This window comes from Schistocerca piceifrons, chromosome 9 (genome assembly GCF_021461385.2).
Source record: "Schistocerca piceifrons isolate TAMUIC-IGC-003096 chromosome 9, iqSchPice1.1, whole genome shotgun sequence".
Taxonomy (NCBI): Eukaryota; Metazoa; Arthropoda; class Insecta; order Orthoptera; family Acrididae; genus Schistocerca; species Schistocerca piceifrons.
Genome location: NC_060146.1, coordinates 66,282,390 through 66,570,747, shown reverse-complemented (window position 1 = coordinate 66,570,747; position 288,358 = coordinate 66,282,390). Strand labels below are relative to the sequence as shown.

The 288,358-nt window shown below is 41.6% G+C and overlaps 1 protein-coding gene across 2 annotated transcripts; it reads right to left on the bottom strand.

Moving 5' to 3' along the window:
- Positions 1–97,166: 97,166 nt before the first annotated feature.
- Positions 97,167–243,720, bottom strand: LOC124717146. Of its 2 annotated transcripts, none has more exons than XM_047243899.1 (11): positions 242,966–243,720; positions 209,331–209,663; positions 196,079–196,329; positions 171,896–172,024; positions 171,507–171,795; positions 149,454–149,709; positions 143,801–143,989; positions 133,991–134,259; positions 128,382–128,615; positions 113,825–114,271; positions 97,167–100,551 (listed from the first exon to the last, which is right to left on the bottom strand). In XM_047243899.1, exons 1-11 carry the CDS (start codon positions 243,548–243,550, stop codon positions 99,745–99,747), a joined length of 3,789 nt encoding a protein of 1,262 aa, XP_047099855.1. In that variant the 5' UTR covers positions 243,551–243,720; the 3' UTR covers positions 97,167–99,744. The 2 variants fall into 2 exon arrangements, with proteins under 2 accessions (XP_047099855.1, XP_047099856.1); XM_047243900.1 differs by having other exon boundaries at positions 133,991–134,247.
- Positions 243,721–288,358: the final 44,638 nt, after the last annotated feature.

The following is a 288,358-nucleotide window of genomic DNA, read 5'->3' as shown; positions in this document are numbered from 1 at the left end:
AGGAAAATTTATGAATGATTGTGCTGATAAACCTCTTACATTATTTGATTTTCAAACAACTGAGCAAAACTGAACGTACCCAGACATTTCTCTCTTTACTTATTCCGATCAACACTAAACTGACAAACAATATTTTTAGCGCAACGCAATCTGACTTTCAAAAATCCCTACAAAAGAATGGCCCTGACTAACAATGACCTATACCTTTCACAAATCACATACCTCACAAAAATCTTCGTTACTCGAACTACTACAGTACAGCGACCGCCACTACTGCCAACTAAATTAAAAGATTCTAACTACTGAAGGCACTAACTACTGATAGGCATACTTGGCAAATGAAAGATTTTGATAGAGAGCAAACAATGTATTTACCTTAATAGTGTTCAAAAGTCATAATATATACATATCAGTTCATGACATCCAGTCTTACAAATTTACTGTGTCTGATGGACACACGTCCAGATCGTCCGCTCTCAAAACTCCGCCATCTCTCTCCCCACATCCACCACTGCTGGCGGCTCACCTCCAACTGCGCAACGCTACGCGCTGTTAACAGCCAACTGCCCAACACTATAATAGCAAATTCCAACAATGCAAACCAGCCACAGACTGCACACAGCACAGTCAGTGTTTTTCATACAGAGCGCTACATGGCGTTACCAACATAAAAACCCAAACAGCCTACTTACAAGCATGACCATCACAGCTGATCATATCGTAATAATCACGGACTCGCACAGTCGTCAACTGGTAAAGATTACAGCAATAATGGAAAACATGCTTAAAAAGTGCTCTTTTAAAGTTATCATTGGTGAAACCACTATACCATAGTGAATCGTCTTCCACAGGGCTCCGCTCTGGCCCCGCTTTCATCTAACTTTTACACCAGCGACATAGTCACCACTGATTCCGCGAAGTTCAGCTACGCTGACGACCTAGCAATTGGACACTGCCCTAACCCTGTAAGTAGGCTGTTTAGGTTTTTATGTTGGTAACGCCACGTAGCGCTCTATATGAAAATCACTGACTATGCTGTGTGAAGGTTGTGGTTGGTTTGCATTGTTGGAGTAATATTCGCCATTGTAGTGTTGGGCAATTGGCTGTTAACAGCGCGTAGCGTTGCGCAGTTGGAGGTGAGCCGCCAGCAGTGGTGGATGTGGGGAGAGAAATGGCGCAGTTTTGAGAGTGGATAATCTGGACGTGTGTCCATCAGAGACAGTAAATTTGTAAGACTGGATGTCAGGAACTGATATATACATTATGACTTTTGAACACTATTAAGGTAAATACATTGTTTGTTCTTTATCAAAATCTTCCATTTGCTAACTATGCCTATCAGTAGTTTGAATCTTTTATTTAGCTGGCAGTAGTGGCGCTTTCTGTATTGCAGTAGTGCGAGTAATGAAGATTTTTGTGAGGTAAATGATTTGTGAAAGGTATAGGTTAATGTTAGTCAGGGCCATTCTTTTGTAGGGATTTTTGAAAGGCAGATTGCGTTGCGCTAAAAATATTGTGTGTCAGTTTAATGATGATAAGAATAAGTAAAGAGAGAAATGTCTGAGTACGTTCAGTTCTGCTCACCTGTTTGAAAATCAAATAATGTAAGGGGTTTATCAGCACAATCATTCATAAATTTTTCAAAGGGGACGTTTCAACCCTAATAAAACACAACTCAGCTCATTCTGCCTAACTATGAGAATGGCAAATAGGGAATTAAATGTAATCTACCGCAACAAAAAATTACGACATTATCGACACACATCGAAAACGCTGTTGCATCACCTCGGTTCCAAGCTCTGACAACTGACGTTGAATATGTGTATTACATCAATAATACAGTCCTTAGATTGTTCATAGATGTCACTCAACCGGCACACACGCATGCGCATTACGTATGTGACGGAGTTGGTAAGACAGCTCACCAGTTCCAGTTATAACACCAGGACGGAAGTACACTACTTGTTTTGTCTGTAGTTTCGGCGTGCCCAGAAGGTCAATTCTGGAGATTGATCGCATCCGCATTGTTACGTAGCGCCAAGAAGGTCTCCCATCAAGGGAAGTTTTCAGACGTTTCAGAGTGAACCAAAGCGATGTTGTTCGGACATGGAGGAGGCACAGAGATACTGTCAATGACTTGTCTCGGTCAGGCCCCTCAAATGCTACTGCCCGCATCTCGTGGTCGTGCGGTAGCGTTCTCGCTTCCCACGCCCGGGATCCCGGGTTCGATTCCCGGCGGGGTCAGGGATTTTCTCTACCTCGTGATGGCTGGGTGTTGTGTGCTGTCCTTAGGTTCGTTAGGTTTAAGTAGTTCTAAGTTCTAGGGGACTGATGACCATAGATGTTAAGTCCCATAGTGCTCAGAGCCATTTTTCAAATGCTACTACTGGAGCTGATGACCGCTACTTACGGATTACAGCTCGGACGGTTACACTACTGGCCATTAAAATTGCTACACCTGGAAGAAATGTAGGTGATAAATATTGGACAAATATATTATACTAGAACTGACGTGTGATTACATTTTCACGCAATTTGGGTGCGTAGATCCTGAGAAATCAATACCCAGAACAACCACCTCTGGCCGTAATAACGGCCTTCATACGCCTGGGCATAGAGTCAAACAGAGATTGGATTGTGTGTACAGGAACAACTGCCCATGCAGCTTCAACACGATACCACAGTTCATCAAGAGTAGTGACTGGCGTATTGTGACGAGGCAGTTGCTCGGCCACCATTGACCAGACGTTATCAGTTGGTGAGAGATATGGAGAATGTGCTGGCCAGGGCAGCAGTCGAACATTTTCTGTATGCAGAAAGGCCCGTACAGGACCTGCAACATGCGGTCATGCATTATCCTCCTGAAATGTAGGGTTTCGCAGAGATCAAATGAAGGGTAGAGCCACGGGTCGTAACACATCTGAAATGTAACGTCCACTGTTCAAAGTGCCGTCAATGCGAACAAGAGGTGACTGAGACGTGTAACCAATGGCACCCCATACCATCACGCCGGGTGATACGCCAGTATGGCGATGACGAATAAACGCTTCCAATGTGCGTTCACCGCGATGTCGCCAAACACGGATGCGACCATCATGATGCTGTAAACAGAACCTGGATTCATCCGAAAAAATGACGTTTTGGCATTCGTACACCCAGGTCCGTCGTTGAGTACACCATCGCAGGCGCTCCTGCCTGTGATGCAGCGTCAAGGGCAAACGTAGCCACGGTCTCCGAGCTGATAGTCCATGCTGCTGCAAACGTCGTCGAACTGTTCGTGCAGACGGTGGTTGTCTTGCAAACGTTCCCATCTGTTGACTCAGGGATCGAGACGTGGCTGCACGATCCGTTACAGCCATGTGGATAAGATGCTTGTCATCTCGACTGCTAGTGATACGAGGCCGTTGGGATCCAGCACGGCGTTCCGTATTACCCTTCTGAACCCAATGATTCCATATTCTGCTAACAGTCATTGGATCTCGACCAACGCGAGCAGCAATGTCGCGATACGATAAACCGCAGTCGCGATAGGCTACAATCCGACCTTTATCAAAGTCGGAAACGTGATGGTACGCATTTCTTCTCCTCACACGAAGCACCACAACAACGTTTCACCAGGCAACGCCGGTCAACTGCTGTTAGTGTATGAGAAATCGTCATGTGAGCACGTTGTAGGTGTCGCCACCGGCGCCAACCATGTGTAAATGCTCTGAAAAGCTAATCATTTGCATATCACAGCATCTTCTTCCTGTCGGTTAAATTTCGCGTCTGTAGCACCTCATCTTCGTAGCCGACATAGTGTAGCTGAGGCGGAATAAGGGGAACCAGCCCGCATTCGCCGAGACAGATGGAAAACCGCCTAAAAACCATCCACAGACTGGCCAGCTAACCGGACCTCGACAGAATTCCGCCCGGCGGATTCGTGCCGGGGACCTTCCCAATCCGGAAAGCCGTACGTTAGACCACACTGCTAACTGGGCGGGCGAGCACACCATAGCACCACCGCCTCTGAATTATGTCCTTGGTACAAATTTTCGTTGATCGTTTCAGACTTGAAAACGTCTCTGGAACCGTAGTTTCATTTCATACCGACGACCCCCCCATGAATCATGGACCTTGCCGTTGGTGGGGAGGCTTGCATGCCTCAGCGATACAGATGGCCGTACCGTAGGTGCAACCACAACGGAGGGGTATCTATTGAGAGGCCAGACAAACGTGTGGTTCCTGAAGAGGGGCAGCAGCCTTTTCAATAGTTACAGGGGCAACAGTCTGGATGATTGACTGATCTGGCCTTGTAACACTAACCAAAACGGCCTTGCTGTGCTAGTACTGCGAACGGCTGAAAGCAAGGGGAAACTACAGCCGTAATTTTTCCCGAGGGCATGCAGCTTTACTGTATGGTTAAATGATGATGGCGTCCTCTTGGGTAAAATATTCCGGAGGTAAAATAGTCCCCCATTCGGATCTCCGGGCGGGGACTACTCAAGAGGACGTCGTTATCAGGAGAAAGAATACTGGCGTTCTACGGATCGGAGCGTGGAATGTCAGATCCCTTAATCGGGCAGGTAGGTTAGAAAATTTAAAAAGGGAAATGGATAGGTTAAAGTTAGATATAGCGGGAATTAGTGAAGTTCTGTGGCAGGGGCAACAAGACTGTTGGTCAGATGAATACAGGGTTATAAATACAAAATGGAATAGAGGTAATGCAGGGGTTGGTTCGATAATGAATAAAAATATAGGAGTGCGGGTAAGCTGCTACAAACAGCATAGTGAACGCATTATTGTGGCCAAGATAGACACGAAGCCCACGCCTGCTACAGTAGTACAAGTTTATATACCAACTAGCTCTGCAGATGATGAAGAAATTGAAGAAATGTATGATGAAATAAAATAAATTATTCAGGTTGTGAAGGGGGGCGAAGATTTAATAGTCATGGGTGACTGGAATTCGAGAGTAGGAAAAGGGAGAGAAGGAAACATAGTAGGTGAATATGGACTGGGGTTAAGAAATGAAAGAGGAAGCCGCCTTGTAGAATTTTGCACAGAGCATAATCATAGCTAACACTTGGTTCAAGAATCATGAAAGAAGGTTGTGTACATGGAAGAACCCTGGAGATACTAAAAGGTATCAGATTGATTATATAATGGTAAGACAGAGATTTAGGAACCAGGTTTTAAATTGTAAGACATTTCCAGGGGCAGATGTGGACTCTGACCACAATCTATTGGTTATGAAATGTAGATTAAAACTGAAGGAACTGTAAAAAGGTGGGAATTTAAGGAGATGGGACCTGGATAAACTGACTAAACCAGAGGTTGTACAGAGTTTCAGGGAGAGCATAAGGGAACAATTGACAAGAATGGGGGAAAGAAATACAGTAGAAGAAAAATGGGTAGCTCTGAGGGATGAAGGCAGCAGAGGATCAAGTAGGTAAAAAGACGAGGGCTAGTAGAAATCCTTGGGTAACAAAAGAAATATTGAATTTAATTGATGAAAGGAGAAAATATAAAAATGCAGTAAATTAAAGAGGCAAAAAGGAATACAAATGTCTCAAAAACGAGATCGACAGGAAGTGCAAAATGGTTAAGGAGGGATGGCTAGAGCACAAATGTAAAGATGTAGAGGCTTATCTTACTAGGAGCGAGATAGATACTGCCTACAGGAAAATTAAAGAGACCTTTGGAGAAAAGAGAACCACTTGTATGAATATCAAGAGCTCAGATGGAAACCCAGTTCTAAGCAAAGAAGGGAACGCAGAAAGGTGGAAGGAGTATATAGAGGGTCTACACAAGGGTGATGTACTTGAGGACAACATTATGGAAATGGAAGAGGATACAGATGAAGATGAAAGGGCAGATATGATACTGCGTGAAGAGTTTGACAGAGCACTGAAAGACGTAAGTCGAAACAAGGCCCCGGGAGTAGACAACATTCCATCAGAACTACTGACAGCCTTGGGAGAGCCAGTCCTGACAAAACTCTACCATCTGGAGAGCAAGATGTATGAGACAGGCGAAATACCCTCAGACTTCAAGAAGAATATAATAATTCAAATTCCAAAGAAAGCAGGTGATGACAGATGTGAAAATTACCGAACTATCAGTTTAATAAGTCACAGCTGCAATATACTAACGCGAATTCTTTACAGACGAATGGAAAAACTGGTAGAAGCCGACCTTGGGGAAGATCAGTTTCGATTCCGTAGAAATGTTGGAACACATGAGACCATACTGACCTTACGACTTATCTTAGAAGAAAGATTAAGGAAAGGCAAACGTACGTTTCTAGCATTTGTAGACTTAGAGAAAGCTTTTGACAATGTTGACTGAAATACTCTCTTTCAAATTCTGAAGGTGGCAGGGGTAAAATACAGGGAGCGAAAGGCTATTTACAATTTGTACAGAAACCAGATGGCAGTTATAAGAGTCGAGGGACATGAAAGGGAAGCAGTGGTTGGGAATGGAGTGAGACAGGGTTGTAGCCTCTCCCCGAAGTCATTCAATCTGTATATTGAGTAAGCAGTAAAGGAAATAAAAGAAAAATTCGGAGTAGGTATTAAAATCCATGGAGAAGAAATAAAAACTTTGAGGTTCGCCGATGACATTGTAATTCTGTCAGAGACAGCAAAGGACTTGGAAGAGCAGCTGAACGGAATGGACAGTGTCCTGAAAGGTGGATATAAGATGAAGATCAACAGAAGAAAATCGAGGATAATGGAATGATGGAATGTAGTCGAATTAAGTCGGGTGATGCTGAGGGAATTAGATTAGGAAATGAGACACTTAAAGTAGTAAAGTAATTTTGCTATTTGGGGAGCAAAATAACTGATGATGGTAGAAGTAGATAGGACATAAAATGTAGACTGGCAATGGCAAGGAAAATGCTTCTGAAGAAGCGAAATTTGTTAACATCGAGTATAGATTTAAGTGTCAGGAAGTCTTTTCTGAAAGTATTCGTATGGAGTGTAGCCATGTATGGAAGTGAAACACGGACGATAAATAGTTTGGACAAGAAGAGAATAGAAGCTTTCGAAATGTGGTGCTACAGAAGAATGCTGAAGATTAGGTGGGTAGATCACATAACTAATGAGGAGGTATTGAATAGATTTGGGGAGAAGAGGAGTTTGTGGCACAACTTGACTAGAAGAAGGGATCAGTTGGTAGGACATGTATTGAGGCATCAAGGGACCACCATTTTATTATTGGAGGGCAGCGTGGAAGGTAAAAATCGTAGAGGGAGACGAAGAGCATTATCCTGCTGAAATGAATACACTAAGCAGATTGAGAGGGATGTAGGTTGCAGTAGGTACTGGGGAATGAAGAAGCTTGCACAGGATAGAGTAGCTTGGAGAGCTGCATCAAACCAGTCTCAGGACTGAAGACCGCAACAACAACAACAACTGTGTTCCAGAGGTGGACCAACACGTTACTGCGCAACAGGTCGTAATGTTTTGGCTCGTGTGGAGGGTGAGATCGGTGGTTGCTGCTGGCAGTGACCGCTCGCCTGTGAAACGCCTGTTTCCGCTGGACGCGCGTGTTTTCCGGGAGCGGCAGAGCCGACGCGGCGCTGGTTCTGGAGACCCGACAGGCAGCCGGCCCACGCCGTGGCTGCCCTTCGCCGGCGCGGCGCAGTGAAAGGCCTGCGGGCGGCCAGCCTTGACCGCCGGACTCACTCGCCCGCTGCCGACCACTTTCTCCGGCCACTCCCTCCACCGCCTTCTTTTTTATCCCGCCTTCCTTTCATCGGCCGAGACGCTTCTTGCGCGCCGATGAGCGCCGCGGCCGAACCGACAGCGAACGCTTCCGACAGGAAGTGCGTCCCAAATCCTTTCTCCACTTCCCAGCTGCCTGCCCACCCACTGACAAGTCTAACAACCCTACCACAACAAAGGTCAAAAATTAATTATGATTGTATTGTTGCTCACTGTGGTGTGCGTACTGTAAGACTTTCGGTACACACACCATCAGATTATTTGACTTGTCGCTCTAACGAAGTAGGCGAGTGTCAGCAATATGTCTCGTGGTCTTATTGTGGCGTGTTTATCTTCTGCCATTATGTCAGACGATAGAAATGCCACTTGCACGCTTAGAGTAGCAGATTGACGGCGACCAACTTTAAACAGAACTTGATTCATTTTCACACACATTTATTAAAATAATAACAATCATAAACCTTACTTAACTTGATTCCAGATGCTATTTACAATTGACAATCTGAAGTTCCTTTGGTCTTGGTACGTTAATCTTATTCTCACATTTCTCTGATACTTGACAAAGTGTCTATACATTTCTCTTCATGGCTATGTACAGGAATATGGTAACCTTATTAGCCGCAGACTCAAATTTCGCTATAGACTAATGCAGACTAATGCAGGCCGACTAATCGGAGGTCTGTACACTCGTTATAATACCTCGCGCGTTCAGGTATCACTGCGCGAGTGTGATCCGTAAAGATTCTACATTAGCAGCAATCTCATTGGCTGCGTTACATGTTAATATGCAGATCGGCGGAAGCAGAATTTGGTCCGTCTCTAAGGCAGCGCCATCTCGTAGAGCGGAGACAGACCAGGGCTGCGCCTGCTCTGTTGTGCTTAGCGGTGCACGCTCTAGTGGGAAAGTTGTGTACGCCCTGACTACGCGGAACTATGTGCACAACACTCATGCTGCTAAATATTGCATTTTCGGGCAACAACAAAGTTACCTTATGTGGCAGGTGTCATTAGAGCACAGTTAATAAAGTCAATTCTCGAAATAATGGATAAACTAGGCACTCATCTTTTCGTGTTTCCCACGCTGGTCTCGTTGTGAACTCATGGCTCAATCGTCGAAAATCTAGGTAGTGACGATTGGTCTGATAGTCCATATTCTCTTACTTTGTTCATTAAATGACTGTGGGGAACTGTATCGAACGCCTTGCGGAAATCAAGAAACACGGCATCTACCTGGGAATCCATGTCTATGGCCCTCCGAGTGTTGTGGACGAATAGCGCGAGCTGGGTTTCACACGACCGTCTTTTTCGAAACCCATGCTGATTCCTACAGAGTAATTTCCAGTCTCCAGTAAAGTCATTATACTCGAACATAATACGTGTTCCAAAATTCTACAACTGATAGACGTTAGAGATATAGGTCTATAGTTCTGCACATCTGTTCGACGTCCCTTCTTGAAAACGGGGATGACCTGTGCCCTTTTCCATTCCTTTGGAAAGGAAGTACGTTACGGTACGCTTGTTCGCCCACTGCTTGAATACTGCTCACCAGTGTGGGATCCGTAACAGATAGGGTTGATAGAAGAGATAGAGAAGATCCAACGGAGAGCAGCGCTCTTCGTTAAAGGATCATTTAGTAATCGCGAAAGCGTTACGGAGATGACAGACAAACTCCAGTGGAAGACACTGCAGGAGAGACGCTCAGTAGCTCGGTACGGGCTTTTGTTGAAGTTTCGAGAACATACCTTCACCGAGGAGGCAAGCAGTATATTACTCCCTCCTACGTATATCTCGCGAAGAGACCATGAGGATAAAATCAGAGAGATTAGAGCCGACACAGAGGCATACCGACAATCCTTCTTTCCACGAACAATACGAGACTGGAATAGAAGGGAGAAACGATAGAGGTACTCAAGGTACCCTCCGCCACACACCGTCAGGTGGCTTGCAGAGTATGGATGTAGATGTAGAAAGAGGCCTAGGTGTTATTCTGCGATATTCAAAAGTTTTATAGATGTGTTTCATAAACCATTCTTGAAGATTAAACTTTTGCAAGTTAAGACAATGCTGATGTAAAAAAGTATTCAGCACTCCGAATTTAAGTTATACTTTATTTTTATTACTTTTGTTGCAATATCACGTAACTCGTTCCAAAACATCACTTCACAATATAAAACATACTTGAAAATATCTTCCTCACTGTTAAAGTTCACATTTCATAAACTGACTACAATTTGCGTCTTTTTAACATGACGACCAAAGCTTGACACTCTAATAACCGCTTACGCGCCCAAAAATCAGAGTTACAAGTACGTCAAAGATCATAGTGTCAGAAGAAAGAATACACATACGAATAATATCATTGCAATATATACATATCGATGTTTCGAATTACCTCTACATTAATGAAATCAAATCTGAATGTTGTCACAGAAATATGTTAACTATTTTAAAGAAACTCAGTAGAATATTGCTGCTATCGAGAGGTTGAGGTGAGGTGCCGTAATGGTTACGTAATTCAAGTTCAATTACACAAGGGAATGGTCCAGCCCAGCATGAACGAAACCCACCCTGAAATATTTTATGTTGGAATGATACAAAGACACGCACTGTCAAAATTTTAGGTACTAAGACACACTGTAAGTATTTTTTTGAAAATTCTTGACTTTACTCGCTCTTTAATAGGAGTCCGTTAAAATTCGGTTGCACGATAAATCTGTCAAATCTGTCAAATCTCAAGGCCTTGAATTCAACTAAATACATAGGAACTACACTACTAGCCATTAAAATTCCTACACCAACAGCAAATGCAGATAATAAACGGGTATTCATGAGACAAATATATTATACTATAACTGACATGTGATTACATTTTCACGCAGTTTGGGTTCATAGATCCTAAGGAATCAGTACCCAGAACAACCACCTCTGGCCGTAATAACGGCCTTCATACGCCTGGGCATTGAGTCAAACAGAGCTTGTATGGAGTGTACAGGTACAGCAGCCCATGCAGCTTCAACACTATACCACAGTTCATCAAGACTAGTGACTGACGTATTTTGACGAGCCAGTTGCTCGGCCACCATTGTCCAGACGTTTTCAATTGTTGAGAGATGTGGAGAATGTGCTGGCCAGGGCAGCAGTCCAACATTTTCTGTATCCAGAAAAGCCCGTACAGGACCTGCAACATACGGTCGTGCATTATCGTGCTGAAATGTAGGGTTTCGTAGGGATCGAATGAAGGGTAGAGCCACGGGTCGTAACACATCTGAAATGTAACGTCCACTGTTCAAAGTGCTGTCAGTGCGAACAAGAGGTGACCGAGACGTGTAACCAATGGCACCCCATACCGTCACCTCGGTGATACACGCTTCCAATGTGCGTTCACCGCGATGTCGCCAAACACGGATACGACCATCGTTATGCTGTAAACAGAATCTGGATTCATCCGAAAAAATGACATTTTGCCATTCGCGCACCCAGGTTCGTCGTTGAGCACACCATCGCAGGCGCTCCTGTCTGTGATGCAGCGTCAAGAGTAACCGCAGCCATGGTCTCTGAGCTGATAGTCCATGCTGCTGCAAACGTCGCCGAACTGTTCGTGCAGATGGTTGTCTTGCAAACGTCCCTATCTGTTGACTCAGGTATCGAGACGTGGCTGCACGATCCGTTACAGCCATGCGGATAAGATGCCTGTCATCTCGACTGCTAGTGATACGAGGCCGTTGGGATCCAGCACGGCGTTCCGTATTACCCTCCTGAACCCACCGACTCCATTTTCTGCTAACAGTCATTGGATCTCGACGGACGCGAACAGCATTGTCGCGATACGATAAACCGCAATCGCGATGGGCTACAATCCGACCTTTATCAAAGTCGGAAACGTAATGGTACGCATTTGTCCTCCTTACACGAGGCATCACAGCAACGTTTCACCAGGCAATGCCGGTCAACTGCTGTTTGTGTATGAGAAATCGGTTGTAAACTTTCCTCATGCCAGCACGTTGTAGGTGTCGCCACCAGCGCCAACCTTGTGTGAATGCTCTGAAAAACTAATCATTTGCATATCACAGCATCTTCTCCCTGTTGGTTAAATTTCGCGTCTGTAGCACGTCATCTTCGTGGTGTAGCAATTTTAATGGCCAATAGTGTACAATTACGAACAACTTACATTGGAAAGAACACATAGAAAATGTTGTGGAGAAGGCAAACCAGATACTGTGATTTATTGGCAATACACTTATAACATGTAACAGATCTACTAAAGAGACTGCCTACACTATGCTTGTCCGTACTCTTTTAGAGCACTGCTGTGCGGTGTGGGATCCTTAGCAGATGAGATTTATGGAGTACATCGATGAAGTTCAAAGAAGGACTGCACGTATTGTACTATCATGAAGTAGGAGAGAGAGTGTGTGTGTGTAACGGGACATCCTCCTCTAGTATTACTTTTCCTCAACAGTAGTTGTCGATACAAGTATTATTTTTCGAATTTTGGACAGATCAGTATTATCTCAGCTGCGTATTTGAAAACTTTCATATAATTTCACATACAATGTGTGACATTTCAAGCTAAAATTTTTGAAAAGGAATTACTTTATAGAATATTTTGGTTTCAATGTTATAATCGATGAGAACTAGTCTGAATGTACAGTTAAAATTATTTTTGTAGAAACATTTGAAATTACTAATTATTTGCACACCTAACATTTCTATTATTAATTACACCATCTACTACTATTCACTATGTTCATTTCTCGATTCATTTATGAAATAATAATCGATATTAATAAAAATTCATTTGTCAAGAAAACTGTAAACCCTTTGGAATATAATTATTACCGCAGTGTGAGGTAGATAAGATAAGATAAGCGTGCCTCTGATGTGGTCTGACGCATTTTTGTATTTTGAGCGAACAATGTAATTTCGGCTTTGTTAATACGAAAATTCAAAAGACTCTATAATATACTGAAACATGACAAGATATACTGACGTAACAACAAAAATTGTGCAACAGCAGTCTTCAAATTTATTTAGGTCAGTTCGACCATGAGGACCTAAAATGCGAGAATTTCAGCTTAAAGAATCAGACCGCTAGACCAGAAGAACTGGAGTTAAGTCTACACGAAAAGCTACTGTAAGTAAACTAGAAAGTTTATTGTAATTTCCCCTCTCTCGAATTTCTCGTAAAAGACTTTGCTTTTTGTGGGCAATAGCTGTAATTAGGAAGGAAGGAGGAGCTTAAAAGTATCAGCCGGCCGGAGTGGCCGTGCGGTTCTGGGCGCTACAGTCTGGAGCCGAGCGACCGCTACGGTCGCAGGTTCGAATCCTGCCTCGGGCATGGATGTGTGTGATGTCCTTAGATTAGTTAGGTTTAATTCTAAGTTCTAGGCGACTGATGACCTCAGAAGTTAAGTCGCATAGTGCTCAGAGCCATTTGAACTTAAAAGTGTCACTGAAATGATACCGGATTTGGGGCGGACATCATTAAAGCAAAGGCGTTTTTCGTTGCGGCGGAATCTTCTCACAAAATTTCAATCGCCAACTGTCTCCTCCGAATGCGAAAATATTTTGTTGACGCCGACCTACGCAAGGAGAAACGATCATCATAACCAAATAAGGGAAATCAGAGCTCGCACGGAAAGATAAAGGTATTTGTTTTTTCGGGATCGTAATAATAGAGAATTATTGTAAAGGTGGTTCGGTGAACCCCCTGCCAGGCACTTAAGTGTGATTTGCAGAGTATCCGTGTAGATGTAGAAGTAGATGTTGCACGAAGAACGGCTAATGACAGCGGTTTGTACATCTCTTCGTGGCCAGCGTTCGATCTGCGTGACAAAAGAGTGTAGCGCCACTTACAACTTTTATCCGGAGTGACACAAGTGAATCTGAAACACCTAAGCAATAAAAAAATTAAAAATATTTTGAAACATAGTTTTCGGAAATGTCAGTGGTCACAAGAAGCTATGAAAAATTATATAAGAACGGTCTAGATGGCATAAAATATTTCGTTTTAAAAAACGGTAACTTGTTTCGATCTCTGATCATCTTCAGACTGTAAGATACTCTGTAAATAGTGTAACATGGACGTTATTAGAGGAAACATGAAGATAAACACAACAGCAAAAAGCTATATAACTACAATACAAGTGAAAGAAGAGATACCCTTTGCTGACAATAAATGTTTCGAATAAGAGGCAATTCGTATACGCAGCTAAGCTGTTGCAATTATATATAGTTCTTACAAAGGTGGCTAGCAAATGAAAATAAATCACGGCAGCGTTTGATGTTCCATTACACACGACTTCCATCAAATCGTGACTTTATTTTATTGAGATGCAACATTTCTTACACATACATCATTTTGTAGCAATTCCTGCAGCACTGTTCTTACGATAATTTTTTAATAATGTGTAGCTTAGCAACAATGAAACTTCCTATTTACACCCCATAACCGTCACAGTGAAGTGCAGTGTCATTTGAATGACGAAAACAAGGATTTTCCTTACACCACACACACCTGGCGAAAGAAATATTAATGCTTTCGGGCACGTAACAGTAATTGCTAGTTTTTTTTAGACAGAATTGCTGTGGCGACAGCTTATTGTTCTGCATACCGAGCATAGTTAAAGCAGCGCGTAAATTGAGCTGCTGCAAACCGATAAAGTACGAGCGGCTGAAAATTGGGAATATTGTTCTCCTGATTAATCTCTAATCATACGGAGCTGTCGGAAATTATATTATGCGACAATTTCCCTAAAAATACTTTCCACAGTCGGAACACTTCTTTATGGAGAGTCACTTTGGTTGTTCCTGGTTGAAACCGAATTATACCAACAGTTTTCTTGTCATCCTCCGGAAAGAGAGAGGTACGTCAATTAATTTCTGCAACTGGTTAGAAACCTCATCGAATGAAATGTTAATTATTCTTTCCCGTTTTTCCAGGTTTTGTTATGTCGATTATACGATTTTTTCCACTAAAAATTCCTCGTTTTATTTTTGGTCCTAACGCGCCTTGAGGCCCTGAGGACAGATATAAAGCCGCAGAAATAGTGGTCCACCCGTACTTATCACTGGCATTGTTGGATATGAACGTGTTATAGCATTAAATGATTGCACAAAACTGTCTTCTTTCGCCGTGAAATGATAAAGTGCAGTTTGTTCGCAGTTCTTTCACGAAACCTGACTGATCAGCGCTAGACACTGCAGATGTGAGGGTAACACGAAGCGTGTCTTCACGTTAGCTACGAATTAATGGCATCTCTTCGACAGTTTTACTTGAGGTAAACTTGCTTCAAAATCAGATGTTCAGATGTGTATGAGCGTCCCTAGACTTACACACTACTTAAACTAACTTATGCCAAGAACAAAACACACACACACACACACACACACACACACACACACACACAGACACACCCATGACCGAGGGAGGACTCGAACCTCCAGCGGGAGGGGCCGCGCAATCCCATGACATGGCGCCTCAAACCGCACGGCTAAACTTCGTTCTTTTGCGACTTCCTGTACCATACGATCTCTTGAATCTGCTTAACCAGGTCGAAGAAGACTTGAAATCAGCAGTACTCATTTCAGCTGTGGTTTATAAGGCTCAATCTTGTAGAGCACCATAGCTAACGGTGCATTGCCCCTCACAAGCAGCTCTACACAGTTCATATCTCAAGAAAACTCCTCTAACGCACTGTTGTTCATGTTATTTGGTACAGCTTAGGTGTTGGTTATTAATTTGGGGAGGGGAGGGGGAAGTTCCAGGAGTTTGTGGCCGCCCTGTACAGTACCGGGTGATCAAAAAGTCAGTATAAATTTGAAAACTGAATAAATCTCGAAATAATGTAGATAGAGAGGTACAAATGCTTGGAATGACATGGGGTTTTATTAGAACCAAAAAAATACAAAAGTTCAAAAAATGTCCGATAGATGGCGCTTCATCTGGTCAGAATAGCAATAATCAGCATACCAAAGTAAGACAAAGCAAAGGTGATGTTCTTTACAGGATATGCTCAATATGTCCACCATTACTCCTCAACAATAGCTGTAGTCGAGGAATAATGTTGTGAACAGCACTGTAAAGCATGGCCGGAGCTATGGTGAGGCATTGGCGTCGTATGTTGTCTTTCAGCGTCCCTAGAGATGTGGGTCGATCACGATACACTTGCGTCTTCAGGTAACCCCAAAACCAATAATCGCACGGACTGAGGTCTGGGGACCTGGGAGGCCAAGCATGACGAAAGTGGCGGCTGAGCACACGATCATCACCAAACGACGCGCTCAAGAGATCTTTCACGCGTCTAGCAATTTTTTTCATTCTAATAAAACCCCATGTCATTCCAAGCATGTGTGTCAATTTTTACCTCTCTATCTACATTATTCCGAGGTTTATTAAGTTTTCAAATTTATACTGACTTTTTGATCACCCGATATATCTTTCGGATAGCTTTCCTTTCACATTTTCGTTTCAATTTGGCGTTTATTTATCATTAGAGGCGTTCAATAGCTGGCGCAACTGTTCATTAAGTAACGGAACTCATTTTTTTCTGAAAGCTTGTTGGTTTAAATCAGGATTCCAATACATCATAATATTCCGCACTCTTTTGGCTAGCAAAACCATATTTGTCAATGTAATCTCTGCTCAATGCGACGGCCCTGCTTCGCCGTACTGGGAGGACCTTTATGTCAGTATGGTACCATTCCACTGGCCGATGTGGAAGCTAACGTCTTGCTGTATCAATAACCAACCCATCTTCCACGTACTGCTTCCCGGGGAGTGCATCATTCATTGGGTCAGACAGAGGCAAGTCGGAAGGTGTGCGGACATTTGCCACGCCGGACATTTGCCACGATTTGACCTGTTCCTAAGGCTTGCGTTCCTTGTCTCCTCCCCCCCCCCCCCCCCCCCCTCCTTTCCTCCTCCTCCTCCGCCCGACCCCTGGATGTGCTTACGCCGAAAAGCGGATCACTGCAAGGGAAAGCTGCTTTCGAAGAACGCAGAAGCGTTGAACGTATTAGAACATCTCTGTGGACCACCTGACGATGCGGATCTGGGTGAGAAGGCAAGTGGAAAGGGCGAAGAGAAGGTCTCGAGAAGAAACTACACCGTTATCGGAGATATACGCGGATGAAATGGGAAATCTACATAATAAAGGTTATGACTTTCTCACGGTGATGCCAAATTCAGAATCTATTAAGAGAACCATGCGTCGTCGACGGACTCAAGCGCTGGGGAAACAACAAGAGCCTAAGAACTCTTATGAAATTGATCTTCACGAAGATCTATTAAAAATGGGAGATGGCAGTAGTTTTCTTCTAGAAGACGATATATTAGAGGAGAGAATAAAGAGTTTTAGTAGAAACAAAGGATAAGAAAGTTTAAAAACTTGTTCCCATTTTTTTAATGGAAGGAACATTTAAGAGCTGCAGCAAGCAGTTTGCACAAAGCTACACCATACACGTAGAATTAGGAGGCCCGATTAAAGAAACAAACATTCTTCCTACCGTATTTGCACTGCTCCCTAATAAGAAGAAAGACACGTATGTTCGTCTATTTCGTCTGATAAAACGGGCAGTCCCTGAGTGGTTTCCTAAAGAAGTGAATGTCGATTTTGAGGCAGCTGCGATATCGGCCATTCGTCAAGTTTTTCCCACAATTGAAATAAATGGATACTATTTCCATATGAAGAAAAGTTTATTGAGAAGAATTCAAGTTCTCGGTCTAATTGAGGATTTAAGACTTCACGTCAGCATGTGTGTAGCGCTGGCATTTGTAAAACAGAAGGACGTAAGCAATGGAGGGATTGAGATTCATGCAGAAACGCCTATTAACGGAAGGCTCTCTCAATTTTTTGACTACTTTGTGGACAACTGGCTAGAGAATGAGGATATCCCAATAGAAATGTGGAACTGCTACGGATAAAGGCACCGAACGACGAATACTGTTGAAGGGTGGCACAACAAAATAAATGCTATTATTGGAAACCCTCACCCCAGAATCACCTATTTGGTGGAGTGCTTGACGAAGGAAGCAGCGCTCACAAACTGCAGTGAAATTTGGCTTAACAAAGCCAACATTAAACATCATTCAAGTGATGCTCCTGTAACCAGAATTTACAGTTACATCTAACATTTTTAAATAGCAATTTCCTATTTAAGTAACAGCTCCTATTGTCGTCACGTTAAGATAACTTGTTTATAGCTTCTAATATTATGGCCATACTATTAAATAATTGTCAGTACTAAAATTATTTTCTCAAGTTTCGGAGTCGCAACTATCACCTAAAATATCATGGTTTGTTAAACTGATAGTATAAGCTTTTGAAAAAGAAAATGGGAACTGAACCTTTGAATTGCACCTACAATTGACATCCCAAAACTGATCTGATTCTAAGGTTGATAATTTTTGCACATCAAATATTTGCTTTTTAAGTTTAGCTGCAAACATTTATAGTAAATGTAAATCTACTTAAGTACATTTAGATACAGTTCTTTAAAAATTATAATTCCTTACTAAATTGTTGATTATCTTTAAACAGGCCAGGTCACCAGCATTGTGAAGCCTAATGCAGGATTGGCTCAGGTGACTTTTAACATAGGGGGGTTATGCAGGGATTTTACTAAAGAGGATCAGGTAGTGATTGTGGGTGGGGCTGGTAATAGTATTGATAGGGATGGGGAGTATGACATAGATCGTGACCTGGAAAAGATAGCCACTCAGACTGGCAACACGAATGTGCATTTCGTGGAACTGTTTCAGCGTCACGATCGGCCTCATCTTAATACAGCCGTCAGGCGTAATAACATGAGACTTGGGGGTGCGCTGATGACAGAAGGCATGAGTCACATTTCAGTGGTGTCGGTGGAGTCTATCAGTAGGACGGGTTTCACTAGACATGGCCTGCACCTCAACAGGTATGGGAAGGGGAGGTTGGCAAAACTTATAGGTGACAGCATAGGTGGGGGTGGTGGGATCACTCATGGGAAAATTCCGGTAGTTGTGGGTGTTAGAGCTGTACCTTTTTTAGATTGAAGTCAGCTGATAGGTATTCCTGCTTAAGGGAAGTCTCTCTAACAAAGAAACCACTTTCTACAAAGCTTGGGTATCCGATTAATGAGGGAATTAGTATACTTCATCAAACTATACAAGGTATTAGAGATAAAGTTAGTGAACTGCTTATAGATGTTGACTCTGAAATTATTGGTATATCTGAACACTTCTTAAATAAGGAGATAATTCAGAGGCTTCCTTTACCAGGATACAGGTTAGCTGGCAGCTTTTCTAGGAGCTCTTTGCGGTGTGGGGGAGTAGCCATGTATGTGAAAAACGGTATCCCATTTGAGTCAATTGATGTTTCAAAGTACTGCACTGAAAAGGTGTTTGAATGTTGTGCAGGTGTGGTTAAATTTAGTGGAGCTAAACTTCTTACTGTTGTTATTTATAGATCCCCAGACTCCGATTTCACAACATTTTTGCTAAAGCTAGAGGAGGTTCTTGGTTCACTTTATAGGAAATACAAAAAGTTAGTTATATGTGGTGACTTCAATATTAATTGTATAAGTGATTGTGCAAGGAAAAGGATGCTGGTAGACCTCCTTAATTCATATAATCTTATGCAAACCGTATTCTTTCCAACGAGAGTGCAAGGGAACAGTAGAACAACCATAGACAATATTTTTGTTCATTCGTCATTATTAGAAGGGCATTCTGTTAGCAAAAAGGTGAATGGCCTTTCAGATCATGATGCACAAATTTTAAGTCTAAAAGATTTTTGTACTGCAACACATGTTAAATATAGTTACCAACTTTTTAGGAAAGCTGATCCAGTTGCTGTACAGACTTTTGTAAACCTTATCAAGGAACAAGAGTGGCAAGATGTTTATAGTGCTGATACAGTAGACGATAAATATAATGCTTTCCTCAAGACTTTTCTCGTGCTCTTTGAAAGTTGCTTTCCGTTAGAACGTTCAAAACAGGGTACTAGCACAAACAGGCAGCCTGGGTGGCTGACTAAAGGGATAAGAATATCTTGTAGAACAAAGTGGCAATTATATCAAAACGTTAGAAACAGTCAAAATCTAAATGCAGCAGCCCATTACAAACAGTATTGTAAGGTGCTTAAAAAAGTTATTAGGAAGGCAAAAAGTATGTGGTATGCAGATAGAATAGCTAAGTCTCAGGATAAAATTAAAACCATATGGTCAGTCGTAAAGGAAGTGGCTGGTCTGCAGAGACAGGTCGAGAATACAGAATCAGTGCGTAGTGGGGATTTCTGTGTTACTGATAAGTCGCATATATGTACAGTACTTAATAATCACTTTCTGAATATAGCAGGTGAACTAAATAGAAACCTAGTCCCAACAGGGAATCATATAGCGCTCTTAGAAAAAAGTGTTCCGAGACTGTTACCTGAAATGCTCCTCCATGATACTGACAAGAGGGAGATTGAGTTAATAATTAAATCACTAAAGACCAAGAACTCTCATGGATATGACGGGGTATCTAGCAGAATACTGAAGTATTGTTCCACGTATGTTAGCTCAGTACTTAGCCATATCTGTAACTTTTCCTTGAGGAGTGGTCGGTTTCCTGACCGATTAAAGTACTCGGTAGTGAAGCCACTTTATAAAAAGGGAGACAGGGATAATGTTGACAATTATAGACCTATTTCTATGCCATCGCTGTTTGCTAAAGTTATCGAGAGGGTTGTATATACAAGGTTACTGCAGCATTTAAATTCACATAATTTGCTGTCAAATGTACAGTTTGGTTTTAGAAATGGCTTAACAACTGAAAATGCTATAGTCTCTTTTCTCTGTGAGGTTTTGGACGGATTAAATAAAAGGTTGCGAACGTTAGGTGTTTTCTTTGATTTAACGAAGGCTTTTGACTGTGTTGACCACAAAACATTACTGCAGAAGTTGGAACATTATGGAGTACGGGGAGTAGCTTACAATTGGTTCGCCTCCTACTTTAAGAACAGAAAGCAGAAGGTAATCCTCCGCAATATTGAGAGTGGTAATGATGTTCAGTCCCAAAGGGGCACTGTTAAATGGGGCGTTCCCCAAGGGTCGGTGCTGGGGCCACTGCTGTTCCTTGTTTATGTAAATGATATGCCTTCTAGTATTACAGGTGATTCAAAAATATTTCTGTTTGCTGATGACACCACCTTGGTAGTGAAGGATCTTGTGTGTAATATTGAAACATTATTAAATAATGTAGTTCATGATATAAGTTCGTGGCTTGTGGAAAATAATTTGATGCTAAATCACAGTAAGACTCAGTTTTTACAGTTTCTAACCCACAATTCAACAAGAACTGACATTTTAATCAGACAGAATGGGCATGTTATAAGCGAGACGGAACAGTTCAAGTTCCTAGGCGTATGGATAGATAGTAAGCTGTTGTGGAAAGCCCATGTCCAGGATCTTGTTCAGAAACTAAATGCCGATTTATTTACCATTAGAACAGTATCTGAAATAAGTGACATTTCAACACGAAAAGTAATATACTTCGCATATTTTCATACGCTTATGTCATATGGTATTATTTTTTGGGGTAATTCTTCTGGTTCAAAAAGGGTATTTTTGGCTCAAAAACGGGCTGTTCGAGCTATGTATGGTGTAAGTTCGAAAACCTCTTGTCGACCCCTATTCAATAGTCTGGGAATTTTGACATTGCCCTCACAGTATGTATTTTCTTTAATGTCGTTTGTTGTTAGCAATATTAGCTTATTCCCAAGAGTTAGCAGCTTTCACTCAGTTAATACTAGGCAGAAATCAAATCTGCATGTGGAATGCACTTCCTTGACTCTTGTGCAGAAAGGAGTGCAGTATTCTGCTGCATCCATTTTCAATAAGCTACCACAAGAACTCAAAAATCTTAGCAGTAGCCCAAACACTTTTAAGTCTAAACTGAAGAGTTTCCTCATGGCTCACTCCTTCTATTCTGTCGAGGAGCTCCTGGAAGAGATAAAAAATTAAGCAAATTCCAGTGTTACATTCTTGATTTTCTTTATTTAAACTAACGACTTTTCGCCTGAATATGTTTCTTATACACTCCTGGAAATGGAAAAAAGAACACATTGACACCGGTGTGTCAGACCCACCATACTTGCTCCGGACACTGCGAGAGGGCTGTACAAGCAATGATCACACGCACGGCACAGCGGACACACCAGGAACCGCGGTGTTGGCCGTCGAATGGCGCTAGCTGCGCAGCATTTGTGCACCGCCGCCGTCAGTGTCAGCCAGTTTGCCGTGGCATACGGAGCTCCATCGCAGTCTTTAACACTGGGAGCATGCCGCGACAGCGTGGACGTGAACCGTATGTGCAGTTGACGGACTTTGAGCGAGGGCGTATAGTGGGCATGCGGGAGGCCGGGTGGACGTACCGCCGAATTGCTCAACACGTGGGGCGTGAGGTCTCCACAGTACATCGATGTTGTCGCCAGTGGTCGGCGGAAGGTGCACGTGCCCGTCGACCTGGGACCGGACCGCAGCGACGCACGGATGCACGCAGTGCCGTAGGGGACCGCACCGCCACTTCCCAGCAAATTAGGGACACTGTTGCTCCTGGGGTATCGGCGAGGACCATTCGCAACCGTCTCCATGAAGCTGGGCTACAGTCCCGCACACCGTTAGGCCGTCTTCCGCTCACGCCCCAACATCGAGCAGCCCGCCTCCAGTGGTGTCGCGACAGGCGTGAATGGAGGGACGAATGGAGACGTGTCGTCTTCAGCGATGAGAGTCGCTTCTGCCTTGGTGCCAATGATGGTCGTATGCGTGTTTGGCGCCGTGCAGGTGAGCGCCACAATCAGGACTGCATACGACCGAGGCACACAGGGCCTACACCCGGCATCATGGTGTGGGGAGCGATCTCCTACACTGGCCGTACACCACTGGTGATCGTCGAGGGGACACTGAATAGTGCACGGTACATCCAAACCGTTATCGAACCCATCGTTCTACCATTCCTAGACCGGCAAGGGAACTTGCTGTTCCAACAGGACAAAGCATGTCCGCATGTATCCCGTGCCACCCAACGTGCTCTAGAAGGTGTAAGTCAACTACCCTGGCCAGCAAGATCTCCGGATCTGTCCCCCATTGAGCATGTTTGGGACTGGATGAAGCGTCGTCTCACGCGGTCTGCACGTCCAGCACGAACGCTGGTCCAACTGAGGCGCCAGGTGGAAATGGTATGGCAAGCCCTTCCACAGGACTACATCCAGCATCTCTACGATCGTCTCCATGGGAGAATAGCAGCCTGCATTGCTGCGAAAGGTGGATATACACTGTACTAGTGCTGACATTGTGCATGCTCTGTTGCCTGTGTCTATGTGCCTGTGGTTCTGTCAGTGTGATCATGTGATGTATCTGACCCCAGGAATGTGTCAATAAAGTTTCCCCTTCCTGGGACAATGAATTCACGATGTTCTTATTTCAATTTCCAGGAGTGTATTTCATTTTATCTGTTTCTAATATCGTGTTATAATTTCATGTATTGACTCGTTCCATGACCATGGAGACTTCTCCTAAATGTGGTCCCACGGAACAATAAATAAATAAATAAATAAATAAATAAAGCAACTGAAACTAGGCAAGGAGCTTACTACTGAAAATTGTTACTAAAGAACATCAGAAACAAATGCATTAGACCTACTTTTGTTACACATTAGAGACTTTTTGACAAGATATTTGATCATTTCCTCTGTCACTGACATTTCAGGCACCTATACAACATCAGTTATTTGATAGTGTAATTTGAGTTGCTTTGCAGCGCCAGGGATATCTACTTCTATATTATGTTTGCAGCTGTTCGTATTTCGAATTCTGGAATATTTACTTCGTCTTCTTCGGTAAAGGAATTTCGGAAAGCTGCGTTTAGTAACTCCACTTTAGTGGCACTGTCATCAGTTACATTACCGTTGCTGTCGTGCAGTAGAGGTACTTACTGAGCCTTTCCGCTGGTTTACTTTACATGGGACCCGAATCTCTTTGGATTTCCCACCACATTTCTATAGAGAGTTTCGTTGTGGAAACTATTAAATGCATCTCGCATTGAAATCCGCACCAAATTTTGAGTCTCAGTAAAACTTCCTCAAACCTGGAGATTTTGCATTCGTCTAAATTATACGTGTCTTTTTCGGTGCTCCTGCAGTAGCTTTCTGTCGTGTTTTGTGTACCGTGGGGGATCAGTTCCGTCTCTTATTAATTTATTTGATATGAATCTCTCGAGTGCTGTTGATACTATTTCTCTGAACTTAAGCCACATATGGTCTTCACTTACATATTTTGGAAGGATTGGAGACTGTCTCTTAGAAAGACGTCAACTGAATTTTTAGCTGCTTTTATAAATAGATATATTTCGCGTTTAGTCTTGGTGAATTTCTTTGTTACAGAATTGAGCCTTGATACGACTGTGTGTTCATTAATCCCTGTATCCCTCGTGATGCTCAGGATTATTTGTGACTAAGAGGTCAAGTATCTTTTCGTAACCATTTACAATTTGAATGGCCTCGTGAACTAATTGTTCCAAATAATTAAAAAAAGCATTTAGAACAATTACGGAAGTTGTTTTCTATCTACAATAGGGTCTGAAAATGTATTTTTGTCAACATACGGAAGGTAGATTGAAGTCACTGCCAACTATAATTATATGAGTAGGGTACCTATTTGTGATGAGACTCAAGTTTTCTTTGAACTGTTCAGCAACTGTTTCATCTGAGACCGGGGTTCGGTAAAAGGAGCCAGTTGTTAATTTATTCCGGTTTTCGAATATAACCTCTGCCCATACTAAGTCACAGGAAGTATCTGCTTCAATGTCGCTTGTGAGCTGAAACACACATTACATAATTTTTCTTTAAGTTGTGCTTCTTGTTTCTGTTGTAGTGATGGTCTTTACAATTAAGGCTTTTCCCTCGAAAACCTAGGATGCTTTCTCTGTAACCCTGTAAATACCAGAGCTAAACAATGTAGAACAACAACGTACGTTACAAGCATAGCATTCTGTATTACTTCATTTCTTTATTTCTAAAATTTTAAAATTATACGTCGACTTTAGATGACATGTCAATCATAGATGTTCTTATCTCTATTTAGTGAACGTATTTTCAGTCATGTTTTGAACATTGTCCCGCTACAGTTTATTAACTAATCGTAAAATGAGGAACAAACCACCTTCAGTCACAAGTTGCGTTTATTTACTGCACTATGCATTTCGAGCCCTGGAGGCTCATCTTCAGGTGCTTTTTAGTGATTTACATCAGGTTTTTTAGTTGTTTGCCTGTTGATATTACATTTTTTGTGTTACAACATGGTATATAGTAGATATAAGTTTAACATCGTCAATAATATGAAATTAACTTACAGTTTAACATTGTATGATGTCTGCTTCTGTTGTGCAGTTGGAATACACAATCCACATCTTTAATTTTGCAGTACATACTGAGATATATACATAGTCACACACTTTTTTGCACATTGTAGTAGCAGAACGTAAACAGACCAAAGATTCTCGTTCATACAGGTGTTCTGCTTCTAAATATAATCGATTTTCTTGTTTGACAGAAGATAATATGATATAGTATTACTAGTACACAGGTATTATTAAAATAACAATGGTGCCAAATAATGCGTTTTGTATGAGGCGTCGTTCTTCTCGGTGAATGGTCTCGGTGGTGCGACCTGGTTCAAATGGTTCAAATGGCTCTGAGCACTATGGGACTTAACATCTGAGAACTACTTAAACTACTTAGAACTACTTAAACCTAACTAACCTAAGGACATCACACACATCCATGCCCGAGGCAGGATTGGAATGTGCGACCGTAGCGGTCGCGCGGTTCCAGACTGAAGCGCCTAGAACCGCTCGGCCACAACGACCGGCGGTGCGACCTGGCCCATCTCGTCGTGTTGTACGGCCTTCCGTTCAAAATGTTCAAATGTGTGTGAAATCTTATGGGACTTAACTGCTAAGGTCATCAGTCCCTAAGCTTACACACTACTTAACTTAAATTATCCTAAGGACAAACACACACACCCATGCCCGAGGGAGGACTCGTGCCTCCGCCGGGACCAGCCGCACTGTCCAGGACTGCAGCGCCTGAGACCGCTCGGCTAAAGGTCGGGACACACACGTCCGGGCCGCGTCAGGGCCGAGCATCGGACAAGTGACGGCCGTGCTCCGGTCCGTTCCTGCATGGGCCACACATGACCGGGGCACGTCCGTGTCTTTGTTGTTCCTTGTAGTGACTCGGACGCGGTGATCTGTGTTTCTGTTTGTGAAAGCTGTAAAACATGTTCACTAATTCTCGTAATAGTGAATTAGGACTTACAGCACTTGCTTTAGACGAAGAGGAAAAAGAACGAAGGCAAACAAGAAGAAAATTATGGATCCACAGTGCCTGGAAAACAAGACCAGTACAGGGAGAGTTTCGATTCATTATTTTCTCATCTCATCTTTAGATGGAAAGCACGTAACAATACAGGTTCCAAACAACTCATGAAGTCTCTATTGGAATTACAAAAAAACACATTCCATTGTGCTTCTTGCTCTGGTTAACCCATGTTATAATTTTATTGCAATAGACGTGAGAGCGTACGGAAAAAAGTCTGATGGAGGCATTCTAGTAAATTCAAACCTTGGAAAGCCATTGGAAAACAATACGCTTAGCGTCCGAAAAGAGTAAAACTTTACCCGGAACTGATGTCGAATTTCCAATGCTAATTGTAGGCGATGAAGCTTTTCCTCTCAAAAAATACATGATGCGACCATATCCTGGCAGGAACTGAACAAATGACAAGGCTATATTTAATTATTGTTTGAGTCGGGCAAGAAGAATATCCATAAATGCATTCGGTATATTGCAACAGAAATTTCGAATTCTTCAGGGAGATCCTAATAACCTTACAATGATTGTGACGGCTGCGTGTGTGTCCTGTACAACTTTATTCGAAATATCTAAGGTTATAGGGTGCCCGAACAGAGGATGGATCAAAAGGAAACTGCTGAGGAATCCGGAAGATCATCAAATCTTCGAAACCTACCTCGAATTCGTGGGGGATCAACATATGCTGCATTTGCTGTACGAGAACAACTCAAAAAATTCCTGAATTCTCCACAAGGGACTGTGGAACGGCAAGAACATGTCACCTTGGCGATATAACGATGACATAAACCAAACATTTGTTTGTAAACTAAAAAGTAATTAAAACTTGTATAGTTTTTATCTTACCTTTGGCCTGTAGATCTGTTGCAATTGTCTTCCAAACTCTGTCTTTGTACTCGATATTCCTGTAGTTTTCACTTCCCTGATCGCAAAGAACAGGAAACTTACGAACTTCTTCTATTAGTCGTTCCACATCCATGTTTTGTACACGGAACAGTCTTGCGCAGTTGCACAGCTCACAAGACATTTCTACCGTCAGGCCGTGTCCGTGACGTGAAAAATTAAACACGGCGAATCCCGCCCGGCCCGGCCCCGGCCCGTTGACGTTCCCCTTGCACGGCCCGGTCAAGTGGGGCCCGATACATTTGTTTTAATGATGCATTTCGATGTCCGGGTGACGGCCGATACTCGGACGCGTCTCGGCACGGACACGGTCCGGACATGTGCGTCCCGACCTTAATCCTGCGCGGCCTGCCTTCCGTGAACCATTCTGCACACACCCGCTGCACTGCCGAAACACTTCGTCCCACGAGAGCAGCGATTTCCCTGATGGATGCATCACGTTCTGTCATGCCAATAATGCGCCCTCTTTCAATCTCACTGATTCCACAGTACCGTTCGGGCATACGTCTGCGAGGCACCCCGCACGTGTGCTCAAGTCACACTGATCCATTATCTTCGGTTTGGAGCGACAACGAGAACCGCAGGCATATTTTACCGGTAGGTGGCGTTGCGCCGCGATTTCGATGTTAACCTTGAACACGCGCGCCTACCTCATATTGCAGAAGTATTTTGGAGCATATACTGTACTCAAACATTATGGATCACCTCGAAGAAAATGACTTATTGATACATAACCAACACTCCAAAGGTGGTAAGGGTAAAATACAGAGAGCGAAAGGCTATTTACAATTTGTACAGAAACCAGATGGCAGTTATAAGAGTCGAGGGGCACGAAAGGGAAGCAGCGGTTGGGAAGGGAGTGAGACGGGGTTGTAGCCTCTCCCCGATGTTATTCAATCTGTATATCGAGCAAGTAGTTAAGGAAACAAAAGAAAAATTCGGAGTAGGTATTAAAATCCATGGAGAAGAAATAAAAACTTTGAGGTTCGCCGATGACATTGCAATTCTGTCAGAGACAGCAAAGGACTTGGAAGAGCAGTTGAACGGAATGGACAGTGTCTTGAAAGGAGAATATAAGACGAACATCAACAAAAGCAAAACGAGGACAATGGAATGTAGTCGAATTAAGTCCTGTGATGCTGAGGGAATTAGATTAGGAAATGAGCCACTTAAAGTAGTAAAGGAGTTTTGCTATTTGGGGAGCAAAGTAACTGATGATGGTCAAAGTAGAGAGGATATAAAATGTAGACTAGCAATGGCAAGGAAAGCATTTCTGAAGAAGATAAATTTATTAACATCGAGTATAGATGTGTCAGGAAGTCGTTTCTGAAAGTATTTATATGGAGTGTAGCCATGGATGGAAGTGTAACATGGACGATAAATAGTTTGGACAAGAAGAGAATAGAAGCTTTTGAAGTGTGGTGCTACAGAAGAATGCTGAAGATTAGATGGGTAGATAACATAACTAATGAGGAGGTATTGAATAGAATTGTGGAGAAGAGGAGTTTGTGGCACAACTTGACAAGAAGAAGGGACCCGGTGGTAGGACATGTTCTGAGGCGTCAAGGAATCACAAATTTAGCATTGGAGGGCAGCGTGGAGGGTAAAAATCGTAGAGGAAGACCAAGAGATGAATACACTAAGCAGGTTCAGAAGGATGTAGGTTGCAATAAGTACTGGGAGATGAAGAAGCTTGCACAGGATAGAGTAGCATGGAGAGCTGCATCAAACCAGTCTCAGGTCTGAAGACCACAACAACAACAACAACAACCACACGGATCAGAAAATATCTTTCTTGTGCAACGCAGCTAGCTCTTTTATTCCCATGAAGTAGTGAGTGCTGTCGGGAAGGGATCTCAGATCGAGTCCATATTCCTAGATTTCCAGAAGGCTTTTGATACCGTTCCTCACAAGCGACTATTAATCAAATTGTGTGCATATGGAGTATCGTCTCAGTTGTGTGACTGGATTCGTGATTTCCTCTCAGACAGGTCACAGTTCGTAGTTGTAGACGGTGAATCATCGAGCAGAACAGAAGCGATACCTGGCATTCCGCAAGGTAGTGTCGTAGGTCCTCTGCTGTTCCTGATTTACATAAATGATCTAGGTGATAACCTGAGCAGCCCCATTAGATTGTTTGCAGATGACGCTGTAGTTTACCGTCTAGTAAAACCATCAGACGGTCAATTTCAATTGCAAAATGATCTAGAGAGAATTTCTGTATGGTTTGAAAAGTGAGAGATCATATACATGGGTACTAAAAGAAATCCGATAAATTTTGGGTATACGATAAATCACACAAATCTAAAGGCTGTCAATTCGACTTAATACCTAGGAATTACAATTGCAATCAACTTAAATTGGGAAGACCACATAGATAATATTGTGGGGAAGGCGAAACAAAGACTGCGCTTTGTTGGCACAACACTTGGAAGATGCGACAAATCGACTAAAGAGACAGCCTACATTACACTTGTCCGTCCTCTGTTGGAATATTGCTGCACAGTGTGGGATTCTTACCAGGTAGCACATCGAAAAAGTGCAAAGAAGGGCAGCCCGTTTCGTGTTATCGCGCAATATGGGTGAGAGTGTCACTGATATGATACGCGAGTTGGGGTTGCAGTCACTGAAATATAGGCGGACTTCCTTGCGGCGAGATCTATTTACGAAATTTCAGTCACCAACTTTCTCTTCTGAATACGAAAATATTTTGTTGACACCCACCTAAGTAGTGAGAAATGATCACCATAATAAAATAAGAGAAATCAGAGCTCGAACGGAAAGATTTAGGTGTTCCCTTTTCCCACGCGCCATTCGAGAGTGGAATGGTAGAGAAGTAGTACGAAAATGGTTCGATGAACCCTCTGCCAGGCACTTAAGAGTGAATTTTAGAGTAACCATTTAGATTTAGATGTTGATGTAGGTCAAATGTTAATCATTTCTTCAGTACATTACTAATGTACATGCCCTGTGAGTATGAATGTCCTATCTCTAGTCACTCAAGGTGCTCTGTTTCATCTGTACATGAGTGTATAAATAAATAGACATTATTACTAATCGATGGAGAACTTTCGGAAATGCTTACAGGTGGCTCTCTGTTTACGTAGCAGTGTGTAGCTACGCTCTGAACAGACCAAAATACCCAATTTTCACACACAGTCTGTAGAATAGTATTATCATCTGTCAGTGTTCATACCTTTTCTCGACCATTTGTTAAATGAAATGTCATTTTAAGAACCCCCTGCCACTCAGCTTCAAAGAATCGGACATCTACAAAAATTGCTGTCGCCAAATCTTATTGATAAAGATACTGATCTTGTTTTGCGAAGTGTTGAACCATACAACGATGATCTCCCTTCTTTCGTAGCATTGAAGGGAGCTCTACAAACTTGGCAACAACTTAGAACTACTTACACCTAACTAACCTAAGGACATCACACACATCCATGCCCGAGGCAGGATTCGAACCTGCGACCGTAGCAGTCGCGCGGTTCCTGACTGAAGCGCCTAGAACCGCTCGGCCACCGGGCCGGCAAAAATGGATGAAAACATGGGAAAGTTTCACAGTAGAGGCCTATAAAAGAGCAGCGGCGCTGGCACATATTAGACTCTTGTGTCAGTTGTACGCACTGCCCGCAGTAATCAGCCCAGTGAAGATATCTGTCTCAACCTTACACGATCTCAAGACATATGTTCTCAGCAGGATGACAGCCCGACAAATCGTGCAGTTTCCGAAATGCTCGTGCTAAGTCACCGGGCCATCACAATCTACCCTTGGTCAAACTCAGATGGATCATGCGCCTTCCCCGTTCTACACACGGGCAGCATGCTCAGTGATACTATACGCATCGTGCATGTGTCTGACTAGCAGTCATTCCTCGCCAGGAGACGCTGCTATCGCCTGGACGGGCTTATATCGATAGTAGGTCTGTGGTCATAATGCTCTGGCTGTTCAGTGTATAAGCATTGCATACCTTTGACATCTTCCCCCACTCATCATGGTATCTGCACAAGCTGTAGATAACCATTAGTTCTCTGTATACACAACTGGCCATTAAAATTGCCACACCACAAAGATGACGTGTTACAGACGCGAAATTTAACCGAAAGGAAGAAAATGCTGTGATACGCAAATGATTAGCTTTTCAGAGCATTCACACAAGGTTGGCGCCGGTGGCGACACCTACAACGTGCTGACATGAGGAAAGTTTCCAACCGATTTCTCATACACAAACAGCAGTTGACCGGCGTTGCCTGGTGAAACGTTGTTGTGATGCCTCGTGTAAGGAGGAGACATGCGTACCATCACGTTTCCGACTTTGATTAAGGTCGGATTGTAGCCTATCGCGATTGCGGTTTATCGTATCGCGACATTGCTGCTCGCATTGGTCGAGATCCAATGACTGTTAGAGAATATGGAATCGGTGGGTTCAGGAGGGTAATACGGAACGCCGTGCTGGATCCCAACGGCCTCGTATCACTAGCAGTCGAGATGACAGGCATCTTATCCGCATGGCTGTAACGGATAGTGCAGCCACGTCTCGATCCCTGAATCAACAGATGAGGACGTTTGCACGAACAGTTCGACGACGTTTGCAGCAGCATGGACTATCACCTCGGAGACCATGGCTGCGGTTACCCTTGACGCTGCATCACAGACAGGAGCGTCTTCGATGGTGTACTCAACGACGAAGCTGGGTGCACGAATTTTTTCGGATGAATCGAGGTCCTCTTTACAGCATAATCATGGTCGCATCCGTGTTTGGCGACATGGCGGTGGACGCACATTGGAAGCGTGTATTCGTCATCGCCACACTGGCGTATCACTCGGCGTGACGGTTTGGGGTGCCATTGGCTACTCGTCTCGGTCACCTGTTGTTCGCATTGACGGCACTTTGAACAGTGGACGTTACATTTCAGATGTGTTACGACCCGTGGCTCTACATTTGATCCCTGGGAAACCCTACATTTCAGCAGGATAATGCACGACCGCAAGTTGCAGGTCCTGTACGGGCCTTTCTGCATAGAGAAAATGTTCGACTGCTGGCCTGGCCAGCACATTCTCCACATGTCTCACCAATTGAAAACGTCTGGTTAATGGTGGCCGAGCAACTGGCTCGTCACAATACGCCAGTCACTGCTCTTGATGAACTGTGGTATCGTGCTGAAGCTGCATGGGCAGCTGTACCTGTACACGCCATCCAAGCTCTGTTTGACTCAATGCCCAGGCGTATGAAGGCCGTTATTACGGCCAGAGGTGGTTGTTCTGGGTACTGATTTCTCAGGATCTATGCACCCAAATTGCGTGAAAATGTAATCACATGTCAGTTCTAGTATAATATATTTGTCCAATGAATACCCATTTATCATCTGCATTTCTTCTTGGTGTAGCAATTTTAATGGCCAGTAGTGTATTATCTCAGCTTGAGAGGTTCCGTGCCCTCCTTTGTACGTCGCCTCTAATTTTCATCAATTTTATTAATGTTCTATGTCATTGTACGCTGGTACCAGACCAAATAAGGTTACTGTAATGAGAGTATTTGTACTAGAGCTCAAAAAATACTTTTCACTTGATTCCTATGCATGTTGGGTTACTTCCCTGCGTGGCCAGTGCGAGGCGAGCATCGGAGGACGTGGCACACTGGATTTTCAGTTGGGGGCTGCACTTCCCCGAATCCTGAGGGGTTCGTACAATGGGCTTAAGCGCCTGGCGGAACGACTGACGTCGGTCGAGTTTCGCCTATTGTATGCAGGGCGAAATGACCTGCGAGACGTCTGAGTGTCGCCGCAGTCTATGTGTTTACCGTTCCAGCCCGTCTGGAACGAAGACCCCTGGCACCGACTGACTGCATTGTCCTCTTGATTCTGAGAATACTTGTGGACCGTGCCCTGCTGGGTGAGACTGGCTGGCGCTGGATGGCCGGTGGTCTAGGCATGTTTTCGTAGCTGGTCAAATGGCTAGTTGAGTGCCCTCAGCCGAATAGCAGAGGCATGATTGGTCAACTTAAACTGAGGATAGTTGACGTCATAATGTCCTGCTCGAAATTGGAGGAAACAGTCGCTAGTGGCGCGAATGATGTTCTGAGACAGTGTGGGGGAATTTTGGAATCAGCACTGAATGGTGATTCGCAGTTTTCAAGGAGAGTAGGGAGTTGAGCAATATTGGCTTCACTCTTGCGTTGCCCGGACAGTAGGATTCGGTATCTGGTCATCGTCAGAGTCGGACGGTCGTGCGACTTAGTCGCACTTTTTTCGGCAGAGAATTCTCGGACAGCCTTCGCTGCCAGGGGTTGAAACAGAGAAGTTGGCGCCTACATCATCAGAAAGTGGCCTACCGACGACCTGCTACAAATTTCAGGATTGGTAAAGTATTTTGCGGCTCCGGCATTGTAGGACCTATCAGTTTTATGCTGAAGACCTCAGCAGCACGCGCGCTCGCTTTGCCACAAGTCCACCTTGTTTGTATCTACATGTGAGCTCTCACTACTAATCGCGATACTGCAATACAGTCGAGAGAGTAATATTTGATTGATTAGGACCTCCAGTCATAATCGTCAAGCTATTGCATTACAGAGAGTAGGAGCCCTTGGTCTCGAGCCAACTCTTATTCGCATAATAGTTCAGAATACCCCATCCATTAGCCTACTGTTTGCGTCGATAATTATGTGACTTTATGTTCTGATGTGTAATAAATCTCATTGTAATATTTAAGCTGCATATCATTGCGTAGATATATGCATAATCCCGTTTCCTGTTGTTTATTATGATAAAGTTCTTTTTTTTATCAGAGTAGATTACGATTTTTATTAAATTATTGTGAGTGCGCTCCTTATTATACCAACTAACAGGGTCCACCATCATTTCCTTTCGTTACCGTTGTGCGTATAATTAATTAGGTGGTAGATGTGGAGGGGGTCAAGTGCATGTCTCGTTCTCATGCAAAATTCGTCAGAATTAAAGAGGTCCAAACGCTTCTCCACCCCGGCACCTTCAGAATTTCAGAGAGAGTATTCCGCAAAAGCTTTCTTTAACAATACAAATCCTGTAACAGTAGGTTCGCCTTTCTCTGATCTGTCCTCTAAAGTCGTAGGCTCAGTTTTGCCTCGCGTGTTCCTACATTTCTCCGGAACCCAAACTGATCCTACCTCATTCTTCTGTGAAAAATTTGTGTGTTTTACAGCCATGACTCATTAAATAGGTAGTTCGGCAATATTCACATGTGTCGACACCTGATTTCGTAGGACTAGAATTATTACATTATTCTTGAAATCTGGATTATTTCGCCTATCTCATATACCTTGTGCAAGCACTGGAAGACTTTTATCATGGCTAACAATTCCAAAAAAAACTGTGGGAGGGTCGTCTACCCCAGGGCCCTTGGTTCGGTTTAGACTTTCAGTGTTCTATTTTATTCCTCACGCAGTATCACATATCCTCCATCTTTTCTTCATCTACCTCCTCATCCTTTTCTATAATACTGTTCTCATGTTCATTTGCCTTATATCTAGCTATTTGCATCAGTTGTCTGATGTCCATCCCCGGTAGCTGAGTGGTCAGTGCGACAGCATGTCAATCCTAAGGGCCTGGGTTCGATTCCCGACTGGGTCGGAGATTTTCTCCGCTCAGGGACTGGATTTTGCCTTAATCATCATCATTTCATACCCCTCGTCGCGCAAGTCGCCGAAGTGGGTTGCACCTGGCGAACGGTCTACCCGACTGGAGCTCTAGCCACACTGCATTTTTAGTTGACAGATGACATCTGTGACACACTGACATTCTAATTACAGAATTTTATTTCTAAAAGTTTCATTGTAATGTCACCCTGCTTCTTCAAGTTTTTCATTTGAAGCACGAATGTATGTGAGGAACTGTGCAAGTAATTTATACGGATCAAAGACGCATTGCGACTGCGAGAGAGAGAGAGAGAGAGAGAGAGAGAGAGAGAGAGAGAGAGAGAGAGAGAGAGAGAGAGAGAATCTCTGACTACTGATAGAAAAAACTCAGTGGAAATAATATAAACATTACGTGTACTATGAATTTACTTCTGGTTCAAATGGCTCTGAGCACTATGGGACTTAACATCTGAGGTCATCAGTCCCCTAGAACTTAGAACTACTTAAACCTAACTAACCTAAGAACGTCACACACATCCATGCCCAAGACAGGATTCGAACCTGCGATCGTAGCGGTCGTGCGGTTCCAAACTGAAGCGCCTAGAACTAATCGGCCACAACGGCCGGCGAATTTACTTCTGATTTAACAGTTGCGGACGCTATGATCGTAGCGGAACTGTGCATAGAGGCTTTGTTGGAAGCTGTCATTTTGAATAGAAAATGTAATTTTATTAGTTATGACCCGTGTGGAGTTGGCTGGTCTCCCATCGGGCGCCTCCCCAGGTGGCGGATAGGGGAATGCTCACCAGATATGGTGGGTACCGGGGAAATAAAATACCCGGGCTGGACCAAAACTAGCAACTGCTGCCCTGTAGTATGATATTGGCTTATCAAAGGCTAAAGGAAGAAAACCTTGAGTAAAAATTACCTGGTCCTCCGGGTTGGGGGTTGTGCAGTGGGCCAGCTCCTCACTCACATAAAAAGATAAAAATGCTAAAAAACCTAATAATATGCCTCGGAAAAATTGGAACTTTGGACGACGAACTGGCGATGAGAAACGGAAAATTATGTTTGGATGCTGGAATGTGCAAGGTATTTCCACTAAAATAAATTTACTACCTGCAGAACTTGACATGTTCAACATGGATGTTGTCGTACTGTCTGAAACAAAGAAGAAAGGTCAAGGAGAAGAAGAACTGGATAATTATGTACATATATGGAGTGGGGTATCAAAAGCAGTAAGAGGCAAAGCAGGAGTCTCCATTATGATAAAGAAATCATGGAAAGACAGAATCACAAATTGGACATTCATCAATCAACGTATTATAACTGTTGAAATGACATTATTTGCTAGGGAAGTTGTGATTATTGGCGTATATGCACCCACGAACGACATAAAAGATAAGGAGAAAGATACATTTTGGGACACCCTCAGGGAGACTATTGAAAAAATCCCAAGAAGAAATGAACTGATTATCATGGGAGATCTGAATGGAAGGGTAGGAATTAGAGAATCTTGTAGAATAGTAGGAAAACATGGAGAGGACGAATATAATGACAATGGGGAACGATTGATTGCAATTTGTGAACAATTTGATCTAAAAATTACCAACATATTTTTCAAACATAAGGACATTCATAAATATACTTGGCAACAGAACACCAAAGAACTTCGTTCTATAATACATTATATTATCATTAGGCAAACAAGTAGTTTCAAAGCAGTAGACGTCAGATCTTATAAGGAGCCCAGTGTGGATCAGACCACTATCTAGTTAAAATGAAGTCTTTCTGGCCATGGAAGAATGCAAGGAGTGATACAAGTAACATAAATAAAACAAACGAGACTGAGAAAGATGAAAATTTACCTTTTAATATTGACAGCCTACAAGACGAATGTATGAGAACACTCTTTGCGGCCAGGATGGAAAGGAAACTGGTTCAATCATTTGAAGGAAGTACAGAGGAAATATATGACTATATAAAAGCTAATGTGAAAATCATAGCAACGGAGGTGTTGGGTAAAAAAGATAGCAACCACAACCGTGCAGCAGAGTGGTGGTCAGAGGAACTAGAGGTCCCCGTTAGAGAAAAACGAAATGCGTTCCTTCAGTGGTTGAATGATAAATCAGAAGAAACAAGATCAATATACAAGGAAAAGAAGAATGAAGTGATGAAAAAAACAAGGATGGCAAAAAATGAAGCATGGGAAAGAACATGTGCCAAGGTGAATAGCAAATTAGGATTTGGGAGAGCAAAAGAAGCATGGTCAGTATTGAAAGGGCTTCGACAGGATACAAAAAGCAAAACTAATCTCCAACTGATAACACAAAAGGAATGGGAAGAGAATTTCCAAAAATTATTAAATGAGGACAGAGAAGAATATCTAGAGGAATCAACAGGGGAAGATAAAGGACATGAAGATGATGAGATCCAGATTTTAGAAAGTGAAGTACTTCAGGCGTTGAGAACAGGAAAGAATGGTAAATCACCGGGACCAGGCAATATCAATATGGAGTGTCTGAAATATGGTGGTGACAAAATTGTGAAACTGATAACACAGCTCTTCAACAAAATTATACATGGAGATTCAATACCCAACGAGATGAAGCTAGGTTACATTAATACAATATTTAAGAAAGGGGATCGCAAAATTTGTTCAAACTATCGAGGAATTTGTGTTACAAACACATTAATGAGAATTTTTGCGAAAGTAATTAAAAACAAACTGGAAAAAAATTTTAGAACCCAAGAAGAACAATGTGGATTCACGGCTGGAGATCATGTGTAGACCATATTTTCACATTACGACAGATTTTGGAGAAACATAGGGAAAAATCAAAAAATATAGGATTAATTTTCATAGATCTAGAAAAAGCATATGATACTGTTCCAAGAAAATTACTTTGGAGAGCACTACATATGGCAAACATAAACCCTCCCTTGATTAAAATAATACAACAGATGTATAAAGATAACATTTGCCAAGTGAAAGTTGGTAATACACTTTCACAGAAATTTAGAACAAGCAAAGGCCTTTTACAAGGCTGTCCCATGTAACCATCATTATTTAAAATCTATATAGATACTAGCCTTAGAATATGGTCTCGTAAATGTAATAGTATGGGATTAGAAATAAGAGATGAAGTTTACCTACATCATTTATTATTTGCTGATGATCAAGTAGTCGTAGCACAAGATGGGGAGGATGCTAACTATATGTGCAATCAACTAGCAGTAGCATACAAAACTTGGGGTTTGAAGATTAATTACCAAAAAACAGAATACTTGACTAATGATTCAGATGAGCTATACATTGAAGGAAAGAAAATCAAAAAGATAAACACTTTCTGTTTTTTAGGATCCATTTTAGAAATCGAGGGAAAATCAGAGCCAGAAATCAATAAAAGAATTAGTAGCGGACGGAGGGTCATTGGGATGCTTAACTCAGTCTTATGGAGTAGGAATGTAATGAGCAGAACTAAAAAACTAATATACAAATCCATATTAGAGAGTGTGGTTCTGTATGGAACGGAGACCTGGATAGTTAACATGAAGCACATTAAAAAATTACAAGCTCTAGAGATGGACTTTTGGAGAAGATCGGTAAGAATCTCCAGGAAAGAAAAGATAAGGAACACCGAAGTAATAAGGAGAATGGAAATAAAAGAAAGAATATATGACGTAATGGATAGGAAGAAATTACAGTGGTACGGGCATGTACGATGAATGGAGAAAACCAGAATACCAAAATTGATTCTGGAGTGGGAACCAGAGTTGAGAAGAAGAAGAAGAGGAGGCTCTATGACCACCTGGATCCAAAATGTACAACACAATGAGGAGTATGGGAGCAGAGGAAAAGGACACACAAGATCGAAACACCTGGAGAAATATTTTGAAAATATAGTTTAAGAAAGTTCATTGTTTGTATTGTAATTTCCAAGTAAATTATTATGTTGGAGATAAGCCTCTGTAATGAGGAAAAGCTCAAAATAATAATAAAAAAAAATTAGTTATGATACCATTTCATCTCATACAAGAGGATTATGTATCCTGAAATGTAGCTATGATGCTTATTTACAGAAAAATATAACTTCTTTTGATATTTTAACTTCTCCCTTGTCTGTGGTTCGAAACATTATTTCGTACGTCGTAACTCGTAGGGAACTTTGTATCCTGGGAAATCAATAAAGCCTGCACAACGGTTGTTTATGCTCTGTTTTGAGAGAGTCATTTCTAGTCTTTTATCGAAATTAATGCACAATTTGGGCATTGATTCCCATGCTACAGAGTGTGTACGCCATAGAACCCAAGACGGCTTCCCAAGGGCGTATGAGCGTTCCTCTGACTATTTTAAGAATTTTCAGAGTGGACGATCGCCGGAATTCTGCAGAGCCGTAGAAATTTTATTCCAGGTTCTGACTTCGACTTCGACTTCGAGATACAGACAGAGTATGATTACGAGCTGTAACTGCCTAATCATTTTGTTTTATAGACTTGAAAATTCAAACATGAATTGAATTTATGCCTGGGAGTGTGAGAGATTCAAATGGTTCAAATGGCACTGAGCACTATGAGACTTAACATCTGAGGTCATCAGTTTCCTAGAACTTAGAACTACTTAAACCTAACTAACCTCAGGACATCACACACATCCATGCCCGAGGCATGATTCGAACCTGCGATCGTAGCAGCAGCGCGGTTTCGGACTGAAGCGCCTAGAACCACTCGGCCACACCGGCGGGCAGTGTTGTAGATATTTGTGGTAAAACACTGGGGGAGCGACTTCTCTCGCCCAAAAGTTTCCATTCAGGTAACTGTATGTTACTCAATCATAATAATGTAACTTAAATTTAATGTGCGGAGAAGTTAAAGCACAATGTTACTCTTTGTACTGTGTAGCACCGTCAAATTTTTGGTAATTTAATGGCAGTAGTTGTCACATTTGTTGCACAGATGTTGATTATTGCCTATTGGCTACTGAGTAGCATTGCCATGGTTTGTGGAAGGGTCGAATCCACCGTTGACCTTCTCTCGAGTCTTCCGCAATTCTTCGATGCCAGGCGCCCTACTTTCGCGTAACCGAACCGTCAGGTTTCGGCTCATTCAAGACGTTTGTGGCCGTAGGTCGCGTCTTGTGAGACGCGGATAGCATCAGGAAACAGCACTGGCCCTCCGGCGTCCGGACATACCTGTTCTGACGAAACTCTGCGGTCCTTTTACAAACTGGACCGGTTGGTCAAGTGCCCCATTAGCCCGCAGAATGTTATGTCAAGCAGTTATCTGCAGTTCCCAGATTATGCAGGAGTGATGCTTACGTTTCAGGAAAAGACAGTGATGGTAGTTTGAGAAGGAGTGGTTAACCTTTTGTGCAACAGAGCATCATCATCATCAGTGTTCTGCCTAAAGGCAGGTTTTCACATGGTAGTTCTCCAGGCTGTCCGGTCTTCTGCCATCCTCTTCAGGTCTGCACAATTTCCTCTACCCTGTATGTCGTCTATCACCTTGTATCTCCTTCTTCCTCTCAGTCTTCTCCCACAAACCAATCCTTCCAAAGCATCTACTAGCAAGCACTCCGTTCTCAATGAATGTCCCAACCAGTTCTTTTTCCTTTCTCTTACAACCTTCAGCAGACATCTTCTCTCACCAACCCTTTCCAGTACCTTTTCATTACTCACTCTTTCCATCCAGCTTATTCTCTCCATTCTCCTCCACATCCACACCACATCTCAAATGCTTCTAACCTTTTTTCATTCTCTCGTCTCAGCGTCCATGTTTCTGCCCCATATAGTGCCACAAGACATTTGCCAAGCCTTTTCCTTAGTCCTTTATCTAATTTGCCACATAAGAGTTAGTCCCCTATTTCTGTTGAATGCCTCCTTCGCTATGGCAATTCGATTTTTCACCTCCTGGTGACATCTCAAGTCTTCAGTTATTGTGCTTCCGAGATATTTAAATTCACTTACTTGGCTAATGGTAGATTGTCCTATTTTAATATTGGACAGTCTGCGTCTTGTACTGATGACCATACTCTTTGTTTTTGCTGTGTTTATTTGCATCCCATATTCCACACAAGCTTCATGCAGATCTTTGAGCATGTTATTCACTGTCCGCTCACTTTCTGCCACTAATACCATGTCATCAGCAAATCTTATACATTCTATTCTCTTTCCGCCAATACATATTCCTCTTTTTCCCATCTAAGCTTTTCGCAATAATCTCTTCAAGGTATACGTTAAACTACAGTGGGGAAAGGCAACAACCTTGTCTAACACCTCGTCCAATGCTGCTTCCTTCTGACATTTCATTTCCAATCCTTATCCTTACATTCTGGTGTAAATATAGATTCTGTATCAGTAGTCTCTCTTTCCAATCTACTCCTTTCCTATTCAAAATATCCATCAGCATTGAAAGGCCAAAATCGAAACAAGACACTGAGAGTAGACAATATTCCGTTAGAACTACTGTACCCTTGGGAGAGCCAGCCATGACAAAACTCTTCCATCTGGTGACTAAGATGTATGAGACAGGCGAAATACTCTGAGGCGGCAAGAAGAATATAATAATTCCAATTCCAAAGTCAGCACGTGCTGAACTATCAGTTTCATAAGCCCTGCTGCAAAATACTCACACGAATTCAATACAGACGAATGGAAACGCTGGTAGAAGCCGACCTCGGGGGAAGATAAGTTTGTATTCTGTAGAATAGTAGGAACACGTGGGGCGATACTGACCCTACGACTTATCTTAGAAAAAAAGGTTAAGGAAAGACAAGCCTACGTTTCTAACATTTGTAGACTTAGACAAATCTGTTAACAACGTTAACTGGAATATGCTGTTGTTGTTGTGGTCTTCAGTCCTGAGACTGGTTTGATGCAGCTCTCCATGCTACTCTATCCTGTGCAAGCTTCTTCATCTCCCAGTATCTACCGCAACCCACATCCTTCTGAATCTGCGTAGTGTATTCATCTCTTGATTTCCCTCTACGTTTTTTACCCTCCACGCTGCCCTCCAATACTAAATTGGTGATCCCTTGATGCCTCAACATATTTCCTACCAACCGATCCCTTCATCTAGTCAAGTTGTGCCACAAACTTCTCTTCTCCCCAATCCTATTCAATACTTCCTCAATAGTTATGTGATCTACGCATCTAATCTTCAGCATTTTCTGTAGCACCACATTTCGAAAGCTTCTATTCTCTTCTTGTCCAAACTATTTATCGTCCACGTCTCACTTCCATACATGGCTGCACTCCATACAAATACTTTCAGAAATGACTTCCTGACACTTAAATCTATACTCGATGTTATCAAATTTCTCTTCTTCAGAAACGCTTTCCTTGCCATTGCCAGTCTACATTTTATATCCTCTCTACTTCGACCATCATCAGTTATTTTGCTCCTCAAATAGCAAAACTCCTTTACTACTTTAAGTGCCTCATTTCCTAATCTAATTCCCTCAGCATCAACCCACTTAATTCGACTACATTTCATTATCCTCGTTTTGCTTTTGTTGAATACTCTCTTTCAAACAATGGTTCAAATGGCTCTGAGCACTATGCGACTCAACTTCTGAGGTCATCAGTCGCCTAGAACTTAGAACTAATTAAACCTAACTAACCTAAGGACAGCACACATATCCATGCCTGAGGCAGGATTCGAACCTGCGACCGTAGCGGTCACGCGGTTCCAGACTGAAGCGCCTTTAACCGCACGGCCACACCGGCCGGCTATACTCTCTTTCAAATTCTGAAGGTGGGAGGGGTAAAATACAGGGAGCGAAAGGCTATTTACAATTTCTATAGAAACCAGGTGGCCGTTATAAGAGTCGAGTGGCACGAAAGTGAATCAGTGGTTGGGAAGGGAGTGAGACAGGGTGAAACGTCCCCTTTGAAAAATTATGAATGACTGTTCTGGTAAACTTCTACGTTATTTGATTTTCAAACAGCTCAGCAAAACTGAACGTACTCAGACATTTCTCTCTTTACTTATTCTAATCATCACTAAACTGACACACAATATTTTTAGCGCAACACAATCTGACTTTCAAAAATCCCTACAAAAGAATGGCCCTGACTAACAATAACCCATACCTTTCATGAATCCCTTACCTCACAAAAATCTTCGTTACTCGAACTACTGCAATACAGCGAGCGCCAATACTGCCAGCTAAATAAAAGATTCTAGCTACTGAAGGCACTAACTGCTGATAGGCATAGTTAGCAAATTAAAGATTTTGATAGAGTACAAGCAATGTATTTACCTTAATTAATGTTGTTAAACTGATAGTTCAGCACGTGCTGACTTTGGAATTGGAATTATTATATTCTTCTTGCCGTCTCAGAGTATTTCGCCTGTCTCATACATCTTACTCACCAGATGGAAGAGTTTTATCATGGCTGGCTCTCCCAAGACTATCAGTAGTTATAACGGAATATATCTATCAATTCATGACATCCATCTTTACAAATTTCCTTTTTCTGGTGGACACACGTCCAGATCGTACGTTCTCAAACCTCTGACATCTCTCTACCCACATCCGCCACTGCTGGCGACTCACCTCCAACTATGCAACGCTACGCGCTGTTCACATCCAACTGCCCAACACTACAATAGCGAATATTCCAACAATGAGTCTAACCAGCCACAGACTGCACACAGCGCAGTCAGTGATTTTCATACAGAGCGCTACGTGGCGTCACTCACATAAAATCCTGAACAGGCTACTTACAAGGGAGGTAGCCTATCCCCGATGTTATTCAATCTGTACATTGCACAAGCAGTAAAAGAAACAAAAGAAAAATTTGGAGTGGGAAATAAAATCCAGGGAGAAGAAACAAAAAACTTGAGGTTTCCTGATAACATTCTAATTCTGTCAGACAGCGAAGGACTTGGAAGTGCAGTTGACAGAATGGACAGCATCTTGAAAGGAGGATATAAGATGAACATCAACAAAAGCAAAACGAGGATAATGGAATGTAGTCGAATCAAATCAGATGATGCTGAGGAAACCGGATTAGCAAATGAGACGCTTAAAGTAGTAGAGTTTTGCTATTTGGGCAGCAAAATAACAGACGATGGTCGGAGTAGAGAGGATATAAATGGAAATGCCGTGTGGCTAGTGCCTCCCGTCGAATAGACCGTTCGAGTTGACGCCACTGCGGCGACTTGCGATTCGATGGGGATGAAATGATGATGATTAGGACAACTCAACACCCAGTCCCTGAGTGGAGAAAATCTCCGACCCAGCCGGGCATCGAACCCGGGCCGTTAGGTATGACATTCCGTCGCGCTGACCACTCAGCTACCAGGGGCGGACAGTAGAGAGGATATGAAATGTAGACTGGCGATGGCAAGGAGAGCGTTTCTGCAGAAGAGAAATTTGCTAACATTGAATGTAGATTTAAGTATCTGGAAGTCTTTTCTGAAAGTATTTGCGTGGACTGCAGCCATGTATGGAAGTGAAACATGGACGATCAACAGTTTAGACAAGAAGAGAATAGAAGCTTTCGAAGTGTGATGCCACAGAAGAATGCTGAAGATTAGATGGGTAGGTCACATAACTAATGAGGAGGTGCTGAATAGAATTGGGAAGAAGAGTAATTTGTGGCACAACTTGACTGTAAAAAGGGATCGATTGATAGGACATGTTCTGAGGCATCATCAAGGGATCACCAATTTAGTACTGGAGGGAAGCGTGGAGGGTAAAAATGGTAGAGGGAGACCAAGAGATGAGTACACTAAGCATATTCAGAGGGATGTAGGTTGTGGTAGTTACGACGAGATGAAGAAGCTTGCACAGGATAGAGTAGCTTGGAGAGCTGCATCAAACTAGTCTTCGGGCTGAAGACGACAATATAACAAACATGTACAACTACAGGGTGAGCCAGAGCCCCACTGAGAAGCTTTCGGAGCTTGTATAGGGATACTTTCTGAAGTATTTCGGCGTAAGGGACTCGTGGTCCCGAATAGTCACTTTGGAGGGAAAATATTGGGTCGGTTTATAAGTCCTACATTTTGTTACGGTGTTCAGTTCCTTAGGCGATTCTGTTTTTTACATCATCAATTGTGGCAAAAGGACGTCCTTCCATGGTTCTATTCAGACTCGGGAATAGAAGGAATTCGTTCTGCAGCCAGGTATTCATAGGGAGTCGCATAGTATCTGGGGCGACCTGGCAGTGAACAGAAGCACGGTGTGTCGCTGGGCGTGGCGTCTGACATCGTCGCAAGGTCGTGAAACATATCCGACCTCCCGTGTGCTTGGTCGGCCGCACACAGCTGTGACTCCTGGAACGTGCAGACACTCTCAATCGAGGTGATCGGCGGATCATAATCAACCACCCCGCTGATGAAATGGACTTCTCTGGTGGTAGTGCTGACACATATTCCGTCTCCCTTACTCCACCTCTCACTTTTTTTACCACTGGAGTTAATTTTATTCGGCTTGTGGTTTTATTTATTTAGATATGATTATATATGTGTAGCAGCAAGTAAGTTGGTATATGGTAACTAGTAACTTCGCTTTACGATGTTAGAGTTTGGATTTGTAATGTTCAGACTGATGTGTTGTTGTTGTTGTTGTTGTGGTCTTCAGTCCTGAGACTGGTTTGATGCAGCTCTCCATGCTACTCTATCCTGTGCAAGCTTTTTCATCAGACTGATATAAAACTGAAACTGAGAGCTGATGGCAGTACACAATAATGTTTGTAACAAGCTGCTATGGTTTTCATTTAATGTTATTACACTGTCTTTACTTAGTAATTCTTCCTTCACAAAAGCAAGTACTTTGAGTAATGCTGAATAAATATTTCACTTTGGCTGTATGAGTCACACGAGCACACATATGTTAATTTCAGACATGGAGTGGGAGAGGGAATAAACACTTTTATCATAACTGTGGCACACCGTGGATCAAGTTATTGCTTTTCCACATCTGCTCTGGATAATCATGTAGTCCGCAGCTCGTGGTCGTGCGGTAGCGTTCTCGCTTCCCACGCCCGGGTTCCCGGGTTCGATTCCCGGCGGGATCAGGGATTTTCTCTGCCTCGTGATGACTGGGTGTTGTGTGCTGTCCTTAGGTTAGTTAGGTTTAAGTAGTTCTAAGTTCTAGGGGACTGATGACCATAGCTGTTAAGCCCCATAGTGCTCAGAGCCATTTGAACCATTTGATAATCATGTAGGGAACATTCACTTGCTACTGTAACGTAATCAAGAAGGAAAGAAAACTCTATCTGAACTCACTACCTTGCATCGTATCCAGAAAAGTCAGTAATGAAATTCAAATGATCGTTACAGCACTGAATGTTGTTTACGTTATGCAGTGGATTTTTGAATACTGTTAATTAGAATAGGCGCGCGGCTAGCCCGCGTTCTCTTAATCTCAGGGGAAAAAATGTAAAATATTGCTTTAGTTTCACAGAGCAGACCTTGCCACAAAATGTGAAAATGATAAAGTCGTAACACAGTTATTCGTTATATTTTTTGCGGCCGCATAGAACATGTCGCACAGCACCTTCCAAATCAAACTGAGAAATGCACTGAATAATATGATATAGTCTGCCGGCACTGCTGGAAACTGTAAGAAAATGTTAAATATTATTATGTTACCTCGCTTTACCGGCGAGGCGACTGCGATGCCTGAAATAAATATTTTTTAAATGTGCCGCGTCTGCGGCCGTTGTCCTCGCAGATTGGTAGAGCGCTTAATTAAATGCTGAAAATGTCTAAATTATTTACGGGAAGAATGGCTAGCAACTTTACAAATTATTTTAAAAACATATTTGCTCAAACTCTGTATATTCAAACAAAAATACATTAATTTTACACACTTTTTTACATCTCGCCTAATGGCGGATCTCAAGCTTCATGAACAAAAGACTCACGGCTAGCATATACATTTGCTTAACACGGAAGTGTTACGCGTGACTAAACCCAAAGAGAACAGAGCGATTACTACAATGCTTTTTACTATTTATACATGTACTGAATTGTCCTTTTTATCTGAGGCACAGATCATAATCACTAATTCATTTAACAAGATAATAATATGTCAGGGATTCAAAGTTAAAAAATGCATAAAACGTCAAATAATTATGAATGCTCTACATACACACATAATACATTCGTGAAATGTTTACACAGTCTTGCTTTATTGTTTCACTTGGTCATGTTTATTCGTGTTTAAATTATTTCTTTTTCGCCACGTGCGTGGCACTATATCGATACATAACATGTATCGATATAGTGCCACGCACGGAAAAAATTCTATCACACGCTTTTTATGACGACTGGCAAGGAGACGCTACACACACTAGCCCATCGTTTGGGGTACTCTAAAAGTGTTTGCTTGCTGCGTACCTCGCCACCTAACAGCAGACCGTAAAGAACAACAAAGGACTATGTGCGGAGTGGATTGAGCGTTTCGAGGCTGATCATGACAATTTTTTGTCGAACATCGTCACGTGCGATGAAATGTGGGTTGTTTCTCACGTCGTCCAGTAGAGTAGGACCACGTGGGCATTAAGACCCTCCCACTAAGGTGACTTAAGACCGCCACTCTGAACGATTATTATGTTGAAGAATAGAGTTTTGTAGCGATAACAGTGGGGAATAATATGATCCTGAATAAAACTAACCGACTTCCGGAAAATACTGTGTTGCGTTACTTAATGAACACCCCTCGTACAGGGTCCCGCAATAAAAACCCCCACATTTGACGTAACCGGTGTGCGAGTTGTAGTGAGGATACTGATGTGGAGTGTGTTTTGTTTGAAAACAGTGTACATGCCATTTTCAGTGTGCGCCATGCCGTGGCTTGGTGAACATCGTGCGTTTGTTGTGGAGGAATTTATTCGTAACGGTGTTTCTGTGAGCGTTTCGGAAACGATTCGAACTTGGCCTACATGATAATGTCCTGGATAGAAAAACTATTCAGCTGTGGTGTCAAACTTTAGAAAGACAGGTTCAGCATTGAAAAGAAAACCTACTGACCGTCCTCGGACTGCAACAATGCCAGAAAATGTGGCACGTGTAAGAGTGTCTGTGCAACGATCACCTATGGGTTCAGCGTTTAAAAATGCAGCTGCCCTGGGACTATCTGATGGCAGTGTAAGAAGAATTCATCATAGAGAACTTCATATGAAACTGGCAGAGCTGCGTGTGAGGAAATTCTTTAAAACATTTCACCTGGCGCTTTATTTCTAGTGGCTAGCACACTGCACTCGCATTCGGGAGGACGACGGTACAATCCCGCGTCCTGCCATCCTGATTTACGTTTTCTGTGATTTCCCTAAATCGCTCCAGGCAAATGTCGGGATGGTTCCTTTGAAAGGGCACGGCCGACTTCCTTTCTCATCCCTCCCTAATCTGATGAGACCGATGACATCGTTGTTTGGTATCTTCCCCCCCCCCTCCCCCCTCCCCCAAATCAACCCAACCCAACCCGCTTTATTTCTTCGGGTGAGGCCCATTTCCACTAATAAGGAACTCTAAACAATCAGAATTTCCGCTGCTGGGGTGCAGAAAATCCTACAGAGCCCTCGTGTGACAGTTTGCTGTGCCATTGCTGAATGTTTTGTGTGGGGACCGTATTTTTTCGAAGAACTTGGCCACACGGTAATGGTTAATTCAAACCGTTAAGTGCGTCAAGTGTGGCGGTGGGAACGTCTGTCTCAACGTCCTTATATGCTGCCGACTTCTGCCTCTACTATAGCTCTATTGGCATTGCAGCTGCTGAACGTCAGCTGCAGGGCGCTATCCGCAAGGCGCGGTCTTGGGCTGTAGCTCATGGGTTCCAGTTTTCGGCAGCCAAGACCTGCGTTACGCATTTCTGCTGGCGACGCACTGTTCACCCTGAGCCGCGGCTTTATCTTGCCGGCGAACGTCTTGCTATGGTGGAGACACATAGGTTTTTGGGAGTGGTTTTTGATGCCCGGTTGACTTGGCTGCCTCATATTCGGCAGTTTAAACAGATGTGTTGGCGGCATCTAAATGCTCTGCGATGCTTGAGCCACACCAGCTGGGGCGCCGACCTATCTACCCTCTTACGGCTCTACCAGGCGTTAATCCAGTCCCGTCTGGATTATGGGAGCCTGGCTTGTGGTTCAGCATCCCCTTCAGCGTTGCGGGTGCTGGACCCAATCCTTCACAGTGGGATGCGCCTTGCCACTGGTGCTTTCTGGACCAGCCCTGTGAACAGCTTACTTGTGGAGGCAGGTGTCCCTCCACTGCAGTTACGGCGCCAACGTTTACTGGCCGCTTATGCTGCCCATGGTTTTAGCTTGCCCGGGCATCCAAATTATCATCTTCTGTTCCCATGGTCAGTTGTCCATCTCCCAGAACGTCGGCCCCGGTCGGGTTGTACGATCGCGGTCCGAGTCAGAGAGCTTCTATTGCGGCTTGAGGTTTTTCCCTTTTCCACCTCCTTTCCGCCCCCCCCCCCCTGCGTACACCCCCATGGTGCGTGCCCCGCCCTTGCCTTCGGCCCAGATTGGCACAGGGCCCGAAGGACAGTCCCTCTGGAGGCCTTCCGCCGCCGCTTTCTATCCATCCTTGCCACGTGTCAGGGCTCTGGCGTTGTTTATACTGACGGTTCGATGGTTGCTGGTCGTGTCGGTTATGCTCTGACTCTAGGGGACCGCTACGAACAACATTCGTTGCCGGCTGGCTGCAGCGTTTTCACTGCTGGTCGCCATCTCTCGTGTCCTAGAGTATATCTGCTCCCGCTCAGGTGAGTCCTTCGTTATCTGTAGCGACTCCCTGAGCAGTTTACGAGCTATCGACCAGTGTTTCCCTCGCTCTCGTCTGGTGTTCGCTATGTAGGAGTCCCTCCATGCTCTTGCCCGTTGCGGCCGCTCTGTGGTATTTGTGTGGACCCCAGTCCATGTTGGGATACCCGGCAATGAAAATGTTGACCGCCTGGCGAAAGAGGCCACCAGTAAACCATCTCTGGACATTGGCCTCCCAGAGACTGATTTGCGAGCTGTCTTACGCCGTAAAGTTTTCGCGCTTTGGGACGCTGAATGGCGCGATCTGACCACGCCCAATAAACTCCGTGCTATCAAGGAGACGACGACTGTGTGGCGCTCCTCTGTTGTCCTCTGCCGGCTGCGCATTGGGCACACACGGCTGACGCACGGCCACTTATTGCGCCGTGAGGACCCCCCTCTATGTCGCTGCGGCTCGGCTTTGACAGTGGTCCACATTTTGTTGACTTGTCCACTTTTAACTGTGCTCAGGCGGTGCCTGATACACTGCCTGCCCTTTTAACTGATGGCAGTGCTATGGCAGGCTTAGTTTTGCGTTTTATTCGGGCAGGGGGCTTTTATCACTCAATCTAAGTGTATTGATTCTGGCCTTTGGCCCACAATTTTAGTCAGAGTTTTTAGTGTGTTTTGTCTTTCGGTGGTTGGATTTTCCTTTTTTGTCTCTATGGTCGGCCAACCACTGTCACACTCTGTGTGATTTTAATTCGTTTTGTCTGTTCTCTGTCTGAGTCTGTCTTGTCCTGTGTCGTCTGTTGTCTACATTATCCGTTTTTACTCTGTGTGGGTGTTTTTAAGTTTTGGAACAAGGGACCGATGACCATGGCAGTCTGGTCTCTTTAATGCCACAAACCAACCAACCAACTAACCTCCAACCCAGGCTACACCAGTGTATTGCAGATCATAAAGATCAAGAAATGTGGTTCCAGCAAGACGGAGCAAGACCCCACACCTCTCGGCGTTCTACGGAAATGTTGCGCGAGTTGGTTCCTGGTCATCTTGTCTCTCTTCGAGGAGACATCGCATGGCCCTCAAGGTCACCTGATTTATCGCCTTGTGATTTTTTTTCTTTGGGGACACTTAAAGGCTCTAGTGTACAAACATCGCCTCACAACTCTGCAAGCACTTAAAGCGGCCATTATCCAAGAAGTGGCACCCATTCCAGGACACGAAGATGTATGGAGAACTTTCGGGATAGACTTCGTCAATGTGTTAACAATGAAGGACGTCATTTAGCAGATATAAAACCAAATAATCCAAAATGGCGAAGTATGTAGTTTTCATAAATAAAAGTAATTTTTCTCTATCATTGTTTTTCTGTGACAGCCTATTAAAATCAGCGACCGGTCGCGAAATGGAAACCACAGTGAAAATACGACGAAGCTTCGCATAGATGTAAGCAGTGTGTCTATTAGGTCCTTAGATAGCGTCATACCTGAGCTCGTGAAGATGCCTAGAAAACATTATCTCCCACAAGGTATGGATGCCTGCCGAGAGATTTCGCTTGATTTCATGCAGCCCCACGAAACGTATTGTTGTTGTTGTTGCTATGGTCTTAAGTCCTGAGACTGGTTTGATGCAGCTCTTCATGCTACTCTATCCTGTTTAAGATTCATCATCTCCCAGTACCTACTGCAACCTACATCCTTCTGAATCTGCTTCGTGTATTCATCTCTTGGTCTCCCTCTACGATTTTTACCCTCCACCCTGCCCTCCAGTACTAAATTGGTGATCCCTTGATGCCTCAGAACATGTCCTACCAACCGATCCCTTCTTCTAGTCAAGTTGTACCACAAACTTCTCTTCTCCCCAATCCTATTCAATACCTCCTCATTAGTTATGTCATCTACCCATCTGATCTTCAGAACTCTTCTGTAGCACCACATTTCGAAAGCTTCTATTCTCTTCTTGTCCAAACTATTTATCGTCCATGTTTCACTTCCATACATGGCTACACCCCATACAAATACTTTCCAAAACGACTTCCTGACACTTAAATCTATACTCGATGTTAACAAATTTCTCTTCTTCAGAAAGGCTTTCCTTGCCATTGCCAGTCTACATTTTGTATCCTCTCTACTTCGACCACCATCAGTTATTTTGCTCCCCAAATAGCAAAACTTCTTTACTACTTTAAGTGTCTCATTTCCTAATCTAATTCCCTCAGCATCACCGGACTTGATTCGACTACATTCCATTATCCTCGTTTTGCTTTTCTTGATGTTCATCTTATATCCTTCTTTCAAGACACTGTCCATTCCGTTCAACTGCTCTTCCAAGTCCTTTGCTGTCTGTGACAGAATTACAATGTCATCGGCGAACCTCAAAGTTTTTATTTCTTCTCCATGGATTTTAATACCTACTTCGAATTTTTCTTTTGTTTCCCTTACTGCTTGCTCAATATACAGATTAACTGTCATGAAATTCCTTCTTAGAACAGTTTTTGGCGGCACACTGCAGGGGCAATAAGCACGCCCCTGCAGCATTTTCGGTTGGAAGCATTTCGTCGCCCACCATACAGCCTGGACTTGGCTCCCTCTGTGATGCTCATCTCAGGCCAGGTAAAGAGCTGGCTATGAAGACAGCATTCTGGCACAGACAACGAGATGCAGCTCAGCGTAGAAAATTGTCGGAGGCTGTCTTCTATGGCGAAGGTAGTGGAAAGTTGGCACAACGCTACGACAGATGTTTAAGTCGCAGCGGCGACTATGCAGATAAGTAGTTGGAAGACTGTAACGTACCCTCTCTCTGTTATTTTCTTTGTTTTTTTATTGTTTTTTTGTTATTGTAGTTGTAGAGATATGAAATTATTGTAGCGGTTTGCTTAGTCAGCCGTACTTCGGAATATTTTGACATTAAATGGAGCCTGAAACTTGCGTTATAAATACTTCGCGTGAAATGCGATTTGCGGCATGAACAAAAATTAGTTGCGGAGATGCAATCCACAGAATATTAACAGAAAAGCTTTAGAACAATGCGCACGATTGACTAGACACATTCAGAGGGTACGTACATTCGCGTACAAGTGGTTGCGATCTGATGAGAAAGATCTATCTTAATTTTTTTGTGTAAAATAATTACGTCGTTACACACTCGGAGATTGCGAACGTACAATCAGGGTAGAGGCACGTACTTTCTATCATTCCCCGTGGCCTGGGTAAAAGAATTGCAATTATTTACATTTAAGAGTATTTCTTTTTCAATCAGACTCCTATTTTTATACGGAAAGGAAGATTGCAGTTTCTGGATGTCTTGGTAAAAACACATCGAAATTAATCTCAGCGGCCACCAAAGGAAAGCAGTGAGCACAATCACGTACCTCTATTGTTGAGCAGTGCCGTCGTAAAGATCGTCGCCTCCATCTAAACTTCGCCTTCTTGGATTAACAGAATAATTTTTACTCCATTGGTATGGGGTTTAGGCTTGATCTTGACAGAAATTATAAAAACACATTTTTCATCATTTAACACCTTCATTTAACACACACATAGACCTGAAACTATACAGTACGTCTTTACGCCAGCACACCAGAACAATAAAGGTAGTTAATACTAGAAGTAATAAAAGAACCTCGAAATTAGTCCTTTGTCTCACAATGATGAAAAAGTTTTTTAGAGTATTCCTCTGGTATGACAGTCAAACAAATTTTCTTCTTGTATCTTTGAGATTAAATTACAACATTTTTTAGTTCCTTTTCAAGAAATTCTTGATCTTCTTGTATATCTTCTCCTCCTGTACGGCATGGCTGTGTGCTCTGTGCGACTGCTTCGAGTCGAATGAGCGTGCAGCTGCCTGTATAGCGGAAGCACGTGCTGATAAGCACGGCCAAACTGGGGGCGGCAGGAAGTAGCGCCACGATAAACCGCAATGGCGGCCGGAAAAGACCATTTTGCAGCGGATCACCTGTAGTTAAAACTATAGCGCGATTCTCCGAGCTCTAGCGGCGGCCGAGCGAAACTCGTTCAAGGTCACCCGCCAATATGGCGGCGCACACAGCCATATTGCAAATAAAACATTTTTTATTTTCACAGGGATTTCCATTTCGCAACCGATTCTTCCTTACTTTCCGAGTAGCCCTTGTATGTGTATATGTATTTATAGACATTCTCCATCTCCTCCTAAGCTGAACTTGGTACACTTATCATTGTGTGGAAAGAATGGCTGTGAGGGTAAGAACCACATACCTACCAAAGGCGTTGGGATGGCGGCGAAAAAGCGGGGTGGCTCATGAGGCGCGAATAACCATACTCTCGTCATTCAGTATTTGAGAAAGAGAACACTTAAGAGACATCTAGCAACCTTTACACATAATGTCAAATGTTTACGAACGTTTTTCGCGCTGACGACCTCCAAAAAATAATGAACTGAAGAAAGTTTCTAGCTTATTACATTTTCGCTGTTTATGCAGTAAAACCGCCGTGTGAAGCATGACATTTTAATACTTCTTTACAACTAACTGTTTTGCAGACAGTATTATTCACACATATCACTGAATGTACTTAGAAAAACATATTATAGTAAGACACTTAGTTCAATAGTGTGGCATGACGTGGAAGCCTATCCAATGTGTGACGCAATTTACTGAACCGATATGAAGGTAATGCAAAATAAGAAAGTAAAAAAAAATGGCTCTGAGGACTATGGGACTTAACATCTGTGGTCATCAGTCCCCTAGACTTACACCTACTTAAACCTAACTAGCCTAAGGACATCACACACATCCATGCCCGAGGCAGAATTCGAACCTGCGACCGTAGCAGTCACGCAGTTCCGGACTGAAGCACCTAGAACCGCTTTTTTTTAAACCATTATTTTTTTTATTCACCAAAAACAGTAACAAAAATGGCTACAATGAAATGACGTAAATAAGGTGACAGATAATTGCAGTCATAAATTACAGCATTCAAAGAATGAGTCTTTAGCAGTAGCACAATTTAGCACCTTCACTGTCAGCTTCAACTGGTGGCAGTTCAGCATGCACATTTTCTTCTTCTGCAGCCTGAGGCTCCTCATCATCATTTACCAGACCCAAATTAATCATCCAGTAAATCCTTGATGTGTGTTCCTTCCAGGGTAAATTACGTGGACAGAGGAGCAGTCCCGAACAGCGACATCGTAAAGTCCTTCACTGCCTTGTTATTTTTGTCAGTTCCAGTCTTCTAAACGCATCTATAGGGAGTTCAAGATCTTCCTTTATATCAGACACCAGATGTTTGTCGCCATATTCTTGTATCTGTTATACTACTGATTTATTTTTCATGTGTGACTTGCAGGTGAGGTTAGGGTCGGGAACGTGACCCAACCAATTCCCTCTCTATTAGGAATCCAGTTCCTAACCTATACCCATTCGGTTGAAGACAATTCGGAGCATGTTACCATATTTCTTATTGTGATTCTGATATTTAAGTATTTTCTCGAATTCATTTTCCATATACATCTTGTATTCAATATGTTCATCGCTCCCAATATTGTTAAAAACATAACTTGTATATTTGCCCATTAACCAAATCACTGCGTTATTTTTTACCTGAGGGTAGTAACTTTCCTCTGGTCTGAAGAAAATGTTAGTCGGTACATTGTTTGCTGAAGTTCTTGTTATTTGAGCAATTTTCTCCCTGGTCCACCTCCAGTTGATAATCCGACCTCCACCGATCTCCACAAATGTAACGATGAGGCACACTATCAACGAGGTTGCATTTGCTGCAGAGGTTTGTGTCACTTAAACCGATGGCAAAGAGACGCTCATTAGTGCTGATGATGTTATTGACTACCTTGTACCACGCTGTTCTCGCGTCAGACGAAAGAATATCACTACTGATGTTTTTCCAGACCACATTCCATGCTATTCCAGCATATTTAGTTTCTATGTTATTTTTCCTTTCATGTTTCCGTCTTTCAGCTAAAATCGCCTTTGCTGTACCGTTTTTGGAGTTTAAAAGCTTTTTGCTGAGATAACTTAGTTCGAGATAATACTCCCTGATGTGTTTCAGCTTAAAACCTGTTTTTTGTATATTTATCAACGGCTCTACACTTTCTGGCCTGACAATATCGTATAGTTTTGCTGTAATGCACCCTGGATCATTACACATTATGCTCCATGTTCGTTTGACATACAATGCCATCGCTTTAGACTTGATGTCGGTTAGACCCATTTCTCCATTGCTTGGATCCAAAACTGCTGTCTTCACCGGCACTCGAAACAATTTCCCTTTCCACAAGAACTTTGCTAAGGTGGACATGATCGTCTTCGCCACCATTGATGGAATGGGGAGAACCTGTGCTATGTAGTAGGCCATGGATAAAATATACGTGTTGATAAAAAATATTCTCTGGAACTGGTCTATGCTACGTTGACAGTTTTCAATCAAAGCTCCTTTGATTTTTCTTGCCGCCTCCCGCCAATTTATTGCTATCATTTTTAAAAGGGACGTTGTCAATGACATTCCAAAAACTTTGTGTTCATTAACATGGTTCGCCCACTCAATGCCCAAGTTAGCAAGCCGTTTTATATTTAGAAATTTACTTTTATTTTCATTTACTCTCGCACCTGATGTGGAACAGTACTTTGCAAGTATCATCTCTAGTTGTGTCACATCTGTTTGGTCTCTGATGATTACGCCTGCGCCTACCTACCACGGTCTTTGTACCTTGAATGGTAATGCCTGTCAGCCTGTGCTGTAGCTGTCTCAAAAAAGGTTCCAGCGATATAACGAACATGAGCATGGATATGGGGCTTCCCTCTCGGCCACCACGACCGGCTAAGAAAGTAATATCTGTAACAGTATAAGTCGTTTTGTTGAGTCTGATAATATTTTGTGACAAATGTTGTAAATACTTTCCATTATAAAATACTGCATTCCAATACGTTTCACGAAAGCATGGAACTTCAAGGCCACGTTGCTCGGCCCTGTTTGTTCTCTATTTTTCGCCTGTTTCTTCCTTCTCGCCTGTGGGTCCAAGTATAATTCGCTTTCTGTACTTTAAGATTACAATATATACTTAATTGAAAGTTTCTTATGTTTCCTTTCAAAAGTACCTCTCCCTCCACGTGAAATTTATTTAAAGATATTAATAATATTGCTGTCGACTGTCTTCGACTGTTTCGGTGGCGCTGAGTCCGCCATAACGTGTACTAAAAAATATTTCAGTGTTTGCGAGCTTCACTCGCGAAGGAAAATAATTCTAACCGCTTTTGTGAACTTTTACAGTCAGTTTTGAGTATTAAAGTTTGTTAATATTGTTGATTACGAAACTTATTCAGAAATTTAACACGGAAGGCTTCACTTCCGATTTAAAATATTTTCAGTTAATTAAAAAAGGATTAAGAGTTAATTCATCTCTTAAAGAGATAATTGCAAAGAAATTCTTTGTAATTATCTTAATAATACGCAGCTGTTTGTACTATTCTTCCTTTCTGTGCAAAATTAGATTAATTTGCTGGGAAAAGAAATCATTTCATGCTCTGTATTATCGCTGGGTTAGTTGCAGGTTACGTTACGTTGTCATTCCTTGAAAGATAGCGTAACATTTCCGTTAATAATAAATAACTTTTTGCCTGCCTATTTAGATTAAGTCACGCTACATACATTTAAGACGCGTTTACTCGCGCTCAAAATATAAGTGGCGTTCCCAAAAACAATACGCAGAATTTGAACTGCTACGTTACATCTGCATCTACATACATACGCCGCAATCCACCATACGGTGCGTGGCGGAGGGTACCTCGTACCACAACTAACATCTTCTCTCCCTGTTCCACTCCCAAACAGAACGAGGGAAAAATGACTGCCTGTATGCCTCTGTACGAGTCCTAATCTCTCTTATCTTTGTGGTCTTTCCGCGAAATATAAGTTGGCGGCAGTAAAATTGTACTGCGGTCAGCCTCAAATGCTGATTCTCTAAATTTCCTCAGTAGCGAATCACGAAAAGAACGCCTCCTTTCCTCTAGAGACTCCCACCCGAGTTCCTGAAGCATTTCCGTAACACTCGCGTGATGATCAAACCTACCAGTAAAAAATCCAGCAGCCCGCCTCTGAATTGCTTTTATGTCCTCCCTCAATCCGACCTGACAGGGATCCCAAACGCTCGAGCAGTACTCAAGAATAGGTCGTATTAGTGTTTTATAAGCGGTCTCCTTTATAGATGAACCACATCTTCCCAAAATTCTACCAATGAACCGAAGACGACTACCCGCCTTCCCCACAACTGCCATTACATGCTTGTCCCACTTCATATCGCTCTGCAGTATTACGCCCAAATGTTTAATCGACGTTACTGTGTCAAGCGCTACACTACTAATGGAGTATTCAAATATTACGGAATTCTTTTTCCTATTCATCTGCATTAATTTACGTTTATCTATGTTTAGAGTTAGCTGCCATTCATTACACCAACCACAAATCCTGTCCAAGTCATCTTGTATCCTCCTACAGTCACTCAACGACGACACCTTCCCGTACACCACAGCATCATCAGCAAACAGCCGCACATTGCTATTCACCCTATCCAAAAGATCATTTATGTAGATAGAAAACAACAGCTGACCTACCACACTTCCCTGGGGCACTCCAGATGATATTCTCACCTGCGATGAACATTCACCATCGAGGACAACGTAGTGGGTTCTATTACTTAAGAAGTCTTCGAGCCACTCCCATACTTGGGAACCAATCCCATAACCTCATACCTTAGTTAGGACTCTCCAGTGGGGCACCGAGTCAAACGCTTTCCGGAAGTCAAGGAATATGGCATCCGTTTGATACCCTTCATCCATGGTTCGCAAGATATCATGTGAAAAAAGGGCGGGTTGCGTTTCGCAGTAGCGATGCTTTATAAAGCCGTGCTGATACATGGACAGCAACTTCTCTGTGTCAAGGAAATTCATTATATTCGAACTGAGAATATGTTCGAGAATCCTGCAACAAACCGATGTTAAGGATATTCGTCTGTAATTTTGAGGATCCGTCCTTCTACCCTTCTTATATACATTATCATCGCTGTAGTTTGCGACTGTCGCCTCGCCCGTTTTTCAAATCGCACGTAGCAATCTGCTCTGACTTATACGGAATAACTAAATTAATTCAAGACCACAAAATTACGCAGAAAGGAGGTCATGGTACAGGAGACAGGACGTCACAAACATTGAGCCTCGTCAAAACGCAAGTTCAGGGCGAAATTCGCTAGAAATATAGGTGAAATAGGTACAAATACGTATGAAATATGTTAAACAATTCTGAAATATGTTTGACATGTGCATATGCGGGTGGGCAAAGCTACCGGTACAAAAGCTCATCCTAAGACGCTGGAGCAGTTTTAACCAAATTTAGTACATGTTGTTGTTGTTGTTGTTGTGGTCTTCAGTCCTGAGACTGGTTTGATGCAGCTCTCCATGCTACTCTATCCTGTGCAAGCTTCTTCATCTCCCAGTACCTACTGCAACCTACATCCTTCTGAATCTGCTTAGTGTATTCATCTCTTGGTCTCCCCCTATGATTTTTACCCTCCACGCTGCCCTCAAATACTAAATTGGTGATCCCTTGATGCCTCAGAACATGTCCTACCAACCGATCCCTTCTTCTGGTCAAGTTGTGCCACAAACTTCTCTTCTCCCCAATTCTATTCAATACTTCCTCATTAGTTATGTGATCTACCCATCTAATCTTCAGCATTCTTCTGTAGCACCACATTTCAAAAGCTTCTATTCTCTTCTTGTCCAAACTATTTACCGTCCATGTTTCACTTCCATACATGGCTACACTCCATACAAATACTTTCAGAAATAACTTCCTGACACTTAAATCTATACTCGATGTTAACAAATTTCTCTTCTTCAGAAACGCTTTCCTTGCCATTGCCAGTCTACATTTTATATCCTCTCTACTTCGTCCATCATCAGTTATTTTGCTCCCCAAATAGCAAAACTCCTTTACTACTTTAAGTGTCTCATTTCCTAATCTAATACCCTCAGCATCACCCGACTTAACTCGACTACATTCCATTATCCTCGTTTTGCTTTTGTTGATGTTCATCTTATATCCTCTCTTCAAGACACCATCCATTCCGTTCAACTGCTCTTCCAAGTCCTTTGCTGTCTCTGACAGAATTACAATGTCATCGGCGAACCTCAAAGTTTTTATTTCTTCTCCATGGATTTTAATACCTACTCCAAATTTTTCTTTTGTTTCCTTTACTGCTTGCTCAATATAGAGATTGAATAACATCGGGGAGAGGCTACAACCCTTTAGTACATACAGGGTGAAAAGTATTTAAACCGACAAACTCTGGGAGGTTGTAGGGGACATCAAAACAAATATTTTTCCCTAATGTCATTTTTTCCTATGAGGATTATTTAAACCGGTGGAGGCCGTATTACGCTCTTCAGTTGTTAGAGGCCGTATTAACGCTCTTCAGTTGTAGGCAACTGCTGTCCACCAGTGTAGTAGTGCATTGTGTCTGTTTGCTAATGGATCGATACACCTGGAGTGAGTACACTGATACAGTTGGTGCGTACTACGTAGCGCATCACAAAGGACGAGCTGCACTGCGGGTTTATCAACAACAGTATGCTAATCGACGTACACCGCATCATACGACCTTTGCTGCTGTGTACCAACGTCTGCGTGAGACCGGGTCATTTAGAAGATTACCTGGACAGGGACGCCGTCGCACGGTAAGAGCGCTGCAATTTGAGGAAGCCGTCTTGCAGCATGTGGAACGGGATCCTTTAATCAACACTCGTGCAATTGCACGTAACATGGGGACGAATCAGACGAATGCAAGAACAGTCCTTCGAGAGAAATTGTTACGTCCATTTCACTTACAGCGTGTCCACAACCTGGAACCAGTTGATTATCCATCCAGAGCACAGTTTCGCAGTGGTACCTGGAACAGTGTGAAATGCATCCTACATTTCCACTCTCTGTGTTGTTTACCGATGAGGCAACGTTCGGGGGTGATGGAGTCTTCAACATGCACAATTCGCATGTTTGGAATGAGGATAACCCACATGCCACAGTTACTAGCGCTCATCAAGTGCGGTTCTTCGTTAATGTGTGGGTCGGTGTTGTTGGGGACTGTTTAATTGGGCCGTATCTGCTAGCTAGTTTTGTTTCTTGGTCACAAAAAATGGAAACGTGTTTGTTGGTTTAATTAATTTGCCGCCAGAGAAATCTTCCTCTACCGGTTTAAATACTCCTCATAAGAAAAAATGACATTAGGGAAAAATATTTGTTTTGATGTCCCCTACAACCTCCCAGAGTTTGTCGGTTTAAATACTTTTCACCCTATATAATAGTTTAATAGTCACAAACGGGAAAGAAATACTGAGGGGGGGGGAGAGGGGTTTTAATAGTCACAAACGGGAAAGAAATACTGGGGGGGGGGGGGGGGGGGGGAGAGGGGTGAGAATATCAACCTCCTATTGCGGCGATCGTGAGAGTATGGCGTGGGAAAGGGGAGTATGCGGGAGGGGGGAGGAGATGGACAGAGAGCGAGAGGGGAGGTACTCAGCTAGTCAAATAATTGAATAACACGTAATCATATAGAAAAAGTGTATTATGCGCAAAACATACACACATATGAGGACTGCTTGTATATGAACTAGACACTGGGGTACAGATTTTGGTCACAGCACAACACCTTCTGATTACTGTTACCAAAAAAATAACTAAAGTTTACGGCTGTTGAATCTATCTTCTCCTGAGCACCACCCCACACGTTCAAATTCGTCGTTAAATTTGGCGTCATTAGCTGGATTCTCACCATGAAGAATTTGTTTTGGTTCGTCTTGTTCTCACTTCGATTGTAGCTGTTCTTCGTGTCTTGCTGTAGAGGCCAAACACAGTCTGTAAGTGGGCCAGGGATGCCCGTCAACGAAGGTGGAGGCCGATGCAAAAATCCTGGCTCAAGGATCCAGGTTCGGATCTCGCACTGGTAGACGCCCACTGCGTTCGTCACGCCTCTGGGACAGGCCACGTTGATGAAGACCTACATGCATAAGAATATGTAAACGCAAAAGAGTAAAATATTAGCTAAAGTCCGAAAGCTGTTACCAGACGCGGATATTCATTAAATACATATACATTGTCTGACAAAAAATGACAAGAACCCACAAGAGCAGGAGGAAATGAAATGAAACTTCGTGGGTTCAGAGGATATGTGACGATGTTTTAGTGATTACGAAATCGAGTCAGATTTACTAAGCACTTGACAGCATGAGCCCGTACGTTAGTATGATGTTGCATACTCTCTGACCTAGATGCAAGCACCGATTCGGTTGGGAAGAGTGTCATTAAATTGTTGTATCATCTCCTGGGGAAAACTGGCCCACACTTGTAACTGGTCCTTGATGTCAGAGATATCGGGCATTATGATGGAGGTGACGACTGAGCTGACCTCACATGTATTCTATGGGCAATAGATCTACAGTACTGACCCTGCAGTATCTCAGCATTGTTGTTGTTGTTGTTGTTGTTGTTGTTGTTGTTGTGGTCTTCAGTCCTGAGACTGGTTTGATGCAGCTCTCCATGCTACTCTATCCTGTGCAAGCTTCTTCATCTCCCAGTACTTACTGCAACCTACATCCTTCTGAATCTGCTTAGTGTATTCATCTCTTGGTCTCCCTCTACGATTTTTACCCTCCACGCTGCCCTCAAATACTAAATTGGTGATCCCTTGATGCCTCAGAACATGTCCTACCAACCGATCCCTTCTTCTGGTCAAGTTGTGCCACAAACTCCTCTTCTCCCCAATTCCATTCAATACTTCCTCATTAGTTATGTGATCTACGCATCTAATCTTCAGCATTTTCTGTAGCACCACATTTCGAAAGCTTCTATTCTCTTCTTGTCCAAACTATTTATCGTCCACGTTTCACTTCCATACATGGCTACACTCCATACAAATACTTTCAGAAACGACTTCTGACACTTAAACCTATACTCGATGTTAACAAATTTCTCTTCTTCAGAAACGCTTTCTTTGCCATTGCCAGTCTACATTTTATATCCTATCTACTTCGACCATCCTCAGTTATTTTGCTCCCCAAACAGCAAAACTCCTTTACTACTTTAAGTGTCTCATTTCCAAATCTAATTCCCTCAGCAACACCAGACTTAATTCGACTACATTCCATTATCCTCGTTTTGCTTTTGTCGATGTTCATCTTATATCCGCCTTTCAAGACACTATCCATACCGTTCAACTGCTCTTCCAAGTTCTTTGCTGTTTCTGACAGAATTACAATGTTATCGGCGAACCTCAAAGTTTTTATTTCTTCTCCATGGATTTTAATACCTACTCCAATTTTTTTTGTTTACTTTACTGCTTGCTCAATATACAGGTTCGAATCCTGCCTCGGGCATGGATGTGTGTGATGTCCTTGGGTTAGTTAGGTTTAAGTAGTTCTAAGTTCTAGGGGACTGATGACCACAGCTGTTAAGTCCCATAGTGCTCAGAGCCATTCAATATACACATTGAATAACATCGGGGATAGGCTGCAACCCTGTCTCACTCCCTTCCCAACCACTGCTTTCCTTTCATGCCCCTCGACTCTTATAACTGCCATCTGGTTTCTGTACAAATTGTAAATAGCCTTTCGCTCTTTGTATTTTACCCCTGCCACCTTTAGAATTTGAAAGAGAGCATTCCAGTCAACATTGTCAAAAGCTTTCTCTAAGTCTACAAATGCTAGAAAGGTAGGTTTGCCTTTCCTTAATCTTTCTTCTAAGATAAGTCGTAAGGTCAGTATGGTCTCATGTGTTCCAACATTTCTACGGAATCGAAACTGATCTTCCCCGAGGTCGGCTTCTACCAGTTTTTCCATTCGTCTGTAAAGAATTCGCGTTAGTATATTGCAGCTGTGACTTATTAAACTGATAGTTCGGTAATTTTCACATCTGTCAACACCTGCTTTCTTTGGGATTGGATTATTATATTCTTCATGAAGTCTGAGGGTATTTCGCCTGTCTCATGCATCTTGCTCACCAGGTGGTAGAGTTTTGTCAGGACTGGCTCTCCCAAGGCCGTCAGTAGTTCTAACGGAATGTTTTCTACTCCTGAGGGCTTGTTTCGACTCAGGTCTTTCAGTGTTCTGTCAAACTCTTCACGCAGTATCTCAGCATTGCCCTCCCGTAAATATGAAGATGTGAAGTTTGTGTTACGAAGGGAACTGGACTAGGGTAGGCCCTTGAGCTGTGTTAGTTATAGTGCTTTGGTTTGTTTTGTTTTGTTTTGGGGCATAAAAACAACTAGCGTCACTCGCGCTCAAGTCAGAACCGAAGAATACGAAGAGGAAAATGGAGTTAAGAACGTCTACTCGTTAAGGAAGGATGGAAACAGGGACCATAAAATACGCCATAGAGAAATGGAAGTCTTGAACTAAAGATTAAATGCCCAGAACAACCACCTCTGGCCGTAATAACGGCCTTGATACGCCTGGGCATTGAGTCAAACAGACCTTGGATGGCGTGTACAGGTACAGCTGCCCATGCGGCTTCAACACGATACCACAGTTCATCAAGAGTACTGACTGGCGTATTGTGACAAGCCAGTTGCTCGGCCACCATTGACCAGACGTATTCAATTGGTGAGAGATGTGGAGAAAGTGCTGGCCAGGGCAGCAGTCGAACATTTACTGTATCCAGAAAGGCCCGTACAGGACCTGCAACATGCGGTCGTGCATTTTCCTGATGAAATGTAGGGTTTCGCAGGGATCGAATGAAGGGAAGAGCTACGGGTCGTAACACATCTGAAATGTAACGTCCACTGTTCAAAGTGCCGTCAATGCGAACAAGAGGTGATCGAGACGTGTAACCAACGACCCCCGATACCATCACGCCGGGTGATACGCCAGTATGGTGATGAGGAATACACGCTTCCAATGTGCGTTCACCGCGATGTCGCCAAACACGGATGTGACCATCATCATGCTGTAAACAGAACGTGGATTCATCCGGAAAAAATGATGTTTTGCCATTCGTGCACCCAGGTTCGTCGTTGGGTACACCATCGCAGGTGCTGCTGTCTGTGATGCAGCGTCAAGGGTAGCTGCAGCCATGGTCTCCGAGCTGATAGTCCATGCTGCTGCAAACCTCGTCGAACTGTTCGTGCAGATCTTGCAAACGTCCCATCTGTTGACTCAGGGATCGAAACGTGGCTGCAGGATCCGTTACAGCCATGCGGATAAGATGCCTGTCATCTCGACTGCTAGTGATACGAGGCCATTGGGATCCAGCACGGCGTTCTGTATTACCCTCCTGAACCCACCGATTCCATATTCTGGTAACAGTCATTGGATCTCGACCAATGCGAGCAGCAATGTCGCGATACGATAAACCGGAATCGCGGTAGGCAACTTTCCGACCTTTATCAAAGGTATGCATTTCTCTTCCTTACACTCGGCATCACAACAACGTTCCACCAGGCAACGCCGGTCAACTGCTGTTTGTGTATGAGAAATCGGTTGGAAACTTTCCTCATGTCAGACGTTGTAGGTGCCGCCACTGTCGCCAACCTTGTGTGAATGCTCTGAAAAGCTAATCATTTGCATATTGCAGCATCTTCTTCCTGTCGGTTAAATGTCGCGTCTGTAGCACGTTATCTTCGTGGTGCAGCAATTTTTATGGCCAGTAGTGTAAAATGCGCAGCACGCACTTTAGTTAAAATGATCTCCTCATGGCGAGAGGGTCGAGAGGATGTCGTCCAAGCCGATGGGAGAGGCTTAATTCCTCGGAGCTTGTTTCCATGAAGGGAGGACCGGCGGTGATGCCAAAGTGACACCACCTGCTGGCGCACTACAACAAAGAGACCAGTGGAGGGTGTGGAAGAACTAGCAGCCTTGGCAGCCGCGTCAGCGGCCTCATTTCCTGTCAGACCGATGTCACCGGGAATCCACACAGAAATCACAGTGGCTCCCTCAAGAGTGAGCAAGTGATAGCTTTCCTGGACTCGTTGCACAAAGGGTTGGACAACGTACAGTACAGCTCCAAAGGGCAATGAGAAAGTCGCAGCAGATTACGCAATTGAAAAGCCTTTGCCGCCAATGTACTGTGTGGCCTGATACAGGGTGAAGAGGTCTGCTGTAAATACTGACAAGGAAACCTCCCCATCGCACCCCCCTCAGATTTAGTTATACGTTGGCACAGTGGATAGGCCTTGAAAAACTGAACACAGATCAATCGAGAAAGCAGGAAGAAGTTGTGTGGAACTATGAAAAAAATATGCAAAATATACAAACTGAGTAGTCCATGCCCAAGATACGCAACATCGAGAATAATCTGAGCCCAGGAGCGCCGTGGTCCCGTGGTTAGCGTTGGCAGCTACGCAACGAGAGGTCCTCGGTTCAAGTCTTCCCTCGAGTGAAAAGTTTACTTTCTTTATTTTTGCAAAGTTATGATCTGTTCGTTCATTGACATCTCTGTTCACTGTAGTAAGTTTAGTGTCTGTGTTTTGCAACCACACCGCAAAACCGTGCAATTAGTAGACAAAAGGACATGCCTCTCCAATGCGAACCAAAAACATTTGTTCACGAGGTCATAGGTCAACCGATTCCTCCACAGGAAAACACGTCTGATATATTCTATACGACACTGGTGACGGCATGTGCGTCACATGACAGGAATATGTTGTCGACCCACCTAACTTGTACACTTGGCGAATGGGTAAAAAGATTCTTCTACCTTGCTCGATTTAGGTTTTCTTGTGGGTGTGATAATCACTCCCAAAAAAGTGATGAAAACATAAGATTTTGTCACATAAACTGCAACAAATGAATGCAACAGTTTCACAGTCGCACAGTTTTCCCTGTGCTCTGTCAAAACATATGTTTTTAACGTTTTCAAATTTTTCCATGCGTAGACCGTCAAATTCTGCATATGTCCAAGCAAATCTGAACATGCCCTGGAATTTTGGACAGTGAAGTTGATTATGTGTGAGTGCCTCAACTTTGATAACTGTCTGAAAGTAAAAAATTAAACTTTTCACTTGTGGGAAAACTTGAACCAAGGACCTCTCTTTTCGCAGCTGCTCACGCTAACCATGGGACCACGGCGCTCCTCAGCTCGCACTATCCTTTCTGTTGCTTATCTTGCACATGGACTACTCAGTTAGTATATTTTGCTTATTTTTTGCATAGTTCCTCACAACTTCTTCCTGTTTTCTCAATTGGTTTGTGTTCAGTTTTTCAAGGCCTATCCACTATGCCAACTTATAACTAAATCTGAGGGGTGTGCGATGGGGAGGTTCCCTTGTGAGCAGTGTTCCATAAGCCGATACCGAAAAACGTCGGTGCCAATGACGAAGGCACACCGTACTATAGCGAATTTCCGTGCAAAGGTCATGAAACTTAGGGTGATAGAGGAAGGCTGTAATAGTGTCCTTAGGAAGCGAATGAAGTCCGAGGTGAACACAGGCTGCTCGACGAAGCCAAGGTGGTGAAAGGTTCACACCAACCGGGAAAGTGGCAGGGAGCGAGAAGTTAAGCTGTTGGAGCAAGAGCCGAAAGCAAACTCCAGGAGGTAACAGAAGACGGACGCGCCCTACACTGGCGATCAAGGAAGTCATCAAAGAAGGAGGCATGGGATGGGTGGCCAGGCATGGCAGACAAAGGCATGCGTATCTGCGAAGGAGAAATTCACGGTGGTATGGCAGCGGTAGCTTGGCGACTTCTTCGTATGGGCTCGCAACTGGGTTGTGTAAAACGTGCCAATGGCCACGATGGTGGATAGTATTGAGATGGGTGCATAAACGAAACACCCATAGTCTAGTTTCGAACAGACAAGGTATCCATACAAACGGAGGAAGTACTGCTTAGGATAAATGGAAGGACGAAGAAGGTTTCCTATCGAGGATAAGTCCCAGGACTTCGTAGTTTCAACTAACGGAAGAGCAACAGGCCCAAGATGTAAAGACGGTGGAAGAAACCAGTTGCACAGCCGGAAATCCATATAAAAGCGAAAGTCATTGTCGATACTCCGTTTGTAAAGACGATCGAGACATCGCTGATGACGCCGCTCAATGAGACAAGTCCACGGAGAACTGCGACAGGTGGAAAAATCGTCAACGAAGAGGGAGTACAAATTGTAATTGATTTCTTCAGCTTCCATCATTATCGTAGATTACCCTCCCAGTTCATGGAGTCACGTGCCGTAAGTGGACGACCATTGTCCTGTTCAAAAATATCACTATTATACCGCCACATGAGAGGTAACACACGAGGAAACAGAATGTCCATGATGTACTGTTGCGGTATCACAGTTCCCTCAGCCACTACTAAAGTGCGCGTCATTTATGACGGCGGCCGAGTTTAGGTTCGTTCTGCGCATCTGACGTCACAAAACACAGTCAGCCAATGAACAGAGAACGACGTTGCCAGAGCTTGACTGCAGTGCAGAGCACGGACGAGTGTCTTCCGTTTTAGAAACGTTCAGTCATAAATAAAGTAATTGAACAAAAGCAATGTCTTGACAGCAGACTTTCTTTTATAGAAAGTTTGGAAAAAGCATTCTTTATACCAATTGCCTCATATTCTATTAATTAATTAAACCAAACAAGCAATAAGCATCCTAATTCAGGTGATAGCATGGAAAGGTGTTTGTATCATTCTCACTAACCGCTTTTTCGCAATAAAGAACAGCGGTAATTGTTTATTTCCTATTGTACTTCGACGAAACGTGAGTAATTCATAATCATACCGCCAGTGTTTGTCGGTATTTTGCGTGATATTTTAAAGTGCTCCGGGAGATATATTGACTGACGAGCTGTGTCAGCATATGGGTAAAGTGTATGGCTCCTCAGCGAAAGGCTGTGAGTTCAAATCTTGATCGGTGCTTAATATTTTCTTTATTTAAAAACAATATCAAAGTGTCTTACTCCATGAATTTTATTTGTTTGAATGTAATTTTTTGAAATTTCTAGTGGCAACTAAAATCGACCATAGGGAAAGTATACGGTATGGACTTTTACCTCTGCAAACTCTTCAAAATTTCGTGCAATGGTATACTACATCTAATGCTGCACAATAACTGCGTTCAATGTCGAAACAAAATTAAGTCATTTATGAGGGGAAAGTAATCAGTCAAGAAGATACGTAAAAATCAAATTTTTGGACCAAATAGTTTTTGTGAAATCGAATGATAAAGTGTGTCAAAGCAGTCGAAACACCATGTGTCCGCATAGGCGAGCAGTGCAATGATGACAAAATCGCGCACATCGCGGAATGCGGGGAGCACGTCTCTGTTGCAGCGAAAGGGTTAATGCGGCCGTGGTGGCTTTACTTCATAAACTGCGCGCTCCCCTTAAAACGTAAGTTTGTGAATTATACTAAGGCGCTGCTTCTCTTGACGCATACAACTGGCAACGCAGCAATCTCCCCCGTCTGGGCGGGGATGCGCGAACCGCCAAGATAAAAGAATTGAACTATAGCTGTGATGTGCAGTCATACTGATGGATCCCCACACCACTGTGCTTCTCCAAAACGTTGGAAGATTGGGACCTCTGCCAGCTCTCCACCATCCTCGCCAGCGATGGTCAGCCGGGACAGTGCAGAACAATGATTCATCATTGAACGCATTGTTAGGCTATTCATGAGCAGTACATGGTTCCGGTCACGGCACCTCTCCAAATGCAGCAGTTAGTGTCTTGGTGTTAACAGCAGCCTACGCATAGGATGGTGCTAGTCTCCCGCCAATTTTGCGAGATGGTACAGAATGTTGCAGAGTGTCCATTACTTGTTCAGAGAGGGCAGGCGCAGCCGTGTAGGGGTTACAGTGTCCTTCTTGCACAATACAGCGTCCTTCTTTTGCGGTGGACAGGTGGGGTCCAATGGGACCTTGACGTCATGTTGCCGGCCTTCATGTTCCCGTGCAGTCCAACAACAGGCTACTGTCACATGCGAATGCTCCACAAATCTGGTTACTGCGCGATTCAACCAGTCAGCCAAATGGAGATCCACAATGAGGGCCTATCCAAACTCTGCGTAATGCTGATAGCGCTGCCTCATAAGAGTGCTCATCATCTCCCTGTTCTTTACAAGGATCACTCGACATCTGACGCTGTTTACCTCCCCATGCAGTCCAAAATAGAGCTACCGACACATCTGAATGTCCCCCAAATTCGGATACTGCACGTTCTGACCAACTGGCCAAATAGAGACCACTGAGCAACTACGCTGGTTGAATAGCACAAATAAGTGTCGGTGTGGAAAATTTTCAGAACACGATATCTCGTAAGCGGCTCGCACTAGAATCTTGTAACAAATATCACTGATATGAATGCGTGTCCGAAAGAACAAAGCCACGCGGAATCCGCAGCTGTGATCCATATTATGTAAATAGTAGGTAAATGGGGAGAAAGCAAAGGAAGGGGAGAAATTATTGATGTCAGTTACATTGGAATGTTATGCGTAACCAGCAGCGATTAACAGCGTGTCTGGATAGCGCAGAGGTTAACGCAACTACCTAATGAGCAAGAGTTTCCGGGTTCGAAGCCTGGTCTGACACACATTTTCACTCGTCGCCACTGCTTCTGCATGAAGTACCAATGCAGCTGACATCAATATTTCCTCCCTTTCCTTTCTCCTCGTCTTCCAACAATTTTCATAAAATACCACTGGCATTATAGTTTACTCTACTTTTAGCTTGTTAATGTCAACAGGCATTGTTCCATTTAAAAAATTGAATGTTTGCACAAAAATATTCTAAGTGTTATTACACTTTGTTGATTGGCTGACAATACGTGGCCCTGACATACCAATCCATTTTGTGAAAACCGCACAACCACAGCATTTTCTATTCCGTGTTTGTGGTGCTTGTCTTAGCATAAATATGACGTAGCAAATGTTCAAACTGACCAACGTCTTCACGCTGGCATAGTGCTGAAACTGTTAAACTGCGACCTCTAGTTAGTTCTAATACCCAATTTCCTTTGTTTGATGCTTTCTTTCTGCCCTACAGTTTTCGTCAGATTGTTTTCCCGCATCCAATATACAGAGTGTTACAAAAAGTACGGCCAAACTTTCAGGAAACATTCCTCACACACAAATAAACAAAAGATGTTATGTGGACATGTGTCCGGAAACGCTTAATTTCCATGTTAGAGCTCATTTTAGTTTCGTCCACCTACGCTCAATGGAGCACGTTATCATGATTTCATACGGGATACTCTACCTTTGCTGCTAGAACATGTGCCTTTACAAGTACGACACAACATATGGTTCATGCACGATGTAGCTCCTGCACATTTCAGTCGAAGTGTTCGTACGCTTCTCAACAACAGATTCGGTGACCGATGGATTGGTAGAGGCGGACCAATTCCATGGGCTCCACGCTCTCCTGACCTCAACCCTCTTGACTTTCATTTATGGGGGCATTTGAAAGCTCTTGTCTACGCAACCCCGATGCCAAGTGTAGAGATTCTTCGTGCTCGTATTGTGGACGGCTGTGATACAATACGCCATTCTCCAGGGCTGCATCAGCGCATCAGGGATTCCATGCGACGGAGGGTGGATGCATTTTGAACATTTCCTGTAACAAAGTGTTTCAAGTCACGCTGGTACGTTTTGTTGCTGTGTGTTTCCATTCCATGATTAATGTGATTTGAAGAGAAGTAATAAAATGAGCTCTAACATGGAAAGTAAGCGTTTCCGGACACATGTCCACATAACATATTTTCTTTCTTCGTGTGTGAGGAATGTTTCCTGAAAGTTTGGCCGTACCTTTTTGTAACACCCTGTATATGTGTGTATATATTCTGTCCAAGAAGTTCTTAGGCCGACATAATATATACATGTGTCCCAAAAAAACACCAACAACTTTAGCAACACGTTCCTTATTTAGAAATAAGTTAAAACGTCTACTAACCATGAGCTCTAAAATCCATGCCTAAAGTAGTATGAGCAGTTGTTCATCTTCGAAACTATGAAACAAATTTCTTCTAAAGCAAGGTCTTTACTTTCCATATTTTGGGAAGAGGAAGTATTGACCAAAACAAGAAAAAAATGGTTGACTGGTGAAGGATGCAATCAGCCACAATTTGTGGCTGGTTGCGTCTTTCACCATCATTTACGGCCGCGGAGTTCACAAGACGCAACATAGATAAAATAACAAAGGAGAAAACGTCTAGTAAACATGGGGTCTAAAATGCGTACTTTAAGAGCTGTGAGTACTTGTCCATATTCGCTGGCGTGAAACACATCTCTTCTACAGAACAAGTGCTCACATCTCTTAAGGGGGTAGGACGTCAAACTAGCCGACTTGGAGCAGGAGAGGCACCACAGGACATTTTAATTTCCACTGTCTATACTTTTACAAATAAATTCATAAAAGTTTGAAAGCATGATAAGGAAGGATTCAGGATTCATACCCATAGCAGTGGAAGCTCAAAAACGTAACAAAATACATTCTTTTACATGTGAAATTTCATCATTTTTTCACTTACTACTAGCTGCATTTGTTGCTATAGGTACACTTTTCTTCCTAAGTAAGAGAGATTACTCGATGAATTTTGCACAGCAGACAAACTATAGTTACATGTGTATGAAACTCTAGAGTTTATTTAATTTATGAAAAAATGAATGAACAGTTACATTTTAAACTTCATGTTTAGAAAAAAGTCAAATTTTATAGTTACTTATCTCAATTTTTACCACAGATTTGGAAAATTCTATTCTAGAGTTTCATACACCTGTAAGTACTGCTTGTATGCTGTGCAAAATTCATCGAAGAATCTCTCTTACTTCGGAAGAAAAGTGTACCTTCAGAAACAAATGCAGTCAGTAGTAAGAGAAAAAAATGATGAAACTTCACATGTAAAAAAAGGTATTTTGCTACGTTTTTGAATTTCCACTGCTATGAGTGTAAGTCCTCAATCCTTCCTGATCATGCTGACAAAGTTTTGTGAATTTATTTGTAAAAGTATAGACAGTAGAAATTAAAATGTCCTGTGGTGCCTCTCCTGCTCCAAGTCGGCCCGTTTGACGTCCTACCCCCCTTAAGGTATGCGCTTTAGAACCCTTGTTTAACAGACATTTTTTTCTTGTTTTGGTTTAAGGAACCTGTTCCTAACGTTTGTCGGTGTTTTTTGGGACACCCTGAACATATAAACCCTTCTTTATCGGTGCCAACTTTCCTCCCATTCTGATTCAGAAGCTTAGTCAGAGACATACAAGGAGTTTCCGTAAGAGTGTGCAAAAATGTAACAGCACACAGAGAATGCTGCACTGAACAATTTGAGGTAGGGAATCGGGGGTGGGAGAAGCCAGTCCAAGGAGATATGGAAGTAAACTTGTCTACCGCTTTGTCTAGCATTACTGTTTTCCAGCTTATTTACAACTAACGTGCGTACAAGTTTACACGTGCTGTGCTGTTTATTTACATGCATTTACGAGGGATGACTCAAAAGTAATGCCTCCACCTTCGTAATTCTTCAAAAGTTGGCAGCAATGGTATGTGGAAGGTACTGGTTTGTTCCGTAGCCTCTTCTCTACAGCTCCAGTTGGCGGGAAGCCTTATCACTGAACGGTTGTGTTGTTGCAGTGTAAAGTATGGAACCCTGCGCAGACGGTCGGTCAATGCGATTTAAGCGACGTGCAGTCATTGAATTCTTGACAGCAGCAGGTGTCACCCCACGCTTCGTCTCCAGTCAAAATTGAACGGAGAAAGGTGTCACCTTCATTCTCGTAATGCCAGAGAAGTTCCTGGCAAATTTCAAGTCTGTGCATCCGGGGTACCCATCGTGCACAGATCTTCCGATAGCCAAGCAAAGCAATAATGTGACCCACACGTTCTTGTGAAATCCCGATTGTGCTTGCAATTTCTCTCTAAGTGATACGACAATCGTCCTGAACCAGCCTGTCAATATTTTGCTTGTGAAACTCGGTGGTTGCTGTCACAGGACGTTCAACTCTTTGTTTGTGACACGGGTCATATGTTCCCACCTCAACATCTTTAAACTTACTAGCCCGATGACGCACAGTACTCACATCAACACAATCACCATAAACTGCTTTCATTCTGTGATGAATCACCTTTCGGGTGACACCTTCTGCTGTCAAGAATTCAATGACTGCACGTTGCTTAAATCTCACTGACCGACCGTCTACACAGGGTTCTATATTTTACACTGTAACAACACAACCGTTCAGTGTTAAGGCCTCCCGCCAACTGGAGCTGTAGGGAAGAGGCTACGGAACAAACCAGTACCTTCCACATACCAATTCTGCCAACTGTTGAAGAGTTACGAAAGTGGAGACATTTTCAGTCAACCTTCGTATTTCCTACAAGGAAACAAGGAGGACAAGCCTGATTACTAGGAAGTCATGATGCAGATTTTGTTCACTTTACTTGCCAACACGATGGCTCTATTGTATCATATTAACACTGTCCCATGACAGCACGTGCTATGAATCAACGACAGAACCATTCATTACTCAGTGCTATTCAGAGACGTGCAGCACAATACGATGGAGCAGTACCGGTACAGTTTTGCAGAACTCAATGGCATCCACCTTGAGTATGGGGAAGTACGTTGCAATGTTCTCGCTGCTGAAAGGCTGTTCAGGGACAGGCATCGTCCATCAGGACGAGTGTTTACTTCTCTCGATCGACGAATGCGGGAGGCTGGCTCATTGGAAAGAAGATACGAGGGACCTGGCAACATGAGGACCACTCGCATACCCGATTTTGAAGAGGAGGTGCCGGAAAGTATTGCAGTGGACCCCACTGCAACTACTCATAAAATTGCACGTGAAATGGGCGCTGCACACATTAGCGTGTAGCATTCTCCACGAACAACAATTACACCCATATCACCACAACAAGTCCATGCAATGTTTGTGACTGACTTTGCACCGAGGATCGCATTGAGTCGATGGTTGCTCGAAAAGTGGATTGATCGACCAGATTTCCTCCAAATCGTGCTATTTACTGACGAGGCCTCATTTGATCGTGATGGTGTTTCGAACAGCAGGAATGGCCATGTGTGAGGTGAGGAAAACCCTCATGTTGTAGCAGAATCACAACATGAAGTACGTTTTGCTGTGAATATCTGGGCCGGCATTGTACACGAAACTCTCATTCGCATTCGGGAGGACGACGGTTCAATCCCGCGTCCGGCCATCCTGATTTAGATTTTTTGTTATTTCCCTAAATCGCTCCAGGCAAATGCCAGGATGGTTCCTTTGAAAGGGCACGGCCGCCTTCCTTCCCCGTCCTTCCCTAACCTGATGAGACCGATGACATCGCTGTCAGGTCTCCTTCCCCAAACAACCCAACCCAAGCGCCGGCGCGAACATCAAGAACGATACAACAGAGGGCTGTGAGGTCACGTCAGCCAATTGAACGCTGACTAGGACTGCACCACGACAGGAGCGGCCTCTACATGAAGAGAATATAAGCGCCAATTATGTCAGCCTCGACCAGACAGTAGAAGACGCGCACTAGCAGACCCGGACTGGAAGAGAGCACTAGAAGAGCTGTAACTTGTGATCCACATGAACTTTTGTGATCAATTTGCCTGGACACTGTATATAGCGAAGGACATTGATTATTTGCATGTCACCAATTGCTTGCGACAGCTTGATGTAAATACGAAGTTAAATATTCTCAATTCAATTACTGAAATAAACTCAATTAATATGATTTGCTTGTATGTTGTCTTGTCCTCCCGGATGACGAACTTCACCGTGACATCTACCCTTCCTTCCAACTATAACCTGGCCTTGTTCCCGCCCCCTCCCCAGGGCCCCCTTTTTCCTCTCCCCTCCTTCTCTCAGAGCGGATTTTCCTCCTTCCCCCCCCCCCTGAGACCCTGCATCCCATCCTTGCCTCTTTCCTTCCCACATCCCTCCCTACCTGGCCCTCTTCAGCGCGCCCCCCGCCCATCTCCCCCCTCTCTTCCCCTCTCCCCCTTCTTCCGGTCTCCCTCATCTCCTTGCGCCTGGCAGATCCTCTGTTTTGATCATCGTCAGTGTGCCACGTCAGTGTTGTGTTTAGTGCTGTTTCTCCTGTGCGTCAAAAGGTGTGATTTTAATTGTGCACTGCTTTCAGGTTCACTGTCAGTGTTTGTTATGTGCTACGCCATCCGTCGATACTTTTATGCTCCGGTCGTACTGTGCCTTGTGTTCTTTTAATTGTTCCAGTGTTTGGTTTTTTGTGTGCACTACTTTTTTACAGTTTTTATCTCCATTTTACAGTCGCCCCTTTTTTTGTCTATTGCCTTCCATGATATTCCCCCTTTTTATATCTATGTTCACCATATTTTCTCCTTTGTATATTTTTAAATGTCTTCTATTGTTTGTTCTATGTCTTTCGGCTGAAGAGCAGCGCATATGCTGCTGCCAGCTCGCCCCGATGGGGAATTGAAATTCAATAAAGGAAAAAAAAGAAAAAAAGTTGTCTATATATCCGAGGAAACAGCCACCTAGGCACCCTAAAAGACACAAAGACACGAGTGGGCAGTATCTCACATCTTCTACCTGGCCATCTGATGTTTGTGCAGAGAGTTCTACCTGTGTTGGGGACCTTACCCATGGCTGTTCGTGAGAGGATGTGGATACAACACGACGGTGCAACACCTCACTTCAGTGTGGAGGTCCGCAATCTGAGTACTCTATTTCCTGGTCGCTGGATTGGAAGGGCAGGTCCTATTCCATGAGCTGCGAGATCACCTGACCTGAATTTCCTTGACTGTTTCCTATGGGGATATCTGAAGTCACCTGTGTGCGAAACCCCAATGGATACGCAGATGGAATTAGTTGCCAGAATTGTAGCTGTCTGTGACATAATTCAAAACACACCAGGGATATTTGTCAGGGTGCGCCAGAATCTTGTTCGCCGATGTCAAGCTTGCATTGAGACTCATGGCAATCAGTTTCAGCACATTTTGTAGGATGGTACTTTCACCCAACTGTAACTAATGTAAATACACTGCAGCGCCAAAGAAACTGTTATGCATATTCAAATACGTGTGACGTCCTACCCCCCTTGAGTGAATTTGAACGTGGTGTTACAGTCGGCGCACGAGCAATGGGACACACCATCTCCGAAGTAGCAATGAAGTGGGAATCTTCCCGTACGACCACTTCACGAGTGAACCATTTACATCAGGAATCTGGTAAAACATCGAATCTTCCATATCGCTGCGGCTGGAAAACCTGAAAGAACGGGACCAACGATGACTGAAGAGAATCGTTTAACGTGACAGAAGCGCAACCCTTCCGCAAACTGCTGCAGATTTCAGTGCTGGGCCATCAGCAAATGTTGGGGTGCAAACCATTCAACGAAACATCGTCGATATGGGCTTTCGGAGCCGGAAGGCCCACTATTGTACCCTTGACGACTGCACGACTGCACGGCAGTAAGCTTTACGCCTCGCCTGGGCCCATCAACACCGACACTGGGCTATTGATGAATGGAAACATATTGCCTGGTCAGACGAGTCTCGTTTCAAATTGTATCGAGGGGATGGATGTGTACGGGTATGGAGACAAGCTCATGAATCCATGGACCCTGCATGTCAGCAGGGGACGGTCCGAGCTGGTGGAGGTTCTGTAATGGTGTGGGGTGTGTGCAGTTGGAGTGAAATGGGACCTCTGATATGTCTAGATACGACTCTGACAGGTGACACATATGTAAGTATCCTGTCTGATCACCTTGTAAGAGGTCCATGATTAAGGAATTTGTTGCCAGTGCACTCGAGCAGATGTAATTTCGATGGATTGCTCACGCGCTGCCTGCGATATGTAAGCTGTAAGAGAATCTCAGACCAGAGAGCAGTGTTGGCTGCAGTAGTAACTGTATGGCAGTAGGAGTAAGTAGTAGCTAGGAGTCGTGTGTGTGGAGTTGGCTGTGCCGGTCGTGAGGAGCGATGGCGGTGCCTGACCGATGTACAAGTTAAAAGCAGCCTCGCGCATATGTAGTATTGTTACATCAAGTCCCATGTACATATTTTAAAAAAAAACTCTTAATAATAATCTTTCTTATAAAAATCAAGCTTTGACAATCATTCATCTCAATTTACAGAATTTACTAATTTTTTCAATCCATCGTCATCCCGATTATTGTAAAGAAAAATCAGTTGTTTCCTTTTATACATGACAAATCTATCGGCCAGCATTGCACTGGGCTGTGCCAGAAAAATTTCATATAGGAGCATATATATATATATATATATATATATATATATATATATATATATGCGTTATCCGGCGACTTCATTAAGGTAATAATTTTCAATTTATTCAGGGCCATGATGCAGCACTGCTGACGTCCAAAATTTATCAGTTCCAATTCACAGTCAATTATTGAAAGGTTATAAGTGAGCCACAATTTTATTGAGAGATTAGTCACATTTTTATTATTGGTAGGTTACGGAATTTACCTGTTGGTAGGTTACGCTGAATGTGAATGAATGTTATAATACATAATTATATTTTTTACTGTTGGAAGGTATTTTATTTTACTGTTAGGAGGTTACAACCTGCATCCATTCTTGTCCATTGTGCATTCCAGAACACTCTTCTGAGTTTCAACACTTCCGCTCTACACCAAACTCCCCAGAGATGAACATTATTGAGCATATCTGAGATGTCTTGCAACGCGTTGTTCACAAGAGATATCCACCCTACCGTAATCTTACGGATTTGTGGACAGCCCTGCCGGATTCATGGTGTCGGTTCCCTCCAGCACTGCTTCAAACATTACTCGAGTCGGTAATTTCCAAGAATGATTGCCTATCGAAATTGGAGGGCTCCAAACGATACATATCGAAGATGCGATAGTAAATCGATTATGGAAGTCTCGTGGCGCGCGTTACGAGTATGTTTCAAGTTGTCACTACAGCAACGACAGGAGAAAAGCGTTAGAGAAGCACTTGTAAATTCAAGGGAGACGACTTACCTTATTCGTCGTCGGTGTTATCGTCTTGTGACAGCCTGCGTGAGGAATAAGCTGCAGAGGCAATTCCTTTTTTCCTGTACCCAGGGTAAACTCTGCCATTATCGCGCAGGAATATCGGCAGAATGTCGCATGCATCGAATTTCCCCTCCAAACGCAAGTTGTGGAAGTATAGGTACTGGAACAAATACAGTTCATCCCTCTGTCCTGGACGCCCTTCTCTTTTTATGGTATACTTGACAGACTTCCACAGACGTTCTATATTCTGGGTATGGACACTGGCGTCAACTGAAGAGACAAACTCCACAGACTGGTTCACGAATTCATGCTGGAACCCTTCAACTTTGAGAGCCTGGTACGACTGAAACCAGTCTGTGATGGCTTTTGTTCTAGGCAGTATTAAATGTTTTATGAGACCCACTAAAGTCACCTTGTCTCGGGACAATACCCTCATAACGAAACACTTGCGTGATTCCCTTTCTACCACACAAAAAACCCAAATATGATCTACTTCACTTTTAGAAGGTCGTCCTCTCAGATTCTTTCGTCTAGCAATATGAGAGTCATCTACTTCTACTGTTTTATTGGGTCCACCAATTGGCACACTGTCGTTTGTCACTATCACGTAGCACACTTCTTGACAAAACCCGAAATAGTCACACAAGGTATTTGCCGATAACTCAGTTTCTGATGCTGTGGCTTGCAACGTGTAATCTCGAATCCAGTACGACACAAGAATTACGCTCGTATGAATCGATAATTTGGAGGACTCGAACCACGTATTTTTCCTGATGCTGGTTCGCTTTCCGCAAAGTCCGATATGAAATTGCAACGGAATCTCAGTATCCACACTCCTCTTAAGCAGTTTCACAGACTGCGCAGCACCACAGTCAGCAGTCTCTCCTTTCGTCACCCACCAGAGTTCCAAAGTCAAACATTTGTCTATACTGGATATACATGGAATTAGAGTTTTACATGTCAGGCAAACCGCAGAAGAAACTTGAGAAGCAGCACACATTAGACTCGCTACGAAGAGAAACTGTGTCTGTTTCCCATGGAATCACAAACAGTTACGGCGGGAACGTAATGTACTCGAACTGAAGAAGCAACGAAAAACTGATAAAAATGACTATCACAAATAATTGATCATAACGCGCGCCACGAGACTTCCATAATCGATTTACTATCGCATCTTCGATATGTATCGTTTGGAGCCCTCCAACTTCGATAGGCAATCATTCTTCGAAATTACCGTCGACTCCATGCCACGTCGTGTTGCAGCAATTCTGCGTGCTCGCGGGGGCTCTGCACGATATTCGGCACGTGTACCAGTTTCTTTGGCTCTACAGTGTAAAAAAGTACACAGCAATGTGATTTTATTCCTATTAACCCCTTAAGCTGGCTTCTCCGACTCCAGGTACCCTACCTCAAATTGTCCAGTGGAGCATTCTGTACGTCCTGTTAAATTTTTTCACGCTCTTACGGAAAAATCATGTAGGTAGATCGAGATGTACCGGGTGATCAAAAAGTCAGTATAAATTTGAAAACAGAATAAATCACAGAATAATGTAGATAGAGAGGTACAAATTGACACAAATGCTTGGAATGACATGGGGTTTTATAAGAACAAAAAAAAAAAAAAAATACAAACGTTCAAGAAATGTCCGACAGATGGCGCTTCATCTGATCAGAATAGCAATAATTAGCATAACAAAGTAAGACAAAGCAAAGACGATATTCTTTACAGGAAATGCTCAATTTGTCCACCATGATTCCTCAACAATAGCTGTAGTCGAGGAATAATGTTGTGAACAGCACTGTAAAGCATGTCCGGAGTTATGGTGAGTCATTGGCGTCGGATGTTGTCTTTCAGCATCCCTAGAGATATCGGTCGATCACGATACACTTGCGACTTCAGGTAACCCCAAAGCCAATAATCGCACGGACTGAGGTCTGGGGACGTGGGAGGCCAAGCATGACGAATGTGGCGGCTGAGCACACGATCATCACCAAACGACGCGCGCAACAGATCTTTCACGCGTCTAGCAATATGGGGCGGAGCGCCATCCTAATAAAACCCCACGTCATGCCAAGCATGTGTGTCCATTTTTACCTCTCTATCTACATTATTGCGTGATTTATTAAGTTTTCAAATTTTTCTGACTTTTTGATCACCCGGTATATTTGTAGAAGCATATACAGCGTGTTACAAAAAGGTACGGCCAAACTTTCAGGAAACATTCCTCACACACAAATAAAGAAAAGATGTTATGTGGACATGTGTGCGGAAACGCTTAATTTCCACGTTAGAGCTAATTTTAGTTTCGTCAGTATGTACTGTACGTCCTCGATTCACCGCCAGTTGGCCCAATTGAAGGAAGGTAATGTTGACTTCGGTGCTTGTGTTGACATGCGACTCATTGCTCTACAGTACTAGCATCAAGCACATCAGTACGTAGCATCAACAGGTTAGTGATCATCACGAACGTGGCTTTGTAGTCAGTGCAATGTTTACAAATGCGGAGTTGGCAGATGCCCATTTGAAGTATGGATTAGCACGGGGCAATAGCCGTGGCGCGGTACGTTTGTATCGAGACAGATTTTCAGAACGAAGGTGTCCCGACACGAAGACGTTCGAAGCCATTGATCGGCGTCTCAGGGAGCACGGAACATTCCAGCCTATGACTCGCGACTGGGGAAGACCTAGAACGACGAGGACACCTGCAATGGACGAGGCAATTCTTCGTGCAGTTGACGATAACCCTAATGTCAGCGTCAGAGAAGTTGCTGCTATACAAGGTAACGTTGCCCACGTCACTGTATGGAGAGTGCTACGGGAGAACCAGTTGTTTCCGTACCACGTACAGCGTGTGCAGGCACTATCAGCAGCTGATTGGCCTCCACAGGTACACTTCTGCGAATGGTTCATCCAACAGTGTGTCAATCCTCATTTCAGTGCTAATGCTCTCTTTACGGATGAGGGTTCATTCCAACGTGATCAAATTGTAAATTTTCACAATCAACATGTGTGGGCTGACGAGAATCCGCACGCAATTGTGCAATCACGTCATCGACACAGATTTTCTGTGAACGTTTGGGCAGGCATTTTTGGTGATGTCTTGATTGGGCCCCATGTCCTTCCACCTACGCTCAATGGAGCACGTTATCATGATTTCATACGGGGTACTCTACCTGTGCTGCTAGAACATGTGCCTTTACAAGTACGACACAACATGTGGTTCATGCACGATGGAGCTCCTGCACATTTCGGTCGAAGTGTTCGTACGCTTCTCAACAACAGATTCGGTGACCGATGGATTGGTAGAGGCGGACCAATTGCATGGCCTCCACGCTCTCCTGGCCTCAACCTTCTTGACTTTCATTTATGGGGGCATTTGAAAGCTCTTGTCTACGCAACCCCGGTACCAAATGTAGAGACTCTTCGTGCTCGTATTGCGGACGGCTGTGATACAATACGCCATTCTCCAGGGCTGCATCAGCGCATCAGGGATTCCATGCGACGGAGGGTGGATGCATGTATCCCCGCTAACGGAGGACATTTTGAACATTTCCTGTAACAAAGTATTTGAAGTCACGCTGGTACGTTTTGTTGCTGTGTGTTTCCATTCCATGATTAATGTGATTTGAAGAGAAGAAATAAAATGAGCTCTAACATGGAAAGTTAGCGTTTCCGGACACATGTCCACACAACATATTTTCTTTCTTTGTGAGTGAGGAATGTTTCCTGAAAGTTTGGCCGTACCTTTTTGTAACACCCCGTATAGATGGCCAGCCCAGCACGTACCTGAAGCTTTGAATCCACAGCGCAAGGCGTCCGGTTGGCCAGCCTCTCACGTCGGGCGATGGTCGTGGTGGTGACAGGGGTGATGCAGCTGGGCAGTGGTGAGGTCCGCTGGCGGCGCCGCGTCGCGGCTCCAGCCCCCTCTACGGGACGTACTTCTTGAGCGCGGCGTTGGCGGGGGAACCCGGGCGCACGAACTCCTCTTCGGGAATCACGAAGCCGTGCAGGATCTTGAAAGGGACGGCCGCAGCGCGCGCTAGGACCGGCGACGAGATTTGGCTGCGTACGGTCGCCGCTACCGCAGGCGGCGGCGGAGGCGAGGCCGGGTACGTGGGCGGGGCGCTCCAGCGTTCGCGTGGGAGTGTCCTGGGGCGGTGCCGCTCGTCCGAGCGCAGGTAGTTCTCCAGCAGGCAGCGCACGCGCGAGAACGCGATCGGCGCCATAGCGCGGGGTCTAGGGGCACTCGTCACTGTAGCAACGCCCTCCGTTGTTGACCGCCGCCGAGGAAAATGGTCGATCCGTTTACTCCATTGTCGTCCGATACGATTTCTTCTACAACGTCAACCTACTACAAAAGAATTCTCTAAAACCTAATCCCTCTAATACTCAAGTGAGTGCATAACTCGAGGCAGGCAAAGTACAGGTTCAATGTTACCTGGGATGGGACTGCAACACACAGATACTCCCACCGTCCTTGGCGTCGTGCTGGACAGAACCACAGCCTAACATACAGGGTGTCCCAGCTATCTTGTCCACCCAAAATATCTCTGGAACAAATAACAGCTATTGGAAAACGACTTTCACCGGTATCAACGTACGGCTAGGGCCCATGAATGTACATATTTGGAAACATTCTAAAACGGAAGCATATGTGTTTTTTTAACACAAACTTATGTTTTTTTTTAAATGGACCTCCTATATTTTTTCTTCAGCAATCCATAGCATGACAAAGCACATACAGAATGGCGTTGATTGCATCGCAATATTCCCATTACATCCCGAGATATTGAGACGCGAAGTTGACGCTTGAAACACCCGACATGCGCTGCTAGCGCACGTCCTGAGGCTCAGGCGTGAACCCCATGCTGCCCGTAATCACGATGTGATTGACATGTGTAATCACACCTCCATACTTATCAAGAGGTCCGAAACGAATAATACGGTCTGCTGCCATCAACTCTCATAAGCACATAATTGGTGAGCCTCAGGACGTGCGCTAGCAGCGCATGTCGGGTGTTTCAAGCGTCAAATTCGCCTCTCAATATCTCGGGATGTAATGGGAATATTGCGATGCAATCAACGCCATTCTGTATGTGCTTTGTCATGCTATGGATTACTGAAGAAAAAATATAGGAGGTCCATTTAAAAAAACGTAAGTTTGTGTGAAAAAACACATATGCTTTCGTTTTAGAATGTTTCCAAATATGTACATTCATGGGCCTCAGCCCTACATTGATACCGGTGAAAGTCGTTTTCCAATAGCTGTTATTGTTCCAGAGATATTTTGGGTGGACAAGATAGCTGGGACACCGTTATACAGTCGCGACACACACTGCTGTGAAAGTTGTTACCATTTGACAGTTCAAGTGACACTAGCGCCCCTAGCGGCCAGAAAGCTCGCCATCCTCTGACGGCAGATGCGACGTAAAAAAAATGTTTTTCTTTATTTCGTTTTGTACGTAATTTATAAAGTAGTTAGTATATTTTTGCATCACAAGTGTTAGGAGAACAGCGAGAGGCATAAATGATCGTGAAATATAAGTAAACAGAGCCCGAACTATTGAATGAAGTGACAATCTGCAACATATTCTCGAAGAAATAATTAAGAAGTAGCATACAATCGCACTTACTCCACTGAAAGTGGATGCCGTTAATCATTATAACTAATGCAGTATTGGCAGCCACAGATGTACGTATGAAACCAATAACACGATCCCTAGAGCTATCATATATCAAATTTTCCATTAGTGACTTCTCATCCAGAGACAAATTAACAATTATATCACTTTCTGGTAACTGCTGCACTTTCTGCTTTAAAATATGAAATATGTTATCATTTATCCCACAATTTAATTGTATATCTTCCACATACCTTTGTAAGGTACGTACTGATGGAAGGTTAAAACAGTGTGATAAAAAAACTGTATGCCTGAGTACTATAATACAACAAATTAAGTGCAAATAATTTAGTTTCATCTTTCCACCTCGCATCACGTTTTCCATTCAATGGTATACTGATTTGGCTTATCAATAAATCGAGAGCACCTTTTTTCAAGTACTTGGAAGCAATAATTTTTAAAATGAGCTTGTCCTTTTGTTTTTGTGTCCTGTGACGTTGTGGTTGCAGTTTATTCTTACGATGGGCACTTTCCTTGCCACGTAGTAATTTTGTACGAAGTCTAATGATTTGAAGGTTTTTACACGATGTTCCAACACGCGAATAATTTCACGTAATCTAAGCATTTCATCTTCAAAAGATGTCTGTGTTGCAGATTCCGTTGTTGGTGATTTTATATATGTCTCTCGTGTAGGTACACTTGTGGTAGCTGTTCCTTCTGTGTCAGGAGACAGCTTTATTGTTTTTGCAGTAACACTTTCACGTTTGTATGGCAATTTTCTCTTCATCGTCACTAGTTGTGGCTTATTCGGCACGTCAAATTACGTAGGAACTGCATTCCATGCAAATGTCTTCTTTTCCGCGCTCATGAACTGGTTTGACTCGAAATGTAACGTACAAAACTTCACGTTATGGTGCGAATAAAGGACATCTTTCTGTTGCAGGTCCTCTCTTCTACTATTTATTAACCATTTCTTGCTCCCAAAAAAGAAAAGCAAATTCAGTAATTCAATACAGTTTAGAAAAAAATCGTAGATAAAGAGCGCTCTTATGTGATGTTTCATACCTCTCAGGGTCCTTAGGAAACCTGAAGAATGACAAATGTGGTGTTTTCTTCCTATTATTACTGCAATTGATTGCGCTACATACGCTGCCTTTCGTAAAAATCATGTTAAAAATAAATATAAACGATACTGTTTACATTTACTGAACACCGTATTCAGCAGCGTAGCTTCTCCACCGCTTGGGGCGCTGTTGTCGCGGTGTATAAACAAAAAAATCAGCGAGAGTGTCGCGACTGTATATATTAGACTGTGACAGAACATTGACATACAAATATCATTGCGAAAAAAACACGCAAAAAAGTAGAAGCACGAAATTCCCCAATAAGAAAGCTGTCCAATAGCAAATGGGGTGCCAAACCTACCGTGGTCAGAACCTCAGCCCAAGCTTTGTGCTTCTCAACTGCCGAATTTGCCTGCCCGGTATGGTGCAGATCCGCCCACGCAAAAAGGTAGATATTAGATGAATGAAACATGCAAGATAGTGACAGGCTGCATGAAACCAACACCCATAGAAAATCTTCACAGGTCCGCAGGTTCCACAAACCCTGACTCACGTAGGAAAGGCCACGAACATACCGAGGAGCTAAAACAAACCTTTTATGCCCGTCACTCAATATTTGGCCCAGAGTGTGGTCCCAGCAGACTCAAATCCAGACGCCGTTTCCTAAGTTGCGCCTTAGATGAGCCTCCCATCTGCTATCCACTAAGAGAGGACCCACCAAGCGGCGTTTCTGGTGATTGGAAAACCTGGAGAATGCTTAACTGCATCAGAACTGGGGTGGCTCCTGTGAAATCTAATCTGATCAAATGGCGACAAATGCGACTGCGGTACTCGACAGGACATGGAACATCTCCTACAATGCCCTGCCTGCCCCCACAGATGCACCCTCGACGATCTATGGCTGGCTAAAGAAGAAGCATTGGACATTGCCCAATACTGGGCAAACAAATTGTAGTTTCCGGACACGAAAAAGTAAAGTAAGTTCTTTTTCCTTTTTTTTTAATCATGAATTTTTTGACTGGTTCGAAGTAGCCCGCCACGAATTCCTCTCCTGTGCCAACCTCTTCATCTCAGACTAGCACTTACAACTGACGTCCTCAATTATTAGCTGGATGTATTCCAATCTGTCTTCCTCTACAGTGTTTGCCTTCTGCAGCTCCATCTAGTACCCTGAAAGTGATGTCTCAACAGGTGTCCTGTCATCCTGTCGCTTCTTCTTGTCAGTGTGTTCCATACATTCAAATGGTTCAAATGGCTCTGAGCACTATGGGACTTAACATCTGAGGTCATCAGTCCCCTAGAACTTGGAACTACTTAAACCTAACTAACCTAAGGACATCACACACATCCATGCCCGAGGCAGGATTCGAACCTGCGACCGTAGTGGTCACGCGGTTCCAGACTGAAGCGCCTAGAACCGCACGGCCACACCGGCCGGCTCAAATGGCTCTGAGCACTATGAGGTCATCAGTCTCCTAGAACTACTTAAACCTAACTAACCTAAGGACATCACGCACATCCATGCCTGAGGCAGGATTCGAACCTGCGACCGTAGCGGTCACGCGTTTCCAGACTGTAGCGCCTAGAACCCCTCTGGCACTCCGGCCAGCTTTCCATACATTCCTGTCCTCTCAGATTCTGCAGAGAACCTCCTCATTCCTTACCTTATCAGTTCAGCATTCTTATGTAGCACCAAATCTCAAATGCTTCTACTCTCTTTCCTTCCGGTTTTCCCACAGTCCATGTTTCAGTGCCATTTAATTCTGTGCTCCAAACGTACGTTCTCAGAAATTTCAACCTCAAATTAAGGCCTAAGTCTAATACTAGCAGACTTCTCTTGACCACGAATGCACTTTTTGGCCAGTGCTAGTGTGCTTTTGATATGCTCCTTGCTCCATCCGTCATTGGTTATTTTACTGTATATTTACTAGAGTTCTTTAACATCATCTACTTCATGCCCATCAAACCTGATGTTAAATTTCTCGCTGTTCTCATTTCTAGTACTGTTCAGTATTTTCGGCAACGGCCTTGCCACAGTGGATACACCATTCCCGTCAGACCACCGAAGTTAAGCGCTGTCGGGCGTGGCCAGCAGTTGGATGGGTGACCATCCTGCTGCCATGCACTGTTGCTATTTTTCGGGGTGCACTCAGCCTCGCGATGCCAATTGAGGAGCTACTCGACCGAATAGTAGCGGCTCCGGTCAATGAAAACCATCGTAACGACCGGGAGAGCGGTGTGCTGACCACACGCCCCTCCTATCCGCATCCTTAGCTGGGGATGACGCGGCGGTCGGATGGTCCCGATTGGCCACTTGTGGCCTGAAGAGAGAGTGCTTTTTTTTTTTTTTTTTTTTTTTTTTTTTTACCAAGGGAGCACAGATTGAGGTTTACTAATTCTTGATCGTCCACTCTTATTATTTCCTTCTGGTTCTTGTACGTATTGTATATTGCCTGTCTCTCCCTGTAACTTACCCCCACTTTTCTCAGAATTCCGAACATCTTGCACCATTTTAGACTGCCGAACGCTTTTTCCACGTCGACAAATCCTATGAACGTGTCTTGGTTTTTCTTTCGTCTTACTTCCATTTTCAACAGCATCGTCAGAATGCCTCCCTGGTGCCTTTACCCTTCCTAAGGCCAAACTGATCGTCTCTGAATATTATTCTTGTCAGCAACTCGGATGCATGAGCTGTTAAGCTGATTGTGCGATAATTCTCGCACTTGTCGCTCTCGCAGTCTGCGAAATTCTGTGGATGAAATTTTTCCTAAAGTGAGATGGCATGACCAGATTCATACATTCTACACACCAACGTGAACTATCATTTTGTTACCACTTCCCATAATGATTTTAGATACTCTGATGGAGTGTTATATAGCCTTTCTGCCTTATTTTCTGTAAGTCCTCCAACACTCTTTTAAATTGTGATTCTAATGCTGGATCCCCTATTTCTCCTAAATCGATTCCTGTTTCTTCTTCTATCACATCAGACAATTCTTCCTCTTCCCACGTATCCGCTCACTCATCTGAAATTAACAGTGGAGTTCCTATTGCACTCTTAATGTTACCACCCTTGCTTCTAATTTCACCAAAGGCTGTTTTCACTTTACTATATGCTGAGTCAGTCCTTCCGGCAATCGTTTCTTTTTCGATTTCTTCACATTTTTCGTGCTGCCATTTCGTCTTAGCTTCCCTGCACTTCCTATTTATTTCATTCCTCAGCGAAACAAAAACTTACAAAAGATTAAACAACAAACACTATAGTTTCTTCTCACTGTCATCTTCCATAAGACATTGTTTATAAAACATTCACTCCGTCTCATACATGAAGACACTTTTGAATGGCGTTAGGCATACCCTTATCAAGTAGTCCTAAAACAGTGTCGGATACTTCCCCATTCCTTCACCCAACAGCCTCTATAATGCTCTGGTGGGAGAAGGCGGTTGCACACCACTTCTTTCAGCGTGGACCATGCATTGTCATTGCAGCTGAGATCTGGAGAATATGGACCTCTTTCCGTGAGACTGAGTGTGTGTTCCACTAGAAACGTATTTACAAGATTGTAACAATGGCGCCGTGCATTGTCGTCCACCGGCGTGAATCCCGCCTCATTGTATTTACCAAATGGAGCCACCGTGCGTGCAAGGATGTTCTCCCGATACTTCTTCGCACCAGGCATTGTCATATATTGGCACAAGGGGTGATCTGCAGCCGTACATGATTCCACCCCAAAATATGACTGCACTACTCTCATAATTGTGACGGTGTACGGTACAACTAAGGTATAAGCGTTGTACTCGTTGCGTCCACACATGAATATGAGTATTTTCAGTGTGGATACAGATACAGACCTCATCAGAAAAGAGCGTAATCTCCCACTGCTCCTAATCCATCTACCTCCACTCCGCGTTGAAAGTCTGTTACTTCCCGTCGTGCGGCCATACTCATGTCGAAAACCTTTTCACACGAATCGCCCGAGTAAGAATGACAGTTCCACCAGTGCACCGCCGTTTATACGTTGTGTACGCGACACTACCGCCATCTGCATGTGAGCATATTACCTCGGCCTAAAGTTCTTATCATCTTAAGTGTGGTAACTATTCCCAGCGTTATATAATCAAACGGAACGGAGTGATCCTCTCTCGAATTCGAAGGTCAGTGCCGGACATCAGTTTCCTAAAGCAGCGCTACTAAGTTCTCCAAAAAGGTCTAAGAAATCGCTTTTGAAAATTTCCAACTGTTGTTAACTACAAAAACATAATGCTATTAGGAATTAAAAGTGGAACAATGTTATTTTTATTAAAATTTATGATTCAATAATTAACAAAAGTTTCCATTTGTTATTAAATATGGAGTTAAAATAAAAAAAGTTGTTACCTATGAGATTGGAACCAATGACTTTATACTACACCTTCATGCTACGGGATCAGCTAACGGCAGCTATGTTCATAACTTCGAAATGTTTAACAGCAGTTGGAAATCCTGAAATTTTCAAAGGTGATTTTTTCGTTTTCTCAAGGTTACTTTTTTCCTTAAGAAGATACATAAATAAATACACTGTGTCATACTGCTTGATGAAATTAATGTTCGATACGCAGAGCCATAATTGTGGGGGAGCGGAGCAAACTGCGCAACTGAACAGGCCGGCAGGTTTTAGGGGGCGGCAGTATTTGTCGAAAACAGTATAAAGAACATGGGCATCAACCATGTTCCTGAAATTTAAATCTCCCGCTCCCCAGGGAATATTATTTGATGCACAGGCAGAAATGTATTACGTAGTGTTGTTTATCCTCGATACTATTATAAAAGGTAAGAAATAGTTTCATATACTGAGACTAATTAGTTCTTTTTATGTCACTAGTGAACCCCACACTGCTTCGCAATGGCGTAATCTGTATGAGAATGTATGTACGTCGTAATCCCTTCCCCTCTTTGTCCCTCTCCTCCTTGCTCTGCTCCATGTACGTCCCCCGCCCTTCTCTCCCTTGTCCATCTCCTCTTACCCCGTCTTGCTAAGCCCTTGAGCTTTATTTATTGTTACTGTCAACGAAACGTTGATTGGGGATCGAATTAGCTTAAAATGAATGTTTAAATCGGTTGAGTTCATTGGTAAACGGGGTATGACCGATCTATCCTGCTGTTGTACCTGTGAGTAGAGTAGCTTCAGTGACAGTATGATGCATAGTTTTAATTTGCAGACCAGTAGGATTACAAAGTTGCGGATGATTCAAGATTCTTTAGCATTATTCTAATTGTAAGCCAATACGCCATAAATATAACTTTCCTGTAAAAAAACGACTGGGAGGATGATAAAACAGCACATTGTTGTGTATACAACTTTTGCTTAAAAGTATAGATACGGTAATGAGAAAGAATATCTATGGAACAAACAATTTTTTTAATGGTTTAAATTCCCTATAATCGTAGTTAACACTACCTGCAAGAAAAAAATGGAACAGCATATTTTCACACCATAGCATTTTCTTTCTTGCAGTCAGTTTTAACTGAAAAGCTGAGGATTGTTGTTCCTTTTCATTACATTGTTGTTTACAAAGATATATAGCCCATATGCATCTAATATTTATTAGAATACTGTGTAAAAATGGTCAAAAGCTTTGAGATTTTTTGTAACAACGTTAAACGACTTGTCTTTTTATAGAAATATAGACATACATGAGAGAGCGTTATTACGTGTTTCATTTTTGATTGTTAAACGGTTTACAATGTGATTATGGCGTTAATACTCTCTTAACAAAAGATATTCAAACAGATTTCTTGCTGTTCGTAAACAAAACAATGTGTTTTTTAAACTTTGGGGCATGTTTTTATAAATAGTTTCTTTTAACTTCTGTGAGTCAAATAATGTATTAACTTATTATCTCGGGCACATCAAACGTAGAGTATATGGCAATGATGTGATCACAGTCGGCACCTACTGTATATTAGAGCCTACCAGCTGTTGTCCACTGGCAGTCATACCACTTGAAAATGGCCAAGGAGTGCGTTGTCTACAGCTAATGCAATTTTAATCATTGATGAGGCTGGAAATCCGAGAACATTTTATTCAGTGTTACTGCTGCAGGACTCTCTATTCTTACATAACATACCTCAATAGGAAGCAGATGTGGTACAGTGTTAAATGTTTGAAGAGCAGACATGTACTGGCTGCAAATGAAAGTGTTCTTATGGTCTTGCATCTGCAACTGTCAAGGGCACTTGCATCTTTGTACTGGGGTTGCGTCGACGCAGCTACAGTTTCCCACGAAAACAAACTACAGAGAGGCAGAAAGGAAATATCAGCCGCCTTTCGCATGAACACGGTGTGGGCCACAGATCCTCAGAACACACAATCATCAACTTGATCGTGAAGATACAGACAGGGATGCGGTGTTAGCACTTAAGACAGGACTTCCGCACATTCGGTGGACGAAATACGGCCTGAAACAAGCTACATTTCCACTAAAGCACAGTTACCAGTGCACAACATGATCAGGCCCATCCACAATGGCCTGCAAATGATGAACGCATTGTGGCCCTTCCTCCTGAGAGGGGCAATGCAGCCAAATTATGGAATACACGGACTATGATATGAGGATCTGCGCGTTGCTGGACAGAGATACTTGTCGAAAAGTCCCATACGACCCAACATCAATGGAGACAAGAAAGACATCTGCATTCCTCAACCACTCTTTGATGGAAGACACTGTGGTCAAGAGTCTTCTCCTGGAAGCACCTAGATCACCTGCTGCTATTGCCTTACCAAAGATTCTCAAGAATAGGACACCACTCCACCTCATCATTTCCACAATAGTTCACCAACATACAAGCTGGCAAAGTACTTGGCCAATCTCCTTGCTCTGCGAACATGATATTGAAAACTCTGCAGATTTTACCAGCCGATTTAACTGTCCGTGATGTAATGAGGGAGACATTAGGGTTAGCTTTGATGTGCGGGTGGTTTTACAAACATGCCCCTCAAAGATTCTATGGATCTAGTATTCCAATTCTTTATAAGAGACATGGTCGACCTGTCTAATGCCTGTTAGCTGCAGCTGTTGCACACCTCTTTGTAGAAAATTTTTAAGATACTGACTTACAAACGGGGCCACTGAGGTCCAGTTGCTTCTTTCGGTATGTTGACAACACATTTGCACAATGTTAGAGCCCACACAAAGGCATACCGACAATCCTCCTTTCCACGAACAATACGAGAGTGGAATAGAAGGGAGAACTGATAGAGGTATTCAAGGTAACCCCCGCCACACACCGTCAGGTGGCTTGCGGAGTATGGATGTAGATGTAGATGTCATTTGGCCACACGCATGTGAGACACTTGACAAGTTCTTGAAACACCTCAATGGCATTAACAGTAACATCTAGTTCACCACAGATTTAGGAACAGACAATGCACTGCACTTCCTCGATGTTCTCACTTCTTGTATGTGAAATGGATGCCTTGTCCACAGCCTACTCACATCAATCTGTACTTGCACATTCTCAGCCACCAACACCCAGCACAGAAGCGCACTGTGTTACAAACATTGTTGCATCATGCAAGAATATCAGACACTTATAACCTGTCCCATGAAATCACCTATGCGAGATCTTCATGAACAATGGCTAATATGTTCATCAAATAACACAAAAAGATCACTAATGAGGATTGGGAAAAGAAACTTGCTTTCCTGCCTTTCTGTGGCTCCGTGTTGGGCAAGATACACCAGGTGCTGAAACGACACACGATCAAATAGATCTTCACACTTCCGACAAGAACTAGTCAGTTACTGATACCATTAAAAATGCAGCAGATCTAAGAACACCGTGACCTACAAAGTACCTTGAGAGTGTGGCCAGTCTTATTTCAGAGAAACAGTATGTACTGTAGAACAATGGAGGAAGGGCTGAGAGAGATTTTATCAGCTGTGCTACCACGACAAATATGCTTAGCCACCGTATAAAATTTGATGAATCTTCCATCACGGCTCACACTATCAGCTACTGGGACTGTAAGTAAAGAAGTCATTGAAATCACCAATAACACCCTAAGTAAACATCAGTCTGCAGCTCAGCGCGGCATGGGATCCAGCAATCACACGGTTTAAGTGGGCACGTCAAAAGCCAGGTCAACATATTCCTACACCTGTCGATGCTGCAGGCACCAGTGACATCAGAGTCACTGTACTGTGTATATAAGGGGCATATCAGCAGCCCACTGGCAGCCATACCACTTTACAATGGTCAAGGACTGCTTGGCTGAAAGCTCATGTTATTTTAATCACTTGACGCAACTGGAAACCTGGTAACTTTTTTTTTTCAACTTATCACGTTTTTGTTAAACTTTGTTTACATCACGCATGCACTTATAACAGCAGAGTGCAAGAGATGATTTTCAAGCAGACGACGAAATAGTTTGCTTTGGTTTGTCAATTCAAATGGCAAATTATGTCTAATGTGATTCCTACACTGCCAATAATGGATGCTGCATTTTGTTATTTTGATGTTAACTGAAAGAAAGTGATTAAGTGGAGTTCAGTATCAATCCCTGGCAAAAGAAGAATAATTCAGGTCGAGAGGAAACACTCTCCCAAAGTGAAATTATAAAAGACCAGGGGGAAACACTTACCCCAAACAAACCCAAGGGTGATGAAAAAACACTTCTACAAAATGAAAGTGAAAATGGTATACTCATCGTTGTTGAGAAACATTTCACATTAGTGTTGATCCCTTTTCTTGGGGGGAAAAAATGGTAAAAACTTGGACATCACAATGAAAAGAATAAAACAAAATAAAGAACATGACTTTTCCAAATGAGAACATCAGTTTAAAGATGGTAGCACAAGAGACCGTACTAGAGCATTGTTCTGAAAAGTTGGCAAACAATGAAATTATTGATGAGAGATTATCTAGTGAATGTTATTTTGTGAACCATGTACTATATTATGGAGAATAAAATACTTGGCAGGACCTCAAAACCAGAAAAAATATGAATCTCTGTGATACTGCTCCAACTGAATCGGTCGTAGCTGAAAGACATTAAGTCCAAGAGAAGCAAAAACTGTAGAGATGTATCCAAACCTAATAAATATTTATTACGACTTATTATCTATAAAATAATTTCTTAGAATGTAATTTTTGTTAGTGAAAATATAATCTGAATGTTTAATCCGCATTTATTTTTGTTTTCCAAAAACAGATTAATGATTTTCAGCCTTTCAGTTACTAGTAAATTCACGACCTGTATTGATTAACAAATTTAATATGTTATATTAATCACGTGTGCTTACTGAATACATATTAATGGACAACATTAATGTTAATTATTAGAAGTACTGTTACTATGACTGAATATAATTTAAATTCATGTAAAAACAAACACACAACTCATTAGGGATGGAAAGATTCACTCGGAGTACCCGCTGTTGACCATTTCAGCATGTTCTCATAAAATTCCATTGCGTCCTGAGGAACATATTTCACTGACTTTCCAATGTCCTATATCTTTCTTAAGTTTATGGAAACGTTGTCCCTGTGTACCTTTTCAAGTGGCATGGTAAGAAAAGGCAGCGACCTTGACTTTCTCAGAAACAATTTGTGTGTGTAACCGGAGAGTTAATCTAAACAGACTCTTCAACCTCTCCTCCTACCTTGTTGTTGCAGTACAACTGCTTTTTATCTCTTGGGAATCCTTCAGTTTCCCTTGGTATAACAGTTTGCTTAAAGTAGGATGGCCACCATTTATCACTATCAATGATTTCATCAAACTCTGCAACATGAAGCTCCACATTTTTTCTGCTGTTTGCTATTAATTCAACTTTTTTTTTTTTTTTTCTTTTTTTTTTTTTTTTTTTTTTTTTGGTATAAACTCTATCGCAGATTTTTATTTTCTTTTTGAATACCACAAAATTTCTATCATGTGGTAGGTATGAATGACCACGTTCAGGAAACGTGGGTAATTGACTCAAACCTACCAACTGTAGTCAGCCCTATACACATTATCACCATTGTGTGATTTCAGTTTTGTCCAGTACATCCGTTTAAGAACAAACTGAGGTGCTTCATTGTGTCTGGAACGTAGTTTTTAATGTAGTGGTATAGAAAAGTGTGCACCTCATTTGCACCTTTTCTTCCCTCACCCTCATGATAAAGATATACGACACTGCTGTCATCTTTTGAAATGTGGATAGCAAATACAGTTACCCATAGCTGTCGCATGTAAAAACTTCTTGCACAGGAATTTCTGGTACGGGCAAATTCTGTGTATAGTCACAGGCAATGGCACCTATTTCTTCATTTTGAAGACACTGAGACTTGACTTGTCTCAGGGACTCATAAAATATTCAACTCCTTTGAAGATGAATCTGCAAATCTGCCTTGGCTGCAAGTTTTGAAGCTTCACAGAGATGAGGACTTTTTAACTTCACATTAAGCTCCTAACAAAGAGAACAAACATTTGACTGTGGTCTGCCAAACTAATAATCATAATTTTCGTGAAAATACTGTCTGTAGAAGTTGTATTTCAGAGCTGTGCCTAGATACGTGGTACAGTACATCTGGTACATTGTTTTCACACACAGTCACAAATCTATGTACTGAGTATCATTCCCAGCATAATGTGTGGACTTCAGAGGAGAAGACTGTATATGTCCATCTACTGTTTTCAGGATACTTTCAGGAATTTTATTTCCTTTCTCATTCGTCCCAAGTTTATCTTGTGGCAGTCTCCCATTCATTAATGTGTGAGTTATAGGGAACACCCACTTCACTTCATTCCAATGGAATGGAAACTGTGAAATGATTATTGACACACTTGCACTCTAAATGAGCCATACATTACAAAATACTCAAAACTGAAACAACGCTTATTTTCCATCACCGTTTAATTTCCAAGGTTTGCACCTCGACATCAAAAGCTTCAATAAGGCCCATTAGGTACAAATCTTGAGTATCTTTGTTTGGGAGATCATGAAATTTCGAAATGGTATCAATTTTCTCATTGTCAGTGAATCTCGTGAAACAGTCTCTCCAGCACCTACAATCAATACAATTGTTTAACAAATTGTCATTTAATCAAGTCTTCTATGATAAATGTTGGAAAAAAAAAATACAGGACACACCGGCATATCTACTTCGGCATCAAAAAAATATAAAGTGGAAATAAAGCTTATTATCGTCAATATTGATGTAAAAGTTTGTCCTGATCTGGAGTCCTTTCCTGTTTTCTTTTCTGCAATGTGTTTTCCACCATAGTTAATATAAGCCTTCGGTAATGGCTTGTTTTATTATGTTTTTCTAATGAATGGAATCATTTCTCTTTAATTTGGGCGACATAGCACAGTACTGAGTTTGGCACGATAATCAAACAAAAATTGAATGAATATGAAACCAGGCGGGAAGATCTGCGTGGGAAACAGCACTTAACAGCATTGCCAACACGCACAATGGCATGGAGGTGAAAAGTAATAAGCCCGTGACTTAATGCTTTTCTGCTCTGCACACCTAGCCTGCAGAACGAGTTCAACACAGAAGCAGAAGGCTAGCTTAATGCTTTTCAGTGCCAAATGAAGCGCCTTGTCCAAGTAGTTCACGATGTTCAACAAAACAAAATATGTAAGTTTGGACTTATTGCCTTTCAGTTCAACTGATGCAATTCAACAAGCGAAGTTCAGAATAAGAAATGCAATAAGAATAACAAAGGATTCTTTGATGAATCTGATTCAGACATAGAAAAAATACACTTCAGGTCGCTGTTTCTGATTGCTCAATACAAAGGTCATTTTCTGCTGTCAGACACATAAGTAATTAGTAAGGACATCACATAACAGGATTATCTTAGTTATCTTGGTGTCTGTCTATTAATTAGACTTGGTAGTGAAACTGAACAATGATGAAATCATAAAGTTGTTTGTAAATGACAGGGCAAGAAAAAAAAAAAAAGCTCTTGCTATTTAAATAATCAGTGTTTTTCCCTGGTACCTTAAAAGCACAATAGCAGTATTTGCATTTGTATTTATTGTCCAACACTTTATTACATTTTTTTTTTACTTGTAACTTCAAAAAAAAAGCACGGTTTTAAATTTGCAACTCAAAGTATTACGCAGACAAAAAACATGCCAACGTAAGGCAGACTAATAAATATCTGTATTTCAAGCCCATGGGACAAAGGGTGGAGGGGGGGGGGGGGAGGGGGGAGGGGAGGGGCAAGCAGAGATCTTTTTTGCCCTGGGCCATCAAGAGTCCAAAATACAGACCTGCCAGTACGTATGAAGACAATCTAAGAGCAGCGTCACTCCATAACGTTCACTTTCAATATATTAATGACAAAGAAATGATCATATGGCCATACTTACAAAATTGCAACAAAGGCTAATAAGATGAAATATTTCTTTTGACGTCCCTTTTATAAGAGATGTCTTAAATATCCACCATGTGCTCCATTACTGCATCTGTGAATATTAACAAATAAAGGCACCAGTAGTTTCAGATTTTAAAACAGACCACTCAACAAGATTTTAGAAGTTATGCAACCCTTCACAAACCTGCGAACATGTCTCTTGAATTAGGAACTAAACTTTCATTCTCACAACTACTGTGCAGTTAAGGTAATTTCACAGCCTTATTACAATTTGTTTTCCAAAATGTAATTTCACAACCTATTAAAATTTGTTTTCCAATTAATACTGTAATTTGGACTGAGGTCAACAGCCTGGAAACAATATGTATAAGGTGAAATATTACACTTTTTATTTTTATATTCTTTCTGAAAATAGGTAGCATAGTCGTCACACAACTGCAAACTTAACACTAATTATAAAAAGTGTTATCACTGTTGACATCTTATCACAAGTACTAAATCAAATATGAAATATGGTGAAACTTAGTGTGGAATTAACAGCCAATATTCCTCTTATTATAATCAGGTACAGATAAGTAGGAACTGTTTTCCTACGTAGAAAAATTATCCAGTACAGAGTACAAAGACCTCAGTCATCACTGACTTAGCAGAGCAGTTAGGGCTCTCTGGCTAAGTACAAAATTGCAGGGAACACAACGAAAGTAATGGTCTACTTGCTGTATAAATATTCAAAGGTGACGTATGGATAACCACTATCTTCTGGTACACATTTAGTAAAAAATAATCCTCAGACAAAAACACTCACACAAACTCCCTCACAGAAAAATACAATAGTGACATATATACAAAGTGTCTTTGCATGAACACGTAGGACAGAGTGTTGTCTTATCAGTTGCACATTTTAGTAAAAATACATCAAGCAGATGAAAGATGAAACTATCCATCGAGGAACCCAGAGGTTGCATAAACATGTAACTAAAACTGCAACTGATACAATTATGTCTATTGTTCATCTGGAGAGCTGCTGGCTGACAGAAAAATGAAAAAGTGATTAATCTGGAGTTATGAAAAAAATAAAACTGACTTCTTTCACAAGCACTGCTACCTATCTCTCTTATGAGAGGTAGACTGCTTCCAAATAATTATTAAAATAGCAGTGCAATGAGTATAAAGTGGCAAAAAATAACCATTATTGCACCGTATCATCTCAAATTAGCAGCTGTGCACAGATAAGACTGCAACTAATTCCGAAATATGACATAACTATATATATACATATATATATACACACATATTTAAATGCATATTTATTACTAATAAAGACTACACAAATAGTTCAGCTTTACTAGCTGGAGTTTGTATTTACACATTATAGAAATAATATCTTTGGACAGTACTGACTCACTGCAACTGTGATAGCTGCAAACCTGCATTTGCAATTTTGTTCCATGTGTAGGATACTGAAGGAGGGGAGGGAGGGGGGGAGGGAGAGAGGGAGAGGGAGAGGGAGAGAGAGGGAGGGAGGGAGGGAGGGAGAGAGAGAGAGAGAGAGAGAGAGAGAGAGAGAGAGAGAGCGAGAGCACATTTCATAACATTACTTTCACAAGGCAAGAGCAGGGGAGAAATAGATAGTTGCTAGAGGGGAGAGTAGTTATACACAGATCCTTGTAAGTACACATACAGAATACTTTTGTACCGGTGAAATACAATCATTTCAAGCCTATTCAGTTCTCAAAAAACAAGCAATTAAGTTTCCCACTGCAGATTCTCAGCAGAAATTCAGGCGAGAATGGTTTTCTGGCAACATGGTTTATCACCAAATGCCAATGCCGTTGTTAACCAGTAATAGCGAAAAAGTTTTTAATCAGTCAGGCAAATCTGTGAAAAGTTGAGAGCACAAGTGAAATAAATTTTGGCTTGTGATGGAGGCAAATGCATACCCCAGTTCATTAAATGCAACATGATCCAATCGTACATTTTTGTCCATAAGACGAACATTTTTAATTTCTAAGCGGAATGATTTGCTTTAATTAGAAAAAGCTTCTAGCAGAAAAACAGTTGTGAAAAAGCACTTCATTCATTGTGACCATGCCGATCATGAAAAGAGTAGTAACAAACTGCAGTCAAAGCATCCATCTCGTATCTTTTAATTTTGGCAATATCAAAACTGTAGCATTTCGTTGATTAGATATGTTTTAAATTAGTGCTGCTTGGAATTTATCAATAGAGGAATTGAAGTTACTCGTAACATAGCACATAAGCCAGCTAAAAATATTTTGTTGTGTTGAAGTGGATAACAGAAAGTCACTGCTAATCACAAATTTGTAGGTATCACAAATCACATTTCATTTGGTGTCTCACACGTTAGGTACACGAACATCGTCCTTCGGAAGTAGCCCTCTTTTCTGAGGCATTACTCTCAGCTTCCGACAACTTCACCTCCACTTGCAGCAGAAGCTGGATGTGCCGAGGAACTCAGTTCTTCTCCCAGTGCATCTAGATCTATGTGATCTGATAAATCCGGCAATGCTAGGAATGTGGGGGGTGGAGCCGTGGAAATGCCGCTTCCACTTCCGGCACGGTGCGGCACCTGCAAGCTTGCGAACCCGGGGAGCTCGACCCGCCCGGACGGGTGCGGTGGCGGGATCACGTCGAGGAAGTCCACTAGACCCAGTCGCTCGCGAACTATGTCATCCACCGCCTGCAGGGCAGCCCGCCGGCCGGCATCCTCTTCTGAGCCCGCCACATCGGGATGACCTTCTGCCGAACAGCAAAGGCCATCCAACAAGTCCTCGTCCAGAGGGTGTGTGGTGTTGTGGTGGAGCTGTCCTGCGGGCATCGGGGCCTCCTCCCTCTGTACAGGTGGCGGTTCTGGGGGCGTGGAAGACAACTGTGTGGGGGTATGAGGTAGATCTTCCGGCATGCGGGACACGGACAGCTCCGGTGGCGGCTGCGGCAGTGCATCGTCGTGTGGTGGGTGGGGCACTGGCACCTCCGTTACTGTGCAAGGCATCTGGGGCAGTTCCCCTGGGGTGCCAGGTGGCTCCACCTGCACATTCTGCAGTTCTGTCATCATGTGAGGTGCCTCTGCCTGTGTGTTCAGCAGTTCTGAAGATGTGACAGGAAGTTCCACCACGACATGAGGCAATTCCGTCGGCGTGTGGGGTGCCTCTGTTGAAGCTGGCGATGAGTCCTCTTTAGTGTTTGCCACACCACTGTCTGGAGTCTGTGAACAAAATACCTCTGTGCCAGAACATGAAACATCAACATCCAATAAAACTCACTCACCTCTCTCTCCCCCTCTCTCTCTATCCATCTAACTAACTAAAGCATCTTTTACAGGAGTGACTTCGTGTCTCAATCATTGGCCAGCATCCACATAACTCCAATAATCTTCAAGCAGAACTGGAATCAAAACCAATCAGCAACAAGGTTCATGACAGACTATTCTTTGCAAAATCAGTCTACTGCCTCTGGCATATTATTCCTACACCAAGTCTCACCTCTCACGAGTCACTTTTGTTTAAACATTGGTACCAAACTTTCATGTGTTGCAAATGCAGTCTGCTGTGCAGTTTGGTAGCTGAACACCGAAAATCTGGTTATGAGGGCCCATCCTTCTACAAAAAAGTAATGGAATTAAGAAACTAGCAGTAACACAGTTTATTAATGGCCAAAGCAAAATATGTGGTGCATGTTCACAACAAAGATCACATGATGAATTCTCCATATCACTAAGAACTGAAAGAATAGGGAAATTGTCGCCCAAACATTTGAAAACATTTTCACTTCAAATGAAATTACAAGTTTACTGTTAACAGACACAATTTATTTTATTTCCACTATGAGTTTCAGAGGTTCAAACCTGCATCATCAGGCGGATTTATTTGGATTATGCGACAGAGTCAGGTGGGATTATCGTACTTGTTCCTCTACCACTCCTAGCATATATGTTGTTTCTTTCTTTTTTCTGGTATTGTTTTGTTAATAATACATAAACAGCAAGTACCAGAAATCTGTAATTATTTTATTTAAGCTATGATTCTTGAATCTATATTATTCATTGAGCAACTTCCCTGTTGCTGTTGACTAGAATATAGTTAGTTTACCTGAACCATTTTATTAATAATAATATGAGTGATTTGCCACATATCTACAAACCTGTTGAAGCTGAAATTCTCAGTGAACAAATAGCTGTTTGTTTCTAAATTAGTACAGCTCATTTTTAAAATTCCTCAGCCCCCACTTTTCAACAATTTTTTTTTTTTTACTTTTTCTGAAAACTATGTTTCGAAAGTTATTAGTATTTAAAAATTTATTGTTCTGGAAAGTTCGAACCTTAAATTGTGATTATTTGTAAAAGCCAGTACCAAAACTTTATAAGCTGGTTTTTTTCTGATTTCAAAATGCTTACTTTCACTAGAATAACTGACAAGTCTGTTAATCATTCAATTCAGAAAATTTAAATTTCTCGAAACTTTTGATGGGTTTTGGGAATCACCGAGAGCATAAAAATAAACCTCATATCACTGTGCCTAAAATTTTTGTCATTTTCTATTTATACAGCTCATACATAAACTCCTCCTTTGCCAATTGTATCAGTGTACCCTTTAATTTTTCCTTACTTTCTGTGTCATTATTTCATACATAACAGCTCTGCATTTCAACATTTTGTGGGACACACAACCACAGTCAGTTTCTATTTTGCTACTAGAACATGAACACTGAGTTACAAGTCCGGTCATGTTCTGCCATCAAAATGAAAACTACTTTGTGAATGGAGAATAGCTTTCATTATGCTAACATAATCTAGTCAATCAAAATGTATATTTACTTCGAGGCAGTCTCTGCTCAGATACTGAAACACAAGTTGTGTGTTATTAGCCAGTCAGTGCCAGACTGTGAACAATGTGAACCCACTGAATTGTGACCAAGATTGTATTAGTGTACCACTAGAGAGCTTTGCCATATCCTGCCTATTAATGCAGTTTGGCTCTCTGGTTCAAATGTTTACTTCTGCCAAAGCTGAACATCAGAAAAGAAACATGCATTACAAACATACATGCAGTCTGAAAACCAATTACTGCAGTGTGTGTACACAAACCCCTTGCCAGTTGGATGACAATTATCACTAAACAACTACAAATCTACCAAAGAATGAATACCAAATGAGTAAACCTATACTTTTTGGAAGGAAGGAAGGAAGATCAGAGTTTAATGTACAGTCAACAGCAGGGTCACTGGGAGATGGATGACAGGCTCGGGTTATGAAAGAAAGGAGAAGGAAATAGGCCATCCTGTTTTCCAAGGAACCATGCTGGCCTTTGCCAGGGGCAATTTAAGGGAAACATGGAAAACCTAAATATGGATAGCTGGATGGGGATTTGAAGAGTCATCCTCCCGAATGTGAATCCAGTTTGCTAAGCACTACACTATCTGACTTGGTTCACATTGTTTTCATGACTTTGGGGAAATTTGGCACTGATTCAAATAGTCAAAAGTTCCTTTTCTGTCACGTTTACATAGCATATAACATTACTTACAGCCTGGCCAGTGACGCAATGTTAGGAGTAGTCCCCTGGGGCTGCGGCCCTGCCTTTTCAGACAGCACACGTGACAGCGACTGCAAAAGGCAGATATGGAACGCCAACCCTACCACTGTCAGGGCTGGTGACATGGCACCTTCCTGCCAGTTTTCCATAATCAATGAAGTAATACTTCAAACTGGAAACAATGCCACAGGTTGCCCCAACATCATACACACAATGCATGTATGTCATATTAAATCTCTTTTAGCCACGAATTTTCAAACACCTGAAAACTAATAATGGATACAAAAGACCTATATCGGCAACTGGTTGCTGACTAGCTGGCAACGCAGCTCCACACAATGGGGCAACTAATAATTGAGAAACTGCTGTTGCTGTATGCAAGTGAGGAGGAGAAAGGTTATTATTTGTCACGCTTGAGCGTCTTTAGGTTATACTCAGCATCTCATGCACAGATTCAAGCTTAGAGGAAGATGTGGCTTCTTGTTATTATTATTATTATTATTATTATTCACATATGGACCCAATAGGACCACTTGAGGTACATTACATCAATACCACTTCAGATGGTTGGCCTTCCTTTGAGTCAAAATTTGTTTCATCCTTTCATAATGAAGCCTCTTTCCTTCACCAGACCACAGTGTTCCAGTCTGTTTTCTAATTTCCCTCTCAGCAATTTTCCAAGCAAATATCTTTTGTCTGAATATTTTTCTATCTGTAACATCTGCCCGAGTTATACCGGCTACTTTAAGATCCTCCTTAACTGCAGAGATCCATTTAACTGGCTCAGTTTTGCCTTACTTCTGTTTTCATAGAATTCTATTGTTTGTTTTGTCAACTTAGTGAGTGCCATTATTTTAATATGCCCACAAAATTTAAGTCTTCATTTCTCATGTCATGATGTATGTCTGTGTAGTCTTCTATTTCCTTATTACTTTTCAGCATATAAGTTTCTATATCAGTAACTCTGAGGCCTAATTTTCCCAATAATCTTTCTTTCTTTCTTTCAAATTTCTTCAATATATCTCTCTCTATTTAAAATTAAAGTTTCCGCTCCATGAAGACATTCAGGTTTGATTGAAGTGCTGTAATGTCTTAAGTTTACTGAATCCAGAATATGATTTTTTATTATATTTTTTGTTAATCAGAATGTTTTCTTCTATGATTTCCCCCAAGTATTTAAATTGAGAAACTCTTTTTATTTTTCCATATTTTGTGTTCCAAAATTTTGATGCTTGTTTGTTGCATGTCATATATTCCATTTTTTCAAATGATACTTGTAGTCTTACCTTTTCCGCTACTTCTCTGAATTTCAATTTGTTTTTGAGCTGTGGCATTTTCCCTAGTTAAAACTGCCAGATCTTTAGCGAAGGTGAGGCAAACTTCTCTAATATTACTTCTATCTAATGTGATGTATTAATCTAATTTGACTTGACTTTGGCTCTCACCATTCAGTAATTACCTTTTCCAAAACACAGTTCAACAGTAATGGGGAGAGTCCATCTCCCTGTCTAACACCAGTCTTTATATCAAACGATTCAGAAATTTCTCCCATGATTTTAACTTTAGAGCTAGTGTCAGTTTCCGTTTCCTTAATCAGTATTGGAGTTTTTTTAATCTAGCCCTTGTTCCTTCAAAATTTGGAAAAGAGATTCACAATCAAATGAGTTGTAGGCCTTTTTAAAACCCACAAATATATAACATCTTGGGTTGTCGGGTGTTCTGCCGGATATCAGCGTCGTACTTGCACGATATTTTGGTCACGTAGTTCGTAACCTTCATCAGGTGCGACCTGAGACTGCTCCTCGAGTGGACCTGGTCCAGTATTTATGCCTATGGCCTTCCCCCTCAGGAGAAGCAATTCAGCAAATAACTGGAGGGGGAAGGCCATAGGCATAAATACTGGACCAGGTCCACTCGAGGAGCAGTCTCAGGTCGCACCTGATGAAGGTTACAAACTACGTGACCGAAATATTGTGCAAGTACGACGCTGATATCCGGCAGAACACCCGACAACCCAAGATGTCATTAGATCGCCGGGAAAGCCTGAAGAGTTACACAAATATATATGTTACCTGAAATCCTTTGGTGCCTAAGGAATGATTTTAAATTAACAATTTGTTACAGATGGGATCTATTTGGTCTAAAGTCTGCTTGGTATTCAGCAATTTTAGGTTCTAACCATTCTTGGCCTTGATCAATTAAACATTGAGAGGGAATTTTGTATGTGACTGGGAGAATAGAGATTCCTCGGTAACTATTAACGATGATTCTATCCCCTTTTTTATGCAATGGATGAATTAGGGCAGTTTTCCAGTCATCAGGTATTTCCTAAGTGTGCTACATATGTCCTATTAGTTGAGTGATTTCTCTTACAGAGTTAGGGCCAGCTGATTCTAGTAGTTCTGCAATTATACCATCTTCTCTAGATGCTTTGTTGTTTTTAAGTCTCTCAATTTGTTTAATTATTTAGATTTCATCAGGTTCTTGAGAGTCAGGGTTGGTGTGATTAGTTTGATGTGGTTGGAAAGTATTAGCTGGTTCTGGACAGTTTAATAGTTTTTCAAAATAAGTAGCAAGTACCCTACAATTTTTCTGGTTGTTAAGAGCCAAACTGCCATTTTCATTTTTGAAGCAAAGACTTTGACCGGTTAGCTTAGTTTCGAATGTTTTATAAAAGTTTCTTGTATTGTTGTTTTGGAAGTCTTTTTCAGTTTCTAACAGTTGGGCATTTTTGTAGTTTCTTTTAGTCTGTCAGATTAATTTAAATGTTTCGTTTCTTATAGTCAGAAAGGTGTTGGACGTATTTTCATTTTTGTTGCTATTCCTATTTTTGAATGCCTTATGCCTAGACTTAACTGCTGTTTCACAGTCTGCATTCCATGAAGGGTGTTTTCATTTTTTTTAAATAGCATAATTAAATTTTGTGCTGTTTTGACGAACTTTTCTTTCAGGCCTTGCCAATTGTTGGATTGTTTTTTGTCATGTTAGTTTGTTAGAACTGGGGTTATTTTAGCAGTGTCAAATTTTGGGACAAAAGTTTTTTTTTGAAGTTTTACTTTTATTTGTGTTAAATAATGGTGAGAATCAATAGTAGCCCCTTTCATAACTCGGACATTTAAAATTTCTTTGTAGTTAGGGTATGAAATTTTTTTTTTTAATATGTTGACATGATTTTAAGGTTAAAATTTTTTGCACGTTTCAACAAGTCTTTGGCCATTCTGGTTGGTCCATTTACATACAAAGAATCTACCCAATGTTTTCTTATATTTTTTCCTCTTTACCTAATGGAGCATTAATATCACCCATTAAAATTTTAACATGGTCCAAAGGTAATTTTTGAGATGATGCTTTCTAATGTTTCCCAAGCTCATTAACTGTTTAAGGTTTTTTACAGTTATCCTCAATGACCGGTATATGGTCATTAATTAACTTGTATGCTTTATTTGTGCATTTAAGAGAAATTGTCATTAGTCTATTATTTGTGGGTTGTACCTCTGTTATTGAATTTAAAATATTTTTGGAGACAGCAAAAGCAACTCCCAGTTTTGGTGTATTATTAAGTATTCTTTTATCAATCTTACTTTTAAAAAGATGATAATTACTGAAATCCATGGTGTTATTGTACATCATTCAGGTTTCTTGAAGTGCCAAAATTTGGATCTTCTGTTCTTTTAATGTATCTCCCAATTTATGAAGTTTACTTGACTGCAAATATGTTTGTAAGTGTTGCAAAAAATGTATTTAGACTGTTAAGACTGGAAGGATTAGTTCCAGAATACACATTTCAGCCGCACCGCAGGTGAACAGACACTACCACTCTGCCACTTGCAAAAAGACAGATACAAAGTGGATTTGGTTTTATTTTGCATCGGTCTGGGACTGCTTATTCTACATTCACAGCTGTCCACCATATATGATAGAATGTTCACTATCCACCATCTGTGACCTGGCCAATACCCTAGGCAAGGTCGGCTTCTTAGATTTTTAGTTACAAAGTCCTGAAGAATTATTATTATTATTATTATTATTATTACACACGAACAACAAAATGAAGAAAATTCTGTAACAGAAAGATAATTCATAACTTTTTATAGAATGACTAAACAATGCAACAGTGATCTGGTGAAGCTGATTTCTTTCACCATAAAACATTGTTACTTTTATTCTGAAAACCCAAATATCGAGATTTATACACCTTGAAATGTGGTGATGGTCAAACAATGGAAATTCCTGCTAGGAATATAAACAATGTAGAAAAAGGCAGATTGCTACTTACCGTGACGCAGACACGTCAAATTGCAGACAGGCACAATCAAAAAGACGCTTTTCAACTTTCCATACAAAGCTAATATTCACAACCTGCTCAATCATCTTCAAACTGAACCACCACAGAGCTCTGTTCGAGGACATGATGCAACTCGGATCACTTGGCAACATGGATGATGAGTCGCTGGTAACTGGCTGACAATGCATTGCAAGCAATTAACTGGGGAGTCACTCAGCAATCACGCCATCTGTGGAGTCCTTCTTAACTAAATACAAAGGGATTCGCTGCTGATCTGTTGCCATCTCATGCCGGCAATGAGTTGTTTGGGACATGCGGAGGGTCTTAATATCTTTTGGCCTGATGTGAGATGTTTGCTCTCTTGTGGGAGAACACTAGTAGGAAAATAGTAAGTCCTCACTCAACCTCAGCAATATGTCACGCAAACAAAGGAAATAATGAAAATAATGACATAAAAATAGCAATATAATATCAATGGACAGATAAAAAGAAATCTACTCACCAAGAGGATGACACACACACAAAAGGATTTAACTTTTACAAGCTTTCAGAGCCAGTGGCTCCTTCTGGGAGAAGAGTTGAAAAGGAAGGAAGAAAGGTAAAGGAAAAGGACTGGAGAGGTTTAGGGAACAGGGTACATTTTTCATCACTCAGAACCCTGAGTCAGAGAAGACTTACCGGACCAGATCAGAAGGTAACACAGATTGTTGGGGACTGCACTGAATGAGATTTGAAAACCTGAGAGCTTAAAGGTGGACAACAGCATAATATGCAAGACAGAGATTACTACTAACACATCGTGCACAGTTATTAAGAGTGAAAAGCTAAAACAGAGTTGGGAGGGGGGATGGTGAAAAATAGACAAGTCAGAAAATGAAAGATGTAGAAAACTAAAAAGTAGTAAAGAAAGGAGTACTTACTTTGAACAAATGCTGAGACAGAAGGAATTGATATAAATTAAGGCCAGGTGGGTGGCGAGACCCAAGGACGTGTTGTAGTGTTATTTCCCTCCTGTGGAGTTCTGAGACACTGGTGTCTGGAGGAAGAATCCAGATGGCACGTGTGGTGAAACATGCACCAAGGTCATGACTGTCATGTTATACAACACTCTGCAACAGGATATTGTGTGCTCCTGCGTACCCCTGTGCTATGCCCAGTTATCCTGACTGATAACTGGTGGTCGTCAAGCCGATGTAAAAGGCCAAACAGTATTTACATATCAGCTAATATATGACATGTGCCGTTTGACAGGTGGCTCTCCCTTTGATAGTGTATGTGGTGGTGGTGGTGGTTAGGAGGGTGCATAGGGCAAGTCTTGCAGTGGGGATGGTCACAGGGGTAAGATCAGAGGGTAGGGAGATGGACGCAGAAGGAGCATAGTGTCTGACAAGGATATTGCGGGGATTGGGAGGGCGACAAAATGCTATTCTAAGTGCAGTGGGCAAAATCTCAGACAGGATGGATCTCATTTTAGGGTACGATTTTAGGAAGTCATGGCCTTATCGAAGTAGAGACCAGGATAACACTGGGTGACAGGTGGTGTGCTGTACCCCTGATCTGTTTGTATGTCTGCCCCTCAAAGGTAAAGTAATTGTTGGTAAGTATAAAATTGATTAAGGTGAGCAAGAAGGATGTCATAGGCTTGGAATCAGATGGGTGTTGACAGAGGAAATTTTCAGCAGCAGACAAAGCATGTCCGTGGGGGATGTTGGCATAGAGGGAGATGGCATCAATGGTGACAAGCAAGGTGTGTGGTGGGAGTGGGATGGGCACAAATTTCAGACAATCTTGTGGATCTTAGGAAGAAGGTAAAAGGTGGGGGTGCATGGTTTGGTTGGGGTTAGGAGTTCTATGGATTGAGGTGTGTCCTTGTGAGGGGTGTGAGGTTTTTAGGAGGGACTGGAGGTTAGTTTGAATAATAGGTGGGATCTTGATGGCAGATGCTGTATGTAGCAGTGTCAGACAGCGAGCGTAGACCTTCACCCATATACTCCTGTCAGTCAAGTACCACAGTGGTAGATCCTTTGTCTGTTGGGAGGATAATGATGGAATCATCACCTGTTCTCTGCAGAACTCCACGCTCTACGTAGAGCCTGGAGATCTTCAAAGGACAGGTTAGAGTCATGTTGTAGGGAGGGACCTAAGGAAAGGTTGTGAAGCAATGCTGGATTTGAGGAATTCTTGGGAGCTCGTAAGGAATGTTTCTGAGATGGTGGTGGTGGATCAAGTTGGGATCATTGTCAGAACTGTACACGGCAGGCTTCAATGTCAGGTTTGGTGCTGTAATGTTTTTGGGATTGGGTTGCAAAGTGATATTTTCAGTTGACATTACATGTAAAGGAAAGTAAGTCCTTCACCAAAGCAGCACGGTTAAATGCAGGTTTAGGACTGAAAGTGAGGCCCTTGGATAATACAGATAATTCCAAGGCGAGAGTTCTTTGGATGAGATGTTAAGAACACTGTGTTGTTGTGCTGGTTCTTGTGATTATGAGTTATTACAGGACTGGGAGGCAGTGGTGAAGGCTAAGGGATGTTAAGGAGATTGGTCAAGCTCAGTTTGTAGGAGTCGAGTTGTGGTTGATGGTGTGGGTATTTGGGGAGCTGTAGAGGAACAGGAAAGGAAACACCATTGTTGTGGTAGTTTAGGAGTAGGTGGGATAGCTTTTTGAGGTGAAGTCTGGCATGTTGTAGTCTGACGTTGGCTTGGTAGATAACTGCAGGCTATTGTAGAAGAAGAGACGTCTGGTGACGTGGAAACTGGCTAATGAGGCAACAGGTCACAGATTAGTCGGGAAGTGCAACAGATTGCTGTAGTTGAATTGTAAAAGAGGCTGGTGCATAGTAGGATTACATCCAGAATAAGGAACTTTTCAACATTAGGCCTTTGGGAGTAACTCCAAGGGACAAGCAAGTTTCAAAAAACAGAAAGTGAGACCTTAATTTTGATAGTGCAAAAGCATGTTTTTGAAAAGAATGGATGTAATATATGGTGGGATTCATCATGGCAAGCGAGGACAGTTTGGCGTGTTAGAAATGGTGGTAGTGCCCAAAACGAGAGGTAGACAGTGGAAAAAGATAGGAAAACGGAAGAAAAGCAGGGAAAAAAATTGGAAAAATCACAAAAATCTGCAAGAAATCCTGAGAACAGGCAATGGTCAACAACAGGCAGTGGTCAACAACAGGCAATGAGTGTGCGAGAGCTTCTCGTCACAAGAGTGGTCTATTTGATCGGAAAAATAATGGGGGTGGGGGAATAGGCAAAGTCACAAAAGGAGACGAAATTTTAAAAATGGTCAGACAGAAATAAAAAGTCACAGGAGATAACTGAAACTATCTTCTACTTTGCTTGGCAAATAAAGTAATGCAGGAGACAGCAGTAAACAAAAATGTGAAAGAATTGCATATAAACAGTGTAAGTGTAGGGTAGGAAAGAAAATAGCTGTCAAATTTGAAAATAAATTTGTGGAAGAAGATCAAGAGAATGCCCAGCAGTAGTGAACTATAAGCAAATTTGTAAATAACAGTGGAATTCTTATATGCAAGTTCACAAATAACAATGCATGCATGAAAACCGGAACTAGAAACGATGTAGGGGCAAAGTGTTGATTAATCTGGTTGGTACAGATAATAAACAACCAGAATACTAGCACTAAAGGTAGACAGCAGACGATAGTTTGGACACAACAGATGGCAACAAAGACTGACAAGAGGGTTACAAAAGAAGGAATGATGGCCATATGGGCTCTTGTAACAACGAAAACAATTGATTATTGATAATATAATGTAAATGGATAGATTAAAAAGAAATCTACTCACCAAGTGGCGGCAGGGGGACACCCCCACAAAAGGATTTAATTTTTACAAGCTTTCGGAGCCAGTGGCTCCTACTTCTGGCTGAAGAGTTGAAGGGGAAGGAAGAGGGGTGAAGGAAAAGGACTAGAGATGTTAGGGAACAGGGTACAGTTTAGAAAAGCCACCCATAACCCCAGGTCAGGGGTAACTTACCAGATGGGATGAGAAGGAAAGACTTGACTGTTGGGGACCGCATTGGACAAGATTTGAAAACGAAATTAATACCCTGCCATGCTTGAACAGTACACTTTCAGTTAACTCACTACATGTCCACAACTGAAATGTAGAAGGCAGACTGATAAGAAATGTAAACAAGTCTCCATAACAATACTTTGCCATATAGGATACAATGTGTCAAACCTATCTATGAAGAAGTGCAACACACTGCCGTCAAGGATATAATGTGGCAAAACCTCCATCGAATGAATACATCTAAGTTGTTGGCTTGTATCTCGAACGCCACAGAATATAAACTTTCATCAAGAATTTGAAAATGATGGATTTTTGGTTGTACCGACGTCGTGTTCAGGTCCATTGCTCTTGGTAACCAGTGATATTGAAATATCTGCAGTCTTGTGCACCTCTATTGTATACTGATTCGAGAGCATTATATCTGAACTTAACACAAACAGATTTTACTATCTTTAACAGACATATTAGAAATGCTTTGCAACACTGTATTTTATGTCAAAGCTGGTTGTTGGTAGAGGCTTACACAGGCTGAATGGGCACATTTTTGGGCAGCTGCTCTAAAGAATGTTGCAACATAATTGGTTCTTATTTTAAAAAATACAGAAATAAAGTAGGATGCATAGATGAACATCTGGATATCTTTCATTAGATTTCAAAAGATTCCCAGTTGAATATAATGTAAGAGCTTGACATTTTTAGTAATTTAATACCCACAGTAGCAATTAAATGAACAAAGCAATTTCTGCAACAGAGTCTTTTGAAAGTATTTTCCGAACTGTGATTGTATTCTCCCTGTTTCTGCTACTTTGTCAGGGGTTCCTTCAGCTTCTATGCTTGCACTTGGCTAATAATAGCTCGATTTAAATTTTTTTTTTCCTACAGGCTGTTTATGTGTCTTTGCGGCCACCAGCCATAAGCTTGCTACTTGCAGATTGCAGCTGTGGGTGGGGTGTCATCTATTCTGCTTCTGGTGCTGATTTAGTTTCTCTACAATACTTAAGTAATTTTTTACTAGTCTTCACTTTGAGAAGCCTGTTTCTCACAATAAATTTTACACATGTGGATATTTTTATCTTATTTTTGCGATTTAATACTCCAAACACAAAGATACAGCTGTCCCCAATCCAGTGTTTGGCGCGTGAAGACCACGGTGCTTTATTAGGCACAGTCTGTTGGAGAGGGTATACATTGCCTTTGACCAACTTTTAACCGACTTACCCAGCCAGTTATAGTGGGACGTAAATTTAATGTGGATTCTGAACTATGAAGCAAGTTATCGCTTTTCACACGAACAAAATCATTTCCAGAAGTAAAATTGAACCACTAGCTATGCAGTCGTGCACGTACCCACTGAGCCACAAATCCCAGACAAATACTTAATAACATATGAGGGTGGTCTGAAAAGTTCTTGGACTCACCCATAGATCACAGTACGAGGCACGTGATTTTTCCCCAGACATTGGAATTACTTTCAACAGGTTCCGTGTAAAACTACGAGTAATTCTGTCGAGCTACTGGCTGCACGCAGCTGTCTGAACTAGTCACAGTGAGATAATTCTTGAAAATTTAGGAAATCGAATACTGCCCAGGTTCTTTTTTTTTTTTTTTTTTAAAAAAAAAGAATGTTTGATGCCAACCAAAATTAATTTGAGATTCATGAATGTCCACAATAACTTTTCTATTGGAATTTCCACCGTGAAGGATCAGGCTGCGTAATTTAAATGTGGCCATCAAAGTGTCCAAGTTGTTTCCTGTGGAAAGATGTCAGAAAAGTGTAATCACACCAGAAATAGTCAATACTGAATTGGAATACTGACATACGAAGGTACATGAAATTGGCATCAGTTATGGGACTTCGACAGAACCTGTTGGCCGCTCTTTGCATACAAAAGCTTTGTGGAAGATGAGTGATGTACCTGCTTACATAAAATCAGATATGAATTCACATGACAATTTGCAAACTGTGTTTGCCACTTTGGTAAAAATAAAGGTAATTTTCTACATCAGTTTGTAAGAATCGATGAAACATGAATTTATCACAATTCATGAAAAACAAAGCTACAATGAAAACAGTGGACAGAAGACAGTTCTTCAGCTTCAAATAGGACCTATCAGTGGGAAATGTCAGACATCAGTGGTTTGGAATGTGAAAGGAATTTTGCCTATTGTCTTCAAAAAAAAAAAAACTGCATCACCTTTCAAGAAAATGCACCCTCCCTCAAAACTGTCTTGCCAATAAGAAAACAGAGGAATCTGTGATGTGAAGTTCTGGAACATCCTCCTTAGTTCCCACAGTTGGCTCCCTCAGATTTCCGTACCTCATGAAAACTCCACAAGACAAAAGTCTTCTGCTGGTCAGAACCTTTTGTCCCATTAAAAAGTGATTCGCATCTGCATAGGAGAATTTTGCAATACTTCCACAGCTGTACTACAGAGAAGAATATCGCTGGAAGATTGCTGGTTGACGCATGGTAATGTCACAGGGTATTATGTTGGAAAATAGAAGTTTCTTGAAAATAAAAATCCTCATTTTCACTATTGGCCCAAGAGCTTTCCAGACCACCTCGTACACTACCTCAGTTCAGTCATCGAAACAATAGCAAAGTAATATCACTCACTCTGACAGCTTCCAGTGTGTTGGTCTGTGCTTGCAGCCCGAGTGCCTCTAGTGGACAGAGCCGCAGTTCATGCGTGTCATCATCTGCCACTTCCTTATCGCCACGCAATTCACCAGGGTCGTCAACAACCATGGTCTCTGATGGAGTGCCGGCCATACTGCAATCCATCCCAACACTGCTGCTCCCACTGTCCGGGGAGGTGCTTGCAGCCTCCAACTTCAGATCTTCTATTCTTGGCTTCTTCTCTCTGGGCTCTCCGGGTACGGCATCTTCCACTTCTGTTGCTGACTGCAGGTTTTCAGAAGCTCTGCTGGGTGCATTGGACTCTGGAGCAGGATTGGATGGAGGTGGCTCTTCGGGATGCGGCGGAGGACGCAGCTTCGAAGTATCCACACGGTATCGTCCACATTCCAGACCCATCGCGACACACAACACATCACCACAAACCTGCAGGACAAGAATGCAACATTTTATACTAATTATTAGAGACAGAGAGAGACAGAGAGAGAGAGAGAGACAGAGAGAGAGAGAGAGAGAGAGAGAGAGAGAGAGAGAGAGAGATGGTCACACAAAATCAACTATCAGTGGGGTATACTTTGAAGCAACCTCTGAAACTATGTTCTGCCCCACAGTTTTTACCCAGGAGTTTCCAGTAGTTCTGTTATGAAAAATATACGTGCATCTTCCCCGATCTTCTCAATGGCTGGATAAATAATAGCTGCATTGAACAGTGTAATACAGTGCAACTGGAAAATGACAAACATGAAACCAAATGTGTTACATTACATTTGTTCGATTCGCCACAGCAAGGTAGCACGACATGTCCTATCGGCAACAAAGATGCTAATGTAAAGGGTGCAGTTCATATGAAATCTGTAATACTGCATGGTTTACTGCTTGCTGAACATACCATTTCCTCGTCATTCATATGCCTGTGTTGTAGATGTATTTTCTGGAAATATCTACATGCCACAGTAACAATCAAAGCAACAATAATGGGATTAGCCACCCATTTCTGGGAATGTGGATAGGTTACAGACAAGAAGAGATTTGAGACACCGGCCATTTTGATTGCCGCAAATCTCGGACAGAGGTGAGAGTTGTGATACTGCATTTGTCTTCAAAAAGTTTAAGGAAACTGCGTGTCAAATATCAAAGTTCATACGATAGTGCTCAGAAAGCAATGCAGAAGTTAAAAATTTGTTCACATCATGTTTACAGATGGAGGAATGGAAGGTGCTGGATAAAGAAAAGCATACAGTACACGGTTTTGGTCATTAGTTGACATCCATGATTTTACCTTAGGCCATATCCTACATAAGCAACAGAAGCAACCGACAGTGCATGACATATGGATATGTAACACTCCAGCTAAAAGTGGCAGAATCAAGTGATATGCTTAGATATCCACCGTGCAAGTGACAAACTCCCACTACAAGATGGTTACTAGGTCAACCAGCTGTTTCCATAGAACCATGTCCAAGAACTATAAAATATTTTTGTAAAAATTAGCTTTACTTAGGAAAAGAAGGCCAAAAGGAGTGCTGTGCATGAAATTCACAAAAAGAGGGATGCTCATGGATAATTTTGTAATCTGCATCATCAGCTACAAAGATCACCAGACAGATTCTTCAAATGTACAAGGATGAAAATAGATACATTTGGCTACCTCATCAATGTTTCTTATGTGACCACAAAGTTTCAGCAGCCGATAAGTGCAGAAGAATGACTGATTAAGATAAATATGAAAAAAATGAGTGCAACGAGCAATGAGGTGCCCACAGTATAGTGGTAGCATCTTTGTTTACTAAGCTGAGTTGTCATGGTTCGTGAGTTCAGACCCAGTTACTTCTTATAATTTCATTGACTCAACTACAGTTCTATGTACTATATTTTATATATATTCTTTACACTGCATCTCAAAGTACGAGGGCTGTTCAATAAAGAGTGATCATAATTTTTTTATGGTCATATTCTTGCACTAAAATTTAATCTTATGATAGTCTGTTACCTTAATGTGCAACAAACACGCCATACTAGTTTCATTGTTGGGATTCCTGGTTCCCGCCTGTGAGAGGCAGGCAAGGTAGACATGTTCAGTATGCCTACCACTGCAATGGAGGTAACACACGAGTATCTGGCTTTGAAATTCTGCTTTTCACTCAACAACTCTTCATATGAGGCCTATACAATGTTACAGGAGGCCTATGGAGAGTTTGTTCTTCCCTACAGCACAGCTCGTATGTAGTTTAAAATGTTTAAAGAGAGGAGACAATCACTTTCAAAGGAAGGTGGACCCGGTGCTCCAGTTACTGCTTTTACAGAAGAAAACATCAACACTGCAACTGTCATTGTCAGAGAAGACTGACGAATTACCTTAAGATCACTTTCTGAAATAATGAACATTTCATTAGGTGCCATTCATACACTGGTGACAGAAAAATTACACACGACACGTGTTTGTGCACGATGGATTCCAAGACTGTTGATTCCCGAACAAAAGGACATTTGCGTGCAGGTCTGTATGCAGTTAAAGTTGATGCTAGCGGAAGATCTGGAGTTTCTTTCAAATCTAATCACTCCTGATGAAACTTGGGTACATCATTTTGATCCCGAGAGCAAACAGCAAAGCTCAGTGTGGGAATCTCCAACATCACCAACCCCAAAAAAAGCAAAAGTGGTTGCTTCTGCTGGGAAAGTTATGGTCGTCTCATTCTTTGATATTCATGGAATGGTTTATCAGCATGTTCTGCACACACATCAATAACTGGACAATACTACAGGGATGTCCTGGAAACATTGCAAGTCCGTATTACACTCCTGGAAATGGAAAAAAGAACACATTGACACCGGTGTGTCAGACCCACCATACTTGCTCCGGACACTGCGAGAGGGCTGTACAAGCAATGATCACACGCACGGCACAGCGGACACACCAGGAACCGCGGTGTTGGCCGTCGAATGGCGCTAGCTGCGCAGCATTTGTGCACCGCCGCCGTCAGTGTCAGCCAGTTTGCCGTGGCATACGGAGCTCCATCGCAGTCTTTAACACTGGTAGCATGCCGCGACAGCGTGGACGTGAACCGTATGTGCAGTTGACGGACTTTGAGCGAGGGCGTATAGAGGGCATGCGGGAGGCCGGGTGGACGTACTGCCGAATTGCTCAACACGTGGGGCGTGAGGTCTCCACAGTACATCGATGTTGTCGCCAGTGGTCGGCGGAAGGTGCATGTGCCCGTCGACCTGGGACCAGACCGCAGCGACGCACGGATGCACGCCAAGACCGTAGGATTCTACGCAGTGCCGTAGGGGACCGCACCGCCACTTCCCAGCAAATTAGGGACACTGTTGCTCCTGGGGTATCGGCGAGGACCATTCGCAACCGTCTCCATGAAGCTGGGCTACGGTCCCGCACACCGTTAGGCCGTCTTCCGCTCACGCCCCAACATCGTGCAGCCCGCCTCCAGTGGTGTCGCGACAGGCGTGAATGGAGGGACGAATGGAGACGTGTCGTCTTCAGCGATGAGAGTCGCTTCTGCCTTGGTGCCAATGATGGTCGTATGCGTGTTTGGCGCCGTGCAGGTGAGCGCCACAATCAGGACTGCATACGACCGAGGCACACAGGGCCAACACCCGGCATCATGGTGTGGGGAGCGATCTCCTACACTGGCCGTACACCACTGGTGATCGTCGAGGGGACACTGAATAGTGCACGGTACATCCAAACCGTCATCGAACCCATTGTTCTACCATTCCTAGACCGGCAAGGGAACTTGCTGTTCCAACAGGACAATGTACGTCCGCATGTATCCCGTGCCACCCAACGTGCTCTAGAAGGTGTAAGTCAACTACCCTGGCCAGCAAGATCTCCGGATCTGTCCCCCATTGAGCATGTTTGGGACTGGATGAAGCGTCGTCTCACGCGGTCTGCACGTCCAGCACGAACGCTGTTCCAACTGAGGCGCCAGGTGGAACTGGCATGGCAAGCCGTTCCACAGGACTACATCCAGCATCTCTACGATCGTCTCCATGGGAGAATAGCAGCCTGCATTGCTGCGAAAGGTGGATATACACTGTACTAGTGCCGACATTGTGCATGCTCTGTTGCCTGTGTCTATGTGCCTGTGGTTCTGTCAGTGTGATCATGTGATGTATCTGACCCCAGGAATGTGTCAATAAAGTTTCCCCTTCCTGGGACAATGAATTCACGGTGTTCTTATTTCAATTTCCAGGAGTGTAGGTCCAAAGACCACATTTCCATGAAATAGACTGGATGCTGCACCACGATAATGCACGGCCGCATATTGCCAATGTTGTTGCCGAATATCTTGCAAAACTCAATGTGCAGTGCATCCCTTATTCTCCCTACAGTCCGGATTTAGCGCCATGTGACTTTTTTTTTCTATTCCCTAACATGAAGGGGAGGCATTATCAATCATCAGAAGCAGTGGTGAAGGCAATTTTGAAGGACCTCTCAAAAAATGGTGTCCAGCATGTATCTGAAGACTGGCAGAAATGCTGGGACAAGTACATCGCATTCATGGGAGACTACTTTGAGAAGGACCATAAAAAATATGAGGATGAGTAAAGATATGTATCATCCTTTACTGAACAGCCTTTGTGAGCTTTTAAGGTCTTGTTAAAGTGTCTTAAGTGCGTACATACATATCCCAATATATCACACATCTTAAATTCCTAATAAAGCACATTAAACAACCACGAAATTTAACTGATTTTAGTTGTGAATGTAATTCATCAGCAATCAATGTTACTGCCAAGCATTTCAATTAAAAAATAAAACAAACAACATATTTTGGAAAAAATGGAAAGGGGTCAAATGTTCTATGAAAACGTGTCCAAAACAGGTAAAATAGATTAGAGAAAAATTTGATTCGAGCCTCATTCAGCAGCACATCAAATGAATCTCTAATCCATTTTATTTCTTATAGACAAATCATTTCACACAACATTTAACTGATTTCTTTACTATTTCCTTTTTTTCCAAGTTCTATTCAGAAAGCGTGATCTTTTTGACACCTCAGCAGTCTTCCTAGTGTCTGATGTCCTCTAAATGTCCTAAATTTTGCACTTGATTTTAAGGAAGCATTTTTGACAGTTAAATATCACATTAAAGCACCTTTTTATGGGCAAAATTGCTAGGCCTTGAAGAGATGAACTTTTTGACACTTCCTTTAGACAGCTAGCAGCGGCTGTGCACAAAATATTTCAATTTTCCCTCAGCTAACTAAGTTTTTCTTAATTATTCGGATTACTTTCAAGTAATTAAATATTTGTTTGCAAAACTACACTTCATGCTAATCATTTGGAAACCCCATTTGTCCATTTCCCACTCTTAGTTTGGTTAGGAAAATTCAGGCAAATCTATACTGTGTGATTTATAGGAAGTCTTGTTTTCTCTCCATTCATACATTTGACCAAAATGTTTTAAGTGTAAATCATATGACAAGATATGTCATCTTAGGTTGCTGCCATCTGCAAAAAATCTCATTTCTATATACTGAACCATTTATGAAATGTGACTATTTTTACAATCATATGATCCTTGATGCACAAGGATGGAACTGGACACACCAAACTCGTCTGCTAGATATAAAATCCAAAATCTCTGGGACTAACATATATCATTCTGATCTCAACTTTAGTTAAATTTAATATGCAACAAAGTATGACCTAAAATCAAACTATACACAAAATCCATGAAATGTGTTTTTACTTCTGCAAACACTTTAAAAATTTGATGCAGTCATTTGCTTGCTTTTGTACTGCACAGTAACTATGACAAACAATGAAAAATTTCAGCCCTACGTCAAGCGAAAATATCAAGCTGTGTCCTATGTCAAGCGAAGATATCAAACTGTAAGATGTGGAAGAATCAAATTTTTCCCGCCAAATAGTTTTCTTAAATCAGATATCGATCTCATAGCAGCCAGTGCATCTGCTTCAGCACTTTGCTGAGAATACTCAGACTGTCACTGTCACTGTCGCGTGAGCTGCAGCAACAAGACTCAAACATATTTGAATTGAAACGTCGTAAGTCGTAGGAGACAACCACCAGTGGCACAGACATCACCAACCTAGGGTACTTCTGTAGCTGTACCTGTAGTCATGTTTTGTCATCTGAAGCTGTCACATGCCGTCAGTTGCTTCTGTCACTCACCTAGGACATGGCTTTAGTGGATATGTGAGTAGTCAGCATGTAGGAATTTTGTCAAACAAAAATTCTCATGACTTTCATGCAAACACTTCACACTGTTAGAAAATTGGAGTATGGTATGCTGTATCACACTGTTTGACAGTATGCCCTGTGAAACTACGGTGGACAGTGTTGTTTAGCAAAATATTATTACACAGTTAATTTCGCTTCTTGAGGCACATGAACGTTATTGTTGTTTGTAGCAGGAGAGTGCCACTTATCATACGTCTATTGAAACATCTCATTTCTTATGCAAATTTTTGGGTGGTGACTCATCCCTGAAGGATCGCGGCACCCATGTTCTCCTGATTTACTTTCTCCAGATTACTTCCTGTGGAGCTACGTTAACAGTGCAGAGTACGAAGGAAAATTAGAGGAAAAACTCGCTTAGCCGCAAATTTTTGCACAGTTTTAAGGGGAGTGTAATGAATAACACAGTAAAAATCCTGATTGGCAGGATGTGAGCATGTGGGTGGGGGTGTTTAAAGGTAATTTTCTAAAATTTTTCTTGAATACCCTGAAAACCATACCTTCTAGCAAAAGTATTCCCCAGTACAAAGTTAAACTACATTAACTTTCCTACAAAAAAGGTCATATTCATTACTTCCAATGGATTAGTAGTTTCCACATTGCAGAGGGAAAAAAAAGCAGATTATTAAAAATAATGTTTCAAGGACATAAAATTGATGTTTATTGTTAAACAAAGTGCCTTAAAAACAAATTTAAATGTGTGTGCCACACCCACGTGCAGTAAAAAGGGATAATTTGTGTTCTGGGGGTGTAACAGGGTGAGCAAGGGGGAGAGGTGGATTTTAGGAGTATAAGGGAACGAAGGTGATCAGATTGTGGTCATATGCTTCTCTCCTTCAAAGGCCTCCAAACTGAAGAGCAGTATAAGGGAACGAAGGTGATCAGATTGTGGTCATATGCTTCTCTCCTTCAAAGGCCTCCAAACTGAAGAGCAGGCAGCCGATTCCTCACTCTCTTTACCTCACTACAATACAAAATACAACTACAGGGTATTTCACAAAGTTATACTACTCCTTCCGCAGCATGCCTTATTAATCACTGGTGACACAGTGCCTAGCCATGCTGGGGGATGACTATTTTCCACAAAGCGTATTAACACTACGTGGAATACAGACATGAATCACTAATACTAACACAAGAAAGACTTATGGAAAGAATCTATGTAAATCTCTGCACACTGTTCTACAATACTACAGGAAAATTGATTCTTAACCACCATGTAAAGAAGGTGCAGTCTTCTTCCAGGAAATGCAACTTCCCCCAGCAAGAGTGCATCTCACTTTTCAGTCTACAGACAGGGTATACCTCCGCAGAATTTCCTGACAAGATCTCTCAAGTGAGTAGCCAAAATAACTTTACTGAGATGCTATTTATACAGCGGAGTTATTTTCAGTTTACTGGGTATTTATCTGCATTTATTAAAATAGCTATTATGTAAAAAAATGCCCAGAAGCTTAAATTGGCTATCAGCAAAAACCAGTTCTTACTTGTCATGGTTAAGTGAGCTTTTATGTAAATTACATTCCTTGTCAACAGTGGCTGAGGAGTGATTAATGTCCAAATGTGGTGATGTCAGTGACCCATGGAATGTTGGTGGGTTGGTAAATGTGGCATCTTGCTGCTGTCTGTCATTGACAGCATATGGTAAGGCCATGTAACTGCATTGTAGTCACATGGTGACGAATTAATGAGTGATGAGAAAGTTACCACCCATCTCTCACGAGTAATTGTGTTACTGATAGAATGCATGAACCTCTTATATTCAGGAATTGCTGGCACTTGGAGAGTGGGTTGCACTGACCGCTTACCACACATCACCAGTGTATTTTGGAAGGTCGATCTCAATGTGTCTGCTTGATAATATTGATCCTATTTAAATCAGGAACAGTAATCTGCTGTAATGAATTGCTTGGCTTGCGTTAAAAATGTCTGATTATCCATGACACCAATGTGTGTGTATGTATAAGCAGAGAGATAAAGCAGCCAGAATCTACCCGGAAATTTTTTTCTGAGGCTGCCAAGCTGCCAGATCTGTGAATGCGCTTAGCTGTTCGAGTCAGAGTGGGGGTACACTTAACTTGACTCATGTTTTGTTTGTGGCGCATTTTTAAATTGTTTCGGAATTGTTGCAGTTCCCGCGTTCGGATACTCGTTTTTATCATCTGCTATTTTTTTTTTTCATTGTATTCTTATTCTAAACTCGGCGACAAACATGTGTTTTGTGAAAATGCCAAAGCCTACAGTAGCCGCCGACAAAAGGGTGCAGCAATTTGAAATCGATGGTTTATATGCTCTCAAGAAGTTAACAGTGTTTTATAAATTCTGCAATATCAGAGTTCCATGGAAGTGTAAAGATTGTATAGTGGAACATGTGCAGACCGAAAAACATAAGGACAACAAGTTGAAACAGACCAGTTTGCCAATAAAGCGGGACACTACAATTAGCAGCAGCTTTGAATGTGCAAAAAAGAAGAAGAACGAGTGTGAATATCTGGCTCAAAGAACTGTGGAAACATTTTTGGAGGTCAACATTCCACTCCACAAATTGGAGAACGAAGACTTTCGGCAGTGGATCAATGAGTTCAATAACGGTGAGCAGTGGTGTTACCTTTTCATTTAAATTGTGGCTGCAGTATGATAATATTAAAACAGTGTCAGTGCTAGGTATATAAACAAATATGTAGACTCCTTGAAAACAATAATAAGTGATAGTTTAATCCATGTTCAATGCTGGGCACATAAAATTAATGTAATTGCTAACATTTATTCCAAGGAACTTAGTAAGTTAAATACTGCAATCAGTTATTTAAAGAATGCTTTTTTAAACACCAGGAAGAGAAAACAACATAATCAGACAGCAATTGGCATTCACTCGTTCGGCTTTACTCTTCTCAGCTTGTATAGCCCTGTCCCCTTTTGCCTGCACGAAAGTTTATTTCTAGATGCGACGAGGATTCACCTGACAGAGACTTCACATACACTATGCACGCACTCAAAAATCAACTTATGATTTTTTCCCCCATGGGACCAAACTGCTGATGTCATTGGTCCCTAGGCTTACACACTACTTAATCTACCTTACGCTAAGGACAACACAGACACCCACGCCCGAGGGAGGATTCGAGGGGGGGGGGGGGGGGGGGGGGGGGGGGAGAGCTGCGCGAACCGTGACAAGTCACCTCAGACCGCGCGGCTTATGATTCATTCAAAAACCAATTTATAGAGTGTGTTCAAAAACCAACAGGGATGCGCATCAAAATCATATTAGTAATCGATAGAACCAACATGCGCTGAATGCTAGGCGCTTTGTGAAACAAGGTTTTCTCCCCTCAAGAATATGAATTTGGCACCCCTCCCCCACCCTCATAGATCAGGGCCCGCTGCGCACACGTGAATCTGGCAGCTTGGACACGGCAGTAAAATCTTTCCCGGTTGCTGCTTGCTGCGACTGCTTACACAGCCAACAGCCCTGTTTCTGTAACCAGAAACGGGAGTAGGTACTACTCATACGCAACTCAACTGCGCATGCGCATCAGCCCGCTCGTATCTAAAACGAATCTAATGTAAACAGCTGTGACGTCATGCTCATCGGAGGCAATTTGTTGTTCTGAAGCATTGCATAGTCTTCCTAAAACCTTTGACACATTTTGTTGTTGGCAAGCGCTTGTATGAGCACTGTGTTTTGTTGTTGTATATGGCACATTTCCCTTGCAATCTATGTTTTATTTTCACTTTTTCCTCATTAATGTTTTATTGTTGCAGTATTATTCTGCAGTAGCGGGATTCAGTAATATCCTTTGTTGGAGTATCGATTCTTACCAGTCAAAATTACAAAAAATTAACTGAAAACTAAAACAATGAAAAATTTCTGGAATTCTAAAAAAATTCCCGAGTTTTTCCCGGTTTTCTCCCAGATGAAAAAATTCTCAGGTTTTTCCCAGATCTCCCGGTTGTCCCGGGTTGTATACACCTTGTCTTGGCTCTCCACAGCCATTTATATAGCAGAATATTTCGAGGTAATGACTGAATTCTTCTGCAGTGATGGCTTGCAAGAGCTGCCCAATGCAGGCATTGAGTATATTATTTCACTGTCAGACAATGATGTAACTAGGATTCTTGCAGAGGCCATGTTTGTTAAAGAACATGCCAGAGATTTGATGAACACGACTGTCTTCTTAGAGACTTCAAAACATCCAGCCTCACATGAACTTTATTCAAAGTTGAAGCATCTTGAAGTATTGTGGGAAAAGGAATATTTGGCAAGGAAACCAGTGAGATTTTAAAAATGATAAAGAGGGAAGTACATCATGCAGAAATTAAGGAGGGATTGAAGTGAACTGGACCGCACTTCCAAATGAGAAAGTCGACTCTCATGGCCACAGATCCAAATCAGTCAGTTTTCAACACCTTGGATTCTTGTTTCGATCCAAGGACAATAATTCTCAATTGTATTAATTCCGAAATGGCCAGGATCTTGCAATCTGTACCTGGGATGACTGTTCTTAGTACTGCAGATACTTTGAAGGGGTATCAATCTCTCCAGAATTTTGTTTAAAACCAAATGTCAAAGCAGTCGGGACATGCTGAAATAGTGGATGCTGCAGGCACCTGCAGTCGACAATCTGGAATTCGCAGCTGCAGCATTGCAAGCTGTTTGGTTCCCGTGTTCCAATGAGTGAAAATGTACTTGCCTTAATGCTACTGTAGATCTATCTTCGTGAACTCATTGCTTGATTCTTCTTTTTTTAAAAAAACTATGCATGTTCTCACTTTTTCAAATGTTTACTAGTTTTTACTTCTCTAATGTAAGGATGAACTATGCTTCTTTTGTTTGAGGATGGATTTCTATTTTGTCTGTTTTTACCGAATTTGTCCAGATCATGGTAAAAAAAGCTGAAAATGCAGTACATAACTCAGCCTTACTACAAGTTATATGTATGTGTAAAAGAGAGAGAGAGAGAGAGAGAGAGAGAGAGAGAGAGAGAGAGAGAGAGAGAGAGAGAGAGATTACGTTAAAAGAAAGTAATTTTTGTATTAAAGACTGTGTTACCGATGGAAAAAAGAATTTAAAACCCAAAATTTTTACTGAAACATATTATAAACATTGTTTCTGAGCAACATGTGAGTGAACATTTAAAAAAATTAATAAAATTAAATTTTGTCGTAATTTTAGCCCAAGTTAAATACCTTTTGTAAATGTTTATAAATATTTTGTTACTTGGGAATACTTAAAAAATAGCCTACAAGCTTTCTTGGTGATATTCATAGAGAAAAATCTCTTGGGGGTGCAGCCAAGACATTTTATTTATTAACAACAGTACTGCAAAGGCAAAAATTTTTCTTTACATTAAAATATTTTCTTCTAAGTTTCATTATTGCTATTCCGTAAGAAATTTCAATCATTTAACATAAATATTTAAGTCAGTGACAAAAATGGTTGAGTGTCAAAAATAGATTGTGGACCTGAAATAAGGGGAGTTCTGTATATTTTTTAATCTGCTGGATACATCATTGATGAATAATTCTTTTTGCAGTATTTAAAATATACGTATAACTCCAAACCATTCTGGCCAAGCACAGCAACAGTATGGAAACGTTAAAAATTGAAATAATAGTTTCTGTTACAAATACTTTATTCATTATGCATTTCATGCTTCTAGTGCATCTACCGATCATTCATGAGTCGTGGAGATCGGCTTCTGTGGTCTCCACAGCTCAACAACAATATGGAAGGAGTGAGAAACATATCATCAATAAAATATCTGCAACATACTGTTACTTTCATTTTTACCTTTGATATTTGTTATTAAATAATTATTTGTCTCAAAATTTTTTGTTAAAATAATTTTTCTCTATGCTTGTCTCATGTTGGCCCACCCTACCTTAGGAATAGCATTTTCAATACAGCATTGAAAAATGGTTAAATACAACAAAAATAGATAACTGATAACAGTAAAAGATTGCCAGAAAATAACACCAAAAAGTGCAAAAAAACCACCAATTTTTTCCTGTCCCTACTTATGAGTTATGAGTACTTGTCAAGGAGAAGATGTGAAGTTTGGAGATGAACAAGTGCTCATAGCTCTTAAAGCAAGCATTTTAGAGTCCACGTTTACTAGCCTTTTTTACTTTGAACAATCATTCCTGTCATCTTTCTGGATACTGACCATTCCTCCTAGGACATCCTGTATATTCTCACATCACTTTTAACATATTTTCTTTTCTTTTCACTCTTTAGATTTGATTTCTTCCAATTCTCTATTTTCAACAATGATCTTAATGGTGCATCAGTGCAGAAATGCTACACTTAGCTGATGAAGTAGTGTTGTCCACCGTCAACAGGTGGCAAAGCATAGTTCTACCTGCAAGCAATTACACGGGTTTCCAGCTTGAGGGACAACGTAAAAAAATATTAGGCTATGTTAATTTGCCATCAGCAGCTTATATCAACGTCCAAGTAAATCAATGCAACTGACAATGAACCTTTTGACAACATTTATTGGAATACACTTTGAAATACTGGAGTTACCAGGGCAAAAATGCAGATAGTGAAGCAGACCAGACTGGAGTTCTAGGAGTCAAATAACATTAAAGAGGCAGTATCAGTAGTTGATATGGAACAGATAGGCTGCAGCCTATCCAAAACATTATTCAATCTGTATGCAGATGAAATAATAAAGGAACTAAACTGGAAATTTGGAAAACAAATTGAAGTTCAAGGAGAGGAAATAACATCAAGGTCTCCCAATGACATTGCAACAAAACATTCTGGGCAAAGTGAAGAGGGTGTAAAATGCAGGCTGGCCAAACAATGAAAGAATTGTAAAAAAGGGATGTCTGTTAACACTGAATATAAATTTAAGTAATTTTTGTCTGGAGTGTAGCCTTATTATGAAAACAAAACTTAAATTATGATAAAACAATGGACACTCCAACTTAGAATATCAACAATATAAGGAAAAGATTGATTACTATTCACCATAAATATGACGATGAGTTGTAGACAAGCATAACAAAGGTACATATAATCTTTCAGCCAAAACTTTCTTCAGAAACACACACACACACACACACACACACACACACACACACACACACACACACACACAATTCATTTACATGCGCAAGCACGTACACATGAACATCATCTCTGGCAGCTCGGACTGGAATGCCATTGCTTGCTTGTGTGAATGAAAAAGAAAAGGGGGGGGGGAGAGGGAGAGAGAGAGAGAGAGAGAGAGAGAGAGAGAGAGAGAGAGAGAGAGGGGGGGGGGGGAGGGAGGGGAGAGGGAGAGAGAGGGAGGGAGAGAGAGGGAGAGAGAGAGAGGGAGAGAGAGAGAGAGAGAGAGAGAGAGAGAGAGAGAGAGATTATTTTCTGAAGAAACCTTTGGCCAAAAGCTTACGTGTACCTATCTTTTCGATGTGCCTATCTACAATTCAACGAATCATTGTTACAGTGTGTAAATACAACAATCTATCATTTCCTTACATTTTTGAATGATAATAATACAGTCCAAAAGGAAACAGAAGATTGTGAAATATGGTGTTGCAGGATTTCTGTACATGAATGAGTGGATTGAGTAACTAATGAGAAGCCACTGAATCAAACTGAGGAGAAAAGTGAATAGTTAATTTCTTTGATAAGACGAGGGAGAGGGGGAGAGAGAAAAAAGGGGGTGGGAGGCTCATGGGTGAAACTGCAGAGGAAGTGAGGCACAAACTGGAAGCATATTCAAATTGATATGGCTTGGAGTAGAGATGATGGGTCTTGTAAGGGATAGATTAGTGACAGAGCTACATCAAACTAGGCTCCACAGTGAAGATGACAATACTAACAACAACAACAACAACAACAATTGTTCACGAGAGGCAAAACATAAGGAGCATCACTCAGCAAAATTTTAGCCGTCATATCAACATCAGGCTTCTCAAAGCAGTAAGATTTGTGAAAAACAGGTTACAATGAGAATTACAAAACAGTGGTTTAATATAAACGAACATATAAAAAATCTGCTCACCAAGCAGCAGCAGTGTTCCCCTGCCGCCACTTGCTGAGTAGATTTTTAATCTATCCATTTATATTATATATTCAAAAACAGTGGTTTAGCTTTACAGGTAAGAACTTTCGACGTCAACAGCAGATGTAGGATAAACTGTTGTACCACATACGTAGCGCATGGAGCACGCTGGAGACGGTCATGGATGGAAAGTAGCTGAAGATAAACAACAAAAATAGTGGCAAATGCTACAATGGATGAATTTTACAACCGGTCTTTTTCCCTAGCCACAGGCACACTGCAGAAGCTATCTCACCTCCACATGCTCGTCGTCTAGACTGGATCCCATTTTGTCATCACTCTCGTCCTTGGTCAGGGCAGACCCGAGAAGAGTCCGTGCCTCTCCAACCAGTGCTGCAAGCTCCTCCAGCAGTCGGTTGGCATGAACAGCTTCCAGTCGCAACCACAGCAGCTCCAGTAGAGAAAGTGATCCACAAACAGTGCGACCACACACCTCTGCAACCTCTACCGGTTCACAAGTTACCAGCATCTGTCATGGAAAATGGTAAGTAAACATTAATTGTCATGTTGCCAGGGCCCTAATTTTGAGAACATTAATTGCGAATGAAAATCCAATACCACAGAAAACTTGATTTTTAAATTCTTTGTAGTTCAGTTCAGAAGATATTGCCTGAAATATAAATAAAAACACAATATATTCAGTGGCTAAATGTAAAGTTTTCTATCCCTGACTTGTTTCATAAGCTTTGCTCTAACACCAGGTGGCAGTTCCAATGTTTAGTTCATGTACACAGCTCTGGCAGACCAACAGAGTTGAAACATCTGGAATGCAGTATGATTTTGGTGGATTAGTAAGAAGAAATATTTTGGAACTGATGTATACCTGCAGCTTTGTGCTGCTTGCTTGTGCACTTTTGATTGGTCACAATACATTAAAAGAAAAATTTCTCAAAGAATGTATCTAAAAAAAAAAAGGCTGTTTTACATTCACTGTTTAAAAACTTTATTACAGGTACTGATTGAGTCAAAGATCTGTAGATATTTTTTACATTTTTCTACACAAAAAAAACTTCATTTATTTTTCAGATATATCATTGACATACATAATTTTCTTAAATGGGGAGAAACTGCAGGCAAGCTCCCTAAGAGGATAATGAGCAGAAAAGGTCAAATGGACTTATGGTTGGAAATGAGTTCCAACTGAAGATTGAGATGAAAGATCTATGACAGTGTAGGACCACCAGGAAAGTGGGAATGATCTAGAGTTTTTGTGGAATGACATCAACAAACCGTCAGCACTGGTTCAGTCTCAATGTGTCAATGTGTGGGTGGGGATTACTGGCAACTACCTCATGGGACCACTTAATCTTCTACAGTGCCTCACAGGCGAGGTGTCTTTGCATTTCCTTCGAGCGATCCTGCCTCCTCTACTGGAAGACATGCCTTTGGCATTCCTACCTGCCTGGCGTGTTCTCAAGTGTGCTTTCAATGACTGAAAACTACACTGACCCGACCCCCCCCCCCCCCCCAACACACACAGAACTCTTAGCCTGTCAAAGGATGGACCACCTGTGAAAGCAGCCATGTGATCTACCCACTAATTTACAGCACTGTGCTACACATTTTTTTTATGGATGTGGCAACCAACAAGCTATCAGCCTCACGAATAGTCACTGCCAAACTGTGGCCAAGAAGCAGCTGGACCACCTAGATGCTGAGCACTTCACTTTAACCATTGCTCACAGACAGTGTCATATGTATTCTTCCCCCCTCCCTGCTTTCCCTGACCTCATACTTCACTAGTCCGTGTCCTCCATTGCCTCTTCCTGTTACCAATCCAGTACTATATTTGCCTTTGATCCCATCAATGCACATACATCATCCTTTCTCCTTCTCTACCCCCCTTCCCCCTCCTCACTGGACAGTCTCACGATGCTCCACCTAGCAGCTCTATCTTGTCCCCACCACATCTCTACATGCTTCTACATGCACCCCCACTACCCACCCCAGGAAAGATTGTTTTGTTTCTCACCTAACGTGCAGTCATAGCCGGGTCTTAGGGCCAGGAGACAAGAGTGGTGTGTGTGTGTGTGTGTGTGTGTGTGAGAGAGAGAGAGAGAGAGAGAGAGAGAGAGAGAGAGAGAGAGAGAGAGAGATTTTTCTATGCCCAATGAAGAACTTAGTCTGAAAGCTGAATATTTCTAGCATTCTTTTTCACTGTGCCCATCTGAGACTAAACACCTTGTCTATGTGGTGAGTAGCAATCTATCCTTTCCTGTTGTCATATACTAGTGACATTCAGAAATTACAGAATGTTCTTTTTCTACAGAAAGTTTTGATATAATTAAACGAAATTGTATTTTGCATACCATTTGATACCCAAGCTACTTTTCTAAGTAGTCACCATTCAAAGTTAGGCACTTGTACCATTTTCCCAGGTCTTCTATGCCTCTAAATACTCAGTTTCTGCCAAGTTGTTGAACCAATAATTAATGGTTTTTTTTTAAGTTTTTAATCACTTCTGCAGTGTTGTCATCCCAAAAAATCTGTCAATTTGGGGAATCACCGTACACCTCAGTTACCTGCCTTTCTGATGGGTCGGACTTCATGCCCATTTAAAGTGCAGTTAATGCTGCACACCTTACCTCACACTTAGTGGGATCATCGATTTTGTCACACATATTCAAGACACACAGCTACTCAGTATTCAACTGCATTGGATCATTCCTACTGCCAAACTGAGGTGGATGGGTTCCAAGGTTGTTGGTCAGTCAGCAGTGATGGTCTAACTATGCGGTCAAGTCTCAAAACAAAACATTCTTTACTTTCTGAATGACCCTCGCGTATACTAAACCTGATATCTGAGTTTCATTGTATAAATCAAATTGGATCATAATTTAATCTGTTTCAAAAAATAATGTATGGTATTGTGTATACAAGAAGAGCACCTACAAGGAATAAACTTAAGACCCTCTTCTTGCATATCAGGTAGCACATAAAATATCTGGGACAGGTGGCACTAAATATTTGTAACCCCTCCAGCAATGTTAAAAAACAGTGAACATGTAAGACTCAAATGAGTATGTTCCAAACTATTAATTCTTCTGGCTAATCCATCAAAAGCATCCTGCAATCAAAACTTTAAGCGCAAAATATTGAAGCTATTTTATACACTGCTGGTTTTCAAGAAGCAATACAACTGTACCAAACACTGGAACTGTCATCTCATGATAAATCAAAGCCTCCTAAATGAATCCTATACAAAAATTATTAATTTAGTGACTGGTTGCACAATGTTTTCATTTGTATTTCAAACTGTCACAAAAAATAGTCTAACAGACAGGTGTGTGTTCACTTCTTTGGCTGCTGGTCCTGACAACAGCTGGGTCCTTCTTAACCCAGAGTATGGGTGTCTTGCTCCTCATTTCCTACCTTTCCCAACCAATCTGGTCTTTCTCCCAGAAGAAGAAACATTCAAGTTCTGAAAGTTAGGATTAGTATCTTTAACTTTCAGAGTATGTAAAGAAGTACCCATAAATTTTGCCTGCTGAATGTTACGTACTAACTAGTAATACTGCTATTCAACAATTTTCTCAATGGAATTTCCTCTTTGATGCAAACATTATATCATCAGTGAATAATCACTGTAGAATAACTTATATTTTTCTTACCAGTTCCTGAAAGAACAGTGTACTTCCGATCACGCAGTATGCAGTTATGTCAAATGCTTATCTAAAAAAACTTCTGTTACATTATAACTATCACAAAATAAAGTTCCTTATACTGGAAGAAAAGCCACATTTTGCACTGGATGAATTCCTACATTCGACACACAACTGTTTGGTATATTTCATTGATTGTTTGCAATCTGTGAACGTGAATGACAATATACTATAAAAATATTTGCTGTTAAGCAGATTATGCCAGTTAACAGGTCGTATATGAGGAATCTATAGAAATCATACAGAGTAATACACAATGAAAAAAGTGACTATGTGACACTGATAAGGATGAATTCTACTAGAATGCTGTCAACAGCAAATTCATGCTATCACAAAACAACAATTTAAATTTACAATGTAACTTAGTCACTACCCAAGAAAGTTGCAAACACACCTTTACCAGATATCTGTTACATTTTACAAGCATAACTTTAAAGTGAACAACTTAAGAGGCAATGGTACTGATTAATTTTGTCTTATTTTGGACACTGAACACTTGAGACTGTGGTTAAACAGTAGATGATTTGTGTGCATACTACAACCAATTGCTTCATGATGTTTTTAAAAAATTTTACTGCCCCATTAGCCAGCATTTGAACTACTAGAGGCTCATTGTCAAGACAATGGATACTTACAACAAATTTATATTTTGCACAACATGCAGTCAGTCATTAGGATTGTAGTGTAGGTGAAACTTTTACCTCTACAGATACTATCATGTTCTGCACATAAAGGGCAGCAACATAATCCCAGAGGTTACACCCGTAACAGTATGTGGCTGATGTAATATTAAGGCAATTACAGGGAATGGGAAAATGTGGTAGACATAATATTACACCACAACAGCTAACATAATTTTCCATGGTGTCTGACCTATATTTATAACTACTGTGAATGTCTGTGGAGTTTGCAGATTTTTGCTGTGACCATTAGATATCATTAGTAGCTGGCATTGGTGTAAGAATTCGTTATTACTGAAATGTTTGTCACTGTCACTTCGTAGATATCAACTGGTGTGCAATTAACACTATATCGCACTAAAAACACTAAATTTCACTTTGATCTTGTGTCTTTCATGAACATTAAATCATGTGTTTACTTATGTATTTGAACACAATAATTATTTCCCAAATTTTTTAATTTTGCATTTGCAATAAAATAATACTGGACTGAAGTTTCTCATCTGTGCATCTAGTTTCAACACTACCAATACCAAACTGATGACTTTAAAGCAAGTGTAAAAAAGATAAAACAAAAAAAAGTTTCCAACTACATATTTTTTGTGCATAACTTTCACACTAGATACCCACTGAACATATCTTAAGATACTCCATCAATACGAGAAGTCACATAAAATGGATATAAAGGAGATCCTGCAAATTTTTGTACTTCAGAAAGGGAGAAAAAATCCTTAAAGACAAGCTAGATAGTAAATTGATAAATTTCTTCAAATGTATATGTTGTATATGATAACTATAGTAAGCCACAAATATACTCATTCCTTCGCACATTCCACCCAATATTTGTAAAAAATAAAATTTAAAAAATTTGTAAAAATTAAAGTAAATATGATAACAATAAAAACAAAACAGAATACGCAGCATAACTGATAATTTAAGTACTCCGTGGCGTTAATGGTAGAAGTAAGTAAAAATTTAATTTAAAAATAACGTAACCCTGAAAAATGAAACATGTCTGACTATATCCATACTCTTTTGGGAAACCATACTGATGTAATATCTTTGCACTATATTTTCATTTCATGTAAACACACAGTGCGAGCGATCTTTCTCATGTTTGTGAATTTCTGCGCAATGAAGGAGGCACACTACCTGTAAGTAGATACACAAAATCACTATTTTGCAACGTTTCTATGGGGTACAAGCCCACAGGATCCATATTTTCTGATTGCAGTAAAATCATGAAAAGACCACTGCAGGGCAAGAGACGCAGAACAAGACACACGCAAAATACCAATGTAAATATATGCACTCATAAATGGGAATAATTTTCTGAAATGTGCCTTACTATGCACGAAAACATTCTCATCTTCCATCCCCTTTTCATTTGCTTCCTCTTATCTTCCTGTATATTGTCCTCAAATTTCATGTAATAAATAATCTGCTATGTAACACAACTACCACGTATGTGACTGGCCACGGAATGCACAATGAGTACTGACCTCCCTCAGCTTCTCTTTCCGCCTCTGCGATCGGGCCTCCGGTGTGATGTACGCCCACGGCCCACGCCGTTTCTTCTTTCGCGGGCCTGGGGGAGCGCCAACACGTCTGACCACTGTCGGTACTGCACCGTTAGGAACTGCAGGCACAGGTGTGGCTGCGGGTGAGGGTGCGGTCGCAGTCGCAGTCGCGGGCGCAGGCGCAGGTGCAGGCGCCGATGCTGGTGTCGGCGGAGTGGCCGCAGCAGCAGTGGGTGCAGCTGCAGATACACCTAAAAATTTCAGAGGTGCAAAAGTCACTGGCTCCTAATTTGTGTACACACTTGGATCACACTGTTATGACCAACATCTTATTTCTTGTAATATAAATTGGATAAGAAAACAAAAAGTTTTTTAAGTTAACAAACTCCATCAGTGGTAATCAAGTTTTTGATCCTCTTCTTTCCAACAGAGGGTACATTATTCAGTTATATTTCATGAAATGAACAGTAATTAATTCGAGTCCATCTTCTTATGTAACTGTTTATTACACCAAGAATGTGTGGCATACAAAATAAGACGAGGTATCAGCTGGACGGTACAATACCTATGCTGTACGAAAGACTCACGAATTATGTCGAAAAAACAGCAAGGCACAGTGAAATAAAGAGTTAATAATGAAGTGTTAATTTCTATGATTGCATGACCATATAATTCATAAGACAAGGGCCAAATAGTGGCAGAGTGTAAGTGTACTGCTGCTTGATGCATTGAATGTATACACTTTTGAGCAATTTTCATCCTTAGATGACTATAACATGTCCCTGAATGTAAAACAGCCCTTTTTTTTATATGTTCTTTGAGAAATTTTTCTTTTAATGTATTGTGACCAATCAAATTTACAAACTGTTTTACTGATACATGTTAAGATCTGCCTAAAGAAGTTAACATTATCTATTCTAGACAGCTGGTGTTTTCTTAGATAGATTATACTATACTGATACGCAAGTAATTTTTTTGTCAAATGTCACGTGAAGTCTGTGAGCTGTCTATCTCCACTGCATTCATTAAGATAATTTCTCGAGTGACTGGGAACTCTGAATCATATTTCTCTCACATGTACTGAACAAACTGCTGCTCACAATTCATGAAACCTTCCCTGATTTTTCTCTCCTGAAAGATTGGCACCAAGAACTGGGAATCTTTAATTTACTCTTCATATGATGCCACCTACAAACATTCACTGCTGTGACATCAAATTTTCTTCCTTCTGCACAATTGTTTGTGGCCTCTGCTTCAAGAATAACTATTAAGTTAAAATTAGTGTTTTTCGTATTTGTGAACCAATTGTGAAATGCAAACTCATAGATCCACATGTCTCAACAGTCACAACTGTGATGAGCATCAATTATCAATAGCAAAAATTTACTGGTCTTACAGCTTCCTAGCGCTGGATTGGCAGAAATCTGAACACTTCAGGCTAACCAACATTTCATCATTTGTTGCTGACCTTGGAACTCAACAGTGCTGTTGAACAATACCTGCTTTAGCATCAGTGCTGCATGTTTCATCAACTGTGCCACATTTTGAGTGTTCTGTGCGACATCTCTATGTTAATATGTCTCCTGCAAAATCCTACAAAAAAGCATTACTACTGAAGAGGGACCAAGCAGCACTCAGTCAAAAGCTCATGGCTTTAAAACCACCTTATGTGGCTGGAAGCCCAACAATAATTTACCCAGTACAAACCAGACATTATGCATCAGAAAAAACTTTGTATTTTAACATCCTGAGAACAAAGAAATCTTACTTCCTCTACAATATACTTTACATAATGACAATGACAGGAGAAGCATATCAATTGTGATTCTTATATACAGACAGTAGGTCTCCTCTACACTGCTCACAAACATAGTATGATGGAGTGGAAATGATATTGGTGTAACATGTACCCTTGAACCCACACACTGTATAGTGACTTGCAGCATAGAGATGCTGAGATAGATATAAAAATCTGTTGTTTTATTTGCTGTGACGATGAAGCTTCAAACTGTACAACCAGGCTGAACACTGCACAATAGCTGGCAATTCAGTTGCCCCTCACTTCCATTTGATGATTTAGCAAAGTTCATTGTACTATAGCAACAATTATTCCATAGTACTTCCTGTAGCTGAAACAGACAGACACAAAGACTCAGGAAGTATGAAACGCCAGCAAACTTCAATGGCCAGGGAGTTAAGTTTTCTGCCATTGGTGCACCTCACATTGTAAAATACTTGTTGCTAAATAATACCGATGTTTTAGTGACCAATGCAGTTGGTTTCCAGTGTTTCTACTGGAGCAATGTGCTGTTGAAGGCTCACCTATGTTTTGTCATAACCACTATGCCAGGGATGGCTTTACATCACAACTTTGCTGCACTAACAACACGAGACACTATTATTAGTAGTGAGAAACTGCCTCTGACCTAGATAAGGAAAACAGGAATCTATGCCCCATTCAACAATGACTGCCAACTGCAGTTCAAAATTAATAACAGCAGATCCCCACACTTCCACCACAGGAAGGCAATCCATTAATGTTTCCCATTCCTTCTGTCATTGTAAACCAATGGGTGAAACACTGCGAGGTGGAATATCTTCCACCAACTATAATCCCACTTCTAATATAAATACTCCTTTTTTCCTTTCCCCTATTTATTCAATACATAAGACACATACTAGGCATAAATGAAGTGTCCAAATTGTTGTTAGCACTGCAATTTTCAAAACTTTATTATTTAGTTTATTAAAGTATTCCCATTGTCACCAAGAGCGTTTGTCTGCTTCCCAGTTCTTTTTCTTTATCTAATAAGGTCTGCAAAAAAAAAAAAAAAAAAAAAAAAAAAAAAAAAAAAAAAAAAAAAAAAAAAAACCCCTCATTCTTATTTAATAGTTCACAGAAATCAATTCTTAAGATGGGAAAGACATATTTAGATACAGATACTGGAGACTGAAATGAACTAAGTGAACTTACAGAATGGTTTCGGCCTGTCAATCCAAAGCAGTTTGTACAGTTTGGAACTGGAGATTGAACAGAACTAAGTGAACTTATGGACAGATTTGGTCTTCCATTTAGATGCTGTTCGCACTGGTTCACTGTTTGGAGTTCAGAACTAACGATGCTCAGGTCCTGGGAGTGGAGTGTGCTAAGTATCATGCGAGGGGAAATTCGTACATGCACATTTCAGCTTTCAATAGGTAGGGGAAGAGATGAATACAAACTCTGTAGTTCACTTAAGATACACTGCTATAAACAGTTCCTTTCCCAGATTAATTCACTTGAACTAGTTTGTTCATGAACTACACATTCCTATTATTAATGTTGTATACAGATTAAGTTTCTATCTTATCTTTGTCTTGTGTTAATATAGCTCTCACCTTGTTCCACACCCAAGAACATTCTTCTTCTTGATGGGATCTACGAAACACAAGCGAGTGAATGGACCTCGACGACATGGTACACCAGTAGACAAATGAACTCCACTGCAACCAGGGCCAAAAACTGTCTTACAACCTTATCAGGTCCACAGTAGCACCTGAGGAACTTCTCAGAGAGACCAACCTTCCGAACAGGGGTGAAGATCCAGACGAGGTCACCAGGGTGGTAGACAGCAGAGTGGTGGCTCGCGTCATACCTTCGGCCATCGTTTTCTTGAGCCTGCAGCGTGCGGAGTCAAGCTAACTGCCGAGCTACCTCAGCTCTGGTTAAGACCTGGCCGATGTAGTCATCATCCACATCATCAGGATGTAACGGAAACACAGTGTCCTTCGTCGTAGTTGCCTCACGCCCATGCACCAGGAAAAATGGCATAAATCCTGTGGTGTCTTGTTTGGCAGTGTTGTAGGCAAATGTCACGAAAGGTAGCACCTCATCCCAGTTGCTCTGCTCAACACTGATGAACATTGATAGCATGTCGGCCCAGGTCTTATTAAGGCGTTCAGTAATCCAGTTAGTTTGCGGATGGTAGGCAGTCGTCATGTTGCACCGACGGTTTATATGTCACAAGATTTGATTGAAAAACTTTCCCTCGATCTGTAATTAACGACCTTGGGGCACTGTGTTTTAATACAAGGTCTTCTACGATGAATTTGACTACCCTGGATGCTTCGGCTGTTTTCACGGCTTTTGTAATGGCATAGCGTGTCAGATAATCAGTGCAAACAATAATCCATCTATTACCACTAGCAGACATTGGAAATCGTCTGAGGAGGTCAATCCTAACATGCTGGAAAGGTGTTTCGGCTGGTGGAATTGGTATGATTCGGCCAGGGGATTTCTGAGGAACTGCCTTTCTCCTCTGGCACCCTTGACAGTGCAACATATAGTGACAGACACTCCTAAACAAACCCGGCCAGAAAAATCTCTTGCAGATTCTATCATACGTCTTAATACATCCTAGATGTCCAGCCTCAGGTGTGTCATGGAACTTCTGTAGAATGTCTAAGCGCATATGTTTAGGAATCACTGGTAGCCACCTCTTTCCAAACGGATCCAAGTTTGTCTTGCAAAGCAATCTGTTAACTACCTTAAATTGTCCTTTCACATCCTCTGGCCAATTTAAGGCAAGCATAATTTGAGAGATCTTGGCATCCTTCTTCCGCTCAGCAGAGACATCCTGGAGTGCAGCAAGACAGTCACTATCTTCATCAAAGTCTTGATGGTCTTGCATATGGTTTCTTGAGAGACAGTTGGCATCTTGGTGTTTTCTTCCATTTTTGTACACTATGGTAATGTCATACTCTTCAAGACATAGTGCCCACCTGGAGAGTCATCCTGTTGCATCCTTAAGACCTGTCAACCAACAAAGTGAATGATGGTCTGTAACAACTATGAATGGCCTTTGGACAGGGTCCAGATCACAGCAAGACATTCTCTTTCTGTAGTTGAGTAGTTTCTCTCGGCTTTTGTAAGTGTCCTAGAAGCATGGGCTATAACCTTCTCCTTTCCATCTGAAATTTACACCAGAACAGCACCGATCCCATACCCACTGGCATCTGTGTGTAGTTCTGTAGGTTCTCTCTCATCATACTGACCAAGTACAGGGTCAGTCGTCAGAGCTTTTCGCAGCACATCGGAAGAATCTTGTTGAGCACCACCCCAGATAAATTTAGCATCAGCTTTTAACAGCTCTTGGAGTGGCCTGGCTTTGATACAAAAGTCTTTGATAAAATGACAGTAATAAGAACATAATCTGAGGAAGCTTCTCATATCTCTAATATGTTTAGGAATAGGAAATTTCATTAGAACTCTCACCTTTTCTGGGTCTGTCCACACACCTTTGTTTGACACAAGGTGTTCAAGAATTTTTATTTCTTTTGCTCCAAAGAGTCCGCCTTGTTGGAGACACTTAAGAACGGCCCACAGTCTTTTTATATGTCCATCAAATGTCTCTGAGAACACTATAATGTAATCTAAATAACAAAGACATATCGTCCACTTCACTTCAGGTAACGTAGAAGATTATCCATCATCCGTTCAAAAGTTGCTGGTGCATTACACAAACCAAATGGCATTACCTTAAACTCATACAGGCCCTCAGGGGTGATGAATGCAGTTTTCCCACGATCAGCCTCATCTACTCTGATTTACCAGTATCCCGAGTACATGTCCATGGTTGAGAAAAACTTAGCCCCCTTCAGACCATCTAGTGTATCGTCAATTTGTGGAAGAGGATAAATGTCCTTTTTAGTTATCTTATTAAGCTTCCTGTAATCCGCCAACTGCCATCCTTCTTCCTGACGAGGACCACTGGTGACGACCATGGGGTCTGTGAAGACTGAATGATGTCATTTTCCATCATTTTCTCTACCTCATCGTGAATTATTCGACGTTCCACACTATTTTAGACAGCTCCAAGACATCTTGAATGTAGTTTCTCCTGGACGCTGTGCCCTGCACTTTAATTTATCTTCAGCCTTGCACTTCTGTAGTTGTGTGTCACAGAAATACTAGTGCAGTTCCGCCTGGAACACTTCCCAGCTTGTGAACTTCTCATTGTTCTCATACCATTGATTGGCAGTGCCGTCCAAGTAGAAAAATATGTTAGCCAAACACACGGTGTCATCCCATTTGTTAAATTTGGCTATACGTTCATATACCTTCAGCCACTTGTTTGGATCTTGGCAATCGTCACCAGAGAACTCGGAAGGATGTCTCGTGTGGTGGCACACAGTTACTGTCATCATAACGCCGTCACCTTCTTCTGTCTCTGGTAGATTGCGATCTGTTGAATATGGCTCGAACTTGGGTTTCTCACGACGTAAACGGCGGCTCTGTCGTGGCCTGATGGGAGCCACTGTGTCGTCGACAACGTACGCTATCACAAGTTCCAATACCCAATGTCTCCACTAGAATAATGACACGTAGAAGAAGGTGTAAGTAGCTGAATGACCAACACTAACTTCAATTAACGAAGGTTTATTCAGCACTTGCACACACAAGAGCACGGAGCGAACTGCCTCTGGCCAGACCACATACAGTATATATACAGCTACAGAACATTCCAGTATAATGATTCTTTACATTTGTGGATACTTCTAGAATGTACTCGAAGTGAATATAGAAATTAAAATTCTACAGTCCAGGTGAGTTTTGAACTCACGACCTGCTGTGCAACCGTTTAAAACGTATCATAACCACTTGACCACGGTTCTACTCAGCTTCTTCTGCGACAATACAGGAATGGGAAAGATATGACACATCTACCATTTTGGCAATTGCCTGTGCTTTCTTGTTTTTATCCTTATACTCTTTTCAACTGTGGAACCTCACGACACAGTGAGAAAAACTCTTTCTCACTGAACACTCATGGTACAAAACAAACAAAAATGACCACTATATTCTTAAACTGGCCGTCCATCGAAATCTCTCTGAAACATGGTCTGCATTTGGCAAACACATCAAACAAACTTGCGCAGTGCCAAAACATTCGACAAACTAGTAAAGTTTGACAAATTCTTTGAGCATTTACTGAGGTCATTAGTCTGTTGGTTGAGAGAAAGGGGGGAAGGGGGCTTGAGCAGTGGGGAAGGAAAAACAAGAAAAGTGAAGACTGTGAAACAGCTGCAAAGTGCTTGTACACTCATAAAAGTTTGTTATGTAACAGTAAGTATAAAAATGAATTCCCAATGACAAATTCCCAAATCAGTGTGTATACATGTACAAGGGGGGAAAAAAAAAAAATCCTGGATTTTTCCAGGATTTCCCGGTAAAAAAATACAATTTCTCCTAGGTAAAAATACGCTTTTCCGTGTTAAGTGGCAGTATACTTTCCCTCAGAATCAGAAAACTTATCATACTTTAAATGGTCAGGTTTTTATACACCGGCCTAGAACCTCGCGTCCCTTTAGGAAACAAACTCCCACGAGAGAAAAAAGCATTTTCAAAAGATATTTGATGCAACATGTACACTACATATTTTTGTATTACGAACATATATAACCAAATTCCACCAAACACAGAACATTAGTTTCCAAAGCATTGACATCAAGATCGTGATGCGCTTTTATAAGCCAATCATAGCTCATGTCACATGATCTCACCAGCCGATGGTAGCAGATATTCACCACGTTTACATGGGGCACCCAGAACTGGACTTCGTAAACCGATCCCCCAATACCGCTTCTGGTTCCAGTTTTTCAATTCCGCAATCAATTTTCACTCCCATGTAAATGCAGTTGGTATTGTAACGTGCTTGGGCTGTCAGGTTCCGTCTTGTTTTTAAAACTTTCGGTTAATATTGATGGAGCGGCTTTTTGTAGTGAAGGATAAGTAGAAATATTAGACTGAAGCTGTTTATACCTCGTTTGATTGAAGAAAAACAGCGATTGTGCTGACTAAATCATAAATTATATCTGCTGTTTTCCCAGCACCATAGTCATCTGGGCTAGCAAATCCGCTTCAGACCTTAAGACGTAAGCACAACAGTGAAAAATGGTTTCTGAAATTCGATTTTCGTCTTTCAAAAGATGTGTCGCCTGTAACGTAGTGATTCAGAGCATAGGACACATTATGTAGTGGCCTATAGCAACATCTCCATTAAGTAGTGCGAACACACAAATAGGAAAAGTTGATGGTATAAATTAAGGTAAATAGTGTAGCTACAAGGAAAGCTAATCTTTCACATATAATATTTGTCTTTTCTGCGTGTGTTACACTTGGATACATCACACAAACGTGCCAGTAAAATTTCAAGTAACAACGTAAATGTCTGGTCTTCTGGACTTTAAATTCTACTAAGCGGCTGCCCCTCAAAGTGTTAAGCTTTAAATGAGAATCAAACGCTCTATGATTCAAGAAATTTAAAGCACATTCACAAACGTAACATAACTCATATTGCATAAAACGAAATGTACTTTAAAAGTAATGCTTTTCAAACCACCCATTGCAATTTTTTGCCGTGATCTATTGAAATTTGTTTCAGCAATTGTCAGAGAGCACCACAAAATGGACTTAATGTGCCTGTGTAGCTATCACGATGTAGGTAGTCTGTATGTTTGTACGTATACAGCATTAAGAGACCTTACATTACTCCAAGAGCATCAGAATTTCGTAAACTGTAATAAAATGCATAATTCAACTTAGAGAGTACCCTCATACACCCAGATTCACAAAGATGTAGGTCCCTTGCTGATATTAAAACCTTTCAGTGTGATTTTTGAGATGCAAATTTTCTTGGAGTACCAGTACTGTATTATCTCAAGTTTAGTTCTTTATTATGGCATAATGCCACATGTCCCAAAAGATAGCAACATGTACTTGAAATTCCATAAACATTTGACAATAGTCAATAGTGTTTCCAATAAACTGACTGCCTCTGTGGAAAAGCATAATTAAAGCTATTTTTTTCATCAAATTGACAAAAATAACTTCAGTGTTCTGCAAGGCAATTAAAGCCCGACTGCCAAAAACCTAGAAATAAAATAAAATCGGAAAACTGAAACTAATACCATATTTTAATCTTCCATAATTATGTGAGCATATTTTATAATTCACTTTATAGCTCCCAGCCACAGAAATCCATTTTGTTTTAATTTGACTTGAGAGCTATAAACCAAGAGGAAACAGCAAAATCACTGAACGTAAACACGGTTAATGTGGAGACTATCCCTCATCCCACTACAATTCAGACTGCTCTGTGCACGTGCGAATCTTGCAAGTCGGGTGCGCCAGAAAAATGTTCCCGGGTAGCATCTGGCTGCTTGTAGCTACTGCTGGTACAGTTTGTACATGGTTACCTCAGACAGAGCTAATAGCCGCACTTCAAGTAGCCAGAAGCGGGAGACTGTAATGCTCATACACAACTCAACTGCGAATGTGCATAAGCCCGCTGGCTTGAAACCATTATGACGTCATGTCCATCGGAAGCAGTTTGTTGTTATGAAGTACTGCATAGTCTTCGTCCTAAAGCCTTTGACACAGGTTGCTGTTGGCAGACGCTTGTGTGTGCTCTGTGTGTGTGTTTTTCCCCCCCTTCTGCAAATGGCACATTTCCTTTGCAACTTAGGTTTTATTTATTAATTTTTTTATGTTTTATTGCTGCAGCATTATATTGCAATAGCGGACTAAAGTCAAATTCTTTGTTAGAGCATCAGTTCTTACTAGTCAAAACCACAAAAATTTAACTGTAAACTAAAACAACAAAAAATTCCCAGAATACTAAAAAAAAATTCCACGTTTTTCCCAGTTTTCTCCCAGATAAAAAAATTCCCAGATTTCCTGGTTGTCCCGGAGCATATACACCTTGCAAATAGAAAGCCTCTCTTATCAGTTACTGAAGTTTTACTACTGACCTGTCTTGTCTTGCGCTCCTCCTCTGTCATCAGTGGGTGGAGCTGGCGAAGTGGCTTCGTCCACCGGGACAGACTTTGCATGCTCAGGAAATGCCTGCAGGTGTCGTGCCATGCGACTGTGGCCCAGATATATCTTCTGGCAGGCTGGGCACCGAAAGTGCGGAGAAATCTTGCGCTTTGGAACTGTCACTGTGGAATCATTAAAACACTATCAAACTGTCAGTAGTATTTCACCGTGGCATTTGTCACCCTAGAAAAGGCAAAGCAACTTTACTGTGAACCATGAACAACACAAAGACAACAACCTTCTAATAACAAACACCAACACAACTGAATGTTTACTCTACTCATATAAATGAGGTTAATGGGAAACATTCTGAGAATGTTCATAGTAGCAACAGTGAAAAATAACTTTCTTCTTGAGGTTACTGCTTCCTCACATTACCCACCCTGATTAATGAAATTAAATATTGTACGACTGTGGACCAACTACAAGTAGAGAGCTTTATCCCAATGAGGACAGTAATGAAATTCACGCAGTGAGCATTTAGGTGGTGTGAAGGAATTAAAGGAGCACACAATACCATAGCTTAAGATGACACACACTACTCCATAGCAAATGACAATTACGAAATGGATACCCAATTCATTTAATCAACTGCTGCTGTCAAAAGCTTTACAAGTACAAACGTTTTAATAAATGTGGCAGTTAATAAAACTCTGCTCGAACAGGCCATGAAGGCCCAACGGTACCGACCGGCTGCCGTGTCATCCTCAGCCCACAGGCGTCACTGGATAGTGGTAGTTCATAAAGTATCACCCATTAGACAAGATTATTGACATAAATGGTTGTAGCTCCATCATAAGTTACATTGAGAAGTATCTTTTTTATTTCTTGATGGTGACTAGTTTCGAACACCTGTGTCTATTTTCAAACCATCCCTAGCGTACGTGTGACAAATACAGGCGACGGACTATGTACACAAACTGTCCCTGCAGTGATGATCAAAGCGGCGCTATGGCTCACTCAACAACAGTAAATTGAAATCAAGGAAGTTTACAAAAGTGCCCAGCTGCTATTACCAAAATCACATTGTGCACGCATACCAATGAATCGCCCTCTTCCTGCGCTCAAGTATCAGTCACTTTATTATTTCGATCGAAGTATAGATCGTTGGTTATGAACAACTGCAGCGTTCAAAAATTTGGGGCTGTAGTGCTGATGGGAGGTATCCCATGCCCATGGAGAGAAAGAGTTAATGACATGTTTGGACAGCTCATGCCATCTGATAACAACTGTCTAAGTCTCTAGTGAATGGTATGTGATACATCTGATCTGCCATTTATATAAGAGCTAGCCAGAAAGTAGTACTTCGTTGGATTAACACAGTGGTAACATCCTTATCAGTTTTTTGTGCACTTTTACTATTGGCTTAAGCAGTCTGTCAAGTAAAATAAATACATCACACAGAGAATCAATGCAAGCAATAAAAAAAAAAAATCACAAGAATTACGTTAAAAGCCGCAAGTGTCATCTGCATCTGTCTGTGGCATCTGGTACACGAGACGGCAGAGTGACACGACAATGGTGAGCACAATAAATGGCATAACCAAACTCATTCTCTGATTGGTTGTTGCTATGGTAGCTATTGAAAGGGTCCTGTAGTCCCCTTTCATTATCATTTTATTTACTTTCCAGTGATACAAAACTCTCTGGCAAGCATGAGTGAATGAACGTGGTGTTTTTCATGTTGCTATACGGTGGTTTAGTCTGCTGCAGAGAATCAGCGGTAGTTGTGCAGAATGGCCAACCCCTGTAGTTTTCAGGTAAGCAAAGAGGTTTGCTCTCCTTGCATGAAAGTTACAGGTGTTAGGTTGGTGGCGGAAGCAATATCTCTGGGTTTTCCTGGCCACGGAATCGCGTGGGAGACGTTGGAGTGTGTGAGACGGTCAGTCTGCTTCCAGTGCGCCGAGAGTCTGCAGCCGAGCTCTCTTCAAAGGATGGTGAGTTGGTTTAACTGCATCATGTGTTGTCTCGTAGCGAGAGGGGAGCTTTTAGCTTTTGGTCTCGCATCTCACCTTATAAAGATTGTTTAACCTTGTCGGAGTAAGGAATGCAAGGCTTCTGCAGACCTTCAGTTTAATTCCTAATGCAGACTTTGATTCTCAAGAAGAAGGTAACACAAAGGTGTTGCATATGTAATAAGTGTGCCCTCGGTTCAGTGTGAATGTTTGTCTGCCTGCAACTGCATCTGTATACGTTCTAATCTTTCCTGCACCTTAATAATTTTGCCTCTTTGTGAATTTTCTTTGTCTCATTTACCTTACGTCCATTGGAAGCCATCCACGTGGTTTAATATCAGTTTGTTGGCCCACTGCCATCACCCTTTGTCCATTTAAATGCACCTTCTGAAAAATGTTAATTGTTCGCGGCTGCGTAGTTTAATGTGCTTAAAACTTGGACACGGTGTGTAGAAATTGTGTTTCCGCAAACCACGTGGGCATACAAGTGTGTCATGAATCGTGTAACGTTCACAAGAAATTGTACTTAGTTACCAGGCAACAGCAGTTGTGTAGATGCATTACATCAATGTTTTAAGGAATAAATAATTTTGCCACCAATCTTATCCTGTGTACTGATGTTACGTCTTTATTACCTACGCTATTTACCTTGTAGTTTCCTTGTTAGCCCATCCATAGAATTTGCACGCACACAGGCCCAATAAGTAGTGTTACCTTTTTATTTAAAACAAATTCTTTAGAATACACGTTGTTTTCAGGAGTGCTGCTGCAAGCTGCTCTTATGCACAGTGTTCACGCATTATTAACTTTATTTTAATATTTGATTCACGTGAACAATGCCTGGACCAAGCTGGTAAATGCATCCCATTCTTTATGAGTGATACTACGATGAATGTTCTTCTATGAGTTTTTTCTTCTTCTTAGGATTAAATCAATTAATTTTTCGATTCAGTTGAACCCTTAATTTGTCGTGTGGCTAGAGCCGGTGACAACCCAATCTTTTACGTTTATTTCTATGTCAGATAGCATTTTCTTATGCAAAGTGAGGGTCACGCAACTTACACATAACATCATTCCCTCCCCCCCCGCAACTTACAAATAGTGACCATGACGCAAGCTAAGTTACACTGTACACTATTGTAAACAACTAGCTGTCAATGACTCTATTCTGATCCAGGTACATCTAACAAATTCAGTTGAGAGAGCACTGTTTTAGTCTGTCCACTCCTGTAATATGATTCTGTAATATGAGGAAATGCTGCGGTTTCTCATTTAACTTCTTCAGCCCTTGCATAGCACACATGTTACATCCAAATTTTAATTTTTTCTGAATCAGGCAACAAACAAATTTCACTGTGCCACCTGAAATAAAAGTAATTTCTGTTTGTTTTTAGTAATTTTGGACTGGAATGTGATTAGAGTATGTTGTAATACGCTAATATACCCTGCACTATTGAATAAGTAACTACTTATTTCATCACAACGATATTTTCTTTTCAATGGGATGACGTTCAGGAATGATCTATACTTTCACATTCCACTGATGCTCTTTTTCATAACTTTTAAGTGTTTCGTACTGCACTTTTTCAATTATTTTCTAACATAAATAGTATTCACTTTGAATACCGTATTTACTCGAATCTAAGCCGCACTCGAATCTAAGCCGCAACTGAAAACTGGGACTCGAAATCAAGGAAAAAAAATTATCGCCGATCTAAGCCGCACCTGTAATTTGAGACTCGAAATTCAAGAGGAGAGAAAAGTTTTAGGTCGCACCTCCAGATCGAAACAAAGTTGGTCCATTGTACTATGAGACACAATTTAGGTTGAATGAATGACGATACAGCTACAGTAGTTTGGTTCGTGTCGTAAGCTTAGCTTAGCAGTTAAGCTTTACCAGGTAGCCATTGGTATGCGTCAGGCGTTCCGTCCATATTTATACGGGTACCCTTCCTTTTTCACTCCTTCGTCTGGTTTGAATTGATTGCTTATTTTTCTTTGATCTGATAAGTGCCGTTCTCTTTGTTATAGGTGTTTACGTCACTCTAGGCTGAAAATGCATTACTGTACTGTGTCACGCATTGTTTGTCGCATTCTGATAATGAGTGTTTACGGCCTGTCGCCGCTCGCGGCATGGCTTGCTTTTGTGGGCGCTACCGCCGCTTACAATAAAAAAAGAGAGGAATTGTCTCAGTAACGAAACAATGGTAAGAGACTGCTATTTGTTGTTATTTACACTGCTGCTTTCTTTGATAATGCTCAACAAGAACCAAATAATAGACTGCGTATGATACAAGATGTTCTGAACGGGAGTTTTTCTCCGTTTGAAAATCTTTGCAGACGCCTCTTTAGTACATTACATTCTGCACAGAAATTAGAGTCATCGTAGATTTAAAAATATAGTCGATTGCCGTGCTCCATTTCTGACTGTATCACTATTAGGCATAAGAATAAGAACGAATATAAACATCACATGGGATGTATATTCTTCCGCTTTTGCTATTGTCTCACTCTAAATTCATAGTTTATTAGGCAGACAGGATTTAAATGAGATAGCAGCAAACACGAATGAATACATGGCAAAATGTTTATATTCGTATTATTCTTACGGTGAAGAGAATACTGTATGTGATTCACAATTCATAAAAGTTCCTATTAGCAATCATCTTTCTCACTGGTAGGAAAAAATTCAAAACATAGAGTTGGCCATATTGACAAACATCCCAAACAGTCTTGCCAGTCGGATTTTCGTAGTACATTGAAATGCTGCTACATTCGAAGATGAACAATACGGAATTTGTATTTACTTCGTTTGATAATGTATGAAAATGCAGTGGTCGAAACTCGGGGCGGAGAAATAAAGCTCGTTTTCCACCTTTTTTTTTTAAATTTATTTACTGACGCGGAGGTTTTGGGCCCATATTTATCTTTGTGCCTGCAAAGCATGCCTTTGTAGCGCTACATGTATTGACGGCAGAAGTTAGTTGTGGCGGCACCTACCAACATTTTTCAGAACTTCCGTTTACTTTGCACTCGATTCTAAGCCGCAGGCGTTTTTTTCGATTACAAAAACCGGAAAAAAGTGCGGCTTAGATTCGAGTAAATACGGTAGATTCTAAAATTTTGGCCAATAACACCAATTTTTTTAAAATTTAATGTATTAATGTTATTCTGTTGCAGAATAAAGCACTAACCACCAATTTAAATTTTTCATTGATAAAATCTAACCTCAGAACTGAGGAGGATAACCAGGCTACAGCGAGTACAAAACTGGGCTTTGATCTTCTTTCATCTACAACAAGATTTCCCATTAAGATACATTTGAAATTACTGGAGTTCCATCACTTCACCAATGATACCAACAGACTGCACTCATATTTTATAGGAGAGTGAAGCAGAGAGATAATAGACTAATCTGGATGATGGGTGGTGAGATTCATCACATGGCCTGGCCTACTATGCACGAGCTAACTGCAATGAAAGTGGATAAATTAAAATAGCCCTAAGGGGGTAAACTACGCTTATAGACATCTGGAGGAAAATCCCAAATGGTTGGTGAACTCCGATATCCCAACACATGAGAGGTCCTGTGATCCAAGGAAGTGGTGAGCACCGCTACGTTTCGACTGACCTGTAGGAGCACCTGCAGGCAGCGCTGGATCTGGTACCTCTGTGCCCCCTTTCGCCAGAGCCCCAGCACCTTCCCCCTCCTTTCCGTCCTCGTGATCACTCATCTGGTAATCCGAGTAGCCACCATCCGAATCATCAAGATCTGCATCTGCGAAGTCCAGCCTGTGCAGTCGCTTGTAGTCTTTCACCATGTGCCGCGGTGGACGAGATAGTCTTCCAGAGCGGGTGCGCGATAACAACTGCTTCTTGCGCTCGGACTGTGGGCAAAATGTATTAATCCTCGAGCAGGCGTGTCAATTTTCATAACACGAGCAGGTGCTTAGTGCACTTTTTACACATGTGGAAGATAGCTGTTTTTATGTTACCAAGGTAAACATGTACAAGTAAAATCTCAGTTTAATCTTCGTTTAATTACACAATGATAAAATAAACTTCAAACAATGGAAAATCCAAAATGCAAACAATGGAAAATCCAGAATGCAAACAATGGAAAATCCAGAATGCAAACAATGGAAAATTCAAAATGGAGTATGAGTTGCGCGCACACGCATTTGTGTGTGTGTGTGTGTGTGTGTGTGTGTGTGTGTGTGTGTGTGTGTGTGTGTGTGTGTGTGTGTGGAATTCTGATAAAGGCATTGAATAAAATGTTCTAGAGTTTCCAACCACACCAATTGTTTAAAATTACACGAGCTTTCGGCCAAGCACTCCTTGGCCATTGTCATCGGCGCACCAACAGCCCACTGGCAGTCGTAACACTTGACAATGGCCAAGGAGTGCTTGGCCGAAAGCTCGTGTAGTTCTAAACAATTGACGCGGTTGGAAACCCGAGAACATTTTATTCAATGTTAACGCCGCGAGACTCTGCATTCATACACTGATAAAGGCATGTTTGGCCAAAAGCTTTGTTTGACAGTCTTTTTGTTGTGCCTATCTGTAACTCAGCACCTCTGCTATACGGTAAGCACCAACTATCCTTTTCATAATACTGATAAAATAACCTTATATTATGTAAGTTAAATCACTGTTTAGATGAACAATAATAAAATATACTTTCATGGTATCACTCTGCTGCTGTGTTCAAGTGTTACTGAGCAATAATGACCCCACTGGAAACATTAAACACTGCAGTTACATCAGATCCCCACCAAACACTTATTGGACTACTAATTATCTTGTAGACAACTGTCTCATTAGGGAGCTGTTCTGCAAGCTCGGAATCTGGGCCATTTTCTTACATGGATCGTACATTTTTTCTCACATGGCTTATTATTACTGCTGCTCACTTGGCTATATAACAACATAGCTTATCACTGTGTTAGCTGAAGCAACAATGAAGGAATAGGAGTGGCCTCACAGTTGTAAAACAATGGAATGGTACAAAACAATATTAATTACAGTTGGTGCACTTTATACATAGGTGTGCACATTTGAGGGTCAAATAAACTCTAAAGATAAAATAAAAATATTGAAATAAATAATAAACCATGCCTTAGGCAAGGTGATGAGCTAGCTCCAACCTTTCTTAACAGTGACTGAAAAATTGATCAGAGAATGGAGGAACAAATTGTCAGAATGTAACATCCAACATACAATAAAAATTTCCTTGGAAAGGGTCATCACAAAACTGATTTTTTAGCATTTGCAGAATCATTTAATAATTCTGGCACACAAAGCAGAGGTAGCACGAGAATAGACAGAAATGCTGAAACGGCAGGGGTGCAGGGGGGAGGGGGGGGGGGGGGGGGTAGAGAGAGAGAGAGAGAGAGAGAGAGAGAGAGAGAGAGAGAGAGAGAGAGACTGCACAATCAAATTTAAGCACAAAATATAGAAATATCACAAGAACAAACAAATTTAAGTAAGAAACAATGGAAGCTCCAGGTTGGAATAACAATGGTATTAGGAACAGGACAGACTGCACCTCCCATAAAGAAACATAGAGTTGCAGACTGGCACAGCAAAAAGTCTGTTACACATGCAGCTGTCGGCCAAAGCCTTCCTCACCAAATGAAAAACACACACACAAGGAAGAACATCTCACACACAACTGCCGACCAGAATTGTCAGTGATGGCAGTCGAGAGTGCGTGAGGTGTGCTTGTGTGTGTGTGTTTTTTTTTCTGAGGAAGGATTTGGCCGGTAGCTGTGTGTGTGTGTGTGTGTGTGTGTGTGTGTGTGTGTGTGTGTGTGTGTGTGTGTGTTTGCTGAGGAAGGATTTGGCCGATAGCTACATGTAACAGGCTTTTTGTTGTGCCTGTCTGCAACTCAATGCCCATCTTTACGGTGAGTAGCAATCTACCAGTATCCTTTTCCTAATATTATTGTTAAATTTAAGCATCCAGGAGAAGCCATACACCCTAATGGGGGAGAAACAGCTCAGTTATGAGAAACTGATTTACCATTTCACTTAACAAAATACATTAATTATACAAAAACTATTCTCTATAAAGCTGGCCATTATCTTCATATGCATCAAGAAACAATAGTTTTAGTTCCAATAAAAGAAAACGAAACCAGGAAAAAGGTAAGAAAGATTGTATATTTTTTTATCACAGTTATGGATCACGATTTCAGTAGCAACCATCTTCAGACCTAACAAACACAGATACATCTTGTTTAACAAAATACAGCAAAATTACGAAACAAGACATCAGAAATCAATTCAAGTATAAACGAAACAGACACATACCTGAGTATACACAGGTTGCTAATCATTGCTCAGTAAGTGAAGGAGAATCGAGGAGATAACATTGTGTAGCCACAGTACAGTGATAAGGACCGAGTGTAATGAACAACATACTAAATGTCCTCACCTGTGGGGTGTGAGCATTGGAGGTGGGGGCAGGGGCATTTAAAGATTACTTTTTTATGTTTTTCTTGAATAAATTGGAAATCCTGGCTTCTAGCAAAAGTGTTTCTCTGTACAAAATTAAACTACATTGAGTTTCTTACAAAAAGGTCATATTCCTTTTTTCCTAGGACTAATAGATTCGCATTGCAGAGAATGAAAAAAAAAATCACAGGTTATCGAAAATAGTGTTTTTAATTGTATAAAACTGAGGGAAGGTACGTTGCTGGGCTGTGGTCATGGCATTCCCTCTTCAAAGCTCTGCAAACTATAGAGTTAGCAGGTGATTCCCTACTGTTATCTACCCCACTTTGTCACAAGGGGCCACTACAGAATGTTTCACAAATTATACTGAGTTGCTGAAGTGCGTCTTACGAACCACTGGTGACGCAGTTCATAAACATGCCCATGGGGTTGTTTATTTACCACAAAGTGTATTAACACTACACGGTGTGCAGATATGAGTTGCTAATAAAACTCACACACAAAGCACATATGGACAGAATCCACGTAAATCTCTATACACTGTTCTACACTGCAAAACTGAAAACTGATCATTAGTTCTCCTGTGCAGCAGCTGTAAGGAAACTTCCCCCACTGCTGTTTGATTTTCAGAACTTCCTGTGGTGTTCTCTTTATGTGAGCAGATAAGATAATTTTGCTGAGCTCATGGTTATAAAGGGGAGTTATTTGTGATTTACTAAAGGAGTACTTATTTGCAGTTGTTAAATGAGCTTTTATGTAAAATAAATTCTCTCAAATAAAGGCTGAGAAGTTTATAATTTTTTTTTAGTATGGTGATGTCTGTGATCTTCGTAGTGTTGGTGGGAAAGGGACTGGATTGGTAAATGTGGCATCTTGCTGCTGTCTGTTGTGACAGTGTATTATAGAGTTGTGTAATTGTGTTGCTGTCAGTTGGTGGTGATTTAATGAATGACCAGAAAGTAACTTCATTTCTCTCTCAATTAACTGTGCTACTGGTGGTCTGTATTAATCTCTTCCATCCACAAATTTCTTGCACTTGTAGAATGAGATGCACTGAACAAAACCACTTGCGACATACTGCGGGTGTGAATAAGTCTGAAACAGCAATGTGCTGTAATGCACTGCTTGACTTATGCTCAAATACCTGAAGCTCTGCAACACCTAGGCGACTTACTGTTGTTGCAGATGGAGACAATTTACGCTCTTGGGACTCTTCAGATGTGGGGAGAACTGAAGCTGAGATGGTACCTTTGACACTGCTCATTCTGTGAAAAGTATTCCAGCAAGCGATAGGAGAGACAGTGAAATCGACATTGTCAAATATATATTGACAGCTTGTTACACTTGGGACAGGTCTTCAATGTGGTAGACTCTTAGCAACTTCCAACATACTTCATGCACAATGTCAAATTTTCCCCAAACTTTTACTCACTTACGTGCTTAACATTAAACATTAGCACATGAAGTAATCTTTGAAGTATCCAAGGCATTTGAAGGATCAAGGATTTACTGGTAAATCCTTGTACACAATCGACAAATGTAAACGCGCAAAACAAGCATTGTATCATTACAGGCCTGCAACATAAGAACTTTCTCTCCATTCTGGGATGTGCGTAAGATATATGTCATATCTAGGGGGGGGGGGGGGGGGGGGGGGGGGGGGGGGGGGGGAAGAAAAAACAATGCCAATACAAAGCAAAATGCAACAGCCAATCATGAGTCAAGGTTCCATGCCAGTACATCCTATTTGACAAACAGTAAATGACAACTAGTTTACAATTGTATGATGCCTTGATTTCTTCTGCCTTGGTTTGTAATTCTGGTATACTTTGACACCCAAGAAATTAGTCCTTACAGACTGGCAAGAGAAATTTTACAGCATTTTGAAAAATTAAAATGCAAATGCAACTGGCTTAGGAAAGAGTATGAATACCTATAAAAAGAAGTCAGAACAAAAGAGGTGGGAAGGTTTCAGACAGGACCATTCCAAAAAGATACATAAGAAAATGGGCAGTAGAACAGAGAAAGGAGAAAAGTGAACAGGTGGAGTATTGCAGACAGTGTAAAGCTAATTTAGTGGAATAAATGTGATCATTAGCTGGCTGGTAATGACAGAAGAAGAAGAAGAAGAAGAAGAAGAAAAGGAAGTCAAAGGCCTTCCAAACTGGACACTTGATGATGAATGGCAGCAGGATGGGGAAAGTGGAAATGTGGGACATGAAGTACAGTGTCGCCTTCTGAACATTAGAACAACATTACAAATGGGTTAGCTTAGGGCCCATGAACATGTGGTTTTCAGATGCTTCCTCTTTGTGGAAGCCAGAAAGCACAAAGCACTTTTGGGTGAAACATAGCTATTAATTCAGAATGTCAATAATAATGTGATGGGATATTCCGTGTAAAGTAGGACACACGTTATTTGAAAGTTTAAGATTTGGTACTTTTTATATATTTTTTGAAAATGCTGGACTTTCACTGTATGGCAACAACAATTCGTGGCCCATTATTGCTTTCCCTGCAAAATTTGTAGCCAATTTTATAATGTCATATGTTTGTCACGTGATGAGAGAGTGAATTATTGGAGATTTTAGACCTTCATTTCAACTAATTGGCAGGTAAGAGTTAGTGTATAATTATTTATATTACTGTTACATACCCTAATGTATTGCATAACGAGTATAAATCTTAAGTAGGTAAATTATAGGTTGGGGTAAATGATACAATGTCACATGAGTCACTTTCATGTAATTAAGTTTTTATACCAATAGAGATAACTTTATCTTGTTCAGTAATTTACTTCTTACTGTGACTGTGTAACAAATATCACCACTAAAAATTTTCCAATTTCAACCAATATGTAAAAAAAGAAAATTAAATGTGTAACGTGAGTCACGTAATCTGAATCACAGTTGTATTACTTTAAGATTGGAAGAAGAGGATGCCCTAACAGCAGCAGAAAGACAGAATAGGAGGAGGGAAAAGTTGAGTTAAGGAAAATGTGAAGAATTTACGAAGAAGCACCTGGAAGAAGCTCGAAAAAGCCAACAGAAGCAGAAACAAAAGTTCTACAGTTGAGTCAACATAAGCAAGGACTGTTATTAGAAGAAAGGAGCTAAAAATACGGAGAGTGTTAGAAAACACAGGCAACATAAGATGCAAGATCAGCAACCTAGTAAGGCAAGTTTGTCACCGTATAAGTCACATACTGCTCTGGATAAAGCCATAGCTCGAGTGCTGCAATTGCTTACATTAGCAAGGTACAGTCAACTTTACCGGAAAATGTGAAGGTAGTTTCAATCTAGTCACATAGACCTGCCTCATGATTTAAAAACAAACATATTACTGCTGCTGTACTTCAATTTCAATCATTTCATAATGTGGAAATCTATTGGAGATTATTTGCTACATCCCATGGGAAAGAAGCCATAGATGGAATTGGTACAGTTGCAGAATGATTAATGGGGAACGCAGTAAAAAAGTGAAAATTCATAGTAGGTAATGCATCAACTTTGGCTCAGGTAGCTGTGAGTACCACAACTATGCAGGTTTTTCATGTGCCTATTGATGAAATTCAAGGAATCAATGTGAAACCTAATCTGACTCAAATATTTTCTTCAGCGTCATTAGTACCAAACATAAAAAGCATTCACTGCTTTCACTACAGGAAAGGAGTACTACAAATATACCTGCTGTCTCATACTGGAGAAACTATAGAAAGTGTGAAAATTGGAGACTGGTACAAAGTAGAATATGACAGTAAATTGAGTGCTGGAGAAGTACGTGCAGTTCTTGGAAATTCTTACTTAATCCGTGTAATGGAGTGTGAAGGGCACTATTGGAAATGGCCTGCAAAATGTGATGAAATTATAAAGAAAATTAATCCACTTGATGTTGTCAATGCAAGAGGATATTTTCAGTTCTGACTTAATTGAATTTTAACTTCATTTTCACAGACGTCATGCTCTTATAATTTTTCATAGTGTTTAAAAAGTGAAATGTTAATGTTAAGTTTATCTTATTTGGCACATAATGTCATATTTTCATTTCTTTGCTTGTAGGAAAAAAGTTTTTCCAACAAGAAGTAGCAAGTAACATGAGTCACGTAACATTGAGTCCTGTGCCTTTTTCAGTGTATTACAATGTTTCACATGGTATAAATATTTTTAGAAATCTGTAACTCTCCCATTTGAATGCCGACCTAATATCAATTTTCTGTGATAAAAACCAGATCCATACTCCTAATAGTTTGACGACTCTTTTGACCTAAAATGCACATTAGGAATAGGATGTCCCAAATTTGTAACATGAGTCAAAACATAAATTACATTCTTGTTCTTTGATTTTAATGCTCTTTCCTGCTTAAATAATGCTTCAAGACCTTTGCCTGAATACCACAATTAATAATGGTGATTTACAAAAGTAAATAAGGGTTTATAGATTAATAACAAGACAACATAATAAAACACTGATTTCGAAATGTAACGTTAGTCACCATGGAATATCCCTGTTACTGAAAAAAGTAAAAAAACCTATCTATGAACAAACTAAATAAATTTTGAAAATATATTGTAACATATTTTTATTGGAACACTTCTATACTTCTTCCTAAATATATTACATAACTGATAATAGACAGGTGGAGCTGCTCATCTGTAAACATAAAAAAGATAGGGATTAATAGCGACTAATTTAGCATTTTTTTTTTTAACCTGCCAGTTTTTATCTGTTTCATACCACACACTCACTTAGATTATTGTTGCTGTTGTTGTGGTCTTCAGTCCTGAGACTGTTTGATGCAGCTCTCCATGCTACACTATCCTGTGCAAGTTTCTTCATCTCCCAGTACCTACTGCAACCTACATCCTTCTGAATCTGCTTAGTGTATTCATCTCTTGGTCTCCCTCTACGATTTTTACCCTCCACGCTGCCCTCCAATACTAAATTGGTGATCCCTTGATGCCTCAGAATATGCCCTACCAGCCAATCCCCTCTTATAGTCAAGTTGTGTCGCAAATTTTTCTTCTCTCCAATTCTATTCAATACCTTCTCATTAGTTATGTGATCTACCCATCTAATCTTCAGCATTCTTCTGTAGCACCACATTTCGAAAGCTTCTATTCTCTTCTTGTCTAAACTATTTATTGTCCACGACTCCATACAAATACTTTCAGAAACGACTTCCTGACACTTAAATCTATACTCGATGTTAACAAAATTCTCTTCTTCAGAAACGCTTTACTTGCCACAGCCAGTCTACATTTTATATCCTCTCTACTTCGACCATCATCAGTTATTTTGCACCGCAAATAGCAAAACTCCTTTACTACTTTAAGTGTCTCATTTCCTAATCTAATTCTGGCAGCATCTCTTGATTTAATTAGATACTACATTCCATTATCCTCATTTTGCTTTTGTTGATATTAATCTTATATCCTCCTTTCAAGACACTGCCCATTCCGTTCAACTGCTCTTCCAGGTCCTTTGCTGTCTCTGACAGAATTACAATGTCGTCGGCGAACCTCAAAGTTTTTATTTCTTCTCCATGGATTTTAATACCTACTCCGAATTTTTCTTTTGTATCCTTTACTGTTTGCTCAATATACAGATTGAATAACACCGGGGATAGGCTACAACCCTGTCTCACTCCATTCCCAACCACTGCTTCCCTTTCATGTCCCTCGACTCTTATAACTGCCATCTGGTTTCTGTACAAATTGCAGATAGCCTTTTGCTCCCTGTATTTTACCCCTGCCACCCTCAGAATTTGAAAGAGAGTATTCCAATCAACATTGTCAAAAGCTTTCTCTACGTCTACAAATGCTAGACATGTAGGTTTGTCTTTCCTTAATCTATTTTCTAAGATAAGTCGTAGGGTCAGTATTGCCTCACATGTTCCAACATTTCTACGGAATGGAAACTGATCTTCCCCGAGGTCGGCTTCTACTAGTTTTTCCATTCGTCTTTAAAGAATTCGCGTTAGTATTTTGCAGCTGTGACTTATTAAACTGATAGGTCAGTAATTTTCACAAATGTCAACACCTGCTTTCTTTGGGATTGGAATTATTATATTATTCTTGAAGTCCGACGGTATTTCCCCTTTTCATACATCTTGCTCACTAGATGGTAGAGTTTTGTTAGGCCTAGCTCTCTAAGGCTATCATTAGTTCTAATGGGATGTTGTCTACTCCCGGGGCCTTGTTTCAACTTAGGTCTTTCAGTGCTCTGTCAAACTCTTCACGCAGTACCATATCTCCTATTTCATCTTCATCTACATTCTCTTCTATTTCTATAATGTTGTCCTCGAGAACATCACCCTTGTATAGACTCTCTATATACTCCTTCCACCTTTCTGCTTTCCCTTCTTTGCCTAGTACTGGGTTTCCATCTGAGCTCTTGATATTCATACAAGTCGTTCTCTTTTCTCCAAAGGTCTCTTTAATTTTCCTGTAGGCAGTTTCTATCTTACCCCTAGTGATATGCGCCTCTATATCCTTACATTTGTCCTCATGCCATCCCTGCTTAGCCATTTTGCACTTCCTGTCGATCTCATTTTTGAGACGTTTGTATTCCTTTTTGCCACTTCATTTACTGCGTTTTTGTATTTTCTCCTTACATTAGTTAAATTCAATATCTCTTCTGTTACCCAAGGTGTTGTGTCTAGACAAGACAGCCTAGACACAATGAGAGGAAGCCGAAAGGCACGCGCTTAAACTCACGCAGGCTGGCGTGAGGTCTGAAACAGGATACGTAATGAATGCTATAAAGAAAAGTACGTAGCTTCTGGAATACTTAACTTTAATCCATAATTGTATAACATCGCTCTTGATGATACACGCTTCATATAATAAATATCAATTGAATACGGCGCCTTGCTAGGTCGTAGCAATTGACTTAGCTGAAGGCTATGCTAACTATCTTCTCGGCAAATGAGAGAGTCTTCGTCAGTGTAGCATCGCTAGCAAAGTCGGTTGTACAACTGGGGCGAGTGCCAGTACGTCTCTCTAGACCTGCCGTGTGGTGGCGCTCGGTCTGCTATCACTGACAGTGGCGGCACGCGGGTCCGACGTATACTAATGGACCGCGGCCGATTTAAAGTGCTACCACTTAGCAAGTGTGGTGTCTGGCGGTGACACCACACACGGATTTCTATTAGCCCTCGTCTTTTTACCTACTTGATCCTCTGCTACCTTCACTATTTCGTCTCTCAAAGCTACCCATTTTTCTTCAACTGTATTTCTTTCCCCCATTCTTGTCAATCGTTCCCTAATGCTCTCCCTGAAGCTCTCTACAACCTCTGGTTCTCTCAGTTTATCCGGGTCTCATCTCCTCAATTTCCCACCTTTTTGCAGTTTATTCAGTTTTAATCTACAGTTCATAACCAATAGATAGTGGTCCGAGTCCACATCTGCCCCTGGAAACGTCTTACAATTTAAAACCCTGTTCCTGAATCTCTGTCTTACCATTATATAATCTATCTGATACCTTCCAGGATCTGCAGGCTTCTTCCATGTGTACAACCTTCTTTCATGATTCTTGAACCAAGTGTTAGCTGGGTCATTCCATGTCAGTTCAACCAGGGGCTCCAGCTCATAGTCTCAGATTTGACTGAAATTCAGTACACTAATTCTACCATGTGTGAAACACTCGAGTACAAAGTATTAATTTCCCCTGCCAATTACTTCCAGAAATATGACTTGTGAAAGAAGGTGGCGTGACCCGGAAATTGCAACCCACATCTGGCAATCTATCTTGAGACCCAACTTCAGGTCTTAATTACTTTTTGAACTATTCCCCACAGTCCAGTGAAATTTTTACAACCCATTAACATCCATTTAGAACACACTCCATGAATCAAAACACCAACAACGTATTTCTGAGAGGGGAAAACAAATTCCAAAATGTGATTTAAAAAATGTAATACGTTAAAAGGTGCTTATTGTAGGTGCCCTCTATGCCAAATATAATTCACTCAAAAAGGGTATAAATTTTTTTGTGGTAAAGTTAATGTGGCCTAAACACACTCAGAACTCATCATGCCCACATCAGTCACAAAAACTGAGTTACATGCACACGAAAATACAAAAATTTGAAAAATTACCTGAAAAACATGGATTTTCTAAGTGTGGTAGCACAAAAGGGACAAGTGGTACCCAAGCCATATTTCACACACTGCATAAGTAGACCATAATGATATATATATCAAAATTTCAGCATGTTATTGCAAGACATTTGTGTACAATGAAAGTTGACAGATGTATTTGGTGATGTGGCCATTGTTCCACAACACAATTTTGTAAGAACATATTGTAAACTGTTCTGCTTCTTCTTATCCTCTCCCATAACTGTTTAATCAATATGCAACAACATATAGACAGATTAACAAAACCTATCATTAATATTTACTGCACCTTAACTGCTAAAAACCAGTCGATTGTGCTTCGAACAAAAGTTCTCCCACACTTTAGCTACTATACTCTGTATATTGAGTGGCAAATTGCACTGTCTTCCTGACACTGTGGTAGGAACTGGAACTGTCATAAGAATATGTTCAAAAGGAATCCAACACCTGTCTGCCAAACATGGCCAACGAAATGATCTTGCTGGTCCTGCTGGTGCCATGAAGTTCACAAATACATCACCTTCTGCTTCACAGCACTCTGCAACACATCCTAAGTACCATTTGTCATCATAAACAGCAATAACATAGCAAACTGGCTGTATGTTGCTGCTTTTGCTTCTGAATCCTGAGTCAGATACACTGTGAATACACATGTTGTGCATGAACCTATAGTTATAACCGGACAGTCTGCTCATCTGCACACTGTCAGAGTCCGCTGGAGAGAAGTGATGATGGCTCCTTGTGCCTGCAACAGTTTTAACGTGTTCTAGTCTGCTTTTTAGCAACTCTTCGAGTGATTTCACTTCATCTTTCGAAACATAGAATGATTGTATGCCAGAGATATTTTTCTGTACCCAGGTAAATAATTGAAGAGGTGTTAGAACGTGATCTTCTGTAGGGTGCAGCAGACTAGCTCGTGATGCCAAATGCATGCATAAATTTTTGAGATTTTTACAGATTTTGTACTGACTAGCTGCCCCATCACTGAAGTATTTCGCAAAATGTATGTGAGGCAGCTTGTTTTTCACATATGCCATGACAGTGTGAACGTGGGCATGACCTGCAATGGCATCATGAATTAAACAGTCACTAAAAACACACAGGTTCATGACAGACACATCACCGGATTCACCTCTATAGTAAATCGCAAATGGCTAGAGAGTTGCCTGACTGTTGTCCCAATGATATCCTTGGATGGCATCTTGAACTACAAATGCATTATTTTTTAGAAAAGTCTGGTATTACAATAATTTCATCTTGTTTCAAATTATCCTTACAAAACTGGAAATAAGCCGATTGTGCTGTTGCTGTGAAGCTGTGTGTGGTCAGTTTGTGTGTTTTTTGACAAAACATTTCAACAAAATCTTCCACTGTACTTTGCTTTGTTTCAAGACTTGTGCGATCCATGTGTGTCCATTATTTATAAGAAACAAGTTCATCGTCATCCCTAAGGAGTTCACCATAGAGTTTGTTATTCATGTTTCTGCAATATTTGCCTTACCAGTACACTTTTCACACCTGTGTATCATGCACTGATAGGAACTGATGTCACACACTAGCAGCTTCATTGCACCTTTGTAATCCAAACCAGAATCCTTTATAGCAGCAAACATCAGCTTAGCATTTTGCTGGGTCTCACATACACAATCATTGTGTGTGCCCCTTGCACTTACAGGCACAACCCATTTTGTCCGAAGATTGAAAAAAGATGGTAAACCTACTTTGGTATTGGGATACTTTTTCTTGAATTCTGCATATAGTTCTGATATGTTGCATAGCAACAGTCTTTTTTGCATCTGTACACGTACATTTCCCATTTTCACCGTTACACAGTCTTTTTTTCCAGGCATTATTCGGCTGTAGTCATTATTTTCATAAAACTCTGACACTAGAATCTTTATTTCTGAACTCAATTTCTTACCCTGAGCCTGCTGAAGTTGCGCAAGCACTCCTTGGGTTGCTTTTATTTTCCTAGCTTGCTTTACCATATATGTAGAAACATTTAATTCTTTTACAGTGTAGTCAATACACCAGCTGGAAGGTGCAAGCCTAAGAATAGGTACTTTTTTCTGGCGTATGGATAAGACACATTTTTCTTTCAAATCATGCACAATTTTTTTCCAAATCAGAGCATTTCTGGCACGATTTCTGTTCCTTTAGAGCAAATAGTTCTTCCTCTTCCACCATTAGTGTGTCAGCTATTTTGTGTTTTAATTCCATTTGAGCTTCTTGCAGTTTTTTTCTACTATAGCTGGGCCTGTCTCTTTTCCCAACTTTGTGTGTCTTCGTGGGAGACAAATCAAGAGCAGTCACTGAAGTATTTAATTGCTCATCCGCTGTGGTTGTAGGTGGCTGATACTCTTCGTCACTGTCATGTAAATTATCAGAATATTCTTCATTTTTTAGCAGTGTAACACACCTGGAACATAACTTTTGTCCTGGTTTCATGTTAAGTCCCATGCACTGATTCACTTTCAATGCTGATTTTATATCAATTTCTCTGAGGCTACACTTCACTGTCTTCTTATGAATCCGAAATGGATCAAAACAACTTCTTTGTAGGAAAGAATACTTATCCAGAAACACTTCCATATGATTATAACAAACACTAAAGTTTCCTGGAACTGTACTTCTTGTGCCCATAGGGTGTATCCCAGATCTCCATAGCAACAAATCTTGGTCCGATTCATCCAGAACATACAGTACAAAGCGAATGCAACATTTTGTTCCATACGTTGTTTTATGACATTCAGATGCTTGTGCTCCACCAATACTGCAACTTGTTTGAACAAAAGCACCACTAATACACTCTCCTGCCTCCATACTGACTTTCCACAACAGTACTGACCAGTCTGAACTAGAATCTTAAAACATGAGTAACCTGTGATTGTTGCTTGTTTCCTTTGTTGTTCCTGCCTAACAATGACTCATTCTGTCCCTGAAAACTACCATTGTTTAACTTTCTGTTGTCTAATGGTTCCCAACAATTGCTGCAGCTTTATCTGAAACAGGCTGTCTGCATCATCACTATTACTTGCTAAATTGTTTTAAAAGAAACGTAACCAAATACATCTCTGTCAACTTTTATTGTACACAAATGTCTTGCAATAACAAGTTGAAATTTTGCCCCATATTATAGTATGGTCTACTTATGCAGTGTTTGTGCTAATTTTTCAAATTTTTGTATTTTCGTGTGCATGTAACTCTGTTTGCATGACTGATATGGGCAAGATGAGTTCTGTGTGTGTTTAGGCCACATTAAGCTTACCACAAAAAAATTTATACCCTTTTTGAGTGAATTATATTTGTCATAGAGGACACCTACAATAAGTACCTTTTAACGTATTACATTTTGGAATTTTTTATTTTCCCTCAGAAATATATCGTCGGTGTTTTGCTTCATAGAGTGTGTTCTCTAAGTGGATGTTACTGGGTTGTAAAACTTTCACTGGACTGTGCAGAATAGTTCCAAAGTTATTAAGACCTGAAGATAGATTGCCAGATGTGGGTTGCAATTTCTGGGTCACGCCATCATCTTTCACAAGCCATAATTCTGGAACTAATTGGCAGGGGAACTTAAAATTTTGTACATGAGTGTTCCACACTTGTTAGCATTGGTGTGCTAAATTTCAGCCAAATCTGAGACTATCGGCTGGAACATTTTCTCAGATTGGTTGAATTGACATGGAATGACACAGCTATGATTAAGTTATGCTCTGTGCAAAATTCTACCAGGCAGCTACCTGTTTCATTCCTTACTCCCATTCCATATTCACCTACTACGTTTCCTCCTCTTCCTTTTCCTACTGTCGAGTTCCAGTCACCCATGACTATTAAATTTTCGTCTCCCTTCACTATCTGAATAATCTCTTTTATTTCATCACACATTTCATCAATCTCTTCATCATCTGTGGAGCTAGTTGGCATATAAACTTGTACTTAGATTATTATCATATGTTATCATGAGTGAATGCCTGTGCCAAAAACTTCTTTGGACAAAAATTATGTATATAGTTAACACTTTGGGTCCTGAGCCATTGCGCGTGGGTGTCTACCATAAAGACTGGCTGATTTTTAACATATTTTAAACTACTACAACTCATGAAAAGTTTCAGTTATAGCAATAAAATTACTCTTATTGAAAAACCTAGACTTTCTTGTTTCAAACCATATATAATACCTTTCTCTTGAATTAATACATACTTTTGACAAGCTTTATTATTATAACATTGTTTTTGAAAAAAGGAAAAATTTGTCAAAGGTATATTCACTATATTTTCTAGAAGGAATTTTCTTTTATTTTACACAAAAATTGTAATTATGATGGATACAGTATGTCTTATCTACAGTAACCTCCTGTAACTATTTTAGGATGCAATTTTGCTCTTTGTGTGGTAAATTTTGAAGCACGGCATTTTGCACAATGCCACTCTGCATTCACTACACTGGTAGCTTGTCTCTTTTCGCCACACTTTTCCAGTCAGTTTTTTTTCCTCTCAGAGAACACACTACACACTGTTTCCTACCTACTTCTGTCTCAATCTTTTCCACGAAATGATTTCCAGTAGATAGTCTTGAGAGTCCAGGTGGACCAGGTCGGGGTTCAAGATCTTTGCTTTGTGCAAGATCTGCACAGATAACTGTCATGAAGTGAGATGTTGTGAGGTGTTTTCCAGTAACCTTATTGTATAATATGCAGGAATTTACACTCGCCATTAGTATAACATGGAATGCCAACTTTCTCCACCACTTCACAGTTTGATGTTAAAATGCGCCGTATGACAATCACTGATCTGATAAGTCAACACCAAACTTGTTTTTATTGTAGTCCACTACACAGGCTGGCTTTGACTTCTCTCTTCCTCTCTGATCTGTGAAAGTGACCATCTCAGCAGTGTGCCTTGTACTTATCATATGCACATTTCTTTTGTTCTTCCAACACAGTGGTAACATATTTCCTTTACGCCTGAAAATAAGCTCACCTTGCTGAAGGTTCGGACCTTTTATAGCACGAGGCAATCCCTGCCAAGATTTTCTTGTTGTTCCCACAAGAGCAGTTTTTGCAGCTTCCAGTTCTGAAGCAAGCATTGGACTTGTGTAGAATCTGTCCATAAACAAAGTGTGGCCTTTTCCTGACAGATTTGCAAGCAATGTCTTTACCAGTGTCACTGTGTCAGACCTTTCACCCGCGTAAACAGAGAAATTCCAGATGTAACCTGTGTCAGATTCGGGTAACATGTACAGTTTCATACCATATTTATTTGGTTTTTGTGGCACGTACTGTTTGAAATACACACGACCTCGAAATTTACACATGCCTTCATCTATTGTAATTTTTGAGATGGCATATACACACGCTGGAAATTAGCACACACATTATCTAGGAGGGGTCTCACCTTGTGCAGTGCGTCATAGCCAGTTTCTCCTTTCCTCTTAGCTAAGGAATTATCACTAATGTGGAAGTTTCTCAAAACAGAAAGAAATCTGTCACGGCTCAAGATGTTTGGACAGAAATTACATGACACAACAGGGTTCTTGGACCAGTGCTCTCGTATACGTGGCCTCACACTTACACACATATGGACTACAATTGCCAGAAACTTCCTTATTTCCATTTTCCATAGGTGTAACTCCTTTCCACTTTGATAATGAGTAGGTGGGTGAAAGGGAATTTGTGCTTCGTATTTTTCCTGGTGCATTGTTGAGTATACAGATCAGTTTGTTCCTTTGTATGTTTCATCATACTGTCTGTCAGGAAATATGAAAAAAATTCTAGAGGTGCACTGTTCTGGTCTAAACTGACAACATTTCATATTCCAGATTGTCCTGAGAATAGAGCGATATCTGGTGCACGATCAGTAGTCATCCAACCTTCCTCAGAATCGGTGCGGTGCGCAGGTCTCGGCTTCCCCCTCGCCGTCAGTCTTGCTCGTCCTTCAGGCACAATATTGACGGGATTACTTGCTGCTCTCTTCTTCTGAATCTATCAGAAGAGTAGTATTTGCAAATAAAATCATAATTACGCACTGAGAGTTTTTTCAGTGAAAATCTGAACAAAAATTATACATGTTTTGTTGTCAGAATTCTTTACCTGAACTGCCAGAAACTACTTCTTGAACATAGTCCACATCATCATCAGAGTCATCCACAATATCTTCCTGTGACAAATCAACGCCACTTTCTTCTAAATCATGATATAACTCGCAAGCAATTTCTTCATCCATCAAGCCACGCTTCGCCATGTCGATGCTACTGAGACCGCACGGGAAAAAATCGCCGCTCACAAAACCCGACAAATAAAAAGGGAAGCACACCCTTCCACAGCATGCCCGCACCATCTAGTGACCAATATTCGAACTACAGTCCATGCAACACCTCCCAGACAAGCGGGAGCCGTAAGAACACACAAAGGAAGGAAGGGGAAGAACGAGAACACGCACCCATAAAATTACGAAATTAAGGGCACCGGACTTTCGGGCAGGCCGTGCACGCCCGTATTTTTACGGGCGTCGGCGCCTAAGTGTTAAAACTGATCAAACCTCTCAAATGCTAAGTAAATAAGTTCTACTAAACTGATAATAATAATTACAAAAAAATCTTAGACTGCTACTGCTGTCAGGGTCAATGTAATATCTCACACACCTACCCACTCAGCAGCAGGAATCACTGAGAGTTAGGTTTGATTGTTCATTCATCTGCATAATATTCATCAGAGAAAAAGTCACTGCTTCCTAAGACAAAAATAAATTATATAAATGTGAATGAAGGACTTTTTCTGCATCTCTGAGTGAAGCAGACATATTAACAGATATTGAGCATATGATGCTGAAAAGCAAATAAAAATGGGCAGGTTCAATAAAGAAAAAAAGGCATCTCAGCTAAATTGTTCACTGTTAACACGAGTGGCTCCACCTGCCTGGTATCAATGATTTAACACATTTAGGAGGAGGTTGAAAAATGTTCAAACAGAAATAAAAGTAAAATTAAAACACAACTCATGAATTAAATATCTTAGGCCTGGCCGACTGCTGGCTACAAGGAGATAGTGGTCATGTATGTGTGAGGTGTGTGTGTGTGTGTGTGTGTGTGTGTGTGTGTGTGTGTGTGTGTGTGTGTTCCTTTCTGTTCTGAAGAAGGCTTTGGCCAAAAGCTTAGTATGTAACAGCCTTTTCATCTGTGCCTATCTGCAATTCAATGTGTCATATTTATGGTGAGTAGCAATCTATCCTTATCACAATTGTTGATATTCCAACCTGGAGTTTTCATTGTTTAGCTAGGTATGATTCTATTCATAGCTGTTCTTTCCTCAGAAACTGTGGTATATTTTTTTCAGGATAAAATTCAGATTTCAGTTGTAGAGTTAGGGAATTTTTTTCATTTTACCTATTTCAATAGCTTGATCTGTCATCTTCATTAGTCTACAAAATTTGGGATATTAAAATCATTAAAACTTGGCTACACATGTATGTAAATAATAATTAGTTTGTAACAAAAATTTACTTAATATTGGTTTAGTATATATCAACGTCTTCATCAAAGAAGTATAATCCTGTGACATGTCATAAAGTGCACGTTTTACATCACAATTGTAAACACAAATTGATAATTTACAGCTACTGAATAACATTTATGTACATAGTCAATATTTTATGTGACAACTGTAAACATAGACTGTTAATTTACAGAGAATGAATCACATTTCTGCACACAGTTAATTTCCCTTGCTGCTAGCTCAACTTAACTGTGTACATAAATGTTATCCACTCACTCTACTCTAAGTTATCAATCTCTGTTTACAATTGCCACGCACAATATGCACACTTTTCTTAGCATAATGTTTCTGTGATGAAGATACTGAAATAAACTATAACATACTATTAAGTAAGCTTTTGTTATACACTTCTTATACCTTAAATACATCCATGGCCAAGTTCTAATGATATAATATCCCAAATTTTGTAGGTTTCTGAAGATGACAGATCAATCTGTTGAAATCTATAAGGTTAAATAAATTTCTTAAATTGTGCAACTGATGAATGACTTTTATCCTGAAATAATTAGGTATAGTTGTGGTGCGCATTCAGAATAGTTAAATCCATAAATTGCCCACTTCCTCAAACAGCATCTCATGAAGTCTGAAATTTACTATTTCGGTCACTGATTGAATGTAATTTTATTGCCAGCTTGCAGGTCTTTCTACAAGAAATGAAGGACAGCAAAATGACCTGTTAGGTGAAAGAAAACGTGTTTTCTAGGGCTGCAGTACCCACACTACTTCCGCAGTCTAAAGCACTTTGTGTCCGTGTTCTGCCAACCTAGGAAGAAGCTCACTGTTGTTGTATGCCAAGGGCAGTTTCTGCTTTTGAATTGGTAGACAGTGTCAGGTGGTGGGAGAGCCACACAATGCCATATTTCAAACAGATTGGCTACATATCTGCCAATGAATAGTAGTTCATTCTCATTCAATAACATGCAGACACCAAAAACAACTGGAAAACAATGGTGTGTGAATGACATCTCCACTGTTAAGATAAGCTCAACTCGTTATTAAATTTGACCCAAAATGTACTCTGCCATCTAAGCTACGCTGTTCCAGCTACAATGACCACCAGGGGGCAAACAGCTTACGCACATGCAGTCGAGACGTATTTCCTGAAGTCTATGCGATTATACTGCCCTGGTCGAGATACTGCTAGCAAAGGTAGCAGAGTGGTTCATATATGTGTGGATGCACATAATATAGCCCGACAAGCCTGGGAACACCCTTGCCCCGTAGCATAAAGTTGGAAGAGCTCACTTTCTCAGATAATGATGGGCTCCCTTAGAGAGAGCCTCAGTGAAATAGGAATCAGGATAAGTATTTGGACTGTTTAAGCACTTCTGAGGAGACTATGAACTATTAAATGAAGTTTAATTTTGGTTTCATAATAACATGTGATATTTTCAATATCTTACACCCCACAGAAACAGCTGTAGTGCAGTTCTTAGTTGATGGTTTTACCTCAATTATCAGAGTTTTTGTTTCAAATGGAATATGGGAGTATTAGCTTAGTGCATTAATTCACAACATTTTGTTTTGCTTGTTGGTATTCTAGTTCCTTTGGGTTTGTTTATTGACTGTCATTTTTTATTCGAGTTGTCATTTTGTCATCTGAGGATAGTGAGGGGACCTGCAGATGCTAGAAAATGGAGCACCAAGTCGAGAAATCTTAATATTTCTAACGCATTCTTCTGTCCAAGTTCAACAGAAGGGTGACAGCAGCAGAAGCAGCCAGAAACATTTGTGCCATATGTGGGGATAATGCCACTGAACAGAACACAGCAAGGAAACGGTTTTCTCGTTTTAAGAAACATAGTTTGGCATTAGTGACTTTCCACACTCAGGAAGACCTTTGCGGTTTGATGAAGATTGTTTTAAGTGCATTAACCCACAATGATTCACGTCATTGTACTTGAGAACTGGCAGAACTGTGATCATTTCACCATCATGCGACATTTGTGTGCGATGGGGAAGGCTCGAAAACCAGGTGTATGAGTACTATGTGCTCCAAGCAAACATCACAAAAACCTCTCTGTTTGCTTTTCATCAATTGGCTTGTGAACAACACTGACCATACCAATCCTGTATCGTTACTGGTGGCGAGAAATGGTGCCTTTATGCAAACATATAGAAAAGAAAGGATTGATCGTGCCCAAACAAAGCAGAAGCAGCAACTCCGCGTACAAAGACCTGCACTCATCCACAAAAATAATGTTATGCAACTGCTGGAACAGCAACAGTGTGGTGTACTACAAATTGCTTCCCTGAGCTGTAACCATCACTGCTGACATTTACTATCACCGACTGAAATGTCTTGCAGACACAGTCCTAGAAGAATGACCAGGAAGATTGTCTTAAGTAATGCTACTTCATGATAATGCCTGCCTGCATTATGGTAGACTGACAAAAATCACTATACAAGAGATGGGTTGGGAAGTCTTTCTGCAGCCACCCTACTCACCTGATCTTGTGCCCTCCGATTTCACTGCTTCTGCTCTCTATTGAACAGCCTTCGAGGAACTTCCTTTCCAGATGAAAATGCACTCTGAACATCGGTTGACAAAATCTTCGTCTCAAAACAATGTGATTTTTACAGTCACAGATCCAAAAAGTCACCCGAGCACAGGTAGACTGTTTTAAATAGTGAAGGAGATTATATTATTGATGACTGATGTGTCTGTTATATGTATCTGTTGTGTTTAATAAACTTGTGGAAAAATGCTATGAACTTATACACCAATCTAGAATCTAATGTGTACAATAATAATTGCAGCAGCTGGTTCTGTAATATTCCTGCAGCCAAACCTTGCTGGATTCTCTAGGATTTGTATTTAATGAGGGTAATCCAGCTCATAATTCTTGTATGGTCTCCTGACTGTTTTGAGTAGAATACCACTTGTATTGATGTTCTCTGAGGGACACATCAATAGAAATCAGATAAATACCTTTTGAAGAGTGCATGCTGGTAATGATGTTTAAACAAATTTCAGCACATCTAGTTTCATTTCTCATAAGTGTAAAATTTTGATAATCATATTATTAACAAGGTATTTTGGGCCTATTCAAGAAACCAAGTTTGAGTATTTCTTTTCCTGAACCTGCCCCCCCCCCCCCTTTTTTTAAAAAAAAAAGAAAAGAAACGAAAAGAAAAGAAAAGAAAAGGAAGAAAGAAATAGATGTTATACAAGTGATTCTTCTTAACTTCATTTCCAGAAACACATGCCTGTAATTGTAGCTTGCTTTTTGTGTACGAGTATTCACTTTTGTGTGATGTAATTAGGGTTGGTTGTTACTGTATGAAATTCTGAATTAAGATACCACATACTGGTTATATAAGGGAGAGCAGATATCTGTTTGTAAATAGCTACCAGATATTGGCAAGGGAGGCTGAGGCAAGTTCTGTCGTAAAATTCAACTGAACAGTACTCTGGTATTCTCTTACAACATGTAACCGTGCCTGCAAATAGGAGATACAGTTTTGATACTCGTACAAGTAGAGTATGAAAAGCTTTGAGAGTAATCTTATAATGTCTTGATTTAAAAGAAAAGCACAAATATGTACTCACTCGGGCTGCCTCCTCGGCCTCATCATGAATCACCCTGATTTCTCCCAGTCCAGCTGAGTCGGCAGGACGTTTGTTGCGGCTGCCCGGAAGCCGGCCTCTGCGTCCACTGCCACGACCCCGCAGTGCTGTCACCTGCTGCAGCCTCCCATTGTCAACAATGGCCTTCGACAGAGTAATGTTTCCCTGCACTGAATGTGACACACCGATGCCTTGCAAGCGGCGCGGAGCAGTATCTCCTGAAGGTGGAGAGTTGGGTTCGCACAAGTCCAGGTCCTCCGGGTACACCACCCTATAAAAGTCAAAGAAGGCTTGAGAAAGCTTCCAGGCAATGAACCTACATCATTGAACTAACAGAATTTTTGAACAGAATATTTAAAGAATCAAACCACCTGTAGATGATACGAGTATTGGTCTCTGCATCGTAAACAACATTTTTGGTGCGAGGTGCCGAATCCAGGTGCTGCTGTTGTAAAACTGTTGCAATTTGCTTTAGCTGCTCTTGGGTCAATGCCTGCACACTGAAAAATAAAAGATATTGATATATTTCTCTATACAACAAATCATTAGAAAAACAAAGCAAAAGTTACATAAAAAAAAAACAGAAAATTTAAGAATATTGCTCAGTACAAGACATAGCTTCCACATATACCTAACTGAACAATGTCAGTGCTATGTGCGTCAAAGATTTTGGGCAGCTATGAATACATGTCCCCCCATGAACCATGGACCTTGCCGTTGGTGGGGAGGCTTGCGTGCCTCAGCGATACAGATAGCCGTACCGTAGGTGCAACCACAACGGAGGGGTATCTGTTGAGAGGCCAGACAAACGTGTGGTTCCTGAAGAGGGGCAGCAGCCTTTTCAGTAGTTGCAAGGGCAACAGTCTGGATGATTGACTGATCTGGCCTTGTAACAATAACCAAAACGGCCTTGCTGTGCTGGTACTGCGAACGGCTGAAAGCAAGGGGAAACTACAGCCGTAATTTTTCCCGAGGGCATGCAGCTTTACTGTATGATTACATGATGATGGCGTCCTCTTGGGTAAAATATTCCGGAGGTAAAATAGTCCCCCATTCGGATCTCCGGGCGGGGACTACTCAGGAGGATGTCGTTATCAGGAGAAAGAAAACTGGCATTCTACGGATCGGAGCGTGGAATGTCAGATCCCTTAATCGAGCAGGTAGGTTAGAAAATTTAAAAAGGGAAATGGATAGGTTGAAGTTAGATATAGTGGGAATTAGTGAAGTTCGGTGGCAGGAGGAACAAGACTTCTGGTCAGGTGACTACAGGGTTATAAACACAAAATCAAATAGGGGTAATGCAGGAGTAGGTTTAATAATGAATAGGAAAATAGGAATGCGGGTAAGCTACTACAAACAGCATAGTGAACGCATTATTGTGGCCAAGATAGATACGAAGCCCACACCTACTACAGTAGTACAAGTTTATATGCCAACTAGCTCTGCAGATGACGAAGAAATTAAAGAAATGTATGATGAAATAAAAGAAATTATTCAGATTGTGAAGGGAGACGAAAATTTAATAGTCATGGGTGACTGGAATTTGAGTGTAGGAAAAGGGAGAGAAGGAAACATAGTAGGTGAATATGGATTGGGGGACAGAAATGAAAGAGGAAGCCGCCTGGTAGAATTTTGCACAGAGCACAACATAATCATAACTAACACTTGGTTTAAGAATCATGAAAGAAGGTTGTATACATGGAAGAACCCTGGAGATACTAAAAGGTATCAGATAGATTATATAATGGTAAGACAGAGATTTAGGAACCAGGTTTTAAATTGTAAGACATTTCCAGGGGCAGATGTGGACTCTGACCACAATCTATTGGTTATGACCTGTAGATTAAAACTGAAGAAACTGCAAAAAGGAGGGAATTTAAGGAGATGGGACCTGGATAAACTAAAAGAACCAGAGGTTGTACAGAGATTCAGGGAGAGCATAAGGGAGCAATTGACAGGAATGGGGGAAATAAATACAGTAGAAGAAGAATGGGTAGCTTTGAGGGATGAAGTAGTGAAGGCAGCAGAGGATCAAGTAGGTATAAAGACGAGGGCTAGTAGAAATCCTTGGGTAACAGAAGAAATATTGAATTTAATTGATGAAAGGAGAAAATATAAAAATGCAGTAAGTGAAACAGGCAAAAAGGAATACAAACGTCTCAAAAATGAGATCGACAGGAAGTGCAAAATGGCTAAGCAGGGATGGCTAGAGGACAAATGTAAGGATGTAGAGGCCTATCTGACTAGGGGTAAGATAGATACCGCCTACAGGAAAATTAAAGAGACCTTTGGAGATAAGAGAACGACTTGTATGAATATCAAGAGTTCAGATGGAAACCCAGTTCTAAGCAAAGAAGGGAAAGCAGAAAGGTGGAAGGAGTATATAGAGGGTCTATACAAGGGCGATGTACTTGAGGACAATATTATGGAAATGGAAAAGGATGTAGATGAAGATGAAATTGGAGATACGATACTGCGTGAAGAGTTTGACAGAGCACTGAAAGACCTGAGTCGAAACAAGGCCCCCGGAGTAGACAATATTCCATTGGAACTACTGACGGCCGTGGGAGAGCCAGTCCTGACAAAACTCTACCATCTGGTGAGCAAGATGTATGAAACAGGCGAAATACCCTCAGACTTCAAGAAGAATATAATAATTCCAATCCCAAAGAAAGCAGGTGTTGACAGATGTGAAAATTACCGAACTATCAGCTTAATAAGTCACAGCTGCAAAATACTAACACGAATTCTTTACAGACGAATGGAAAAACTAGTAGAAGCCAACCTCGGGGAAGATCAGTTTGGATTCCGTAGAAACACTGGAACACGTGAGGCAATACTGACCTTACGACTTATCTTAGAAGAAAGATTAAGGAAAGGCAAACCTACGTTTCTAGCATTTGTAGACTTAGAGAAAGCTTTTGACAATGTTGACTGGAATACTCTCTTTCAAATTCTAAAGGTGGCAGGGGTAAAATACAGGGAGCGAAAGGCTATTTACAATTTGTACAGAAACCAGATGGCAGTTATAAGAGTCGAGGGACATGAAAGGGAAGCAGTGGTTGGGAAGGGAGTAAGACAGGGTTGTAGCCTGTCCCCGATGTTGTTCAATCTGTATATTGAGCAAGCAGTAAAGGAAACAAAAGAAAAATTCGGAGTCGGTATTAAAATTCATGGAGAAGAAATAAAAACTTTGAGGTTCGCCGATGACATTGTAATTCTGTCAGAGACAGCAAAGGACTTGGAAGAGCAGTTGAATGGAATGGACAGTGTCTTGAAAGGAGGATATAAGATGAACATCAACAAAAGCAAAACAAGGATAATGGAATGTAGTCTAATTAAGTCGGGTGGTGCTGAGGGAATTAGATTAGGAAATGAGGCACTTAAAGTAGTAAAGGAGTTTCGCTATTTGGGGAGCAAAATAACTGATGATGGTCGAAGTAGAGAGGATATAAAATGTAGGCTGGCAATGGCAAGGAAAGCGTTTCTGAAGAAGAGAAATTTGTTAACATCCAGTATTGATTTAAGTGTCAGGAAGTCATTTCTGAAAGTATTCGTATGGAGTGTAGCCATGTATGGAAGTGAAACATGGACGATAAATAGTTTGGACAAGAAGAGAATAGAAGCTTTCGAAATGTGGTGCTACAGAAGAATGCTGAAGATTAGATGGGTAGATCACATAACTAATGAGGAAGTATTGAATAGGATTGGGGAGAAGAGAAGTTTGTGGCACAACTTGACCAGAAGAAGGGATCGGTTGGGAGGACATGTTCTGAGGCATCAAGGGATCACCAATTTAGTATTGGAGGGCAGCGTGGAGGGTAAAAATCGTAGGGGGAGACCAAGAGATGAATACACTAAGCAGATTCAGAAGGATGTAGGTTGCAGTAGGTATTGGGAGATGAAAAAGCTTGCACAGGATAGAGTAGCATGGAGAGCTGCATCAAACCAGTCTCAGGACTGAAGACCACAACAACAACAACATGAATACATGGAAATGAATGAAAAAGCAAAAATAAATAAATAAATAAAATTGGTAAATTTAAAAAATAAATAGTATAAATGAATGTGAGGACCTTTTTTTATTTTTGAGTAATCAGTCTTCTGATTGGCTCGATACACCCTACCGCAACTTTCATCTACACTTACATGCATACTACACAAAGTGTATGGCAGATGGTAGCTTTCCTCCTCCACTCACAAATGGACTAAGGAAAAAAAACTGATTGTCTATATGCCTTCATTCACGAGAATTGTCCTGCAGTCAGCTGAAAATACTAATTTTTCTATATTTTCTCAGCAGATACTCATATATCATAAAATCAGATGATCAACCACTTCAGTTGTAAATACTCTGTACCTTAGCTTCATGTGCAGCTGTTACCTGATTGAGTATTCACACTGTACAGTGGCCATGTGCCCCATGGTTCTTGTACACCTCAGGGATGGGCTGGTAATTGCCCAAAATTGGTCTTGGTTTTGAACTAATAGCCGGCCGGTGTGGTCGTGCGGTTAAAGGCGCTTCAGTCTGGAACCGCGTGTCCGCCACGGTTCGAATCCTCCCTTGGGCATGGATGTGTGTGATGTCCTTAGGTTAGTTAGGTTTAAGTAGTTCTAAGTTGTAGGGGACTGATGACCACAGATGTTAAGTCCCATAGTGCTCAGAGCCATTTGAACCTTTTTTTTTTTTTTTTTTTTTTTTTTTTTTTTTTTTTTTTTTTTTTTTTTTTTTTGAACTAATAAAAATATTTACAACTGAAGCAGTTAATTATCTGATTCTACTATGCAACTCAGTTGTAGAAGTCCTTCTTAATAAAACTTTTGTATAGATTGAGCTTACCAGTAACAAATCAAGCAGGACACTTATGAAATGCCTTGATGTCTTTCCCTGCCTAGTGATTCCTAACACTCCAGCAGTATTCAAGTATGGATCACACTAGTGTTCTGTGTGTCGTATCCTTTATACACGAGCTAAACATTTGTAAAATTCTCTCAATAAATCAAAATCAATCACTCCCCTTCTTGTCTGTATGGGTTTGGTCACTTCATATTGTTTTGGAATATTACAATGGAAAATCCGTAACTCTCCTGGCCTCAGCCTTCGTTAGTCACTGTACTTACCCATCTAGTCCCTTCTCTGTTCCCATTTCAGCATGATCTCAGTCCTCTACTCCACCAACACACCCACAGTATTTTTACTTTTCTCCTTTTCTGCTAACCCCCCCCTCCCCGCCCTCTGTCTAACCTCGTGACTACATCTGGCTGCCTACCCTCTCTCCACCTCCTCCCTGTATGCTGCCACAAACAGCACTTTACCGTCCCTCACCCCTACACTGCCATCCCTACCCCTCTCTGCCCCAGCCTCCAACTTTCCCCCACCACCTGGTTGCTTCAGCCATCACGCGCCACTGCTCACAGTCTGGTTTCAGCAGCCAGAGACTGTTGTCAAGTGAGTGCGAGTTGCGCTTGAGAGTGTGTTGTCAATTTCCAACGAAGGCCTTGTCGGCCAAAAGCTCACTCTCCTTTTGTAGTGCCTATCTGCAACTCAGCATCAGCGGTATATGGTGATTCACAACATTACACTTAGATATTTAATTGAAATGACTATGTCAAACGGCACATAACTAATACTGTATTTGAACATTACGGGATTGTTTTTCAAACTCACCTCCATTACCTGATTTCCTCTCTTGTGGCAACCTCTTCACCTCGCAATAGCACTTGCAACTAAACCCTTCTATCATTTGCTGGACACATTACAATCTCTGACTTGTACTACACTTTTTACTCTCTTCAGGTCTCTCAAGCCCTATAGCTCACAATTCACTTCCATACAATGCACTGAATGTACACTATCAGAAATTTTTCTGAAATTAAAAACAATGTTTGATAAAAGTAGACTTCTTTGGCCAGAATGGTTTTCTGATTGTGGTGGTCTGCTTTTGGTATTTTCTTTGCTTCATCCATCACGTGTTATTCTGCTTCATAGGTAATACAATTCCTTCACTTCACCTACTTTGTGGTCCCCAGTTTTGATGCTACCCTCATTTCTGTTACTTCTTAATCCTGTTGTCTTTCTTTGGTTTACTCCAATCCATTGTTTGTGCCCATTAGACAGTTCATTTCATTCAGCTAGTTCTCTTCTTCACTTTCAATGAGGATGGCAATGTCATCAACGAATCTTATCTTGAATTTTAACCCTTCTTCTAAACCTTTCTTTCATGACAGTAACTGCTTCTTTAAAATATAGATCAAACTGCAGCTGGACGAAAGAGTGCAGCCCCGTCTTATGCCCTTTCTCATGCAATCACTTTCTCTCAATCTTCCACTCTTTTTCCCCCCTCTTGGTTCTTATACATTTTGCATATTACCCATTTCTCCACACAGCTTACATCTGTTTTGCTGAGAATTTGTAACGTCTTGTTTTCTTGAGAATTTTTAACACTCGCACCACTTTACAATGTCTAACACTTTTTCTGTGTCAACTAATACTACAAATGTGTCTTGGATTTTTTTTTTATACCTCACTTCCACTAACACACACAAAGTCAGAATTGCCTTTCCGGTCCTTTTACCTTTCCTCAAGCCAAACTGTTCATCATATAACTATTTTCTTTTCCATTCTCCATATCGAAGGACCTGGCTGGCTCGAATTCTGTTTTATCTCTCTTTCTCAACAAAATACGAAATTATTATATTATTAAGAAATTTTACACAATGTTCCTTTGTACACATACACTTGTCCGAAGGGACACCGCACAGAACTTCTTAATAACACAGGCACTGCTATTTCGTATTTGACAAAAACAGGCACTCAACTCTACATAAATATGTTCTTCTCAGATGGAGTAATACGTAATGTACACGTGCAGGTTGTGACACACGGACAATGACATATGGAAGTTTGGGTCTGGCTGTGACTTGTGCTCATATGGCCATAGCAGATAAGGTGACCGCTCACATAAAGCGGGAAATCCCAAATTCGAGTCACAGTCCAGCACAAATTTTCATTGTCATCATTCCAACATACAGCTTTTGGTAGTCATATTCACAACTGCAAATACATTTCCCGTATTTCTTTCTAGAACCTACAGCCTCCAATGATAGCATAAACCTGATTGCTCTAAGTAACTGCAGTGACTGATGGAGATGATGTACCTAAGAGCACTATGTGTTTTTCTGCCAGTCTATCATTTGCTGCTAATGTTTGACAGCTGCTCCCTCTGATGTGGTTACGGCTGTCTTCTTTGTATCTATAATACTTTTCCGTTAATAAAATTGATCTAAGAGTTCATGCTCCCACCTCTCATCATATGAAGGTACGTAATGAACCCGGGAACACTGTCGAACGTGATTGTCTTGGCTGTCCATGTGTTATGGCGTGGGAGGTACAATGCTGCACGGCTGTACAGAACTCAAAATCGTCTAACACAGTAAACTCACTAATCACCCTTACTGCAACACTCTAGAGTCAGTCGAAAGTCGCAGTATACCTGTTATGTCAGAAACTCTGCGGGAATGGTGAAACCTGAATATTCCAGTAAACTATGGGTGAGGTATTCCATGTTTTCCAGCATGTACCGAACATGGGCGCCATCTTCAAATAGGCCATCTCGCATCTGAGTCAAATTTTTTAAATGGAACAGGGGTTGTGTGATATATTAAATAACATCAGCATTTTCTGACAAGTTCAGTGCTGTAAATAGAGTCAAAGCAGCTATTATGGTTCAAAAGTTACAGCACTGTTTTTGCTGCAAGTAACTGAAGATGGCTTTGACCAACGAGGAGAGAATTGTGGTCATTTTCAGCTCTAGTGAATATTTTTTCCCAGTCATAGCGGCAGATTTTAACAACTGGCACCCAGAAAGACCTCCAATTTCACACAACACTGTCAGGTTGCATTTGCAACATCCATCTATTTGACCATGACAGTGCTTCATTTGTCCAGTTAAGACGGTTTTAGACAGACAACTTACTCTACCACCTTACACCATGTGTACTTCCTCGACTCCTCAGTGTGTATCATGAACTCAGTATCTGTCATCTCTTCATATCCATGACACGAGATCCTCCAGATCTAGTGTCCTAACACAAATACAGTCACAAACTAAACATCCGTTGCTGCTGTGTGCATTCGGAACAAGCTGCCCAGCACTCTTACATCCCAAAAACTTAATGTACAAGGAACAGACAAGGTATTAATTTACCTCAAAAAATAAAAGCTGCATAATTAGTTTTTTGATTCTTTGAATGCACATGTCTGAATTAAAGTAAGGGTACTTATATTTTCACACTGTTGTAAGTGTTCACATATGGCTCCCATCTTCATCTGCACACATACCCTGCAAGCCACCATGTGGTGTATGGAGGAGTATATCATACACCACTATTAATAACCATTTTCTTTCTGTTTCACCCGCATACGGAGCAAAGGTGACATGACTGTCAATATACCTGTGTAAGAGCCATAATTTCTCTTATCTTCATGGTCCTTACACAAAATGTACATTAATGGTATTAGAATTGTTCTGCGGTTTTTTAAATGCTGGTTCTCTACTTTTCTCAAAAGTGTTTCCCTCCAGGGACAAACACTTGAGACCATGACGCATCTCCGCAGCTATTGCATGTTGACTGATCCTAATGGTAACAAATTTAGCAGCATACTTCTGAATTGTTTTGATGCCTGCCTTTAATGACCTACCGGGGATCCCAAACACTCAAATAGAATTTAAGAATGGGTTGCACAAGTTTTCTATACATAGTCTCCTTTATAGCTGAGATAGACTTTGCAAAAATTCGTCCAATAAACCAAAGTCGACTATTCGCCTTCCCTACTACTGTCCTTATATGCTCGTTCCATTCTGTATCGCTTTGTAGCATTATGCCAAAATAATTAATTGATGTGACTTTCAAACAGCACACCACCAATACTGCATTCAAACACTACACAATTCTTGTCATTTAGGACAAGCTGCCACTCATCATATCAAATAGAAATTCTGTCCAAGTCATCCTATGTCCTATGGTCACTCTACGATGATACTTTCCTATACACTACAGCGCCATCAGCAACCAGTCATAGATCACTGCTCACCCTGTCCATCAGAACATTTGTAGAGGTGAAATTAATAACGAGCTACATACCAAAAAACTGATTCCGAGTTACTCAGATTTTTTTTTTACAACCTCAACAATATTTTTTATTTATTGCTTATAGTAAGAGTTACACAACTATTGCAAATTTGTTCAAGTCCTCTCCCTTTTATCAGTGAAAAATAAATATTTTATTCTGAAAAACGCAAAACATTCTAATGCCCTACAGCTATTGGCAAAAGAGAAACAAGTGCCAATGAAAGAAATCTCAAGCATTTATCAGCTTTTTTGTTATAAACATTTTACAGATGCACTATCCTGTGATTAAATTATTTTTAATCTTTCTTTTAGTTTTATAGAGCACAAAATAATTTTAACTGATTAACTGTTCAAAAAATGTTCTATTCGCTACTTTCAAATATGGCAACATCTGTTGCAGATCGTTTTTTTCTTTTCAGCTGACATGCTGTTTATATGTTGTTGTGACTGTAAAACAAAGTTCTTTATAATGTCAGTGGTATCCCCTTCCTTGACGATCTTGCAGGCGCTCCAGTCTTTTTCTTAAACATTGTTTTCGTCTCAATGACACCAGGTGTGATTTTTTTCAAAGGAATCCCATTACATTTGGAAATCTTTATTACTGTTGCATTAATATGGGTATTGACTGTGTTTTTAAAATAACACAGTCCTAAGGATGGAGTACAGTAACCATATAGTAACTACAAATGGACTGTTAGGTGTCCATAAGTTTTACAAGGTCCTTATGTACTGTGTGTTCTTCCAACCTCTTACGTTTTTCAATCTGGGCAAAACCTACATCACACGCTGCAAACAAATGCAAATCTTTGTGGCACTTTGCCCACTTTATCCTCAGCAGTGGGCTGACACAGCTGTCTTTCTGGCCTTATATGCACTACTACAAATGATAGTGCTTAGAGAATGTTTCATTATTATACATTATTATAACCCTTTTTAAATCATTGTATTAACCTTTGTGTAACCAATCGGAATGGTCTAATGTAGGTCATAAATTTAATAATGATAACCGTGTCCACTATTTATGCCACAGTAATTTCTAAAAGTTGGATTCTATATTATGCTTGCCATAATTAATGTAATGTAAAATATTTAGAATGGCAGGTTCAGTCGGTGTGGCCCTGCTGGTCCTAATCTTACCAGGATAAATAAATCAATAAATATTTCTATCTCTCAACTGTTGTTTACAACAGCATCTCGAAGGCACGCAACCGCAAGTATTTTATTATGGGAAAGCTGCAGTGTTTTGTAGTTAACTATTTATACAAGATATACGACCTGCTTTGAACACACATTCCACTATCACATGTACCACATGTACCTGTAATATCAGTAACACCTACAGTGAGTAAATGAAATACAAGTGACAGTCAAATGAAAATGTGACAGTAGAAAACACTTACACATCCTCCGTAGTCCCAGTCTCTCCTCATGTGATTTCCCTATTTTTGGTGCTCTGAAGGAAGTCATTTATGACAATTTGCTTTGTAGAGGTGCATGCAATACATGCAGTACAATTATGGTTCCGCAGGCAACCGCAAACATTTTCCCATGAAGGCATTGACTGTCTTGTCTCACACTGGGATAATGTGTTAATAGTTAAGGTGATTACACACGGTTTACTTACTTTTCCCACCTGCCTCATGTTCACTTGACTGGCCCTTACACATCCACACAGAGATAACAGGAAATAACTAGTACCCTGCCATACCACTTGACTATGAAAGTAAAACCTCACAATGCTGTAAAAACTTTGTGGTAGTGTTCTGAAATTGACCACAAATGTTATATGAATAACCAATATCGCTTCAGTGCAGCCTGAGGATGTTTGTAATCTTTCACTAACCTTATGCAGACTTTGTGCAACATATTTCCTACATTCAAATTTTCCTTTTTTATTCTAACAAGGGGAGGACACCAGTAGTGGGATTGACTTTTTGAAACTGTCTAAACGATTACGTAGGTTAGTTAATGCCCCAGTCATTTCCCCTGGTTGGTGCTCATTTGTGAATTACTGACAGAAAATAATTTTGGAATTTTGCATGATGCTCAGTAGCATTGAATAGTAGTGTCATATCGCCTGGTTGTGTGGCGTAAAGGGCAGGGTAAGACCTTGACATGAGAAGGTCATGGGTTCGAATCTTGTCGGATACTTTTTTTTGGTTTAATTTTTATCGAAATTTCTTTGATCATTATTTTTAGTAAGTTAACTGGTTTAAATGTAATTTTTTTTATTTATATTCATTTGTCACGCCATTTTAATCGTAGTATCAGCTTCTTCATTTGCTCTCATTTTTCTTCCTCTTATTCTTTTTCTACCGGAAATCTTTGTTCACATGATTTTAATAAAGTTTACGAATTAATTTCGATTTAATTTCTTCCGTTTTGTCACTCTATTTCCTTTGTCCATACCCTTCTTTCATTTAAATCTTCATCATTGTTATTTTGTCCATAGTGCATTAGAAATATAGGGTATGTTTTAAATGTTTGTATGACAAATACCATGAAAAAAGTAAATCTTGTAATGAAAAATACATTTTTGACACTGCTGCACAGTCAATGTAAACAGATTATTTTGTCTTTCGATTTTTTAACTGACAGATCGTCATTTTCAAATATTTAAGTGTTATAATAGATAAATATAATTAAAATCACATTCACAAAAATTCCAAGTGGAAAAAGAATGACAAAGAAAAAAATGAGAAAAATGAAAAAAATCATACGATGATTAAAATGTGACAAAGGAATAGAAATTTAAAAAATTACATTTTAACCAATTAACTGAATAAAAATAATGATCAAAATCATTTTGATGAAGATTTAAAATTAATAAATTTAAGGGCACTTGATGATATTCAAATCCACAGCCTTCGGCATATGAAGGCCTTACCCTAGCCATTACAACACTCAACCAGCCTACGTAACTCTTCTCTTTACACACTATTGTGTATCACATAATTTTTTTTTTTTTTTTTTTTTTTTTTTTTTTTTTTTTTTTTTTTTTTTTTTTTTTTTTTTTTGGGCTGCAGGTTATGATACCTGAGAACTTAACCTATGTGACCAAACAGATGATTTCACAAAGTCAGTCCCACTGAAAGTCCCACTGTTGGGGACCTCTCCTTGCAAGGGAGCAAACTAAACTTGCTTTGCAAGACTGTAGCATAGGCTACAGTCATGCACAGCGAGTTTAGTTTATTCCCAGAGATGGAAAAAAAAGCTGCTTATTGCAGTGTCCGCCTGTCTTGAAGAAATAAAGAAAACATCTGTTTGTTTTTAGTAATTGGGGACTATAACTTACTGAAAGAGCTGAAAACAAATAGCTTGCCATGTTCGGACGGAATTCCAATTCGGTTTTACAAACAGCATTCTATGGCATTTGCTGTTTATTTGCATTTATCGCATGTCTCTCACCCAGGTGGCTCTTGCATATAAGAAGGGTAAAAGAACTGACTCACAAAAGTACAGACCAATATCCTGTACAGACCAATATCCGTAACTTCGGTTGGCTGCAGAATTCCTGCAGGGTTATTACAAATGATTGAAGCGATTTCACAGCTCTACAATAACTTTATTATTTGAGATATTTTCACAATGCTTTGCACACACATACAAAAACTCAAAAAGTTTTTTTAGGCATTCACAAATGTTCGATATACGCCCCTTTAGTGATTCGGCAGACATCAAGCCAATAATCAAGTTCCTCCCACACTCGGCGCAGCATGTCCCCATCAATGAGTTCGAAAGCATCGTTGATGCGAGCTTGCAGTTCTGGCACGTTTCTTGGTAGAGGAGGTTTAAACACTGAATCTTTCACATAACCCCACAGAAAGAAAACGCATGGGGTTAAGTCGGGAGAGCGTGGAGACCACGACATAAATTGCTGATCATGATCTCCACTATGACCGATCCATCGGTTTTCCAATCTCCTGTTTAAGAAATGCCGAACATCACGATGGAAGTGCGGTGGAGCACCATCCTGTTGAAAGATGAAGTCGGCGCTGTCGGTCTCCAGTTGTGGCATGAGCAAATTTTCCAGCATGTCCAGATACACGTGTCCTGTAACGTTTTTTTCGCAGAAGAAAAAGGGGCCGTAAACTTTAATCCATGAGATTGCACAAAACACGTTAACTTTTGTTGAATTGCGAATTTGTTGCACGAATGCGTGAGGATTCTCTACCGCCCAGATTCACACATTGTGTCTGTTCACTTCACCATTAAGGAAAAATGTTGCTTCATCACTGAAAACAAGTTTCACACTGAACGCATCCTCTTCCATGAGCTGTTGCAACCGCGCCGAAAATTCAAAGCGTTTGACTTTGTCATCGGGTGTCAGGGCTTGTAGCAATTGTAAACGGTAAGGCTTCTGCTTTAGCCTTTTCTGTAAGATTTTCCAAATCGTCGGCTGTGGTACGTTTAGCTCCCTGCTTGCTTTATTCGTCGACTTCCGCGGGCTACGTGTGAAACTTGCGCGCACGCGTTCAACCGTTTCATCGCTCACTGCAGGCCGACCCGTTGATTTCCCCTTACAGAGGCATCCAGAAGCTTTAAACTGCGCATACCATCGCCGAATGGAGTTAGCAGTCGGTGGATCTTTGTTGAACTTCGTCCTGAGGTGTCATTGCACTGTTATGACCGACTGATGTGAGTGCATTTGAAGCACGACATACGCTTTCTCGGCTCCTGTCGACCTTTAGTCTCACTGCGCTCTCGAGCGCTCTGGCAGCAGAAACCTGACGTGCGGCTTCAGACGAACAAAACTTTATGAGTTTTTCTACGTATCTGTAGTGTGTCGTGACCATATGTCAATGAATGGAGCTACAGTGACTTTATGAAATCGCTTCAATCATTTGTAATAGCCCTGTATGGATGGTGGGCAACAGGCAGATACCATATTCCCAGATTTCCGGAAAGCATTTGACACGGTGTCCTAGTGCAGACTGTTAACAAAGGTACAAGCATACGGAATACATTCCCAGATAAGTGAGTGGCTCATAGACTTCTTAAGTAATAGGAATCAGTACACTGTCCTCGACAGTGGGTGTTCGTCAGAGGTGAGGGTATAGTCAAGAGTGCCCCGGGACTGCTATTATATTCTATATGCGTAAATGGTGTGAAGGACAGGGTGACCAGCAATACGTGGTGAGTGCAGTGCCCCGGCCAACTTTACCCCCAGGAAAGATCTCCAGTACCCATTTGATAGCAGTCTGAGTGGGCCCAGGGCCACCCCAGAAGTGATGGAATGAGGAAACATTCCTGTCTATAACCAGGATCGAATCTGCAACCTAGTGCTATGCCCGCTAGACCGTCACGGCCACAGAACGTGCTGCAATATACAAATATACCCTATGCTATCGAATAAGTGGTTGTTCACTGTATCACAACAATACAGCAATATATATTTTTCTTTGTAGCACTGAGACCACATTTGGTAACGGCCTTAATTTTCACATTCAATTGGCATTGTTCTCATAATTTTTAACTGTTTAATATTGAGGTTTATGAGTACTGCACACATTTCAGTTATTTTTTAATAAATATTACCCACTTTGAACATTTTCTAAAATCTTGGTGAATCGCGTCAATTTAAAATTTATTTAGCTGGATGGATAAAAAAAATCTACTCACCGAGCAGCTACAGATAACACACACAAAAGTCACTTGTAATTGCCAAGCTTTCGGAGTCAGTTGCTCCTTCTTCAGGCAGAAGGGAAAGGAAGAGGGATGAAGGAAAAGGACCACTAAGGTCTAGAAAAATGGGTAGATTTTGGGAAAGTCATCCAGAACCATTGGGGCAGACTTACTGTACGTGATGAGAAGGTAAGACTGATTGTCAGGGACTGCATCGAACGAGATTTGAAAACCTTTCCCTTAGACCGTTCTGCTTCAAGAAAGAGCCGATGGCTCTGAAAACTTGCCAACTACAACCGCCTTTTATGTGTGTGTTCCGCCGCCATTGAGTGGGTAAATTTTTTATCTATCCAATTAAATAATTTTGTCAATAACTGATTGTTTTCATTGCTATATTAGCCCCTGTGGCCATCATTCCTTCTTATGTAACCCTCTTGTCAGTCTTTGTTGTCATCTGTCTTGTTCAAACTGTCATCTATTTTCTACCTCATGTGCTAATCCATTCGTTTATTTATGTGTGTCACCAAGATTGATCAACACTTTCCCCTACTCCTCTCCTAGTACTGATTTCCGTGCTCGTAGATGGGTCCATTTTTATTTGCATACAATTCCATTGTTATTTAGGAATTTGCATACAACAATTTATGGTTCACTGCACTGCAGGGCCTTCTCCTGATCATGTTTCTCCAATTTATTCACAAATTTGACAGCTGTTTTCTTTCCCACCATCCACTTATATGTAATTCTTTCCCATTTCTGTGCATTTGTTTTTTACCAAACCACTCTGATTGACTTTTATTGCCATTCTTACGTCACTTTGATTGCCAAGCTAAGTAGTTTACATTTTCTCCTATGACATCTGCTTTCTGCTTACTCAGTTTCTAAAATTTTGTCTGTGTTCACGACTTTCCCAATTGATTTTTTTTCGTTTTTCTTTCCCTTTTCTTTCCATGTCATATATATCTCCCACTCATTACCTCTTATTATCGATTTTTGTACGAAATTTTCTAATTTTCCAAACTTTTTCCTTGCTTTTCTTCCATTTTTCTACCTTTTCCAACCCTCAGCTTATTTATTTATTAGCCACTCCCACGATTTCTAACTCTCCGAATGGTCCTCTCTTACCCTGATGAATCCTATTTCATATAAAATCTGTTCTTTTCAATAACATGCTTTCACACTATCAATACTAAGATCCCACATTCTGTTTCTTGAAACCCGCTTGTCCCTTGGAATTACTTCAAAAGTCTTAACACTGGAAGTCCCTCTTTCTGGATGCAATCAGACCCTATGCGAGACTCTTTTACAGTTTCAAATACAGTAATCTCTTGCCGTTACCTGGCTAATCTGTGGCCTATATGCCTCATCAGCCAATTTCCACTCTACCAGACTTCTCTCCTCCTTCAAAATCCTGCAGTTATCTGCCCCACATGTTTCCTTGAATGCTATCATCTGCCAATTCAACTTCAAACTGCAACAACATGCCAGACTTCACTTCAAAAATCCCACCTTCTCCTAAACTACCTCTACAGTGGTGTTTCCCTTCCTTTCCCTCTGCAGCTCCCCACACAGCCAAACCATCAACCATCATTCCTCTTCTACAAACCAAGCTTGGCCAACCTCCTTAACATCCCACAGCCTTCACCGCCGCCTTCCAGACCTGTAATAATTCATAATCACAAGAATCAGTCACAACAGTACAGTGTTCTCAACTTCTTGTCCAAAACACCCTACCTCCTCGAATTATCTGTATTATCCAAGGGTCTCACTTTTAGCCCTAAATCTGCATTTAACTGTGCTGTTTTGGCAGAGGACCTACTTTCCTTTACACTTAGTGTCAATTGGAAATATCACTTTGCAACCCAATCCCAAAACCTTTCCAACACCAAACCTGACATTTAACCCGGCCTTGAACAATTCTGACCACGATCCCAATTTGATCCACCACCACTACCTCAGAATCATCCCTTACAAGCCTTCCAAGAATTCCTCTGCTTCACAACCGTCCTCAGGTCCCTACGACATGACCTTAACCTGTCCTCTGCAGAATTCCAGGCTCTACATTCCCTAAAAGCTGATGACTCCATCATCATCATCCCAGCAGACAAAGGAACTATCACTATAGTACTTAACTGACAAGAGTACGATAGTGAGGGTCTATGTCAGCTGCCTGAGACCTCTACATACAGCATCTGCCATCAAGATCCAGTCCCTGTTATTCAAACTGACATGCAGTACCTCCTTAAAACCTCAGGCCCCTCACAAGGACTAAAACCTCAATCCATACAACTTCTCATCCCACCCAAACCATGCACCCCCACCTTTTACCTTCTTCCTAAGATCCACAAAACTCTAGTCATTCTCACCATCCTATAGTTGCTGTCTTCAAAGCACCCACCAAACGTATATCTGCGTACGTTGATCAACACCTGCAAACCCATAGTGTTAAAGACTCTCCTCCTACATCAAATATACCAACCATTTCCTAGATCATCTGAAATCAATGCCCGTTGCACTCCCAGCACACACCTTGCTTGTCACCATTAATGCCACTTCCCTCTATATCAACATCTCCCAAGTACCTGGTCTGCCTGCTGCTGAACATTTCCTCAGTCAGCACCTACATGATCCCAAACCTACGAGATCCTTTCTACTTACTTCAATCAACTTTATACTTAGCAACAACTACTTCATCTTTGAGGGGCAGACATACTAACAGATCAAGGGTCACTTGTGTGTGTGTGTGTGTGGGGGGGGGGGGGGGGGGGGGCTTTCCTAGGATCCATAAGTCTTCAGACCCTAATTTGGTTTAGACACAGTGATGACATCTTTACCGTATGGACTCATGGTGTGGCTCATCTGCTGAAATTCCTGGAATCTCTGAATACCTTCTCCCAATTAAATTTCACATGGTCTCATTCCAAATCTCATGCCACTTTCCTTGATGTTGATCTCATTCTCAGAGAAGTCCAGCTACACACTACCATTCACATTAAATCTACCAACAAACAATACTACTTACATTTTGACAGTTGCTATAATTTCCATGTCAAACGTTCCCTCCCATATAGTCTTGGCATCAGAGGCAAACATATTTGTTCGGATGAAGACTCTTTACAGCAACACACCACTATTCTCACCTCAGCCTTCACTGCACGTAATTACCCCACCAGCCTAGTTAAAAAGCAGTTTTCCCGGGCCATTACGTCCAATCCTGGTACTGCTGATCTCTCCAAAACACAACTTTGGGGCCAAGACTTCCTAAAATCATGATCTCAAATGAGTTCCATTCTGTCTGAAATTTTGCTCACCACACACAGAATAGCTTTCCGTCACTCTCCTAACCTCTGCAATATTCTTGTCATACCCTACGTTGCTCCTGCATCCATCTCCCTGCCCTATGGCTCCTACCCCTGTGTCCATCCCCACTGCAAGACTTGCCCTATGCAATCTCCTACTGCAACCTATAACAGCCCTGTCATTGGCAAAACGTATATTAGCAAAGAGAAAGCCACCTGAGAAACGATACATCATATACCAGCTGTTATGTAAACACTGTTTGGCCTTCTACATTGACAAGACTACCACCAAATTATCAATTAGGATGAATGGGCATAGGCAAAGAGTGTATACTGGTAACTAGCAATATCCTGTTCTACATCTACATCTACATCCATACTCCGCAAGCCACCTGACGGTGTGTGGCGGAGGGTACCTTGAGTACCTCTATCGGTTCTCCCTTCTATTCCAGTCTCGTATTGTTCGTGGAAAGAAGGATTGTCGGTATGCCTCTGTGTGGGCTCTAATCTCTCTGATTTTGTCCTCATGGTCTCTTCGCGAGATATATGTAGGAGGGAGCAATATACTGCTTGACTCTTCGGTGAAGGTATGTTCTCGAAACTTTAACAAAAGCCCGTACCGAGCTACTGAGCGTCTCTCCTGCAGAGTCTTCCACTGGAGTTTATCTATCATCTCCGTAACGCTTTCGCGATTACTAAATGATCCTGTAACGAAGCGCGCTGCTCTCTGTTGGATCTTCTCTATATCTTCTATCAACCCTATCTGCTGAGCAGTATTCAAGCAGTGGGCGAACAAGCGTACTGTAACCCACTTCCTTTGTTTTCGGATTGCATTTCCTTAGGATTCTTCCAATGAATCTCAGTCTGGCATCTCCTTTACCGACGATCAACATTATATGATCATTCCATTTTAAATCACTCCTAATGCGTACTCCCAGATAATTTATGGTATTAACTGCTTCCAGTTGCTGACCTGCTATTTTGTAGCTAAATGATAAAGGATCTATCTTTCTGTGTATTCGCAGCACATTACACTTGTCTACATTGAGATTCAATTGCCATTCCCTGCACTATGCGTCAATTCGCTGCAGATCCTCCTGCATTTCAGTACAATTTTCCATTGTTACAACCTCTCGATACACCACAGCATCATCTGCAAAAAGCCTCAGTGAACTTCCGATGTCATCCACAAGGTCATTTATGTATATTGTGAATAGCAACGGTCCTATGACACTCCCCTGTGGCACACCTGAAATCACTCTTACTTCGGAAGACTTCTCTCCATTGAGAATGACATGCTGCGTCCTGTTATCTAGGAACTCCTCAATCCAATCACACAATTGGTCTGATAGTCCATATGCCCTTACTTTGTTCATTAAACGACTGTGGGGAACTGTATCGAACGCCTTGCGGAAGTCAAGAAACACGGCATCTACCTGTGGACCTGTGTCTATGGCCCTCTGAGTCTCGTGGACGAATAGCGCGAGCTGGGTTTCACATGACTGTCTTTTTCGAAACCCAGGCTGATTCCTACAGAGTAGATTTCTAGTCTCCAGAAAAGTCATTATACTCGAACACAATACGTGTTCCAAAATTCTACAACTGATCGACGTTAGAGATATAGGTCTATAGTTCTGCACATCTGCTCGACGTCCCTTCTTGAAAACGGGGATGACCTGTGCCCTTTTCCAATCCTTTGGAACGCTACGCTCTTCTAGAGACCTACGGTACACCGCTGCAAGAAGGGGGGCAAGTTCCTTCGCGTACTCTGTGTAAAATTGAACTGGTATCCCATCAGGTCCAGAGGCCTTTCCTCTTTTGAGCGATTTTAATTGTTTCTCTATCCCTCTGTCGTCTATTTCAATATCTACCATTTTGTCATCTGTGCGACAATCTAGAGAAGGAACTACAGTGCAATTTTCCTCTGTGAAACAACTTTGGAAAAAGACATTTAGTATTTCGGCCTTTAGTCTGTCATCCTCTGTTTCAGTACCATTTTGGTCACAGAGTGTCTGGACATTTTGTTTTGATCCACCTACCGCTTTGACATAAGACCAAAATTTCTTAGGATTTTCTGCCAAGTCAATACATAGAACTTTACTTTCAAATTCATTGAACGCCTCTCGCATAGCCCTCCTCACACTACATTTCGCTTCGCGTAATTTTTGTTTGTCTGCAAGGCTTTGGCTATGTTTATGTTTGCTGTGAAGTTCCCTTTGCTTCCGCAGCAGTTTTCTAACTCGGTTGTTGTACCACGGTGGCTCTTTTCCATCTCTTACGATCTTGCTTGGCACATACTCATCTAACGCATTATGTACGACGGTTTTGAACTTTGTCCACTGATCCTCAACACTATCTGTACTTGAGACAAAACTTTTGTGTTGAGCCAACAGGTACTCTGAAATCTGCTTTTTGTCACTTTTTCTAAACAGAAAAATCTTCCTACCCTTTTTAATATTCCTATTTATGGCTGAAATCATCGATGCCGTAACTGCTTTATGATCGCTGATTCCCTGTTCTGTGTTAACTTTTTCAAATAGTTCGGGTCTGTTTGTCACCAGAAGGTCTAATATGTTATCGCCACGAGTCGGTTCTCTGTTTAACTGCTCAAGGTAGTTTTCAGATAAAGCACTTAAAAAAATTTCACTGGATTCTTTGTCCCTGCCACCCATTATGAACGTCTGAGTCTCCCAGTCTATATCCGGCAAATTAAAATCTCCACCCAGAACTATAACATGGTGGGGAAATCTACTCGAAATGTTTTCCAAATTATCCTTCAGGTGCTCAGCCACAACAGCTGCTGAGCCAGGGGGCCAATAGAGACATCCAATTACCATGTCTGAGCCTGCTTTAACCGTGACCTTCACCCAAATCATTTCACATTTCGGATCTCCGTCAATTTCCTTCGATACTATTGCACTTCTTATCGCTATGAACACGCCTCCCCCTTCACTGTCCAGCCTGTCTCTGCGGTATACATTCCAATCTGAGTTTAGGATTTCATTACTATTTACGTCTGGTTTCAGCCAACTTTCTGTCCCTAGTACTATATGAGCATTGCGACCGTTTATTAATGAGAGCAGTTCTGGGACCTTTCTGTAGACACTCCTGCAGTTTACTATTAGCACATTAATATTGTTATTCCCTGTTGCATTTTGCCTACTCCTACCTTGCTGCGTCTCAGGAGGCGTCATGTTGGGCCTAGGGAGGGGATTCTCTAACCTAAAAAACCCCCATGTGCACTCCACACGTACTCCGCTACCCTTGTAGCCGCTTCCGACGTGTAGTGCACGCCTGACCTATTCAGGGGGACCCTACATTTCTCCACCCGATAGCGGAGGTCGAGAAATTTGCACCCCAGATCTCCGCAGAATCGTCTGAGCCTCTGGTTTAAGCCTTCCACTCGGCTCCAAACCAGAGGACCGCCATCGGTTCTGGGAACAATACTACAAATAGTTAGCTCTGATTTCACTCCGCGAGCGAGGCTTTCCGCCTTCACCAATTCCGCCAACCGCCTGTACGAACTGAGGATGACCTCTGAACCCAGACGGCAGGAGTCATTGGTGCCGACATGAGCAACAATTTGCAGTCAGGTGCACCCAGTGCTCTCTATTGCCGCCAGTAGGGCCTCCTCCACATCTCGGATGAGACCCCCCGGCAAGCAGACAGAGTGAACACTGGCCTCCTTCCCCGACCTTCCCGCTATTTCCCTAAGGGGCTCCATCACCCGCCTAACGTTGGAGCTCCCAATAACTAATAAACCCCTCCCCCCGTGTGCCCGCTCGGACCTTGCTGAAGGAGCAGCCACATGTCCACTCACAGGCAGAGCGGGCGATGCCACACGGCCAGCCTCCACATTGACCCTCCGCCTCGTGCGCCGCGAACGCCGCTGAACCCGCCACTCCCCTTGGGAAGAGGGTGGCCCAACCGCGCCCGGTACCTGCGAAGATGTCTCGACAGCAGGGACAGTGGGTGAAGCATGTAACACCTGGGGTATACCTTGCGACGCACCAGACTCCCCCCTGCAGCTACACTCCAAGGCAGCAGCCTGAAGACGGCTGACCGCGGCCATCAACACGCTCAGCTGTTCGCGAACAGTGGCCAGCTCCTCCTGCGTCCGTACACAGCAGTCACACATCCTATCCATCCTAAGGAATCAATTTACTGAAGAGAGTTAGTCAACCTTTAACTAGACTGCTAATTCACTAAAGGCGGCTGTTTATTCACTAAACTGTGGTTGCTAGCCACTTCTTGTAGAAAAGAATTAAAATAGCACTACCTGTCTCTGGACTGTATTGAAAACAAACACTAGCACTACTGGCACTATGGTTGACTAAAGGGACTCTCTCTGACTGTATTCAAAACAAACACGAAATCTATGGAACTATTAATAGCACTCGACAATTAAAGCTTCCTAAAAGCAAATACACACGGAAGAAGAAGTGACAAGTAAGAAAAATACAGTTAATACTTAAATTAAGGTAGCTCGCTGCACAGCAGACGTGAAGCAGACGGCAGTTGCGACGACAGTTGCAGAGCATGTGTGACCTCAGTGCCTGTTTCACCACACGTGCCATCTGGATTCTTCCCCCAGGCACCAGTTTCTCAGAACTCTGCGGGTGGAACTAGCACTACAACGTTCTTGGTTCTCGCCACCCACCTGGCCTTAATTCATGTTACTTTCTTCCGTCTCATAATTCCTCTTTCATCACCTTACCCGTCTATTTTTCACCGCCTCCCCTCCCACCTCTGCTCCATACAATGCACTTAGCTTTTCACTCTTATTAACTCATGCATGGTATTCGTGCAGTAATTTCTGTCTGCATGTTACCCTGCCTTCCACCTTTAAACTCTCAGGTTTTCAAATCTCATCCAATGCGGTCCCCAACAAACTGTCTTTCCTTCTCATCCCATATGGTAAGTCTCCCCTGACCTGTGGTTCTGGGTGACATTCCTACACCTCTCCAGTCATTTTCCTTCACCTCCCTTCCTTCCCCTTCAACCTTTCTGCCTGAAGAAGGAGCCACTGGCTCTGAAAGCTTGCCAATTGCAACCATCTTTTATGTGTGTGTTCTGTTGCTGCTTGGTAGTAGATTTTTTATCTATCCAATTAAATAATTTTGTCTATAACTGACAATTTAAAATTTAGTATGTCAAACTTATTTTATCACAGGACAATGCAGTGACCACAACTATAAACTTTTCATTCATAAAATCTAAGCAAAGAGAGATGTCTAACAGGATGACCTCTTCCATGTCATTCTGAACACATCGACCATACAAAACTCGACTCTCACTTTTTCTCACATGACTTACTGAAAGCTTTGGATCAACACAGTCAAGTAGATGGAGTATTTCTTTACTTAGGGAAAGCGTTTGACTCAGTAACACATCTACGCTTATTGTCACATGTAAGATGACATGCGATATCAAGTGAAATTTGTGACTGAGGTTTCCTTGGTGGGGAGGATGCAGCATGTTATCATTGTGCCCCAAGGAACTGTGCTGGGTTCCTTGCCGTTCATCTCATACATCAATGCTGTTGCGGGCAATATTAATAGTAACCTCAGGCTTTTCACAGATGACATTTATCTATAGTGAAGTACTGTCTGAAAGAAGCTGCATAAATATTTCATCAGATCTTGATAAGATTTCAAAGTGGTGTAAAGACTGGTATCTTGCTTTAAATGTACAGAAATATAAAACTGTGCACTTCACAAAATGAAGAAACAGTATCCTATAACTGTAATATCTATGAGTCACAGTTGGAACAGGCTAGCTCCTACAAGTACCTGGGTGTAGCACGTAGCAGGATATGAAACGATCACGTACGCTCAGTCATGGGTAAAGCAGGTAGCAGACTTCAGTTAACTGTTTGAATACTGGAAGTGCAATTACTCTGCAAAGGAGATTACTTACAAATCACTTGTGTGACACATTCTAGAATACTGCTCAACTGTATGGGACCCACACCAAATACGACTAACACGGGATACTGAATGTATACAAAGAAGGGCAGAATGAATAGTCACATACAGAGAAAGGAACATGAATAGTCACAGTTTTGTTTGACCTGTGGGAGAAGTGTCACTGGGGAGTTTAAAGGACTGAACTGGCGGACTCCCAGAATGCTACTCGAAAAGTTTCAAGAACTGGCTTTAAATGGTGACTGTAGCAATATACTTCAACCCCTTGCATATTGCTCCTATAGGGATCGCGAGAAGAAGAGTAAAATAGTTACTGCACGCACAGAGGCATTTAAACAATAATTCTTCCTGCATTCCATATGAGAATGGATCAGGAATAAGTCCTAATAACTGGTACACTGGGACCTACTCTCTCCCATGCACTTCACAGTGGTTTGCACAGATGTAAAAATACATACAACTAAATTTAATTGTCGTATCTCGCTTCAGGGTGAATATCAATGAATCTCAAATGAATCGTGAGACAAACCGTAAAGTTTTTGAAATAAAACAGAAATAACTGGCTACTTACCTGTGGAACGTCTGCCCGTGCTGTACAAGTTGTATGGGATTTTCACTGGAGCCGAGTGGTTTGGCCGAATCAAAGTTGTTGGCAGCTATGCGAGCTACGTTCGGCGCAGTCCTGGTGACGAGCTGCTGCGCTTCAGGCTCTGTCACCACCTTGCCACCGACAACGTGTACCTTTATACGATTGGGCCCAGATCCTGGTGTACTCTGAGCTGGCACTATCTTTCTCGCAGGTACATGTGGCCTAGAGGTGACCTAAAAAAATAGGAGTAACACAAAAATTATAAAAAGGAGGACTATGAGCACAATCAAAATTTGGAAGTGGCTATTAACTGCCAAAGATGTTCAGGCAGACAACTGGTTCATTGCCACTGTCTTGTTCCTACTCACAGCTGACTTGAATTTTTTAAATTTTGTTTTGCAGCAAACTAGTCTCCTCTGAACGTCCATTTCCGTCTATCCCCATATGGCAATGACATCAGCAAAAACAAAAGTGATGACATCTTCATTTTCTTCTTCCTGGCTTTCTTTCATGATTGTGTCCATAAGTGTAATGAAGAGTAAAAGGGAGAGCGAACTGCCTTGCTGAACACCTCTCTTTGTCTTAGACCATTTTGATCTTCCACCTGCTACTTGTACACTGCTATCACAACCATCGTACAGCATCTGGACCTTTTTAATTAATGAATCAAGAACATTGTTTTCTCAAGCATTCCCATATTTTACCCCTTGGTACACTGTCATATGCTTTTTCCAAATCCACGAATACTACTATCAAGTCCTTTCCTTTTTTCCAATATTTCTCCATTAACTGACGCACGGAGAAAATTAGATCTATTGTTCCCCTATTACTTCTGAACGCATGCTGTTGTTCCTCTAATTGGTGTTCTAAAATTTTCCACAATCTTTTTTCTATGACCTTTTCCATTAACTTAAGGCAGTGAACAATGGTATTATAATTCCTTTTGTCCATTCATCCTGCACTTTGTTTTCTTTCCGTATCACCCCCAGCACCCGGGGTAACCATTGTATTCCCTTCTTTTGTTTTTGGTACGCAGTAAAACAGAATTGTTTACACGTTATCACCTTTGTATTATTACAATTACTGACAACTGTAATTATTTTCTTTTTTAATGGCATTTGAATTCTTATACACAAATATATTTACTCCTCAATGGTTTCCGTCACTGGCAGTCAAAATTAGATTCAGCTGAACTTTGATGTACACAATGATAACACACAATAAGCATTTTGCCTCCTTATTATGGTTCAGGATGGAGTTAAGCAGTGGCGGCTGCTGCTTAAGAGCACAAGATCATATGAACACCCTACTTTTCGACACCTTGCAGATTCATTGGTTATTTTTCTTTGAATGCTGTTAAGCATAACACAGATGCTGCAATCTGAAAGATGCAGCACTTAAACGTACTGCACTACTGTTCCTCTAGACTCCCTGAACCTTGCGATGAGGGTCGTGAGCACACCTTTAGTTGTGCTTTTGCACATGTGCAACTCGCGTGACATTAACTGCCTTACGGGCTAGATACATACGGATTTGATAAACAATGTGCACTGTTCATGATATGCACAGCTAGCCCTTGCCACTGAACTACAAGTTTACGTCAGTGCCAGCAGGTCATAGCACACTGTGGCAGACTTTTACCCCCGTCCGCTCGGCATAAACCCTGCTAGATAATAGCCCACTCCTCAGATATGCTAATTGACTTACTATATACTGTATATGTAAGGTGCTGACGAGGGAAACTCCTCAACATCCCCCTCCCCCCCCCCCCCCCCCCCCCTCCCTCAACCCTCAGATTTAATGTTAAGATGGTCCAGTGAATTGCCTGTCAAGAAGTGAACACAGATCAAACATGAAAACAGGAAGGAGGTGAACTGAACTGTGAAAGAAAGCAAAATAGAAGCAGCAAATGGTCCAAGCTTAAAAAGTAAAACATTGGAAAAATATATCTAAAAACAAAGATGATGTGACTTACCAAACGAAAGCACTGGCACGTCGATAGACACACAAACAAACACAAACATACACACAAAATTCAAGCTTTCGCAACAAACTGTTGCCTCATCAGGAAAGAGGGAAGGAGAGGGAAAGACGAAAGGATATGGGTCCTAAGGGAGAGGGCAAGGAGCCACTCCAATCCCGGGAGCGGAAAGACCCACCCCCGGGGTCTGTGTATGTGTGGATGGGTGTGTGTGTGTGTGTGTGTGTGTGTGTGTGTGTGTGTGTGTGTGTGTGTGTGCGCGCGAGTGTGTGCCCGTCCTTTTTTCCCCCGGGGGTGGGTCTTTCCGCTCCCGGGATTGGAGTGGCTCCTTGCCCTCTCCCATAGGACCCATATCCTTTCGTCTTTCCCTCTCCTTCCCTCTTTCCTGATGAGGCAACAGTTTGTCACGAAAGCTTGAATTTTGTGTGTATGTTTGTGTTTGTTTGTGTGTCTATCGACGTGTCAGTGTTTTCGTTTGGTAAGTCACATCATCTTTGTTTTTCGATATATTTTTCCCATGTGGAATGTTTCCCTCTATTAATTCATATCATTAAAGTAAAACATTGAGTACATTAGGACAGTCACGGTATCGTGGTTAACGTGGACACAGTGTTAGACTGCAAAGCCGGTAAGCAATGTTCGAAACTCCCTCGTGCCAATTTTTTTAATTTTATTTTTTGTCACAAAATTGTCAACTGTCCGGTCGGTGACTGAAATGTTTGTTCTCTTTCTGTAGTTTTGGCAATTGTCATACTATATGTACGTTATAGAACATGAGTCAAGTGTTAAGAATATATTATCTTGCAAATAAATGTGATGAATAGTGAGAGCAGATGATATACCACATAGACATCTCACAAAATGAAAACAACAAATAACTGGGTGAGAATAATGTTACAACAAAATAATTCAAGTGTAAGAACTTACAAAATGGAACACAACTTCAAAAATGTTAAAAAAAAAAAAGTTTTGATACAGCACAGGGAAAACTTTTGAGATTGTGAAACTGTTGCATTCATTTGTTGCATCTTATGTGACAAACTATTATGTTTTCATCACTTCCTTGGGAGTGATCACATTCATACGAACACCTAAATTGGGCAAGGAGGCATATCTCACTCACTCACCAGGCCTACAAAATAGATTCTTCGGTAAGAAATTCCTATCATATGACACACATACTGTCACTAATGCCGTGTATGACACACCAGACATGTCTTTCAGTGAAGGATTCAGTTGACGTGTTGCCTTGGCATTAAACGTTTGTGGTTGCCACTCAAAAGCCACTTCCTTTCCACTGCTAACAGAGTAGTTGTGCAGAATCAACTTTCATTATGGATATCTTTACTGTTGCAAAAGGGCATTACACCACAACACATACATAAATTTGAACCAACAGACACGTCAATAACTGGACAGGCAGTTCATAATTTTGTGAAAAATAAATAAACAATAATTGGTATGATTGAGCTTTGAACACGGGCTCGTCCGCTTTGTAGTTCAACTTCGTCACCGCTTAATCATGACGCCATGGCTATTCGTCTGTGCTCAATGTTGTACTTCTTGAACTCGGACCGTTCTCAGTTTCTACATTCCTTCTTCTTTTCACAGTTCAGTTCACCTTCTCAGTCTTTTCATGCTTGATCTGTGTTCAGTTTTTGACAGGCTGTCCACTGGGCCCTATTTCCACTAACTCTGAGGGGGTTGCGATGGCGTGTTTCCCTTAGGAGAACCATAAGGGCCTAAGGTACATCACCGTTGATTGTGAGATTCTAGCAGTTATTCATGCTTCTGAAGTCTGTTGATCTTACGGTGCGATATGTTTATCTGTGCTGTAGGCCCACATTGTATATATGATAATTCACAAAAAGCTGTCGCACTGGTTTTCTGATATTCACTTAAATGTTGGACTGATGGCGGAGTGCTTTAGACGCTTATGGATCCCAGTGCCTCATTTGTATTTTAGTAAAGTGGCCACGTTGGTAGAAATTACTACTTGATGAATTCTTCTCAGGTTATCAGCCAAGTGGTGGCGTCGTCTTTCCGCAATGTTTCAATGAGTTTCGTACCCGTCATATTTGCCAGAGAAGAATTCATCAGTGGAATACACCGAGAAAGACTGCAATCGCATTACTACTTGAGTTTAATCATTTCCACAAGTGGCACTTGTGGCTGAAGTTCGTTGTTTACTATGCGGGAATCAGCTTTCATGTGCAGTGTAAACGTAAACTATGTTAAATCTATTTTAAATGCTAACAGAAAAGTAAAGCTGTGAGGACTGATCGCGAGTCATGCTTGGCTAGGTCAGTCAGTAGACAACTTGCCCGCGAAAGGTAAAGGTCCTGAGTACAAGTCTCAGTCCACCATTCAGCTTAAATCTGCCAGAAAGTTTAATATCAGCGCACACTTTGCTGCAGAGTGAAAAATCGCATTCTGGGAACAGAAATGTAAATTAGCACGAAATGTTAGCCACAAAGGAACCAGGGCCTCTGAAAACAGATCCTTTGATTGAGAGACTGATGGAATCAAATAAACTTGACAACAAGTGAACATTTAACAAGTAAGTGTACAGTTAGCACAAGTTGTTGTGTGGGTGAAGTGTAAGAATATCTGAATTTCAGCCCAGACATAAATTCGTGAACTAAAACATCTATTAGAGATCGTGTACATTTGTCCAAAAAAATGGAAAAGCACAAAAACTACCACATACAAAGGTGCGAAATGGTGAGTTACGAAAGCTTATACATTACCTCGTTACTGCCCTAAACTGTACTTAATTATTACCAAACAACAAAATTCCACAAAACAATTCTCTCTTTTGTCAAATGAGTTACAGATGTTATTATTATTATTATTGTCATTATTACTGGCAGTGGCTATTAATTTCACTCTCTCGAATTTTTCTGATTCTAAAAATTTGTGAATACACGGAATGTATACTTGTGAGCTGCCACTGGATTATGTACTCTGATTCAGAGACATCCAACAAGCTTCCGTGTATAAGAAAGCATTAAATTAAGAATACAAGCAGCTCAAAAGAAAACTAAAAATGTACCTAGTCAGCCATTCTTTCTACATATTATCTTGGTCTTAGAGTCAAAGATTGAAATAATATTTCAAAATATAATGTAACTGTCTATACAGTTACATTGTACAGGGTGATTCAAAAAAGAATACCACAACTTTAGGAATTTAAAACTCTGCAACGACAAAAGGCAGAGCTAAGCACTATCTGTCGGTGAATTAAGGGAGCTATAAAGTTTCATTTAGTTGTACATTTGTTCGCTTGAGGCGCTGCTGACTAGGCGTCAGCGTCAGTCGATGCTAAGATAGCGACCCGCTCAACAGAAAGCTTTTTGTGTTATTGAGTAGGGCAGAAGTGAATCGACGACTGTTGTTCAGCGTGCATTTCGAACGAAGTATGTTATTAAACCTCCTGATGGGTGGTGTATTAAACGTTGGTATAAACAGTTTACAGAGAATGGGTGTTTGTGCAAAGGGAAAAGTTCTGGACGGCCGAGAACGAGTGATGAAAATGTAGCACGCATCCAGCAAGCATTTGTTCGCAGCCCAGGAAAATCGACTCTCAGAGCTAGCAGAGAGCTGCAAATTCCACAATCAATTGTATGGAGAGTCCACATTGGCACTTATCTGTCCGTAACTACCTGAACGTCAACTACTCGAGGCGATGGATCGGCCGCCAGGCAGCCCGTGACAGAGCACTTCATCACTGGCCTCCAAGAAGCCCTGATCTTACCCCCTGCGATTTTTTCTTATGGGGGTATGTTAAGGATATGGTGTTTCGGCCACCTCTCCCAGCCACCATTGATGATTTGAAACGAGAAATAACAGCAGCTATCCAAACTGTTACGCCTGATATGCTACAGCGAGTGTGGAACGAGTTGGAGTATCGGGTTGATATTGCTAGAGTGTCTGGAGGGGGCCATATTGAACATCTCAGTCTTGGAACTCGCTCTGAAGATGGCCGGACGATACGCGGCCGAAATATCAGTAGAAGAAATTTTATTTGCGCGGCTGCATGCCCGAAATTTAATGGATTATCTCTGAACTTGTTTTTGTGTGAAAAAAAAAACCTTTTTAAATACTCTTTGAAGTGATGTATAACAGAAGGTTATATTATGTTTCTTTCATTAAATACACATTTTTAAAGTTGTGGTATTCTTTTTGAATCATCCTGTACATTATACATTAATTTCACTCTCTCGAATTTTTCTGATTCTAAAAATTTGTGAATACCCGGAATGTATACTTGTGAGCTGCCACTGGATTATGTACTCTGATTCAGAGACATCCAACAAGCTTCTGTGTATAAGAAAGCATTAAATTAAGAATACAAGCAGTTCAAAAGAAAACTAAAAATGTACCTCGTCAGCCATTCTTTCTACATATTATCTTGGTCTTAGAGTCAAAGATTGAAATAATATTTCAAAATATAATGTAACTGTCTATACTGTTACATTATACATTTTTTAGGCACACACCAAATGGCAGGAGGAGAAGACATATATAAAGGTACAGAAAGTTGCAAGGGTTTAGATCCAGTGGCACCTTCTTCTGGCAGAAGGGTTGAAGGGGGAAGAAGTCACTTTCCTTCACCCATATTCCTTCCCCTTCAACCAGAAGAACGAGCCACTGGCTCCGAAAGCTTACAGATTTCTAAATTTTATATATGTGTTCTTCTGCCACCACTTGGTGAGCAGATTCTTTCTTTCTTTCTTTCTTTTTTTTTTTTTTAATTTATCCACTTTAATTATAGATTCAATGACTGGAAAATTATATTACTTCCATGGCAAGTAGCAGCGTTCATTGTAAAGCTGTGTGACAAATAGTAACATACTGTAAATAGGGTTCTATTTACATATGAAGGTCACTATTTTTTTATTATTATGCTACAGACTTGCATATTAAAAAGAGCTTCCTGTCCTCGTCTTTAACATCTTGCGTAATGGAACATGCCTGTGTAGTCTGGGGCGTTGATAGTTCAGCTTAAATTGCTTTGAATGTAACAAAGCACCAACTAACTACTTTAACGAAGCACATGAAATTACAAATGAGCAATGTCATTGGCTACCAATATTCCACATGATTCTCATCATTCATCACATACACATTCACCAACAGCAGCACGCAACAGAAAAACTGTTAGGACACCATACGTGCACTTTTACGTCAATAATTTTTGCCATCTGAAGGACACCTATCTTATTCTTAAACAAAAAACTTATTTCTCTATGCATTAAACATTATTAATGTATTTTGTTTTATTGTTGAATATGTAATTATACTGTAGTCAGATAATTTGTAACAGCCTTACTGCCTGTGTCTTCAAATAGGTGCTGTGGATTAAAGCCATAGTCAGTCTCTATTTAACCTCCATCAGGTGCAGCTCCTTGTCAGTCAGCACTATGTAGTTATTTCTTCAAAATCAGTCAGCACTAAGCAGTCATCAAGTAACATTCTTATAGCATGGTGTCATGTCGGTCAGTCAGTTAGTGAGTTAGTTATGTTTACCAAGTTTTAATTATGTAAAGTTCCATGTGAGTCTATATTAGAGTACACAATTAGCAAGCCTGCCTTAAGCATTTATCGAGTAATGTTCACCTTAGTCTGGTTCCAATACTCATTATGTTAAAAGTTTAATATCAGTCAGTCTCAATTGTGCATTCACTGTGTTATGTTCAAACGGTCAGTTGACGCAGAACTATACTCATATGTAGTCATTAACAAATTTCCAACAGAACATTTACTGAGTATGGGCAACTATTAACACTTGTTAAATTTTTTGTCAGATTCGTGGTGGTCTTTGCATTTTACTGACGTGTCATGAGTATGATGTTTAGCATTTAAAAGCTGATTGCCTTCAAGTGAAAATATATTTCAACAGTGTTGTGTAAAGTTATTTAAAGTTCATTTAAAGCTCCTAACAATCAACAACTGGACTTCGGAATAAAAGGATTTACAAGTAACGTGACTGACGGATGAGTACACTTACAGCTTACATGGCACAACACACACAAGTAAGCATCTCCTACAGATATGTCAAAGGGATGTTGGCATATCTGACCCTTAATTTGAAGTTCCTGTAATGACCATCACACAACAAGAGAAAATCTGTACTATCATTACAACATACTGAGTGCTTTCTGTTCTGATCAGTTGTAATTTCCAATGCTGTGATTAGGCACAAGCACTAGTGCTTGTCAAGACAACACCTCAATAGGGCTGGCATAGGTCACATTCTATTCAAAGTCTTCCTTAGGTGTTGAACATCCTGTTGTGCAGCTTTGGAAGAAGAGCTGCAGTCATTTCCTGAGTATACACCACTGTTAACTACATCTAACACTGCTGTATTACTGGTCCAGGTTGCGACCCTTTCAGTTGAGATTACTTGTGTTTTACTATAACAGGGTGTATAGGCAGACAAGGAAAAAAAATTCCCAGATTTTTCCCGGTTAAAAATACACTATCTCCCGGGTGAAATCATACTTTTTCCGTGTTAAGTGACAGTATATTTTCCTTCGGAGCTGCAAAACTTATCAATCCTTTGAATGGTTATGGTTTTATACATGGGCATAGAATTTCCCAGCACTTTAGAAAACAAAACTCAGGGGGGGGGGGGGGGGGGGGGGACACCTTTTGGAAATATCTTTGATGTGCAGCAACACGTACGCTGCATATTTTTGTATTACGAAAGTATACATTGGAATTCCACCAAACACCGCATGTTACTTTCCGAATCATTGAAATCGAGATTGCGATGCGCTTTTGTAAGCGTCATAGCTCATGTGATGTGGTCTCGCCAGCCAATGACAGCAGATATTCAGAGCACTGGACCAGCCAAAAGCGACATCACTGTTAAGTAGCATGAACACACAAACAGGGAAAGTTAATAGTTTAAATTAATATATGTAGTATTGCTACAAGAGAAGCTAAGCTTTTGCATATAACGTTGATCTTTTTTGCACGTGTTATACTTTAAGATATATCACACAAATATGCCAGTAAAATTTTTAACAATGACATAAATGTCTGATCTTCAGGGTTCAAAATTCTTCTAAAATGGCTTGTCATCAAAGAGCTGATTTTTAAATGAGAGTCAAACGCACTGTGATTTAAGAAATTCATGGTACATTCTCGCACGCAGTTCAACTTACGTAAAAGGATATTTACCTTGAAAGTAACGCTTTTCAAACCACCATTCGCAATATTTTCCCGCGAGCTGTTAGAAATAGGTTCATTTCAGCAGTTGCCAGAGAGCACAGATAACAGGGGACATGGCGCTTGCGCAGCTACCATGAAGTAGGGAGCCCGTACGTATGTACGTGTAAGACACTGAAAGATCATAAATTATGTCATCAAAGAAACAATACATCAGAGGATACCCCAAGAGCATGGGAATTTCGTGAACCACGCTAAAATGTGCATATTTAAAGTGTATACTTAAAGCCACATTCGTATGTCCAAATTCCCAATGAAGTAGACCGCGACCAGACATTAAGCTTTTCAGTGTGTTTTTCGGGGTGTAAATTTTCTTGGAGCACCAGTGCTGTATTATATCATGTTTGGTTCTTTATTATGGCATAATGCCATACGTGCTAGAAGATGAAAATGTGCACTTGAAATTCAGCGAACAGCTGAAGCCAGCTAGTACTGCGGAATTAAACATTTTGTTTCAAATGCATTGACTACCTCTGCTGAAAAGGTTAATAAAAGTCAAATTTCTTTAGCAAACAGATTAAAATAACTTCATTGTTCTGCAAGGCAATTAATGTTTGACTGTCAGAAAGGTGGAAATAAAATCAAATCTAAAACTAATAACATATTTTAGCGTTCCGTAATTATGTGAATGTATTTTAATTCACTTGATATCTCCCGGCCACAGATATCTGTTTCGTTTGCATTTGATGAGAGGGTAAACGAAGGGGAAACAGCAAAATCACTAAATGTAAACACAGGTCACGTGGAGACTACCCACTATAACTCAAGACTGCTCTGCGCATCGGCTGCCGATCTACGGTATTTGCTAACTGGACCAACACTTCAAAAAAAAAAACAAAAAAATAATAATAATAATAATAATAATAATAATAAAAAAAATCGAACTTTCAAAAATATGTTCATCTTGTAGCGCACATCTTTCTGAAAAGTCTGAAACATAAAACACAAGTGTTAGAGGAAATTTAAGACATGTTATTTGGTGTTAAGTGTGCCAAAGTGCAGTGCCACGCCTCTTCATACAGCATCTTTCTATTGTACATCACTGTATTTCGCTCTGTGGAATTCAAACGAGTATATTTTGTAATGGATGCCATCAAACTATATTCAGGACAGTGGAAATTGGGAAATTGAAATGTCCTGTGGTGCCTCTACTGCTCCCAGTCGGCCGGTTTGACAGCCTGTAAACCCACATGTTATCACACATTCCAGTAGTTTTGCACCATTGCACCACTGATTTGGTTCAAAACTCAACAATTTTGGAACAAATTTTGCTGTCATCACAAAAACATCCAAAAAAATTTCAGGCAATGAGCCAACCGATATCCAAATATCATCCGTGAGATCACCGACTGAGATACAGTGACTTTTCACTCTAATTTCCTTCACTGTTTCGACAATTTCATCGATTGATGATGCACTGGGGCATCTATGATACATGTCATCTTCACAGTCTTCTTCAAAGTGCTTATAACAATAGGAAACCCTTCTTTCAAACATAGAAAGCTTCCAAAAGCAATATTAAACATTTCTCAAACTCTGTTGCACTTTATCTGTATGACTTAACATTGTACAGATACTTTCGAGACATCTTTACAAACACAACAACAAATACAATGCACATATTGGACAAATACAAAATGTGAAATTATAAACATCTTCCTTTTTTTTTTGGACAGATCTCATACATCTACCATGTGAACTCCATGAATCACTGTAAAGTATGAGGTGGAGAGTACCATATACTTATGTTTCTCCCAGTTTCATCTGTAAGCAGACCCTGAGAAGGATGATAGTAAATACAACTCTTGCAAGCTGTTATTCATTTAACTTCAGCCATGCAACCCCTACACAATAGGGAGGCAGGGAGCTGAATAATATTCACAGTCTCTTCCCAAAAGACAGTTCTTAATATTTTCTAGGTAGTGTGTTGAGGGGTATGTTCTTTTCTTTTGAATGTCTGCCAGTACGTGTTTCAGCATTTCTGTCATTCTCTCACCAGTTAAACAATCCTGTGACTATTTGCACCATTCTGTTTTGTATACGCCAAATATCCTCCAATATATGACCAACGAATCCTAGGCTGCCATTTGCTTTATCTACATCTGAGCCTATTTGGTCATTCCTTTTCACATCTCTACACAAAACTAGTCTTATATATAAAAACAAAGATGAGGTGACTTACCGAATGAAAGCGCTGGCAGGTCGATAGACACACAAACAAACACAAACATACACACAAAATTCAAGCTTTCGCAACAAACTGTTGCCTCATCAGGAAAGAGGGAAGGAGAGGGGAAGACGAAAGGAAGTGGGTTTTAAGGGAGAGGGTAAGAAGTCATTCCAATCCCGGGAGCGGAAAGACTTACCTTAGGGGGAAAAAAGGACAGGTATACACTCGCACACACGCACATATCCATCCACACCTTACTCTCTCCCTTAAAACCCACTTCCTTTCGTCTTCCCCTCTCCTTCCCTCTTTCCTGATGAGGCAACAGTTTGTTGCGAAAGCTTGAATTTTGTGTGTATGTTTGTGTTTGTTTGTGTGTCTATCGACCTGCCAGCGCTTTCATTCGGTAAGTCACCTCATCTTTGTTTTTAAATATAATTTTTCCTACGTGGAATGTTTCCTTCTATTATATTGACAAAACTAGTCTTAGGTATTTGTACAAAATAACTGCCTGTAGCAGTGATTTGTTGTTTCTATGGCCACAGGGTATCATACTTTTACTTTTCTTGACATACACAACTTTTCCTTTCAAATATGTTACTAGTAAGGACATACGAGGGTGGTTTGAAAAGTTCTCGGAATCACCATGAGAGGTCAGTGCTAGGGCAACGAGTTGTTCACGTGATATTCATTGGACTGTTGCCTGTAAACATATGCCACGTCAGTGTTCTCTGAAGAGAGCTGTGGCGGTGACGTGGCTCTGTTGTTCTTCCCAAGAAGTGATTTGCGAAGACGGAAAAAATAGAGGTTCAAGGAGTGATTAAGTACTCCATAAAGAAAGGTATATAAGCAAAGGACAGTCATGCCAATTTCCAGAACACACTGGGGCACTCTGCTCTTTGATATTCAACTGCTGCTGAGAGGATAAATGAATTTAAATTTGGTCGGGAGAGCTTAAATGATGATCCGCGCAGTGGTTGGCCAAAATGTGTCACTACTCCAGAAATCATTGCAAAAGTACACAAAATGAACATGGAGGATCAACAATTGAAAGTGTGTGAAATTGTTCATGCTTGCCAGATGTCATCTGAAAGGGTGTATCACATTTTAACTGAAGAATTAGAAATGAAAAAATTATCTGCACGATGGGTGCTGTGACTCTTGACACTGGATCAAAAATGCTCCCGAGCACAAGTGCCGTCACCGTGGCAAAACTACACGAACTACGGTACAAATTGTTGCCACACCCGCCTTATTCACCTAATATGGCTCCATTAGACTTCCACCTCTTCGCAAAACTGAAAATTTTTCTTGGTGGACGAAGATTCACATCAAACGAAGAACTGATAGCCGGAGTTGACAACTATTTTGCAGGCCTGGGGGAAACTCATTTTCGAGGTGAGATCAAGGCACTGGAACATCATTGGATCAAGTGCATTAATCTACAAGGAGATTACACTGAAAAATAAAAAATAGCTTCAGTAATGTAAGTACTTTTCCTATATTCCATTCTGAGAACTTTTCAAACTACCCTCGTACATTCTCTGTTTGCAACTGTGTTATCTTCTATTGCTGCACCATCTAATATATGCTTTACCTACAGCTATTTTAGCACACAACTTGCTCAGTTATTTTTATTTTTAACTTATTCATTGAAATCAAAGTAATTCTGCATACTACACATTGAAATTTTCTAAAGGTATGAGAATTTATTTCAAATACCCACACTTCTAATTATTACTGCTAACAGGCACATAATGTAAGATTTGATTTTATTGCTGTCAATGAGATAAGGCAATTCACTACTGATTGCAGTTACGTGATTGTTGTTATGTGGTGGCCTTTACCTGAGTCTTAGCCGCGATTGGTAAGGACTTGTGTTCCCGTACACAAGAAAGTACAGGAAGTGGTGGCAGTTGTTCCTGATTAGTTTCGGGTGCCGTTGTCACTGACACGGCAAATTCTGTAGGTGAAGAGAAGGCACACGAAGTTTCCATTGTCGCCTCCTGCTGCTCAGTACTGCCGACATCTGCAGATTCATCCTCTCCGTTAGCAAACTGCACAGCATATGACACACACCCATCTATTAACTGCGGCACTAGTGTAACTGGGTGGTCCATCGACACCGTTTCTCCAGCAGTTGTTGCACCAACAAGGGCTCCCAGCGCATCAGCGGCAGACTGCAACAAACAGGTCATATGAAGAAAGTTTAAATGAATGTCTCTCTCTCTCTCTCTCTCTCTCTCTCTCTCTCTCATAAAAATAAACAACGAAAATCACTCTCTTAAACAATTTAGCTCATAATTTTGCCTCTTGATATCTGATGTTGAAATAAAAGCTACCAGAGCCAAAATAATACATGAAAAGAAACACTTATCTATGTTTAACATCACAGATGTTACTTTCATTGGTGGGGTCTCTTGCTGGATTATCAAAGTCAGGATAATATGAATGTGGAAGTATTGACAGGAAAGTTCTGTATCAACAAGACAAGAATTAATGTATCCAGTAATTACATCAATTTCTTCATACAGCTGAACTAAACAATTTATTTTAATGTTCAATTAATGTACAAATGATTTCAAGACTATACAGGTTTATCATCACAGTAAAGAGAGAGGGAGAGAGAGAGAGAGAGAGAATATAACATAATTGGATTGATAAAAAAAACCACCTCACCAAGTGGAGGCAGAAGGGATGAAGGGCAAGGAAGAGTTACAAAGGAAAAGACTGGAGAGCTTTAGGAAATGGGGGAGTTATGGAAAAGTTGCCCAGCACCCCATGTCAGGGGAGACTTACCAGATGAGGTGAAAAGGAAAATCTGATAGTTGGGAACTGCACTGGATAAGATTTGAAATTGTGAGAGCTTAAAGGTGGTGGATATAGCAGGGATTACTGCGAAAACATGTTACAAGAGTTAATAAGAACAGAAATCTAAATACATTACTGTGGTAGACAGGTGAAGTGAAGGACAGTGGGAAAAAAAAGGACAGGTCAGAAAATAAAAGATAAAGAAAACTACACCACCACATGTTTGTTGTCTCCTTGATAACACAGAGTATGTTTTGGGTACTGAGGGTGCGCCACTCAGTATCCCAAATCGCGAAAGCTTTGCGGCGGAAAACCGATCGAAGATCAGTCTCCAGCAAGCTGATCTCCCGAGTCGGTTTACCAATAGCCTATTTGGCCAGGCTGTCAGGAAAGTTCACTGCCCGGTGTCCCGACATGTCCTGGGGTCCAAATGAAGGTCACTGAGGGCATAAAGACACTCCTGGATAGTCATCACTGAAAGATGTCAAGGGAAGCACTGGTTGAGAGCTTGTAGGCTGCTTAACGAGTCACTATAAATGACAAAGGACTCACCGGCACAGCAGCGGATACGCTCAAGGACACGATAGATGGCTACCAACTCTGCAGTGAAAACACTGTAGCCATCCGGCACGGAGCGCTGTTCAGTATGGCCAATGTGAGTGTAAGCATAGCCACAAGACTGTCTACCACTGATCCACCAGTGTAAACTATTTCTGAGCCCTGGAACTCGCTGAGAAGAGAGAGAAACTGCCAGCAGAGGGCCTCAGGTGGAACAGAGCCTTTTGGGCCTTGCGATAGGTCCAGTCGAAGCCATGGCCAAGGTATGGACTACGGAGGTGTACAGAAGTGGATCCACAGAAAAGGTGGTAGGGAGAAAGCGTTGAGTTCATTAAGAAGCGAGTGGACACGGACAGCGAGGGGATTCCCAGTTCTGGGCCACCGTTGCGGGAGTCACATCATCGTGTTAAGGAAAAGGAGATGGTAATTTGGATAGCAAGGCAAACTATGAATGTGGGCAGTATAGTTTGCAAGCACTAGTTGTTGCTGGAGCTGCAATGGAGGAATGCCAGATTACACAAGGAGGCTCTTCATGGGGCTCGTTCGGAAGGTTCTACTCACGAGCCGAACTCCACAGTGGTGCATAGTGTCCAGCAGACGCAGTTCAGAGAGCGATGCTGAACCATACACCACGCTCTCATGGTCAATACAGGACTGTACGAGGGCTTTGTATAGTTGCAGCAGTGTAGGACGATAAGCACCCCAGTCGGTATGCCTTAGGCATCTAATAATATTAAAGTGCCACCAGCACTTGTCCTTAAGCTGACGAAGATAGGGAAGCAAAGTTATGTGGGCGTTGAAGACCAATCCCAGAAAGTGGTAAGTCTCCACTACATCTAGTAGTTGGTCATCGAGGTAAAGTTCTGGGTGGGGATGGACAGTACGATGACGACAGAAGTGCGTGACCGAAAACTGAAAGCTGTGCCCACAATTGTGCCTTCCATACAGCTCCCTGCAGCCTGCATTCAGCCACAAAAATAGAAGAGGAGCAGATGGAAATACAGAAATCGTCAGCATATAGGAGGGGAGATACTGAAAAATCCTACTGCTAATGCGAGACCATTGAAGGCAATTAAAAACAGTGGGACACTCAGGACAGAGCCCTGTGGGACCCCCATTCTCTTGTATATGAGGTTCACTGTGGGAAGCACTGATGCGAACTTTGAAAGTGCAGAGTGATAAAAAGTTCTGTATAAAAATCGCGAGTGGGCCCAGGGGGCCCCACACATGCAGAGTAGTGAGGATGCGGTGCCGCAAGGTGGTATTGTAGGCCTTCGTCAGGTCGAAAAAGACGTAAATAAGGTGTTGTTGCTGGGACTAGACCGATCAAATGGAAGACTCCAGGTGCCCAAGTTGTCGACGGTAGAGCGTCCTTAGCAAAAACCACCTGGGACAGAGCCAGAAGGCCCCAAGACTCAAGGAGCCAACACAACCGCCGGCTGACCATACGTTCGAGTAGTTTGCACAGAACATTAGTGTAGCTGATAGGACGATAGCTATCAACATCTACTGGGTTCTTAGCAGGCTTTAGCACTGGTACGATGATACTTTCCTGCCACTGCGATGGGAATTCACCATTGCTCCAGACGCATTTGAAGACGGCAAGGAGGTGGCTCTGAGAATCCACTGACAGATGTTTCAGCATTTGCAAATGCCTGGGCCAGGGGATGTGTCAGGATGGTCGGCACGGGCACTGAGACATCTCCACACACTGAACAGAGCATTATAGACTCAGGGTGTCGTGGAGCAAAAGAAAGGTGTCGTCGTTCTAACCTCTGTTTGAGAAAACAGAAGGTGGAGTGGCAATTCTCAGATGCAGAGATGCAAGCATAATGCTGTGAAAGATGCTCTGTGATTACGTCTGGCTCTGCAGATACAGCTCCATTTGTGGAAATTCCAGGTACACCTGCAGGGGTCCGATAGCCATAACGTCGGCGGAGGTTGGTCAAACCGGGGAGGTGGGAGTTCATGTTCCAATGGTAGAGACATAGCATTTCCAACATTCCTGCTTCCTCCGTCTGATAAGGGGGTGAAAGAGCCATTTGAAGGCAATCAGGTTCTCCATGGAGGGGTGGCACTTATGACGTTGGAGGTCCCGCCTATAGTTTCTAATGGCTGCAGTGATTTCTGGCAACACCAAGGCACTGACTTCCGCAGGGGGCAACAGGAAGAACAAGGGATAGCCGATTCAGTTGCGGCAGTAATGGTATTAGTAATGGTGAGAATCATGTCACTGATGGTGGTACGCAACAGAGATTCAATGATGGTAGCGGATGTGAAAGCTTCCAAGTCAGCCTTGGGAAGAGCCCAGCTGGGGGAGGGACAGGAGGAGTGGAAATTGGTCACTACCATACAAGTCGTCATGTGCTCTCCAATGGATAAATGGGAGAAGGTCAGGACTGCAAACCAAGAGATCAATGGCTGAATATGTGCCATGTGCCACACTGAAATGTGTGTGTGCAAGTGCATTTAGGAGGAAAAGGTCGAGTTGAGTTAGCAGGTCCTCAACATCACTGCTACGGTCAGTAAACTTAGTTCCACCCCACAAAGGGTAATGGGCATTAAAATCACCTAGAAGGAGGAAAGGTGGGAGGAGCTGTGAAATAAGCGTAACCAATACTTAGGGGTGCGCGTCACCATTTGGAGGGAGGTAAATGTTACAGACAGTAATTTCCTGCGTTGTCCTCACCCTGACAGCCACAGCTTCTAAAGGTGTTTGAAGGGGCACAGGTTCACTACAGGCAGAGGTAAGGACAAAGATGCAAACTTCACCTGACAGTCTGCCACAGCCAGGACAATTTCCGCAGTAACCCCAACAGCCACAAAGGGCGGGGGTCCACAATGCGGGAAACCAGGTTTCCTGAAGGACAATGCAAAATGCAGATGTAAAGCATAAAAGCTGATGTAATTCAGCCACGTGGGAGAAAAACACACCACAGCTCCACTGGAGAATGACACTTTCTGTTGCCTGGGAAGGTATGAAGTGACCAAGGAGGCAAATTACACCTCAGCATCACCTGCCACCATCGGTTGAGGGTTGGCATCCAGTGACATTGCATCCAAGCAGCTAGTGAGATCTGGGTCCTCAGGGGATGCCAGAATCTCTACCTGGTCCTCGGAAGCAGAGCAGTGTGGGAGTGCTCGTACAGGTGTTGCTAGAGGCTCCTGTTTCTTAGTGGACTTCTTCTTTGAAGTTTTGTCCTTTCGCTGTTCCTTAGGGCCTTGCTGGAAGGGCTTCTCTGAAGTAGCTTCAGGAACAGAGGAAGACTGTGAGGCCCTTCGACCAACAGCCAGTAGCTCTTTCAGCCACTGGCTGGTGTCTGCTTGACCATTGTGAAGGGGGTGTGGATGGGAGGGGGGGGGGGGGCAACTGTGGAAGGTAAGACTCCCAAGAGGAGCTGGAGGAGGTGGTTGTTTCTCCAGCTGGGGGGAAGCGGACCAATGTCACTGGCATTTGGGGAGAGAGAGGGGGGGGGGGGGGGGGGGGAGGGCAATGCTACCAAAGTAGAAGCTTTGGGAGCAACAGAAGAAGATGTGCCCCCAGCCAGATGGAGGGGGGAGGAAGATGGGCAGCCCTGAGGGCCCACTGGAGTAAGCTTAGATGGTGGGTGTAATTGTGTCATCGATGGCGATGCTGTTGTGACGGCAGCACAACCAGCATTTGAATTGGATTTAAGGACAGCCAGTATTCGAAGTGGGTTTCACCGTTCATATTTGAGTTTAGCCTAATGGTAAGACAGCCGGTCCAGGGTATTGTATTCCATGATTTTCCGCTCCTTTTGGAGTACAGGGCAGTCCAGTGAGCAGGGGGAGAGGTGCTCTTCACCATTCACAAATGTGGGAGAAGACGCACACGGAGTATTCTGATGCAGTGGTTGGTTGGTTGGTTGGTTTAAGGATCAAAGGGACCAAACTGCAGAGGTCATCGGTCCCTTTTTCCAAAATACTAAAAATACCCACAGAGAATAAAAAATGTTCAACGGAATAGGAGACAGACGACACAGAACAAAAGAAACATAGACAAGGACCAGACAAAACGAAATAGAATCACACTGAGTGTGACGGTGGTTGGCCGACCATAGGAACAAAAAAAATGGAAAAGCTAACCACCGAAAACACATTAAAAACTTAGTTTAAAACCGTAGGCCAAAGGCCAGAATCAACACAAAACAATAAAAGAAAACAGAAACACTCAGATTAAAGAATAAAAACTCCCTGCCCTAATAAAACGTAAAACTAAGGCAGCCATAACAGGGTCATCAGATAAAATGGCAGGGAGCGTATCAGGCAGTGCAAATGTCTGCCTGACCACAGCCAAAAGGGGGCAGGCCAACAGAATGTGGGCCACTGTCAAAGCCGCCCCGCAGCGACAGACAGGAGGGTCCTCCCGGCGCAGTAAATAACTGTGTGTTAGCCGGGAGTGGCCAATACGGAGCCGACAAAGGACAACTGAGTCCCTGTAGTTGGCTCGCATGGATGACCGCCACACAGTCGTCGTCTCCTTAATGGCACGGAGTTTATTGGGTGTGATCCGATCGCGCCATTCAGCGTCCCAAAGCGCAAAAACTTTTCGGCGGAGGACTGCCCGCAAATCAGTCTCTGGGAGGCCAACATCCAGAGATGGTTTACACGTGGCCTCTTTCGCCAGGCGGTCAACATGTTCATTGCCCGGGATACCGACATGACCGGGGGTCCACACAAAGACCACAGAGCGGCCACAACGCGCAAGAGTATGCAGGGACTCATGGATAGCCATCACCAGACGAGAACGAGGAAAACACTGGTCGAGAGCTTGTAAACCGCTCAGGGAATCGCTACAGATCACGAAGGACTCACCTGAGCAGGAGCGGATATACGCTAGGGCTCGAAAGATGGCGACCAGCTCAGCAGTGTAAACGCTGCAGCCAGCTACCAAGGACCGTTGTTCGGAATGGTCCCCTAGAGTTAGCGCATACCCGACACGACCAGCAACCATCGAACCGTCGGTGTAAACAATTCCAGAGCCCTGATACGTGGCAAGGATGGAATAAAAGCGGCGGCGGAAGGCCTCTGGAAGGACCGAGTCCTTCGAGCCCTGTGCCAAGTCGAGCCGAAGGCAAGGGCGAGGAACACACTACGGGGGTGTACGCAGAGGCGCCTGGAAAGGAGGTGGAACAGGGAAAAACCCAAGCCCGCAGAGAAGCTCCTTGACGCGTACGGCGATCGGACAACCCGACCGGGGCCGACGGTCCGGTAGATGGACGACCGACTGCGGGAACAGGACACAGTAATTTGGATGCCTGGGCAAACTAAAAACATGGGCAGCATAAGCAGCCAGTAATTGTTGGCGTCGTACCCGCAGTGGAGGGACACCTGCCTCAACAAGGATGCTGTCCACAGGGCTGGTGCGGAAGGCACCAGTGGCAAGTCGGATCCCGCTGTGTAGTATTGGGTCCAGCACCCGCAACGCAGAGGGGGATGCTGAGCCATAAGCCAGGCTCCCATAATCCAGACGGGATTGGATTAACGCCTGGTAGAGCCGCAACAGGGTAAATCGGTCGGCGCCCCAGCGGGTGTGGCTCAAGCATCTCAGAGCGTTTAGATGCCGCCAACACGCCTGTTTAAGCTGCCGGATATGAGGCAGCCAAGTCAACCGGGCATCGAAAACCACCCCCAAAAACCTGTGTGATTCCATCACTGAAAGAAGTTCGCCGGCAAGATAAAGCCGCGGCTCCGGGTGGACAGTGCGCCGCCGGCAGAAATGCATTACGCAGGTCTTGGCTGCCGAAAACTGGAACCCATGAGCTACAGCCCAAGACTGCGCCTTGCGGATAGCACCCTGTAGCTGACGTTCAACAGCTGCAATGCCAGTAGAGCTGTAATAAAGGCAGAAGTCGTCAGCATACAGGGAAGCAGAGACAGAATTTCCCACGGGCGCAGCGAGCCCGTTAATGGCTATTAAAAACAGACAGACACTTAAAACAGAACCCTGTAGCACACCGTTCTCCTGGACGTGGGTGGAACTATATGAGGCTGCGACTTGCACGCGGAAGGTACGATACGACAGAAAATTTCTGATAAAGATCGGCAGAGGGCCCCGAAGACCCCATCCATGAAGCGTAGAAAGGATGTGATCACGCCATGTCGTATCGTACGCCTTCCGCATGTCGAAAAAGACAGCGACCAGGTGCTGCCGGCGGGCAAAGGCAGTACGGATGGCCGACTCCAGGCTCACCAGATTGTCGGCGGCGGAGCGGCCTTTACGGAACCCACCCTGAGATGGAGCCAGAAGGCCCCGAGACTCCAGTACCCAAGTCAAGCGCCGGCTCACCATCCGTTCGAGAAGCTTGCAAAGAACGTTGGTGAGGCTAATGGGGCGGTAGCTGTCCACCGCCAAAGGGTTCTTGCCTGGTTTCAGAATGGGGATAACTATACTTGCCCGCCACTGCGACGGAAACTCACCCTTGACCCAAATACGGTTGTAAAGGTCGAGGAGCCGCCGCTGGCAGTCCACTGAGAGGTGTTTCAGCATCTGGCAGTGGATGCTATCTGGTCCAGGAGCGGTATCAGGACAAGCGGCAAGGGCACTGCGGAATTCCCGCTCACTGAATGGAACATTGTACGATTCTGGTTGGTTGGTGCGAAATGAAAGGCTCCGACGTTCCATCCGCTCTTTAATGGAGCGGAAGGCCTTAGGGTAATTCGCAGAAGCGGAACTCATAGCAAAATGCTCTGCTAAGTGGTTTGCAATGACGTCGGAGTCAGTACAAACTGCTCCATTCAGTGAGAGCGCAGGGACGCTGACAGGTGGCCGATAGCCGTAAACGCGTCGAATCTTCGCCCAGACCTGCGATGGAGTGACATGGAGGCCAATGGTGGACACGTACCGCTCCCAGCACTCCTGCTTGCTTTGGCGGATAAGGCGGCGGGCCCGCGCACGCAGCCGTTTGAAGGTGATCAGGTGTTCAATGCAGGGATGTCGCTTGTGACGCTGTAGCGCCCGCCGGCGATCTGTAATCGCTGCAGCGATCTCAGGCGACCACCAAGGCACGGTCCGCCGCCGAGGGGACCCAGAGGAGCGGGGAATGGCAGATTCAGCGGCAGTAACGATGCCGGTGGTGACCGATTGAACCACCGCATCAATGTCGTCATTAGAGAGAGGCTCAAGAGCGGCAGTGGAGGAGAACAAGTCCCAGTCAGCTTTATTCATAGCCCATCTGCTAGGGCGCCCAGAAGAGTGACACTGTGGTAGTGACAGAAAGATCGGAAAGTGGTCACTACCACACAGATCATCATGCACACTCCATTGGATAGACGGTAAGAGGCTAGGGCTACAGATTGAAAGGTCAATGGCGGAGTATGTGCCATGCGCCACACTGAAGTGTGTGAAGGCACCATCATTTAAAATCGAGAGATCGAGCTGCGACAATAAATGCTCAACGATGGCGCCTCGACCTGTTGCCACTGACCCACCCCACAGAGGGTTATGGGCGTTGAAGTCGCCCAATAGCAAGAAAGGTGGCGGCAATTGGGCTATCAGCGCAGCCAGGACATGCTGTGAGACATCACCATCCGGCGGAAGGTAAAGACTGCAGACGGTAATAGCCTGTGGCGTCCACACCCGAACAGCGACAGCCTCTAAAGGTGTTTGGAGAGGGACAGACTCGCTGTGCAGAGTGTGAAGGACATAGAGGCAGACGCCACCCGACACCCTTTCATATGCTGCCCGGTTCTTATAATAACCCCGATAGCCACGGAGGGCGGGGGTTCGCATTGCTGGAAACCAAGTTTCCTGAAGAGCAATGCAGAAGAAAGGGCGAAGGCTGATAAGTTGTTGGAGCTCAGCTAGATGGTGGAAAAAACCGCCGCAGTTCCACTGGAGGATGATATTGTCCATGGCTGAGAAAGGTGTGAAAGGACTGGGAAGGCAATTTACGCCGCTTGTTCACCCACTGCCACCGATTCAGTACCCGTACGAGAGGCATCCATGGCGTCTGAGGGACCAGCGAGATCAAGGTCCTCAGCGGACGCCAGAATCTCGACTTCATCCGCAGACGCAGAGCGCGAAAGGTGCGGTGGGGTTGGTGCCACCGCAAGTTCTTTGGCCTTAGAGGTCTTTCTCTTGGACTTCTCTCGCTGAACCTTGGGTTTCACCGGCTGGGAAGGCTTCACCGATTAAGTCTCCGGGACAGAGGAGGATCGTGAAGCCCTACGCCCGGCCGCTGGTGAGGACTTATGCCACTGGCGGCCGTCATCCTTCCCGCTGGTGGAACCATGGGAAGGGAGGGTCCCAAGGGAACTCTTACGGGCGAGAGTAGCCGAAGAAGTTAGACGCTTCTCCGGCTGAGAAGCGGGGACGGACGTCCCCGACGGGTGGGAGGAGGTTGCTCCTGAGGTAGGTGGTGCAGGAGCAACCGGTTGGGTAGAGCCCCCCACGGGCAAGGGGGCAGGAGGAGTCTTACTGCTGATCGAGCTGGCTGGAAGTCGCGAAACTGATGGGGCTAGCACAGTTGTTGTAGCAGCTGCATAAGAAGATGTCATTCTCACGGGATGCAGTCTGTCATATTTCCCTTTGGCCTCAGTATAGGTCAGCCAGTCCAGGGTCTTATATTCCATGATTTTGCGCTCTTTCTGGAACACACTGCAGTCTGGCGAGCAAGGTGAATGGTGCTCCCCGCAGTTGACGCAGATGGGAGGCGGGGCACATGGAGTATCGGGATGAGATGGGCGTCCGCAATCTCGACATGTGAGGCTGGAAGTGCAGCGGGAAGACATATGGCCGAACTTCCAGCACTTGAAGCACCGCATCGGGGGAGGAATATAGGGCTTGACGTCACATCGGGAGACCATCACCTTGACCTTTTCCGGTAACGTATCACCCTCGAAGGCCAAGATGAAGGCACCGGTAGCAACCTGATTGTCCCTCGGACCCCGATGGACGCGCCGGACGAAATGAACACCTCTACGTTCTAAGTTAGCGCGCAGCTCGTCATCAGACTGCAAAAGGAGGTCCCTATGGAAAATAACACCCTGGACCATATTTAAACTCTTATGTGGTGTAATAGTAACGTTAACATCCCCCAACTTGTCACAAGCAAGTAACCTGCGTGACTGGGCGGAGGATGCCGTTTGTATCAGTACTGACCCAGAGCGCATTTTAGACAAGCCCTCCACCTCCCCAAACTTGTCCTCTAAATGCTCGACGAAGAACTGAGGCTTTGTGGAGAGAAAAGACTCCCCATCAGCTCTCGTGCAAACTAAGAATCGGGGCGAATAACTGTTACCTCCATCCTGAGACTTACGCTCTTCCCACGGCGTGGCCAGGGAGGGGAATGTTTTCGGATCGTACTTCTGAGCATTAAATTGAGCCCGAGAATGCTTAGAGACTGCTGGCGGCTGGCCACCAGCGAGAGATGATGTACCATGCTTCATTGGGGGTCATCCGCCCTGATGCCACCTACTCCGACCAAGGGCCCTCCCCACGGGCGCCACCTAGCCACAGCAAAGGCCACCTGGCAGGATGGCCGTTGCCGGGAGTCCCGATACCCCAGTAGGATAGGCATCTACTCCTTGGCATACGTGGGGAGTTAACGGCGCAGGCATCAGTAGAGCGATCCCTGTGTTGTCAGGGGGCTACAACCAAGAGGGTACATGGCGGCCCCACCACAACGGACTGGCTACCGTGCTGGATCTTAGGTGCAAAAATGTCCAAGGTCGTCGGCACAGTTAAAAGAAACACTGCAGAGTGCAGTGTGGTAATCGCACCCAGGGACGTATCCTCGCCCAAGAGATCGAAAACGAGCGGGACGCCATTGCAACGACGAGAAAGCCGGCTAAAGGTCTAATCGCAAGACGGACACTGTGCACCATGTAAGGCGCCCTTCCCCAATTGGCTCGCTCTTCGGAATGATTTAGAAAGATGGAGGTCAAACCCGAGAGGGGACCATCACAGAAGGCCGAAACATTTGAGACTCCTTTTAGTCGCCTCTTACGACAGGCAGGAATACCGCGGGCCTATTCTGATCCCCGAACCTGCAGGGGGTCTGATGCAGTGAACATCCACAGAGTCTACATGTGGTGCAATTCCAGCACCACATGTAGAGACTGCTGGAATTGCACCGGGATGATACGTGCCTGAATTTCCAGCACTTAGAGCGCCACCATGGGGGGAGGCATGTAAGGTTTGATGTCATGTCGGTATACCATCACCTTGACCTTTTCAGGTAATGAATCACCCTCAAAGGCCAAGATGAAGGCCTTGTCTTTGGGTCCCGTGAAAACGTGCTGGATGACATGAACAACCTGCCATTCTAAGGTGGCGCATAGCTCGTCATTGTACTGGAACAAGAGGTCGCAATGAAAAATAATTCCCTGGATCATGTTGAGGCTTTCATGGGGAGTGACAAAAACTGGAATATCACCCAACTTGTCACAGGCAAGCAACACATGCAACTGGGTTTGGGATACCATCTGAATCAAAACTGAACCACTGCACATTTTTGGACAGTGCTGTCACTTTCCCACAGTTATCCTCCAGGTGCTCAACAAACAACAGAGGCTTCGTATCCAGAAAGGAGTTGCCATCATTTCTGCTGCACACTACGTAATGAGGAGTATATGGATCTCGTCAATCTGTAGCCCTAGTTCCTTCCTTGGTTTTGCTAGGGAGGGGAACGATTTAGGGTCATACCTATTGGCATTATTATCAAGCTTCCCTTTCTTAGAGACTGCTGGGGCTATTCGGTCGCCAACAAAAGATGACTTGGTCCACTTCATTGTGGGTCATCCGCCCTGAAGGGTGCACAACTACAGTGGTCATTAGCGCCCAGACTAAATTATGAATGCACCGCGAGGCACAATGTGAAAACAGCAACTAAAAGGACAACACTATAAAAGGCACATTAACAGGCAAGGGATTAAAAGAAAACAGCATAATCAAATGTCCTTAGACAGGTTTGTCAAGTGGATAAAACGAAGAACGTGAGCAGCTGCTCCTGGGTCATCTGCTAAACTTTCATCCAGAGTACATGGCAGGCCAAGATCAATGCACAGTGTATTAAAATTCGGACAGGACGTTAAAATGTGGCGTACCGTCAGCAATTGCCCACATGGGCAGAGCAGCGCCGGTGCAGCCATCAGCAGATGGCAGTGGCTGAACCGGCAGTGTCCAATCCGTAACCGGGTCAAAATGGCCTCCTCCCGTGGAGAAGCGTGTGAAGAGGTTGTCCAGGCCGTGGGGAGAGGTTTCAAGGCCTGAAGCTTGTTTTCAGTAAGTGTAGACCAATCAGCATGCCACAGCGATAAAATGCACTGATAAATGACCTTGCTAAAATCAGATGAAGGCTCACAACAAGCTGTCCGAGGATGGAGGACCGCAGCCTTGGCTGCGACATCTGCAGCTTCGTTCTCTGGGATACTGACATGGCCAGGAACCCACATAAAGGTAACTGGAGAACAGTCATCCGCCAGCTGCTGAAGAGAGCGTTGGAGGCAGTGCACGAAAGGGTGAACCAGATACGGATCACTGAGGCTCCGGATGGCGCTCAGGGAATCGGAGCAGACGACATAAGCAGAATGTCGGTGGTGGCGGATGTAAAGAACAGCCTGATAGAGGGCAAATAGCTCAGCTGTGAAGACTGAACAATGGCCATGGAGCCAGTATTTGAAACTGTGTGCCCCGACAATAAAAGAACAGCCGACACCGTCATTGGTCTTAGAGCCATCAGTATAAATGAAGATTGTATTAATGAACTTCGAACGAAGTTCGAAAAACCGCGAGCGGTATACCGAAGCTGGGGTAACCTGCTTTGGAAGCGAGCTGAGGTCAAGGTGAACGCGAACCTGAGCTTGGTGCCAAGGTGGCGTTTGGCTCTCGTCCACTCTAAAGGTTGTAGGGAGTGGAAAATCAAGTTGCTGAAGGAGGCGGCAAAAGCGAACTCCACGGGGTAACAGGGCAGATACATACAACCCGTATTGATGGTCGAGAGAGTCGTCAAAAAAGGGACGATAAGACGGGTGGTCGGGCATTGATAATAGCCGACAGGCATACTGACAAAGCAGTATATCGTGCCGGTAGGTTAGTGGCAATTCACTGGCTTCAGCATGAAGACTCTCGACGAGACTAGTATAGAGTGCTTGGATCGCAAGACGTAACCCCCGATGTTGTATGGAGTTGAGGAGACGTAAGATGGACAGCCGTGCAGAGGAGCATACAAAGCTCCCATAATCCAGCTTTGAGTGGACGATCGACCGATATAGGTGAAGTAGGACAGTACGATCTGCTCCCCACGACTTACCCCTGGGAACACGGAGGACATTTAGGGAACGGGTACAACGGGCAGACAAATATGACACATGTGGAGACCAGCTAAGTTTCCTGTCAAATGTAAGACCTAAAAATTTTGTCGTCTCCATGAATGGGAGAGCAACGGGACCAAGATGTAAGGACGGTGGGAGAAACTCTTTGTAGTGCCAGAAGTTAATACAGACCGTCTTCTCGGCAGAAAAACGGAAGCCATTGGCGACACGCCAGGAGTAAAGACGGTCAAGACAACGCTGAAGACAGCGCTACAGGAAACATGTACGCTGTGCGCTGCAGTAGATGGTAAAATCATCCACAAAAAGGGAGCCTGATACATCAGCTGGGAGGCAATCTATTATTGGATTGATCGCTATGGCGAAGAGAGCGACGCTCAAAACTGAGCCACATTCTCCTGGCGAAAGGTGTCGGACAGGACAGAACCCACACGTACCCTGAACTTTCAATCCATTAAACATGCACGAATAAAAAGAGGAAGGCGACCGCGAAGGCCTCATGTATGCATGGTGCGGAGAATGCCCGCCCTCCATCAGGTGTCGTAAGCCTTCTCCAAATCAAAGAACACAGCCACTGTCTGGCACTTCCGCAAGAAGTTATTCATAATGAAGGTCGACAGGGTAACCAGATGGTCAACAGCAGAGCGGTGCCTACGAAATCCACATTGTACATTGGTAAGTAGGCGTCGAGATTCGAGCAGCCAAACCAAACAAGAGTTAACCATTTGTTCCATCACCTTACAGACACAGCTGGTAAGAGAAATGGGTCGATAACTGGAAGGCAAGTGCTTGTCCTTCCCAGTCTTAGGAATCGGGACAACAATAGATTCGCGCCAGCATGTGGGAACATGTCCCTCAATCCAGATGCGATTATAAGTACAAAGAAGAAAACCTTTACCCGCAGGAGAAAGATTCTTCAGCATCTGAATACAAATAGAATCAGGCCCCAGAGCGGAGGACCGTGACCGGGCAAGTGCACTTTCGAGTTCCCGCATGGTGAATGGGGCATTATAACTTTCATGATTCGAGGAGCGGAAGTTAGGTGACCTTGCCTCCTCTGCTTGTTGTCTGGGAAGGAAGGTAGGGTGGTAGTGAGAGGAGCTCGAAACCTCTGCGAAAAATCAGCCGAAGGCATTGGAGACATCCTCAGGGGCCACAAGAATGTCATTCGCGACCGTCAAGCCAGTAACTAGTGAGTGGACCTTAGTGCCAGATAGCCGGCGCAGACTACCCCAGACAACAGAAGGAGGAGTAAAACTGTTGAAGGAGCTTGTGAAGGCAGCTCAGCTGGCTTTCTTGCTTTCTTTAATAACACGATGACACTGTGCACGTAATCATTTATAATTAATACAATTCGCCATCGTAGGGTGGCGTTCAAAGATCTGTAAAGCACGTCGACGAGCACGTATAGCTTCTCTACATGCTGCGGTCCACCAGGGGACCAGTACACGATGTGGAGAAGAAGCAGTATGTGGGATGGAATATTCAGCAGCAGTGAGAATGACTTCCGTGAAGTGTGCGACTTGACTATCGCAGCTTGCGAAGTTTTGATCCTGAAATGTTGCCCTAGAAGAGAAGAACCCCCAGTCTGCTTTGGAGATGTTCCAACTAGTTGAGCATGGAGATGGGGTATTATGCAGGAGATGGATAACACAAGGGAAGTGGTCGCTCGAATACGTATCAGAAAGAGTGTACCACTCAAACCAACGTGCAAGTTGGGTAGTACAGAGAGGTCTAAATGGTTATAGGTGTGAGTTGTGTCCGAAAGAAAAGTAGGGGCGCCAGTATTGAGGCAGACAAGATTGAGGTGGTTGAAAAGGTCTGCTAACAGGGAGCCTCTCGGGCAGGATGCTGGAGAGCCCCAAGGGGATGGTGGGCATTGAAGTCTCCAGTCAACAAAAATGGTGCAGGTAGCTGAGCAATAATTTGCATCATGTCTGCCCTAGCAACGGTAGACGACGAAGGAGTGTAAACAGTACAAATGGAAAATATGAAAGTGGGGAGAGTAATTCGGATGGCAACTGCCTACAGATCGGTTTGCAACGTGATGGGATCGTAGTAGATATCATCCCGGACCAGCAACATAACCCCTCCATGAGCCGGAATACCTGCCACAGGGGTAGGTCAAAACGCACAGAGGTATAGTGTGCCAAGTCAATACGATCGCATGGGCATAAGTCCTCTCGGTTGGAGCGAATGCCGTGAATATTCCAATGAAGAAGTGCCATCGTGAGAAGAAAAAGGAGAAGCAAGAAGGGGTCACCTTGAAGGCCGCTGAGGGCCTGGCTTCGAGCGAGCACTGCTGCCACTATCAATAGGCACAGAGTCATCATCCATTTTTTCAATAGGTTCGTCAGTCAGGATGTTAAGAGTGTCGGGAGGCGGAGCTTCCTTTGCCGGTGAACGGCCAGATGTTCGGCTACCAGTGGTGCGGCCAGGCGAAACGGATGACGGCCTGGGGCGGCAACCGCTGGGTGATGCAGGAGAAGAAACGTGCCGTGGCGGAGAAGGAGAACTTTTCTTCCTATGAGCCTTCTTGGAAGGTCGTTTAGTCGAAGTACTGGTCAATGGCTGGGAGTTCGGGGTATGCAAGAAGTCTTCACGGGACGGTTCCTTCTTTAAGGCCCGTGCATCTGACTTCTGGGTCTTAGTCTTGGCAGAAGCTGATGAAGGTGCTTGTGTCTTAGGGGTGACAGGAGGAAGAGGAGACGTTGACTGGGCAATCTTAGCACTGGCCGAACGGACGACCGTAGCGCTAAAGGTCAGTAAGCATGTCTGTGTCTGATACCTCCCTGGTAGGCCGAGGAGAGGCGACGACGGTACTTTATTTCCCCTCTGGGAGCAGCATGGGCTTCTGAATAGCAAAAAGCTTGCGAGCAGCCGAGGTGGACACTCTCTCTATGACCCGAATTTCCTGTGTACAGCGTTCATCCTTGTAGTTGGGACAGTCGTGAGAGGATGCTGCATGGTCACCCTGACAGTTCACGCAACAAGAAGACGGAGGTGGACAGTCACCCTCATGGGCGGCCCTGCCACAAGTGACGCATTTAGCCGCATTAGAACAAGACTGGTGAGTGTGTGAGTGTGGTTAAAATGCTGACACTGGTAGCAGCGCGTAGGGGTCGGGACATAGGGGCGAACAGAAATAACTTCATAGCCCGCTTTGATGCGCGACGACAGCTGAACACTATCAAAGGTCAAGAAACGTGTCCGGGTCGGAACAAGGTCATTGTCGAACTTTTTCATGAACCTATGGACAGCCATCACGCCCTGCTCAGCGAAGAAAGACTGAATCTCCTCGTCAGTTAATCCGTCAAGCGATCTAGTAGATATCATACCACGCGACGAATTCAAAGTGCGGTGAGCTTCCACCCGGACAGGGAACGTGTGCAGGAGTGTGGCCCGTAGGAGTTTTCGTGCCTGAAAGGCGCTCTCAGTTTCCAACAACAAGGTACCGTTACGCATCCTGGTACAAGACTTGACAGGTCCGGCTATGGCATCTACGCCCTTCTGAATAACGAAAGGGTTGACAGATGAAAAATCCTTTCCGTCCTCAGATCTAGAAACAACAAAGAATTTTGGGGCAGGCGGTAGTACTTTTGCCACTGGTGGCTGGTCAAGTTTCCGTTTTTGGGCAGAAGGAAATCCATTGCAGATGAATCCCCATGATTGCCAGCGTCTCCGATAGTGTGCTCCTCCCTTGTGGGGACCCTCTCAGAGGGCGGTCTTGCCTTAGGTGAATGTTTACACCTCAGGTCACACCTCCTGAGAAACGGACGGAGGGACCAATTGGCATGGTCAGAAGGTGTCAGCTCGGGCAATCACCCCTCCCCGGGCCGGGCCTTTACCAGGGGGTATGCACGGGCCCTACTTGTCTACCCATGGCGGGGAATTACGCTTTACCCTGTCACCAGCTACACGTGCGGACGCATGGGTCGGCCTTCAGGCACACACAGGGAGGAAAGAAGAATAGGAAAAAAAAGGGAGAGAGGGAGAGAAAGGACTGACTGTCTCAAAAGCCGAGGCGGGGACAATAGGGTGGACAAGAAGGCAATGAGAAGAAGGCAAGGGAAAGAGTAAGGAAGACAGTGAGAGAGGGAGAAGGACAAAGAAAGGAAACAAACAAAGGAAGGAAGAAACCAGAATAAGCGAAAAACCAAAATGACCACAAATGTAAGTCGTTGAACCGTCCGTCTCCGGACGCAGGTGCAAACTACCCCCTTGAGGGGGAGGGACTCCTTTTAGTCGCCTCTTAAGACAGGCAGGCATACCTCGGGACTATTCGTACCCCGGACCCGCAGGGGGGACACTCCCCATGGGCGCCACCCAGTCACAGCAAGGGCATCTGTGGGGAGGTTGCCACTCTAGCATCAGCAGTGCAGTCCCTGTGTTGTCAGGGGGCTACCACCAAATGGATACATGATTGGCTCACCACGATGAGCTGTCTACCGTGCTGGATGTTAGGTGCTGAGAAATCCCATATTGTCTTAGACGAAACAGGGCAGCAGACTATGGAAGTAGATGATGTACCCTGTAATGTATTCTTGCCCATATTACTGGATTGCAGGTGGGGGTGAAGATCCAGGAGAATATGAGATGCAAAAGATCTAACTGCACGCTGGATATATGGTGGACCACATAAGGCATCCATCCCCAAATAGAACGTACTTCTTTAGTAATTGGAATGTGGGAGGTCAAACCATAAAATAGGACCTGAACTTATATGGCCGAAAAGTAGGAGACTCCTTTTAGTCACCTCTTATGACAGGCAGGAATGCCTTGGGCTTATTCTCACCCCTGGACCCGCAGGAGGGAGTGAGTGAGCTGTTCACTATAACATCTCACACGCCACCGAAGTTGACATTTATCTCTGAGAATGGAAGCCAATCTACTATTCAAAAAGGTAATGGGCTATCAACAGACTAGTTTATGGGTAAATGACCTCCTTCGGAGTTAAAAGAGACTAATAAAGATACACATATACACAAAAAACAGCTATACTGTCTCAGCCAATTACACTGCCCACTCAATTAAGTGGTGGTGTTGTGTTGGGCGGAGTTGGTGAAAGGAACATGGAGGGGAGGGAAAAGGAGAAGGGAAGGGAGAGAATGGGATGCAAGGGGATGTGGATGGGGTGAAGGGGAAGTGGAGAGGACGGAGGGATCTGGTGGTAGGCGGATCCATTTGCTATACCTAGATCCTACATATGGTTATATGGCGCATTAAGCAAAATTTGTGATTGGATTGAATGTTGGACACAGAAATTTATTCCAGATAGGGAATCATCACGAGATAAATAAGAAACTTTAAGTGTACCTCAAGGGAGTGTGTTGGGACCTCTGCCTTTCACATTTCATATTAGTAACCTCCCAGACAATTATAATTATCTCACACTTTCCGCAGACAATACAATTATCAATAATGAAGTAGTGTCACAAAAAATCTGCACAAATATTCAGTGAGATCTTGCAAAGATTGGTAATATTCACAAATTTAAGATTTTTCATTTCAAAAAATGCAAAAATGTTATTATCTATGACAATGTCAGTGAGTGACAATGAAAATAACTCAACTCAAAGGGATACCTGGATGTACCTATCTGCAAGGATAGGTATACCCTTCTGTAAGGATAGAAATCAGGTGGCAAACTTTGGTTCATTGGCAGAATTCTATGGAAATGCAATAAGTCTATAAAGTCGCTAAACAAATGTGTGACCCAACCTGGAGTATTTCTTAACGGTCTGAGTACCGGTTATTTCTGCCTAAAATCAACATTTTATTATTATTAATTTCTTCTTCTTCTTGGTACCAGTGCCTTTTGTATTAAACCACAATTGCTATTTAACAGAGAGACATCTAGTGGCAGCAGCAGCCGGGTGCCATGCACTTAGCACACTGTGAATATTGCACTACAATTAAGCCATTTCCCTTTGAATGTGTGTTGGTATGCAATTAAAATGGGCACAATAACTAGAAACCAGTGCCATGTGCTGAAATGCTGGTCAGCTGTGTTACAATAAACTCTGAGTAGGGACGCAGCCATCTGTTTTCGACTGCACATGCTTTCATTTTATTTTACTCCTCACAATATTAAACAATTAATTAAAAAAAATAAATACATTTAAACAGTTCAATTTATATATGTAAAATTAATATAGCCAATTTATTTAAGATTACTACTCTTTTCAGTCAAAAGACTACTGGCCAACACATTTTAGAACATTGGTAAAATTTGCACAAGCCACCATTATCTAGTGGTACACTGAGGTACTTCTAAGAATATAGGGCACTGTAGCAGTCATTTATAGCATTCAAATGAGTAGTCAGATAAGAGATTGTCCTACGTGATTGTAGGGGATTGTGACACGGCTTCTTTTTATAGTGATCATACTGTGGAGATCATTGACAATGAAAGTAGGTATATTTAAACTTATTGTAAGGTAAATTTTAAGTTTGAGCTAATGCTGTTATGACTGGTTTCTAAATGAAACCACTCCACAGTGAGCCATATGTACTTGAGATATAACAAGGGTGTGCTGAAAAGTAATTCCTCCTATTCTTTGTGTGAAAACTCTTACAGCTTTTTAAATAAAACTAACTTTATTAACACTCTACACCATTATTCTTCATGCCTACATATTTATTTCTCAGCGTAGTCACCCTGGCGACGAAAACATTTCTCTGAGAAGAGACCAGTTTGCCAATACTGTCACTGCAGATTGTTTGACATTGTCAACTGAGCCATAAGCTCACTTCTGCTTGCACAGCTTCATCAATGTCAACATGAAGTCCTCGAAGTTGTTCTTTAAGTGTAAGAAACAGATGAAAATTACTTGGGGTCAAGTCAGGACTGGATGGAACATCAATGATGACAGTGAATCCAAGGTTCTGAGCCCTCTAGTGGCAGATGGTTGCAACTTACATAAGTGGATTGGGAAAGTCAAACGAGAAAGACGCACATGTAATACCTCTACCGAAACTGAGAAAGAATAAAAACATTCAGATGCATTAGTTTCGAACATGGCCTTGACAATTATTAAATTTTAGATTCATTTTTGCTCGTTATTTAGGGCTATAATTTGTTTTAGGCATTATGAGTTCACAGAAGTTTTGAGATGTGGGGCTGTGTCAAAGACAAACATGAAATTGCTTTCAAATCTCGGGTTTGAATTATGGGTAGTTCAATTAAGGTAATACTTTCTGTCCATGAAAAGCATTTTTAGAAATGTCTCATCAGTGTGTACTTTCTGATGGAGAAATGTTACCTCTTTTAGTGGTTTCCAACAGAGAACTGCTAATTGATTTCACTGATACAGTTGAGAATTTTGTACCAAAGTGAAGATAAAGACTTTGTGAATGAAGAGGGATTAGTGAAGGTGGATGCAGATGCTGCTGCTGATCTACATCAATCTTCACCTCACCCATCGCAGCATGCACACTTAAATGCCTCTACAAAGATTATCGGGTCAACGGAGGCGTCTGATTCCACCCGTTGGCTTTGACCAGTGATATAAGGGTGTTGTGGTGTGTGACATGACGGTGCAGGGTTTAGCTTGTGAGTGTGTTGTGTTTGTAGATGTCGTCTTGTTACAGTTGGTGGTGTATTATGTAGTGCATTGGGTTCATTTGGGTGTCAGTGCTTGAAGTGTGCATTTATCGGTCGTGACTGTTATAGAAGAACAGAAATTAGTTTCAGTGAGTTAAGAATTAAGTTTCCGTTCTGTTTATGTTCGGTGTCATTTGATGTTATTGGTTTGCTGTCTGTCGCGCGGTAAGTCGTTTAATTCTTTAATTCAATTTGTGGCTTCTTCTGCTAGGTATGGACATGACTTCTAAGTTTACTAGTGCGCATCTGCAGGCAGAAATGGGGGACGACATGTTGTCCGTCATTAAGTTTCTGCAATTTATTGGGCTTGTCGCGGAGATAGTGAAATGCAGTGTATGCAAGCAGAATATGCGAGTTGGGGGTTTGTTTTGTTTGTGTTTTTGTTTGTTTGTTTGTTTGTTTTTGTGTGTGTGTGTGTGTGTGTGTGTGTGTGTGTGTGTGTGTGTGTTTGAGGTAGATGACCTAGTGTGTAGCGCCGGAACTTTTCTGTGGTAAGTAGTCATTTTTCTGGGTCTATTGTTTGCGTGTTATGATGTTCGGTGGGGTTTTTATGTGTTGTTAGGTCGGTTTTATTTACTGCATGTGTTGGTGGTTGGTATATGTATCTTAGGGGAAGTACTCGAATTCAATTTTTTTGGTATCGTCAGTTGTATTTGAGCTGTATACGTCAAGGGAAGTGTCTGATTCCAATGTGTTGTAGCTATGTGTGTTTTGGTATTGTGAGTTGCTGTTGATCTACAGGGCTATTACAAATGATTGAAGCGATTTCATAAATTCGCTGTAGCTCCATTCATTGACATATGGTCACGACACACTACAGATACGTAGAAAAACTCATAAAGTTTTGTTCGGCTGAAGCCGCACTTCAGGTTTCTGCCGCTCGAGCGCACAGTGAGACAAAATGGCGACAGGAGCCGAGAAAGCATATGTCGTGCTTGAAATGCACTCACATCAGTCAGTCATAACAGTGCGACGACACTTCAGGATGAAGTTCAACAAAGATCCACCAACTGCTAACTCCATTCGGCGATGGTATGCGCAGTTTAAAGCTTCTGGATGCCTCTGTAAGGGGAAATCAACGGGTCGGCCTGCAGTGAGCGAAGAAACGGTTGAACGCGTGCGGGCAAGTTTCACGCATAGTGATGTGAAAGATTCAGTGTTTAAACCTCCTCTACCAAGAAACGTGCCAGAACTGCGAGCTCGCATCAACAATGCTTTCGAACTCATTGATGGGGACATGCTGCGCCGAGTGTGGAGGAACTTGATTATCGGCTTGATGTCTGCCGAATCACTAAAGGGGCACATATCGAACATTTGTGAATGCCTAAAAAAACTTTTTGAGTTTTTGTATGTGTGTGCAAAGCATTGTGAAAATATCTCAAATAATAAAGTTATTGTAGAGCTGTAAAATCGCTTCAATCATCTGTAATAACCCTGTATATACGTCAAGGGAAGTGTCAGATTCTAATTTTTGTTGTTTTAGGTGTTGGTTTTGTGGTATCAATAGTTGTGGTGTGATTATAATTTTTGGAGTTGTTGGTTTTTAATTTTTGGAGTAGTTGGTTTTTATTTTGTGGTAACAACAATTGCGGTTGAGCTATATAGGTGGAGGGAAATGACTGATTCCTGCCGATATTGTAAGTGTAGCAGAATTTGGGAATTTAGTGGTGTTTTTATATCGTCGTTTTGTGTGGTTTGGGATAGTGACGTGTGTCTGTACGTGTTTATATTTAGTTTGTTTCATGCAAAAACCCCCAATTTCCCACACTGGTCCCGTTAGTTTGATTATATTTTTGGAGGGAGATGTGTTTGTTGGTTTTATACGTATTTTTGTGTTTGTTGTTGTGTTTATGTAATGACGCCATAGGTGACATACTGGAGATGTTGAGAATCGTCATTTCTGCCATATTGGTGACGTAATGGGTCAAAGTAGATGGGTGGAATCAGATGCTTCTGTAATCCCAGATTATCACTAGGGATGGAATGTAGTGGGAGATTTCAAATCTGTCATCATCTAGGAGGAGGTCAGCTCCGTACGTTCTAAAGGAGAGAGGAGGTCCCACTACTTATGCGTCAACAAGTGGACGACTCCGTCTCCAGCGCTTTCCACCTTATGTTTGATGAAGCAATGCTATGCTCATGAAGAAACAAAATACAACCAAATGTTCAGCAGGGAGGGGGGGGGGGGGGGGTAATAAAAAATAAACACACACGATTTGACCACGTCACTGGAAAAATCGATAGCTGTCACCCATATGCTCAGGGTGTCATTTGTACAAAATGTATGTCCGAAGATGGTTTTTGGTCCAACTCTTCAGGGCTTCCTTTCGCCACAAAGGGGCAGGTTTCAGGAGCTTCTCCAATTTCTCTCCATTTTGATGATCAAGCTGAGCGGAGTGACAAGCCAGCTAACAAACTTGCTTTCATACCTGAAATTTGGGAAAGTTCATGGAAAACAGTATTTGCCCTACTGCCCTGGAGAAAATATAATCAGTGACGAGCCACAGTTACCAACCAAAACAAGATGGAGGTTCACTCCAACCATGCCCAACAAACCTGACAGATGTGGTCTCCAATTCTGGATTGCTTCCGATGTAGCAAAAAGCATATATGTAATACTTTCTCATATGACAGAAAAAAGGACACACGTAGAGACAAGTAACCACCCAAATAGTATGTGGTTCTGTGTTTCATGGACCCATTTCTAATTCAAAGAGGAAACATGATGATAGACAACTTTTTCATGTTCTATAAGTTTGCTAAAAAGCTCAAAGGGAAAAAAAAAACTTCATTATTTGACATAATGAAAAGAGTTGTTGTGAAATTTCTCATGAGGTAAAGAAGCCAGATGCTGAAAAACAATCCACTACCAGACTGCACCTTGACTGTATGCGAAGTAGTAATAAGCAGAGAAAGAAAGAAGAAACCTGAAACTATAACATTTCACAGTGCAAAAAAATATGAGGTGTACACAGCTGATCATATGCCTCATAAATATACTACAAAGTCCGTATGTAGGAGTTGACCAACTCACATACCACAAGGGAACACAGATAAAGAAGAACAGATAAAATCGAAGGACACTGAACCAAAATTATCTCAAAGTGGAACAAGTGTGAAATCAGCCTCTGCAAAGGCACATGACAACTGACAACTGTCTTACAGTGCCACAAAGGCATATGAGGAAAATGTGCATGTAAAAAAGAAATAATCAGTGCTAAATGAGTCTAGAAGATCCCAGTGAACTGAGTAACAAGTACAACACATGTTAATATAATATGAATGATATACACCAAGATTCTACAATTAGTATCATACGAAAGCTTGCAGTATAGGAAGGTTGTTAACATGAGCAACAATTGGTCAGTAAGATATTTTTATTGTTGACATAAGTAAGTAATGTTAAATAATCATTGTATCTCACAATCAATTAGGGATTAACCTACAGTAAAATAAAGTATTTGTTCAAGTCAAATATGGAAATAATTTATATGGGTCAAAATGACACCTTTCAGGCATTTTAGTAATGTCAAAAACTCTGCCATTCTAGTGTTCAGCAGTCACCCTTCCAGCCCTCCATACAAGAATGAATGGAAAGAAACTAACAGGTATAATGGGAAAGACCTTTTGCCATGCACGTCGCATTAGTTTGTGTATTATTAATGTAGAATTAGATGTAAGGAAAATATGCTGATGCCTGGGTAGCAACTATTTCTATCTTTCTTATAAGCCTGTCTACCTCTTAACTATAAGGTTAATGGTTATGTTTATTCTTTCCATTATTTGTATCCCATGTAGAACATATCAGTATCATTTTGTTAATTCTTCCTGTTTGCAATTTCAATGAATCATTTCCTTTGGATCTGAGAACAGAGAAGGGAAATACTCATAGAAAGCATGTGCAATCTTTTTTCTAGCAGAACAATATCTGGTAATTTTAGAAAACCTGTATCTGAATAAAACTTTCTCCAGATGACTGGGTGGTGGTATGTCGTCTTCATCATCATCATTCATCCTCGTTATGGTCAGAGGAAGGCAATGGCAAACCACCTCTGCTAGGACCTTGCCTAGTCGGCGGTGTGGGTCTCCTGCATCATCCCCTACACTCCTCAGAGTATGAGACGTCATCATCTTCATCATCATCATCATGTATCATAAGAGGGTTGGGTTGTTTGGGGAAGGAGACCAGACAGTGAGGTCATCAGTCTCATCGGATTAGGAAAGGACGAGGAAGGAAGTCGGCCATGCCCTTTGAAAGTAACCATCCCGGCATTTGCCTGGAGCGATTTAGGGAAATCACGGAAAACCTAAATCAGGATGGCCGGACGCGGGATTGAACCGTCGTCCTCCCCCAGGTATCATAAGAAAAGCTAACAGTCACCTGAATGCAAACAGAAATATTTGCTCTATTTGTGAATAGAATAGGAAAGAAAATTGATAATACTGGTACAATGCTCCATTCACCATGCACTTTACTCTGACTTGTGGAATGTGTATCTGGATGGACATACTTTGCCACTGCACATCACAAGGCAACGAAAGTATATAAAGAACAACAAGCACTTGTTACATTAATATATTTATAAATAAAGTGGCTATGTTATCCTTTCTGTGTAAAATATACAGGCAATAGATGTCACACCACAAGGAGCTGATCATAATGACATGATTTGATGGTGTAAGTAGCTGGGAGACTGCAGTGAGAAGACAAATGTGCTTTTCAGCGTTGCTGCATCCCTGGATTAGGTAATGCTTTAGGAAAAAGCTACCGAATTTGAAAATAGAGATACAATTTGTCGAACAATATGTGAGGAAGACTTTTGTTGTGAGGAATCCCTTATGTTGTCGTCATATGGGATGCGAAAGCAAATGCGGACAATGAGCTGGTAGAATTTTGTGACATCTGAATGTGTCATTTCATGTTCCACAATGCTTTCAAATATGAAAGGTGGAATCAGGCACAATAGATTTTTGCTCATTTGAGAGGAATGTGGTAAATGAGATGCAAGACCACATTTACATCACAAGTAGACTCTAAGAGGCACCACTTTGGACTATGTCATTTGATGGTTTTTATATTGTAGCTTATACTGTAATAATATATAGCTTCAAAGCACTGGCACATTGAAGATGTCTTGAAAACACATTATTTTTTGTATGACTTGTTATAATAAAATGACACAAAACAACATACTGATGTTAAAGGCTTTTCTGTATTTAGAGATTATATTGTAGCTTCTGTACTATGTCCGAAAGAACAGACACCATATCCATATAAGTATATAGTTCTGGCAATACCGGCCATGACCTCCTCCTCCTGTGCAGATGCACACATATTACCCCAACTCTTATGGGACTTGGTACGAATGTCTTTCACAAGTAATGAGTATCTTGGGTAGGGACACTATGAATGTAATGTGTGGACATATAAGGTGAGAATGTGGGTCTCAAAGGAGGCGTGCGTGAGATAGTTCCTACAGTCGCACTATCCTCTGTGCCCTCAGTGTCTCAGATGGATACAGCGTCTGCCATGTAAGCAGGAGATCCCGGGTTCAAGCCAGGTCAGGGCACACATTTTCACCTGTCCCCGTTGATACATATCAATGCCCATCAGCAGCTGAAGGTATTAATATATAATTCTAATTTCATACAGGACTGTGTCCCCCTCTGGCTAAGTCTATCTTTTGGTATCATACTGTTCAACATTCTCAGTAATTTGCTTTTCACATGTGTGGATACAAGGTACCTCAGTGCTAAGCATCATTTATAAAATAAAAATTCTGTAACTGCAAAAAATCTACATCTGTTGTTTCTGAATCTAGGTAAGACAGAGAGTTCTTGCTACCGTAATGTAATTGCCAAATTGAAACTCAAGTCAAGCAAGGCCGAATGACTAATCTGATGCCTAAATAAGTGTTAAATTTATTGAGGTTACCTTTGTGAGATCAACACAACTTGCCTCACACAGTAGCTTGTCACTGGCAAAATGATAAGGAGCAAGACAGCAGGTCTCACCATTTCTGAGATGTTGTATTCCTAAACAGTCCCATTATCAGTAGAAGGTTTATATGTTCATCAATGTCTACAGCATTACTCTGCACTGCTTACTTAGCTGTTTGACAAACAGTTCACAGAACCATTTTCAAAGCATTTCTCAACTGTTCCAGCCTCACAAAGCATGCGGAATAAAATGGTCACTTAAATCTCTTTGTGGGAGCTCCCATTTTTCTTATTTTAATGTAATCATAATTTCTATCCATGTAGGCGGATGTCAACAAAATATTCTGAAAATCGTGAGGAGAAAGTTGGTGATCTAAATCTTTGAAAATAACTTGGCACAATGAAAATCACTCTAGTTTTAATGAGTGCCATACCAACTTGCTAACCTACATCTAGATACATAATCCGCAAGCTCCTGCTGGTACCATGCACCACTATCAATCATTTCCCGTATAATACAAGTTGCCCTTCTTTGAAATTTTTTGATGTCCTCAACTGATGCCCTATCAGGTAAAGGTCCCATACTGTGCAACAACACTCCAGAAAAGGAGGAACAAGTACAATGTAGGCAGTCTATTTAGTAACTTCTTGCACCTTTTAAGTGTTCTGCCATTGAAATGTAGTCTTTGGTTTGTCTTCGATATAATGTCTTCTATGTGATGGTTCCAGTTTAACTTGTTCATAATTGTAATCCGTAGGTACTGAATTGGTTAGAAAGACTTCAAATTTATGTAACAACATTTAGCAGATTTTTTTAGATCTCTTGTGGATGACTTCACACTTTTCAATGTTTAGGATGCATCGTAAATTTTTGCAGTATCTTGTCTAAACCATTTTGCAATTCTTTAGTAGGCGGTAAACAACAGTATCCTCTGCTAACAGTCTCAGAGGGCTTCTCAGATCTCCTGCTAAATCATTTATATGAATCATGTCTAACTATTACAGACACAAAATGATGTCTGACCATGGGTCGACTGAAGCGTCCGATCCCACCCCTCGGCATTGACCCGTGACGTAAGGCTGTCGTGGTGTGTTATGTCACGACGGCGCGGAGTTTAGTTTGTGAGTGTAGCGTGTTTGTAGGTGTCGTGTTGCTGTTCGTGGTGCCCTCTGGTGGCGTGTTTACGGGGTTTTGTGTTGTGTGGTGTATTGGGTTCAGTTTGGTGTTACTGCTTGTTCTGGCTGGTTCTCATTTTGGCTGTGTGTGGAGAGGAATTGTTTTCGGTGAGTTAACGATTTAATGTTTTTGTGTGAAAGTTATTGTAGTGCTGTTCGCTGTAGGTCGTGTGTTAATATGAGTAAATTGACTTTTTGCTGCCTTTGTTAGGTATCGATATGACAGATAAAATTAATAGTGTATGTTTGCATGCTATGATGGGGGCGAGTCAGTCGGATTTGATAAAATTTCTGCAGCTGTTTGGGTTGTCAGCGGAGGTGGTGAAGTGCGCTGTTTGTGGGCATGATATGACATTGGCATAAGTTCCGGCGTTTCAGACCAGGGACGGTTATATGTGGCGGTGCCGTAGGGATAGTTGAGGTTCCTGGTTCAGGAAGTCTAGGTTGGGCATGCGCGAGATTGTGCTGTTGACATACTACTTTTGTTATAAATCCTCTCACAGTTTTTGCGTGCATGAGACTGGTGTGAGTGAGAGGAGTGTGCTTGACCGGTTTTCGTTTTGTCGCGAAGTATGTTCTGAGTTTATTAAGTACAGGGGTACGTTGGGTGGGCCTGGGGTTGTGGTGGAGGTGGACGAGTTACAGTTTGGGAAAAGGGAGTATCAGAGGGGTATGTCTGTGGTTGGTCTCTAGTCTCTGCTCTGGGTGTGGGGGGGCTGTTGTACCGGGGGGGGGGGGGGGGGGGGTGAGGCGTTCAGGATGTGTTTTTAGGGTTGTGGAGGAACAGTTTAAGAGGGAATTAGTGGGGTTAATTGAGGAGTTTATAGAACCGGGTTCTACTGTAGTTTCTGATGCTTTTTCTTCTTGTAGGGGGTTGGGTGAGAGGGGGTACAGTCATTTAGTGGTGAACCATAGTTTAAAAATTATGAGACGGGGGCTTGTACGAATACCATAGAAGGGATGTGGGGGGCCTTTAAGTCAGTTCTTGGGAGGGGGAAGAGGTGCTCTTCTAACCTTCAGTCTCATTTAGATGAATACTGTTGACAGAAGGACGCCCCTGAGGGCTTTTTTTTTTTTTTTAAGGGCTATCAATAAGATGTACAGGCCAAAGGTGGTTAGTTAGGGTGGTTTGCGTGGGTGGGTGGCTTTGGATCAGTGGGAGGTTAGTTGTTGTTAGTGTTGTGGGGGGAGGGGAGGGGGGAGGATCTATATTGTAGCAATTTTTGTTGAGTTGTCGTGTGTGATTGAGATTTGTGTAATTTGTGATTGTTTTTTATTTATGGATATTTTATTTTGGGGTGTGGGTGGGTTGAGTCTTTCTTTTAGTTGTGTGTTTTTTCGTTTGTGTGTGTGTGTGTGTGTGTGTGTGTGTGTGAGACCTAAGTTGCGGCGCCAGAACTTTGTTGTGGTAAGTTTTCATTTTTCTTGTTTTTAGTGTATTTGTTGTGTGTTGTTGTGGCTGGTGGGGTGGTTCTGAATTGTGTGGTTTGTTGTATTGGTGATTTGGTATCGCGTGTTGGTTTGCAGGTATGCAGATGAAGGGAAGTTTTGGATTCCAATTTGTGGTCGTATCTGTGGGTTTTTTGTTACCGGGAGTCGCTGTTGACCTATGTGGGTGAAGGTAACTGATCCCAATGGGTGGTTGTGGCTGTTCCAGTATCGGGAGTTGCCGTTGAGCTATATGAGTCAAGGGAAGTATTCGGTTCCAATTTGGAGCTGCTGTTGAGCTATATAGGTCAAGGGAAGTGTCCAATGCCAAAGGATATTGCGTTTAGTGGAATTTAGGGAGTTTTGTGTTGTAGGTTTTTTTCGTCGTTTTGTGTGGTTTGGTATGGTGGTGTGTGTCTAAATTTGTTTATATTTACTACGTCCCCACCCAAAAACCCCCTACTTCCCACACCTGTCCTGTTAATTTCGTTACATTTTTTGTGGAACTTGCGTGTGTTGGTTTTTCAATGTATTTTTGTGTTTGTTGTCATGTTTACGTAATGATGTCATAGGCGTCATATTGGAATCGTAGTGTACGGTCGTTTCCGCCATAGGTCAATGCTGATCAGTGGAATCGGACGCTTCCATATTTCCCGACTATTACAGACACAAACAAAATGGGCAAACAGAGGACAATGAAACAAGCAAATAATCCTAGTAAACATAGGTCCACAAACCAACGGTTTCCCTGATATGACGCACATACAAATTGCTCATGCCAATGTTACATCACTTTTAATGTCTAATGCTACATTTATTTTGAAAAACTGTAAGTGACGTGTGAATGACAAAGTAATATATCATCCACGTTTGATTTTATCATTTGTTTCAGTCACTCTCAATCATCTTCACACCAAAGGAATTTCATCAGCAACCCATCTTGTCTACTCAGAACAACAGATCATGGTACAGACAGTACTCTGATATGCTGTTCTGAGTAGACAAGACAGGTTTCTGATGCAATTCCTTAGATCTGAAGATGACCCAGAGTGACTGAAACCTGTTATCAAATAAAAATGTGTGCAACTGAGATGAAACAACAATAAATTACCTTAAATATCTACTTGTATACAGCTGTTGAACTCTCTCACGATAATAACGTCGAATATAGAGACAAAGGGTATCAGTTATGGCTCGACAATACCGTTGCGACCCTGACCCCCTGACTTGCACTCGTTGGACTTTTTTTATTTATTTATTTTTTTTTGTTTAATAGGAGATGTGCTGAAGACTGCATAAACAGTGACCATGAGGAACACTCGCTTTCTTTAAGAAACATGATAGGAGAGACGTCAATAACTATTGGCCACTTTCCCTACTGACATTTTCCAAAATTTTCGAAAAGGTGGTGTGTTCTGGAATAGTGTCTCACCTCAGCAACAATAATACCTTGCACGAATCTCAGTTTGGATTTCTCAAGAGTTGCTCTATTGATAATGCCATTTACATTGACTCACAACCAAGTAAAAAAATAAATAAATAATATAATTTAAAAAAATAAAAATAAAAAATGAAAAAAGGGTGCCGGTTGGTATTTTCTGTGACCTATGTAAATCATTTGACTGTGTGAATCACAATATTCTCCTACATAAACTGACGTTTTATGGGATTGATGGTACAACCAACCAATGGATTATGTCATAGTAAACCAAAAGAACACAGAAAGCTCTACTTAACAATTCAATGAATTTAGTCTGAGGACATTGTTCTGACACGAGAAATTGTGTATGGGATTCCCCAAGGCTTAACCTTAGGTCAGCTATTGCTCCTCACATATATAAATGTTTTTCTATCTGATACACAACAAGCAGAATTAGCTATTTTGTAGATGACACTAGCATTGTAATCAATCAAAGCATACGTAAAGAAACAGAAGAAATGGTACACAAACTTTGTAAAAGTATCATTGACTTGTTTTCTGCAAATGGTCTCTACCTCAATTTTAAAAAGACACAACATATTCAGTTCTGCTCATTAGGGATACTACAGCAATGGCAAGTGTAACACTTGCTGAGGAAATATGAAGGTGGAAACTTCAGAATTCTTAGGTGTCTATACTGATGAGAATTTAAACTGGAAATGACTCATTCGGGAACACTTAAAACAACTTAGTTCAGCTATATTTGCACTTAGAATGATTTCAAATCTTAGAGAGAGTCAAATCAGTAAGTTGGCATATTTTCATTTGATAATGTCATAAGGAATAACGTCCTGGGGCAACACATCTGTAAGAAAAAGTCCTGAATGCTCAAAAACATACTATAAGAAGGTGCCTACCCACTATCAACTTTTGGACATCTCTTTAAGGAGTTAAGCATTCTAACTACTGCTTCACAGTGTATTTATTTCCCCATGAAGTTTGTTGTAAATAATTCACATTGCAGAAACAATGCTGCAGGAAATTACAATACCAGAAGGAAAAACGACATTCATCCTGCACATAAAGGTTGTCTTTAGTAAAAACAGGAGATGCATAATATTGCAACTACAATTTGTACACATGCTGTGATTTGCCATTCCCTTTTGTTTCCAAATAAAGTACATATAGTGTACAACAAGTAGCCACACTCCGGAAGACATTCTTTCTGTTTATTTAAGGCTTATTACCTAAAACACAAACACACAAATTAACAATTCTGTTTCCGAAATTTTGAATCTTATCATACTACAAATATTCTAGTAGGTCAGCTTTATCTTCAAGAAAGTATGCATATATGAGAGCAGTTCTTCAACAAAATTAGAATGCATTCCTGTTTCAATTTCCTATGGGCCTACCACAAATTTCAATTGTGCAGCACATCATCAAGTACATTGCTTTTCTTAATAATATACTCATCTTGAACATTAACACATGCAGCAGAGGTTCAATGGTAACATAGCAATGCTGAACAGTATCTGTTAAAGGTATCAGCATGGCTTTCATCCAGATATTTGATGTGCATTGAACCACAGTAAATCCACTCACGCTTTAAAACCTAATAATCTTGAATCTGTGTTAAAGAAATACCAACAATAGGCACCATTGCTTTTACAGTCAAAAACCAGTGAGGGATACCAAGGTATCTTTAATTTCTCAACAACAATGGAATGAGAGCGCTACAACCATGCAGTATCACACACTGTGTGCTCAATTACACTAGTTATATATATATACTTTGAACACACTGTGTGCTCAATTACACTAGTTATAAACCGCGCGCATGTCTAACCTCAAAACAAGAATAGTATGGACAAAATTCGTGGAGCGAAGCTTATCAGTAGTTGATTGAAAAGACAAAGTGACATACCACAGATTGCTTCGGTACACATACTAAAAAAACAGCACTCAGCAGTATATAACGAGTAGGGCATAATAATGGGGAAACCAGCCTACAAATCAATATCCTTCACACCATTAAACAACAATGCGAGGGATGTGAAAACTCTTGACATACCAGACACATCTTATTTCAGAGGAAATAATACTGAATATGCATGGATCCAGACTACTGAATTTCTATTAGTAAAAGCCAAAAGTTTCAAACATAAAACATTACAATTACAGAACATCAACTGGCACATATTATGTGCAAGACAATCAGCGAAACGAGACAGCAATAAATTTTGTACCTGGAATTGGGTAGTCGTTCCATCATCTTCTTTGATTTCACAACCTTCAAACGAAGGCACTACAGTAGCAACTTCACCAGACGGGGTAGTGAACACCACCTGTTGCTGCTCATGGTCTGAGTGTTGTTCCTGATTCTCACTCACGGTCAAACTGTTTGTCTGCACATCTTGTTGAGCGTGTTGATGTTGCTCGTGTTTCACTTCACTTCCATCGACAAATATTTTAAGGCCCAAAGCTTCAGCATCTTCGGTCATGAATCGCACAGCTCCCTGGGACTCCTCATCGTTCTGGAAAATCAGCCTGAAATTACTGGCACCACCTGCTTCCAGAGTGGTAGGAAGTGCTTCCGCCACCTCCACCGCTGTTGCCTCATTCGTTGGAACAACAAAGCTAGCGTCCGCGGCTACCGCGGTGTCAGCGCCACCGTCATCGACGGACTGTGTTACACCGACACTTTGTAAAGCCTGTTGCAACAGTTCGGCGTTTAGGTCGCCGAAGGCATTGTCTCCTGCTTCGTTTTGCAATATTATTGCCTGTCCATCGAGAAACAAGACTCGCGTCGCTTGCGCCTGAAGATTTGCCATCGTATGTGGTGGTATTACACATTGCCGTCCACGGTAGTTGCCAACCAGAACCACCCACTCATTCACTTGCCAAAAATGGACTCGGTAATTGACTAGTTGACCCCTCACACAATCCGTAAAACATAAACTATCGTCTCCCAAACACACCGCTCAGACCCACAACATCCATTTTCTAATCCATAGACTCGCTGACCAAAGACCTGCGGAAATACTTCAAAGAGCTTCAGAATAAGACACTATAAAACAAATACTTATTTGCAGCCCAGGTACCACAGGCATGAATTTCTTGCTCGTGCATCCTCTCACCTCCTACTACCTACTCGTGTAAGTTAACGTACGTCTGGAAACACTCTACTTGCACACTGTCGTGCCAGCTTACGTGAAAGTTACGAAAGCTGAAAGGTGTTCTACTTTCTTGCACAATGACACCATCACCTACGAGCTAAGGAACTACCGATAGATGGATCTGCTCTCTGCTCTGATTCATTCGAGAGCACAGATCCAAAGTCGTTCGTTCAAGCGCGTGAGAAGTTAGCGTCGTACAAAATTTTACGCTTAGTCTTCAACTATTTAAATAAATGGACACACTTCGTGTGCCATGATCGCAATGTAGATATCTTTTAGTGTTTGAATATGACTGGTTACAATGAAAAAGCGTCGTCTACACTGATCGCGGTATACGAAATGATTTTCAACCATACCGATCGACCCACTGTACAGCATGTGTTCCTTACAGAGTAAGTAAATACGTTCCAAAGTGACAAGATTTTCTTAAACAGCGAGATATAAATATCACTGTAGCATTCAGAGACACCGTATAATCACATATTTGTAACAAATATCGTTTGAACTGACTAAGTGGATTAAAAAAATATTGAAACTGAGAGTGTGATGTTACTGACAGACATATTACTGCAGAACAGTCATCGCTTTTATATGAGAAAATAAAGAAAATTCTCACTGAAAGGAAAAACAATTACGATCCACTGTTAATTTCACTATCTATTAAAAAACGAAACATTTTCTTGCACAACTAGAACAAAAAATCTGTAAAGGCCAATTTATACTAAACGTCAAAGGACCGTCATGTTACATCACGTCACATCACTGTCATGCCAAGGTATATTCATGCTGGACCTCATATCAAGTCCTGTCAATTCGCTTAAGCCAAAGCCCCAACAGTAATAGTGAGGCAACGAGATACCATCCATGATACAAAAAGTCGGAGTAGAGTAGAGTATCAGAAGTGAGGAAGGTAATGACGATAAAGGTAATTTATCGCCAGAATAAACTTCATGCCATGTATTCTTGACCACTTTTGTGTTGTAGTGTGCTGAGAGGTAAAACAGCATTTCAGAACATCGACATATGTTTGCTAAGGAAAAAACTTTTAAGAGACAGTCAAATGAAAACGAGAGAGGTAGAAAAAAGTAAGTGAATTGTTTTCTTATTTCAAAAATGATCACCATAACCGTTAACACATTTATCATGCTTTCAGGCAAGATAGTCAACGCCTGCATGGAAAAATGTTTGAAATTGCCTATGGATCCATGTTTGTACTTAGGATTGCACCACCTCATCTGAAGAAAATTGACAGCCATAACTATCATTCTTCTAGCATTCAAAAACATCGAAATTGCATCGGAGGGTTCAGGTTTATGGAAAATGACTAACGGCTTCCCAATGAAACTTTCCCAGTATACTAGACACAACCTTGTTAACATGTGGCCCCACATATGAGTAGACTGCAGAAGTTGTGTTGCGAAGCCCTTACACAGTCTCAATCACTCCCCACACTTCGATGTTAGAACCCAGAAGAACTATAGTCATGGCCATCAATATGCTTCAGACGGGTGGGATGGGGGGGGGGGGGGTGCACTCCTGAATACAATCATAGACCCATAGGCAACCACACAGATTTTTCTGTGAAGCTATTTACGTTTTTGACCCACAGTGGGCTAAATGTTATAGTGATTATTCTTGAAATAATCATCAGTTTACTTACTATTTCCTATGTGTCTAGTTCTCATTTGACTGCCGTGTTAATATATAAAGAAATCCAACAATATTTATAAAGAATAATGATTTACTTTATCCACTGTTTTTGGTTTTTCCATAACTAATAAACTATTAAAGAACTGTATTTCTATCCTCCATCAGAACTGATTTTTCACTTAACATATTATTTAATTAGAACTGCTACCTCAACTTATGTTCTTCTTTATATACAATGTGGGCATTAGCTCTGTTCTCTAATTATAAACATAAATAATTTTTCGCCTTCAGATATTTGACCTCGCTTTTGGAAGAGCACGCAATGGAACAAAATATCGAAGTCATCATGGAACAGTTGCAATTTGGCACAAAGCAAAGCACATAAAGAAGACACAAAGTACACAATCCACTACTTAACATGTATGAGTGTGACAAAAATAGGTTACATTCCGATGTTAACAGACGACGAGACCGTCAAAACTTTCTTCCTGAGAAGTCTTAAGGTGACGGTCCGTTGATGGCTTGTGTGAATGGCACCATTTGAAATTCATTGTGTAATCATCTGAAGTGATGTGACATGACAGCCAATGAGAATTGGCCTTTAGAGTTAACTTATTCACTTAAAATGTTATTTCATGAAAACTGCTTCATCAACTTACGTTCTTAAGACCAGCTCATTCTTGCCATCATCTTGCGTCACGTCAAAACATTCAAAAACGCTTTTCAAATGGTGGCGTTCACACAGGCGATCAAAGGATCTTCACGTCATTTCATCTCACGTCAACCTTAAGGTTGTTCGCTAACATAAAAAATTCACTTATCTTCTCTGCATTCATTCATGTTATAGACGTGGATTTCGTGCTTTTGTTTCATCTTAGTATTATTATTTTGCTTTGTTTCGTAGCAAATTTCAAATGTTCCACGATGACTTATAGTTTCTTCCACTGAGTATTCTCCCATAAGCGAGGTCGGTAGGGTTACCAGACACTCCATTTGCAAGTTGGGGAGGGGGAGGTAGGTGGTGGGGAGAGGGGGGGGCAGGTAATTTTGAATAACTCCAACACATACTACAGATAGTCAGTATTATACTTTCGGCGCAGAAAATTGAGCCCATCTACCTCGACAGGGTTCTTCACGTCAATCTCCTTCACTCTGTGAGACTACATACTGGTTCAGTTGATGAAAATCACCATAGAAGAAACACCAACTAGTACCTAGCTCGTGGAGGCCACATTACTCAAACTTAGAAACAATGTCTGCATGTTCATAAGAAAATATCAGGCGGTTGGGATTCCATCCACTTGTGTAAAAGTTTTAAAGTTCATTTAATTCTGACATGTTGCCACTGAAAAAAATTTGACTACCAAGTCCACAATTATTGCCATAAAACGTTTATCATTGCAAGTTTACTTTTGTTCTGCTACATGTCATCACACGCAAAGCAGCCAAAATTTACACGTCCACCCCGAATAAATTCCCTAACTAAACAGTCACTGACCCACAGCTAGTAATGAGTTACTACATCAGCTCGTTGAATACCCTTCTTTAAAGGAAGTGATCGCCTAATGTTCTGTAAAGTTCACGAAACACCCCACATGGCGTCGTTCACCAACCAAAATTTTCGCCTACAAAGAACTTCCAAACTAATTCACATAAAAATATCAAAATTTAACTGCATGGTTTAAAACTGTAGCCACTTCACATTTGCGGTGAAGGGATAAAAAGAATGAATGACTTGTTTCATCTTGGACGAAATTTGAGTGGCACAATTCCACATGTTCTGTTCAATAAGGCAGCTAACGAACGACTCCTAGATTCAACTGCAGCACAAAGCCCTCACTAAGTAAGGAAAATTTATAATTCTCATTGGCTAATGATCTGAACAGCCTGTCAGAAATGCTCTTGTCCTCAAATGCCTACATGTAGTCAGGTAAATTCATCCAATACTATTATAAAAAGTAAATATGATGAGTTTCTAAATTTACTAATCCACATTTAAATCAAAAGCAAAACCAAGTCCAAATTATTCCCAGAAATAAAATATTAATTCATTTAACTCATAACTTTCATTCTGGCTGCTTTCACACTAAAGCACACACATTGGATCCCGTCACATGAGTCACAATTGTACAAGATTTACCCATGCATACTTTTACATACTTTTCAATAAAATAAAACATCCTTTCTTCACATATGTCCTCGCACACACTCTGTCACTCATTCCAAAATATCTTCACGAGAAAACATAATTTAATAACATTGGAGATACTTACTTTTATATCAGCAGATCATTGTAGCCAAAAGAAAGAAAAAGGAATTTCCCTTAAATGATATTTCAGTCCTAGTTCTAGAGGAGATCATAAGCAAATATATTAAAACATCTAACACTCTTTCATAGTAAGTGTACATTTATTATCGCTTTTAGGTAAAATTTTATATCTCGTGAAGTATGGTGCCCAGTGCCCGCCTGGCTAACCATGCGGTGTAATGCACTGCTTTCTGGATGGGAAGGCATGCTGGTCCCCGGCTGGCCAGTCTGCGGATGGTTTTTAACACGGTTTTCCATCTGCCATGCACGCTGGTTCCCGTTATTTAGCCTCAGTTACACTATATCAGCAACTGCTGCCCAAACACTTTCTCCACGTTCGCGTACACCATAATTACTCTACCATGCAAACACTGGGGTTACACTCGTCTGGTGTGAGACATTCCCAGAAGGTCCTCTGGTGGCCAAACTAAACAAGAATCCTGGGTTTGGTGTGGGCCTGTAGCCTGTTATTGGGTTGTGTACCACTGAGGGCTACAGGGGAACAAAGAATCTCCATCCTCTCTAGGTCCCCAGTTCCATACAATACAATACAATGGTGCATAGTAGTTTAAGATTTTAACAGTAGAATTTTTTAGCAACATCAGACTGTATACAAAGTATGAAGTCAATTGGAGCAAAATTAATAATATTTCCTTCAGAGTCACTGGAAGTGTGAACATTGATACGCCAGTATGGTTCAGAGCCCAGGTGCACAGCATCAGCTGCACTTACACCTGGGCAACAAAAAAAGCGAATACCCTACCTGGTTACAGGACAAAACACAGTCTACGATCATGTACTCCACTGCTAAGAATAATAACTAGAATAGTATGCTGTTTCATATGGCGTTAAAAGATTCTTTCATTTTACTGTCCAATTTTTTTTATTTGAAGCTATTGCGAATTATATTTCTTGGAATAGATATAATCTTAAAAATTATCTTATTGAAAAATGACTTTGTTGTAGTTTCTTTGGTTATATTGAAGGTCGTGAATTTTGGCAATATTTGACCTTCCAAACCAAGTCAACAATCAATGATACAAACTGACATCACTGTCACCAGCGTCACCACTCTGATTCATACATGATTTGTAGTGTGTTAGTACTCTATTACTATTAATAAGTCAATATCATTCACCAACCATGGCCAGACTGATTGTGTCACATCTTAGTTACTAGGTATTAAAACCACTGATAAAACTAAGATAACAGACAAGAACCATTACACAGCATTTTACAGCTCTTAAAGTTTTTCAATTTGTGACTTTATGTGTGGTGACGTCATGTTGACCAGTCTTCAGTTCGACTTATGAATGAAAATTCATTTATGGAATATAGTGGCTTTTGCTTGGGCACACACATTGGTCTAGCTTTTAACATCCTCAGTGGCAGGGTCTGAACATCCGATGGTGGGTATTCGAATACCTTCAGGGGGAGTAGTGTCCAGTCTCTTACTTAGACAACAGCTGGAATGTCAATGTCGTTCTCATTTGATGTGTACTAGTTTTGAATCTGATGTCGTTTGCAGAAGGGTCCTTGATTTTCTTTTTTATAGGCGAGAGGTTGAAGACATACTGCCTAAATATTGTCCCAACTGCTTGAAAATTGATTTAGAGTCGTTAAATTTCTCTTTGGAAGATATTATTCTTAAAATCCATATCACACATATGCAATCTTAGGCCTGCTGTTTTGGGTATACAGGTTTTGAGTTTTAACGTTATTTTAAGTGTATTACGTTACATATTAATAGCAACCATATATACTAGTGTCGAACATAAATTTAGTAGCTCTTGTGAGTTGTAGGTAATAGAATATTACTGCTATTGCCTGGATCAATTTTGTAAAAAGATTGTAAACAACAGTGAGCGAGAAGTGTTTGAGCTGCTGTAGGAATGTAAGTTCTGGGGTTCTATACAGCTGTTGTGACAGATGGTTACATTGTGGGGAATGTAGTGGCATGGGAGCTGCGGAAATAAAGGGGTCTCTTCCATGGTATTGGAAAGTATGTTGAAGGGACAGATAAATAGCTGAACAGCTGTGGACGATTGGAACCATTAAGGCAGAACTGAAGGAATTGATGAGGTTAAGGGGGGAGAAAGGAGAAGGCAGGTGGGAAGTGGTAGCAAGGAAGATGGACCACAGAAAGAGAACAGTATCTGACAGTTTCATCATTGGCACACAAAATACATTTGCCTTGCTACTTCAGTTAGCTAATGAAGAGGGTCAGGTAGATGAATGAGTAGTCAATACTCACCAGACAATCACCAGGAAACCAATTGTTTAAAAAAGGTGGAAACTAGGAGGAAATTTCTCTTGTTAGACAGTAGCCACGCAAGAAGTGAGGGCCACATCTTGCAGGAAAAAATTGGTGGCATGTACTAGATCACAAGTTTTTTTAAACCCAGTTCATGTTTTAACCATGTGATGGAGAAGGTAGGATCATTGTGCAAGGGTTTTACAAAGAAGGATCATGTTGTGATGTGGGTGGAGCAGGAAAAAGTATCAATAGATATCAGGGCTACAGTGTTGAGTGTGACCTGCTAAAAATAGCACCTGCAATGAACCTTACAAATGTTGGATTGGTTCTTGCTTTCATGTGGTATGATCAGCCCCAACTGAACAACTATGTCAGGATGATCAATATGAAGTTACATCAGATGCTTTGTGTGGGTACTTCGTCAGGCATAGCCTGCATCTCAGTAGGAAAGGGAGGGGTAAATTGGCTGGAATGATAGCAAAATCTTTGAGGATGGGCACTAAAACTCATAGGAGTACCTCTTTTTAGGCTAAGATAAATGTCCAACAATTCAACATTAAACAGAATTAAGTGTAATGAGAATCTCAGACAGGGAGGTACTAGAGAAGTTAAAACATCACAATATTCTCATAAAAGTACAGCGGAAAATAATATTAGTATATTGCACCAGAACATCAGGGAATTTAAAAAAAAACAAAGTAGATGAGCTTCCTGTCCATTTAGAAGATTTAGAGACTGAGGGTGGAAAAGATAAATTTAGGTAGATATAACCTTTCATCACATGTAAGTCGAGAAACTATGGAGAGAGGAGTAGTTGCCATATATGTTAAATTTTTGATATTGTGAAAAATTTAGAAACTAAAAAAAATTGTGAAGAGCATGTGCCTGTGAGCTTAAATTAAATAATGGTACTGTTATGACTGTAGCTGTGTATAGGACGCAATTGGGAAATCTTCAGCTATTTCTGAAAAATTTGGATTCTTTGTTGTGCCATCTGTCAGACAGAGCGAAGAGTATTATTGTTTGTGAAAATTTAAATGTAGATTTTCACAAACAGTCTGATAGAAAGTATGAACTCGAAGTATTACTTTGTTCTTTCAATTTGACATCAGTTATTGGTTTTCCTACTAGGGCACTACAGGAAAGCAGCATACTAATAGACATTGTTTTTACAAACCAAGAAAAATTTAATCAAATAAAAACTTTTCCTGTTAAGAATGGTGTTGTTGCACAGCTAGTTACAGTATATAACATAGTCCCATACAGTAATCTAAAACAGTCCTCCAGAGTAGTCTGTTCAATTAACGATAATAGCTTGAATTTTTGGGAAAGTTCATGTCTAGGAACCCGACATTCATTTAAAATGTGACCTATTGCATGATACCGTTAACAATATATTTGAAAACAGTTTCCCTAAGAAAACAGTGAAACATAATTGTAAGAAACCATCTAAAAAGCCATGGGTTACTAAAGGGATAAATGCATCTTGTAAACAGAAAAGGGAAATGTACCTTATAGCCAGAAGGAGTAATGACCCAAAACTGTGTAACATTATAAAAACTGTTGCACTATATTAAGAACAGTTATTAAAAAGTCCATAAGTATGTGCCTTATATCTGAGGTTATCAACTCCGATAATAAAATTTAAATACAATTTGTAATATTGTTAAAATGGAACAAAAGGGAAATTCGGCAACTGAGAGCACAGAAAGACTGTATTTCTATCAAACTCAATTAAAAGTTTGTTAACAAAAAGTCAAAAGTAGAAAATATTTTCAATAATCATTTTTATGTGTTGTAGGGAAAATAGGATTCAAGTGTTTATTAGAAAATACAAGGCTGTGTGTGGAAGAGGTAACACCTATACAATTTGATAAAACTGAAATGCAACCCACCTCTCCTACTGAAAGTAGGAAAATACAAAATTCACTCAAAAGTAAAAGCTCACATGCAATTCATGACATTTCCAACAAGTACTAAAAGCTTGTTCCCAACAGATAAGTAGGATTCTCAGTCACATATATAGTAGCTCCCTGAAACAAGGCATTTTTCCAGATGGTGTAAAATATGGTGGTGTTAAACCATTGCCTGAAAAAGGTGATAGACTCGATACTAACAACTACCACCCAATTTCACTTCTGACAGCCCCATCTAAAAATCTTGAAAAAGTAATGTATTCAAGAGTAGCTTCACACATTTGTGAAAATGAAGTATTAATAAAATGTCAATTTTGTTTCCACAAAGGCTTTTCAACAGAAAATTCTATACATGCTTTCACTGATCAAATATTAAATACTCTGAATAACTGAACATCACCCGGTGGGGTTTTTGTGATCACTCAATGGCTTTTGATGGTGCGAATCATGAAATTCTTTTAGAGAAGGTCTTAAGGTATAAGTGGGACAGTGTACAAATGGTTTAATTCATATTTAACTGGAAGAATGGTGAAGATTTAAGTAACAGTACAGACAGTTTGTAAAAATCAGCAGAGTCTTCTGATTTGGGAGGTATCTAGAATGGTGTTCCACAGGCTTCAGTCTTGGGTCCCATATTGTTCTTAATATATATTAATTATGTGCCAGTCTATATTCATGAAGGTGCAAAGCTACTTCTTTTTGATGATGATACAAATATAGTAATCACACCCAACAAACAAGAATTAGCTGAAGAAATTGTAAGTAATAACTTCCATAAAATACACTCCTGGAAATGGAAAAAAGAACACATTGACACCGGTGTGTCAGACCCACCATACTTGCTCCGGACACTGCGAGAGGGCTGTACAAGCAATGATCACACCCACGGCACAGCGGACACACCAGGAACCGCGGTGTTGTCCTTCGAATGGCGCTAGCTGCGCAGCATTTGTGCACCGCCGCCGTCAGTGTCAGCCAGTTTGCCGTGGCATACGGAGCTCCATCGCAGTCTTTAACACTGGTAGCATGCCGCGACAGCGTGGACGTGAACCGTATGTGCAGTTGACGGACTTTGAGCGAGGGCGTATAGTGGGCATGCGGGAGGCCGGGTGGATGTACCGCCGAATTGCTCAACACGTGGGGCGTGAGGTCTCCACAGTACATCGATGTTGTCGCCAGTGGTCGGCGGAAGGTGCACGTGCCCGTCGACCTGGGACCGGACCGCAGCGATGCACGGATGCACGCCAAGACCGTAGGATCCTACGCAGTGCCGTAGGGGACTGCACCGCCACTTCCCAGCAAATTAGGGACACTGTTGCTCCTGGGGTATTGGCGAGGACCATTCGCAACCGTCTCCATGAAGCTGGGCTACGGTCCCGCACACCGTTAGGCCGTCTTCCGCTCATGCCCCAACATCGTGCAGCCCGCCTCCAGTGGTGTCGCGACAGGCGTGAATGGAGGGACGAATGGAGACGTGTCGTCTTCAGCGATGAGAGTCGCTTCTGCCTTGGTGCCAATGATGGTCGTATGCGTGTTTGGCGCCGTGCAGGTGAGCGCCACAATCAGGACTGCATACGACCGAGGCACACAGGGCCAACACCCGGCATCATGGTGTGGGGAGCGATCTCCTACACTGGCCGTACACCACTGGTGATTGTCGAGGGGACACTGAATAGTGCACGGTACATCCAAACCGTCATCGACCCATCGTTCTACCATTCCTAGACCGGCAAGGGAACTTGCTGTTCCAACAGGACAATGCACGTCCGCATGTATCCCGTGCCACCCAACGTGCTCTAGAAGGTGTAAGTCAACTACCCTGGCCAGCAAGATCTCCGGATCTGTCCCCCATTGAGCATGTTTGGGATTGGATGAAGCGTCGTCTCACGCGGTCTGCACGTCCAGCACAAACGCTGGTCCAACTGAGGCGCCAGGTGTAAATGGCATGGCAAGCCGCTCCACAGGACTACATCCAGCATCTCTACGATCGTCTCCATGGGAGAATAGCAGCCTGCATTGCTGCGAAAGGTGGATATACACTGTACTAGTGCCGACATTGTGCATGCTCTGTTGCCTGTGTCTATGTGCCTGTGGTTCTGTCAGTGTGATCATGTGATGTATCTGACTCCAGGAATGTGTCAATAAAGTTTCCCCTTCCTGGGACAATGAATTCACGGTGTTCTTATTTCAATTTCCAGGAGTGTAATTTCATGGTTCTATGCTAATGGACTCTCACCAAATTTTGAAAAAACACAGTGTGTACAGCTTTGTACATTAAGTAGCATAACACCATTGATAAATATAGGCTCTGAACAGAAGTCTGTGGTTAAGGAAGAATATTCAAAATTTTTGGGTTTGTGCATTGATGAGAAATTGAATTGAAAGAAACACATTGCTGATCTGCTGAAACGCTTGGGTTCAGTTACTTATGCTAATAGGTTACTGCTAATTTTGGTGATAAACATGTCAGTAAATTAGCCTACTATGCCTATTTTCATTTACTACTTTCATACAGCATCACATTTTGAGGTAATTCATCGTTAAGAGAAAAAGAATTCATTGCCAAAAAGTGTGTAATCAGAATAATAGCTGGAGCCCACCCAAAACCACCTTGCAGACATTTACTTATGGAACTCAGGATATTCACAGTACCCTCACAATACATATATTCACTTACGAAATTTGTTATTAATAACCCATGTCAATGCAAAAATAATAGCAAAGTACATAACTGCAACACCAAAAGAAAGGATCAGCTTCACTATTCTGGGTTAAATCTGTTTGGCCCTTTACTAACTAGCATTAAAAGTCTGACAAGAAGCCTAGCAGCATTTAAAAACAAATTAAAAGAATATCTGAATGAAAAATCCTTCTACTCAATAGACGAATTTTGAGATATGAAGTAGTATTTTTAAAAAAATTTGTGTAAAGAAAACTTGTGTTTAATTGACAAATTCCATGTAATTACAAAATGTTATATTCACGACCTATGGAACAAGCATTAATGCAATGTAACAGCCTTCTTTTGTAGGAGCAATATATTGTTACTTACAATATAGGGTCCCCACAGCAGCAGTCTATATGTGATAGGACTGTAGAACAGTGCATACTATATAGTGGTTAAGTACTCATATGTTGTCATACATATAAGCTTCCTGAGAAGATAAATAACTCTTGAGAGCTTAGAACATGCAGGTGCAGTATTTTCGATCCATATCAACTTATCGTCAGTTGTGATTCCCAGGAGATGGACACTATTGACATTGCTATGGTTCCACAATCACCAAGGTTGTATAATATTTTCTAGATTTTATTTTCACTTAATCTCATTTTGTTTGTTTTGTACCACTTTTTGACTACTAGGTCTTCAAACAAATATCAGCATCTTTTAATGCCTCAGCTGAATTTCCACCATTAGTCATTAATGTTGTATCATCTGCAAAGAGCAGAGTATGATAATCATAACTTATGTCACTGACAAATATTAAAAAGGAGCAGAGGTCCAAGTACAGAACGCTGCGGTATGCGGTGTTCATGTCCCATTTTAGAATACTTCACTCTGCCACCTGTCTCTTTCGTAAGATGACATAATCTCAAAAACGACAATTTTATACCATAAAATTTTCATTTTTCCAGCAATATCTTATGAGAGATGCAATTGAACGTCTTGCTTCGTTGTAAGGACTTGTTTTTGTTGTGGTCTTCAGTCCAGAGACTGGTTTGATGCAGCTCTCCATGCTACTCTATCCTGTGCAAGGTACTTCATCACCCAGTACCTACTGCAACCTACATCGTTCTGAATCTGTTTAGTGTATTCATCTCTTGGTCTCCCTCTACGATTTTTACCCTCCACACTTCACTCCAATATTAAATTGGTGATTCCTTGAGGTCTCAGAATATGCGCTACTAACCAATCCCATCTTCTAGTCACGTTGCGCCACAAATTTCTCTTCTCTCTAATTCTATTCAATACATCCTCAGAAGTTATGTGATCTACCCACCTAATCTTCCATACATGGCTACACTATATACAAACACCATACAAATACTTTCAGAAACGACTTCCTGACACTTAAATCTATTATCGACGTTAACAAAATTTCTCTCCTTGCCATTGCCAGTCTACATTTTATATATTCTCTACTTCGACCATCATCAGTTATTTTGCTCCCCAAATTGCAAAACTCCTTTACTACTTTAAGCGTCTCAATTCCTAATCTAATTCCCACAGCATCACCCAATTTAATTCGACTACAGTCCTTTATCCTCGTTTTGCTATTGTTGATGTTCATCTTATATCCTCCTTTCAAGAGACTGTCCATTCTGTTCAGCTGCTCTTCCAAGTCCTTTGCTGTCTCTGACAGAATTACAATGTCATCAGCGAACCTCAAATTTTTTATTTCTTCTCCATGAATTTTAATTCCTACTCCGAATTTTTCTTTTCTTTCGTTTACTGCTTGCTCAATATACAGATTGAATAACATTGGGGGCAGGCGACAACCCTGTCTCACTCCCTTCCCAACCCTTTCATGCCCCTCAACTCTTATAATTGCCATCTGGTTTCTGTACAAATTGTAAATAGCTTTTCGCTCCCTGTATTTTACCCCTGCCACCTTCAGAATTTCAAAGAGTATTCCAGTCAATGTTGGCAAATGCTTTCTCTAAGTGTATAAATGCTAGAAACCTAGGTTTGCCTTTCCTTAATCTTTCTTCTAAGATAAGTTGTAATGTCAGTATTGCCTCACGTGTCCCAACATTTCTACGGAATCCAAAATGATCTTCCCTGAGGTTGGCTTCTACCAGTTTTTCCATTCGTCTGTAAAGAATTCGTGTTAGTATTTTGCAGCCATGACTTATTAAACTGACAGTTCGGTAATTTTCACATCTGTCAACACCTGCTCTCTTTGGGATTGGGATTATTATATTCTTCTTGAAGTCTGAGGGTATTTCGCCTGTCTCATACATCTTGCTCACTAGATGGTAGAGTTTTGTGAGGCCTGGCTCTCCCAAGGCTGTCAGTAGTTCTAATGGAATGTTGTCTACTCTGGGGGCCTTGTTTCGACTTAGGTCTTTCAGTGCTCTGTCAAACTCTTCACGCAGTATCATATCACCTTTTCATCTTCATGTACATTCTCTTCCATTTCTATAATATTGTCCTCAAGAACATCGCCCTTATATAGACCATCTATATACTCCTTCCACCTTTCTGCTTTCCCTTCTTTGCTTAGATCTGGGTTTCCATCTGAGCTCTTGATATTCATGCAAGTGACTCTCTTTTCTCCAAACGTCTTTTTAATTTTCCCGTAGGCAGTATCTATCTTACCCCTAGTGATATGCGCCTCTACATCCTTACATTTGTCCGCTAGCCATCCCTGCTTAGCCATTTTGCACTTCCTGTCGATCTCATTTTTGAGACATTTGTATTCCTCTTTGCCTGCTTCATTTACTGCATTTTTATATTTTCTCCTTTCATCAATTAAATTCAATATCTCTTCTGTTACCCAAGGATTTCTGTTAGCCCTCGTCTTTTTACCTACTTGATCCTCTACTACCTTCACTATTTCGTCTCTCAAAGCTACCCGTTCTTCTTCTACTGGATTTCTTTCCCCCATTCTTGTCAATCGTTCCCTAATGCTCTCCCTGAAGCTCTCTACACCTATGGTTCTTTCAGTTTATCCAGGTCCCATCTCCTCAAATTCCCACCTTTTTGCAGTTTCTTCAGTTTTAATCTACAGTTCATAACCAATAGATTGTGGTCAGAGTCCACATCTGGCCCTAGAAATGTCTTACAATTTAAAACCTGGTTCGTGAATCTCTGTCTTACCATTATATAATCTATCTGAGACGTTCCAGTATCTCCAGGCTTCTTCCATGTATACAACCTTCTTTTATGATTCTTGAACCAAGTGTCAGATATGATTAAGTTATGCTCTGTGCAAAATTCTACCAGGCAACTTCCTCTTTCATTTCTTCCCCCCAATCCATATTCACCTACAACGTTTCCTTCTCTCTCTTTTCCTACTATCGAGTTCCAGTCACCCATGACAAATGTTCGTCTTCCTTCACTATCTGAATAATTTCTTTTATCTCATCATACATTTCATCAATCTCTTCGTCATCTGCAGAGCTAGCTGACATATAAACTTGTACTACTGTGGTAGGCGTGGGCTTCGTGTCTATCTTGGCCACAATAATGCGTTCACTATGCTGTTTGTAGTAGCTAACCCGCATTCCTATTTTCCTATTCATTATTAAACCTACTCCTGCATTACCTCTATATGATTTTGTGTTTATAACCCTGTATTCACCTGACCAGAAGTCTTGTTCCTCCTGCCACTGAACTTCACTAATTCTTACTATATCTAACTTTAACCTATCCATTTACCTTTTCAAATTTTCTTATCTACCTGCCCGATTAAGGGATCTGACATTCGATGCTCCTATCTGTAGAACGCCAGTTTTCTTTCTCTTGATAACAACGTCCTCCTGAGATCTGAATGGGGAACTATTTTACTTCCGGAATATTTTACCCAAGAGGATGCCATCATCATTTAACCATACAGGAAAGCTGCGTGCCCTCAGGAAAAATTACAGCTGTAGTTTCCCCTTGCTTTCAGCCATTCTCAGTACCAGCACAGTAAGGCCATTTTGGTTAGTGTTACAAGGCCAGATCAGTCAATCATCCAGACTGTTGCCCCTGCAACTACTGAAAAGGCTGCTGCTCCTCTTCAGGAACCACACGTTTGTCTGGCCTCTCAACAGATACCCCTCCATTGTGGTTGCACCTACGGTACGGCTGTCTGTATCGCTGAGGCACGCAAGCCTCCCCACCAACGGCGAGGTCCATGGTTCATGGGGGGAAGGTGTAAGGACTTAAAGCCAAGCAATTCTTTTCTTTAAATGCTTCCACTACTTTTTTCATTATGTCAAGCATTACAGTAAAAGTAGATTTCCTTCTTCTAAATCTATGGTGGTCATCCAGGGTAAGGTTGTCTTTGAAATAACATAACAGTTGATTCTTCATTACAGTTTCAGTCACTTTTGCTAGTTCAGATCCTATGGAAACTGGTCTGTAGCTGGAGTTACTGTAAGGCTCATCTTTTTTATATACTGGTACTACCTCACCCAGTTTTAAAAAGTCTGGAGAAATATCGATCTCAATACTTTGGTTAATGACAGCAGTCAGAGATTCAGCAGTATCAGATGCAGTATCCTTCAGAACAATATATGACATACCATAAGGGGACTGATGACCACAGCAGTTAAGTCCCATAGTGCTCATAGCCATTTTGACATACCATATATATATCTGTGAGAACAGTTTCACAGTTTTCACAACATCATATGGAAGAACATTCCTCCATGTGGTCATGGTGCAACTATTTTTAATACTTATATTACTTGCAGTGTCAGTTTTTAAATCTAGTACTTCAGTTACCTCATTCCCAACTATGTCAATAGAATATTTGTCAAAATCATCAGGGCTGTGAGGATTTAATGGGGCTATCGATCTTCTTCTGTGTTCGTTAACCAGTCCCAGGCTGGTTTGCATGGGTTGTGTGCTTCATAAATGAACCTAACATTGTATGGCTTTTTGGTTGCTTCTGCTTCCTCTCTTTAGATTCTTTTAGCTTCCAGGTAATAACAATGAAACATATCTTTGGCCCTGGCATCTGTTGCTGTTTTAACTTGGCCATTTAGTAACTAAACAACACACTTTATGTTTTACAGCTTTTTCACTGACTAATTTTCTTATATTCTGAAGTTTTTCAAAGAAATTGTTTAGGGTTACTGATGGGAAAAAGTTGTCAAAATTTATCTTGAGCAGTGTTGCTCTTCCTCCAGAATAAAAAAAGACACACTTGTAACTACATTTTTAGACCACATAGAAGAATCCATCAATTTATAGGCTACATCTAGTTTAAAACTGCAAATAAATCCCATCATGCATAGTTTCTGAATTATGGTTCAAAGTTCCTGCGGTCTGGGAAACAATTCCTTGCGTAAGTTTTCTAAGAAATTGTTTCCCAATCTGTGCTAGAAAATTAGTTTCAAATTAAAAATGTTTGAGGGTTAACAAGATCCATTAAAAGACTCCTCCACGAAAATGTTTGAATCTCAAGGCAAACATAATGAAATATATCTCAAGAAATGGGAAGATATATTTTCATAGGTTAAACCAGTACCAGAAGAGAACCCATTGTTTTGTCCTTTGCGTAGGAAGCATTTTAGTATTTTGCATTGTGGATAAACCAATCTGAAACAATGTGCTCAACACAGAGCAAAAATTGGAGAAAGGTTTAGTTATAGAAGGTTAAATAAGCTACTTAGCTATTAGGTTGCTTAAACACTAAGGAGCAGTGTGATAAAAGGACTGAGTTTGAACTCGTTTTTTTTGTATCATACAGTGTATGATCTTAGAAAAACACACTTTGGGTGTGAAGTCAACACTGGGCTATATGTGGATGCAGCAATGTGATGTATTTTCTCCTGTTTGATTAATAAATTCCGTATTGTAGAGCGAAATCGTGGTCCATTATCTGACAGAATACTTTGTGGTCAAACGATTTTCTGAAAGTAGCCTTCCTTTAATTTTTTTAACGATGATCTTACTGTTAGTTTTCCTCAGAGGAAAGAAACAAACAAACTCTGAAAATAACCCCACTACTACCAAAATTTGAATGAAGTTTTCAAAAGACTTTGGGAGTGTGCCAAAAACATCCAAACCAATGATTGCCCCTCCTGTTTGAGAAATAATGTTATATGTTAATTCTTTATGTTGTGTTGTAAACCCTTTGGTACATTGACGTAGGTCACACTACTTAAGAAAACTTCGTACTTTCCAAGACATTTTATGAATGATCATTTGTTTCTGAAATAGTAGTAAACGTTTCCTAGGGTCAAAATGAGCAAAGCCGTTATGACTATACTTAGTCAGATAATCTACTATGTGCTTGGGTATGCAAAGACTCCATGCTTCTGAATTTAAGTCTGTTCTGTGCTACAGGACATCGTTATCAATGAAGTAATACTGTCGAATTATCACCCCTCTTCATTTTGATTTATCTGCCTTCTTCTCTGCTTTGATATTACGAAGAACTTTCGAATTTGCGATTGTCCCTCTATTCTATTCATGAAGTTAACTTTGATCTCCTTTACACGTGGCGTCTCAGTGCAAACATCTTTCAAATTTTGCAGAAAATGTAACAAGGCTTCAGGTACTACAGTTCTTTAGCCTGAAATGTATTGTATCTGAAGGTAAATTGTTGGAGTGTGAGTGCCCATCTGGAAAGACGGTTATGCCGCAGTAAGGGAAGAAAGATAATGTTCTGTGATCAGTCAGTACGATAGTGTGTCATCTGAGCAGAAAGTAGAGGAATCGTGAAAACCCCAAAATAACTGCAAGTGTCTCGTGCTCGATCACAGTGTACTCCTTGTCCCAAGCTAACAAAACGCGACTGTTGAACGCAATTGAACTATATTGTTCTTGGCCATTTTCATTAACTATTTGACACAAATAAGCTCCCAGCCTGAATTACTGGAGACTGTCCCTTGATAAAAGGGTTTGTTAAGATTCTGGGGGAGCAATAGTTGATTCTTGATTTCATCAAAAGCTTCTTGCTCTGTTCCCCATGTGCAGACTAAGTTCTCCTTGACTGATATCTACAGTGCAGGTGATGACAAGTAATATCCTTTAAGAAAAGGGTGATGGTATCTGCAGAATTCAAGTTGGTACAGGAAAGTTGCGAATTACATTTAGCTTTTTGGATCTGACTCAATCCTGGCTGATGATATGACATGTTCTAAGAATAGTATTTTTTTCCCAGAAAATTCCAAGTTTTTTTACAATGAGTATGACTTCTGCCGATTTGAATGTACCAAAAACTTTATTCAACATATCCATGTGCTGTTTCTACGATGCAGCCACAATCAAAACATCATAGACGCACACAATTCTGAAAAAGCTGCTCCCCAAGAATTTCATCCAACACTCTCACAAATGCCGCTGAAGAAATATTTAAACCGAACAGCCTCCTCGTGAAATGGTTGCAACATCTGTTGTATAAAAATGCAGTGAATTTTCGACTTCCCCTCTCCAATTCTAACTACGAAAAGTTGCTTATCACGTTCGAACTTCTAAGGTAAAACATACCAGTGAACATCTGAAAAATCTCTTGTATGTTCTCGGGCTGATCCCGCTAAGGCAAACGATGTAACTGGTAGCTCGAGCATTGGAAGCAAGTTAAACAGATCTGCCCTCTTAATTACTGGATGAATCATGTTGCAATATTCACTATCTTATCTCTCAATTATGTCATTTGATTTCGTTACTTGCAGCTTCTCTTCTAGATAGTGGTACTAAATACAATTTCATTTTTAACAGTCATGCGACCACACTTTAGTTTGATGTTTACATTCCTTTCTTAGTTCGGGTGTACTTGAAAAGACTGTGTGCACATGTAAGACATTCTGCAGTTCTTCTAAAGCATGGGGACAAATAACTTCCCATTTTCTTCCTGTCTACCTGTGGGCGGACTATCTTTCATGTACAAAAATGATGGCATTCAGTTTCAAAATCTATCTTCATTTGGATAATTCTATCTCTGATCGCAGTAGGCACTTCTCCTTTTTCTCTGACAAATAGTACTAAATTAATTATCAGTTCTTCATTCTTATCACAAATAATTATACACCTCTTTCTAAAAGCGGTTATACACCTTCTTTCAGTGAGGCAGTCATTACCAAAAATCCAGCCCACCATTCCAAAAGCAATTCTACACGTTCTTTCAGTAAGCCAGTCATTACCAAAAAAATCCAACGCACCGCCAAAGAATCAATAGTTAGCACCACCATATCAAAATATCTTTCCAAAACCTTGCACCTAAGAAGTGCCTGCCCAATAACAGTATGACTTCTGCATCCATTTGTAATAACTATTTGCTCACAATTGACAGGAAAAAAGGTTTCCATTTCATACAGCTGCTTATAGAACTTCTTGGAGGCAGCTGTAGCATCACTTCCTGACTCTAGAGCTGCTGTAATTTTCTGACCATTTACATTACATTAACACTTGTTCCAAAGATCATTAATATGGCATTTTGTAGTGATGTGGAATATATCAGTTTAACATAAGTTTTCTTTATACAGAATAATGCTTTTTTTCTTTTCTTTTTTACAGTTACTACTTCATATCTGTTTTTAAATGCTGGTACACGTTCTGTCAGACGTTTAATGTTATTTGGTAACTAACCAAAGTTATTTGTGGCAGCATAATTCACCATTTTCTTTGCCAAAGACAGATTTAACTCAGAATAGTGAAGATTATCGTTTCTTCTAGAGCTGTAGCTACACTATTTTTTTGAATCGAGATGGGTTATTAATAACAAATTTCGTAAGTGAATATATGTATTGCAAAGGTACAATGAATAACCCGAATTCCTTAAATAAGTGGCTGCAAAGTGATCTTGGGCGGGTTCCCCCAATTATTCTGGTTACACACTTTTGTGCAATGAATACTTTTTCTTAATGATGAATTACCCAAAAATATGATGCCATTTGAAAACAGTGAAATGCAAATAGACATAGTAGGCTAATTTACTGATATATTTATCATCAAAATTCGCAATAACCCTAATAGCATAAGTAGATGAACCGAAACATTTCTAGTTCTGAGCCCAGCTCAGCTGGACTTAAGGCATCACTTACATTTTCATGTCTTTTCTCAGTATTTCAGTTTTCATGTTTTCATTATCACATTTAATCATTTTTGTTCTCACTTCTGACCCATTAAACTATTCGTCTGTCCTGGAGCGATTCTCTTCCAAAACCAGTACTAGCTTATCAGTGATTACTCATTATGTCAGTATCTGTCATCCTTATTTCAGAAGTATGAACACTCTCGAAATATTCGATCATGTATTTCCTACTGATTCCACCTATCAATATCATTTTCCCCTCTCTCATCATGTCGAAGTGCATCATTATTATGCACATAACTATTCATCTCTTCTCGTTTCGTTGTGTTGTGATCGATTGTCACTTTGCTGATTCCTTTGGCAGGTGTTCCAAATTATCTTCTCATAATGTATCACATCACTGAGAATTATGACTATGGTGTGTCATATTTTGTTCAGATCACCAAATGTTCCTTCATTATTGATCCCTTCTAAATGACCAACAAGCTGCAACAGCTCATCAGAATCCTAAAATGTGCATGACGCTAATTGCTTTCTCACTGTCCACAGTAAATCCATTATTAGTATTATAAGCAAATCATCATAACTAATGGGGATCATCTAAATAGCTACTCAGCTTCCAGTGTTTCTGAAGAAAGTTATGCATTGATCCTTCCTTGTAGTGATTATTGCACATTGCAAATAATTTTTCTTTAATACCTCTCTGTTTATCTCGTGCCTAATACTTGCATTTCAAAATCTGCATAAGTCGTGTGCTGATCTGAAACCCATATTTCCCTATGTTATTGCACCTGCACTCATGTTTCTTACGCAAAAATCAGTCTGTTCTGATTCATTTCAAATTCATTCAGACACTACTTTAAATTGCTTACGAAGTCCAAGAGATGTAATTATTTTAGGGGATCAAATTCCTTAAACTGTCCTGTCCTACGATATCTGGATAACGACCAGTAGTACAGTTCTCTTGAATTACCGTTTCTATTTCGTCTCAAATTATATTTGTATCAGTTGGCGTCTTATCTATCTTTACATTTGTTAGAGATTCTTCCAAGTGCCCCACTTCCAATCTCAAGTCGAAGCATTGTTCTTGTACATGTGATACTGTTTTCATAACCGAATTTCTGTTTTTCTTGCATTTATCTTTAGCTCAAACAACTTTGTTAATTGTAATTGCGCAGTCTAAAAGAGCTTGTTTCACAATCACCTAATGCGGGTTTACTTGAGTCTGTATGTTCCTATCTGCTGAAAATGTGTCTTGACTTTGTGCATGAACTCAGACTGTTGTCCATTCGAAGACTTGCTACACTCCTTCATGAATTCAGTAAACTGGCCCTGCAGCTCGTTAGAAATTTCCACTACCATTTGTTCAAACATATCGTTCAATTATTGAATATGTTATCGAGTTTTTTGTTCAGATGCTCTCTCAGTCTTTGATTCTCTGGACTTAAATCCCACTTAGTATCGTCTAGCTTTTTGGTAGTTTTGCCGAGGCTTTTATTTAAGCTTTTCTCCTGATTGTCAAAATTTTTATTTCAATTTTGCTCCTGATCATCAAACCTTTCATTCAAATCTTAAATTTATTTTGTAAGAACTGCATTAATGCAGCCTCCATTTATACAGCACCAGTTCAGTTAAAAATCAAATAAAAACAGTATCAATTGTGCTTTCAGATTTTTTATTTGTTAGCAGCCAGTTTCAGTTCTTTCCTCAGACCATATTCAGGCTTTTCACCATCATTATGACTGCTGGTGGCAGCAGACAGAGATCCCTGGATGTACATTTGCCACTGTGCTTCTACGGATCTTTCTCCATCTTCAGTCATACTGTCGGTGAAAAGTCTGAGGCTGTGCAGTTCTAGGCGCTACAGTCTGGAGCCGGGCGACTGCTATGGTTGCAGGTTCGAATCCTACCTTGGGCATGGATGTGTGAGTTGTCCTTAGGTTAGTTAGGTTTAATTAGCTCTAAGTTCTAGGCGACTGATGACCTCAGAAGTTAAGTCGCATAGTACTCAGAGCCATTTGAACCATTTTTTTTTAAAAGTCTGAAGATGGTCTGAGGAAAGGCCTGAAACCTGTTGCTAACAAATAAAAGATCTGGAAACACGATCAAGGCTTTTTTATTTGATTTTCGGCATTTTACACACATCACTGTGCTCCAGTCACAAAATGCTTTCTAAAACTTTTAAGACTAGTTGAGTTGTTGTCTATCATGGCCTCACTTTATTCAACATTTACATACAAATTAGAATTTTCATTTTCCCCTACTACATTTGTACTTTGAATCCTATTAATTATTCCCAATTAATTAATGAGATATACACCAAAACACTCCTAATCAACACTGTCCTCTCTGTTAATTATGTCACTATTCTCAGATTGACTAGCCATTGCTTTTTCTATCTATACTGCCCTTTGAAAACTATCCTCAATTGTTCACTGCTAATAATCCTTTCCCTATCCAACTTTGGATGAAAAATCGAGGCATCACTGAAAACAGCAGCTGCATGCACCATATGTTGAAGCTGACCACCAGACTCTGGATACAACGACTGTTGAAGGCTTCCATGTCATTGTCACTGATGTCCATATTTAACAAGTCTGGGCCGTTATATTACGACAATTTTTTGTTCCCCTTTCTCCATGAATTTAATAATTCATTGGTTACAAGTGCTGATTGTTTAGGGAAGCAGATAATGATGGAATCGATTGAGAGCAGTGACTGGTAAGAGATTAAGAACTGTATGTTTTATTATAGATACTCAAGAATTATGAACACTTTAAATTACACACAGCTAAGCCACATTCCACATGCCACCATATGTTACTAATTGCGTTCACACTGGGACTTATACAGTATCCAGCAGTGGCACGAATAACTATTTTAAGAACTCATTAGCAAAACAGCCTAAAAAATACCAGTACACAAAATTTTTGCTTCAATATATGTAAATAGAAGTAAGTGATTTGTTGCATAGCATAACTATGTGGTTTTTTCAGTTTTGTATTAGCAGTAAGAGATTTGTACACAAACTACTCAGAAACTGATTTTGATAGTGATTATGTAGACCTTCCAAATGAAAAATAAATGTTTGCACAACAAGAGCTGTGATTATCGATTGATAGTCTGAGTAAGCTTTATTTGGTTAATATCCATTAGTTCAGTTTGTTCTGTCATGATGCAGTTTAGTCTGGGGACTGTGTAGTTTACTGTGCTTTTCACTATGTATAAATCTTTTCCAATGAGAAACATATGTAGAGGGTTGCAGTGTCTATAACAGCTTGTTGATGTTTCATCTCACATCACACAATCTTACATGTGCTAATAGTATTGTCAGTATGAAGTGTTTAGAGCTCACCTTGTAATGGACAGTCTCCTTTGCTGTGTGAGGGTAGTGAACTGAAGATTCCATCTGGAAGTATGTGTTTCTTGATGCACTCTAGGTTGCTCATCAATGTGATGTAATAGATCACTTTCCAAATGACTTATACATACATGTTTCTACAGTGCCACAGTCACAGAGCTAAACAGTGTTTCCAAATATACTGTATGGTGACTGTTAGGATAAGGTAGCAAAGCAACACTTGGCAAATTGCTGTCACAGCAGGAAAAGACGAAGCTGTGAGAATAAACAAAAGCTTTCCTTTAATTCTGTTGTCTGGAGACTTCAAGAAATCTTTCTCTTAGATTGTAGAACTTTGTGATGTGACCTGATGTTTGACAGCATTAATAAAAAAGACTCTCCCTGGCACAAAAAATTCCTATTCACTTGGAGATCTCACAGTTTTATTGCACTTTAGTGTGATAAAATGTAGGTGTTATTGATTATATTCATTTCATAAATCTCCTATCACCACCTATTACATTATCAATCCCAGAATGGTTTCCTATAGACATTTAGGGTCTATCATGCATAAACCTAAATTGAGAAATACAGTGTTGTTTCTGGAGTGGGCAGACAAATGCGAGGTGCACATCCTCAGAAGTGGCATCTATTATTTATCAAGTGAAGCACAGTGAAGCTAATGAGGTTTAGTAAAACTTGACACTTCTGCACTGTTAACCTTTTTAGTCTTGTTAGATGAAATATTTAATGTGACTTGCACTGATGGTTTTGGTACCAACATTGTCGTTTTATTATGAATTTCAACATTAGTTGGTCACTTTTTCATCACCTCCTGTACTTGATATTTCTTCTGAATTGCACTGTTGTCTGACAAAGATATGTGTGAAGCAATAATGTAAATGGCACACCCTGTAACTGGCATTTACAACACAATGATGCTGTAGCGCAGCCTTTTATCCTTTCAAGGTAATGGCTGCACCATTCTGTTTTCATGAATATTGTAGAACATAATGAAGTTACATTTAGCAGAAACTCAAAATGGTTTGATACAGGAAGGTATAGAGAATTGGAAATTATTGAATAATTAAATTTGTCAGAATCTAGGTTGCAGTAACAGCCTGATCTGTAGTTTGGTGCTTCACTTTGAAGACTTTCATTTTGCATTATGTTCCGTATACTTTTCTTGAGGCCACTATTATTTGAGAAATGACTTTTTTCCAGGATTGTTATAAAATTTGTTTACCATCACAATTTCGGCCGTTGCGCCATTATCGAAAAATAACCACTACAGAACCAACCCAGTTTTAAAACTGTGGTCTTTTAATTATTTTTTTGTAAGGTAAAATGTAGTCTTCATAGGTTTACTACTTCTTACATTATTAAGTAAAATTTAATCTTCAAAGTTTTACCACTTCTTACCTTACTATAATGTATCAGTGCTAATTCATTCCAACTGAGAAGACATCATCCTAGTCTCAAAAATATTTACACTACAATTAACATTTCAGACCAAATCATTAGTTTCATTGGTTGAAATCTAATTGAGTACCTTAGGTATCAGTTTTGATCAGTGTTAAGTTCTCCAGGAAGCCATATGTCGACCTCAAAACGTGCAGGGTGCCTGCATTCCAATAAAGAGCATCCACTGGAAGGTAATCACACAGTTATCACATACATTTACCGTTAGGAATCAAATGATAATAGTAAAGTATATTCCACCACATTTACTCACTATGGTTTGACGAAATAATATGGATTGCTGACCAAAAATTATAAGTAGAATCTTCTCTAAAATGAAAAGAAACAAGATATAATACAATAACAATAAAATTAAATGTGATGCAATGAGGAATTTTATAGGATCACGAAATATAAAATTAATTCTAAGCCACAATCACATCTTGCATACTAATGTAATAAAATACCAGTTATATTAAAACGGCTCGTCTGACTCAAAGAGTCAGAGTGAGGCGGTGCAGCGCACACTGGGCTCACATTCGGGAGGACAATGGGTTAAATTTCCATCCAGCCATGCTGATTTAGGTTCATCTTGATTTTCTAAAACGCTCCAGGCACATTATGGGATGGTTCCTTTGAAAGGAGCTGCTAATTGTCACTGCAGAGATTTAGCAGCGAGGAACTACCTTCATCACTATGTTCATTTCATAAGCGTCCCACCGACATGTTGGTCCTTCGTGATGAACAAAAATTTGTATTATTGACAATCGATTAGCATCTCCCTAGAGACGTTTTATAGTGAAATAGCCTGGTATTCACAGAGCAAACATCTCAGAGGTGCAGCTAAGAGTTATGGCCCACATTGCATACCAGCTTCATAGGCTTGACAAAACTTGTTACATATATGTGGCGCCTGTTCTTTCAGAGATGTCTGAAAGAACAGACACCATGTATATATAGTTAAGGTGAGGATGACAGATTAATCACGTCATTATAGATACACGCTACAGTCGAACTCATGCCGCAATCGACGAAATGCCACAGCTTGTGCAGATAATGGGCAAAGGGCAGTACATCAATAGTGTGTGGATAAGTTGAGAATTTGGGTGTGATGGGAGGAGTGCTATGGAAGTCCATGTAGTTGCGAGGCCCCCTCTGTCCAGCTGGTGCATCAGTCAGCTGCATCTACCTGGTAACCAGCAGACACGGGTTCGAATCCCAGTGCAGCACAAATTTTCAGCTTTCCTCATTGATTTAAATCAATGCCCATTAGTAGCTAACGTCAGTCATTTCTTTGTTTCTTAAAACTTGTTACCCTCTGTGGCATCAGTTGTAAAAATATATTTTTTTTCTTCCTCACACTTACGGGGGCAGACAGTCAAGAGGATGGCTTATGATCTGGGCCTGACTGTTCTAAATATACATCCACATCTATGGTCCTCTTGCTACACTGTGGTGTGTGTCGTAGGGCATTCTGCATGCCAGTGTCACTTCCCACCTTTTCTGCTCCAGCAGCGAAGAACGATTGCAGGTAGACTCCTTGTGAGCTCAGATCTCTCTGATTTTATCTTCAACTCTTTTCGCGGGATACAGTACGAGGAAACAATATATCTCTTGATTCTTCTAGGAACACATGGAACTTCTAATAATAAACGTCAGCGTGATGCAGAACGCTTCTCTTGCAGCAACTGCCACTGGAGTTGGTTGATCATCTCTGTGCCACTTTCGTTCTCACCAAATGAACCTGTAAGGAAATACGCTGCTGTTCTTTGGATCTTCTGTATTTCCTGTGTTGCCCTACCTGATATGAATCCCATCATGAAGAGCAACATTCGAGTACTGGTCGAACGAGTGTTCTCTAACCTACTCCCTTTTGGTGACGGACTGCCAAAGGAGCATAGACCTTAGTATGTGATATAAGTTTCAGCTTAATACGTCTGTCCATCGCTAAGAACAAGGATTTTGAACAGTCAGACAGACGGACAACAAAGTGATCCTATAAGATTCCGTTTTTACCGACTGAGATACAGAACCCAAAAAAACGAACAATTTCCTTAATGTATAGGACACTGTGCAAGGCAATGGCCTTGCCGCAGTGGGTACACTGGGTCCCGTGAGATCACCGAAGTTATGCGCTGTCGGGCGTGGTCGGCACTTGGATGGGTGACCATCCAGGCCGCCATGCACTGCTGCCATTCTTCGAGGTGCACTCAGCCTCGTGATGCCAATTGACGAGCTACACGACCGAATAGTAGCGGCTTCGGTCAAGAATACCATCATAACGACCAGGAGAGCGGTGTGCTGACCCCACACCCCTCCTGTCCGCATCCTCACCTGAGGATGACATGGCGGTCGGATGGTCCCGATGGGCCACTTGTGGCCTGTAGAGGGAGTGTTTTTTTATAGGATACTGTGCATGGAGTAATAGCACAGAAAAAAATCTCCCCTATTTTAACCACTTTTAACTTGGAACAATTAAAGAGATATGTCACCTGGCTAGAAGCTCTGTGAAAAACAACCCTTATAAGGCTTGGGATCCTGTGGTAAAGAAACCCACCTGCAGTTGTTGTTGCATAGCTCCAGACGTGGCCCCCTTCTTGATGATGATATTGGTTTTCTCACTTTAAAAGAACAGTGATGGTTAAGCCAACACGGACTGTAGCAGTACATTTATACAATTTTTCATGAGTACACTTACGTTTCAGATAACGCCTACTACACGAACAGAAAATATACTATACTTCCGACTGGAATTAAACTGTCACATCAGTAGAAACACAAAATAAAAAGACATGTTCAGAATTCTCATTAACACGAATCCATTCCCAAAACTGTCAAACGGACTGCTATGAACTTCACCAAAATTATCACATCGGACAATCGTATAAAATCTGAAGGCAGTTTATAGAATGTGTGTTGCAGTTGTTCATCGGCAATTTTATTACTGTGTGTCCACTGCTTTGGTAATGCACTGTTATATTTTGAAGTTTGTAACTAGTTTGGTTTTGTAGTTATCACAGCAGAAAAAACTGGATGAAATACGGCACTACGATTCGTGACAGTAGACGCTCTTCTTTTCTGTACTTTTCCGAGTTCTAGCTCACCTACGCAAACAAAATGGAATATGTGCATTAAAATCTTACATTTATTGTTCTGAACTCTTCACACCTGTTCCTCCTCATTCAACATCCCCACGTCTACATTTCTTGACTCTTCGCTCATGACTAAATCCTCCATGCAATCATCAGGCTTTGCATGCACGAGCTCTGTCACACACTTCATGTCTGCCTTACCTCGACTCTAGTTCCTAGCTAACATTCGCACTAAATCTCTTAATTCGCCACCGAAACTTGTCTAGCTCTTCGTACACTCTAATCCATTGTGCACAAAACACAGAAAGCAACAACAAGGTGGATCTAGCTCATGGATACAAGGATTAGCGCAAGCAATACTGAAATGTACAATAAATATTTTAAATTATCCACCAAATTGAAATATTACATTTGTCTCGATTTTAACAAATTTAGAGATGAACGTAAAATTCACCATCAATATGAGACACCAACGAGGAAAAAAAAAAATCCTCCAACCATTTCCCATAAGATTCTACAGTTCGAAATGCCTAGAAACGGCAAATTCTTGGAAGGCACAAGCCATTTATGAGAGAAGCTAGAATGTGTGTGTGTGCAAAAGAATGATGAAACTGTGCCCATTGCTGGCTGAGACTTATCACAGCAGCTTCCCTACGATGTAACTTGTGCTAATCTCTGCTGCTCCAGGCCTAGTGGTCCGCATCTTGTGGTCTAGTGGCTAGTGTTGCTGCCTCTGGACCACGGGATCATGGGTTCCATTCCCAGCCAGGTTGCGGATTTTCTCTGCCCAGGGACTGGGTGTCTCTGTTGTCCTTATCATTTCATCATCACCCTCATCATTTATGACAGTGGCTAGATTGGACTGTGTAAACAAATTGGACTGTGTCAAAATTGGGAGTTTGTACGGACGCCGATGACTGTGCAGTTGAGCGCCCCACAAACCAAAGATCATCATCATCATCATCCAGGCCTAGTGAAACAGGGCGTCCCCAAGAAATTGATGACTGCTGCGCTATTGCTCACTGTTTGCACATTGGATAACACCCCGTAACACTACTGTGGCCAAAACACATCAGCTTATAGCTGAAATAACTGGTTACTGATATTTGCGAAGGTGAAACTTCTAGATACTAAATGATATAGACTGATCTGGCAAAAATATTATTCATTAACGCTAATCCAAGACAAATGATCATTGAAAACGCATTTGACATGGACTGATCTTAAAACTGCATAACAGGAGAAATAAAGAATAAAAATTATAACAAGAATAACATTTAGGTCCCCACCAGGGAGATAACTCTGGGAAATTCAATAATTTCACTGAAGGTTACTGAAGTAACGTAAAATTCCACTTGAATTTATAAAAGTGGACAGTTAGAACTTTATGAAATAAAACGGAAAACAGAGTACAATCGGAAAAAAAACTGGAAGAAGATCAGAGATGAATCTAAACGTGTTAGATTCGACAGACTGAAAGGTTGTTGCGAAACATGGGGAAAAGGTAGAGAGTTGAATTCAGGTTACTTGACAGTGTGAATGACCACCTGAATAATTGCACAATGGAAGAGGACTGTGGGCGGATGTGTGAGAGATCCCGCTGCCTCTGCACATCTCAGTTTATCCGGCACGTGGAATTTGTCTACTTCTCCCGTCAGGTTCTCATACGTAAATAATTCATCTTTACTGCACTGGGACGAGGATGAATGAGCCCACTGCATGAGTAGTAAATAAAATCCTTGCCTCTGTGTAAAGTTTTATGTGTGGTTGACTTGCTAAGCCTGCCGCAGTGGCCGTGTGGTTCTAGGTGCTGCAGTCCAGAACCATGGACTGCTACAGTCGCAGGTTCGAATCCTGCCTTGGGCATGGATGTGTGTGATGTCCTTAGGTTAGTTAGGTTTAAGTAGTTCTAAGTTCTAAGGGACTGATGACCTAAGATGTTAAGTCCCATAGTGCTCAGAGCCATTTGAACCATTTTTGACTTGCTAATTAGTCAGTTGTGCAGTGGTGGGACATTCTTATTTGAGGCATAGTAGCGAGCAGTTGAGTTTTTCAGAGAATGAGATCTGTTTTCTGTGAATCTCAGAGACTCTGCCTGGAATACTTTATTATGGAGATGAAAACTGATTTACAATACTTTCTCGTTCTTAATATTGATGGTGAAGATTTTGTAAGATTTTTAAAGGTAATGAAGGCATGTGCAACAATGAAATGTTTATCAGAGCTGTTAACTGAAGGAAATGTTTGTTCCTCAGCTAACTAAAAACTTTCATGATTAGTGTTAATTTGATCTCTTTGTTTCTCATTATGTTACCATTTACGCAATTGGTTATGAAGTCTGTAATTTTTGTAATGGAAGAATTTATGTTGCGCAGTCTTTTTCTCTTTAATCAGAAAATGATTTCTCAAGAACGATTTTCTTTAGAGTAAAACTAACCTCCATGGTTCATAGTAAACAGTTTATGAGTCGAAGCCATTTAAATTGTTACTGACAATCAAATTTAGATTATTTATTTTTGAATGCTGCATCTGCTGAATTACATTTGTTTTCGATGACTCAAAAATAACATGCAGAGTAAGAGATAAGACACTTTTATTTCAGGGTTTATCGCTTCTTGCATTCTTGTTGCAAACAGTGTTGTCACGTGTCGTGCTAGTTAGTATATTAATTTTCAGTGAACAGTGTCGGCAATTTCAAACAGTTATTTTCTTTGAGTGGAGCAGGAATTTATTTTTGTGGGTATTCCAAGTCAAACATTACACTTCATATCACGTAACATTCATAATGTACCTTAGTACTGAGTTTTAGTTACATAGTTGTTCTTGAGCGCAATTAATTTCTTTTTGCTTTCAATCAGTTTTATTGTCTTTATTTCAAATTCTGCATTTCATGAAGTTTAAAGATTTATTTAATGACACTGTTGACATGTGCAACAAAGGGCCAGCCAACAGTCAGTTTCACTAAGGAAGTGAACATGATACTTAACCCATTACTGGCTATTGTCCTTTTTTTGGGACGAGTATATTTTACTTATTTCTACGTAAGCAGTGGAGCTTTTAGCCTTTATTGTTGCATCTCTAGGTTCAACTAACTGCTGTAATGTCTGTAAATGTAAAATAAATAACTTTTTTCTAAGTACTTCATGTCAGGAAAATTATAAACTTGCCGATTTTATTGTTCTCGCACTTGGCAGCACTGTAGGTCTGCTGGTAGTTCTTGGACGACAGTGAGCTATGATTTAGTTGTCTGGGCGTGTTTGTTATGAACATATGGATGGCCGTGTAATATTAAGTATACTTCAGATTTTTTCAAGTAAGTGCAATATCGATATATTTTGTGTGTCCCAATAATGGGACAATGGCATGTTATACTATCATTTATTGTTGATGTGCCCTATTCTTGTATACACGTATTATACAGCGAAGAATTGCATTTTACGTTCTTTATATCTGCTTTTTTTCATATTCTACTCGAATTTTACGATTCCAACAGGATAAAAACATTCCGCATGGACTTACACTTGAAGAAATTCTACCAGAACTAGAGAACCATCAAGAGAGTGACGATGAAGATGACGACGTAGAATTGGCGATTATTCCACCCGATGCAGATGTAATAACAGATGAAGAAGACATTGGCAAAAATGTACTGAACAATGAATCTGGAGCAGAAAGTGGTACGTTATCTACAAAAAAATATAAATGTAAGTGGTATAAATGTCAACCAACGTACACAAACACTAGTGAACCAGGGAAGAGCAACGTACATTATGTTGCGGAATGTCTAGCAAATAAGACAGTGCCCCAGGTGTTTGAGGATTTTTTTTCTGAGAAACTAATGGATACTATTATTGAACAAACCGAAATCTATGCTTGCCAACATAACAAAATAAATTTTCTGATAACCAAAGAAGAACTAAAATCATTTATTGTCATACTACTTCTGAGTGGTTATCATAAGCTTCCCCATGAGTATATGTACTGAAAACAGGCTCCTGATGTCGGTGTTTCTTTAGTCTTCAACTCCACGTCAAGAAACAGGCTTTGGGAAATGAAGAGATTCATTCATCTCAATGACAACTCCAAATTAGACAGAAACGACAAGATGTACAAACTGAGGTTGTACTTTGAAATGCTGAAAAAGGAAGTTGGTAAATGCGGCGTATTTCATTCAGAACTCTCAATTGATGAAATGATGGTACGTTATTATGGCAAACATTCAGCTAAAATATTTCTGAGGGGAAAGCCTATCAAATTTGGATATAAAATTTGGTGTCTTACAAGTTCCAATGGCTTTCTTCATAATTTTTCGCCATACTGTGGCAAGACTGACAACAAACAGGAGCCTTTAGGTGCAAGAGTAATAAATAAACTAACCAGCATGATTCCAGAATCAGAGTATTCGAATTATAAGCTTTTCTTTGACATCTTTTTCACCAGTGTTGACACACTGATCGCACTCAAAAAGAGTAAAATGAAAGCTACAGGAACAATAAGAGAGATCCGAACAAATGCATGTCTTTTGATTGACTCGAAAAGAATGGCAAAAGAAAAGAAACGACGGTTCTATGACTACATGTTTGACAAAGAGAACGAAGTTCTGGTTGTGAAATGGAGTGACAACAAATCAGTGTGTGTAGCGACGAATTACAGTACTATTACTCCTCTGAGTTCTACTAAAAGATACTCACGGGCAAAGAAAAAGGAAATATATGTTACAATGCCACATCTCATTGAAGAATACAATGCCCATATTGGTGGCGTAGATCTACTGGACCAGCAGATGTCAATTTACAGGACGAGGATAAGGTCAAGGAAATGGTGGTGGCCATTATTCACACAGATGATATATATCTGCGTAGTAAACACATGGCGTATGTACCAAATTGCTAACTCTAAAGAGAAGCTGTCACTTTTGGATGTACGACGGAGAATAGTGATGTTTTACCTATCAAAGAAAACAGGATCAGTACCAAAATGCAGAGGACCACAAGGAAGCAAATTGATGGGAGGACGGGTGAGCACAGTTGTACGACTAGTCCAGGAAATCATTTCAATGTGCCAAGTAAATATGTGTATATGTTTCGTGTCTTCGTAATATTGCTGGTCTCTTCGTTTAAAGCTCCCATGTCACAGAAGAGATGTGCTTACTGCAAGGAAAAAACAACAAAAATTTGTGATAGGTGCAATGTTGGAGTACACGACAAGTGTTTTACTTCATTTCATACTGAATAGACATTCAATAATATTAAAACATTCTTTACTTATTGTTTGTGTTGTTTCTTACAATATTATGCATAGAGAATAAGGTTGTGAATTTAGATAGCGCATTTGGCCAATGTCCCAAAAATGGGACGGTCTGTAGTTTTTGTTCTAATAAACTTTTTATTCAATTAATCACTCAATGTAACGTGTTTATGTATAAAAGTTTGCAAAAAATGATCCGATAGAGTTTTGGCCAGTAATGGGTTAAACTATACGTTGCATGAGGAGAAAGTTTTTGAAAGAGATGTACATTCAGTTTTCTCAGATGAAGACAATTTTTTACAGACAGCTTACCGTTCTAGTCGAGCTGTCAGGAAGTTCTCCCGCATTGCTACGATTGCTTGCAGCTTTGCCAGATACTCGCGTCATGTTCGTTGCAGGAGGCCTGATGTACAGCATGCATCACGAATCAGCAGCGAAGATTGGCCAAGTCGCAGAAGTCTGAAACCACCGTAAGTGCGGCGCCGGCTCCAGACCAAGCGTAGAATAGCTGCGCGTTAACTGAACGGAGACTGAACCAAGCGTGTCCTCTCCAATTTCTCTTAACTTCCCTCCTAAACTTTGTCAACGCAGCCTCTCCCTGCTGCTACGGCCAATCGCAGGACGTGGTGCAAACGCCAATTCCAGTGGCAAGGTTCGTATGAGCAGTTGCCAGCGGGCTCGTGCGCATGCGCAGAGCTGAATTCGCGTACGAGCAGTGCCTTCCTCCCGCATCTGGCTACTTCAAGCGTGGCGGTTTGCCGTATGAGCAGTAGCAGCAAGTAGCCAGAAGCTACCCGGAAAAAATTTTCTGGCGCGCCCAACCTGCCAAATTGGCGCATGCGCAGAGCAAGCTGAGTTATACTGGGGGTCCTTCCCCACGTGACCCGTGTATATGTTTCGTGTCTTCGTAATATTGCTGGTCTCTTCGTTTAAAGCTCCCATGTCAATTGAAATCAAAACAGATCTCTGTGGCCGGGAGCCATCAAGTGGATTAATATACATTCTCATAACCATGAAAGACCAAAATAAGTTAGTAGTTTCAATTTTCTGATTTTATATTATTTCCACGTTATTAGCAATCAACCATCAATGTCTTAATGAAGCTATTTCTGTCTGTTTTATAGAGAAATTTGCTTCTATTAATTTTTTTCCGCAGAGGCAGTTAGTTTGTTTGAAACGAAGTGTTTCATTCCGCACTATTGGCTGCTTTCCACCTCGTTCAATTTAAAGTGCAAATTTTCCTTTTCTGGGACGAATGACGTTATACGATAATAAAGAACCAAACATGAGAATACAGTACTGGACCTCCAAGAAAATTGGTATCACGAAAACCACATGAAAAGCTGAGTATCAGATACTTCAGAGTGCACCTGGACATAGAAATGTGCAACTAGAACAGAATGATGCATTTTAGTATGGTTTATGAAATTTCGGTGCTGCTGGAGTAGTCTTTGATGTCCTGTTCCTTCTATGACACTGTAAGATCTCTTAATGCTACATACGTACCAACATACGTAAACATTGACTTGAAGCTGACTAAGTAGGCAAATTTGGTCAGTAGTTTTGAACTAAATATTTTGTTGGAAAAATAATGACAGCTGTAGGAGAATTTTACAAATCTGCCTTCTGTGAAACAGTATTTTTCGATCACAAGGCACTTGTCTAGTACTTCCTGTAGGCCTGAAGTTATTTCTTAATTTGTGTTTACGTCTTAACTTTATAGAATGCCATTCTATGCTAAATTGTAGACTGGCTGCATACAGTGTTTTATAGTTTTAACTCCCCACATGGCTTCACGTTTATTCCTAGAGTAGAATATAAACTGTCAGTTGTACAGTTTCTTTGCCTCACAGACAATCATGTTAATTTTTTATATATTTTGCAATAGTCATGAGATTTATTGTCCTTTTTTTCCGGTGTAAGCTACACAAGAAACTGTCTCATTTTTTTGCAAGAAATTTGTATTCCAACCTACTAGCTTTTTGCAGTGCTGTGCAGATGTAAACCTGTTGGAAATGCTACATAACAATATTGCGGAGTACGAATTAAAAAAAAAAAAAATCTGTCGAAGTCACCCCATAGCAAAATTTTATGGTACTTCGAGCTGTGGAGTCTAATTTTGAAACGATATTTTGCCAAGAACTGCTTCCTTATTTGCATCCTTCATCTGGGTGGGATATGATAAAACAAGAGCTCTAAGTAGAGCTCTGTATGTCCTCTCAACAACATGCCGCAGGGCTGCACATAGTCACGTGATGCCCCACCACGCGCGAAATTCCACCAGAAATGCGACGAAAAGCGTATGAGCAGAGCATGCACGAAGCACGGGCTGGCTACGTCGCACCGTAGCTGCGCATTCGCAGGACAGCCTGTTGTTTGGCGCTGTCTGGTAACTGCTCAAACGAACCTAGAATTATAGCAGTATCTTTTGCTCCCACCAAGTTTGTAAAATCTGGGCAGGGCAATCCACAGACTAGCTCAGATGGGAAGAGCCCTGAAACTTTGTTCTCACGCACTGTGGAATTGCCCGAGAGCGCCAAAACAGGTGAGTAAGAAGTATAAGGAAAATTTGGACTGTGGTCCCGAAGAATGTATGGGAAGATGTTGTCGTATTTTTCAGAAACCCACTTCCCAGCCCTCCAGAAACAGTTCCCGCCTAACGGGACGTCCAGCCGTAAAGCTGTGTCATTCATAAGCGGTACCGTACCCTGCTGGACTCCGTAGTGGGCTGACTGTTGTAAGACGATTAGTGTTGAGCACCACAAAGGGTTGCTTTAGTCCTCGGCTTAGCAGTGGGCATTCAGGGACCTCCCCCAAGATGCTTGCATGCAGAACCCCATAGCGTATTTATCAGCCCAAATCAGAGTTAAGGTGTAAATAATATGAAGATAATAACTGAAGTAGGTTTAATTGTATAGCGATGTAGAAAAGTAAGGATGAAATTACAGTAAAATCCAGACCATTAGCTAGTTACAGGCGTTGATAACTATCAATAGGGACAGTTGAAAATGTGTTCCCCAACCGAGAATAGAACGCGGGATCTTCGGCGTACAGGGCGGACAGTCTATCTGACTGAGCCATCTTCATACAGATAAGGCTTACTGGCCAATGATCTTGAGTGCGGATGCACTCACATTGCTCAAACACGATAGAGTGCCTGCCGCGAATAATTAGTGGGCAGGGGCACCACAAATGTAGTGTGTTGACAGTAAGTTGGAAGTGTAGGTCTCATGGGAGCATGCCACAGATAAGCCCCTGCAGTCGCATTGCCTTCTGTGTCATCGATGGCTTAGTCGGATAGAACGTCTGCCATGTAAGCAGGAGATCCTGGGTTCGAGTCCCGCTCGGGGTACACATTTTCAATTGTCCCCGTTGATATTTATCAAACTCTTTAAGCAGATAATGGTCTGGGTTTCATTATAATTTCATTCTTCGAGAGCTGCAAGATCACCAATGTTATCAGTTCTTTCGGACATGTCCGAAAGAACAGATCCCATCTTCATATAGAAAAGTAAGGAGTCGTTAATCAAAATGCCCCCTATGTTCATCCTATGGTCATTCACTTTGACGTATCTAAAAAAGTAGAAAATAAAACAAAAATTAGCCTGTACGATAATCATGTGAGCAAAAGTAAAATGAGAGATGGCTGGCGAGATTGGCTTGCCACCTCTCAGTATATGTGTGTATGTTCCACATCTCCTCTTAGACCACTGGACCGATTTCAACCAAAGCCTAGTATACATATCCCTTACTGCCAGTCTACTATCACTGTGAGGTTAAGAACCTCTTACCTATCACAGCTCAGGAGATATGACGACATAAGCAATTAGATGTGTGAAAAACTGCTGCATCATAAGTGGCGTTAAAAATTTATTTTTTCTGTGCTACTGACTTTATTCGCAGTAATCTCGCAAACACTATCCATTGTTGTTGTTGTTGTGGACTTCAGTCCTGAGACTGGTTTGATGCTACTCTATCCTGTGCAAGCTTCTTCATCTGTCAGTACCTACTGCAGCCTACATCCTTCTGAATCTGCTTAGTGTATTCATCTCTTGGTCTCCCTCTACGATTTTTACCCTCCTCGCTGCCCCCCAGTACTAAATTAGTGATCCCTTGATGCCTCAGAACATGTCCTACCAACCGATCCCGTCTTCTAGTCAAGTTGTGCCACAAACTTCTCTTCTCCCCAATCCTATTCAATACCTCCTCATTAGTTATATGATCTACCCATCTAATCTTCAGCATTCATCTGCAGCACCACATTTCGAAAGCTTCTATTCTCTTCTTGTCCAAACTAGTTATAATCCATGTTTCACTTCCATATATGGCTACGCTCCATACAAATACTTTCAGAAATGTCTTCCTGACACTTAAATCTATACTCGATGTTAACAAATTTCTCTTCTTCAGAAACGCTTTCCTTGCCATTGCCAGTCTACATTTTACTCTCTACTTCGACCATCATCAGTTATTTTGCTCCCCAAATGGCAAAACTCCTTTACTGCGTTAAGTGTCTCATTTCCTAATCTAATTCCCTCAGCATCACCCGACTTAATTCGACTACATTCCATTATCCTCGTTTTTCTTTTGTTGATGTTCATCTTATACCCTCCTTTCATGACACTGCCCATTCCGTTCAACTGCTCTTCCAAGTCCTTTGCTGTCTCTGAAGGAAATACAATGTCATCGCGGACCTCAAAGTTTTTATTTCTTCTACATCGATTTTAATACCTACTCCGAATTTTTCTTTTGTTTCCTTTCCTGCTTGCTCAGTATACAGATTGAATAACATCGGGGAGACGCTACAACCCTGTCTCACTCCCTTCCCAACCACTGCTTCCCTTTCATGCCCCTCGACTCTTCCAACTGCCGTCTGGTTTCTGTACAAATTGTAAATAGCCTTTCGCTCCCTGTTTTTACCCCTGCCACCTTCAGAATTTGAAAGAGAGTATTCCAGTCAACATTGTCAAAAGCTTTCTCTAAGTCTACAAATGGTATAATCGTAGGTTTGCCTTTCCTTAATCTAGCTTCTAAGATAAGTCGTAACGTCAGTATTGCCTCACGTGTTCCAACATTTCTACGGAATCCAAACTGATCTTCCCCGAGGTCGGCTCCTACCAGTTTTTCCATTCGTCTGTAAAGAATTCGCGTTATATATACCACTAAATGCACCTACATAATTATATCATGGTACCACATGTAGTTTAGGAGATATCGCATTATAAACACTGAGATGCGTGAAAAACTGCCCCTCTGTGCATGACGTTTCGATTTATTACTTCTTTCCTACTAACTCTATTTGCAACACAACATTTTGCAGACAGTATCCACATATGCCGCTGAATGTACCTACAAAATTATATCATGGTACCGCAAATTGTTCAGGAGGTATGACAAAATAAACACTGAGACGCACGAAAAAATGCGTCTTCCTGCATGAACTTTTAACACGTTTATTCTTTACTACTGAGCCGTTCCTACAGTCGAGCCAGCTTAACGAAATTCCTTACACCTGTCAGCGCTTTAGGCAACTTTCATCTGCGAAATGCAAATGTCTGTAGGCGAAAACCATAGCCGTCTATATGAGGTGTTGCCACAGACACGTTTATAAAATCGTTTTGCAGACACGCGAAGTAGTTGCGCCTAGTATACAGAAACTGTTCCATAAAATCAAAGATGTTTTCACGAATACATGGAAATGAGTTTTTCCGATATTACACTACACACATAGTTCATTTTTTATTTTCGTTTCTAATATAAAGGCGGCAAAATGAACACCTGGGCAATGCCGAGTTTGTCAGCTATTATGACTATAAATATTAGAAGTATTATTACCTGCATTTTCCTCCAGTCTTTTTGGCTGGAATGATTTTTCATTTCCAGTCAACATACTCTTCCTTTTTAATTCTGGATTCTTTAATGTTGTTCCTGGTTAACACGTCTTTACTTTCTTTCGGTATTTAATTTTCCTTCCATCACGTTTTGTTTGTCATATTATACAAACAATGTAACATATGCACCAAGAAATAGGTATTAGAATAAATTACTGCTCACCAGATAAACCACGTCAGCATGTTTGCGAAAGTACCAAAACAAAAACAGAGGTGCACCGACATACACATTCTACATGCACAAAAAAAAAGTTTTACATCATCTCGGTGCCGAGAGTTCCGGAACTTGTACAGAAAATTGGAATAGAAATCAACATAAATATCGTTTCCGCCCTTTTTATTGTTCATGAAAAACCACACATTGCATGTTGTACCACCATACAGCGAGACGTTCAGATGTATACAGCGAGACGTTCAGATGTGGCAGTCCAATTGCTGTACTCACCGGCAACTCTAATGCCCAGAAGCATGTCCTCTTGCACTGATGCATGCCTGTATTCGTCTGACATACTATCCACAATTTCACCAAGGCACTGTTGGTCCAGATTGTCCCACTCGTCGGCGTAGATTCCTCAGAGTGGTTGGTGGGTCACGTCGTCCATAAACAGCCCTTTTCAACCTATCCCAGGTATGTTCGATAGGGTTCATGTCTGGAGCACATGCTGGCCACTCTAGTCGAGCGACGTCATTCACAAGATGTGCACAATGAGGGCGCGAATCGTCGTCCATGAAGACGAATGCCTCACCAATGTGCTGACGATATGGTTGCACTATCGGTCAGAAGACGGCATTCACGTATCGTACAGCCGTTACGGAGCCTTCCATGACCACCAGCGGCTTACGTCGGCCCCACATAATGCCACCCCAAAACAGCAGGGAACCTCCGCCTTGCTGCACTCGCTGGAGAGTGTGCCTAAGGCGTTCATCGTGACCGGGTTGCCTCCAAACACGTCTCCGACGATTGTCTGGTTGAAGGCATGTGCGACACTCATCGATGAAGAGAATGTGATGCCAATCCTGAGCGGTCCATTCGGCATGTTGTTGCGCTCATCTGTAGCGCGGTACATGGTGTCGTGGTTGCAAAGATGGACCTCACCATGGACGTCGGGAGTGAAGTTGCGCATCATGCAACCTATTGCGCACAGTTTGAGTCGTAACACGACGTCCTGTGGCTGTACGAAAAGCATTATTCAACATGGTGGCGTTGCTGTCAGGGTTTCTCCGAGCCACAATCTGTAGGTAGCTGTCATCCACTACAGTAGTAGCCCTTGGGCGGCCTGAGCGAGGCATGTCATCGGCAGTTCCTGTGCCTCTGTATCTCCTCCATGGCCGAACAACATCTCTCTACTTCATTTGTTGAGAGCCCTTCCTGGCACTAAGTAACAATTTGGACGCGATCGAACAGCGGTACTGACCGTCTAGACACGGTTGAACTACAGATAACACAAGCCATATACCTCCTTCCTGGTGGAATGACTGGAACTGATCGTTTGTCGGGCTCCCTCCGCGTAACAGGCGCTGCTAATGCACGGTTGTTTACATCTTTGGGCTGGTTTAGTGACATCTCTGAACAGTCAAAAGGACTGTGTGTATCATACAATATCCACAGTCAACCACTATCTTCAGGAGGTCTGGGAAATGGGGTGATACAAAACATTTTTTGATGTGTGTAGAGGAGCTATAGTGAGCGACTGAAGGCCTTACAGCACATAGTATGATTTCTGTAGTATCTTTCTTACAATACCCAAGAATACGGCTGCGTCCTTCTAGCATTAAAAGATGCATTTACCCTACAGGAAAACATTTTGGACATTTCCTGACAAGGAAACCCTTGAGGGCGAGGTCGCAAGTTCAATCATTATAAGGCTCATTTGAAAGTGTTGTGTTAACTACACTACTGGCCATTAAAATTGCTACACCACGAAGATGCTACAGACGCGAAATTTAACCGACAGGAAGAAGATGCTGTGATATGCAAATGATTAGCTTTTCAGAGCATTCACTCAAGGTTGGCGCCAGTGGCGACACCTACAACGTGCTAACATGAGGAAAGTTACCAACCGATTTCTTAAACAGCAGTTGACCGGCGTTGCTTGGTGAAACGTTGTTGTGATGCCTCGTGTAAGTAGGAGAAATGCGTACCATCACGTTTCCGACTTTAATAAAGGCCGGATTGTAGCCTATAGCGATTGCGGTTTATCGTATCACGACATTGCTGCTCGCGTTGGTCGAGATCCAATGACTGTTAGCAGAATATGGAATCGGTGGGTTCAGGAGGGTAATACGGAATGCATGGCTGGATCCCAACGGCCTCGTATCACTAGCAGTCGAGATGACAGGCATATTATCTGCACGGCTGTAACGGATCGTGCAGCCACGCCACAGATGGGGACGTTTGCAAGACAACAACCATCTGCACGAACAGTTCGACGACGTTTGCAGCAGCATGGACTATCAGCTCGGAGACCATGGCTCCGGTTACCGTTGACGATGGATCAGAGACAGGAGCGCCTGCGATGGTGTACTCACCGACGAACGTGGGAGCACGAATGGCAAAACGTCATTTTTTCGGATGAATCCAGGTTCTGTTTACAGCATCATGATGGTCGCATCCGTGTTTGGCGACATCGCGGTGAACGCACATTGGAAGCGTGTATTCGTCACCGCCATACTGGCCTATCACCCGGCGTGATGGTATGCGATGCCATTGGTTACACATCTCGGTCACCTCTTGTTCGCACTGACGGCACTTTGAACAATGGACGTTACATTTCAGTTGTGTTACGACCCGTGGCTCTACCTTTCATTCGATCCCTGCGAAACCGTACATTCAGCAGGATAATGTACGACCACATGTTGCAGTTACTGTACAGGCCTTTCTGGATACAGAAAATGTTCGAGTGCTGCCCTGGCCAGCATATTCTCCAGATCTCTCACCAATTGAAAACGTCTGGTCAATGGTGGCCGAGCAACTGGCTCGTCACGATACGCGAGTCACTACTCTTGATGAACTGTGGTATCGTGTTGAAGCTGCATGGGCAGCTGTACCTGTACACGCCATCCAAGCTCTGTTTGACTCAATGCCCAGGTGTATCAAGGCCGTTATTACGGACAGAGGTGGTTGTTCTGGGTACTGATTTCTCAGGATCTATGCACCCAAACTGCGTGAAAATGTAATCACATGTCAGTTCTAGTATAATATATTTGTCCAATGAATACCCGTTTATCATCTGCATGTCTTCTTGGTGTAGCAATTTTAATGGCCAGTAGTGCATTATGAAAGGAAAAAATCAGCTGCTAATCACTCTCCACGTGGATCAGGAGGTAGACTGAAAATGAGTGTCGGGGAAGTGAGGAAATCAACCTTCTATTGGATGTACGTATTACACTTCACGAAATCGAATGGTCGAAATTCAAGAAATGTTGAAAACAAGCCAATAGCTTGCGCCATGAACACCGAATGAAAAACGGTGCTCGACAGTGATCACAGAGATTCACTCCATCGTGATCGATGGCTAACGCCTTTGGAGTTACAAACTGCGCGGAACGTTCAGCTGTGTATCCACTCTTTAAAGAATGCATAAAGGAGCATATTGGTATAAAGGAGTGACGAGAACTGATGGAATGTGATGGTATGCAACCGAATGCGAAACAGTCTGACAAGGAGCTTTTTGTGAAACTGACTGTCATTTAAAGTGTAGCTGTAGGTTGGGGGCTTTCAAACAACTAATGAATGAAATGAGCTGGCCCTCAAGTACGTACCCTCAGACTCAAGAGTTCCAAGATTAAAAGTTTTGGCTGGTTTCGTTGTCTAGGGGCTGGGACACGCAGTTGCCGTATTACAGGCCAAATACGGCAGAGTCTACAGTATACAATGAGAATACACACATGAATCGAATGGTCGAAGGTTTCTATCACTCGGCAGTTGCGAATTATTATAGTACCGTATTAATTTATAAATGAAAGATTGCAATTACATAAAATCTGCAGGTACTAACTTAACGACTTTAAATGATGAGTACGATAGTGGAAGTACAGGGTGGCGCACGAAATGTGTTACAAATTGTTTCTTTCACAATTTATGACGCACATTAGATATCCCGCTGGGATCTGTACAGCAGTACCAGCAGAGCTTGGAAAAACAAATGAGTTACGAAATGACGTGTAATTCACGGTACTGCCGCTAGGAGACTAGTAAGCAGCAATGGCTGACAATGGAAGACTGACGACACAGCAACGATCGGCAATTGTGTTACTTTTTCATGAAACGAAAAGCCTTGTTGTGACTCAGAGGCATTTTCGACAACAGTTTAACACACGATGGGTCCCTTGCAACAAGACCATCCACAGGTTGTACGATAAATTTGTACAGGAAGGAACAGTATTGGAAGCGAAGCGACCTCGGCCTAAGCCTGTTTGTTCGCCGGAGAATATTGAAGCGGTACGAGTTGCTGTACAGAGATGTCCCGGGAAATGGTGTAGAAAGGCAGCAGTGCAACTGGGAATATCCAGACGCTCCGTTCAACGCATTCTTAAAAGTGACCTCCATATGTACACGTATAAGATGACCTGTGCACAGAAGTTCACTGAAGAATACAAGCAGCAGAGACTACAGTTTGCTCGGTGGGCGGAGGATAGGGAAGAAACTCTCAACAACGTTTGGTTTTCAGACGAGGCGCATTTTCATTTAGACGGTGTGGTTAACAAACAAAATGTACTTTTTTGGGCGACTGAAAACTCACAAGTGCGTCATGAACGACATTATGCTCCGAGGATTACAGCGTGGGCACCAATTTCCAGTCACGGACTTATTGGACCCTTTTTCTTTGAAGAAGCTGTGAACAGCGAGCGTTATTAAAGCATGCTTCGCAATAGCTTCATTCCGCAGCTTCTTGCTACTGCCATGCCCTTCAACACGCATTGGTTCATGCAAGATGGAGCAAGGCCACATACTGCAAACACTGTGTTGGAATCTTTACACGAGCATTTCGACATGCGGATCATTTAACTCAGGTTTCCACGTCGCTTCAATGACGGACAAAATTGACCCCCCAATAGTCCAGAGCTCAATCCACGTGACCTTTTTCTTTGGGGGTACCTAAAGGAAAAAATTTTCCCGAAACGTCCACACGATTTAATGGAGCTCAGAAGACTTATTCTTCAAGCTTGCAGTGAAATTACGGAAGACATGTGCCGTAGGGTAATCGCTAACTTCAGTGTTCGTTTGAAGGAAGTTAGGAAACGAAATGGTGGACATATGGAAACGAAATGGCGGACATATTGAGCATGTATCCATACAAGATGACCTGTGCACATAAGCTCACTGAAGAACACAAGCAGCAGAGACAACTGTTTGCCAAAGGGCGGAGGATATGGAAGAAACTCTCAACAACGAAATAAGCGACAGAGGGATAGAGAAACAATTAAAATCGCTCAAAAGAGGAAAGGTCGCTGTACCTGATGGGATACCAGTTCGATTCTACACAGCGTACGCAAAGGAACTTACCCCCCTTCTTGTAGCGGTGTACTGTAGGTCTCTAGAAGAGCGTAGCGTTCCAAAGAATTGGAAAAGGGCACAGGTCATCCCCAGTTTTCAAGAAGGGAC

What these genes read in the sequence shown, in the direction of transcription:
- LOC124717146 (XM_047243899.1), bottom strand. Translation starts at nt 243,550, where the DNA reads ATGGCAAATCTTCAGGCGCAAGCGACGCGAGTCTTGTTTCTCGATGGA. An exon ending in AGGCCGAGGAGGCAGCCCGA is followed by an intron (nt 149,710 to 171,506) that starts GTGAGTACATAT and finishes TTTTGCCCACAG; the next exon opens with TCCGAGCGCAAGAAGCAGTT. An exon ending in TAGACGACGAGCATGTGGAG is followed by an intron (nt 114,272 to 128,381) that starts GTGAGATAGCTT and finishes CTTGTCCTGCAG; the next exon opens with GTTTGTGGTGATGTGTTGTG.